This window comes from Micropterus salmoides, unplaced genomic scaffold, assembly GCF_014851395.1.
Source record: "Micropterus salmoides isolate LMB-PRFRI ecotype aquatic unplaced genomic scaffold, ASM1485139v1 Ms_hic_scaffold_22, whole genome shotgun sequence".
Taxonomy (NCBI): Eukaryota; Metazoa; Chordata; class Actinopteri; order Centrarchiformes; family Centrarchidae; genus Micropterus; species Micropterus salmoides.
The window spans coordinates 17,856,492-18,144,849 of NW_024041373.1; the positions used below are offsets into that span (position 1 = coordinate 17,856,492).

The following is a 288,358-nucleotide window of genomic DNA, read 5'->3' on the forward strand; positions in this document are numbered from 1 at the left end:
TTTTGGTCTCTCAAATGTGAGCATTAGCTGGCTTTCTTAGTCTTCTACAGTAAGTTGAAAATGTTTATGTTTGGGACTGTAGGTCAGATAAAACAAGACATTTGAAGATTTCAACTTGGGCATTTTTCACTGTGTTTTGACACTTTCTGCACCAAACAATTAGTCAACAAATCGAGAAACTCATTCAGTAATGAAAAAGACTGATGCAGCCCTATCTGGTTCTGTACAGTATGTTTAAAAAAAAAAAAACTTGAACAGGCCTTGTAATTTATGGCTATAATTTCCACTGGTTGTCAGCATCGTTGCATTTACTCGATAACATTGCAGAGAAGCCTTACAGAACATAGAGCTGAGCGCTCATTACATTGATTCAATATTGCCACTAAAGATGACACATTGTACTAAATTCAGGCAGTAAGTTGCGATGTAGATGTGTCTGCAGATGGTTAAATGCGTGACACTGTTTTGAGCAGATGTTTCTCACCTGGTTTCATAATGTGGTGAAGCTTGTGTCATGTCTCCGTGGCAGGACTCTGTGCATTGTGCCACTAGAACTTTGTGCAGGTGTGAAGAGGGCACACCACTCAAAAGTGGTATCTCTCTTTGGCTTGAAGTCTCTTCTTGTTCAGATGTGGGCCCTTTTGAACCATCCCTTTTTTTTATAATTTTTTTTGGCGTGGTATCTAAAAACAATATGGGCTTTCTGCAGTTATGTAATGCTGTATCACAGTTCTGGGAATTGCCCTTAAAATAGAGTTGCCAGTGATCTTGTATCAGTGTTGCTGTCTGAGTGCTCTCTCCCTCTCTTACCCTCTCAGCCCACCACCTCTCCTTTGCTCTTTTTCTTTACTGCTCCTACTTTAATTCTCCCTCCCTCTGCGTGCCCCCCTTTCTCTTCTCTCCTACTTTCCTGTCCTCCCCACCCCCTCCTCGCTTGGCGGTTCCCACTCTCCCTTCCCCACCCCCCTCCCCTCTTGCTCCCAGTTGTGGATTTGGCGTATATGCATAGAGCTGAGGCAGGGCTGGCTTTAAAGAAAAGGCGTGCCTGAAACGGCAGATTTTTTTTATTTTTTATTTATTTTTTGCTTCTTCTCTCCTACTTGGAGCTTCCGTCGGGGTCCCGTATGTGCGTTTCCTCCCAGCTGCAGAGACCAAGCCCCCCATGCCCTGGGCTGAGGCTCTCCTGGGAGCTCTGGAGCTTTTTAAAACACTTCTAATAGCCTGACTGGGATCACTCTGCCAGTATGTCCAAGGTTTAAGAGTAGCCCATCAAATTGCATAGAAAACCTGTATTTGGCTCCCAATTAGGTCTTTGAGGCATTAATGGATGGGATTATGGATCAGTATGTACAGATAGCCTACTCAGTCATGAGCTACAGGGAAGTAGCTTGGAAGTATGCAAATAATGCCATAGATGAGCTATTGGGCTTGTTGAATTCATGCCTCAATGTCTATGTTGAGCGTACCTCTGCTGTGTTAGTGTGCTTATTGAGTTCCTCTTACAGGGTTTTTTTGAAGGCCGCCATTTAGCAAATTTTTCCCCAGCTAAAAATGTTTGAAATTGCATTAATCTTTGTGTATATGTCTGCTTATTCTGGATTTCAGTATTTTTCTATACTAGCAGGTCTACTTATTGGATAAGGAACTGTATCTGTGCGTGGGCCATGAAAAGGGTTGTTCTTGTGCAGGTGTGTGTGCACACTAGCAGAGTTGAAGATCGTGCTATGCCCAAACCGCTTTTTCTCGCACCAGAGGTAGTCAGATGCGTGTGTCAAATTTTTCTGACCAGTTAAAAAGTGATTTGACTCTGGAAAAATGAGGTCCGCTTGAAAAGAAACAGACACATCCAATTAGAATTATTCAGCTTTTCTATTTTTGACGCCATGGCACAGGAAGTGTAAGAAAAAGGTTGCCCTTTTAGTCAGTGGTTAAAGTGTGAAATCCCACAGCTTATGGCGACAAGCAGACTTCAGTTACAGGTAGGCGTTTGCAGCCGAGCCTCAAAGACATGCGTGCCAACTCAATTATTCTTTTTGCTGCAACATGACACTGATGTGTGCCTTTTTTAAAGATTGCACTTGTGTCACCGTATAATTGGCCCCGACATTTTCCATCACTATCCTGCAACCCCGTTCAGCGATGTAAGGCAACTGGAAAGGCAGCCAGGTGTAGCGCGAGAAAGGTCGTGCAACCAGAACTTAAACTTGTAGTGGAATCTGGTGTGTGTGGTTTGGAAAGTGTTGCTTTTGTCCATCACTGAACTGTCTTTGCCTTCTGCTGCATGTGCTGCAAACCTGCAAGGCGGAACACAAGGGATGTTTTGTTTCTTTTAATTTTTTTTTTCCCCTACCTGTGTCTTTGTGTCGCCTGCGTTCAATCACATAGATATTGAAACCAGTATGGCTGAGCTCGAAAGAGAGATAAGCCGAACACTTGCGATCGTCCCAATATAACTTTTGGGCTCTAAAAATAAATGCAGGTCAGGGAGCGGGAACTCTCCTCGTGCACCCACATGTGGGCCTGGCTCATGCAGGAACGCGGTTACTCCCGTCCTCTCTGCCTGCTCCTTACTGTCAAGGCCATCTGTCACAACACACATCGCCCCTCCCCTGCGTTCCCATCTATCCATAACTACAATGACACACTCGTTGACATTAGCTGAAACTTTTTCACGCTCTGCTGCTCGCCTCTGCATCATTGTAATTGGTAAATAGCAAGTTCTTCCAGAGTAGCTTCTTATTTCAATAATGTATCATTTTAGACCTGTTACATAGCTGTTGAAAGCATAGGTAGGTCTACTCATTCTGTAAGTTAAAGATGTGCTGCTCTACGCCTCTTTAATTGCGCCTTTCACAGGCATGCACAGTGTACATTTCCTTGACCCCTTCCTGAACAGATATCTACCCAAACATCATCGCTATGGGCTTTCCAGCAGAGAGACTTGAAGGCGTGTACAGAAACAATATAGACGATGTAGTACGGTGAGTTGTGTTGCTTCTGCTATGTGATCATAGAAAAGGGAAATGTAAGTTAAAAGCATTTAGAGAATTGTGTTTATTTATTTTTATTACATTTATTTTTCTCTGCCAGATGACCTAATAAATATATTCTCTTATCTGGTTATGTTCTCTCTTGCAAACAGGTTTTTGGATTCGAAACATAAAAACCATTACAAAATCTACAACCTGTAAGTGTTCCGCATATTGTTTGTACCTGAACTGGTGGTTTACTTAACAACTTCCTCTGTGTTCGCTAACTGGGTTTATGTTCTTCCCATTTCAGCTGCGCAGAAAGACACTACGATGCTGCCAAATTTAACTGCAGAGGTAGGCCGTTTTACATCATCTTCTATAGATGCTTTCCCGCTTTAAAAAAAAAAAAAGGCACGGAAAATGTCCACTGTGTCCTTCTTCCCTGTCTTGTCTCTAACCGGTCTGTTCTGTGTGCTCCCCTCCCCTCTGGTTACAACTTTGCGTGGGCCTTCATCCGGTCATGCATCAGTTGCACAGTACCCCTTCGAAGACCACAACCCTCCTCAGCTGGAGTTAATTAAACCATTTTGTGAAGACCTGGACCAGTGGCTCAGCGAGGATGACAATCACGTGGCGGCCATCCATTGTAAGGCTGGGAAGGGCCGCACTGGAGTCATGATCTGCGCCTATCTCCTCCATCGAGGCAAATTCCTGGAGGCCCAGGAAGCGCTCGACTTTTACGGTGAAGTCAGGACAAGGGACAAGAAGGTGAGAGATCAGTCGGAGACCAAATGTCTCAACATGGCAGCTTTTTATCACTTCAGATCAGCTGTTGCAAATGGAGCTGGAGCTAATTATTTTAATTCAGTCTACAGATTAGTTAATTGCCTACAGTTAATTGGTTAATTGTCTTGCCCAAGGAGGCATATTCAAATTGCTTGCCAAAAATCTACAGATATTCATATTTATAATGATGTAAAGATTTTCAAGAGAAAATCAGAAAATACTCACTATTAAGTCGCTGATCCCAGAAAATTTTTGCCGTTTCTGCTAGGGATGAGCATTTTAAGCAGAAATACTATTCGATAGTCACTGGGAACTATTCGACCATTCTTCGAAGATTGCCCCAGAGAGTTGTTAGTACGTAGGTGGCAGCTCATAGTCCGGGCCCCTCTGATGATGAATGGTAGCGAGACGTTGTGGTGGCGTTCACTCTGTAAACAGAAACTTTATTTACTCCCCAACACCAGTAAAAACAAAGAGAAAATATTTTTTAAGACAATAGTTGCATAATCTATTTGATGATAAAAAAAATAAGTAATTGTAAAAATGAGTATTAGAAAATTGGAAAATCATAACCCATTCCTAATTTTTGCTTGAAAAGTGACCTGATTATCAAAATAGTTGTCGATTTTATATGTAGCTTCAGCTTTATTTGCAAACACTTGAACACACACAGGAAAGAGAACATGATTTGTGCATGCAGGATGTCTAAACACTGTTCCTCTTGTTGCAGGGAGTAACGATCCCAAGCCAGCGCCGCTACGTCTACTACTACAGCTACCTACTGAAGAACCACCTAGAGTACAAGCCAGTGGCGCTGCTTTTCCACAAAATGGTGTTCGAGACTCTCCCAATGTTCAGCGGGAGCACCTGCAGTGAGTCATGGCTCATGTTCAACTCTTAACTCCAAACTAGGGCGTAGGCATGCATACTGCTGTTCAGACAGAACGAGGGCCTTTGGGTGTGTTGCGCGTTGCAGGGCTCACCCACGCTGCAGTTTAGCACCATGGAACAGAGCAGGTCAGCTACGGTAGAGTTGAGTCGTCCTGTGCCGGGATTTTAAGTGTGGCTGAACTCACTGCAGTATTTTTTATTTTTTTACTAACAAGGGCGGCTTCTTATTGATTAAGTCCTGTTGTTGCTGCTTACAGCGAGGCCAACTCATTCTCTGCCTGCTTAAAGAAAAAAGAGCCTTGTTGAATCAGACCCCCTCTGTTTGTCGTCATGGAATTTTTAAACGTTCATGAAAATAGAAATCGATTTGCCTTCTTAGAATTTTACTTTCTCGCAAACCTCCAAACTCTTGCAAAGTTGAACGACGAGGTATTTGAGCTATCATTTTTCTTTTTTAGCTTCCTCAGAAAGATTGCCTTTATAGGAGTCCGGCTGTGTTGTGCTTTCAATTGTTCTGCTGTGTAATACTTTCTTTCTGCACACAGTATTCAGAGAAATTACAATATGCACTGTTTAAACAGACGAGAGCACTTAAAGCCCCGCATGAGGCAATTTAAACTGTGCACTCACACACCGGATAGTACAGTAAAAGCAAGTTTTATTTGCTTGCACATAACCAGGAAGTAACTAAAAGTCAGTGATAGAATTTAAATACTCATGCTCAGTGATTTATTTTTACACATAATGGCACAGTGCTTGAGAGTTAAGTCACTGTAGCTAATTTCAGTCATGAGTATTTACATATCACTGCATGTTTGCTCAGAGATCATGACGCTCTTTCACCTCTCAGTAAAAATGCATGGCTATTGTCAATGTCTATATTTTCCTAACATGTTAATGCTGTGTATTTGACTGTATATAGATCTCTATTATGGTCCTAGGAGGGGGGGGGGGGGGACTTTAAATAATCCTGTTTTTCCTCTCAAGCCCATCTGAGTCACACGCTAGGCTTTTTTTATATCTGTATTTGTCCGTTTTCAACTGTTGGTCAGAAAAGGCGCCTCTTCTTTTTTTATTTCTGTGGCTTTTTAACGCCGAACACCTGCCTGTGCACGGCAACCATGACTATATTGATCTTTGTCTTCCCTACTAACTCCCATTTTAAAAAAAAAAAAAAAAAAAAGTAGTTCGACAGAGTTTGACATCTTAATAAAGTGTGTGTGTGTGTGTGTGTGTGTGTGTATATTTTACTCTTAATAAACATGTACAAACAAACCTTTTTCTAGCCTCCAGGTTTTCACTCACCCCAGCAGTAAAAGTAGAGAAGCTAGTTTGATATTTCTGTAACAAATAAGTCAACGTAACGGTTTCAGTTTGTTAAATTTGCCGTAGAATACTCTGATGTTTTGTGGTGGTTGGTGATTGTCAGCAATCTCAAGTTCCCGCTTTCCTCCTTCCCCTTTGTGCATCTCAACACACCAGGTGCCATGTCAAATGTTTAAGATGCACACCTTCATTTTAAAGTCATGCACTGTATGTTTTATATGCTATGTAGATATGGATATCTGTAAATATTTGTGTAGGGCTCCTGTGTTTGTGCCTGCTGTGCTGTCAAGCCACTGACAGACCAGCAAGGTCCCCTTTCTGATAATCTCCTTTCTTTCTCTCCAAGGGGACAGTACCGTTAAAAACAGGAGTGAGCCAACCCCTCAGGGCTTCAAGAAAGGGAATTGGCATTGGGGTAAATGAGCCTTTCATCCATTGTTACTACTTAAGTCATTTCCTTTTTATATGATCCTGCGATCCAGCAGGCAGCAGTAGTCTGAGCTAGACATGTTGCCTAGCAGGGTAGGCCTAGCTTCCAGTAATATGTCATCTCCAACACCACACCCACCCTGACAGGAAGAAGGAAGGGTTAAATTATTCTATAAGCAACCTGTTGCGCAGGTCCAAGACCAAACCGTGACTGTCTATCAAAATTGTGTGCAATGCCTGGTTCTGTGTCTCTGTAGCTTATGTTCCCTTACTCCTCCTTAATTTAATGTTTTTGCACTTATTCAGTAGTGGGTTCTTTTGTCTTGCTATGTTGATTCACTCCTGTCTCACTCGCTCCATGTTTTTTCTGTCTCTTTCCCGGACTTTTTGTAGATCCCCAGTTTGTGGTGTACCAGCTAAAAGTGAAGATCCACACGTCGAATCCCGCTCACACGCGGCGCGAGGACAAGCACATGTTTTTCGAATTCCCCCAGCCGCTGCCAGTTTGTGGAGACATCAAAGTGGAGTTCTTCCATAAACAGAATAAGATGATGAAGAAGGTTAGTTGTGTGTGTGCGCGCTCAGGGGCTTTCATCGTAGCTTTATTTTCTTGGTCCTTGTCACTGAGCTCATTTTGGTTGTTGAATGTCATGATCTGCTTGGTCAAAGAACATCAGTGGCATTTCACTGAAGCATTTAGAAGAGATCAGAAAAGTAGCATTTACCAAAGCCTGATAATGGCTTGTTCCTCTGTGCCATAGACCGCCTATTGTCCAAAAAAACGATTAACAACCCATTAATTAGCTGCGCCGTCGCCACTGGCTGACAAGTTCCTTCAATACCATGAACACTGTAGTTTATTTTGAGTCAAACCCACATTCACCATCCTGCCGCCGTAGACACAACAAATGTCCATGGAGGAAAATGGTCTGTAACAAATGGACTACTAACTCCTGTTTGAGAAATGTTTGCTTTAAAAGTAAAACTATATTTGTGAGTTGAAGATTTGTCTGTAGTAAAAACAAATGGTCTTGGGGCCGAGTGCACAGATAGGGTAAGGAAGTCGGAAAGTATTGAGAGACAGACATGTTGTTGTTTTTAAGCATTAACCAACAAACCTTGTTTGGCCCACTTTCTCATTACATCTACTATCTCATCAACTCTGCCCTCCCAGGACAAAATGTTTCACTTCTGGGTGAACACCTTCTTCATCCCTGGACCAGAGGAGAGCGGGGACAAGATGGAGAACGGGGCGGTGAACAATGCAGAGAGCCAGCAGGGGGTACCGGGCCAGGGCCAACCGCAGAGCGCAGAGTGCAGGGACAGCTGCAGGGACAGCAGCAGGGAAAGCGACAGGGACTACCTCATCCTGACGCTCACTAAGAATGACTTGGACAAGGCCAACAAAGACAAAGCTAACCGCTACTTTTCGCCAAACTTCAAGGTAAAGATTTAATTTGGATATTAGCTGGATAAATTGTTTATATTTAAGTATGTTGTTGAATAATGTCAAATTAGTCTGTTTTTCTTGAATGAGCAGTGATAAGACTTGTTTATGATATTTAAGGTTTTTTTTTGTCTTGTTTGCAATTCCAGGTGAAGTTGTATTTTACAAAAACCGTGGAGGAGCCGAATTCTGAGATAGGCACGACATCCGTCACCCCGGACGTTAGCGACAATGAGCCAGACCATTATCGATACTCTGACACCACTGACTCTGATCCGGAAAATGAACCTTTTGATGAAGAGCAGCACACACAAATCACAAAAGTGTGAACTCTTTTTAAACAGGAAAAAGAAGAAAGTATACACCAGAAAAAAGGAGAAAACTTGAATATAAACTCAAAAGAAGAACCTTTGTCCCTTCCCTCGCCCAGACGGCAATAGAATATCATCATGTCAAATGCCAATTTTAGGGAAAAAAAAGATAAATATCCTGACCAATATATTGTTTTTTTATTTTTCTTTTTTTCTTTGGCACAGCCATATACCATGTTCGAGGTATTGACACTGTTGCTCCATGGGAAAAGGTGCTGTAGCTATAAAAAATGTGTGTACATACAGATGGGTGACAAATGAAAGGAACAACCAACATGAAGTGTCTTAGGATGGAGTCAGGCCGCCACGATCCTCCAGCACAGCTTCAGTACTCCTTGCCAAGTCTGTGGAACTCTATTGGAGGGATGAACACCACATTCCCTCATATATATACATATATACATATACACACACACACACACACCACCTTTTTATATAATCAGGTAATCTCATTGGGATCAAGCTCTCTTTTGTAAGAGATGGAGAGAACAGAAAGGAAAAACAAGCATAGCCAGACATAACAAAAGGACATCACTAAATAGATTTGAAGATGAAAGTTTATATTATATCATTTGATTTTATGGAGGTGGTGGTGGAGAGCATTGTCTTACACATTGGTCCAAAATCTTCCATAGGTGTGAAACTGGGTTGAGGTATGGTGACTAAAGTCTGTAGTATTTTATCATTTTCGTATTCGCCAAACCATTCAGTGAGCCCTGCTGCACAGAAGCATTTGATATGTTTTCTCCACTACTCAGGTTTTTCCTTTTTAATTTGTCCCCCGTCTGTATATACATGCATATATAAACAAACTTTTTTTGTGTCAAAGACAATGGAAAGAGTACCACAATCAGGAGACGGGAGTTGAAGTGTGGGAGAAGTTAGAATGATATACTAGGACTATGCTGCTCCTTCTCCTGTCTAAACCAAGGCCAGTGCTGCAGTCACTTTGTTTCACTCCCTTTCTTCTCCTCCCCCTTTCTCCTCATCTTTTACTCTCCCTCCATCCGATCCTCCTTTCCTTATCCTCCTTTACTGTGAATGCTTCTTGTGCTCTTTGCAGGCTGTCTCACGTGACTTTCGGTCTTTGTGCAGTGCAAACTGCATGCGGGCAGTGGGTTGGGGGTGGGTGGGGTTATGAAGAGGCTGTGATGATGTCTAAAGCATTGCCATTCCTGTTCCCACTGTGTATACGTTAAATTATGCAGAACAAGGTATCCCATGTAATTGTTAATGTTTTTTTTATCCTAAGATAATAAAAATATAATACACAAAACAGCAGGGAGACAAGTGTTTGCAATAATGTCAACACTACATTTAAAGGACTGGTGATTTGCATGTATTGGAATTGGCGTCCATCCCTAATAAATGTATGCAATGTTGTCTTTTCTTAAAGAAACCAGCTTTGAGACGTGTCTTCTGCATGGAGTTCCCCAGTGCTTTGAGTCATGCTCAGAAAATTACTTCAGAGGTTTATGTAAAATTCTCCATCTACTCGCAGTTGAAAATGAAATTCTGTAAAATGCAGTTGTCTTCAAACTGCGGGGCCAACTGAGTTGTTAACTTGACGCCATTGCTGTCAACTAAAGTGGCAGCACCCAGCCTATGCGTCTGAATTTGAGCGAGGTGGAGCATGTGCACAAGCGCTGTGACTGAGAAAAATGCTGTATAACAGGTTGTTGTCGTTGCAGCTGCTGGAGCTGTGCTAACAGTAACTTCCTGCTTTAAAGGTCAGCGCTGCAAATAGCGGGTGGAACCTGAGGTAGGGAAGTGATGGAAGCATTATTATTAAAAGTTCAACTGAGGGCGAGGAGCCCACTTCAAACAAATAAGTGACTCAACCAGGGAGTTGAGCGCTTACTTTAATGGTTTGGTGAGAAAAAGCACATCAATCTGTTGGAGAGGCAACAGTTTGCTTTCATTCAAACTTGACAGTTCATTGTTCACACAACTGAGCTTTCACTCACAGCTTTTTGATAGATCAGATGGATCATTGTTCTTCGGATTTCCTGAAACAGTTTCAAAGCAAACTGACCTATGAGCTCTTATTAAAAACATTAACATTTGTGAACCAAAAGCAGCCTGACCTCATACCAAACCCATCAATGTTGCATGCAGAGTGGCTGCTACTGGTTAAGCAAGGCGTTCTCCACATGAAGTGAGCAGAGGAAGGAAAGGCTACCAACCCAGGAGGGAGGAGCGCAAGGCCTCGGGTAGATGGGCCTACTCTGCTCGCAGGCTTATGCATCTCCCAAAATGAAAGAGTAACAGGATTAACGACCATGTCGCTGTGATGGGAGAGCAGAGTGTGGCAAGACCCTGGCTAAAGCATGGCCCAAAGTCTCCTGATAATAAAATAAAGTATGAATTAAACATATATTTTTAAAAAAAATAGTTCCACCCCAGAGGCAGACAGTCACATAATCCCCTTCTGCTCTATTAAGACTCTATCCTCAGCTCTTTTGGTTGATAGAGACATCAAAGCCAACCAGTGTAGCATCAAATGAGACAGGCAGCAGTCGCAGGGGCCCGGCTGTAATTGGCTGAGCTGAGAAGGGGGGAGAGACTGTGGTAGATTAATAATGAATGTGCTGTGCTGGGTTGAGAGAGACCAGAGAGAGATGCCTCAGCTCTCTACAGGCAGGCGAGACTGAAGAGAGCAGAGAGGGCTGACTTCAGTGGAGTCCACATCTTTGGTTTTGATTGCCCTCCTCATCACACACACAAACACCAACCGATGCAGCCGGAGAAACAGCATCTGAAATATTAATCTAATCAAAATACAGCTTCATTTGTATGTCCTGAGCACTGGCCCCTCTGAAAGACGTTTGTTTGTCTTAGTTTTCTGCATCAACACCTCATGAGATGAGACAAAAATGGATAAACTGGAGATTCTGAGGAATATTTACTTTGTATATTTGAATCTGAATTCCCCTCCATTATGTGGGTCAGTATCTCACAAAAATAAGTACATCCCTCACATTTTTGTAAATATTTGACTATATCTTTTCATGCGACAACACTGAAGAAATGACACTTGACTATTTAGCTTGTATAACAGTGTAAGTTTGCTGTCCCCTCAAAATAACACACCACACAGCCATTAATGTCTAAACCACTGGCAACAAAAGTACACCCCTAAGTGAAAATGTCCAAATTAGGCCCAATTAGCCCTTTTCCCTCCCCGGTGTCATGTGACTCTTTAGTGTTTCAAGGTCTCTGGTGTGAATGGGGAGCAGGTGTGTTAAATTTGGTGTTATCGCTCTCACACTCCCTCATACTGGTCACTGGAAGTTCAACATGGCACCTCATGGCAAAGAACTCTGAGGATCTGAAAAAAAGAACGGTTGCTCTACATAAAGATGGCCTAGGCTATAAGAAGTTTGCCAAGACCCTGAAACTGAGCTGCAGCACGGTGGCCAAGACCAAACAGCGGTTCAACAAGACAGGTTTCACTCAGAACAGGCCTCGCCATGTTCAACCAAAGATATATACTTTATAAACTCAGTGTTTTTACTCTATTATTATGATGTTTGTTTACACAAAGGTCCGAAAGACACACATACACAAACAAGACCCATAGCAAGAGATGTCTTAGACATAAATTAGCCTGGGGGTCAAATTTTTTTGGTCTAAACTTAGTCAGTCTTTATTTTTGTGAAACAGTCTAACTTGCATTAGACTAGTCTATGAGCAAATTTTAGACTAGTCTAACACTATGGACCAGTCTAAAATAGCTTTTTGAAACCGGCCCCGACATCTCTAATTCAATTCATTTCAATGGAATTGTGGCGATAACGTGATTCACTCAGGGGGATGAAGTCAATCTGTGCAAATCTTTCAGTGCTGCTTTGAAATTATTGTTCCGTTAGCGACCGGCTTAATTTTCCCTCTTCAATAACCATTTTTTGAACAAAATTCTGTAAAAATCTCAGGGAGGAGTAATCCTAACAGTAGAGAGAAGATAGCGAGAATCTCTAAGAGCTATTGTGACTGACTAGCGAGTTAGCAGTTAGCTCGCCAGCTACAGTAGATCACCTACGAGCCCTGCGAAAGTCACAACCTCACCAAGTTTCAAGAACCAAATGATTTTAAAAAGATTCGCAGACTTCGCACTGTAACACTTTCTGATGTGCAGTCCTTAACTCAAAGTTATGACTCACACATGAAAAATATGATACTGAATCAGAATTCAGAGATTTTATGTCATCACTGTGACTTAGTATCTCAAAATATTGTCATGAGCAATTATCATGCATAAATTTTTATCTCTTGTTTTTGTTCAGTTGTTGTCTGGTAGATATGGCCTTCCATGCATCAAACTACTCTGAAAAGAGGGGTGGAAAAAGCTAACATAGAGATTTAAGCATAGTATTATGACCAAATTGGGGGGGGGGGTCAGTCTGGCCTACAAAGAGAAGATAAACCCAAGCTGGTAACCCCATTTCCCCTCCATCTGTTGGTAGCAGTTGTAGAGTATGGCTGCACTCACCAGGACCTGGCAACCCATCCCCCAAGCCCTCTTTCTCTGGCTGACTGCACAGCTGTGTTGCGTTTGGATTAGGCCAAGAATAAAACAGGAAGTAGAAATTAAACAAAAGCTTAAACACACAGAGAGAGAGCGAGAAAGAGAGAGAGAGTAACACACACACTCTCACACAGCCAGTGTAAGTTACCAAAGGCTCTGCGGCAGCAGCACGAGTGACAGCCAGTAGAAAAGTACACACACCCACACGTGTAGACCATCACACTCACACAAATATACTACAGTATGAACAAAGTCATAATCTGCCTCCCACAGACTCACATAAGCACAGGCACAGGACCACAGGCATATCATTTCTCTGTGCCTACACTCACGCTCACACATATGGTCTTTTTACATGTTAAGTGCCTTGCTGCCTCTCCTCCCCTCTTCATGGTGGTCTGCTGCGGCGGCTCAAACATGCTCAATCAGTCTTGGAGCATGTCAGCGTAATGAAGCTAATATGGCGGAGTATTTCGGTTGTGAGATGACACGCAAACATTATATTCTTAACACAAATCACTGTGAATGAGATAGACTGCATAAGTTGCTCTGAATACTTATGCAATCACTCTGATCATCCTGCAAGCTGGTTCAATAGTGCCAGAATATGGCACCCAGAGATGTAAAAAACATTTCATTTCTTGCAGTTTTTCTTAAATTAATCCACTACATTAAAGCTAAAATCCCATCCAGCTTTTGTTTGAAGAAGATTAAGATGAATATTTAAACAATTCCTGCTTTTATCAGCATATTATTAAACTTATAGTTTTAATCAAAGTGGGTGCAAAGATGTCGAGTCTCTTTTAGGGGAAACTTCATGAATACCTTATGGTCAAAAGCAGCACAAGACTCATTCTGGATTAAAGGAGCATCCAAACAGCATAAATCTGAGTAAATCCTTGATAAGAATACATTGGATACTGCCCCTCCTCTTTCCTTGTATAACATTTTAGCTCTTAAAACTGTCATTATTTTCTCTGCTGTGAACTTGGTCCCACTTTCAGAAAAGCCTCTGCATGGTTTCTCTTTCTGTGTGAATGCACCAAAATAGCTCGCCGATAGCACACAGGAACTATGTCGAATGAGGAAGTGGAATTGGGAAGAAGAAGGAGATGTTTGGAAACATGTAGCTCTATGTACATACCCACGGCGCAGCACAGAGTTAGTGTAGTTGGCAAGGTGCATTTGATGGAAATCCATTAAAGTGCTTCTCGTAATGAGTTGGACCAACTGTTAATGAATATACGGTAAATGTTTTCAGATGTTATTTTTACTGTCAAGACCTGAGTCACCTCATGAGTCACACAAGATTTGTTTCTGTGTGTGTGTGTGTGTGAGAGTGAGTTTTTGTTGACAGATACCAGTATGCCTATCAGTCTGTGTGTGTTTATGTGTGTCTTCATGAACAAGAGAAGCACATGGAAACACTTACTGTATTGCTGTAGACATTGAACCCCCCTCCCCTTTCCCCCTCCCCACACACACACACACACACACACACACACACACACACACTTACACACGTACTTATTCTCTCTGTGGTCAATAAAGAGCACATATGTCCATTGTACTGAATAATAGTGAGCATGCATAGCCAGAGACAGAACACATGCACAGAAGCGTAACTTGCATTTAGCTTGGCTTTCTGTGATAGTGAAAGGTGCTCCTGCTGCAGGGCTTTCATGTTTATATGTGCATGTGAAAATGTATATTCACACACCAGCGTCTGTGCATAATATCAGACTTTATTTTTCTCTACCTGACTTTTACCCTGATATCTTAGAGCGGGCGTAATCCTTCCCCCGAGCCTCCTTGCTCTCTTCCCTCTCTCCATCTAGTGTCATCAGGAGGGTAATATGAGACACATGGCTGCTGATGACAGTCCCTAATCCTCACGCTGATGACTGATAGTTACACGCACACTCCTCATCCCCATCTCATCCTTATAGACCAAGAACAAGTGAGGGAGATGCAAGTGTGTTGGCTGATACTCTCTGCTCAGTCCCTCCACCCTCTGTCTTTCCCAGCTGAGAGTCATTATCTGAAATGACTGATGTGTGGCTGATGGACAAGACCGATATTAGTGTTTGTGCTGGAGAGTGAAAGTTAGAAATGGCACTGCAAAGTTTCGGAGAAGAGAAATTGCTTCAGGGTTCTACAGTTCATGAGATGCATTTAAAAAAGCATTTACTGTACATCTACAGAACATATAGTTAGACACACTGGACTTCTGGTGGTCTTATAAAGGTTTTTTTTTTTATTTATTATCACAGTGACTTTTGGTCTTCCACTGGTTTAAAGTGAGTCTATTCCATTCACATGTTTTTACGATAATTTTTTAATTTTTTCCAAATTTGTGAGTGGAGAGTGGAAACACCAGAAATTTGAAATATTGTAAAATAATATATTCTATAAATAATATATGAAAGAGACTTAAAATTATGAAGCATGTGACTTAAATTTTTCCACATAGTTGTCCACCTTTTGAGGTTTAATGGCACCTGACGGGAGAATAAACATAGCAAATTTCCTTTTGCTGATTTTCCAGAATTTGGTTAAAATTTGCATGTTTGAATGGAAACCTTATTTATTTGATAAACAGCCACAGCTGTGGCCACAAGTGACAATTACAAGATGATGATTATTTTAATAACATGTATTGGTAGCACAAGTATAGAAAAGTGATCAACTGGATATTGGACAAAATATTCTTAAATCAAAATAAACTCCCCATCCACTTACTAGGTTTCTCATGAGCTTTCAACCACAACTGAAAACTGAGCAAATCCAATTTGCTGATTAAGACTATGAGATGGGGTTGAAAAAGCTGGTAAGCGGACCTTGAGTCGAGGTCAAGAATTAACTTTGATTCTCAAGACTCATACAATCAGCAGACGGACTCAGTAATGTCAGTTACAAGACTATCTGGTTAGCTAATATTAGCCACCATATGCTATTGGTCATACCAGACTAAATAAGACTGCAGCAGCAAAACCCTTGACTGTAATGAATTGAGCAATTGAGTTTTAATTAATAATGAGTTCAACTATACATTTGTAAGAGGAAGAGTTCAGTTTAAGGTCTTCAGTTTACACAGGTTTAGTTTACACACATATGATTAATTTGGTTGTTGTTGAAAATGACTTAGGCTACAGTTTCTCATCCAAAGACACATAAATAAATAGTTTGACATTTTGAGAAATACTTTAATGAAAGCACAATAACTAACATGTTATATCTTGTTTATTAATCCGTACAAAAACAGAATTGTAAAAATGGATTTCAACGCTGCAGTAACAACAAGATTATTATTTTGCATTTGGTTTGCTGTTTTCCTGTGTCCAGTCTTTATGCTAAACTAAGTTAACAAGCAAGAAAGCGATTATGCATATATTTCCCAAAATGTCAAACTATATATTAATTTAAACATGCATTTATTTAAACCTTCCTTCTTGTCTGCAAATGTTTATAGGTGAAGCAATTTTCACCATATTGGAGGATACCTCTGGAGAAGTAGTCTGCAATGGAAATTTCTGGTGTGTACATACTTGTACAAACAAGTGACATACTTTCTGGAGGCCTAGTGGACGTCAGTCACGGGAGTGGGTAAGCGTGGTCTGTCCTCTCATTTAGAGCCTGCCAGTCAGCCAGTCACTCAACCAGCCCTGGAACCAGCCAGCCAGAGCTTTTTAAAGGCCTTGTGATTTGACAGAATCCCGTGGGGGGAGACGGGGGGGATTAGGATTAGCAGCTGTTTCCCCTCAAACACTGGAGAAGATACGCTATAGCTACACCACGCTGATGGCAAATTAATAGATGAATAGAACATGCGTGCATCGACTCAGATAATGTGCTAAAGCTCCCCATTTCATAAATAGCAAGGAAGGTGTCCTTTTCTTGAACCCGGCTGTGTGGGTCTCTTGTCACACACATACTGAGTAGCAGGGAGGGACGCAAAGGCATATTGCGGCCGTGAGAAAGGTTTAAAACATCATCACTTTAATCTGGGAGCACAAAGCCAGCTACAGATTACGCTTCTGCCTCTCAAGCGATTCGCCTGCAGATCCGGTTTAGATGACCCCCACTAACACCCTCAGAGACAGGGGCTTTTAACCCCAAACAAACACAGACAGCAAGCAACCATCAAATGAGAACACACAGTGAGCACACACACACACACACACACACATTATCACATCCATGGCATGCACATCGACTGTACCCACCCACAGCATCCAAAAACACATACATGAAGGCACACACACACACACACACACACACACACACACACACACACACACACACACACACACAGAGGACACCTATAGCACATGCTCACAGCTGCAGACAATGACAGATAAACACACAGGCTTATGTCAGTTCCACTTGCATCCATTTCAGGCTATTAAGCAAGACACGAAAAGCCCAAACTGTTGCGTAGCTAACAGGTTTTGAGGTAGAAATGACACAATTGCTGGTGTGAAGAGACAGCACACAGAGACTGTCACAGAGACCACTTAAAGTGAGGATGACACTGCTGTGATGCTGTCAAGAATTACTGAAAAATAAAGGGCACAAATGCATGTGTGAATTATCCAAAGGTTTTCACCAGATTCACAGAAAAAGTCACAACTCCTCTGCTACTGACCTTGTGGACCAGTATTATCTGTGTTAAAGGTGAAATGTGTAAGAACTGCAAGATGGAATCCATACAACAAACAAATAGGGGGGCATAATATCACCAGAGTAACCGCTAGCTGCTGCTGACTGTAAGTGCTGTTAGCTCAGTAAGCCGTGCAGTTAGTAGTGGTCTTATTAGCTGACTCTGCCCGGACTGTGTGAGCTTGGAGCACCGGGGGAGTGTTGGTGTTTACACCTCTAGCACAGGAGGTTTGGACCGCCGTGAGGACTAGTTAATCAGGCCAGGGGCGAGGGACCCAGCGGGGTAACCCTGACGACTAAGACAAGAGAGGCTTCAAGCATGCAAAAAGTGAGGTCAGGCAGAAGGTTTTACAATAAGTTAACAAGGCATTTACAGTTTTTCTCCATTGCTTAAACACTATAACCAGGCTTTTGAACTAAAATTTCAAAACCATTGAGGCTACCAGACAGTAATCTGCAAACCAATAGGTAAACTGTGTTGTAGTGTGTGTGTTTTTGACGGCTTGTGTGTTATGTCTGAGGGCAAAGTTTGGTTTTTGAGCAAGATTGAATGGTTTTGAGTAGAAAGCTTCATTTTGACCTGAAAATAGGATGTTTTGGGAATTGGGGGAGAAGTTATGGATTTGTGTTTAGAGTTTCGAGAAAAAGAGGCATCATTTCAAGAAATGTGTTTAAGCCATCAAGTAATACTGTAAGGTAGCCGTAGTTTGGTAAAAGAAAGAAACTTGAATTCAGAGGGTGTACGGATGTATAATATTTGCTTTCTTGACATTTTGTGATTTAATTCTGTTTATTTATTAGACTAAAAAAGCTAAGAGAGTAATGTGGTGTACTTGCTGCTGGCACAAATTTCCCAGCTGAAAGTACAGAGGGAGGTCTGAGCTATACTATCGGATTATCACCTATTGAGGTACATAGTGTTAGGCTATACGAGACAGGATCTAGCTGGTAAGCATGCTAACTTCAGCGGATATCTCTGCAACACAATACACAGTCAACATCAGAACTGTTATTTCTTCACATTCTGCTGATCATGTTAGCTAATTTTTTTAATACTTTAAGCTAAAATTCTGGCCAAATATTATACATTGCACCTTTAAAGGAGCTGAGGCACCCAGACAGATTTTCGCTCAGTCTCTTTTAAAGTGGAGCACCAACCACACAATTAGCTCCCTGTGAGTTAATTACTAGTCTTCTCTATATTGCTTATAAAAACCTTGGAAGACTACGTTGAATGCAGAAAGAGCTCAATTCCACCCGTCTGGCATTTCCTGCAAATCCAAATATCAAGCTATTTTACCTAACAAGATTGGTACACTGTATAATTTACAATATTTTCTTCTTTGTTTAAAAGAGCTAGCTCATTTATATTTAACTAGTAGAAATGTGTATTATTTAAAGCAATGTACATAGAACTAGAACTTAACCTTTGCTAAAGAGACACAGATACAGAACAAGCGGAAATGGAAAGAGGGAGAAAGCGAGATACAAGAGAGAAAAGGGACATAAAAGAGGAGCGAATTCGGCAGTGGTTTGCCACAATACACTTGAGACCTGAAGGATGAGTCAGAGAGGAGATGGCCATGTCAAAGAAAATTGTGAAAGCAAAAGACAAAAGAAGGAAGGGGGGATTTTCAAGCACAAGTAGCATTCTGTTTGAACTCAGCCCTTGATTTTTGAACTTGGAGAATAAAATGATAACAATGTCATCGTATCTCAGTCAGCCTTTTCAACTCACCAAAGCTTACAGAAAAGTTATTCTCTGGCGTGACAAAGCAGTGTGTTTTTTTTCTTCACAACTAATTGGTCCCCCCCCCCCCCCCCCTTCAGCCATTTGTGTCCTTACGTAGAGCAGATCTGGCAGATTTTTTTTCACACTTTACAATAGCAGAGCTTAACCACTCAAACCGCATGGAAAATGTCCCCACACCCTTAAATAACGGTTACGTGTATGTGTGTGTGTGTGAGAAAGAGAGAGAGAAAGAGGTAAAGAGAGTGAGAGCACACCCTGATGTTTCCTGTCTCCAAATAAAGACTGATGGCTTGTGTGTTCATGTGCATGTGTGAACGAATACAGTATTTGTATGTGTGTGTGTGTGTGTGTGTGTGTGTGTGTGTGTGTGTGGGCTTAGATACCTAAATTCTCCACTGTGCACAACACCGCCTATGTTAAAGTAAAAATTTAAGATCTAAAAAAAACAAAAAATGCTGACACATTTGAATAAATGTCAGTGTACTCACATACATGGAGGAAACACACCCCCTGTAACATTACCACTCCCAGTTGGGTGGGATCATGTTTATGTGTGAGCTCCAGTACGAGTCAGATAAATCAGGACAAGAGGACACACCTTAAAGCCTCTGTGTATGTATTCGGCAACATAGAGAGCCTGATTTGATCAGATTTAATCACATACAGAGAGAAGGTGCACAGTATCGACACGCATCTCTTACGTGTCCTGATGCAATGACGAGGAGACATACGCACACCATTTGTGTGTCACAATATACCCAACATCACGTTCTTTCTGAATGATTTCAACCATGACAGAGACTTCCATCAGATAGAAAATGACAAAGTGCTGAGGTTTCATGTCTGTTAACTTCCTCTGTGATTTCTAGAGAGAGAGAGAGAGAGACAGAGTGTGCATGTATTTGTGTGTGAGACAGAGAGAGAGACAGTGAGAAAGAGAGGTCGTATCTGTACTTGAACACTCACCACTACCACAAATAAGTGAGTGTGATTCATCACTTCCTTCCTATTAAGCACGAACAGTGCAAGAGCAGAGGGTGTAATCCAAACGCTACAGTTCAGAGCACCAGGCTCTCCAACCGTCTGCATGCATGCACTCTATGTACACACACCTGCACATGATGTAAAGTGCATTCACTATGTAGTAAGTCAGCTTTTCTGATAATTTAGAAAAAGCTTCTGTGCATGGGTTTGTGTGTGTGTGTGTATACAGTAGGTGTGTGTATGCGCGTGTGTTTGTACGTGCAGTATGTGTTGTGCATGAAAGGGCCTCCAAAAAGTTCTGCTCTCGACCTCTGGTGCCATCTGCCAGTGACAGGGCAGAAATGCAAATCAGATACAGGCAGATAATACACCACGCTCCCTCCCTCCATTAGAGCAGCCTACAGAAATAAACTAGGTCAGACAGACCAGCAGCCAGCTGTGTGTGTGTGTAATAAGGCACATGCGCCTCTCTTTGTGTGGGGAGACAGCTATACATGTGTGTGTGGGGGATGGGTTTTGAGTTAGCATCGAGGGTTCATAATATCCTTACTTGTGATGCCGCACGCTAAACAGTCACAAGCAACATATAGACAAACAGCAGCTCATCTGGTCAGCACTCCTTCAACGATTTCAGACAGAGAAGGCACTTCTAGGCTGTGTGATAGGGCAAAGGAGCTGGGTGACATAAAGGTTCTTATCTGAGGCTGAAATTAGCCACAGCCAGAGCGCAACTGATAGGGAGCGTATTAAACTCTTGAAAATGAACCACCCGGGAGGGTGATGCAACGCAGAGGCAACGCTGGCGTAATTCAGACAGATGCGTTCTCCTCTCTCATATTGCTGCGACGCCTCTGAATTATGAATGAGGCCCCATGCACCTCTTCAATGTAAAAGGCTTCTTCTCTTCATGCTCACAATATACTGTTTGTTTCTGTTAATGCCTCACACTCAAACGCAGCTTCCTATCATCACTGTTAGTTGTGCTAAAAATCTTAAATAAAGGTTCAGAGACTATTTGAGAGCCGTTTTTAAATCCCCTTTGTCTGAGGACAATCAAACAGCGCACAAAGCAGATGGCATGTAGGTGCTGATCTAAGACAATTAGATTGCTTGGTGTTGTATTTGAGGAGCTCAGCTGATTTATGCTTTACAGGGATACAGCAACCTTTTGGCAAATAAACTATTTGATCTGCTAGTTTAAAACTTCACTTCTGTGTCCCATTTATTTGGTTGCATGCTGATGCATTGTGTAAGTTTGTATTATTTCAAAACTTCATGCTGCACTAAAACCCGTCACACATAAATCAGTTTTTTTACCTAAAAGAATTTGTATGTCTAAGTTTCTTTTACTCATTCTATGAGATAAACATGGAGCAATATGAGCTGAATAATAAATTACTTTCAGAATCATTTCAAACGTGGGCCTTCTATTAATAGTCACTCAAACATTTCCTTCTCCAGCTAACTTTCTTTGTTTTCTTTCTTTCTGTGTAAATTCGGTCACAAGGGAGGGTCAATGATTCTCATTTCCTGCAGTTTGGTGCTCTTTAACCAAATGACTCTCCACTCCCTGAATTATCTAAAGTTCCTCTGAGATATGCAGCCGTTTGTGTCTCTATGTTGGTATGTATGAATGTGTGTGTACTTACTTACCAGTTCATAATGTACATGTGTGCAGTGTGGCATGCATGCATGTGAGTGTGATGCATGAATTTAGAAGAAAAGGTGACATGAGATGAGTTAATATTTTCCAGGCTGGTGGGTGGGAGGTGAAAGCTTTGTGTGCGTGAGTGCTGTGTTTATGTGTATGCGTTTGATTACACATTTATGTGCACTTTCTGTGTGGGTGAATGAAAAAGGTTTCATATAATTTTGCAGCATTCTCAGAAAAGTGTATTCATTTCACTGAGGTGAATATGCTACATGAGATTTATTGGTTGTTTGTGTTTATCTGATTGTTAGAATAACAAGCTTTTATTCATCATGAGCTAACTGTTTCAAGCTTTTATTCATTACTTTTAGCTAACATTCACTACTCCCTACTCCCTATGTAGTGAGTTGTATGTAGCGCACTATATAGTTATAGAGCTCACTGGCACTATTAAAACAACACATTTGGACACTACCCCGATCGTTATTTCGGCGCAGTTATTTGTGTCATTGCCGTTGGACAATCAGTTTTTTCTATCAGCGCAAGGCATGATGCTATATAGTCTAGTGATGTGCGATACCACTTAATTCCTATCTGATCCAATACCAAGTAATACCCAGGCTGGTATTGCCGATATCGATACCAATACTGTTTACATATTATATTTCTGGTTTAATATGACCTCCGCCCTCCCGTTTCTGTATTTATGAGAGATATAAGGAGTAGGCATCATCAAGACATCAAACTACTGTCATATTCTTTAATTATAATGAAAATATCCTGCTCAGAACTGCCGCATCATAACATCATCCTATTATTGTGACAGACTTAATCTCAGATGTTTAGGGAAGTTTGCAGTGTTGCCAAAGTATTTCACTGTCTTTGCACACACATCACACACAGCGTCATTATTACCTTCACAGCTAAAATACAGCCAGACCTGACTGTTTCTACAGTCAGCCAGAGTCAGTATTCAATCGCGGGAAATGTAAAGGGCTGCAGCGGCTCACTTCACAGAAGCTCCATCACAGAGCCTTAGCGCAAGCATGACTTTGACAGGCAGAAGGGAAAGTAATTCCTATCAACCGAGTAGCCTATAATTAAACCATCCTGGTGACAGTAAGATACTTACGATGAAATACACACTCACTCCAAATGAGTGAGTTTAGATATCGATCCTTATATATGAGTATCGATCCCATAGCAGGAAATGTTGGTATCAGAAATATTGATACTTTAGGATCGATCACATCAGTAATATAGTCCATTATATAGTAAGTAGTGGGTGATTTCGGACACAGCCTTTATATCCTATAATATTCAGGTGTTACAGTTGACTCAATATGTGGATATATATTGGTCAGAATGGTTTAGAGGGGGTTTTCAAAGTCCAAGACTGTGGGCCTCACCTTAGGCAAAGCTTGGAAAAAGGTTAGTTACAATTGAGCCAAGATAGCCTAATATTGCTGTTTTACATAACTAAAAAATAATAATAAAAAAAAGGTCTGTCCTAAGGCATTTATTAGTTTCTTACTGATAAAGTGGAAAGTCAAATTCCCCCAAACTACGGTATCTCTGAACTCTCTCTTTAACCAAATGATGCACATTTAGGCTATTCTATGTGATCTACTTTTTAAAATAAATAATGATGTTACAATGTTACATTTTTTTCACTTACATTCACTGATCCTCCCCTGAAACTGTTAGGTTACTCCTCAGGGAGGCCCGCCTCCCACTTTGAAAACCTCTGGTTTATACAAAGCACAAATGACTGGAGTGGACCCACTGAGGACAGGTAAAGGACAGGACAGGCAGGATTGGAATCAGTTTGGCTTGGCCTACAGGCTCTGCTCTCTCCCTGCTTGCTGCCGCTCTATCCTTAACCGGATCTTTCCAAAACCAATAGTCCCAATAAATCCATCTCTATGGGATATTCAACCAGCATTATTTTTGTCTTTCCTCTGTGGTGGAGAAAAGCGCTCGCCACAGTTCAGAACAAGACATCCAATCTGCCCTCGTCGCTATTGTCTTCCCCACCAGACAGCCAAGTGAATGAATGCTCTCGGCCAAATCCCCCTTCCATGTGCAGACACAGACTCCCTTGCCCACAGATATGCTCGGCTCTAATTAGGCAGACCGCTGGACGTGTTGCGGGGGGAAATGTCTCTACAGACATATCGTCTAGTGCCAACTTTACAGATTTATGTCTTTTCATCTAGTTTGTGTGCATGTGTGTAAGCTGGTGCTAAGGGAGAGAAACACAGGGAAATACTGAAGTTGTTTTTGATTATTTAGTGACAAAAACAATCCTTACTTTTACTGTATTGCACAAAAAAGCACTCGATGAAATGTGTGACTGAGTATGTGAGCGTGTGAATGTGTGTCCGTTCTGCAACATGTTGCATGGCCTTGCACAGCCCTGCTGTTCATGCAGTTACAGAGTGTACAGTATGCTGCAGACCTACAGAACAGGCTGAGCATCCCCCGGAGACCTGCGTCATCAGCACAGAGGTTATTTCCTGTAGTTGAAGAGCAGCATGACTCTCTTGCTGTTCTGTGTGTGAAGAAGCATCAGCCCCCCCACACACACACACACACACACACTCCCAGTCCCAGTTTCTTCTATACTGGATACAAGTCTCAACAGTCACATTTGTTATTTCCTCTTTGACTTTTAATGCATTCAAGATATCCCAAATGAAGATATCCCAGCCTGAATTATCATTGTCTAATACCACAGTTTCAGTACGTGAACATGAGCACTGAATACCAAAACTGTTAATCTCGTCAGTCTGGTTCTTTTGAAGGTGAATGTTTCAAATATTCACTTCAAGACGGAAAAAGTGAAAACTGTCACGGTGGTTATTTTTAAATGTCAAATTCGCCGCAGTATAGCTGCTCTGAATTGAAAGAAACAAGCCAATCCCTTTTGGAAATATAGTTTTTCACTCTCAGTGCATTCATGGGTTATGATTACTACCGGTAGGCCTAAAAGCTTTGGCGCTATAATAGAAGTGCTACAGCTTAAAGAAGAAGCTCAACCTCAAGGAAGTAAATATGAAATATGAAGCACTACAACATGCATGAAATTTTAAATTAACAAAGGCATAGTGTACATAGGGGAAATATTTCAGCTGGTACAAAACGTGGCACTAGCATGCATGCAATACAATTTCTGGAACATGTTGCTTTACTTGTTTAGAGTTAACACCTTTGTGACCTAATTTCCAAAAAAGTGACAGACACAATGCATTGTAACTATAGTTAACTAAATCTATGAAACACACTGTAATGCAATAAAGAATTAATGAACTTCAGCCTACAGAAGCAACCACAAACACTTACGCCTCCTCTCTTTCTTTATGGTGGTTCTTTTACGGCAAAGAGAAGAGCTGTTACCTACTGCTTCCCCCGACTCATCTCCTCCCTCTTCTCCTGTGTCCCTTGGGAGGCTTTGCAACACGGTCCCTTCCAGCAGCTTCTTCCTAACAACAAAAACATTGTCTTATTCTATTTTATTTTTCCTTCCCTCCATCTCAGTGAAGCTATTACTCTGCCTTATTCTGCATATGACCTGGGGGCGATGGGAGGTAGAACACATTGGCTTTGGATGATAATTTCTTTCCACAGAGCTGAAATCTACAAGCTGCACTTCTCCGGTGGTGGTTTTGTAGCTATTTGGTTTTGTTGCAGTGCAGCAGAATGGAGGAGAGTAGTGCTCTCAGTGTGGCCTATTGGTAACAGTTTTAAATAATATTATTACATTAAGCATTAGCCCACACAAAACAAAGAATGAGGCGCCAAAATACATGGATTTTTGCCAAGACGACGTCCAACTCATCCGCTAGTGTATCCTCAAAGCTAGAAGCTGAGGGAGAAGGCCATCGGGTTTACTTCCTACATTTGAATGTCCATATAATGTTACCATCTTCAAGGGATTTTGTCTCTTTTCATACATATTAACCCATCTTGTAAAGAGTTACATCTGTTGATAAAAGAATGAATGATGAAAAGCTGCAGAACCAAATGCAGGGGTCTTTCTTATGTTCCCCAGCTCTATAGCACATAATGGGAACCTGAAAAAGATGTCCTCCAGCTCTGTATTGGCTTAATATGACTTGGGCTATTGTGGGAAGTCGAAGGGGTTTTGTGTTTCTTTGTGTTTTGTGTTTCTCAGTACTGCTGGCTCTCAATATAATAAACCTACACTTGAGGGAGCTTATCAAATAGTTGGAGTCATGGAATCACCAAAGGTCAATGCTGAATGCTTCCTTAGGTGAAAACATGCAGCAATAAAACATTCAGGGTATTTTTGTGGATCATCATCAAACCCAACCCAAACAAGAGTTTGAGTGATGTTTGAGTAAAATATTATTGAAAGAGCCACCCAGACTCACCACAGACAAAATTTTTTCAGAATAAAATAAAATTATAATCATTGGTTTGGTAGTGTTTACATAGCTGTGCTTCGAAAACATTTATTTTGACCTGATAATGGCACTAGTTGAAAAGTTAATGGATCACCAAAGTGATTACAGTTCATCCTGAGGGGCATATGAATGTCTGTCATAGCAATCTGTCTGACAGTTGTGGAAACATCTCACTCAAAACCACAAATGTCATCCTCATGGAATCACCAAATTCATTAGCTTTCATCCTCTGGGGACCAAAAATATCTGTACAAAATGTCACGGCCATCCTTCCAATAGTTGTTGAGATATTTCAATCAGGACCACAGTGGTGGACTGACCTAAAGACTGACATTGCCATCCTTAGAGCCACACTGCTTGCATGGCTAAAAATATGAATTCATGATTTTTCTACAACACCTGTGTGTGTGTGTGTGTGTGTGTGTGTGTGTGTGTGTGTGTGTGTGCATGTGTTCATTTTGCTTTCTTAAGTGGGCCAAATAAGCAAGCAGCAGACTGGTACAAATCCGACACTGGGACTCACTGGGACTACAAAGGACTGAAATTTGATACACTTGCAAAAACAACCAAATCCCACAGGAGTTCTCCTTCAAGTTAAGTTTTTATTCCCTAGCCAAATACTTTTTTCTTCACTTTTGTTCAAAGATAAATTTGCTGTTAACTACACTTGGCAAAGATCAAACAAATATAGTGTTTTTTTATGTGTGGGTTGGGGGTGAGGCATTCATTTGTTAGTGGCACAGACAGAAAGGATTTTCTGCTACAGAAACGACTTGCATAGCACATTAAGAGCTTCATTAATTCACTCCACAAGAACTTTACAAATCAAAGAATGAGTTTTAAATTAGATGAATTCATATAGTATTATGGTGGTGTACTTTCACTCTACACAACTTTCTTGTCTTCAGTTGGCATCAGGGTGGTGGCTGTCCAGCTGTGCAGTGCTTTACTTATCTGCATCAACCATCTGAAAGACCAATACATTCAAGGTATAGTGTATTTAGCTGCCACATATGTTCAATTTTAAAAGTTAGTTAGTTTGAATGTGTGTAACTACACCACAATAAAGTATTTTACTGATGGACCCTGATCAGCAGGAGCAAACTGCACCTAATTCTAGCAGCCATCATACCGAACAAAGAGCAATGACACCTCCTAGTGGCATCATGAGTTTAGTTGGATGAGGGCAGTCATCTGTAAATCACAGAAATGTTACATATTTATTAATTATCACAAATAAAATACAATAATACACAGTTTAATTAAATAGTTTTTGCTTTCAACTGTATGCATTCTGTTTTTGTTTCCATGAAGGGGATTTCCATTGATTGTACATTTGTACATTGTACATTCCATTGAGAGAGCTTGACAGTGTTAACCAGAGCCATAGTTACCATTGAGGTCATGTGTTTTAGAAACTGACAAGTGGTGGCTATAATGATTATGATTTTCTTGCTTTTAAACTGACAACACTTTAGAGACTTTCTTTTTGATCTGTGGTTGGAATATTCTGAAAGGCGTAAGAGGTGCATTGAAGGGACTTGTAATTTCAGTATTTCTAATATCCTGGTTACAGCTCTGCTGATAAACACTGGCAGAGAGTTGGTAAGTTTGGGGGTTTCCTAAACACAACAATATATAATACCATCCTCTCACTCTTTAGGCCTAACGTTACACACAGTAGGAAACTGTACAAACAGTACAAACACCTTTGTTTGTACAATTTCGTGTATAGGCTGTATTGTACGCTGGATATATTGCACAATTCGTTGTTTATTGGTGACAGTAACTTAAAAAGCATGTAAAAAAAAATCCCCTACGCAAAACCCCCGCCTCCACAGTTAGATAACTAAAGTGAAAGAGTCACTAGTCCCTAGGCTTGAATGTAACGTTAAGGTGAGCTACATGATGGCAGCCGATTCAAACCAGCATTCTTTGGGATTTATGATCTTTGTTTCGCTCTACCTCCTCGTGTCAGTGTAAGTAAAGTTACATATAGCATAAATATTAAGTTTCTGAGCTATCTACGTTAAATGCTGTATCGCAGGCGTTGTGTTTATGTCTGTTTACTAACTTAACCTGCCCCTTGACAGTGCTTCCGCGGTGTGGGGTTAAGGATTTAATGTATGTTTACGCTAGATTAGTAATTACAGATGGCTGGTAAAGTTTAGGTAAACAGTTGGGTTATGTACTTACGTATCATATAACGTTAAGACAGACGAGAGGTGGCGGTTTTGGCGCTAAGGGGTGGTTAACGGGGGAAACAGATCGATGTGTAACAGAATTCAAAATTTTACCAAAACTCCAACCGTTCAGGAAAGAGAAGCAAACTAACACAATAAGTAGGTGACGTTAGGCGATTTAAAAGATGTATTTCTGCAAGCTAATGTACTGAGTTGTAAACTTCCTTTCAGTTTCGTTTTCTATCTGCTGTTATCACCAGGATTTTCCCCTCCGCCTCAACCCAAGCGCAAAACAACCACGGAAGTCCGTGTACCGATGGCACGTACGAGCACGAAGGGCGGGAGTGTTGTCTGTGTGGTGCTGGTAAGTGTCACTGATAATATTCATGAGTTGAATGGTTGAACATCTGTTTACAAGTTTAGCTGCCTTTTTAAAGGTGCAATGTGTAAGGTGTGGGCAGAATTTTAGTATGAAACATTTTTTAATAACTAAAATTACACATTTAACATAGTTTCACCTGGGAGATTCAATTCAATTTTATTTATATAGCGCCAAATCACAACAACAGTTATCTCACAGCGCTTTTCATAAAAGAGCAGGTCTAGACCGTACTCTATGATGCTATTTACAGAAACTCAAGAGCAACAAGAGCAAGCACTAGGCGACAGAGGCAAGGAAAATCTGCCTCGACCAGTTGGGGATGAGTCTAGGCCTATAGCAGCATAACTAAGGGATGGTTCAGGACTCACCTGAGCCAGCCCTAACTATAAGCTTTATCAAAGAGGAAAGTCTTAATGTGTCTTAAATGTGGAGATGGTGTCTGCCTCCTGAACCCAAACTGGAACCTGGTTCCACAGGAGAGGAGCTTGATAGCTGAACGCTCTGGCTCCTAGTCTACTTTTGGAGACTCTAGGAACCACAAGTAACCCTGCATTCTGGGAGCGCAGTGCTCTGGTGGGGTAGTAAGGTACTATGAGCTCTTTAAGATAAGATGGTGCCTGACCATTAAGAGCTTTGTAGGTAAGAACGATGATTTTAAATTCTATTCTGGATTTTACTGGAAGCCAATGCAGAGAAGCTAAGACAGGAGAAATATGATCTCTTTTCCTGGTTCCTGTCAGAACACGTGCTGCAGCATTCTGGATCAGCTGAAGAGTCTTAATGGACTTTTTAGAGCAGCCTGATAATAAGGAATTGCAGTAATCCAGCCTAGAAGTAACAAATGCATGGACTAGTTTTTCTGCATCATTTTTAGACAGGATGTTCCTGATTTTTGCAATATTACGTAGGTGAAAAAAGGCAGTCCTTGAAATTTGCGTAATGTGAGACTTAAACGACATGTCCTGATCAAAGATAACTCCAAGATTCCTCACAGTGGTGCTGGAGGCCAGGGCAATGCCATCCAGGGAAACTATATCTTTAGATAATGCGTCACGGAGGTGCTTAGGCCCCAGAACAATAACTTCAGTTTTATCTGAGTTTAACATTAGAAAATTACAGGTCATCCAGGTTTTAACATCCTGAAGGCACATTTGAAGTTTAGCTAACTGATGAGTTTCATCTGGTTTGATCAATAGATATAACTGAGTATCATCTGCATAACAATGAAAGCTTATGGAATATTTCCTGATAATATTGCCTAAAGGAAGCATATATAAAGTGAAGAGGATTGGACCGAGGACAGATCCTTGAGGAACTCCATGACTAACTTTGGCGTGCATGGAGGACTCATCGTTAACATGTACAAACTGAAATCGATCTGATAAATAGGACTTAAACCAGCTTAGACCGGTTCCTTTAATGCCAATGAGATGTTCCAGTCTCTGCAATAGGATCTGATGGTCAATGGTATCAAATGCAGCACTAAGATCTAATAAAACCAGTACAGAGACAAGTCCTTTGTCTGATGCAATAAGGAGGTCATTAGTAATTTTCACCAGTGCTGTCTCTGTGCTATGATGAACTCTAAATCCTGACTGAAAATCCTCAAATAAACTATTGCTCTGTAGAAAGTCACACAGCTGTTTAGAAACTGCTTTCTCCAGAACCTTAGAGAGAAATGGAAGGTTAGATATAGGTCTATAGTTGGCTAAAACATCTGGATCAAGTTTGGGCTTTTTCAGAAGAGGTTTAATTACAGCTACTTTAAAGTACTGTGGTACATAGCCTGTTGATAAAGATAGATTGATCATATCTAGTATAGAAGTGCTTATTAAGGGTAAAACATCTTTAAGCAACCTAGTCGAGATGGGTTCTAAGAGGCAGGTTGATGGTTTAGATGAAGAAATTATCAAAGTTAGTTGGTAAAGATTGAGGGAAGCAAAACAGTCTAAACATATATCTGGTTCTACAGCTGTTTCTAAGGTTCCTGAGTTAAGAGATAAGCTGGTGCCAGTTGAGGGCAGGTCTTGGTGAATTTTGTTTCTAATAGTTAGAATTTTATCATTAAAGAAGCTCATGAAGTCGTAACTACTGAGAGCTATGGGAATACTTGGCTCAATAGAGCTGTGACTCTCTGTCAGCCTGGCTACAGTGCTGAAAAGAAACCTGGGGTTGTTCCTATTTTCCTCTATTAATGACGAGTAGTACGCTGCTCTGGCATTACGGAGGGCCTTCCTATACGTTTAAAGAATATCTTGCCAAATTAAACGAGAATTTTCCACTTTGGTGGAACGCCAATTCCTCTCAAGTTTCCGCGATATTTGCTTTAATTTGCGAGTTTCAGTATTATACCATGGAGCTAACCGTCTTTGTTTTAGTATTTTCTTTTTTAGAGGGGCTACAGAGTCGAGTGTCATTCGCAGCGAGCCTGCAGCACTATCAACAAGATGATCGATTTGGGAGGGACTGAAACTAGCATAGGAGTCCTCAGTGACTAGATAATGTATTTAGAGCTGATGGAATCGCATCCTTAAATTTAGCTACAACACTATCAGACAGACATCTTGTATAGAAATTTTTGCCCAATGGTGTGTAGTTCAGCAATACAAACTCAAAAGTTATCAAACAGTGGTCGGACAAAGAGGGATTCTGTGGGAACACCACTAAATGTTCAATTTCAATACCGTATACCAAAACAAGGTCGAGGGTGTGGTTAAAACAGTGAGTCGGTTCATGAACACTCTGAGAGAAGCCAATGGAATCTAACAGAGAGATAAACGCAGTACTGAAGCTGTCATTCTCAACGTCCACATGAATATTAAAATCCCCTACAATAACAACTTTGTCTGTTTTAAGGACTAAAGTTGACAAAAACTACGTACGGACCAGGTGCTTGGTACACTATAACAAAAAGAATTGGTTGCAGTGATTTCCAACTTGGGTGCGAAAGACCAAGAACAAGGCTTTCAAATGAGTTATAGTTTGGTTTAGGTTTAGAGCTGATTAATAGGCTAGAGTCGAAGATAGCTGCAACTCCACCTCCTCGGCCTGTGCCTCGAGGAATGTGAGTATTAATATGACTGGGAGGGGTGGATTCATTTAGGCTAACATATTCTCCATCACCCAGCCAGGTTTCAGTAAGACAAAATAAATCAATATCATAATCTGATATTAGTTCATTTACTAGTACACCTTTAGAAGAGAGAGATCTAATGTTTAAGAGTCCACATTTAATTTTCCTATTAGTTTGCACTATTGCTCTTGTGGTTTTAATTTTTATGAGGTTTTTATGTACAGCTCCTCTTCTGTTTATCTTTGATTTAAATAATTTCGATGGTCGGGGGACAGACACCGTCACTATAGGATTTTCACTAAGTAACTCCTGAAATGGAGGAGCAGAGAAGTGTGTTAGACTGCGACTCTGCCTCCTGGTCTCAACTCTGGGTTGTCATGGATTTGGTCCACTAATAAACTTGGCCAGATTTCTAGAAATGAGAGCTGCTCCTTCCCAAGTGGGATGGATGCCGTCTCTCCGAATCAGACCAGGTCTTCCCCAGAAGGTCTGCCAATGATCTACAAAACCCACATCGTTTGTTGTGTTTGTTTGAGATGTGTGTGAGCAGCAAGGGCATTGCATTACAAAAGCATGCTAGGTTTTTTAGTCTAAAAAATAAAGAAAATAACACTCCTCAGTCAAGACCAAGACCAGTTCCCCACATTACATGACACACAATAAAATGTAGAACGAGATCATAGGTACTTCTCAAATTGAACTGAAAGATCCACATTCCCATTAAAACACCCACATACAAACACTAAGAGCTGAAATCAACTTAAGCATTGCGGGGAGGGTTGACAGTCGTTAACGGTAACAACGCAATTTTAATTAGCGTTATTGGTTGCATTTGAAGCAGTACGTTTTACATCCAATCAAAGTTTGGATGTTAACAAATAAATCAGACAATGAAAAATGAATTTATTGATATTCCCAAAGTCGTGGTCTTGACTGGTCTTCAAATAAAATTCTTATAAAAAGAGTCTTCAATGTCCGAGACCGAGACAAGACAGAGTACAAATGTGGTCGAGTCCGAGACAAGACCATCAAAAAGTGGCCTTAAGACCAAGACCGGTCTCGAGTACTACAACACTACTAGAATGTTATCATATCCACCAAATCTAAAAAAGCTATCCTTTTAGCAGTGTTTGACTATTAAATGTGCTCCCAGGTTTAAACGTATGTCCCCAGTAAGGTCTGTAAACCAATCAGAGGCAGAGTTGAATGCAAACTACTAACACTAATAAAAAAAAAAGTTATTTGTTGTTAAATAAAAATAAGAAAATACATAAGTATATACAAGAAGTTGCATATAAAACCACCCATTAGCCACAGAGACGGGATCTCATAATTGGTCCTGTGGCCAAAAGGAGCTGTGGGTCCCAAGTGTGTTTGGTTAAATGATGATTGAAAGTAAATTCATTACACTGTGCAAAAAATATACACTATGTACGCATACTATTACCTTAAATATTTGGGTTGCTTAAACATTTTGAGACAGGGCCATTTTGACATGCTAGGGGCCTAGAAAAGGTAAACATGTAGGATGTAAACTCTTATCATTTCAGTTTTTATTGTGCAAAAAATGTACAATTACAAATTACCAAAAAGTACCTGCTCCATTGCATGTGGCTGTCTGTGTGAGTGCATGTGTGTATGCATGTGTATCATAAGTTGGCTCAAAGTGATTACAATTTTTCTTCCACCTCTGGCTCTTGTGTCTCCATACTTTAGGTCTGCACCTGGTGGAGCACTGCAGTACAAGTCAGACTTATGGAAAATGCGAGCCCTGTGGTTCTGGGAAGTACAGCAGTCACCCTAATTACCAGTTATCCTGTGAGCCCTGCACATCCTGCTCACACCCCAACGGTATAGACACAATGGGACATCACTGTTTTTTTTATGTCCAGTAAAAGTGTAAAAATTGCAAAAGACAAGATTTCAGTGCAGTTAACGTTTTAGACACCAGAAATTCTGACATGTCATAGTAGGATTTGAAAAAGCATGGATGTTACTTAAATGAACGATTCTGTCTATTCAGGTGTCCCAGTAAGCTGTGACAGTGAACCAGTATGCACAATGCCGACTCCCATAAACTGAATCAGCTAAATGGAATTCAGCCATCATTCATTTTCTTATTTACAGCTGTGTTACAGCTGTTTTACTACTGTGACACATCAAAATTATGGAATCGATTAGTCATTCTGCAGAAAATGAATTGCAAACAATTTTGATAATCAGTTAATTATAAAGTAAATTTGCAAGCATAAATGCCAAATGTTCCTTGAATCCAGCATTTGAAATGTCACGATTTGCTGTCTTTCTGTTTTTGGAGAAAAAAATTTATTTAAAGACCAGAGCACGACCGAGGGTTTTTGGTGGCGCCAATATTAAAGTAAAAAGAGACGATTTATGAGCCGATATTTTGATTTTGAAAAACATTTGGATAGTAGACCCCTCCTGTATAAACTACACTTAGAACAGGCCGATATTGAAAGCCTTTCTGTATATGGGCTATTATACCTTTTCCTAAGTGGATTATGTTAATAAAATAGATTACAGTCTCAACAACCTAACATGTAAACAATTGCACATCTATATAAATATTTGCTGCTAGAAGGTGCAACTTTTTCAGCCATTTGTAAACAGAGAGAATGAGAGAGAATAAGCGTGTGTATTTTACCTTAAACTGCTGTAATGACGACTTTCAATGTAGTATATTCATATCTAGAATCAGAAGGAGCTTTATTGCCAAGTAGTGTTTCACACATACAAGGAATTTGCTTTGGTGTTAAGGTGCTACATGCAGACAGACATACAGATGACACAAATAGATGTAGTCTAGTTTATCCCATTAGGCCGCGAGAAACCATTTCCCAACCACCATCTGGCTCTAAAACATGCCGTTTACGATAACGTCACAGTGACCTGTTGTTGAATGCAACTAATACTATATGACTGTCTACAACGAGGATTTGCAACATTAAATACAACGTTTCACATTTTGAAAAAGGAGCTAGATATTGTAAGGCAGGAAGCCGAGTAAGATTCTTGTTCAGCTCACTTTTATTCAGATGTCCCCTCTGGTTTAAACATTTCTGACACGCCGACTGTACTACAGACAAACATCTCGCAGATACAGGCTCAAGAATAAAAAAACACGGGGATCTTACGAACGCGGTTTACATCAACAGGTTAACAGTAGTACAACAACATGGTGTTCAGTAGCTTCATCGTATATACATTCAATAGAAAACTGTCTTGATACTACGACAGTGCCACGTAGCGGTTGCATGTAAATGATGAACACAACATCTCCTCTCTCTGTAAAAGATTTCACACTCAATTAGAATAAGTGTCAGCAGTAAAGAGCAGATCATAAGTAAAATCCATCTGAAAGAAAGTAAACTAGTTGTCCTATGGCACTAAACAAAATTATACACTACAATTGTAGTACCATTAGCAAAGGATAATAGGAATAAGGTAACTTCACATAAGGCACATTTACCATGAGGATTACTCTTTACTTAACTTTTAAATAACTTGTCTATTGAGTAACCAGTAATATTTCAACCGTGTTAACAATTTTAACTGAAACAATCAAGTCATCACAATCATCTCAGCATTTCCCAAGATTGGGCAAGTTAGGACATGACATAGTCCTTGTGCCATTTAGGCACATATATTTTAGAATAAGTCAGAAACTATAGTTTTACTGCTCATTACGATATTAGCACTCCCCCACTGATAAACACGGTAGAACAGGTGTTCTGTCGATTTATGCTACCTATCGAATGTGCTACTTAGCGGTTCTGCGCATGCGAATGACCTACGGCATTAGCTTTGTGGCTAATTTAGCAACGGGCCGCGATAGCTGCTGTAAATGATGTTAGAGAATATTTAGAAGTGATGAACTAGGGAGAGATGAGAGGACCGTTCACTAGAACTTTTTCAGAAATAAACCTACTATAATCATGTCTGTCAGCAGCGTAGCTTCCACCACTCAACTACCGTAACATTAAACATAAGTTACTGCTGTGAGCCAGGGAGGAAGCCGGGAGAGGGCAGTGAAAAACAAGATGGTTAGCAAATCATGAATGTTTTCAGGAGAGGAGAAGTGATGGGGCTGTTTTTATTATAATTTAAGTCATATAATTAACTTGACAAATTACCAAGTCACGGGCAACACAGCCACTCCGTCTTGTTTCTACGTGCTTCGTCAGACTCCGGTCAGTTTTCTCTTGTGCTTTCTGTGGTGAGGCCGTGTTGTTACCAGGGGAGCTGCAGAGCGCCCTCTGGTGGGAAAACAATGCAACACTCATGACATGAGTGCAGGATGTGACTGTTTCTTATTTAATAGTCACATACAGTATCTGCTGTTTTAAACGCCAATTCTGATTTAAATGCAGTTAGCTCATATCGGCCGATAATTTCGGCTGGCCAATAAATCACACGGGTTTTATTAAAGACATCAAGCTGGACTCTTAGTATTTTCAGACATTTTCTAAACATCAAACGATTAATCAAAAAATTATGGTCCGATTAGTTGATAATGAAAATAATTGTTAGTTGCAGCCCTAATCAGAATCAATTCTACATTCAGAGATATACAGATTTCAATTTTTTTTACAATCAAGAGCAAGATTTCAGTTCATCTAGGAGAATTCAGTACTCTTTTTTTTCCTAAACAAAATAGAGTTAACCCTGGTAATCTAATACAACCAGAATATTAAAGATTGTGTTTATAAACTGTTGTGTACCCCAAGTGACACAATATGTCACTTTTCTGTTTTGAAGTTAAAGTTTGAGGCAATGTGAAGGTCTGTCAGTCCATCTAATGTCTAATGCTGTGTGGTTTTACTATCCTTTCAGGTAATCTAGAGGTGGACGAACCCTGTACCCCTGCCATTGACACAAAGTGTCGATGTAAAAAGGATCACTATTGCAACAGTGGCACAGAAACCTGTAAACTCTGCCACCCCTGTAAAGAGTAAGTTCACCTCCTTCAAATATCTGTTAACTTGAAGATGTACAGGACGTGTAGCTTCTTTAAAAGTGTTTTCTGTTACAAAAGCATGTATTGATTTGTCCTCATATAGACAGCCAACATAATAAAGGCAAAAGATAAATGTGTTAATTGTTGCTGACATGATTCAGCCTGTCACTCATACTTGCTTTTCTTTTGGCTCAAGGTGTGGTGATGAGGGCATCAAAGTAGCCTGTACATCTAACAATAACACAGTCTGCAATGAAATTAAAGGTATTCTTTAGTTTAGCATTATTGCATTTTAATTAAATCATTAAGGCTTCAATTAATATATTGCCAAGTCATTTATTAACAAAAATTACATCATTTTGTTTGTAATAAAAATGAAATGTCAATTTCTTTACGTTTCAGAGGTAAGTCATGTAGGAGGCATAATAGCTGGCATCCTTGTTGCAGCTGTAATAATTGCAGCAGCAGTGGCTGGTGTGTTGTGGAAAAGGAGAAAATGTGAGTATTTCTAAATTATATAAACTATATATGTAATGGGACCAGCAGGGGGCACTAGTATCTCATGTGTTTCTCTGTAAAATAGCAAAGTGCATATTTGATTGCTGCTTTTGTATCTTAATAATATGTTTGTGTATCTTGTTTTCTGATCATTTATGTCATAAGGGCAGAGAACGCAGTCCCCAAAAACAAATGGCAATGAAGCTGATCTGGTAAATATTCTCTCCATTGTGATCTCTTTTAGCCTATTTATAATTATCTGACCAGCTGTAAGATGTTTAGTCTTTGTAGTGTTTTATCATACATGTTCACATGGATATATTTATTTCTTTTATTTTTATTTAACCTTTATTTTACAAGGAATATTCAATAGAGATTCTGTCCCAGCCAAGACAGCAGCATAAAAAGTTTCACATAAAAGGATAAACAATAGATTTAAAACAGCAATTTATATCAATCAACAATGAATTGGCAGTGTACATTAGCAGGGCATGTGCATTCAGTGGATAGATAGCCCTTTTATTAATCTTCCATGCTTAAAAAATAATCTAGGTTAAGGTGACTCTGTAGCTCACACCAACGTGAGGGTCCAGTTATTTCTTTACACCAACAGAGAAACAGCATTATTTCTATAATAGACTTAATACGCTTGATATGATGTTTAAAGGGCAGATTGTCTTCTAGGAAAAAACCCAGTCACAATCTAATATACACCATCAGCTGTCTTCCTTAACCCAGAGAAGCACATCATTTTGGTATTGTCAACATTTACTACTAAGTCAACATTTATTTACTTAAGTTTCAATTAACGAAAATTCCTCTGAACAACATTGAAAGCAGACTGCACTTCCATTGGACTTGCTGAAGATGAGGCAGAACTATATATATATATGTGTGTGTGTGTGTGTATATAGTTCTGTACAGTTCTGTATAGTACTAGTACTAATATACTAGTACTCCGTCAGCAATCTCTAATGTCAATATAACATGTTTTCAAAAGGATGAGAATCTTGATTAAAAATAATATTAATGACAAACACTGAACACAGACACAGGACTAAACAGAGTTGCTTACATCATGCTGCCATGTATGATAAACGCTTTTTTGTCTCTCCTCTAACGTTGGCATAGCTGCCCCTTTCTGTAGGAGGTACAGGTTAGTTGTCTGAAACCTTGTCCTTGTTAGTTAGTGCTTGTTGTGTTTGTACTATTGTGGTGTGACACATTTGTAAAGCTTGTAATCACTGTGGAGTTGTAAATCTTGTATTAACATTCATTCTACTTCTGCTTCTCAGGAGATGCAAGGCCTTAGAGGTAAGAAAAGCCCCAGAACATGTTTTTTCATTGATTAGAGCTTTAATAGATATGTCTCTATATTTCTGTATGATCTCTATATCAATTGATTATTAGACCGAATTGACATTTCATTTCAAGTCATTATTCAGCCTGATATCAGCAGCAGTTAACTTAACATTTTCACAACATTTTATGCCTATTTATGCCCAGTTGTTACTATCTTTAAGTCAAATTACAACAACCTGTACATCTGATCTGCATTTTTTGCTTTGTTTAATTAATCCCAATATCTTTCGTATTTTACAGTGTTTTCAGATGTGGATCTCAAGCCTCACCTGTTGGACATTGCAGACGTGATTGGATGGAAAGATTTGCGGGGTGTAGCAATGCGTAGCGGGATACCAGAATCCATCATTGAATCTTGTCAACTGAACAACCCTCGTGATTATCAGGAGCAGACATTTCAACTACTGAATATTTATGTGGAGCGTCAGGGCAGGGAGGCCTCAAACATCTTGATCCAAAAATTGCTGACAGGTGGCAAAAAGGCCAAAGCGCAAAAGGTGAAAGATATTTTGTCTAAAGCAGCTAGATCAAACATTCCTGACTGAATGTGTCTATTGTGAGCACTTTTTAAAATAATTGCAGTGCTGTCTACTGTATGAAATATTATTTTAAAAGGTATGAGTTGAGATGTTTACATGATAGGATTTAACTATAAATACTGATACTAAAAGCAGAAGTCTGTCATTTGTGAGCTATTAATAGCTTGCCCAGCAATAAATATCAGTGTATTTATAATAACTGGAAGTGTCATGTGGAGTTTTACTCCTATGTTGTGAGATTGACACTGGTCTTGTTTTTAATTCCCTGATGTTGGTAGATGCTGGATTTTTTTTTTTTTACAGTTCAGCTGTCCTTCCTAATTTTCAAACCAGATGTCTTCATTTAGGTAAATTCGCATTTTAAATTTTTTATTGTTTTATTTGTTTATTGTTCCCTTTTTACTGCCATTTTCCCAGGCTTGTTGCAGTCCCACAAAATATATTTTTGTACACACTAAGTATAACTGGGTTAAATCCAGTGATTTTTAATGTTCTTTCTGAAATAGAGTCCGACTAACTTCTTACTAAGTACTTATGGTATTTTCCCATATTCCTATTTTGTGAACTTACCCAAATATTGATTATATATTAATATTCATTAAAGTTCATGAAGACTACAAGCGTCTTGAAAATTGTGATCATTATCTCACCATCAGCGAGAAATTTACAAGACTGCTGAGATGTTTCTGGTGACTTACACACATTCCTGTTTGTTGAGTCTTTAGTCATTACTGGCAACTGTAAAAAAAAAAAATTTTTAAATCTGTGGTGTGTTCCAAAAAGGGGATTTCCTCCAAAAGTAGCAGTCTGTGTCAATATTTGCAAGATCCTTCTGTAATATCTGTCAACTGATGTGTTGTAAAGGGTCAGTTGACCCAAAGTACCCAATGCAGATACTTAAATTTTGGTTAAATTTGTCCAGGTTTTGTCTCTGAGATTTCTGGCTCTACCCCAATACAACGGAGGAGAATGTAAATTTGTTTGGGTTGCTCTGTGTCAAAACTTAGGACAAAAGTACATTTTTTATTTTTTGCAGCCTTAATGAGTATGCCAGTAAATTTCACTACACATATTGCTTGTGTATGCAACAAATAAAATCTTTGAGTGACCCTTTAACCTCGACTGGCTTTCTTTTTCAGCACCTCTGAGTGCGGAGGTGTTAAACTTTTTGAACAACGTTGCATTTAATCATTCATCATTAATTAATGTAATTTCACTATATCCATATATTAAATAGCCATACAGCAAAATGAAATGTAGTTTCTCTCAGGATCAGTATAGAAGAAATTCAGACCATCTATACACTTCAACAGATTCTTGTTTCCCTCCTGTAAATCCATGAGGAAGGAAGCCCATCGATTTAGCCCAGTTATTTTGGGTGTGTGGATTAGTTCATCTACTTTCATTTCTCATCATCTGACCCAAAATTGCAAAACTGGCACCAATGTGCCCTCATTCACTTCCAACATTAGGTAATGCTGCGAGAGCACCAGTCCACAGAAAGTCATGAGGCATTTATGGTAAAACAAAATTGTATTATAATGTTACTCAGTATAACTACTATACCTCTGTAATAGAAACATGAAACTATTAACTATTTAATGATTTAGAGGCACTTACAGGCCAACTAATTTTCTAACATGGGGGCACCATATATAGCACTTCATCACATTTCTTCAGTGAAAGGGCACCCTAAAGGACACTTCATCGTGTTTTATCCACTGGAAGGGCAGACTAGAGGGCACTTCATCGTGTTTTATCCACTGGAAGGACAGACTAGAGAGCCCCTCATTGTGTTTTATCCACTGGAAGGACAGACTAGAGGGCACTTCATTGTGTTTTATCCACTGGAAGGGCAGACTAGAGAGCACTTCATTGTGTTTTATCCACTGGAAGGACAGACTAGAGAGCCCCTCATTGTGTTTTATCCACTGGAAGGACAGACTAGAGGGCACTTCATTGTGTTTTATCCACTGGAAGGGCAGACTAGAGAGCACTTCATCGTGTTTTATCCACTGGAAGGGCAGACTAGAGGGCACTTCATTGTGTTTTATCCACTGGAAGGGCAGACTAGAGAGCACTTCATCGTGTTTTATCCACTGGAAGGGCAGACTAGAGGGCACTTCATTGTGTTTTATCCACTGGAAGGGCAGACTAGAGGGCACTTCATCGTGTTTTATCCACTGGAAGGGCAGACTAGAGGGCACTTCATCGTGTTTTATCCACTGGAAGGACAGACTAGAGGGCACTTCATTGTGTTTTATCCACTGGAAGGGCAGACTAGAGGGCACTTCATCGTGTTTTATCCACTGGAAGGACAGACTAGAGGGCACTTCATCGTGTGTTATCGACTGGAAGGGCAGAATAGAGAGCCCTTCATTGTGTGTTATCCACTGGAAGGACAGACTAGAGGGCACTTCATTGTGTTTTATCCACTGGAAGGACAGACTAGAGAGCACTTCATCGTGTTTTATCCACTGGAAGGACAGACTAGAGGGCACTTCATTGTGTTTTATCCACTGGAAGGACAGACTAAAGGGCACTTCATTGTGTTTTATCCACTGGAAGGGCAGACTAGAGGGCACTTCATTGTGTTTTATCCACTGGAAGGGCAGACTAGAGGGCACTTCATTGTGTTTTATCCACTGGAAGGGCAGACTAGAGGGCACTTCATTGTGTTTTATCCACTGGAAGGGCAGACTAGAGGGCACTTCATTGTGTTTTATCCACTGGAAGGGCAGACTAGAGAGCACTTCATCGTGTTTTATCCACTGGAAGGGCAGACTAGAGGGCACTTCATCGTGTGTCATCGACTGGAAGGAAAGACTAGAGAGCACTTCATCGTGTTTTATCCACTGGAAGGACAGACTAGAGGGCACTTCATCGTGTTTTATCCACTGGAAGGGCAGACTAGAGGGCACTTCATCGTGTTTTATCCACTGGAAGGACAGACTAGAGGGCACTTCATCGTGTGTCATCGACTGGAAGGAAAGACTAGAGAGCACTTCATCGTGTTTTATCCACTGGAAGGGCAGACTAGAGAGCACTTCATCGTGTTTTATCCACTGGAAGGGCAGACTAGAGGGCACTTCATCGTGTGTCATCGACTGGAAGGAAAGACTAGAGAGCACTTCATCGTGTTTTATCCACTGGAAGGGCAGACTAGAGGGCACTTCATCGTGTTTTATCCACTGGAAGGGCAGACTAGAGGGCACTTCATCGTGTTTTATCCACTGGAAGGGCAGACTAGAGAGCACTTCATCGTGTTTTATCCACTGGAAGGGCAGACTAGAGGGCACTTCATCGTGTGTCATCGACTGGAAGGAAAGACTAGAGAGCACTTCATCGTGTTTTATCCACTGGAAGGACAGACTAGAGGGCACTTCATCGTGTTTTATCCACTGGAAGGGCAGACTAGAGGGCCCTTCATTGTGTTTTATCCACTGGAAGGACAGACTAGAGGGCACTTCATCGTGTTTTATCCACTGGAAGGGCAGACTAGAGGGCACTTCATCGTGTTTTATCCACTGGAAGGGCAGACTAGAGGGCACTTCATTGTGTGTTATCCACTGGAAGGGCACACTAGAGGGCACTTCATCGTGTTTTATCCACTGGAAGGGCAGACTAGAGGGCACTTCATCGTGTTTTATCCACTGGAAGGGCAGACTAGAGAGCACTTCATCGTGTTTTATCCACTGGAAGGGCAGACTAGAGGGCACTTCATTGTGTGTTATCCACTGGAAGGGCAGACTAGAGGGCACTTCATTGTGTTTTATCCACTGGAAGGACAGACTAGAGGGCACTTCAAGTCATTATTCAGCCTGATATCAGCAGCAGTTAACTTAACATTTTCACAACATTTTATGCCTATTTATGCCCAGTTGTTACTATCTTTAAGTCAAATTACAACAACCTGTACATCTGATCTGCATTTTTTGCTTTGTTTAATTAATCCCAATATCTGTCGTATTTTACAGTGTTTTCAGATGTGGATCTCAAGCCTCAACTGTTGGACATTGCAGACGTGATTGGATGGAAGGATTTGCGGGGTGTAGCAATGCGTAGCGGGATACCAGAATCCATCATTGAATCTTGTCAACTGAACAACTTTGAGCACTTTTTAAAATAATTGCAGTGCTGTCTACTGTATGTTTTATCCACTGGAAGGGCAGACTAGAGAGCACTTCATCGTGTTTTATCCACTGGAAGGACAGACTAGAGGGCACTTCATCGTGTTTTATCCACTGGAAGGGCAGACTAGAGAGCACTTCATCGTGTTTTATCCACTGGAAGGGCAGACTAGAGGGCACTTCATCGTGTTTTATCCACTGGAAGGGCAGACTAGAGGGCACTTCATTGTGTTTTATCCACTGGAAGGACAGACTAGAGAGCACTTCATCGTGTTTTATCCACTGGAAGGGCAGACTAGAGGGCACTTCATCGTGTTTTATCCACTGGAAGGACAGACTAGAGGGCACTTCATCGTGTTTTATCCACTGGAAGGGCAGACTAGAGGGCACTTCATCGTGTTTTATCCACTGGAAGGGCAGACTAGAGGGCACTTCATTGTGTGTTATCCACTGGAAGGGCACACTAGAGGGCACATCATTGTGTGTTATCCACTGGAAGGGCAGACTAGAGGGCACTTCATCGTGTTTTATCCACTGGAAGGGCAGACTAGAGGGCACTTCATTGTGTGTTATCCACTGGAAGGGCAGACTAGAGGGCACTTCATCGTGTTTTATCCACTGGAAGGGCAGACTAGAGGGCACTTCATCGTGTTTTATCCACTGGAAGGGCAGACTAGAGGGCACTTCATTGTGTGTTATCCACTGGAAGGGCACACTAGAGGGCACTTCATCGTGTTTTATCCACTGGAAGGGCAGACTAGAGGGCACTTCATCGTGTTTTATCCACTGGAAGGGCAGACTAGAGGGCACTTCATTGTGTGTTATCCACTGGAAGGGCAGACTAGAGGGCACTTCATCGTGTTTTATCCACTGGAAGGGCACACTAGAGGGCACTTCATTGTGTTTTATCCACTGGAAGGACAGACTAGAGGGCACTTCAAGTCATTATTCAGCCTGATATCAGCAGCAGTTAACTTAACATTTTCACAACATTTTATGCCTATTTATGCCCAGTTGTTACTATCTTTAAGTCAAATTACAACAACCTGTACATCTGATCTACATTTTTTGCTTTGTTTAATTAATCCCAATATCTGTCGTATTTTACAGTGTTTTCAGATGTGGATCTCAAGCCTCACCTGTTGGACATTGCAGACGTGATTGGATGGAAGGATTTGCGGGGTGTAGCAATGCGTAGCGGGATACCAGAATCCATCATTGAATCTTGTCAACTGAACAACCCTCGTGATTATCAGGAGCAGACATTTCAACTACTGAATATTTATGTGGAGCGTCAGGGCAGGGAGGCCTCAAACATCTTGATCCAAAAATTGCTGACAGGTGGCAAAAAGGCCAAAGCGCAAAAGGTGAAAGATATTTTGTCTAAAGCAGCTAGATCAAACATTTCTGACTGAATGTGTCTATTGTGAGCACTTTTTAAAATAATTGCAGTGCTGTCTACTGTATGTTTTATCCACTGGAAGGGCAGACTAGAGGGCACTTCATTGTGTGTTATCCACTGGAAGGGCAGACTAGAGGGCACTTCATCGTGTGTTATCCACTGGAAGGACAGACTAGAGGGCACTTCATCGTGTTTTATCCACTGGAAGGGCAGAATAGAGGGCACTTCATTGTGTTTTATCCACTGGAAGGGCAGACTAGAGGGCACTTCATTGTGTGTTATCCACTGGAAGGGCAGACTAGAGGGCACTTCATCGTGTGTTATCCACTGGAAGGACAGACTAGAGGGCACTTCATCGTGTTTTATCCACTGGAAGGGCAGACTAGAGGGCACTTCATCGTGTGTTATCCACTGGAAGGACAGACTAGAGGGCACTTCATCGTGTTTTATCCACTGGAAGGGCAGACTAGAGGGCACTTCATCGTGTTTTATCCACTGGAAGGGCAGACTAGAGGGCACTTCATCGTGTTTTATCCACTGGAAGGGCAGACTAGAGGGCACTTCATTGTGTGTTATTCACTGGAAGGGCAGACTAGAGGGCACTTCATCGTGTTTTATCCACTGGAAGGACAGACTAGAGGGCACTTCATTGTGTGTTATCCACTGGAAGGACAGACTAGAGGGCACTTCATCCTGTTTTATCCACTGGAAGGGCAGACTAGAGAGCACTTCATCGTGTTTTATCCACTGGAAGGACAGACTAGAGGGCACTTCATCGTGTTTTATCCACTGGAAGGACAGACTAGAGGGCACTTCATCGTGTGTTATCGACTGGAAGGGCAGACTAGAGGGCACTTCATTGTGTTTTATCCACTGGAAGGACAGACTAGAGGGCACTTCATCGTGTGTTATCGACTGGAAGGGCAGACTAGAGGGCACTTCATTGTGTGTTATCGACTGGAAGGGCAGACTAGAGGGCACTTCATTGTGTGTTATCGACTGGAAGGGCAGACTAGAGGGCACTTCATCGTGTTTTATCCACTGGAAGGGCAGACTAGAGGGCACTTCATTGTGTTTTATCCACTGGAAGGGCAGACTAGAGGGCACTTCATCGTGTTTTATCCACTGGAAGGGCAGACTAGAGGGCACTTCATTGTGTGTTATCCACTGGAAGGGCAGACTAGAGGGCACTTCATCGTGTTTTATCCACTGGAAGGGCAGACTAGAGGGCACTTCATTGTGTGTTATCCACTGGAAGGGCAGACTAGAGGGCACTTCATCGTGTTTTATCCACTGGAAGGGCACACTAGAGGGCACTTCATTGTGTTTTATCCTCTGGAAGGACAGACTAGAGGGCACTTCAAGTCATTATTCAGCCTGATATCAGCAGCAGTTAACTTAACATTTTCACAACATTTTATGCCTATTTATGCCCAGTTGTTACTATCTTTAAGTCAAATTACAACAACCTGTACATCTGATCTACATTTTTTGCTTTGTTTAATTAATCCCAATATCTGTCGTATTTTACAGTGTTTTCAGATGTGGATCTCAAGCCTCACCTGTTGGACATTGCAGACGTGATTGGATGGAAGGATTTGCGGGGTGTAGCAATGCGTAGCGGGATACCAGAATCCATCATTGAATCTTGTCAACTGAACAACCCTCGTGATTATCAGGAGCAGACATTTCAACTACTGAATATTTATGTGGAGCGTCAGGGCAGGGAGGCCTCAAACATCTTGATCCAAAAATTGCTGACAGGTGGCAAAAAGGCCAAAGCGCAAAAGGTGAAAGATATTTTGTCTAAAGCAGCTAGATCAAACATTTCTGACTGAATGTGTCTATTGTGAGCACTTTTTAAAATAATTGCAGTGCTGTCTACTGTATGTTTTATCCACTGGAAGGGCAGACTAGAGGGCACTTCATTGTGTGTTATCCACTGGAAGGGCAGACTAGAGGGCACTTCATCGTGTGTTATCCACTGGAAGGACAGACTAGAGGGCACTTCATCGTGTTTTATCCACTGGAAGGGCAGAATAGAGGGCACTTCATTGTGTTTTATCCACTGGAAGGGCAGACTAGAGGGCACTTCATTGTGTGTTATCCACTGGAAGGGCAGACTAGAGGGCACTTCATCGTGTGTTATCCACTGGGAGGACAGACTAGAGGGCACTTCATCGTGTTTTATCCACTGGAAGGGCAGACTAGAGGGCACTTCATCGTGTGTTATCCACTGGAAGGACAGACTAGAGAGCACTTCATCGTGTTTTATCCACTGGAAGGACAGACTAGAGGGCACTTCATCGTGTTTTATCCACTGGAAGGACAGACTAGAGGGCACTTCATCGTGTGTTATCCACTGGAAGGGCAGACTAGAGGGCACTTCATTGTGTTTTATCCACTGGAAGGACAGACTAGAGGGCACTTCATCGTGTGTTATCGACTGGAAGGGCAGACTAGAGGGCACTTCATTGTGTGTTATCGACTGGAAGGGCAGACTAGAGGGCACTTCATTGTGTGTTATCGACTGGAAGGGCAGACTAGAGGGCACTTCATCGTGTTTTATCCACTGGAAGGGCAGACTAGAGGGCACTTCATCGTGTTTTATCCACTGGAAGGGCAGACTAGAGGGCACTTCATCGTGTTTTATCCACTGGAAGGGCAGACTAGAGGGCACTTCATTGTGTGTTATCCACTGGAAGGGCACACTAGAGGGCACATCATTGTGTGTTATCCACTGGAAGGGCAGACTAGAGGGCACTTCATCGTGTTTTATCCACTGGAAGGGCAGACTAGAGGGCACTTCATTGTGTGTTATCCACTGGAAGGGCAGACTAGAGGGCACTTCATCGTGTTTTATCCACTGGAAGGGCACACTAGAGGGCACATCATTGTGTGTTATCCACTGGAAGGGCAGACTAGAGGGCACTTCATCGTGTTTTATCCACTGGAAGGGCAGACTAGAGGGCACTTCATTGTGTGTTATCCACTGGAAGGGCAGACTAGAGGGCACTTCATTGTGTTTTATCCTCTGGAAGGACAGACTAGAGGGCACTTCAAGTCATTATTCAGCCTGATATCAGCAGCAGTTAACTTAACATTTTCACAACATTTTATGCCTATTTATGCCCAGTTGTTACTATCTTTAAGTCAAATTACAACAACCTGTACATCTGATCTACATTTTTTGCTTTGTTTAATTAATCCCAATATCTGTCGTATTTTACAGTGTTTTCAGATGTGGATCTCAAGCCTCACCTGTTGGACATTGCAGACGTGATTGGATGGAAGGATTTGCGGGGTGTAGCAATGCGTAGCGGGATACCAGAATCCATCATTGAATCTTGTCAACTGAACAACCCTCGTGATTATCAGGAGCAGACATTTCAACTACTGAATATTTATGTGGAGCGTCAGGGCAGGGAGGCCTCAAACATCTTGATCCAAAAATTGCTGACAGGTGGCAAAAAGGCCAAAGCGCAAAAGGTGAAAGATATTTTGTCTAAAGCAGCTAGATCAAACATTTCTGACTGAATGTGTCTATTGTGAGCACTTTTTAAAATAATTGCAGTGCTGTCTACTGTATGTTTTATCCACTGGAAGGGCAGACTAGAGGGCACTTCATTGTGTTTTATCCACTGGAAGGGCAGACTAGAGGGCACTTCATTGTGTTTTATCCACTGGAAGGGCAGACTAGAGGGCACTTCATCGTGTGTTATCCACTGGGAGGACAGACTAGAGGGCACTTCATCGTGTTTTATCCACTGGAAGGGCAGACTAGAGGGCACTTCATCGTGTGTTATCCACTGGAAGGACAGACTAGAGGGCACTTCATCGTGTTTTATCCACTGGAAGGGCAGACTAGAGGGCACTTCATCGTGTTTTATCCACTGGAAGGGCAGACTAGAGGGCACTTCATCGTGTTTTATCCACTGGAAGGGCAGACTAGAGGGCACTTCATTGTGTGTTATTCACTGGAAGGGCAGACTAGAGGGCACTTCATCGTGTTTTATCCACTGGAAGGGCAGACTAGAGGGCACTTCATCGTGTGTTATCGACTGGAAGGGCAGACTAGAGGGCACTTCATCGTGTGTTATCCACTGGAAGGACAGACTAGAGGGCACTTCATCGTGTTTTATCCACTGGAAGGGCAGAATAGAGGGCACTTCATTGTGTTTTATCCACTGGAAGGGCAGACTAGAGGGCACTTCATTGTGTGTTATCCACTGGAAGGGCAGACTAGAGGGCACTTCATCGTGTGTTATCCACTGGGAGGACAGACTAGAGGGCACTTCATCGTGTTTTATCCACTGGAAGGGCAGACTAGAGGGCACTTCATCGTGTGTTATCCACTGGAAGGACAGACTAGAGGGCACTTCATCGTGTTTTATCCACTGGAAGGGCAGACTAGAGGGCACTTCATCGTGTTTTATCCACTGGAAGGGCAGACTAGAGGGCACTTCATCGTGTTTTATCCACTGGAAGGGCAGACTAGAGGGCACTTCATTGTGTGTTATTCACTGGAAGGGCAGACTAGAGGGCACTTCATCGTGTTTTATCCACTGGAAGGACAGACTAGAGGGCACTTCATCGTGTGTTATCGACTGGAAGGGCAGACTAGAGGGCACTTCATTGTGTTTTATCCACTGGAAGGACAGACTAGAGGGCACTTCATCGTGTGTTATCGACTGGAAGGGCAGACTAGAGGGCACTTCATTGTGTGTTATCGACTGGAAGGGCAGACTAGAGGGCACTTCATTGTGTGTTATCGACTGGAAGGGCAGACTAGAGGGCACTTCATCGTGTTTTATCCACTGGAAGGGCAGACTAGAGGGCACTTCATCGTGTTTTATCCACTGGAAGGGCATGTTTTATCTACCATAGGGCATCCTAGAGAGCACCTTCGCGGCATTTTTGTTTTTTCCAAACACAGAGCACAGGAAGTGATGGCCTGGCACCTGAAATTAAGTACTAAGAGGTGTCTGTGCAAAAACTACATGTACAACTGTCAAAATGGAGATAAATGAAATTCAAACATGGTGGGGAAGTTCAGTTCATATCATACATATTTGTGTTCATTCTATATTTTTCTTTCTTTCATTTTTCATCTTTTGCATTTGATGTATTCAATAACTTAAAATTTAAAAAATCTGTAATTATGCAGTTGCTTTTGGATTGATGATATGGATAATAACATCACAACTATAAAGTATTTAAATTTGAGGAAATTGCTTCTACCTTTGTGAGTAATTATAGAGTGTGAGTGAAAACAGATGTGTGGACTGAAAGAATGAAACAATGCAAACACCTGTTACATAAAGTCTTACCTTTGTGTGTTCATAATGGCCACTGATTGTACACATTCAGATTTACACATTTAAATTTCAGTATATTTATTTTATTGTCTTTGTGAACTATTTACAATGATGTTAAATATTTTGCTAAAATGTTTTGCCATTCAAAAACATTTCTTTGGTTATAAAAGCACTCATGCAAACACTCAAAGTGTGGTGAAATGTGGACAAACGTGTGTATTTAGCTGTATTTTAGTTAAACATGGAGAAGTGAATGCAGTAGTCACTTTTTGTGGACATTTCCGGTGAAAGGATATTGCAACTGAGGGACATCACAAGTGACTGAACTTGAGCCAGCTACTTTTCTTCATGAAGAAGCAAACAATAAACATTTTACAGCCACATTTTTAAGCCTATGTATGGAGTCCAAATATGTCTTATAACACACCCAACTCATTCTCTTATAAGCATTAAGAAAATGGGAACTTTTGCACAAAATTTTGTACAAACTATTTACTGATGTACATTGAATGCAGTTTTTTTATCTGTTGGTTTTGGGGCTCTACATCCAGAGGGGAGGGTTTAATATTTTGAAGATTTTCATAAATCCAAGAACCTGAAGGATAATTACAAAAAAACAAAAACACAACAACACTGTTTTACATTCTGAGGCAAAAGTAAAGTAGTTGGAGAAAAAAAACAATTATATTTCAGTGCTTTATGAGGATTAAGTGGTACTTTGAAACATTCTTTATGGTGAATGAACATTGTGTTACAAAGAGAAAACTTTCAGGCCACTTCTGCAGCATAATCCACATTTCTGCTGTCAATCTATATGCCTAACCCTCTTTTGCAAATAGTCACATTCATGAAAAAAACATCACTAAATACGTGACTTCTGTCTCATTCTTTGATCTTGCCAGCAGGCGCGAGCTCACTCATTGACTCATTCATTAGTCTGAACTACTATTTTTGTTACTGACGCACTTTAAAGTTTCTGTTTAGATTTTTATACCTTTTGAAACAATCACTGTTGAAAACATAGCCTTGATTAAGATAGAACTTTTCAAACTAGACCTATTTTTGAGCATGAAACACAACAGGAGTGTTTCATGCTCAAATGTTTTAGTATAAATTTTAAAATGTCAGCATCAGTTTAATCAAAGTCAGTTTTCTTCATTATTTTTTTATTAACAGTAGAACAAACCTGTCCTTCATTTATTATGACAATCACAACCTTTTGAAAGTCTCTGTGTTTCTTGACTTCCTCTGTCTGTTTTCTCCCAGTAGCGTTCCAAAAAGTCTGTCCCAGTGAGTGAAGTATGGGGCATAGTTTACTTTGAATTTGAGGTGGTGGAGGTCATGGTGCGGAGCTCCTCCGTAGAGGCTTAAAGGCACCAGTCTATGTGGAGACCAGGGAAATTCGTAGCCCGAGTGAGCCTCAACAGACAGATACATGTTTATGACATAGAAGAGCATCTCGGTGAGTGTATGGCAGTTCAGGAGGGCAGGGTTCAGTGTTGTGAAGAAGCTGAGGCTCAGCATCTCCCAGACACCTGTGTGTTCTGTTGCCAGCGAAAAGGAGGCCGTGTAGATGTGGTGCTCCTTGTGGAAGACATACAGCCAGGACACCTTGTGATGCAGCAGATGCCACAAACAGATCTCCATGTCGAACAGGAGGAGGCAGGCCAGTACATCCTTAAGAACAGACTGCATCTCGGGTGCCAAAGGAGGAAAAGACACAGGTCTCAAGTACCAATGCACAACAGAAATGGGGAAAATGAAGCAGACGTGGTTGTGGAAGATTTTGAGCAAGCACCTCGAAGCCACTGCCAATGTCACCTTGTTTTGAGGCTGGATCTTGAAGCGGCGTACCAGGGTGAGTCTTGAACAGAGCAAATCCAGACATAAGTAAGGCAAGCAGCAGCTCAGGTGGATGGTCAGAGAGAATAAAACTGGGAAAAATGGAGATCTAAGGAGGCTTTGTTCTCTCAGCCAGTCCCAAAGAATCTGCAGAAGGAGTTTCTCTGTGCTCTCTGAATTTGTCATCTCTGCAACATGAGAAAACTTGACTGTACTGACACATTTCTACTTTCTGAAGGATGGTGAAATGTTATGTAAGACTCAAGTGAGACTTGAAAAGCATTTCCTGGGGAGTTTTTTATTGAAGACTCTGAAAACAGAAGTTTAACCTCTTTGTTTCCATTAGATGTCTCTTTAATTATGTGAACGAAGTTTGCAATGTCACTTTTATACTGTTTTAAGACAGTGGATTTCTGCTTCCAAAGTTCAAAGTTGTGATGTTATTGCAGTTCTTACAAGAGTTAACTTGTTACAAGGAATTAGTTGTGTTCAATCTGTGCATCCTGCTGCCTCATCTTTAGTAGTAAATTGTTGCCTATTTGGTTTACATTTTGCAGCACATTAGTTGAAGTATCTTAAAACTGGAAATTGGCAAAATCAAACAAAAGCTTTTATGCACACTCTAGACCTCCTTCATTGAATCATGACTGATTTAATAATGTAAGACAATGAAATAAAATGAAACTGATTGAGAGCTCTTCTGTTTAGGATGATTATAAATGTCACATATAACAGGCATTTTGTAATGTATTTTATTTTACATTAATTGTGAGAATATTGAATATCTGAGACAGTTTTTGAAGAGGGATCAGTTGCCTGGCACTTCTTGTAGATTATTGATAGCTCTGTCTACAGTATTTCCTGTTTTGATCCGGTAACCCAACAGCAAAGTTAAAATAACTGCAACACTGGCCTTAAATACCCCCAATGGTACTGTGTCAGTACTACACTGACCCCTGCTGGGTATTTTTAAGCCAGTGATTTTTAGTGTAACTGTTCAACAAAAAAGGAACCTGAAAAATACAAAGAAACTTACTTCTCATACAGAGAAAATAAAGTGTGTCCATTTCTTTCAGTGTGGCTTCGTTTCTGGAGCATTTCTGACAAACTGTGTGGAAGAGGCACATATCCTGTGATTTTGAAAAAAGGACACTTGCAAACATCTGAGCTTCACCCACACTGTAAACACAAATAAATTCAGAATACTCAAAATACTGGTGGAAACTGATTTATACAGTTCAAGTTCCCTTTATTAGTATCAAAACCTTAGGCACATCTTGCATAAAGCTGAATAGACAAAAGCCCCTTTTCCACTGCACGGTACCAGCTCGACTCGCCTTTTTTTGGTTTTCCATTGTGGAAAAGTTGTACCTGTACCTGCTTCCCGGTATTTTTTTTCGTATCACCCCCGTCGAGGTTCCAAACGAGCTGAGGGATACTAAAATGTGACATGAAAACACAGCAGACCACTGATTGGTCAGAGAATCGTCACTATTCATTGCACGCGACAGAGACCAGCAACAGAAAGTTTTATATTTTACAATTTTCATACATTACTTCATCACTAAATCCACTTATGAGAAGTTCTGAGGTAATAAATCAACTGTGTAGATTTCGTATATTGACAGTTTTATGAGGAGTGATGGCGGAACAAAAATGTGCTTGAAATTTTTCGGGGTTGAGGAGCTCATACTCTTGGTATATGTTCGCCGTCAATAACTACCGCTGTCAATACTGTACATCTAAATCACACAACTTACAGATTGTTACACGTGTGTAAGTTAAGTTACATATGTAACCGTCTATGCCAACGGTGGCTAGATTTAGCTCCTGAAGTAACATTAGCAGCATTAGCTTTTTTCCCTTTGGATAACAGTTTGTTCATGTTTTGTAAAGCACTTTGCAAGGGCATAGGTTCGCATCTGTCTTAACATGTTGACGACGCTCAGGTTAGTTGTCAAAAAAAATCTGTATCATTTAGACTGTTCAGTGTAGCTTTTCACATTTAACTTTAAACAGTGTGCAAATACTTTGCTGGCTGTATGAATTGATCTTAGTTGAACTGAAGTTTATGTAGCCTACTACGACAGTGTTTCCCAACCCTTTCCTGGAGAAAGTTACCCCCAGTCCTGCATGCTTTACTCTCCTCCTGCTTCAACACAGCTGATTGAGGCAGCTTCAGGATTCATAACATGTTGGTATAGTTTGAATCAGCTGTTTTGGAGCAGTGAGATGTTTAACATACACGGTTATTTAAACAGTTATCCAAATAAAGATACTCCTCCTCACCACAGCCACTGTTGGCATATCCTAATTTGCGTGATTTAGATGTATAAATATTGATAGTGGTAGATATTTTGATGGAACATGCCAAGACCCATGCATTCAGACTTTTTAAAAATGCCAACTCCTTTTCCAACTGTGTAATCTGTGTGTGTACAGTGAATAAAGTAAAAGTATTATTACAGTAGGCTATTGTCTCCACTCATTTTTAAAAAGTGGATATTTACAAAATTATCGATACAGGTATACATGCGTGTTCATATTTACGGATTGTAGAGTTTGATAGTCCACATAGTCCAGCAGGTTTCTACGGTCTGAGCTCTTCATCATGCATCTGTGGGGGTCAGTGATCATTTATGAACAACCATTATTTTTATTGACAAATGTACAATATATTAATAAGATAAACACAAACACGTTTTCCAAACAAATTATGTTGCGCACCGCATGAATGTAATTACGAAATGATTAATAATTAATATGATACCATAAAGGGCGGATTTGGGATCTCTCCTTGAGCAGTAGTCTTTGTTGGTTTGTTTCAGACTTTTAAAACTTGAACTTTGTTGCAGTATCACACACACATGTGGGGCAAGTAGTGGGTTGCTGTGTTTGAGAGAAAGTGTTGACCACGTAATGAGCAATGAAGTCTCTGTCCAGGCTTCTATTATTTATTTATTAATCCCTGCCGGTAACGTAAGTTATAGGCTACTACAGACTCCCACGAAGCTCAAATTGTAGTCCAGTTTCCACAGTTGTCCGTTTTTCCTATTAAATTCAGCTAATCGCAGTAAAATGCCACAGTATATTACTCTTCAAAGGTAAATTATGAATGAGAAGTGTGTGTGTTTCTTTTAAGATGACTGGAAGAGAGGCTAAGTTACACTCTTAATCAACAACGTTTTCTGTGAATGGATGTGGCTAGCTGTATGGACGGAGTTAATGTCATATTTTGACAGAATAAATAAATAGTGCCTGTAAAAAAAGATACTGTTAGTTGAATGATTGAAGCGATAGGTTGCAAGTAGAATAGGCTCAAATCAATATGCTATATTTAAGGAATGAGCCTGCTAATGTCCCGTTACAATGTTGACTAAATAATTTAATATTAATCAATGACAACCCGCCCCCCCCCTGCGTTTCCTGTCTAATGGCACTCTTTTATTTTGTAGTTTTTCGTGTATTTCCTGTCCTGACCGGCTTGACAGTGGAGGTGGCCTGACAGAGGAGGTCTGCAGTTGGACCCATAAATATAAAGGCCTTTATCGCCTTTATTATGGATATCTATAGTTGGACCCTCTTGTGCTGCAAGTGGCGGCGGGGGAAGCCTGTTGCAACCCGCGGGAGGAGCTCGCGAGGCCGGCCAGCCGCCCGCTCACAGAGCCCTTTCTCCCGCCGTCACACAGACCGCCACAGCAACAACGGCAGAGGAAAACACAGCTGTAAGGTTTTCATACCGCGTATCTGTCTTTACATTCTGAGTAATGTTGAAACGTTTGAACTTAAATCAAGCTCGAGTTGGTAGTGGGAATGGATAAATGGCAAAAGTAATTGACTGCTTAATCAGATAATTAACCAGCAACAATTTTGATAATCGATTTGTTTATTCTTTTTTGCAATAATGTTGAACATTCTCTATTTCAAGATTCTTCATGAGATTTTTTGGTGTTAAGTGATAATAACTTGAATCTTGAGCTAAATACAGTTTCCTTTTACTACTTTACTATGTTTTGTGGAAAAAGCGACTATGCATAATTTTATTCCATCAGCAGCACTTTTAAATAACATAAAAGGGAGCTTTAAATGTGTAGTTTTATGGAATCATAAGCAAATAAAGACAGCTAATAAAGATTTTTTTTAAATAAGAAGTTCCACACTATGTCAAGTAGTGTTATGTCAAGTGCTGTTTTAAGTCAGGTAGATGAGGTAATGGAATAATATCAGGGTTTCTGCAGGTTTCACCTGGTCAAATTTAAGACTTTAAGACCATTATGAATGAAATCTAAAACCTATATCACGACTTAAAAAAAGAAACGCAAAGGAAATGCAGTCACAAAATTACTTGCAGAGTAAATCAATGTATTCAAATTAGAGTTGAGTGATGTCAACAAAATTGGTATCGGACGATGTCAACAATGAAACACCGGGATGGACGATGACATTGATAAGCTACGTAACTAACAAGCTGGCATGTGGTGCAACTGCTGACTTGAAAAATGGATCACTGGAAAAATCCAGAAAAAAAAAGTTCTTGGCGACTTTATAAAACTTAACCTGGATAAATTCAAGAGAGAAGACAGGGAGACAATAAACACCCAAAAAGCTAAACTTGCTAAATAAGTCTATAGTTTTGATGCTCTCCACAATGATTTTATATTCACTGCGCAGCACCAAGCTGTTTTGAGCCTCACCACCTTATAATGGCAGGAAAACACATGACCTCAGAATCATTACAGATAGGATTATTCATGTTTGCCTTTTGTATCTTAATTTACTGCTTTATACATTTGTAGAAATTAACATAAATAAGCAACATGAGAACCACATCCCTTCTTTATTATTACAAGCATTTCATTTGTACATCAAAATCCAAGAGAATAATTTCCTCATTAGCTTAAAAGGACTAATGTTAGTTTGCATCCCTAATTTACTTTAACATTACTAACCTCAGCTCCTACGTGGTCAACATCGTGCTTTCTTTTAATTTAATTATCAAGATGTACAGTAGAGGACAGAGCTTTAACCTGACTACTTAATGCTGATCTTTTCCACCGTCACTTTCTGCTGCTCTCTCTCACATTCGCTCATCATTAGAAGAATGAGGAGAGGGAGGCAGCCATGTGTTGAGTGTTACTGTAGCTTACTGATAATCATTAACGATCGTGTGAAATTTTGAGAGGCGCTCATTCATTAAGCAGCGACAGTAAACTTCAAATACGTTGCTAGAGACTGGTTTTAAGCCCTAACATCTGTTTTTCCATCCAAGAACCGATAAGGTTGCACTTCCCCATAACTGAAGAATAAATCAGTTTTATCTCTGTGGTACAATCCGAAAAAGACGTGTGGCAATAACACAAAAGCTGCCTGTTAGTCTTTGTAGTCATAATACAGCGAATTATATTTGGACCCATTTGGATTAGCCACAGAAAGAACTACACCAACATGGGAGGAAAAAACATTGAGTGCTGAGGGGGCATTTTAATGAGCATTAGAGGTAGCGTTACATGGACGTTGGAAAATAAATACCCATTTAGAATTATTTACGTAATACCTAGAACACAAACTTCAGCGAATTTAAGACTTTAAGGCCTTAAATTTTGAAATTTTAGACTTTAAGACCCCGCAGAAACCCTGCAGGACATCTACCTGACAGCTACTGTTATCAGAGCAGCTCCTTTAATCTCAGAGTGTTTGACTGTCCGAGTGACAGAAAGTGATGGTGAATCTCAGAGGAGCAAATATTCTGGCAGTAAAAGTACGGTGTCGGTGTGTCAGGTAATAAATGCTTCAGCTTCTCCAGACCAACAAAAGTCTGTTCCCAAACAGCGGGAGAAGTGAGGCAGGTTAACAAACATCTCCCCTTCAGACTGGAAGCTGAGCAGGAAGCTAACAGAGCGTCTTTTAGTTCAATTTATAGAAAGTAACAAGCAGCTGTATTTTATTTTGTATTCCAGCCTTCCTGTCCAGCTGAGAGAAAAGAGCTGTTCAGCTCCGTCCTGAACACAGACTAATTATCCATATTTGGGTCACACCTAGCAACTTGTCAATCACAAGGTAGCCCCGCCCTAAAGCCTCCCCTGCTTTCTGGTCTATTTTCCTCTAAATGGGACCATAATTTACTAAATGAACATCATGCTGTGTTGAAGAACACTTGAAACTAGCGACTGAGACCATAAACTCATTGGGAAGGTGTTTACTGAGGTAATAATCAGCTCAGAAGTAGCCACATTTTCTTATGGGCTGCGTCCGAATACTCACCTTTCCTTGACCTCGATGGAAAACGTCATTAGGTCAAGGAAAAATGTGAAGGAGAATCCATAAGGACTTAGGAAAAGAGGACAGCGGGACTAAGAGAATCCGACTGCTCTTTTCTAAGTGACGTAATTATACGACGGATGTTACTGACGTGGCCTGCTGTGATGACACTACAATGTTCTGAAGATGGACTACAAAAAGTGCATCTTTGACACTGTGCCCTACGTGTTGTAATGCAGGCCATCTCAAATTTGACAACACGGTGGAGTATACTGTATGTTGTTCCTCAAATGTAAGTCGCTTTGGATAAAAGCGTCTGCCAAATGAGTAAATGTAAATGTTATCCAGCTTCATCATTGTCTTTAAGGCTAATGTCAGCATCTGTGACTAAAGTAAAATTAATTAATGATATTGCTGAAGGCTGGCAATAGCCTACATAACGTGAGGCTACACACTGAAACATTATTCTCACTTTGATCACATTACAAGACTAGTAACACAGCTCGCATGGGTCTCAGTTACTGTCGACAGTTTAAGACATAGCCTATGCATATTAGCGAGATATGGTATAAGAGAGTAAGGCTTAATAGGCAATGGTAACTAACATGGTGATCAACATCCTTTATCCGCTGTGGTCTGTGATTTCTTTTCTTTTTTTTATTATAGAAGACACTTTAGGCCAATAGCTTATTTCAACCACCCACACATAAAATGGTGTTGAAACAGTATCAGAGCCAAAAAAGCCCAAAGAAAACAAACCAAAGGAAAGAAGGAAATTGTGAGTCTTTTTCAAGTATCATAATGTGCATCTGTATTGCAAGGATTTTGCTAAATGTGGTCAACGGATTTTATCGTTTGAGAATGTGCTCCGCTTTAAATGTTGTAGCCGCAAGGAATTGTGGGACGGCATTCTCTCCTTTCCTTTTGTAAAGGATGGTCCGGTGTACCCTATGCTAAAGGAGATATGAAAGGAAGCATTGAGGCTCCTTTCCTTAGCTTTTAGAGAATTCGACCAGCTCTTATCATGGCTGCAACTGAAATACTTCCGGGTCACTTCACTCAGAATAGGGCTGAACGATTTTGGAAAATAATCTAATTGCGATTTTTTAACCAATATTGCAGTTGAATATGCGATTCATTTTTAAGCTCTATACCTTCTGTATTATTCAAAACGGACAAGCAATAAATCAGGGTATAGTATGAACACCACAATATTAGATAGATTAAACACCACTGTTCTTTCTTGTGGGTCAGGCATGTGTTATGATGAAATTAGGTGATGCATGAATTATTATTATTATGAGCAATGGTGGAGAAGAAATTTCAAATTATAATATGAGAGATAATTTGAGAGTCAAGTATATCATATTATTTAATGCAATGCATTAAATAATATGATATAATAACAAAGTTCAACATAGTGCATTATACAGTAAGTGCTCAATACAAAACCCACAGTTCAACCACCATTTAATGAGTCCTTATCTCAGTTCACATCTCCTTGGAGTCCATCTTTCATCAAAATCCTCAAAAAATCCTCAGTCTGAGGTTCAATTCAAAAGTTGTTTAATAGACAAGCTATAGTAATTCTCCGACAACACTGGAGATCCCACCCTCCTCCCCCGCAGCCTCTGATGCTGGTAAGCAGCGCACTAGTTATAACCAGGCTGTAACTCGGGACAGACTGGGCCTCTTTCAGACTTTGCATTTCACAGATATTTCCTGAGCTGACTGGTGCCTGTGTGTGACCTTACTACATGTGTCTTTCTGTTGTGCATCTTTCCTGTCTGTCAAAGCCACAGACAGCCCGACAATTTCACCCACCACAACCACCAATTTCCCCTGCGGCTGGCGGGTACTACTTTAATTCCCTGTGTGAAACTAAATTTCTGTAGTGTCAGCTTCTGTCAAGCTGAAGGTCATTGTACAACAACAAGTGAAGGTACAGCGTAATTTGCGAAGTTGATGCTTCCTCTGCAGACTGGTTTACTCTCGCGTGTCATGTGACCAGAGCGTAATCGCAGCCGTTGCGATTAGAAAATCTCGTTTTATCACATTGCGATAACATCGCAAATGCAACTAATCGTTCAGCCCTAGTTAAGAACCTTCCTCAGCAAAAAAGACTTTTTGAACGCAGCCATAGACTTCTACAGGTGCTGGTCATATAATTAGAATATCATCAAAAAGTTGATTTATTTCAGTAATTCCATTCAAAAAGTGAAAGTTGTACAACGTATACATTCATTCCACACAGACTGATATATTTCAAGTGTTCATTCCTTTTAATTTTGATGATTATAACTGACAACTAATGAAAACCCCAAAATCAGTATCTAAGAAAATTAGAATATTGTGAAAAGGTTCAATATTGAAGACACCTGGTGCCACACTCTAATCAGCTAATTAACTCAAAACACCTGCAAAGGCCTTTAAATGGTCTCTAAATGGTCTCTCTAGTTCTGTAGGCTACACAATCATGGGGAAGACTGCTGTCTTGACAGGAAAAGATGTGGCAGAAAAAAGTGTACAAGCAATAGGGATAACTGCACCCTGGAGAGGATTATGAAAAAAACATTCAAAAATGTGGGGGAGATTCACAAAGAGTGGACTGCAACTGGAGTCAGTGCTCAATGAACTCCCACGCACAGGCGTATGCAAGACATGGGTTTCAGCTGTCGCATTCCTTGTGTCAAGCCACTCTTGAACAAGACACAGCGTCAGAAGCGTCTCGCAAAGACAAAAAGGACTGGACTGCTGCTGAGTGGTCCAAAGTTATGTTCTCTGATGAAAGTAAATTTTGCATTTCCTTTGAAAATCAAGGTCCCAGAGTCTGGAGGAAGAGAGGAGAGGCACAGAATCCACATTGCTTGAAGTCCAGTGTAATGTTTCCACAGTCAGTGATGGTTTGTGGTGCCATATCATCTGCTGGTGTTGGTCCACTGTGTTTTCTGAGGTCCAAGGTCAATGCAGCCGTCTACCAGGAAGTTTTAGAGCACTTCATGCTTCCTGCTACTGACCAACTTTATGGAGATGCAGATTTCATTTTCCAACAGGACTTGGCACCTGCACACAGTGCCAAAGCTACCAGTACCTGGTTTAAGGACCATTGTATCCCTGTTCTTAATTGTCCAGCAAACTCGCCTGACCATAACCCTATAGAAAATCTATGGGGTATTGTGAAGAGGAAGATGAGATACGCCAGAGCCAACAATGCAGAAGAGCTGAAGGCCACTATCAGAGCAACCTGGGTTCTCATAACACCTGAGCAGTGCCACAGACTGATCGACTCCATGCCACGCCGCATTGCTACGGTAATTCAGGCAAAAGGAGCCCCAACTAAGTATTGAGTGCTGTACATGCTCATACTTTTAATGTTCATACTTTTCAGTTGGCCAACATTTCTAAAAATCCTCTTTTTGTATTGGTCTTAATAGTCTAATTTTCGGAGATACTGAATTTGGGATTTTCATTAGTTGTCAGTTTTAATCATCACAATTAAATGAAATAAACATTTGAAATATCCGTCTGTGTGTAATGAATGAATATAATATCCAAGTTTCACTTTTTGAATGGAATTACTGAAATAAATCAACTTTTGATGAAATTCTAATTATATGACCAGCACCTGTATACGATCCAGTGGAGTTGCCCCAGTGCTGGCAGTTAGAGGGAATGCAGGTTTGAAACTGAGCGGACTAGTGTGCTAGCTAAGCATCATCTAACTTTGCCAACTTCAATGTAACATCTTTCCAGCTTCTCTCGGTAACGGTGGTTGTTCGCAGGAATCTTCGTCACAATGAGTATACTCGCCAAAATAGCAGAGATTGAAAATGAGATGGCCAGGACGCAGAGGAACAAGGCCACAGCTCACCACTTGGGTCTGCTCAAAGCACGTCTTGCCAAACTCAGAAGGGAACTCATCACACCAAAAGGAGGAAGTGGTGGTGCAACAGGAGAAGGTTTTGATGTTGCAAAAACCGGTGATGCTCGTATCGGTTTTGTTGGTTTTCCGTCAGTGGGAAAGTCAACACTGCTAAGTAACCTTGCAGGTGTGTACTCAGAGGTTGCCGCCTACGAGTTCACCACTCTGTACAACTACAACGGTACCTGGAGTCATTCGCTACAAAGGAGCCAAAATTCAGCTGCTGGATCTCCCAGGAATCATTGAGGGCGCCAAGGATGGCAAGGGCAGAGGGAGACAGCTCATCGCAGTGGCTCGAACTTGCAACCTAATCCTAATAGTTAGGATTAGCGGCTATTCCGCCAGTGTATGAGTGAGTGTGAATGTTAGTTTCCGTTTGAGCACTTAGGCTCAGTGTATGAATGTGTGTGACTGGTGAATGCAGATGTAGTGTAAAAGCGCTTTGAGTGGTCGAAAAGACTAGAAATGCGCTATACAAGTACGGAGCATTTACATTTGGTGAAGACACAAAGCTGCCTCCTGGTTTCACAAATCAGACACATTAAATATCAAATTTCCGTGTGGTTTTGAAACTGACCAATCAAAGAACGAGACACAGATTCAGGTTGTCCTCACACAGAGGAGCAGGTGGGGCTACGTACTGAGGCGCTGCTGGAGGCGCTCTCCCCGTTGTTGGCGAGGAGGCCGGAGCCTTACGGCCTGCTATCATATTAGCTATCATATTAGCCGTCAGCATGCAGACCTGGTTTAGGCCCTACACACACTTAGCACTTGGGAGGCTTGGTCTGGAAATCCTCGTACTCCTCCGCCCGGGCTAACAGGTCGCTGAACCCCCAAGTGTGGCAGGTGTTGTTACCCGGCACATAAAGTCCAGCAGCGTGGCAGTGATGTGGGATGAGGTTTCATGGAGTGATGCTTCACCAGGATGGCGTTTCTGACACACAGGTGGAGGAAAAACCCAGGTTAGAAAATCTGCACAAAGGTTTCGAGTCGAACTCAACTTCAGCAAACCTGACTGAGGTGAGCTCTGACTCGATGGACAGCCGGAGAGGCCAACATAGAGGAAGCTATCATAGCTATCATATTAGCCGTCAGCATGCAGACCTGGTTTAGGCCCTACACACACGTAGCACTAGGGATGGGGATCGTTAATTTTTGATATTGATACCCTTATTGAGACTGCGTAATGATCCGATTCTTTAACGATACCACTATCGATACTTTAGTATTACTTGGTGGCGGTTATTTGGTAAAGTGATGGCGAGATGAAGCTTTATGAAGCACTGAAGCTTTCCATCCAATTGGTTCACTCGTGGGCCAAAGCTTCACGGTGCTTCATTTGCTCTGCTGTGCCATCAAGTGGACAATAAATGTAAAACAGGCAGGGTGATTATAACGGGAACACGGCTTTTGTGTGTGAAGCTTTGAACTGAATAAATGAATGAATGATGTTCGTGATGCCAATACATGACTGATTAGCTTTTTAATAAGGTGTCTGTCTTTATGATAGGAGAGGGTCAAAGAAAGTGGAAACAAGGGAGAGGGTTATGATAACTTGGTTTATGACTTTAGATAATAGAGACAACATTTTATTCATCTTTATTTAAAAATAACACTTCCACAGTGCTTCAGGCGGTTTCTTTTTTGGGGATGATTTTACCTGCTTTAGAAAATTATTATTAGGGTAATATGGGGTAAGAGTTTAATTCTTACCTAAGCCACAAAATGTCAACACTTTCTTTCTTCTTCAAGTTATTTGATCAAAGCAATTCTGACATAAGTTGATAAACTTTTTTAGTCATTTAAAATGAGCTATAGATAAAATCTAATTGTGTTCAAGTTCAAAAGTCCACAAAATGTTGAGGAGGGTCAGCTGCATTTTGCTGCTCCTTTCGAAACCTGCAAACCATCTCCTGAATCGCTCACGTACGGCCGGCTCGCGAGGCTTCGAACGTCACCACATACGTCATCAACACAAGCCTAGACACGCGCTTCACAAAAATCATCCTGTATTACTCGACAGACGCTTCGAAGCCTCGATACGGACGGACACATCACTAATTTGGTAAGACCAGACTCAATGGGCATGAGGTAGGCCTGCACGGTATGAGGAAAATATTATATATTGAGATGACGTATAGCTTGCAATAAATCAGCATATATTTAAGTGTGCATATTAACTGCCTGGTTGATTTATTTATAGGATTAGAATTTAACATTTTAATTACAGCTAAATGCTGTTTCTAGAGCAGCAACATTAATGTTTACATCATAATACTGAATGACGTTTAGAAAGAATAAAAACTCAGTCTGTATCATTCCTCCTCCCCTCTGCTGTTATTCACTGCCTGCAGGTAACGTTACCTGGTAGAAGGAGGAGCGGCTGGTTTGTCTCAGCCAGCAGCTGAGTTTACAACAATGTGCCAAATTTTAAGGCTGCAGACAGACAGCTTTCTATTTTAGCTTGTTTTTAACATTTGGGTAATTGCCAAGTTAACATTAACGTCAGCTGTGCTGGTAAACAACATAGCCTACAGGATGATTTACCTTACAGACAGGTGTATTGATAAAGTATTGTCTTTTTACTCGAGAAGATTTTATTGCATGTACTTACAGTAGGCCTAACGAGCGTAGGGGTCGACAACGCGAGTAGTTTGGAACGAACTTAACTTCCCTGTCTCCACCGCAACGGTGCAGCATCTGTGTGTGTGTGTAGGAGCTGACAGAGAGCAGCAGAGGCTGCAGCCTGATGATAAACAGTCCTGGGCCCATTTAATACCCCGATTCATCATTAGAAACATTAGCTTTCTTATCCATCGTGTACATATAACGTTACATTATAGGACACACTAGTCTCGATAGCAGTATTGATAAGCTCGGACCTTATTGATTTTCGGGTTTTGAGAAATTTTGGAACCGGGTTCCTTCTAGAACTGGGTCTCGATCCCCATCCCTACTTAGCACTAGCCAAACTGACGTTAGCATGTTAGCCGTTAGTTAGCTCGCCAGTTAAAAAAGTTCACCATCTAGCCCCGAGTTGTCACCGACTGTTTGTACCAAACTCCATTTAATTTAGAGAACACGCTCACACTCTGGCATTAGACGATGTCAACAATGAATCACTGGGATGGAGGATAACATTGATAGGCTACGTAATAAACAAGCTAGCATGCGGTGCACCTGCTGTGGTGAAAAAGGATCACAGGTGAAAATATCCAGAAAAATTACGAGTTCTGTGTCTTTTCTGCAACTTTATAAAACATAACCTACTGCTTATGGAGAAACCCAGGGGAGCAGACAGGGGGTGACAGAGAGGCGGGGAAAGCCAGTGTGTCTGCAGTGAGAGACCAGAGGTGAAGGTGTGTGTTTGTGTGAGTAAGTGGAGGCAGGTGCAAAGTAGGTACATTTAGAAATAATAAAAATAATGTCCGTAAGGGGTTAAAATGTGCTGTCACAGGGTGTAAAATGTAAACATTTTTCAATAAAGAAAAATGCAATTCCACCTAATTTTGGAACATTGTTATTACCACATCTGTGGTAAGTAAAGTAAGATTTTGAATAAACTACACCCAAAAGACTTGCAAAATAAGTCTACATACAGTAATGAGCATACTTATTGTGGAGCAGTGGATAAGACACATGCCTTTGGTGTGAGAGACCTGCGTTCGATTTCAACTGTGACACAGCCATCAATGTGTCCCTGAGCAAGACACTTAACTCCTAGGTGTTCCAAAGGCGTGCCACCTTTAACATATATAGCAATTGTAAATCGCTTTGGATCGCATGAGTTAAGTGACTAAATGCATTTATTATATAAGTGAAATACACAAACTTAAGAAGCAGAGATAAAAGAACCAACAGTTTATCAAGACCACCACCTATAGCAATGTTTCTTTAACATATTACTGAGACAAAACTGTCAATTTTACATTTAACGTTAACTCATTTGGTAGACAGCACATTTGGTAGATCAACATACAAGCATTACTGAGGCAAGATTAATTTAACTAGCTAACATGACTGCTCTGTTATGGCAGAAAATTGTGTCTTACATTTAATCTTTTATGTATGATCTTTTAATATTATCATTATTATTACTATTCTCTTTAACTTTATAGATATATGTGGTGTGTTTTTATCCTTAACCTTTCCTCTCCTGTACTCCTTATGTTAGTCTGTCCACATTTACTAGGGTTTCGGTCAGAGCTGTGAGATTGTTTTGGTGTTTTCCTCTCTTGTTGTTCCTCTCCTCTCCTGGAATGTTCATTCAAGGCTGAGAGAGGATCTCTGTTCCCCAAAACATAGAAACCTAGACAGTGTAAATGATGATGCATCCCTTTGCTCGGGAGCCAGACGCCCGAAGCCGCCCTAGGCGGCAGGTCTGTGGACCAGCTGTATATGTGTTTCAGTACTTCTCCGTTTATTCTCTTTTGTTAAATAAATTCTTCAAAGACATTGGTTGGTTGTAACTCAATTATTTGCTCAACCCCTCACTAGGAATATAATTTCCACAACAATTTGGCACCCCAGATGGGACGGACGAGGGATTTTGGACTCCGTTGAAGGACAGAAGCCGGCTTATTTTTGGAAAATCCTCCCTGCAGGGAGAAGCTGTGTTCAGCGGAGCCCTGATTTCCGTTCCAGAAAGAAAAGGAAAAGAACTTACACGGTGAGAAATGAGCAGATAGTTTGTTAAAAATTAAGGGAGTGAGATTGAACAGAGTGAAGGAAGTGGTCTTATATCTCGCGCCTGAATGATTTGCAGGACCCCTCTGTCTGCTTGTAAACTGAATGAGTGGGTGGAGAGTGGGACTGGTTTAGGGGCTCGGACAGACGTGTCCGGGTTTTCTCTGTGGTGTCTGAGGGTTTTTGGGGTTTCCAGCTGATAAGTTAGGTTTGCAGCGCGTAGCCTTAGACTTAACCGAACTCAGTGGACCCAAATATTTCTATGGACCCGAGTACAGACTAGCTAGAGAGAGTAGACTATGGCAAGTGTCAGAGTAAAGTGAGGACTGAGTCTGAATCCACTCCCAGATTACCTTCACCAGTTATGAAATTGATGACTAAAATATTAGACATTAATGGAACAATTTGATAAGCTGGTTGAAATGGGTTTCCTGCAAAATGGAAGCTTTAGTCTAAAACTATTGAACCAGCTAAAGACATTTGGAGAGAAAGGATAGCAGAAATGCAATAGAGCATGCAGCCCTGTCCAGAGGAAAGAAAAGTAAACAAACTGCAATTCAGATGGGTAAGACAAGAACTGAGGACAAGGAAAGCTCAGAACTGAAAATTAGAATAGATTCATTAAAGATCTGATTAAACTGATTAGCCCATTGATGACTGATCAACTGACTATATCTTCTTTAACCGAGGTACACAAGTCACGGAATCCATTCTGACTGATCCAGTCCTGGACTCCGCTCCTCCTCCTCCAGAATGCTCCAGTCTGCGAAAAGTCCAATAAAGACACATTGGCTCTCCCTCCAGATTCCCAGAGAAAGAAATGCCAGGAAAAAATAGGACATTGTTGAAGCCATGGCTCATGTGACCAGCCTGACTGAAACCTTCAACAGCTCCACAGACACAGCTGGAGCATTTTGGATAAGGTTGTCAAAGAATATGGGCCACAATGACTGAGATAAACACAGCGATGAGAAAATCAAATCAAGCTGGACTTCTCAAGATCAGCATAAAGATAAGAATAAAATGTTCCTTTCTTAATCACCATCACTATCATCATACGTCACTCTAGCCAGACAAGAAGGAAAGCAGTTTGAAGTATGCTGAGTAAAAATGACAATGCACAGTCCAGAATTACCATTGGACTAAGCTCTGTCCTCTACTGTACATCTTGATAATTAAATTAAAAGCACGATGTTGACCACGTAGGAGCTGAGGTTAGTAATGTTAAAGTAAATTAGGGATGCAAACTAACATTAGTCCTTTTAAGCTAATGAGGAAATTATTCTCTTGGATTTTGATGTACAAATGAAATGCTTGTAATAATAAAGAAGGGATGTGGTTCTCATGTTGCTTATTTATGTTAATTTCTACAAATGTATAAAGCAGTAAATTAAGATACAAAAGGCAAACATGAATAATCCTATCTGTAATGATTCTGAGGTCATGTGTTTTCCTGCCATTATAAGGTGGTGAGGCTCAAAACAGCTTGGTGCTGCGCAGTGAATATAAAATCATTGTGGAGAGTATCAAAACTAACCAAATAAATTTTCCCAGATCTAATGGTTAGAATTCAACCCCAGTAGCCTTATTTAGCAAGTTTAGATTTTGGGTGTAGTTTATTATATTATTTTTGAAGATTTTCAAAATCTTCTCTAGATTTACCTAGTTATTATTCACAGATGTGGTAATGACAATGTTTCAAAATTATGTGGAATTGTATATTTCTTTATTGGAAAACATAATTTTCTTGGGGGAGGACCCTTAGTCCCCCACACAAACATACCACCTTAATTAATTATACTGCCCTGTGAAAGCAAGTTTTAATCCCCGTGGACATTATTTCTATTATCATTTGTAAATGTACCTGCATTGCACCTGCCTCAACTTTTCCCTGCACTCAATCACACACACACACACACACCTTGACCTCTGGTCTCTCACTGCAAACACACCGGCTTTCCCTGCTTCTCTCTGTCTCCCTGTCTGCTCCCCTGAGTTTATCCATCAGCAGTAGGTTATGTTTTATAAATATCACTGAAAAGACACAGAATTTGTTTTGTTTTTTTGGGGTTTTTTCCCCACCAGTGATCCATTTTTCACGTCAGCAGGTGCACCACATGCCAGCTTGTTAGTTACGTAACTTATCAATGTCATCGTCCATCCCGTTGTTTCATTGATGACATCACTCAACCCTAATTTGAACACATTGATTTACTCTGCAAGTAATTTTGTGACTGCATTTCCTTTGTGCGTTTCTTTTTTTAAGTCGTGATATAGGTCTTAAATTTCATTCATAATGGTCTTAAAGTCTTAAATTTGACCAGGTGAAACCTGCAGAAACCCTGATATTGTTCCATTACCTCATCTACCTGACTTAACAATTTGTATAGTGTAGAACTTCTTATTTAAAAAAAAATCTTTATTTACTTATGATTCCATAAAACTACACATTTAAAGCTCCCTTTTATGTTATTTAAGTGAAAGTGCTGCTGATGGAATAAAATCATGCATAGTCACCTTTTCCACAAAACACAGTAAAGTAAGTAGTAAAAGGAAATTTTATTTAGTTCAAGATTCAAGTTATCACTTAACACCAAAAAAAATCTCATGAAGAATCTGGAAATAGAGAATGTTCAACATTATTGCAAAAAAGAATAATCAAATTGATTATCAAAATTGTTGCTGGTTAATTATCTGATCAAGCAGTCAAGATGTGCCTTATTTTGTCTGTTAAATGTAGAAATGACGGAAGATGTTGTGAGAAGATGATACTAATAAAGAGAACAGGAATTGAGTTGTATTTGTATTTTTGAGGACCACTATCTGAAAATGGGCATTTTGTAAATTTTAAGTTTACTAGTAGTAATTTTGTTGAGTTAGTTTTTTTTTTTTTTTTTTTTTGAATGGATTTCCCTCAGAGAATAAGTTGTGCACAGTTACATTTATTGAGTAAAGAATAAGTGGAATTTAATTTTAATAAGCATCAGTGAATCAATGTCATTTAGTATGCAGTAATCAGTACGTTTTAAAAATTTTTAAAAATGTATTATATTTAAGATTTACTCAAATATTATTACCTCTACTTAAATAGTTTGAGGTAATCAGTTTCCACAAATATTTGGAGTAATGTGAAGTTATTCGGGTTTACAGAGCAGTTGAGGAATGTTACCAAGACATTTACTCAAGTAGGCCTACTGTACTTAAGTACAAATTTCAGGTACTTGTAATGTTTAATGACCAGTCTGCATGAGTATGGTCAGTCTTTTAATGAGAGGCAAGCTGGGCACGTATGAAGCCCTAAGCGGCCATCAATTCAGATATATTTTTAACTCTGTTTTCCTGTGATAACAGGATAATTTTCTAGTGATTTCGAGATAACGAATGTTGTTTTCCCGTGATAACGGGATCATTTTTTCGTGATCTTGAGACGACAAACCATAGCTGAATACAGGTGTTGTTGGCAGGTGCATTTCTTTAGGATAATTTCCGATAATTTTTCAGTATCAGTTGGTAGAGCACAGGACTTATAATCAAAGGATTGCGTGTTTGACTCCTGCTCTCAAGGACTTTTTTTTTTTTTAATCTTTTGTGTGTTTATTATCTTCTTCAACAAAGTTGTTATGAAGAGATTCAGGGGAATCCAGTCACATTTATCTACGGCTATTTCAAATTCAAATTAGCTTTACTGGCATGAATGTATAGCAACAATATTGCCAAAGCTATACATAAAGACAATTAATTTCATACATTTCATTAGATAAGGAAATAAAACAGCAAAAGTTGTTTGTATGTGTTAATACAAAATAAAATAAAAAAAATACATAAAATTCTGTAATTCTGTGTGAGTATGTTAGAAAATGAAAATAACACATTAAATTAGAGTAAATAAAATAGTAAGCGTGTGTGTAAAAATAATTTAAAAATTAAGTAATAGTAACGTAAAAAAAAAGTAAACAAATTTAAATATATAAAATTTAAATTTAAATAAACTAAGTAAATGACACAGTAGAGTGTGTGTGTGTGTGTGTGTTAAAATAAATAAACAAAAAATTTAAAGCAGAGTCTCTTCTCTTGTGGTAGCCAGCTATTTCAAAGGTTCCGGAATAGCCCTCAAGAAATGTGTAGCGTTAATTGGATTCCCCTGAAAGAGAAGCGCAGGATTTTCCTGCCTGGGAATGATGGATGTGGACCATCGCTGAGATGCTCACAGTCCAGCATGTGCTTTATTGTGAGCATATGAAACAGTCTTTTCATAAGAACTTTGTTGAAGATCATGAAAAAGATCTGATCTTCCTTTAGGATCAAGCACACAACCCTAAAATTAAGTCCTGTGCTCTACCAACTGAGCTAACCATTGAAACAGAAAACCTCACTGAAATTACCATTTAGAAACATTCCTGCTGACCCCCGTTATGTTTAATGTGGGTTCGGACTCAAGAGCAGACATACTTGCAGAGTGAAGCTCACAAAAGGATTTTAATAATTACACAGGGGGTTTTAGTGGAGTTGTGGTGGAGAGTGAGAGCTGATTGACGGAGTTGGTGAGAGCGTGGCTGAACAAAAAGGTCCTGTTGCTGGTGGCTTGGTGTGGCAGACAAGAATCCCAGGCACTGAAGCAAAAAGGAGAAAACGCGTTACAAGATGTTCGCTAGAAGTCACTAGAAAGTTGGCTGTAAGTTTGTTACCACTGAAGTGAGTACTACAATCTGGTGCTGACTGTCAGGAGCTCAGAGTATTTCAGCAGGAGCTAAATAAGCCGATTGTCAGCAGCTGTGCCGGAGAGGCAGTTGCCTGAGAGAGTCCACACCACACACCAGAGAAACACAGCAGAAGAAAACACAAAAACACTAACAAGTATACTGGTCACATAGAGACTGTGACAACCCCTGTGTTAAACTACTGTTTAGTTATCTCAATCACAAGAAAATTATCCTGTTATCACCAGGACTGGACTAGGACAAAAATTTTTTTTTGCCGAGGCGGCCCACCAAAATTGGTCGGCACCCTTCAACAATACACCATCCTTCCATTTAGGGGATCAGATTAGGGGTATGACGGAACACTGAGAAGTGACATTGCACAAGATTGGTGGCCATGACAAGACAAGAATACATTTTAATAGTCCTACTATTTAGAAAAAATATTAATTTAAAAAGAATTAATGAAATTAAATATTCAATTGGGGGTTTGGGGGTCCTCCCCCATAAGATTTTGAGCATTAAACTCTTAATTGCCTGCATTCTGGAGACAATTTCTGCACCAATTTATAGTGGAAAAGTCTTTATTTTTATAAAAGGAAGCACAAAATTCAGGTGGCAGGTGACAATTCAGAATAGCAAAGGGGCTAGGGTGACCACAATCCCGAAAAATTCGAGACAGTACAAGCAGTTGTCCCGACTCCTGTCCGGTTTGCCCCAAAAATTAGACTTAACATGAGTTTTGATCATAGCCTAAGTAATCATTAAATACTGATCGTTGTGTAGTTCTCAGGCTCCAGCAGGGATTGCAGGTTATCTGTAGCCTACATTGTGTCATTGTGGTTATGACACAAAAGTTATAGTCACGAGGACAGGGAAAGTTCAGGCAGCCGCGGCAGAGAGATCTGACACATGCCTTGCGCAGACAGATGTGACAGACAACGCACTGATGAAATGAATAAAATAAAAATGAGGTAAAAGATCATGATTTACCCACTGTTACATATCCACAGTTGTTGTGTTTTTCCTGACAGGCGACTTCATGAACAAAAATAAATAATTTTAGCATTGTGTTTTGATTTTCACATGTGTTAATGTTTATTGATACTAAATGTGCGGTGGGGGCTGGGAGATGTGATTGGGCCAGCCTGATGTCAGTATAGAAAATTACCCAATGACCGACTGTCTGTGCTTTATAAATAGCTATATAAATAAATAATTTACATTACACCTGCCCCAAAGATATGTTGGCCCAGTATGCGAGATTACCACTCCACCCCTGGTTATCATGGGAAAACAACATTCGTTATCTCGGGAAAATGGAGTAAAAAAAACTTTTGAATCGATGGCCGCTTAGGGCTTCCATACATATGAATTACATCCTGTGCGTTGCAGCTGCTGGGGCATGCACACGCACTCTCAAAGACCACACAGGTTTACTTTACTGGACTCCCTACATTACACGTCTACTCTACGCATGCAAATGTATTCTCCACTTTATACGTCTACTCCACAATTAAATATTGTAGCTTACTTGACAGCTTAAGTTACTACTTTTTATTAAGACTGATTTAATTTCTTTAAAAAAATCCTGGATGACATTGAGCAAAACATTTTGATTGTGCACATCATTCTTGAGATTTACATCCACCGTGAAACCTGCATCCTGCTCCTCCTCACAGCTCAAAGTTCCTATTTTGGTTGCAAAGAAGAAGCTGGGCGGGGTATCTCTTTGTAGGTGGAGCTCACAGTCCGGAAATGTGTCAGAAATCTGTGAGCTGCTGTTCCCCTCGGTGTTCGCGTGAGTTTAGTGAGGCTGCACTCTTCTGAGAGATCCCGCCACATGACTTTATCATCATGAACTCAGCCACAAAAAAGCAGAAAGGTAGGTTTGTCAACTTTCTTTATGTTATCCAAATGTACTCCCCCCCCCCAGTAAGAAAACACGTTGTTGTTGCTCCTAAGCTTTGCGCAGCATCCTACACAGCGCACCGTTTGTGAGCTGAAAATGGCTGTGAGGTGACTCATGTGTCAGGAGTAATGATCGTCTGCTACCATATTTCCGTGATGAGTGGGCCACTATTTTGTTGCGAAGACAACTGAGGAGGTAACCCATGGCAAAGTGTCTGAAACACATTACTTTATAAGCACATCCGCGTAGTGAGTTACTTACTCCAAACACCCTGAGCTCCAAGGGAGTCAACACCGGTGGAAAGACATTTATTTATGGACACTATTTTAAAGTAGGCTATACTTGTACTTTACTCAGTAGTGAAAGAAGTACTCAGCACTTAAAGTAAAAGTAGCAGTGTACATAAAGCTGCATTCAATTTCAGTCAATAATTTCAGAATAATATTGTATTTAATTAATTGATGCATTAATGTTTACTTCCCTTTAAAGTTGCAAGTGTGAAGCAAATTTTTACCTTATACTGCTGGTGGGTTAATGTATAATAATACATCCTAATGTATTTGCTTTTAGATTATATTTGGATTAATATTCTGAATCTGCAGAGTAACCAGTAACTAAAGTAAATCAAGTGGAGTAAAAAGTACAGTTTTCAAATGTAGTTGAATAGAAGTATAAAGTAGCAGACAATGGGATTACTAAAGTACCTGAAAATTGTATTTGCTTTCCACCACTGACTTAGAATTGCATTTCATGCTACTAAAATAATGTACTCTTTACCCCAATACATTTATATAGAGGACCACTAAATTTGATCGCTTTAGTTACTGGTTACATCTTTCATACAAAAATGATGAAATAAGAAGCAAATTTGAAGCATTTGTATCGATTAAACTACCCAACGCTATGTAACTTAAAAGCAATGCCAACGTGAGCATCTGGAAAAACGCTGCTTACATGTTCATATGTAATATTAATCTAATAATATCATCATGCTGAAAATGCTTCCGTAATGCAGTTTTACTTGTAACAAAGTGTTTTTACATTGTGGTCTTGGCACTCAATGTAACTTTTGTTGAACAGTGACTCCTACGGGATAATGGTAAATGCCTAAACATTGTAAAAACAGTAGCACAAGTAAAGAAGAGATTAGCGACCTTACTTAGTAATATCAGTTAACCTATACAGCAAAGTTTTGCTTACAATATCCATTTCAAGTTAGAGATCATACCAGACCAAGGCTGTAACAGCAAACCCCCTGAATGTTTTAAAATTAAGAGTTATAACAAATGTTTGCATTTGTAACAGGAATAATGGGTTATTTCTCAGTCTTTGTTTATGTTGAGTATAGCCTTCCTTTTCTGTAACAAAAGGCGATCTCAAATAATTAATGAGCTACAGCACCAGCGTCTCTGTCTGTCTGGCTTGTTTTTGTTTGGATGGACTGAGGGTGTGTAAGTGTTGGCAAACATCCCATTGAGTAAGTCATGGGAAGTTTCCCTGGCTCTGTGGCCTCACATACTGTACTCCACTGGCCATCTCTGCTGCCATTTTAAAGTCTTGACATGTAACAGCTCATAATGTCATGAATTTGAGAGTGAGACTGTGATGCATGTGTACTTCCTAGTTTTCGTTTCTCTTCAGTGTTTCGAAGGAAGTCCCATTTTGAGCACGTTATATGGCCTTATTTTAAAGATTATAATGATAGTTTAAACAATTCAGTCCTTCCTCACCAGAACAGTGTCCCTTTAAATTATACTGAAAGCTTAAAACATAAGCAAGTCTTATGTAATTTCCTCTTACAGTTTATTGCATTACTTGTAAGTTATCTGATGACGTCCAGGAAAGAAGATGATAATGTCAGAATGTGAAACTTTATTTGGACTTTTTCTAGTTGGGGAGTGTTTATTTTTTATTTTTTATATTCTGTACAAAACGTTAACAGGATGTAAGTGTTAAGAGGCATAATGTTGGGAACTAAATAGGGTTATCAGAGAAGGGCCTAGTCTTCCTTCCTCCCATGTTGCATACACAGTTTGATACTGGACGAGTGCGTCACTCAGTCTACTGCCTCTATATTTAGAGGTACAGTCTGTGCTTCTCCCTGGGGTGGAAGGCTTTACAAAAATAACGGGATTTTTTTTTTTAATATACCATGATTTTGATACGTTTTATTTATTTACACTAGTGCTCGTTTGTCTTACATCCACTTGGCTTATCAATAAAACCACAACTTCTCTCATTGTTTCAGGATCTGAGCTGCGGCTGCCTAGACGTCTGCGAGGCGCTTAGACGTGCATGTTAGAAACAAGCTGATGATGCAGGGGGCCATTGCACGAGTGTGTGTGGTTGTGGCCGCTGCCATATTAAACCACCCCTTGCTCTTTCCTCAAGAGAACACCACGCTTCCCGAACAGGACGAGGAGCTGATGGCTCGCATGCGGGCGCACGAGGAGCGGCTGGAAATGGAGCAGGCCAAGCTGGAGAAAGAGCTCTCGCAGCTGGACTCGAAGCAGGAAGAAACCAGCCCGGAAGAAGGTTATAGTTGGTACATTTGGAGCACCGTGTCTTTCGTCATATTCTTCACTATCGAGATGTACAGGGGGGATCTTGCTGACACAGAAATCCGGCCAGTTGAGGATGAAGACATATTTTCAGAGAGTGGCTCTGTCACCCCCAGGACAATGGTACTAGATAAGGATGTCCTGAGCAACTTCTGCGACAAATGCTCTTACACTTCAGCCCGTGAAAACTGGAGGGTGAGGGAGTTTGTTGAGGGTTTTGCTGACGACTTGCTGGAATCACTCAGGAGCGTATGTGACAGGGAGGTGGACATGGAAGTTGGGGACTTTGTCGGAATTGGAAGCATGTTTGAGTCTTGGAAGGTGTGTAAGCCACTGATGTGCGACCTTATAGTGCCTTTCTCGCCTCCAGATCCGTACTGCTTCCAGTTCCATCTGTGGTGCAGTCCCTCCAGTGACATGCCTCCACACATGCAGGGCTGTGGCAAGATAAAGGTGACCCGGTTCGGGGAGAACAATGAGGGCTGTCTCTGTGGCTCTGCTAACCTGGGAGAGGACATGCTCTGTCTGTTGCACAGCAAGAGTGACACACTCAAAGCGGACCACAGTCTTGATGAACTTCTGTGCTCCAGGAACACACCTTTCTTAGCCAAAGATCAAGTCATGAAGTGGTTTCAGATCTCTGTTACCAAAGCGTGGGGACGCATCTCTCAAAAGTACGACTTTGAGGTTAATTTTCGCAACCTGGATGCCGCCGGGGCTCTGAAGATCCGATTCCGTTCTGGGAAAGTCATTGTAATGAACATCGTACCGGTTGTTCAGCTGAAGGATACAGATGCTTATTTTGTCTCACACTTTCCATCAGACTGTGACAGCCCTCCAGACCCGTACTGGCCCCTCTCTTTTGCTGTCTACGAGAGGAATTTGCTGAAACATTTTGCTAAACGCCTACCACAAAATTCCTGTCATTTACACTGCCTTCAGATTGTTACTTTCCTACACAGAAAGCAAACAGGACTCACGGGGAAAACCGCCCTTACCAACTACCACTTAAAGACTGCTCTGTTGCACTTGTTGCTGAGTAAAAGGCCCTCTGCGTGGAGCATTGAGAGTATAGAGCACAGGCTTCAGGACATGCTCAGCTTCTTGCAGGGAAGCCTACGGGAGATGAGACTTCATCATGTTCTGATTGGGAACAGTAAAGTGCCAAAAGAAGTCCAGGTTCCTGGGATCATCCGCAAAGCAGAGCCCATCAATCTGTTCCGGCCTCTGGTGTTGCAGAGGGAGCTTTATGAAGCAACAGTCAGGCATTTCCATGAGATGTTGAGAAATGCACCTGTGCTCATAAAGGAGTACACACCTCACTTAGCAAACACAGGTTTACACCTAAATGGAAGTGTGTGAGCTTTAGCCGTGTTCGAGGTCTGAATTATATTAAGTCAGTCTTCATTGTTACTTAAAATAATAAACAGATTCTTAAGTACTGAAATGAAAAGGTGCATATACAGCTGTTATTTTAATAATAGACATAATGTGGTTTCTACTATAGCTGGTTTCTTTTCACTTGATGAGGTAACCGCTGTGTTAATATACATTAGCAGCACTTCAACAGTGGGTTCTGTCATTTGTAAAATCAAGTGGCAAAACCGTGTAGCCTACAGGATTTTAGAAATATATTGTTTTCCCTTGAAGTTATTTTTGACTCAGTCTGTAGGACTGTTTCTGAAGTCATATTGGTTGTTTTACAGGCGTAACCTGGAGGATTTTCAGCATATGTGCTACAAAGGATGATCATTTTAGGAATGCATTTCAGCATTCACTAGGAGGGAAAAAAAGACGAAGCACTTTTGTCAGTTGGGGAAACATTTTAACAGAAATACCTCTCATGTAATGCCGATCTAAATGGACATCATTTACCAAATAGTATAACAGCGTATTTGTTTTCATTCATACTGTTGGGAATCTGATGGCAGCTACCACATTTTGCAATGTTTAATGTTATGAACTTTTTGTTTTTTATTGCTTATTGTTACATTTCCACTGTGCTGATGTCAAATCTTTGGTAGAGCTCCATTTTATATGGGACAAAAACAAAGTAGTTTGAAACAGACACAAAATTCAGAGTCATTCATTAGAGCGATCATTTTTATTAGAAAAAGTGCAGCACTTTGAAATGGATCACAGAAAACACCTCGAGTCATATTTACGTCATTTATCCATTATCATGATTTCATATTTCCCCCAAAATAAGTATAGAAAAATCACAACATAGGTTATTAACCACCATTAAAACACATATACCCTCTTTACCTTAACCTGTAAATGGTATTTGCAACAGAATTGTTTCCTGCTACATTAAAGTTAGAAACAGACTAACCAAGACCAAAACCAAACAAGTTTGACAGTTTAAGAGTTTTGATCTCTTATTTTCTACAGGCCGTAGTCATAGTTGGGTTTGCCCGCAACGTAACTCTTGTAGAAGGCCTTGTAGGTGTCCACACTGTGCATAGTGGCTTTGACAGCCGGGTCCTCCAACATGCGCTCTGTCCACTTCTTCAGCTCAGGTGTGCCATCAAGGCAGCTGAAAAGACAAAAAGGGAATCATAACATAAGTCTCTCATAAAATGACAAGAAGGAAAGATGACCTGACTTAAATGTTCTTGACAGAGTCCCTGTTCTTTATTATACAGGTCTTACTTTTGTACTGTACCTAATATTTTATTCTTTTTGCTCCTCTTTGGTTTTCTAAAATGCTTTCATAAATAAAATGTATTTATTTTAAAATTGTCCTGAGTGATTATTACTTACTGTTTCAGTTCAAAGACGTCCAGCCTCTCAAACCACGGCCACATCATGTAGTCGATCATTGTGATGGAATCACCACCGAAGAACTTGGTCTTCTTATTAACCAGATCCTGGAAAAATACACATTACTTTCATCAGTGTTGTATAAAACACTGTAAACTAGCCAGTTATGATTTCACAGACAATTACAGTTGCACTGACACTCACTGCTATGGACAATTTTGATTTGCAATCTACCAAATTACATTGCAGGTCAATGTGAAACCAGAGTAATTAACTACTTCACAACCTACCTCATTTAATTTGGCAAACTTCTCTTTCAGTTCAGCTTCCAGTCCTGAGACATCCTCGCCATTGTTTCTCGCTGATGGGATCTTGTAGAAGTATGGTACTACCTGCAGACAATATTGGCATTAATGTGATCATTTGATGATGGTAACAGTAGACAAGTATATAAAACAACCACACAATTTAGATGCAAGTCTCCATATAAGATACCTTGGAGTAATTCTCCAGCATCATCTTTTGTTGAGCTTTAGCAAAAGGAGAGGAAGGAAGCAGCTTCTTCTCAGGGTAAACTTCATCCAGGTATTCACAGGTGATGGGAGACTCATATATCACCTCACCAGCAGGTGTCTCCAGCGTTGGGACAAGACCAAGGGGATTCCTCTGAAGGTACCAATCAGGCTTGTCTGACAGGTTGATATTGATGGTGTCATACCTGAAAGACAAAAACAGGTTCTGCAAATTTAATCAAAAGAACATATTGTGGGATTTTCAGGTGTTGGTATTAGTGATGCTATGGTTTAAAATAAAGTATTAAAGCATTAAACATGTCTTTACTTGATCCCTTTGGCATTCAGCACTAATCTGGCTCTCTGGGCGAAAGGGCAGAATCTCATGCTGTAAAGTCTGATGCGGCCTTTGGGCACTGGACCGGGTGCAGCACTTCCTGAAAGAAAAAAATAATGCTATTTTCATATGAGTGCAATTAAGAGAGCATATTGATATTTATGTTTGCTGCCATTAATGCATGAAAGTAACCACCACCACTGACAATTTCTTAATGCTTCACATCTTAAATCACAACCATTAAAGTCTACAGATTTAGTCAAATTTATAAGCATCAGAAAGTGGACACTCTTTAACTGGCCAGTTGCGGAGGCATGTGCATTACCTTTATGAGTGACGACTGAAGTGGTAAGCTGGCTCTAATTTATTTGTGTATTTGTAAGTTTTCCAATTAAAATACAAATTAAATCATTTCAGAGGAAATTGTTGTACTTTATACTCTACATTTAACTGACAGCCACACTTAGTTTATTTCTAGATTAATATTCTACATACCAAAAATATGATCAAGTATGATGCATTGTTACAGACTAAACTGCAATAACATATATAAAACAGTTATGACTGCATCAATAATAATAATAACCCAATAATATAATAACATCTTTAATTATGGATTGTGAATACTTTTGCTTAAGTAAAGCATCTCAGTAATTTACGTATTTAACTACTTTTCTTATGTAAAACTGTCTGAACTCTATTCTGTCAGCCTTCTACAGTCACACATGAGAGACCAAGTGGTATTTTGTAATAACTGCAGTCACTTTTAAAGTATGTTTTAAATAACTGACTTATAAACATCAGTAAAGTAGCCTAAGTTACTTCTAGCATATCATCTTTCAAAACTGCACGTCAGATTATTCACTGAGTCACTGTGCTAATAACTCTTAAGAGTGGATTACATTAACGTTAGATGGTACAGATAACACACAAGTTAATAAGGCGTGGATACTGTTTGAGTTATGAACTGGGTTGAAGAGATTGCATTGTGAATAACCACAATGACTTTGCAAATACCGCGCCTATCATCGCTTCTAGCATTTCGCAACGTAACAGCAGAAGTCAGAGCAGAAGAAAAGGAAGTGCAAATATTTTGCAGCATGTTCAGTTCACAGGTTTAAATGCAAAGCACTATATTCAGTGGAAAAGAAAGTCAACATGTATAAACTTCTGATATGCACGTGACATATCTTAGTAAGAGAAACTGTAAATGTTACGCTCATCTTTGTTAAGCCTGCTAACAAAACATAACAGCAGACTTCAAGATGCTTTTTCAGTTCACCAAGTTTTCGCTGTCTGTCTTACCTTTGGCGAAAGACTTTTCAGTCGACATGTTTACTCTTCAGGTGGTGAAAATGTCCTTTGCACTAAACGAAGAGGTGAACAACGCAACGCCCTAATTCAATTGATACGAATATATAAAAAAAGGGAATACTTATACACAATTTGTACTTCCGGTATAGGTGTGTCAGATGATAGCATAAGCCAATAGCATGAAAAGGGAGGAGTCTCATGAGTGTTCTGGTAGCCAGGGAGACGACAGTTTGTTTGAATGCCGTGTTGGTGAAAAAAATTTATTTTCTTAAATTTTAGTTTTATTGTTCGGTTTTATATTAAAATGGATGACAGTGGAAGTTTAGAAATCAGGTATGTCGCCGCTACAAATACACCTATGTATTTTTACTTCCGTTAAATACATCATTAATGTACTGTGTTTATCACAGTTGTCCAAAACGTTAGCTACTATTAAGCTCCAGTTTGTGCATCTCATGTACTCGGGTAATTATAACTTAGTTAGAGTAATTTTCTTTTAGTGAAAGTAATGGTCACCTCTGTGTGTTTGCTAATACGCGAGAGTGGCTGATATATTTGTTTTACTCCATCCAGGTGGATACGAGGTTTTAGAAACAAGAGCGTCGGGTTTGTCGACAATAAAACAGTATGTTACACATGTGGGAGTCATATCTGTTTCCTGAACCTGGAAACAAAAATACGAAGTGTGTTTCAAGGTCCTGGCAGAGACATTGGTGCATTGACAGCCAATGGCAACAATGGGATGTTTGCTTTCTCTGAGCAAAAGCTATCCCCATCTATTTTTGTGTACACTTTTCCTGACTTTCAGCTAAAGAATGAACTAAAAGGTAAGGTGATATTTTCAACGAAGCTCAGACCACTATCTAAATCTTTGCAATGCTTTATGCTATAATATTCCATTATTTTTCTTATTTATCTAATTTTCTTCCAGGAGTGATTGTTTGTCAGTAGACCTTCCTCCCACATTTATCCTCTTTCACTGACCCTTTTTTAGGAACAGCCCAACTGGACTACACATCTCTGACATTAAGTGACGCTGCTCCTTATTTGGGTTGCTGTTCCTCTCTTCCAGACCACACCATAACAGTTTGGTAAGCCAATGAAAGCAGTACACTACCTTATATTGTGTGCTACATATTTTTCAGTCATGTTTATTTAGGTTGAGCAGCTCTGTTACTGTAATCATGACTGTGTGATGCAGGAACTGGGAAAATGCTGAGCCAATTTGTACACAACCACAAGCTGGGCGTGATGTAATTTCATTGGTGTTCAACCCTCTGAATTGGCAACAGCTTTGTGCTTTGGGCACTGCATCCCTCACTGTTTGGAATATAGAGAAGAGTGCCAGCTTTCATGTCCTGAAACCAAGGTAAAGCAGACTTGACTGCACAAGAAAGTAGTTCTAAATTGATTTATGGACATGATATTTTATGTGCATTGCCTGTGAATTAACTAGTAAATTAATCTGTATTATCTGCATTTATTATTCACTTTCAATAAACACACGCAGAACCTAGATAACACAGTGTCAAGCAATATTACTTATGTGTATGTCATATTTGTTGCATTGCAGTGTAATTGAGCTTCCAGCAACGGATGGTTCCTTTGTTGAGAGATTGGTACACACCTCTGTCAGCGACAAACTGCCCTATTTTGGTCCAGAGATGCCTCCATCAGCCATCTCAAGACTCAAGGGAGACAAGGCAGAAAGCGTTGTGGTATTGTCCCACTGTCACTTGTTTACCTATATAGATAAAATAAATACACTTTCACCATTTAATATGTTTGTTTTGATGATACAGCTGTGGATCTATGAATCTGTTTGTTGGGAAAACAATTTTGTTATCAGGCACACAAACAAAGTCAAAATGTAAACAGTTACCCAACTCCATATGTGTTTACACAGGCTAAACTCTACACCAAAGCCAGACTTACTCCTACTGCCATCTGCTGGACAGCCACATCAGAGCTTTATGTGGGCTGTGCGGAAGGCTTTCTGCTCCTCGTTGAACCAGAGAGCCTCTCTGTCTCGGTCCTCTTCAACCCCACAAGTAAACAGTCACACACAAGGGGGACACTGGGGTGTGTGTAGATATTTTAAAAGACCCTGGCAATATTTCTACTGTTCCACATAAGTATTGCCTAATTTTATTTGTGTTTCATTTTTGTCCAGCTGCTGATGCCATCCCTGAACTCAGACAGAGCAACTTTCAAGGTTTAACAGTTAACAAGAATGGTTTGATTGCTGTGGGAAAGGTACAAACCCAATGCAGCTGTTAACATCTGCTTGGCTCACTGAGTATGAGACCTTAAAAATTTAATGAAGAAACATAGAAGTTCACTTCTCAATTTTCTCCACTTTAAAAGCCCTTTAAAATGTGCATGTTTTACAGGGTAGTGTTGTGCACTGTCTGCAAATCAAAGGGATTCAGCTGGACATCACACAAAAATGGCAATTAGAAGGACCTGTCACTACTGTAATGTACTCCCCGGACTATGAAACATTGCTTTTATCTTCTAAAACAGTAAGTACTTAAATATATCATAGTGTGGCCCATTGTACATAAAGACACATGCTAGTCCATTAAATAATAATTTGTCCCTTGAGAGAAAAGATCATAACAGGCTTCTTGTTCTTCAGGGCCAAATCTATATGCTGAATTCAACCTGGTCAGACAAGATTGTGAAGGTCCTGGATGATCTCAGCAGCAACTTTGTGACAGCAGCTTTGTCGCACGCTGACAAGAACATTTGTGTGGTAAAACATTTGTTTTACTCAACAATTACAGTGTCTCATGATGGCATGTGTAATTTAGGTTAATGTCTCTTGAGTGTTTGTGTTTTTGCTGGTTGCAGTCAGTGAGGGATTCTGGAGAACTGCAGCTGTGGTCCACAGATGGCCTTTGCCTCAGTAACCTTTCTCTTCAAGCGGAGGTCAGATTCACAACACATCAACATTCAGAACATATGAGTAGTGCCACATTAATACACTTGTTCTGTAAGCATGCGGAAATTACTTAAGTTGAAATGAATCAGAATAGATGTAAACTTAAAATTTGTGATCTGTGTCTGTTTAGGTGACAAGTCTGGCCTGCTGTCCAATTGCACAGTACGCAGCTGTTGGTACAACTTCAGGAAATGTCCTCTTCATTGACCTAAACAGGGAGCAGCAGCCTCGGCTGGTGCACCAGGTTCATCTCTACCGCACGCCTGTGGATCACCTAGTGCAAGTATCCTCCATCCCTGTGATGCCACAGAGTTTCAGTTTCAAACAGTTCTGACAAGCATCAAATAATACATTTATGTAGTAGAAGCATAAGTTATCACTGTCAAGCTCACACCGGGGTAATGGACTCACAGGGCACGACTCAAGGTGGTTCGCAAAAGATCATTTATTGACAGTAGTACAAAATCGTAGGGCAATAACCGTAGTCAAAAAACAGATACTGAGGTCAAAACACACTAAGGCAAACACTGGGAAATTGCTGGAACGCCGACACAAGGAATCAAGACGAACTGACACAGGCACAAAGGGGACAAGGGTATATACAGGTGAAACTCGAGCAGCATATCGTGCAAAAGTTTATTTATTTCAGTAATTCAACTTAAAAGGTGAAACTAATATATTATATAGACTCATTACATGCAAAGTGAGATATTTTAAGCCTTTATTTGATATAATTTTGATGATTATTGCATACAGCTTATGAAAACCCCAAATTCAAAATCTCAGAAAATTAGAATATTGTGAAAAGGTTCAGTATTGTAGGCTCAAAGTGTCACACTCTAATCAGCTAATTAATCCAAAACACCTGCAAAGGGTTCCTGAGCCTTTAATTGGTCTCTCAGTCTAATTTTTCGAGTTTCACCTGTATACACTGGGGTAGAGGAAACAACGAGGCACAGGTGAAGCACATTAGGGCGGGGACTGGTAATCACACATGGAGGGAAGGCAGACAAAGGCCCGGGTCCTTTCTGAAACTGCTTGCTGCTCCCTCTCCCTACATACTTCCACTCCGTTTGCGCGTTCATGCGGAGAGTCCGCCACATTGAGTGCCATCCGAAACCAATGAGGGCGGAGTGGTAGTGGGTTGTTAAACCCTCAAATGCCGAGTCAGCACCGATGCTTGCTTCTTGAAGGTGTGTAACACCCTTTGCTGCACGATGGGGGACCTTTCTTTCAATTTGCGTTCTGTGTGACTTCGCCGGTTAACATGTGTTAACTACGCTAACATTGTCACATCACCATTCACAGGTTAACAACGTAGCCCATATGATTTATATTGAAATGTTGTATTTGTGAATGTAACATTTTTCATATAGGCTAGATTTAAAGAGGTTCAAATATATAGGCTTTACAATGAATATTAATCTTTTCATAAAAGAATATAATATTTATTTTTCTTAAATATATATATAGTCATGTTCTTAAAGAATTATTTGACACGAACACAAACACAAAATGAATGACAAATGCTTTCAGTCTCATTATCGCAAAAAACACACCTTTCCTCAACATCAATCCTGAATCTTAATACCACTGTTGTTTATTTGATACACGTATTATAGCAGTGAGTGCAGCGGTAACGTCAGATCCTATTTATGCAGGGGAGAGAGGGTAGTTCATCCGAAAGTTGTCGCTGTATTTAAACCCTATGCGGGTTAGGGAGCTCGATTTGGCCTGGAGGGTGACTCGACCAGAGTTCACTCCCTGTCGGAGTGGAAGTGGCGAGGGTCTACTTTCGGAAAGGCCCCTGGAACAAGACACAAGATGAGTCACTGAAGCACAACAGGAACAGACAAAAACTGAACACATAACCTAACTGCGGGAGCTGGGCGTGACAATCACTACCCATAAAACCCAGTGGGGATAACTTCTCTTCCACTTCTGGTCCCGAAAGAAAATAAAAATGTCACATTAAATGTTTACAGTCTTTCTTATTGTGTGAATATACTGTATGTGTGTGTGTGTTTGTGCTTTTACAGTTTTGATCAAGATGGGCAATACCTTTTCACTGGTGCCTCAGATTCACATATCTATGTGCTAGAGGCAAAGCCGTCAAAGAGGTTTTCAGTCATAGGATACACAGGTAAGATACTCTTTTCAACACTTGATTAGAATTGTTACTGCTCTCCTGTACATATTAAAACAAGGCACATATCAATACAAAGTTTATATTAGCTTAGAATTGATATATAGAAAACGATTGTTCTATTACTGTAACACCTGAAAAGAACAAGGTATTTTGTTATTTTGAAACATTGAGCAAGCTCAAGTTCACCTGCATCCTTTTGTCATTTGCTTTTCTTTTCCAGTGGTTCCTGGAACCATTTTGTCGCTTTCCACTCAGTGCATCAGGCAGTTAAAGCAGGTGAAAGTTCTTGCTCTGTGCAGTGAACAGGAGGGCAAAACTCATGATGGTAGCCTGCTCACGGTGCTCTCTCTGCCTGCGAGGGACCTTGCAGGTACAGTACAGACGGACTCACTTCTTATTCTTTTTTCTCATTTTGGAAATTCATCAGAAGTTTTTTTTCAGCACTGGTTGAAAACAAGCCATGATAAAAAATGATCTGGTATACATCCAGAGGAGAGGGCCAGTGGCTCCCATTACCTCTCTGAACGGAGGACAGTGTCTAAGATGCAAAATGAGAGTCTCATGTGCAACACATTATTAATAAGATCATGCAGTGATCCTTACCTAAAGCAATTCAGTGAATTCAGACAGAGGCTAGAGAGATTTTTATCCAAATGTTTAGACATGTTGCCACTAACACTGAGGTAGAGAGAAAAACAAGTGGTTCACAAAAGCACACCCATTGTTTATACAGGCTGGAAAACTATGTTGAACAAGATAGACCATGACACAGGCAAGTCTCTAGAGGAAAGTGCAAACATTAAGTCTAGGGTGTGGCCGTAGAGGGGAGTTGATTAAATGAGAGTTATAAAACAACACTGTGGTCAGGGATGGGAAAAAGATACATCAAAATGTATTTTAAAATAACAAGATACCAAATACCCTAATTTTAAGTTTATCAAAATAAACTACTGTAATTTCCAAAATATTAAAAATACATTTCCAAGATACCATGAAATCACCTCACAAACCTTTTATTAATCGGCCTATTTGATCTGTCCTTTCACCAGCACACTGACTCAGTTGATTTAGTGAACAGTGTTTGAGTGCATGCGATACATTTGAAATATGCAACCAGCCAACTGGCGTGACTCCCTTACGTCTTCTTTTCTTTGTCTGCCCTTTTCTCACACATGTCTCTCCTCGTAGGCTACTGCCTCTCCATGCTCCTGTATCTGCCTCCGATCTCGTTCTGACTAACAAAAGAGCGGACGACTTAGAGGGATGCATAATCAAATATAGTGCCCTCACAGTCTTGTTTAATAGCAGACTTATTTAGGAACAATTTCACGAAACACAAAACCCCCATTCTACACGTAGACTTGATGAGAAATTGTGAGCTACAACCAACACGAGGGGTGGATGGGTTGACAACCTGCTGTTTAACAGCGATGCAGCTACACAACATTGTTGTGTACAAACTGTTCAGAATTGTATTATTTTATGCTAAAAATAAACAGGAGGCTGGAATCCTACACGTTTCTCACCTTGACCTTCTTCTATAGGTCTGGTTATGTTTTCTGATCTCAACATGTCTGGGCAAATTACTGAGTAGGCACCATCAGCGTTTATATGATGTCATCACATCATCTGACTTCTGACGACTATTTTACAGTATTTTTAAACTACAAACTCCAAAACACTGAATTATTTTGCTACAAAATCATTCATTTAGCTGATCAAATACAAATTACAAAATGAGTATTTTGTATTTCAAATACGTGTTTTAAATATATGTAACACTGCCCATCCCTGACTGTAGTGTGTTTTAAAGTGCCATCTGCATTAAAGCTGACAATGATAATGACTTTAGCAATAATCAGTTGAGGATAAAATCTTAAGATTTGGTTAAAACACAGTTTGATAATGTGTTTTATGTTTATAGAGCCTTTTATATACGGTAATTAAGCTGAAACAGCATTTCTACTCTCTGAATAAAAGGGCCAACTACCTAGCAGGTTCTCTGTAGTAGTTGTCACTATGGAAAGGCAGGACTGTTTATGATTACTTACCAATTACTTTTTAATATATTTATAATGTTCCTCTACTGATCTGCAGGTTCAGATTGTGTAGACCGACATGGTTGCCTGTCTTCTCACATCCTCCAAGTGTCCAGATACAAAGTGCCTCATCCACTTAAATCCTGTGTTCTGGGAGTCAGAGAGGTCTTTGCTTACTGCCACAAGAAGAAAACTCTCCAGCGATTTCAGCTTCCCCAGGTTTACTGCCACCTAATGTGTCACAGTCTTATTCTCTGTCTTCATCCACCTGAAACTCATTGATACAATTATAAAAAAGTATCATTGTGAATCTTTGTGTTTTAAATTATGGTATATTTTATAGACAGAGTAGTCTCAGGTATTAACACGTATGAAATCATCATCCTGCTCCTTGATTTTTCTGCCCAGGACACAGACAACGTCTCCAGTCAACAGGTGGTCCAGCTGGAACCAGAGCAGGAAGAGAAGGGTCATCCTCTGGGCCCGGCCTCTCTCCTTCTGTCTACTCACCAGTTATGGCTCGCTTCTGTGGGCCGAGATGGCCTACTACGCATCAGAGAAACAGCTTCCATGGTTGGAGCTTATTTTATTTTCTTCTTGTAAACGTTTGAATCCTGTTTTCATTGTCTGTGGTGTGTAATATGATTCCATTGCTGCATCTAACAGGAGCGGTACATTGAGCTGCAGTGTCATTCATGTCGCCTTGGTGGAGTTCGGAGCGTGTCCTTCTCAGCGGACAGCCAGACACTCCTCACTGCTGGCTTTAAAGATGGATCTCTTGTGTGCACTAATCTCAGGTAAAACAGTAAGCACTCTGTCATGCTTACATAATGTGCCGCTGTGAACAGTAGAGGGAACTGTTGCTCGCCGTAGTGATGTCACTCTTAGGCAGTTTGATAAAGTGTACATTAAAGAGTACTTTTCCTCTCTTGGCCTTGGCCGTGAGGTATACTAGTAAATAAATACAACTGAAGTAGTGGGTCGAGGGGGATCATGGCCATAATCAATCAAGATCCAATAAACTTCACACACACCTCCCCACTGAATAAGATCCCATTCACATTCCACATCTGCCTTTGCTGTTTCCTCCTTCACGCTTTTCTTTTGAAATTTAAAAACCTTTCCTTCTTTTTCCATAGCACTTCACTACTTTTCCATTATCTTAAATCACTGCTGTTTTAACGTTCCAGGAATTGTATTTTTCTGTGAGGCGAGGTTGAAATCACAGCAGAAAATAGACCAAGACAGCATTTACTCCTGTTTGATCAACATTTGCTAAAAAATACAATGACCGGCAGTTTTATGAAATATCTTTGTGAGGTGTCGTTGTAGGAACAAATGAGCTTTGGGCTGAGAGCCACAAAGTAGAGAAGTCGGAAATTATAGAGACAAACTAATCCTCTGTTAGTTTGGTCTTTTCAGTGTATTTGTTGACGATAATAAAAATGTAGAATATCAGTATATTCTACTGTTCTGCTTTACTGTTTGTATACATATCATTATATCATCATTCATAGTTATATTACAATTTACTGCGAAGTTCTGTTGCATCTCACTTTATTTTATTTCTTCTAAATGTTTGACTCATTTGATGGCTGTTTTATATACAAAATAGCTCTTTAATGTAAAAATTACTTCATCATAAGGCAGAAGGAAACAAACAACGTGCTCTTATATACAGTGTGTGTATGTATGTGTGTGTATATATATATATAGCTCTATTTCTCTTATTGTGTATGTCCTATGTGTTACAGAATTAAAGGTGTGGGTGCTGGTAAGGTAAATAAAGCTACCCTGTATAGCCAGTCTATGGATCATTTCTTGAAGAACATATTTAATACAGAGAATCCCATCCTCATTGACTGGCCTGAGTGGGTCCATGGGTCTCCCGCTGGCACTGAAAAACCAGAGGAAAGTCAGGTATTTAATATTCTATTATGTTTTAGCAGTAAATTTGTATAAATGTGTGGGATATTGTTGCTTTTGAAACACCAAACTGGACACCGCAATTGCATAAACTACACTCTGTTTGTTAGGTATACCTAGCTCAAACTAATAGTTTAATGCAATACATTTATAATTTTCAGTTCAATGTTCTAGTTATACTGAAAATACTTAAAATTTAGTGTTCCCTCACTGTTATTAACGTGGTGGGACAAAATATTAGGAATACCGGTCAGGACAATTCAACACAGCTTAGCAGCACCACAAACTACAACCTCAAATGTTTCATAACAAAAAAAACATTGTATAACAGACAGAATAATATTGTCCATTAATGAACATGTGAAATATTCAAGTAAATTTGAAGAATATATGGATAAATGTGAATTGTTTTGTATGAAATAGTTTGTTTCTGAGCTGTTTCAGCAATAAAATATAGAATATGAACATTTTCTGCTCTTGATTAAAGCACTTTGGTATAAATCTGAATATTGCAAAAATTTATATTAAATTATATTATTTACTGCTTATGCAAAGGGATACTTAATTAATATTTTAGCAATGTGTCAAAGCAAGTGCTTTTATTTATCTGTGCCTGTATGTTATTTTTACATGTGTTGTTAACCCTCTGTAGGTCAGTGGTGGAGCAGAGATTGTGGATGTGACAGAGCAGGATGAGAGTTATAACAACCTGCTGTCCGCTCCACCTTCACACCCCACCTGGCTGGAGAGCAGGCAAGAGGCGGTCAGTGACTAACGTGCTAACGTAATATTTGCTGTGGTGGCATAAGACGTGGATAATGTTAACTACATTTGATATGTGTCTTGTGTCTCTGTGACGTTGCAGGTGGAGGATTACAAAAGTGCCCATTGCACCTGCGTGTGATATCTTGCTGTGTTGCTTCCGTGCAACAGCTTGATTTATTGTAACTTATTATATAGAGAGAAAATCAACCAATCAGCAAGTGGGAAAGTGCTATAAAGCAGATAAGCATTTTGTAAAAAAAAAAAAAAGTTCAGTACTTTGTTACCTGACAAAGCTTCTTGATAACAACAAATTGATACAGAAGGTGTGGCAGTCTTTGAATTGTTGGTTTAACACCTCATCAACAATCACACATGGAAAATGAGCAGAGGCACTTTGCAGCTTGCTTTTATGCTACAACATGCTTTGTAATCTGATTCACGTGTTCTGTAAGGTCTTCTGTTTAAATCGAGCTACATCATGTTGAATGATGAAGCATATAATTATTTTGTTGGAGTTGAAATCTCACTTGTTTTTAATCTGTATATTTTAAACAGGTTCTAAAAGAAGAGAATGAACAGTACTCCGAGACAAAGAAAAACCTCAGGAAAACCATCAGAGAGTTACGTGACACTGTGAGTGTTTTATTATATCTTTTTATTTTATTTCAATCCTTACTTAAGAAAGAAGAAAAATAACAACATAATGTGTATGTAAACATGTTTGGTAAGTGCTTTTCAAATCAGTTCCTGTACATATGCGCAGCAGCTCATTACTCAGAGCAACACATACACACACAATAAATTAGGGGAAAAATGTTTATGAAATTGCACTCAAATGCTAAAGAATAAAGACTTTATGTATATTTCTGGTACTAAATGCATGAATAAATAAATACTCATTTATAAAAAAAAAAATTATATATTAAAAAGTTATGAAGCCATGCTAATGTACACACTGAATTGAAAGTGATCCAGTGTCTTAAGAACATTTTTAAACTTAACCCTTTATTTTCTAATTGGTTTCTAACACAAATAAAATACATATTAGCTCAACAAACAAGTTACATTTGTAGTAATGTTTTTAACAGGCAAGCTAATTTAGGTGTACAATTACAAAACAAGTCAAGAGAGGTGTTGAAATGTTGTCAAAAAGTTTGTCTAACAAACAATATGATGACTGAATTGTGTTTCCTGTGTTGTCAGATCCAGGAGATGATGCGCGAAAATGAGAACGTCCCAAATATTGAGCGTCTGGAACAACATGAGTTCAACCTGGATTTTGAGGAGCAGAGGAGACTAGAGGCCATGGTGGAGCAGGAAGTTACTCGGGTAAACCACACACACACACACACACAAACAACCATGAATGCAAATAATCTTTAAATTTTCTTTGAGGTCATGAAAGGTCATTATTGTAGGTGAAAAATGAAATCAAATGGGAGATTTTAGCACAGTGTTACCTCCGTGATGTCCTCAAGAGAGAATGCTGGGACTCTATGAAGGTCAAAGGCAAGGCCATAAAGGTAAGATGGCTTAAGAACAACATTTCTTAATTATCACAGTATGTTATGATCTGTAAGGATTCTGAATCATATCTGTTGTGGCTGTCTACCACAGGCCTTTCACTCTGAACATGAGGTGAAGAACTACCCTCTGAAAGAGCGAACAGAGAAAGACATGGAGGACCTTCGCAGGGTGCAGAATATGAGGAAGTTGGAAAAGGCTGCTTGCACCGTAAGCAAAACTGGTTCACAGGCCTGAAGAGTCTGTGGTTTCAATTCTGATTAACACTGCAAATAGAATCACATGTGATGAGTTAGAACGAGTTAGACGATATGTTGACAGTTTTTAATTTGAAACAGAAAGGCAGCATGCACAAAAAAAGTTCTACATATTTTAAAATCTGTGACAGTGCTGCTCTTCAGTATGTTAGTTTTAACTCTCTGGAAATACATTTTATAGCAAAACCATTCAAGTCAAAACAGGTTTTACTGCTGGAAGATTTTATGCTTTCAGTCACAGTCCTACATCTGACCTTTCGATTTTTGAAGTTTGATGTTCGATGAACTTTTTTAAATGCTTGAATACGTGCCAGTCCACCAGTGTTGAAGCATTTCTAGATTTACAGCTGTTTGGCCAAAAGAGAGTTGTTACTATTCTTCTCTTCACTGCAATATTCTTGGGATGAAGTTTATAGTTGTATGGCCTCAATGTTAATTTCAACACTCTCATTCAAAGCATTTCCCCTTCTTTTCAACTGCAGCAGAGCAGCCTAAAGAAAAGTTCTAACACAACCAGCCCAAAGGAGGTAGAGCAGGCGGAGGAAGGCCACGAGGGACAGTGTGCCGCCGTAACTGGAAGTTTCTCCGCTCAGTTAGGATATTCCAATCCTTACGTCTATGATCAGTTCAGCCTGCAAACCACAGAACAGAGGATCAACCAGATAATTCTGCTACAGGTGGGAACCTGTTGGCCTCAGCAAAAGTGTTATAATATACGTATTATACAGTACTTTTCCAAAACAGGGCCCAAAACACACACTTGATTGTTATTGAAAAATGAATAAAACAAAGAAAATGAAATAAAGAGCACATAAAAATAAGAATTTCTAAGAACTGACTGACGGTCATACATGGTTATTGTCATCATCATAAATAATGTTTTTTCTTTGCAAATGCAGGATGTGATTTTTCGCATCAAGACATCTTTCAATGCTGATTTTGAGGCCACGCACAGGCAGAAGGTGCAAGAGCTGAATCACGTGAGGGACAGGAACAGACACATCAGGGAGATCATGCTGGAGCTGGACATGAACGAGAAGCTGTGGGAGCCCAGCCTTACCAACAGCGAGTGGCCGGAGAGGCTGCTCACTGTGGACGACTCTGAGGTTACTGACTTCTGAAGGGTTGACAAAGTTCACACAAAGTTCAACAAACAAATCCTACACGTTGAACCACTCTGTGGTTTGTTTTTTACGGAAATGTGAAGGAGTATGTGATTATAATCGTATGAGATGCTTTTTCACAGTTCACCAGAGAGATATGCACGTTTGTCCTACTCTAGATTAAAGCAGAAAAGTACCTCACCCCAGAGCAGAAGGAGGAGGAGGAGAGGAAAAAGTTGGAAGAGCAAAGACGTTTGGCTGCCAAGGTATTCTGCCATAATAAATGTGTTTTTGTTTTTCAGCTGTTGTTTGTCGCTGTTTACAAATTCTTCAAATACTTCCATATACAAAAACTCCATATGATGATTATTGACAATAGTAAGAGTACATTTAACAGTCCTCCACCAAAATGAAATATGAATGTCTTATGTCTATGTGATATACAACATATGCAGCAAGTCATTAATAAAAGTAGTTCACTTCTGTCATATTGATGAGGTGTTTGTCTTGCTATTGCAGGGGGATAATGTCAGAGGAAGGGCTCTAGAAGACATGATGGATGGAGTGCTTCAAGTGAAAAAAGAGGACATCTTGAAAATGGTGGGTCCATTTTTAAAGCATTAAGACTGTAATACACTAATCCAAGATATATTATTTTATACATAATAGTAGACATATTTCTTCCTGTGAAATACTACTTATTAGTTAAATCTGTCATTTTAGAGACATTTTTTACACACCTGGAATCACAGATAGTCCTTAAATATTCAGACTGATTTAAACAGCTGTTAGGAAAGCAGTCAAGGTTAAAAATAATGAAATGTAAATTAGACCTGCTGTGACAATTAGTCAATTAATCAGTTTGTTAATTGACAGAAACTATTTGATGAGCAATCTATTGTTTTTCAAGCAAGCATGATTTTCTTCATAACATATGACAATAAACTGAAAATATTTGGGTTTTGGACTGTTGTTGGAATAAAACAGGACATTTGAATACCTGTCCTTGTGCTGTGGGAAAATTTAATATCATGGCAATTTTACATTTTATAGAATAAACAAGGAATCTGTTAATTGAGACTATAATTAGATTAATTGATTATGAAAATAATCATTCATTGCAGCCCTAAATGTAGTTTTTGGATTTGGATTAATTCTCATTATAAGACAACATATTTTTTTTATGTCTGGGAGAGAAAGAGAAAAAAAGAGCAGAAGAAAACCCTTCCCTACCTCCTGCAGTCATTTCTTATCTTATACACAGAACACTACATCTCACTGCAGCCCAAATGAACTACTTACACAGAAAAGCATTCATTCTCCTTTTTTTTTTTTTTTTTTAATTGAATTCTTTTCTGAGCAGTGTTAGTTGAATTAGACAAGTCAGCATGAAGGGCACATAGTTTCTATTGAATTGACTCCACAGGAAATTCCTCCGCCTGAGTTTGTTTTGACCAAACCTGACATGCACTGGAGTGAGGAGGAGAAAAAAGTCTATAAAGAGTATGAAAAGAAAACCAAAGACCTGAGCGAGGAGAAGGAGAAATACAAAAAGGTATTACCGTTTAATACATTCACAGCTCTGTTTTGCTATGATAAGGCATATACTTAACGTCTGATCAGTGATCAATATAAAATACCTGTGAACTCTGTATTGCAGTCACTGGAAACTGAAATGAAAAAACTGCAGGCATCCACCAAGGATGCGACTGAAAGGTTTGATGAAACTTTGACAAAGCTGTTTGAGAAGAAAGTGAAATGTGAAATGGCTATATATCAGGTGAGCCAACACACAGGTACACACACACACATGCAGCACATGTATGTGACACATGGACAGACTCAGAACACGTGAAGTCGATCTTTTTCATTGTGCTTTCCTCCTTCAGATAATTATGAGATATGATATCTTGTGTATGTGACACCTTTTTTTTAAAAATGTATTTGTATTTTACAGGAAGAGCTCAAGATTACTTATCTTGTCTATTCAGTCCTCATAGAAGAGGAGATGAGAAATCGAGACCTGGAGCTCAAGCTCAAACTTGAAAAAACGTTGGCATACAAGGTCAGAAAACTTGCACACAGTAACGCTAAAGGAATTTATGACCACCAGCTTCAGATTCTGTTATTTGTGAGACACCTGAGTGAATAGCAGTGGTGTTCTTCCAAATTCTAATATAAGATTTTCACATCGCTCAGGCGTGTTTTGCAAGCTCTAACCTGTGCGGTACTCTAATCTGTTTAAGCTTATGTTCCCCGTACATGCTGCTCTCATCTTATCGACCTGTGTTTCTCTGACAGGATAAAGTTGGGGAGGAGTTGAAGATACACGAAGAAGAAGTGGAATTGTTTCACGAGACCTATGAAAGCATCGTAGCTGAGGACAAAGTAAGTGAGGGGGTAAAATACTGAGATCAATATGACTGTAAGTGAGTGTCCACATACATAATATCCATCCATGTCTCCCCAGGTTCTTGACAAAGAATTCAGGAAGGAGTTCTTTGATGTATCAAGCCACGTGGTTGATCAGCTATATAAGTTATTCAAGCGTAGACCCAGGTGTGTAATACCCACCATTTAATTACAAACATGAAACCTAATCATTTTGTGCAGCCTCATAGCTTTATATGTAGAAAGTTGCTTGATTTGAAATCCACATTATACATTGATAATTAGAAACAGTTACTGCACACACACTTTTATGCCTCAGGATTCAAAAGATAAGGACCCAGACTGACAACAACCCCAGCCCGTTTAAAGAGCAGCATCTGTGTGGTTCTCTGGCTCCCGACACACTCGGCAAAATGCTGAAGGCCATGGAGGAGCTGGACGCTCCGGAGAATACACCAGAAGGCTTGAACCCAGCGATCTGGGAGAGGTTTTGTGTCGTCCGCAGAACTAAAGTTGAGAGTGAGCAAAAGGTAAAATGAGGACGTGGACAGGTCTAGAGTGGAAATAGTGATGAACATTGCTTCAGTGTATTCCTACTGTAATACGTACAGAGTCATTACACTACAAATATGCAATTAGCAATTAACATTTCATAGGCTGTTTACAGTCTTAAATCTTTCTCCTTTATAATAAACAAGGCCTATCAACTTTATAAACATAGCTTTTCCACCATTTGATTTTTTAAAAACCACTATAGTATTTTCTCATTCCAGCTCAGCTTTAAAACAGATTTGGGAAACTTTACAAAATGATTGTGTTACACTGTCTTGTGTGTCGCTGGCCACTCACTGTTTGGCACGACCTTTGCAGGTAAAATTAAAAGCCTTGACTCTTGCTGAGATGCAGGCGTTCCTGCAGAAGAGGAGAGATGAAGATAAGGCTGTTCAACAGGAAATTAAAAATCTCTCTGATGAACTTGAAAGGTACGACGATGTGATGTTACATGCAACATTTTTATTTGTCACTTTACCTGGGTAAACAGTAAGGATGATCTGACAGAATGGCACTCAAACCACAAGTCTTAAATTTGAGAATGTGTCTCATTCTCTGTAACCTGTAACAATAATGAAGGTAAGAAAGTAAATATAACTTATTATTTTTCTCTATGGAATGATGTAAGAACGATCGTCTTGTGTTTGTTTTTTTGTTGTTGTTGTCCTGCTCCCTCCTAGTCTGCATAAGGAGAAGAACCGTTTCCTGACAGACATCATGGTCCAGGTCCTACTCAAACAAGGCCAGGTGGAGGTGTCTACCGCACACCTGACTGCTGACTACACTGACTCTGTGCTTCACCACAGGAATGTGGTGGAGGACCTCAACAGAGCCATCAGGGTCAGCCTATTTCACCGGACACTCTTATTGAAAAACGTAGTTTCTTGAACACTAACCCTTTCTTCAACACTAACAAAGGATTTTTGGTTTGATAAAAAGGTTCCAGAATGAGTCAAATTCATGTGGTGAGCAGATACATCGGTTATGAAAATGTCTTTGTCTGTCAAATGATTATTATCTGTATGATCAGACACTCGCAGAGCAGAAGATAGCCTCCATGGTGGAGTGCAAAGACTTCCGTAAGGGCATCATCCAGCTGCAGTGGGAGCACAAGATGATGGGGATGCACATAGAGGACCTCAACAGTAGGGCGAGGGACATCCAGATGTTACGACTGTCTGAGGACCAACAGGAAGTGAGCATTATCGGGATAGTAAAACATCCTAATATTGCTTTTTTTGTTGCTTTTATCAGGGACTGTTTATTCTTTTACATACATAACAGTTAGTTAGTAAGTATATGTCAAGTTTTCAAAAGGTTCAGCATCTGCTTGAAATGAAATCTCTAAGGGGTGAAACTTTATCCCTGTTAAGATTTCTGGCCAAACCTCAGTCGGTGATATCAAGGTAGGTATTTTGGTTTTGGCAACATCTGATGTTTTGCGAACAGAAAATTGTTACCATCCCCGAGTACAGATGGATGGTCTTTTGTTACCACAGACACACACCCTATTCATGGAAGCTCTCCGACCTATTTTTTTCTTCTTTTTTGCATCTTTTAAATGTTACCCAATAGATGGGGTATTATACTATGCTATACTATGCTCTTTTTATTCTTTTTTTTTTAACATCTCAGCCATGTTTGTGCAATTATTCTAGGCATTTCTAGAAAAACAGAAAATCTTCTTTGCTTCATTTGGCAGCAAACGTCAATCCCAGGTGTGAACAGGCAGTTTAATTACAGACCATGAAACTTGACTGGTAGATGCTTTGCTTCTGGTTGCAGTCCATTAACCCCTGAATACACATTATAAAGACATTTTGTGAGTTAGTGATATAAAAAAATAACAGGGAGGTGGTGGTTGAGCAATGAAAAAATATGTAAAGATCAAATGAGTCATCCATCATCTTATTTTCAACAAGTTGATGAGCATGGCATAAACAAAACATGTTTCCAAGCCTGAATGCCAGTTTCCTCTGGCAAAAAGTTCCAGGTAACTCCGCCTAGGTGTGGCATGCAGCTTCCTGTCATTGTTTAGGCCCCGAAACCATGAGAGAGAAAAACATTCAAATATAAACAAATCCACTCTGAGCAATCCTCAACATTTTATGATGAAGCATTTTTTGCTACGACTGTTGTGAGAGCTTTCATCAGAAGAGCAAGGGACAGAAACTCCTGTTGAGACACTTAATGTTGCCGCTCGCTCTGTTTTTTTCAGTTCTTACCATAGACTGTATATAAGAGAGGTTCTTACTTCATACATGTCAGTCATTCCTTTTTCTGTCCAGTATCTCAACAAGACAGATCGAGACAGTCGTGTGTCCAAGCAAGTGTCCATTCTGGAGAAAACTATAGCTTTCCAAGAAAAGGTAGCAGAAAAGTAACGACGTGAGCTCATCAATCAGTTCTGCATTGTGTACTTTCTATACCCGACTGTTAAGTTAACATGCATATTATTCTCTGTTTTCAGACCCACGAACAGAGTGTGCAGCATCGCATAAAAAAGATTGAACAGCTTAACAGACAGGCAGCAATAAAAGCTGGGAAGAATTCAGTTGTAGAGCAGCAGCTACCTGAAATGCAGGTGACTGTGGCAGAGAGGAGACACATCTACAAAGCAATAGGTAATAATAAAATAACAAACAAAAACAACACATTGCAAAGGGAGCCCGTTCAGACTGATAATGAGGCCTGTTTGGTTTTTTAGCTTCAGAGGAACATCAGGCGGCTAAAACAGAGGAGCGCTACCAGGAAATTGTTCAGAGAAAGAACTTGGAGGACTTTGCTAGAGCACAGGCGGAGAATCTGGCCTTCCTGTGGGCAGAAGTCGAGCGCCTGAGGATGAAGAACTTTCCATCGCTTGACCAGCTGACACACAACTGAGCAAAGCATTTTCTTCAACAGATAACACCATTTTATTTACACTTCTCTTAGCAAGTAAACATGAAACATTCAACTTCAGCTGTGAATGAAAATGGTATAGCAGCAACAAATAAAACAATTTAAATGCAATTGTTCCTCTGGAGTATGTTCGGCTGCTAGTGAGACAAATAATGTGTGTGTTTTAAAGCATATTCATTAGGCAGTGAAGTCCTCCTCTGTGCGGTCAAAGTGCAGAATGCCATCATCCAGACCAAAGAGGTCAATAAGCCCCGACAGGCTGGCCTTTCCTCCCTCTATGGGGACATCTGATTGGAGCTCATACAGAGCAGCCTGAGCACAACTCCGCCACTTGTCAATCAAGGTTTGGAGCTGTGTTAAATCATTCTAGGATGAGAGAGAGAAGAAAATGGCCGCTTTCAGTCTAGTTAAGCAAAACAAATCCCATTACATTCATGTTAGGAGCAACCCAGATAATTTAAAGGGAGCCTTATACCTTGCTTCTGTACATTTGAACCATCCTGAGTCTGCGCAGCTTCTCTGTCTTGTCTTTCACCTCCTTCCTCAGTTGGTCTCGTCGTTGTGCAAAGTCTGTTGAAGGAGGATCGGGACCGGGTCCAGAAAACTTTTCACTCCCTGATCTCGCTTGATTTCTTTTTACATCAACCTCGGGCACGATCAGTGGAGGGTTATTAACGGTCTCCCGGGACTCTGCTGAAACTTGTCGGCCATCCACCTCCTCATCAACACAAAGGCGTTTGGCCACAGAGAAGGGCGAGGTGAAGGAGCGCCTTGATCTCTTCAGCCTCTCCTTCAGTGAGGAACTCAGCTTCTGAAGATGCTGCGGAGATGACAGTGAATGAATTATAGGTCACACAGTATCTACACAGGAACACAAGAGTAGATGTTAGATTATATGTAATCAATTTTAACACAACATACAATCATTTTAAGGTGATTTAACCCGGCTAGGTAAAAGGGAGCAAACATTACAGTAAGTTAACCTGTCAGTTAACAAAGAGCACTTCCACCTACCTTTTCCTCTCTATATTCACAGGGGCTGGACTCCACTGAATTACAGGGTGAAGAATACACAGATTTTAATTTGTTTGCTTTAGGAGTGATCTCCATCGCCGAAGCTTACTTTGACTCATGTAAACTAACGTTAACGTTGTTAGTGCTGTGATACAATAACGTTAACGTTACCAAGTTAGCCTAACGAGTAACTTATCAGCTACAGTTAGTCACATAGTGTTAGTTTCACCTCAGCAAACACGAACACTTAACCAAACGTAATAGCTAACGCTTTCGCAACAACTACCAAACAGATACGCTGACTAAAATATAACGTTAAAACTGTGGAGAGAGATTTTTCTGTATTTCCTTATTTTTGCGGCTCAAGAAAACCTCCGCAGTCAGCGATTGGACAGAATTTTATGACGTCTTACCGAGGAGGATCTTGGGCGCTGTAGTTGTTGTTGGCTTTTTGCGTTAAGGCACAAACCACAACTTTAAAACTCAATATTTCCATGTTATTCATACCTAAAACCCACACAAGGCCCCACCATCTCTCTCTTCTTGTTTTATACACATATATACTGTGTGATACACATCAGAAATCAGAAACAGCTTTATTGCCAAGTAGTTTTTACACATAGAAGGAATTTGCTTTGGTGACTAGGTGCGTAACAATAGACATAAAGTAATTTGCTTATTACAACACATGAGTAAAATATATTTGTGGTAATAATTTAAAAGTGGGAATTAAAGAAAGACACATTTATCCAACTGGATTATTTCACAAAATAAAGTGCTCAAAGGAAGTAAAAGCAAAACAGGTTGAGTGTTGGAGCTGTGTTACATGGTTGCCCATGTTACAGGGGTTGAGTCATGTTGTGATTCAGCTCTTCTCATCAGTTGATTCATCTCTATTAAAGTATTTATTTAACACTCCTCCAAGGTATATGCTGATGTATTCGGCATTTGTTCAACATTGAGACTTGTGCCGATATATTTTTTAAAATTGTGTTTTTCTATAGCCGGGAGGAGAAAGGTGTGAATTAAAACATGATCCTGCCTAGACTTGAACATCAGTACTTGGCAGTCAGATGTCACACACCCCTGGGAATGGGGATTTTTTAAACATTTTATATGGATGAATCTTGCAGGGTTGAGGGTTGGAGATAATTACTACATTTGAGTCAGGAGACTGTTTTCTGTGCTTATTTTGAAAATCTTTTGGACATGAACTACTGTGCTTGTTCCTCGGAAATATATAAAAAAACATGAAGTAACTGTTGCAGTGGTGTGAGTCTATATCTAGAGGCTGTGTGAGAGACTGAGAGAGGACGCCAGCACTTTCAGCAAATGCATGTGTGAATGCTGGGCACTCATAAATATGGCCTCATGTCATGTTTGTTCAGGTTATGTTTTCCTCTGCAGTACTAGGAAGAGGTCTTAAATTAAGTTTTAAACACAATGGATTCTTGACATGAGCTCTTCCTATGGAGTCCCATTTCTAGTGGAGGAGATGTAATTGTCCTGTGTACCAAGGCAGACCGCAGCGGTGTCACTTGATTGTGTTTGGTTGAAAGTGGTGTTTTGTAATTTGGGTTAGTAGGTTGTTTTGATTTCCGGTTGTTATTTTGCATTATCTGTTATCTCTGTGTTGGAAAAGTCCCTTTTATGTGGTGCTAATGTAAACAAACAGTCTTCCTTATCTTCCAGGCACGGCCACAAATTTACCTTATAATACATAAAATCTGAGCAATGTAAAGAGCTTTCAAAATGGCCCAGTGATTGTTGTGCTAGTTGGATGTTTGTCATTATTGCACATCATTTCTGAACATCCCTCTGAATTAGAGATGTGTTTTCTTTCATGGTCAAAGAGTAATTATAACACACTGTGTGTTGACTACGTAAATCAAAACTCACATTAAAAATAATTGTTTTATATTTTGGAAAGGACTTCTCTCAGTGCCTGTCAAGCTCTCAGTCCACTTTTATCTGTGTTATTTTATTTATACGATGAGTATATCATTAATGTTCTTGGAACAAATTATGAATTTCTAATAATTGTTTTGCCAATCGACAGAATCTAATTGTTTCAGCTCAAGTTTTCTACTTGACTATAAGAATCTGAATCAGCTTCATTGGCCCAGCATGTGTACACAAACAAGGACTCTGACTCTGGTTTTAAGTTGCTCCCCACTTCCATACAGCTCCAAATTACAGGTAGACAGAAATAGACAGCTATAAAAACAAGGACTAACTAAGGACTAACTAAGTTGAAATAAACATAGAACTAAACATAGACAGGGGTGGTGATGGTGCAGTGGAAAAGACACATGTCTGGTGTGGGAGACCTGGGTTCAATTCCCCATGACACATCCACCAATGTGTCCCTGACACTTAACCCCTAGTTGCTCCAGAGGCATGTGACCTCTGACATACTTAGAAATTGTAAGTCGCTTTGGATAAAAGCGTCCACTAAATTAATAAATGTAATGTAGAACTATTATGCACATACAAGTAGGTGAGTGAGAGTTTAAAAAAGAACAAAATCATCTGAAGAGCAGGTTAAAAAAAGAAAGCGTTAACTTCCTCACCAAAATTTCCCTGGATCACTTTCTCTAAGCCACGTATCCAGGTAAATAAACACAATAAAATAAATAAATAAAAGGTCTGCAGCTGCCTCTCCTTTGTCCGACCACACACAAAGAGCTCCCCTGCTGGAATTCATTCTCTGCTGTTCTTTCTAAGGAGAGATTTTTACCAGAGAGGTTTACCAACTTAACTTAGAACAAAGTATCACATCCATGAAAAGGTGAACCTCATGCTTTGTCTTTTTAAACATGCCAGAATCTCAGTTCAAAGGTGAACCAGTCTGTTGAGTTTTATGTATTATTTATCGTTAACAATAAACAAGTGCTGCCTGACTGAAGGGAAATGATGCCTGCAGAAGATTTCAGCAGACCCTTTGATAAAGCTTCCTTCAAAACCCACAGAAACAATATATCTATTCCAGCAGTTCTTGTAATGTAGCACAGTGAGTGATGTTTTCTGGTTTACCTGAGGATAACTGGTGGTTTCTTTATAACACCCTGCTGTCATTTTCACAGTGAATCATTAATGTCTCACATTATCTTTATAAACCTCGAATGAGTATGTTCTTTGCAATGTGATGCACCTCTCTTGAACTTCACTCTAGACCTAATTTGGGCACCTTTGAAAACTGCTGCCCCCTTGTTCCAGAGAAATAATCTGTGAGGCTGTTGGCCTCAACACTGTGTCCAAAAAGGCTGCACAAGCCATTCGGCTCCTTTTTTATTTTTTCACCACCCTGGAATCTGTTGTTATAAACCAGCCCCTTTCCTTTGGATATGGCATTATTCAAGCTTGCACATAGATGTGAGTGGAGCAGCTCCTCCTCCGCTACACTGTCCTTGGGGCCATTAGTTTTCCATCATTGAGCAGATTGGAGTCATGCTTGCTGTGAGTCATGCAGGGTGGGTGGATGTCTACACAGGGTGTGGTGGGTGAAAGGATCCCACTGGCAGCCCGCAAGCGCCAGTGGAGGAATAAAGCATCCTATTTGGCTCAAAATTGCAGAAATGCAAATGAATGGATAGAGAAGTTTTATTATGATCATGCAGTTAAAAACAGCTCTATGGATTTGGTGCTGGTGGTGAAAACTGACACTGCCCTCTTCCTCAGATTATCAGCAGTATCAAATTCCTAATTGAGACAGGAAAACAGACATGGATCCTTTAACAGCTGCACAAACATGCACAACAGCCTTTTGAGCAAAGACCTGCAAGTCGGTTAAAAGTAGCTACTTTGACAAGTATATTGAGAATTGCATGATGCGTTTTGCCTTAAAAAAGTGTTTGCACATGTGGTAAAATGCTGTTTGGTTATGTAATAACACAGTGGCTGAAGCCATATAGACTAAATGTTCTGTTTCGACTTCCAACGTGCGCACCAGATGTGTTCCAGCTGCAAAAGCATGGGTTTGCTGCACACAATAGATTAGCAGACACTGAGAAGGCTGCACTCCTACAGTCCAAAAAAAGAAACAAAAAGAAAAGACCCCACCCCCCCCCAAATCCCCCCCCCACCCCTACAAAAAAAACGTTGCCAGTTTTCAAAAAGTGGTGAGGTAAAGCAGAAGCAGCAGAAGGAAGAGTTCATCACGTATCTTTTTTCACAGTCGACTGTCTGTCTCTGCAGAGGTGAGACTGGCAAGTTAATTGGTTCCCTCAGGCGCTGTTTTTTTTTCAACTTCTTTTTAAAATCCAGCTTTTCGTGCCGTCTACTACACCTGCCTGCCAAAGCGCCAGTGCTGATGGGCGCGGCTGGGACCGGTGCCCAAATCAGTGTTTTGACTTGCCTGGGAAAGTTGAGCGAAAAAGGCACAAAAGAAGCGAGGACTTTGAGAACATCCCACCGCGGCGCGTCAACTTCATATAAACACATTATACTCCTCCCGTGGATCAGTCGGTCCATCTTGAGAGGAGTCTGGATTTGATTGATTGTTGCTGGAATTGGCTGAAGGTATGGATTTTTAACAACATAGCAGGAATAACCAGGAGACTTGTTGTTTGTATGCTGGATGGTGCGGGTGTTTCTTCCCACCTGGCTGTTGCATCTCTGCACTAACAACTGCACTCTGGGAGTTTGGTGATGGTCTGTCAAGATATTTTTTGGGGCTATTATAGTTTGGATTTATTGGCTTTGTAGGATGGAAGCTGCAAAGTCCTCTATATTCCTATTAAAAAAAAATACAAGTACTTCTGAACTAGTCTCTAAAACCCAGTGGCGTTTTTGGGGATCACTTTCCATCTGGTGATATCTATAAAATTAGTCTGTTATAGTGATCTCAGGATAGTTTTACATGTTCTTTTGCTGTGCTATTTACATCCCTCTAAATATAAGACAGGACCTGGCCTTTCATAGTTGCTGTTCAGATCAGTTACTGGCTATAACAGAGAGATTTTACAAGCTATAATAAAAAGAAGAAGTAGATGTAGGCTGTTGAGAGATAGGCTATTTGTTTAATGGACTTTCACTTAATATTGTACTTTAGTCTGAGCTTAAAGTGGAAAAACATTAATGATTTCAGATTTTGATTTCAGTAACCTAGGCGATGAGGAAATTTCACCTTTAAAAATGTTGTATCTGTAAAACTGTTAAATCAAAGTGTGCAGTAAACCAAGCATATGCAGTTAAACGTGTGGCAGGGTGTGGTGAGAAGATGGCTTGTCAGAGCTGTGCAGTGATCCACTGGTCTCTTTTGTCCTTTTGTTAGTTTGGTCTAACAAAGTGAATACAATGTCTATTGAGATCTATAGATGATGCGTTATGGCTTCTGGGGCCTTTCTCACCATTCAGATGAGATTTAATTGTCTGGAAAGTTACCTGTTTTTAAACACAGTATGGTTGATGTCTTATATACCTGATCTATCTTGGTCCTACTGCAGAATTCCTGTTTTTATCAAGATCATTAAAGCAGGAAATTGTGTTGCTGTTAGATTGTGGCTTTTAAAATATGATCATGAGACTGATGTGATGACATTTTTCTCTCTTCTGTGGCATAAAATTTCAAATTGATGCAGTAAACATCTGATACAAGCGGCCTGGTCTTTAACCCAAATCATTCCTGGCATAACTGTTTGACATTTTCCCATCAAATGTTTGCTAATATGCCCCCTAACCGCAGTTGCAACTCAAGGAATAAACAGACCTTTAACGACAGTTGGCACAGTATCTATGCATGAACGTGGTCAACATTTTATCATCACCAGATATGATGGGATGGACGAGTTAACAAGACAGATGGACTTCTCAGGAGGCTTGTCAGAAGAAAAGGGTGAGATTTTTGAATTTTTTTATGAAGTTTTGAAGCTGCCAAAAGACAAAGTAACCATAAAAAACACAAGTTAAAGGGTCAAAACACTAGCCCACTAGGCCAGCTCTGGCCGCGCAAACGCAGTGGAGATGAATTTGATTCTCAAATACTGTGTGTAAACCATCAAAATCTAAACAAAATAAAACAGTTTCCCATTTCCACAGACCTCATTGTGGCATAACATAAAAATATGATCTTTCATTTCAAAGCTTAATGACAGATTGGCTAAGTGTCTGCTTTTAAAGACCCAGAAATACTTGTGCGCTTTTGACTCTCTGTTTTGGGGGGGTTTACTAACACTAACATCTTGGCATGCCTTCACTGGTCTCAGGTTTCTATTTTTGTTCCTCTCTCTCGGGTCTCAGGGTGTAAGTCATCCTTCGGGTTTTCCTCCAGTAGTCATAACTGAGCAGCTCATCTTTTGATGGCGGGGTCAAGAGACGCCTGATTATATGTTTGACGCCAACCTAGACGTCTTGTTGTCCCCTCATTCTTCTCTTGTTTTATGTCACCTCTAAAAGAAAGTTAGTAAACTTAAGTTATGTAACACTTTTCAAATGAGTAGCTACGGAAGAGAGAAAAGAAAGTGAGAAAGTAAGGTTTGACACAATATACAAAGTTCAGGAAGGACTAAAAAAAAGCCTTTTATGCACTGATTCAGCTTCTTCGAGACCTTTTTGGAGGCTGTTCCAAAGTCAAGGAGCAATGGCAGCAAAAGAATGATCACCTTTAGTTTTTAGCCTTGACCCTGAAAAGAACAAATGTCCCTAAAAGGTTGGAGGAGGAGGAAGAAGAGGAGCGAAGAGGTAGTATGAAGAGGAAATGGAATTTGCATTATCTATGACTAAATCCAGTAAAACTCAACAGACTGCAGATGGAGAACAAGATGCCTCCTAGTGGAAGAAGGAGATTATTAGTATTAATTACCGGTTCATTATAGCCATGACATGATTTACACAAACTTTATTTAATGATTTTCCCTAACTTGATATCCAGCAAAGAGTTTAACTGCCTCTAAAGAAACAGGTTTGGGGAGACAGTTTTTGATTTAAGTGAGAAAATACAACATAAAAAAGTTCACAGCACAATTATCAAAGAGTAAAAGCCAAGTTGAGGTGGAAGGTTTATTAGTAACCTTGGAAATAGTAGTTTGACCACAAAAACAAACAAAACACCCAACAGCAAACAACAAGCACAAACGTCCACTTACTGGACAGATTCCAGGGCATTCATGGAGACTGTATATTCTGTACTTTTCACGATAACAACTAAGCCATCTCCATGACAAATGAGTAAACTACATCTGCAAATGAAGGCATTGAGATATGGCTGAGAGCTCAAGATAAAGCAACAACCTGCTAGAGGAGGATCAACACCAACCTGGGAACCCAAACAGTGTTCTTATTAATGGTTTATATTTATATATATTTAAAGCACTATTTAATTATTTGTTATCCATTAACAAAACCATTAGTTATTGCTGACAAGCCCTTTATTAGAAAGTGGTACTGAATTCTTTTACTACTGCACCATAATGGCGGTAAATCCATCCAGTCCCACACTGCCTATCATCAAGTGACATTTATACAACTCTGGAGGTGTAAAAGTCATCACCATGCCAGTCCATCAACACCTGCCAAGTGGGATTAACATATAAAAGTTTGAATAACAAGTAGCTCCCAGGATGATAATTCTCTTTCTTTTTTCCTGCCATCAGTTGTGACCGAATCTGTAACCTCCACGACCAGACTGACTTCTCTACCACCAAGTGAGTGTCTCTTTCATCCAGTCATGCCTTCTTTAATTATTGTCAGTAAACTAAATGCATAATGCAGTAATTATAGCTGAGCAGTTCTAAAGGAAGTACCCGATGAGTAACAGCTTCTCCTTGTTTTGCTGTGTGTCTTCTTGTTGCTAGAGGGAACCAGCGGATCAAATCACAGGAATATGTCCAGCAGTGCTGGAGGGCTGGGCTTGGAGAAGAATGTCTTAACCCAGAACAGCAGTGGAACTTATTTCTCTTCATGTGAGAGCAAATTTCCACTCATGATCCAAAATTAGGAAGTTGTGGCCGTGTGTTCGGACAAGTTATGAGATGCTGCTCTTTATATTTTTAACGCTCATTTTGATTTCTGGGCTTGTGAATCATTATTTTTCACTTGCAGTTTTTAGAAACTTACAGGTAGTGGTGGAGAGAGTATTCACATATTTTACACAAGTAATGTAGTAATACTCCATGACAAGTAAAAGTCCTGCATTGAAAATGGCACTAAAGTAAAAGTGCTATCAACAAAATGTACTTTTAGTATTAAAAGTAAACGTACTCAATGCATAGAGTAGCCCTATCATATACTATTAGATTATTGTGCACAGCATACCTGTATACAATTAGAGCTGACACAGTTAGTTGATCAATTAGCACACTGACGGAAAATGAACTGAGAAACAATTTCCATGATTGGTTAGTTTTCGTGTGAAAATGCCAAACATTATTGGTTCCAGCTTGTCAAATGTGAGAATTTGCTGAATTTTTCTCGTAACTATTATTAATATTATTATTATATAGTTTGTCCAATATTTAGACAGAAACAAATATTGTAAAGGTGTCACTGTGGGCTCTGGGTAACCGTGACAGCGTTTCTCACTAGTTTTCTCACTTTTCTAAGTTTTACAAACCCAACTATCGATCAATTGATTAACTGAGAAAAAGGGTAATGAAAAAATCATTAATTAGTCCTAAGTAAGTCCTATATAAAATACTTAAAAGCTCCACCTCAGCTGTAACATAAATTTTGTCTGCATTGAGGATTTTTACATTTTCCTGATAACACACACTTTTTCTTAAGTAGCATGTTTCAGGACTTTTACATATATGGAAGTATTTTTACAGTGTGGTATTTAACTTAAGTAAAGGATCAGAATATTTCCTCCACCACTGCCCATAGCTTCCTGTTATTTGATAAAAAAGGAAGTGATATGTAACTATAAATTCATCTAAAAGTCAGCTTAACGTGCAAAAATCTTAAATTTGTCTGGCCGTAGCCCAAACATTCATTCAACAACTGGAGAGTAAAGTTTCCAATAATAAATCAACATTTACTTGTGTTTTAATGGATCGTTTTTTGCTGTCATTAAGATTCCAAATCAATGAATGTTTATAAACCCAACTCATCTACAAGAATACCTGTCTCAGAATGTCGTCTATACTTTCCCTTAATATGTACAAAATTACATAGATCTTTCTAGAAAATTCCTAGAAAATTATTACCAAATACCGGGACTTGTAAAATAAAACATCACCACTAATATAAAATACTTTGTATAGTGTTGGTTAGTTTAATCTATAATAATGCATCATACTCTCATCATAAGTTTTGTGTGTAAATTCACTACAGCTGTCAGATAATCGTAATACAACAAAATGTTTCCCTCTGATATGTAGGAAGAGTGTGGAAATGAGCTACTCGTGTAAAATTTGTACTTGAGTAAAAGTATTTCCACTACTGCTTATAGATCATATTTGTGTTTGTGCATTTGCCCTGTGGAGAGGAAATCCAAAATAAATTGTATGCATTATCCCCCAGCCTCTGTAGGTGTGAACACCAGTAGCTACAGCTCCTCCTCAGGGGTTTACCTCGGAGGAGACTCCTCAGGAGTTGATGGCGGGGGGAGCTACATAGACGGAGAAGGGTACGGAAGTGGAGGAGGAGGCAGAGTCGGAGGCAGTTATCTTGTGAGCTCGGTGTCAAAAGTCAGGTCCAGCTCGTCGGGTGGTGCCAGGAGAGCGCAGACTGCTGGCTTGTCAGGAGGCCTGTCGCCAGGTTTCCGGGAGAGGAAGAACATATCCAGCCGTTCGGGAGGATATGATGGTGAGATCCTGTTAATAAAAACAAGCGCTGCACAGTTGGCATCAGGGGTGTCTGAAACAGAAGCTTGTAAAAGTGAAGGAAATGTTAGTGCACGAGGGTGCCGTCAATGTTTCTGCTGCTTATGTGTTTTCTTCCAGGGAGTTCCAGTGCTAATTCCTCCCCTGAATTTACACGCAAAGATTATGGAAACTATTGTAAGTTAGAGTGACATCTGTACGCCATTAAATACTTTCTGATTACACAATAGTCTTCCAGTTTTAACCCATAGGATATGTCTGTTTGTTTCTTTTCAGGCTCCAGCACCACAAGAGGGAGGAGCGAAAGTAGAGGTATTTAGTTTTCCCCCCTCTTCTCTTAATTATTTCAGGCACCATCTGACTCTGAATTGCTTTATTTTTTATTAAATCAGGATTCCTTTGTCCATTGTGTTGTGATTTTTTTCCAGAGAGCGAGATCAGAGCCAGATTACAAAGTGCCTCCCCCACTGCCTGCAGATGTAAGACCACTTGAGACACATTGATCCATTTGCTGCTGGTTGTGCAATTCCTCATAAAGCAACAAAGCATCTTTATTTGAGCGTCTTCAGTCAAAAAACCACTTGGATAACAAAATATCTTTTACTGCAGGGTCACTTTGAAGCAGCATGTTTTTTTAATTACACTGCTGTCGAATGCTTTGGCTCAGGATTCAGTATATCACGCATAGGACACTCCCCCTCTTCCACCTCTCACATGCATGTTGACCTCCATGAAAATTTCAATTAGTAACACATGTGCAGTTCCCCCCAGACAGCAGGTATGTCTATAGTCCACTAGCAAAAAGAAAAGGGTGAGATTTAAACGATGAGGATCACGGGTTTGTTTGCACCATGTTCATGTTCAAGGGGCTGATTTGTGGTGGCAACAATGGCACACATGAGTCACTGTGTGCTGCACCTCCTGTTTAAAGCAAAACAGTGGAGAGTCGTGAGTTTTTCAGACGCTGTTCGCTCCCCCTGCTGATTAAAGTGAATAACTGCTATTATTAAATCCACATTTTTTAACAGTTCTGTGCCACCTTAACCCAACCTCAACTCCCAAATTTTCTCTCACCACTTTCAGAAGTGGTGGAAGAAGTATTTAGTACTTTTACTTTAAGTAGAAATAGCAATCCAAAGGGGTAATAATCTAAAGTGGAATGTAATTATGTACTTTTACTCAAGCATGCATTTAAGTACAATTTTGAGTTACTTGTACTTTATACTTCCAGTTCACTACATTTCAGGGGGAAACATTGTAGGCTACTTTTTAAACCCACTATGTTTACTTGACAGGTGATAGTTACTTTGAACATAAACTATCCAGCAGTATATAAAATTATATAGTAGTTATGATAAATAGTCCCACCTTGGCCAGCGATAATAATGTATTATGAGTACTGCAACAGTAATAATGATCCATTATTCAATTATAACTCTCTGACTGGAGCCATTGTACCCTTTATACTGCCGCTTTTACTTAAAAACTTCAATAATTCTTTTAACACGGGTGAAAATACTCAAGTAAAAGTCCTGCATTCAAACATTTTACTCAAGTAAAAGAACACAAGTGTTATCACTCACATACACGTATGAATTACGGCCACTGTTTAGATTTTATACTTTTATTTACTGATTATTAGCCTATTGCACTGTGCCCCAGAGACAGCTAACAGACAGCTAACAGCTAAAGTAAGAGAGCTATAATAAGCAAAAGCTTGTTTGTGAGATAGCTAAAACTAAAAGGTAGATTTTCCCTAGCTGGTATCTGCAGCCTAATTGTAAAATATCCATTTTGATCAACTGAAATTTTAGTAATAAGGGCCAGAGCATTTCTTTCTTTTTTTTCTGCAAATGCATTTTGACGACCTAAACGTGCTCGAAAACTCTCAAAACTTTGCACGTTAAAGCAATTTAGACACTCCATACTCCGTAGCAAACAAACTCCTCCTAGAGAATCAATCCGAACTTCAGATTTTTGCTGTCTAATTCTTTCAGTTTTTCTACATATCAAAATGAGGCAGTAGCTAAATCCAATAATGGTGGAGGGGAAAATCTCATTAACTACCATCTCAGCTTTTGACTAGTGACTTTAATGTGATTTGGTATAGTTAAGCAACCTTTAAATCCCATCCTTTAAATGTATTAAATTGTTTGATAATGTATTATATTGAATTCAATATAAATTGTGATGGAAATTCTTGTGATTGAGTCAACTATTATTGAGGAAGAAGTTGTCAGGAAACTCAGGATGTGTCACACAGCATTCAATGTTGCTCGGCCATGGCGACGCATCAGCAGCACATGTGAGAACACAGTCTAATGCCAAATCAGATCTGAAGATTGCCTCTTGGTCCACAATATATTTCCCTTTGCCATCCCACAGAGTCTGTATCTCATACAAGGTCATTCTTTATTGGCTCAAATATGTGTAGCCATCTTACTGAAAGCTTGACCTAAATGCATTACCTTAGTCAGCTGGAGGTCACATGTATTGAATTCTAAGCGGAAATAGTCAATCTATAAACATCTAAATTTGAACACGTACCCCAAACACACTATATCTCCAAGCTTCAGCTCCTATATACTGTAATAGCACATTCCTATCAGTGCAGCTGTCTTGTTCACTAACAGAGAGAGAGACATTGGCACTAAGTACTTCCAGGGTGGCAGAGGTCATACTACTTCTAGATCTGCCAACGACCCTGAGCGTGACATGTATGTGACCCATACTTCACCTGTTACCCACAAAAGGAAAATTCCCTCACATAGATATTAATAGTAGGCGAACAGACAGACACTAAGCACAAAAGAGATACATTTAATTCCTATAAATTATACAAATAGTCAAAATTATGTTTACATTCTGAAGTAATCTAATTAAAATGGACAAGAAAGCTGAAAGAACACATTTGATTGGTAGATTTCCCCCCTTAATTCCCTGAACATTAGCCAAATGCAGACTGCATCATCTGTATTATTAGGCATTATGCAGTTTATATGGCAATGGTTTTTTAGGGGGTAAAATAATTAAAAGGAAGTCATTACAAACTTTCAATCTTTTAACCCCCCATTTTTAAACCCTTTTTGCTGCATTTCACTGCATCTTACAGCTCTGAGCCCACAGGGAAGCTTGTATTTGAGTAAAAAGTACAATATATCTATATATATGACAGATATGCTCATTTTGACTAAACACAGCAGGAAGCAGTTCATCAGCAGCATCAGCTACTTACCGCCGCCTTCTGGAGAAACGCTGACATTTCTCTGTCCTTCATAGAATTTCTCAACTTTTTCTGGCCCAAACACACGCAAAGCACATTTATTCAGTATTTATTCTATTTCAAATACCAGCGTACCATGCAACCTTAACACCGGTAACTTCAACTTGATTTTATAATACAACATATTTTGTTGACATTTAGTGGAGTAAGTGTACCATGAACTTAGAAGTACCGCAGTTTTATTGAAGTATTGTAAAATAATTTAGACTATTTAAATATTAGGTAGAATATTGCAGTATTGTATTTGGTGAGCATTGTTTGTGTGACTGTGGTGTTTCAGGGACGGAGCTGGATGACGTGAAGAAGCTGCTGAAGGGACGCTCCAGCAGCGTCAGCCCCACTCGCTCCTCCAACACCTCCATCACCCTGCCTGTCCCTAAAAAGGCTGGCGTGGAAACCAAGACCATCTCTGTGGCCACTCAGTCGGGTATATACCCTGAAGTTGATGATACATGGGGCAACTTTTTGAGCAATGTTGCTGGGCAATCTTGCTACTGGCAAGTCCGACCATGATTTGAACGGATAGTGGCCGGTGCGGGGCGGGTGGCGGAGTGGTGGGGGAAGGGGATTACGGTAGTAATCTTTACTCATTACCATTGACGGCAACGTTGCCCTGCATGATTGCTCTAAAAGTTGCTCTGTGTGTCATCAGCTTTACACACACAAGCACTCATACAGTAAATTGTTTTAAATGGCCTCAGTTTGTGCCTAGCGTGGATTTACCTTACATTCGAGCCACAGAGCTAAGCATCTGGTGTTCTGAAAGACAAATCCTCTGGGAACCCAGAAATTAACAACAAGTACCACACTTATAGTATTTCCAGAATCCTGAAAAACTCTTCTTCATCTGGATCAAAAAATAGTTTGCCTGTTGCACAATTAAAATGAGAATATCTCCTTGCTCATTTTAGACAACACATATATCAAGACGTTATTATGGAAGTATAAAATAATAGAAAATGACATCAGTACACATAAATATGCCTAACAATTAAAGCTGAGTTTTCGTTAATGTTACACTGATTGAGCAAGGAGATTTGTCACATGCTTGTTAACCATCATCATTTGAATTTAGAAAGTTTGAAAATTTTGGTCAAAAATCTTTATCCTTCTTGTGAGAGAATATTTTTGTGATCCAGATAGACAAAAGTTTATTTCTGGCTTTTTGAGGGATCTGTTGTTGCTTAGTTCTGTGACTCAAATGCAATGATAAACTATTAAACTGTTGTTAGCTTTAAATCAGAGAGTCTTTCTAGATTTTTCTTTTTGTGTCTTTTTTTCTCCTGCAGATTCGTCTTCACTTGGCTCTGGTGTGAGATCATGCCGGTTCCACACCATTGACACATCAGGCCGGTATGATACCAGTCTGACAACTGGCCAGTTTGATACTGGTGTGAAATCGGGCCAGCATGATGTCACTCTGAAATCAGGCCAGTATGATACTGGTCTGAACTCAGGACAATATGACATCAGTCTGAAATCAGGGCAGTATGACACCAGTGTGAGATCAGCCCAGTATGTTGCTGGTGTGCGATCAGCCCAGTATGATACTGGTGTTAAATCAGCTCAGTATGACACCACTGTGAGATCAGCCCAGTATGATACTGGTGTTAAATCAGCCCATTATGACACCACTGTGAGATCAGCCCAGTATGATACTGGTGTTAAATCAGCCCAGTATGATACTGGTATAAATCAGCCCATTATGACACCACTGTGAGATCAGCCCAGTATGATACTGGTGTGGGATCAGGCCAGTATGACACACTGGATGCTACGCATCCATCTTTCTCTTGGTCCACCTCCACGCTGCCCTCCTCCTCCACGGTGGTTGCTGGCAACACCAGCAGCTACACGTACCAAATCGGCACCAACAACATGCCGGGAGGATCCTCGCCGCTCGGCCTCACCTCACCCTCGTCCCTGTCAGGTGAGACCATCCCTTAAATATTACCCGTCACCTGCAGGTGAAATGTGGTCGTGTTGTAATGTAGGAAGGAATATTTTGGTGATGGTTTTGTACTGTGTGTGGACATAAATATGAATGAATAAATATACAAATGAGCAAACAAGCACACTTTGGTACTTACTCAATAGTTACTTAAAAGTAGCCATTATTATTGTTCAAATAATGTGTTTCTCTCATCGTCAAAGCTACAACACTAATATGCAAATCGTGACTTCCTGTCAAAGATTAAACAAAGTTTTAGAACAAAGCCATATAAATAACTTATATATATATATGAATATCTTTAGATTTTTTAATTAATATAAGTGAATTATTCACTTTTATTGTTTTTATTCTGTCATGCTTACATTTAATACAACTTGATTGTGTTACATTTACTACTTAGAGTTTGTTTTATTTTATAACTTATTATCATATAAAATGTTTGTCTTTTTGTGCATCATGTGTGTTTTGTTTTCTTGTTTTCTTGTTTTCTTTGTTTTGTTTTGTGAATATTAGGACAAGTGTGTCATGTTTGTGTTTTTGTAAGATTTTATGTAATTTAATCAAATCAAACCTTACATCTCTGTTTATAGTTTACGGCTTTCAGAATAATCTGGCTCCTACCACTACAAGTGTGCTCACCACCAGCGGAGCTAACGTAAACGCTAGCCTAGGAGGTACAGCCGCATGTTTTTTGACAGTTTCCCCCAATATCTTGACACTCTCAAATATTTTGCACTTAGTAATAATAATACAAAATATCATCTTTATTATATGAGCATTTATCTGTGTGTGTGCTTCTATTTACAGGTTATGGCGTTCAGAAGAATGTGTCAAATGGTGGTGTCACAAGCACTGGAGTCTCTACAAGTAAGTCCACAATAGTATAAATTCCCTGCAGATACAGTCACAACATTTCAACTCAAACTTAAATGATTCCTGTCTTTTTTTCTTTTTGTTGTCAGCCACTAGATCCCAAACTGATGACTCATATAAGAAAGACTATAAGTTCCTGATCTCTGACAAGGAGAACGTTCAAGCCAAGAGGGACACAGATATGCTCATTTTGGCTAAAGACAGCGGGAAGCAGTTCACCAGCAGCAACAGCGTTCAGTTTGGAGGAGGTGAGTCAGTTACTTACCGCTGGAGAAACGCTGACATTTTGCTTTCCTTCATAGAATTTCTCTACTTTTTCTGGCCCCAACCCACGTAAAACACATTTATACAGTATTGACTTGATTTTGAGGCTGTTAATGGACGTGAAGTCCCAGTGATCCCACTGACGAATTGTAAACTATAACAATTTCTGCCTTCTGGTTGTTTTACCCCATCTCAACATTGATCCCACATTTCTGTTTCTTAATGAAAAGGCCAAAGTAGCGTGAAGTGAATTTGAATTTACCATTAAAAGTGTTTAGCTTGTAATGGTTAGCTTTCATAGATCACTATAATCAGATCAGGAACTGAAGTACTAGCACTTTTAAAAGTATTGGTTTACCTCTTCCTTGTCTTGGAGACCTTCTACAAGCAGACCAACGTGCCTATTAACAAGGGTTGACAGCATTCACAATTTTTTCTTCTTCTCTCTTAAAAATGAAGATGTTTTCTTAATTGTATGCACACTTATTTTAATTTTGTTTGCATGCACTTTTTGTCTTTGTTGGTATAGATATATTATATTTGTGTGGTGTTGTTAAACACAATAAATATACAAAAGTTGTGTTTTAAAAAACATTTATAATTTTACAGGGTCGCTGTCAGGAGATTCAATAAAGAAAGAGAAGCTCATTTCAAGTTACAGTGAGACGATGCCGCTGAAGACGGAGACAGGAAACTCTTACTGTGAGCGGTCTTAAAAAACATCTCCAAGAAGAAAAAAGTTTGATTGTGAAATTAAATGACTGATGTTTGTTTATTCCTTAATCAGATGGGTCATCTGGAGTTGTCATGAAAGACAAAGCCACCTATGCAGGTATTTTTAATTTCATGTGTGTAGATTGTTACATGACGATGAACATTTGAGTGTTTGAAAGTGAGGATTTCACTCTTACTCTCTGTTTTTCAGAGATCCACAGGGACAGTGGCATCTTCGGAGGTGGCGGGCTATGCTGCTGCTCTGATGCATGTTGCTCCTGGTGGAAATGGCTGCTGGGTCTTCTCCTCCTCTCCCTGCTCCTGCTGGGACTCCTGTTTGGGCTCATTGCACTGGGTAAGGTCAATGCAGTATACACAACACAATGAGATTCAATAGGGAAAAATAAATAAAAATCTCCCTAAAGATAAAACCTTAGGAGCCATGAGAGACTCTCTGGAGCTGCTCTGCAATCAAGTTCCTGGGAGTGACTATTTTTCAACCAATAAAATGTGTGTTTCAGCTTTTACAGGCTAGTGAGCATTATTTCACACTGCTGCTAAGAGCCGTGAGACAGTAAATGTATTCCTTTCCCTGGAAACCTGATCTCTGGGTACTGTCCCGCTGCCATAAAGGCGGCGGTTTGGCATTCACTGTGAGTGGAGCAGCTCCAGAAATTGTTGCTTGATGACATCAGAGACTCAGAGTTTGTTTTCCTGCAGCAGGAAAGTTGTTGGAATGGATTTGTCTAGATAAAAAAACATTTGCAACCTCTGGTTTGAGGTATTCAATATTCAAATGTGTGTATTAGGATAAACCCTTTGAGATGCAGCATCTCGTTTTGGAGGGGATCCTAACATGTATCACAAATCACAACATAAAAACAATGTAAAAACAGTTATCAATATGAAATATTGAAAATCTAGAGAACATTACAACCAAAAGTTGGCCAAAACTGGCCAGTTCTAGATAAGCAGTAGAGTGTGAGTGGATCACCAAATAAAACACAGTTATAAACTTCAAGTACAGTATATACATAATGTGACAGCTTCACAACAGGAGCAGCGCATCAAGGTAAAAAGACAGCTTCAACGTACAAACTAATGATATGGATCTTATATCATAGCCAAATTCTTCCTATCTGCTGGGGCTTTAAACAAAAAACCTTTTTTTAAAAGCCAGTTGTTTTCTTAGCAGGATGGACGGAGAAATAGAGCTGAGCAGAGTGCCAAACTTACAGTATACTGGATACTGGGTACAGAATACTGTTGTAAGCAAGGGCGTCACTTTGTGTTGAAAAGAGGTGGGGACAAAGGGCCTCAGATTAGATTAGCTCGCGAGACATCACGCTACGCAATATTAGGTTCACAAGAACCAGCCCAAAAGATCCTTAAACAGTGTTTTAAAGATATCCTCAATGCAGAGATGTATGAGTGGGGCGTCTGGGGGGACCTCCCCCAGAAAATTTAGATCTTTAAACACTTTATAACGAACGTTTGAACAATCTTATAATCAGTAGCTTGTTTGTTTTTTAGCTTAAGTTACTTTTTTGGACAATGCACATTTGTTTCTTCTTAAATGTTTTCTTAATGTGCAAATAAACCTTTCTAAAGGCATTTTCATTTGTTATTTAACTGCAAGTGTTTTTTTGTTTTTTTTTAGCAAATTATGCTTTAAAAAGTGAAGGGGACAAAATCAGCCATTTCAAAAAGTGGTGGGGACATGTTACTAGCATCCCCAGTGTAAATGACACCTATGGCTGTAAAGCCAGATAAAGTTAGATTTTACAGCGCTTTGATAGACAGCATCACAATAGTCAGGAATCGGGAGTATATATTGAGAGGCAAGTTTCTTATGGACGCTGTGCGTATAGCAGTTTCAAGATCTATGTAAAATATTGATTCCTAAATTGACTTTACGTAAGACACGATCAATGCGTGATTTCAATGATAGTTCAGAATCAAGATATTTAATTTTAATTTTAATTTGATCAGCTTTCTGCAGAGCAGCATGCCGTCCTTACAGGTTATTATTACACAATAACTAGGTATGGGTTTGAGTTTCTGTCTGGTATCATAAATCACAAGATAGGACTTTGTTTTGTTTTGTAGGAGCATGTACACTTCAAAACCTGTTCAGCAGTTACTGACTGATTTTCATATAGTGTAGATTATTGTGGTAAAAGGATAGACACAATAAGTTGAATATGAATTGAACAGAAACAAGGTTGTGAACTTGTGAGTCATAACTGAGTCAAATGTGAACACAAAGACATGATACATATATTTTTTAGATTCAGTGTGGCATACACTTTCCGAACACATTGTTATCATGATGTCTATAGCTAATAAACGTCCAAAAATCTGCTCAGAAATCACAGAAGACGACACTTCTTACAACTCCAAAACATGCCTCAGAATCATCACGTTTTAGTCAAAGTAATACAGTGCTAGTTGTCTGTACATCCATTGCAAACAGGGACTGTCAGATTTGAAACAAATATCGGCTAAAAGTTGTTAAAATTTTAAGCTTGTCTAATTAACCGACTCCACAGTAACATACTTTCTGTTGGGCAGTTGTCAGACTTTGCTCTGTACCAAGGTTTTCATATTTTTACAGTAATGTGTTTCTTGAGTGATCTGACAGAAGAGATCAGATGTGTTACTTTGACTGTTTGGCTTTAGCTAATGAGATTTTGGCAGTATGTGGTGGGAAAAGGTTAGCGACTACTGGACTGCAGAACAGGCATAAAGATACTATTCAGAGAGACTAACTAAGGGTAGTAGTGAACTACAAGCTAACTGGATACCCATTAATTTACACACTAAAGTTAACATTACCTTACACATTAAGTAATGACAATGTGGGTTATTGGCCTTGATCAGTGATGTATCTAATCATTTACTGTGTTATTTTTTATATTTAAATATAGTGTATATGTCTTGATGTCAGACAGCTTTTTTTCTATTTTGTTTTGAACAGCTGAATGTTTGCCTTGTTTTAGCTTTATAAGTAGGATGTCTTGTTATTATTTTATTAATTAAATAATATGGTGTTTTCCTTACACTGTATATAAAATATTTTTAAATACACCTCCTGCCTCATTCAACAAGAACTGGTTATATAGTTATATCCATTATTTCTATTTTCCTTTTGAAAATCTGCTGAGAAATTCAGTTGATTGAAAAGTCAGTCTGAATGGTGCATTCATGTGCATTCATTTAGATCGGAAAAGTGACTTTCCTGAATGCAAAGCTATTATAATTATAAGATTAAGAAAAACAATAAGAAACTTTGTTTATATTCCACAATTGCATATATAAATGCATCATAAAGTCCTTTACATATAAGCATACATACATATAATGATAAACATATAATCATGACATTTACATTGAAAGAAGGAGAAATTCTGTACAATATCAAAAAGCTGAATGAGACTAATTTCTTATCGCTGTCTAAACGTGCGCTTCTTGTATGTGCATCTTACCAAATGTCTCTTCCTCAGCTGAGGACGTGAGAAAGCTGAAGAATCGCGTGGCCACCCTGGAGGCCTCGACCTCTGTCTTAAATGCTGAGACCAGTCGACTGATAGACAACAGAGTCAATACTGACACCGATGGTACCGACTTCACTGAAAACACTTCTCTTCAGACGACGATCCAGCAAATCTTAAGAGCTGAAATGCAATCACAGGCATTCAAAGGTACTGCACACACACCCCCCACCCCCACGCACACACAAACACATACATACACATGTTCATGTTCACTGAACTGTTGTTTCCCATCTCAGGTTTACTAGTATCATCAGTGCAGGGAGAGAGAGGACTTCCTGGACCTAAAGGTAAAATTTCATTTTACTTTTACTTTTTCATAAAATCTAAACATATACCCTTTTTTTTAGGCGTGTTTAACTTATGTTAATTTATGTTTCTTTTATATTTTTTTCAGGGGACCCTGGAGCTAAAGGTCGCGAAGCAAAATCACTTACTGCTAGAAATCTTTTTCAGATGTTTCAGTTGTAACTCTATTGGTCTGTTGTTTGTCAGCTACTGCGTACTCTCATCATAATCAAATGTATGTTTCACTTGTCACAGGAGATTCTGGTTTCACTGGACCTCCAGGTGAGGAAGGATTTTCCTTGAGTCTTTAACAGTATTTTGTGTTTTCTTAGGACTATCATGTATAATGTAATTTTTCTGACTGTGACGTTTGACCTCAGGTGCTCCGGGCCTGATGGGACATGCAGGCCCCGAGGGTCCGAAAGGACAGAAAGGAAACCAAGGTACACAGGGTGCTTCAGTTCAAAATACATGATGCAAGTACACTGATTAGCTCATTTACAATGACTGTGTGTTATATCTGATCAGGTGATCACGGGCTGGATGGGCCGCCAGGTATGAGGGGTCGTGAGGGCCCAGCTGGCCCCAGAGGTGAGCCAGGACCTTCAGGCTTTGGAGCAAAAGGTGAAAGAGGTATGGCTCAAATTCCCAGCAGTAACAGACCTTCATTAAAACAAGAAATACCCCATGCACAGCAACAACAGGTGGCAGGATTCAGCAATGAAAAATCAAAAACATGCCACTGAAATGACTTTACTATGTTTATTGTGAACCTCGAGTTTCACCTATGGCTTTTTCAGGTTCACTCAATGCTTTATTAGTGATACTAATAACACCTAGTTTATTTACATTCCATCACTACAAGATCTTGTTTGTTTGGTTTATGCAGGTCCTCCTGGAGATCCTGGGGTTCCTGGGTCTGTGGGATCTATTGGACCAAAAGGTGAGATCATTGAACAGAACTTCAACAAAACAAAAACATCTAACTGTCTAATGTTTTTATCATCAAAGTACCATTGGTTTCAGTTGTTGACAAAAGGTGCATCTGTAACAGTTTATTACCTCATGGTGGATGAACTACAAACATCACCAGGTGGCAGCATAGAGTCGCCTCCATGTTGTTCAGTGAAAAGCAAAGAAGATCACTACCTTGACATAGACATAAAGTAATTAAGAGTAAAAATGTCTCAAATGGTGAAAAATTAAACATAAACAATTTTCATATTAAATTCTTGCTGCTTCTTTTTTTGGAAAACACCATATCACAGACGTTTGACCACATGTTCGATGTGAAATTGGTTTGTTCTGAAATGTTTTATGATGGTTACTTAAAGTACAAGCACAGCAACAGCCTTAATTCACTGCTTCAGTAGCACCAGTGCTTTGCAAAATTATGTTTTGTTTCCCACCCCTCCTCGTAAAAAAATCATTAACTCTCTAATTGTCACCCTAAACTTCACTAGTGTCCTGTTTATAATCGGAAAAGTAACTCATTTAAGGTTATCAAAAGAAAGGTTAAGAAAGAAACACACACACAAAGTGCTGATTGTGACTTTAGATTATTTAGATACATTTTAGATAATGAAGCATTTCTAACACTTTGTATCAGATGTAAGTATTTATGTATACAGTACGCTCTACGATCTTTCCTGGTGCATTGATGTAAAACAGTGTGTTGGGCTTCATTGTATTAGGAACACATTTCATTCATATATTATTTTTTATATTTTATTAATTTGAAAGTGTATTCATTTGTTTTTCCTTTTGTTCTGCTGTAGGCTATTACAATTATTATATATATATTTTATGTTAAAATATGATCAATTGGGGATTACCAACACTGCATGGATGAATTAATTTCAGTCAGTAATGTAGCCTATAAAAAAGAAAGAAAAAGTGCTATTTTACTGCGTCTTTTGGGAAAATATAACATCACTGTCAATTCCCAGTTTTACACTCTTAACTATGTCAGTTTTTAATTCCAATGTTAGCTTTTTGTTTATGTGTTTGTTTAGCATAATTCAAGGTGCCCAGATGCTTTTATAATCTTCTTGTTAAACAGTGGTTTTCCTTTTTAATAATTCTTATAATGATAATCTTTGTTCTAGGCCCACCTGGACCTCCTGGGCTTTCTGGACCACCAGGTCAGTTTTCCCTGTTATCATTCAGTACAGTGATTCCAGAAACACTTTTTATCTCAAATTTACCAGCACCAACTGAAAACAATGTTAGTGGTGCTTTTACTTAGTCCCTGGGATTTGTTTTGTTATAGGCCAACCAGGTCCTCAGGGTTTCCGTGGCGAACCAGGCCCACCTGGGACTAAAGGTAGATTACGCGGACATTTGTTCGGTTGCTAAAGACACTGAACTGGTTAATTTAGTTTATTTTATATTCTATGATCTTACTCACAGTTACTCTTCTCGCTCTGCAGGTGACAGGGGGCTTGCTGGATTTCAAGGACTTAAAGGTTTGTTTGTAACTGAATCAGGATTTTTTTAGGACTTGTGGGATCAGTGACTGTTTCTAACTGGTCTAAGTAATGTTTATTTTAGGTGAACAGGGTGACAAAGGTCTCAGAGGTCTGCCAGGTCAGTACAGCTTTGTGAATTAAACTATTTTTGACGCTGACAAATTGGCATGATATGTAGCCTACTAGTGATATGTATAGTTTCCTGATCCAGTTGTCCCACTCCTCAGGTGATTCTGGTTTACCAGGTCTACAAGGGCCAGCTGGAGAGAAAGGAACCAAAGGATCCACTGGTGAGTCACAGGACCTTCAGCCTCAGATAATTAATTGATTCTTGGACACTCAGATTATTGTATTGTGCTTCCAAACTACATTAAACAGCTTGACTTTTGGCTTTCTGGCAGAGAGTTGGATGAGAAGATTAATACCACTGTCATATCCGTTCATGTTAGCTTAGCTTAGCACTAAGACTGGAAACAGGGGGAAACAACTAGCCTGGCTCTGTGTAAACATAACAAAATTTCTGATTTTGATGTGGCAGTAACAAGAGTACATAAAATCCCTCAGGTGATCAAGGACCTCCTGGGCCCCCTGGACTCAGAGGCCCTGCTGGGTCTCCTGGTGATAATGGAATTCAAGGTAAACTGAGCCTGATGTCACTCTTATGAAACTTGATCTTCAGCTTTATTAACCTTTACCATTACCATCGGTGGATAATATGACAAGATATATTCATAATATCTCCCCCTCTGTAGGAGCACCTGGGCTTCAAGGACCACCAGGTACGACTCTAATATTAACACATATTATACTTCTATTATTAATTCTGCCCCTTGGTGTAAATTATTTGCTTTTAAAGCTGACAACACTAAAAATGGACTCACGTCTTGCTTTTAGGGATACCAGGGAATCCAGGACAGCCTGGCCCGAAAGGTATGGCTACTGTCAAGGTCACCTCCCTAGACCTGCAGCAGAGAAATATCACCTGCTACTAATCTGTGCATCTGATGTAACATGTGTCTGTCTGTTTTAGGTGAAACAGGTGAACCAGGAAGAATCATCAACGCAGGTAACAGAACATGACACATTTTATATTTTAACACATTATTGATAAGACTATAGTTCGATATCTGACCATCACTTTTATTTTCCAGCTGGCTCCGCTTCTGTTGGTATCCCAGGACCACCTGGGCCTGCTGGTCCTCCTGGCCCAGCAGGACCTCCAGGATTATCAGGTATGACCCTTTAATGACTGGAAAGTAGCCAGAAGACCTTGCATCTCAGCCCTGAATAACTGCACCATGTCAGTAGTTGCAATACTTATCCTGGTAACGTCAAAGTGTTGGTGTTTCTTTACTTCCCTCCTCAGGTCCCATTGGCCCTGCTGGTCTGCCTGGCCAAGCTGGTAGGTCACCATGCTTGTTTTGCTCCCAAAACAAAGCTTTTTAGATTGGTTATGTAGCCCTCGGGAGCTCATAGACACTGTTGTTTGTCTTCACAGGTCCTAAAGGTGACAGGGGAGCTCAGGGAGAACCAGGAACAGGGAGAACGGCTGATAGTGTAAGCTCAGACAGAGGTGAGAGTGAGTGAGTGAGTCATACAGTATTTAGAGGTCTGGCGTGTAACATCACACACTTAAAGTATACACTTATAGCAAGACCATGTAACGTTTGAAAGAAAAAACAAGTTACACAATCTTCTTCATAAGCAATAAAATCAGTATACCCAGCTGCAGATGCCACAGCCTTACTTGGTCTGGTATCACCAGTAGCATAAGGTGGCTAATGCTAACAAATAATAAAACTGACATTACACACTTCTCTATTTGTGTTAACTTCCATGCTAGCGTTTACCACTATCCTGTAAATGCCTCAGATGTTACAACAGGAAAGCCCTCTCTACTGATCAGAATAATCAGAATACTGTCCATTATTTAAAACGTTGTGTTTTTGTTTCAGCTTCCAGGCTGTTTGTTGCCAGTGATGCATCAGGAAAACCCGGCCCGCCCGGCCCACCGGGTCCTCCTGGACGTCCAGGTAAATAAGACGCAACATGTCCTGCTGCAGCGTGAGCAAAGACTTCAATGATTTTGCGGGATTTGTTTGACAGCAAAGGAGAATGACCACAGTCAAACTCACAATGTTCTTTAAATTGCGTAACTGACTGTTGAATGTTATTTAGGAGATTCAAGACAAGGACCTCCAGGACCGCCTGGGCCTCCAGGTCAGCCAGGCAAGTAAATCCACTAAGTCCAAAAATGGACTCTGAGACGAGCGGATCATGCGGTGTGTTTGTTTATTATATGAAGCTCATCCATTATTTATATCAAACTTCATTTATTTCTCTGCTTTGTAGGTTATGGAAGACCAGGACCCAAGGGAGACAAAGGAGATTTTGGAGGCTTTGCATCCAACTCTGGTATGATCCTAAATCTAAATCTGCTGAACCTAAACTTGTGCTCTGTCTTGATGTGGGTTACATGTGTAATTAGCAGAAAACAGAAAACATTTCAACACTGCTCTCCTCACAGGCACGTATTACACCGGACCACCAGGACCACCTGGACCAGCTGGGCCTTCTGGGCCTAAAGGATCAGCAGGTGATCAGATTTTGTGAAGACAAAATGCATCATTTAAAGAATTCTTCCTTTCTCTCAGTTTTAGTTGCATTTTATTACAACATCTCCATCACTATTTTAGGTTCTCCTGGACCAAGGGGATACCAAGGTAAGGTGTCTTTCTTGAATTGTCACCAAACATTTGTTTTTGTGTTTGCTAACTGTGGTGACTGTTATGGAACAACGCAGATAGTTGTGAGCCTCCCAGCATAAATAATTGCGACATTTCATTTGTGTCTCAGGTGAACCAGGCCAGCCAGGCGCCCCAGGAAGACCAGGAAGCTCTGAGAGGGGTCAGCATCCGAACACAAATCAGACTAAATCACGTTAGAAAGACACACTTACTGTGGGTGTATGAGGAGCGAGCTTAATGTTTAAACGTATATATATTTATTCCTAACAGTGACTTACTCCGGAGGACACGGGATCCCTGGTCCACCAGGTCCACCAGGGCCTCCTGGACTTCCAGGACCACAAGGATTTAAAGGTAAACCTACCAACGCGTCAAACTCTATGAATGCTGTCAACGTTTAATTGTCTATGTTTCAGAGTAAATACTGTATCTGCCTGTGTGAAGATAATGCTTTTGTTGTTGTTTATCATTTCTAAGGGGACACTGGGGCTCCAGGTATTCCTGGTTCTTCAAGAGGTAGAAAAAATTAATTATAAGTTATTGTATTGTTAAAACTTCGCTTTACAATGAAACACAAAGTTGTTTTATCTCAAGTAGTTTAGACGTTAGTTTGAGTCCACATGGCTTCTTCAGGGTCTCCACTATCTGTTTTGTATTTTTTTTCTCAGGCTCCATCTCAGTCACCTCAGGCCCTCCTGGTCCCCCAGGTCCTCCTGGTCCTCCAGGCCATCCAGGCTCCTTTGCTTCTTCTAGTGAGATGCACCAGTACATCACTGACTATCTAAGTAAGTTTTTCCTGAAGCTCACAGGCTGTTGGTAGGGGTGGAGGAGAACATAGTAAAGACATGTTTTATTTGTTCCATGAAGGTAGAAGCAGACTGGCTGTTATCGCCGGACCTCCAGGTCCACCTGGGCCTCCAGGAATCCCTGGAACCTTCTCAGGCTCTATGGAGGACATCTCTACTCGCGTCATTGCATACATACAACGTAAGCCTGTGCTTTTCCCCAGAATGTATATTATTATACTTTTAGTGGAATGGGGGCCAACCTTGTACAACCGTGTTGTGCAATTTCAGGTTCGGGCTCAGGCCTCAGCATTGGTGTTCAGGGCCCTCCGGGACCTCCGGGTCCTCCTGGACCTGGCTCTGGATCCCTGACGGTCGGTGGTCTCATCGCCATGCTTCAGAGTAAGTACAATACAGACACATAAATTACCCACACTGCCCTCTGCATATTTACATCATCTCATTTGACTGTGATGACAAAAAAGTTCCAGCACTTATGTCTCTCTACTGTGATCTGTCTAGGAGACGATGTGAGGAGATATTTGTCAGGACAACCAGGGCCACAAGGACCACCGGGACCACCAGGGACATCAGGAGGAATTTCAGGCAGTTACAGTGCAGAGGAGATAGCCACTTATGTCTTCAACTTCATGAATGGTGAGCACAGGTTGCACTAACAGAACCCAATACCCCCTAAAGTGGTGACTGGACTTAATCAATCAAGTTGCTTTTAATGTCATTTTCAGAAAGAGGCATCGCTAGAGGTCCACCCGGACCACCCGGTCCTCCTGGGCCTTCTGTTGCAGTGGGCTCCGGCTTCACTACCGCTACAATTGACTATTCTGCACTGATAAGAAGTAAGTCATTTTATTTGCGTTCCCTGTTAACAGACGCTGGTTGTTTCACCTGGAGAGTTAATATCACAGCGCTCATTCTCCAAGAACAGAGAAAAGTAATTCACTCGCTTCATCTACTTTGTCTCTTCATCTGCTTAGATTCAGAATTCCGCTCCTGGATTAGCTCTGCCATACAAAGTGGCCCTCCCGGTCCTCCGGGTGTCCAAGGGCTCCCTGGCCCTCCAGGCCCTCAGGGGCCACCAGGAGTCTCCACTGCCACTGTGTACGGGGCAGGAGGTCGTGGCTACAGCTTGGAGGAAATTCAGCGTTACCTGCAGAGTGAGTCTGCCAGAAAAGATGAACATAATGTTTTCTTTCTTCACTAATAATAGTCGTTATTACAATAACAATAAGGTTAAATGAGTCCATATTGAACACACAACTATCCATCCGCAACCTACAACCAACGTTATTGCACTGTTTACAGTACAGCACAAATGAAAATAATGATTACATTATATTTATATATATTTAGATTATCTATAGCACCCTCAAGTAAAATGATAGCTTTAATTACACTTAGAGGAGGAAAAAAATAAGTAAATTCTCATTAAAATGTTTCACGTTAAACATTAATTATCGTCGTAAGTGCCTCTCTGAGAGAATATTTACTGAAAACAGGATTAAACATTTATACGTGGATATCAAAACAAGTTAGAATTTCATGTAAACAACAACCAAAGGCAGTGTGTTTGCAGATGCATATCCATTTTGTTTGCTTTAAGTCACCAACAGGAGGGGAAAGAGAGAGATGCACAGTGCAGCATAAACCCCTGAAAACCATTCTCTAAATGCTCCTGTATCAGCCTTATTGTGACCAATACATCACCACACATACCATGTATACAAAACATTACATTCTTCCTTTTCTTCTAAAATAATTATACAAATAATAATTTTACAAAAGAGAAATAATAAACAGAATATAACATTACAATCCTCTTTTATACAGGCTTTCACCTTAAATTTTTAATGGGTTAAAAGGTTGAATATCCAAATTCTGAATTCTTTCAAACTCACTTTTCAGACTAATCTTTCAAAACAAAATGTTTCAAATCATGTCTGTCACGTAACACATTCAAGTCCATCTGCATTTAGTTCACTTCTATATTACTGTGGTGAGGTGAGAAGATAAACAGCTGGAGGTCAGCACAAACAAGGATCTTAAGGAGTTGTGAAGTTACTCTTAAATGTAACGCAACACAACATCCCCGCATTAAAGCCTGCCTATATGTAGCTTAACATTCAGTTAGATTACAAGTGTTAACTCTCTGGTCTTTGACAGTTGTGTATTTGTCCACTCCCTATTTTGTAGTCTACCATCCCCCCTTGTTAACATCAATGGGGTTGCACAACATTTGACTATAATGTTAAATTGAATTTTTTTCAGGCTCTTCTCAGTTCAGAGGTCTTCCCGGCCCTCCTGGCCCTCAAGGTCCACCGGGACCACAGGGTCCACCAGGCAGTTACTCTGGATCAGTTTCCTACAGTGGAAACTTCCCTCGGGAGAGCATCCGCTCTGAAGTTCAAGAGTATCTAACCAGTAAGCTCCTAACATCGCGCACAGACAGATGAAAGTCGTGTGATCAGTATCTGTAGTCATTTAACCTCCGTGAAACCTGAAGGTGATACAAACTACTTTTTTTTAACAGGTGACAGTGTACGTCGTTCCTTCATTGGACAACCAGGGCCTCCAGGACCAAGGGGTCAGAAAGGAGAGCGTGGAGATTCGGGTTACTTCCAGAGCCACACGCAGAGCCGGAGCTACTCCCAGGGCGACTCTCGCTATGGCTCTGAGCACAGAGAGACCGACGTCAACAAGCTCGCAGAGACGCTGGACTACTCCAGCGTGGCCTTGAAAGTGACTGACTACATCAAGAGTGAGTCCATTACAGCCCTCAAACGTAGAGTAAACTTTTTTGGTCATCCCAACACCCCTCCTTTATTTATAGAACAACATGATAAGTTAATATTACTAAACTTTTTCACTCACATTTTTATATCTTACTTCAATTTGGTAGATATGCTCTAACTGCATAATACTTTAGGGGCGTGCTATTATGGATTCAGTAAGTTATCCTGTGCCCTTCTATTAGTCGATATTGGTTTATACACCATCTACCACTGGATAACTTGGAACTTAAAGGAACTATTTCTTCCACCTCTGATGAAAGAAGTGTAAATCTGTCACTACAATGCTTTGATTTAACAACTCTGCTCTAGATCAAGGCCTGCTGCAGCAGTATCTAGTTGAGGGTCCTTTGAGGACAAATGTCAGAGCGATTCAAGGCCCCCCTGGTCCACCCGGACCTTCTGGACCACCTGGTCAGAGCCGCGTCTTCGCCGCCTATGGCAACATCACAGCTGACCTCATGGACTTCTTCAGAAGTGAGGAGACAGAGTTTTGATTTTCCACATACTGTGTCAGGTTAAAGCTTACAGGAATGGAAAACCATCCACACTTGTAAGTGTAGCTGGAAAGTGTTGCTTCATCACGATTTAATCTGTGCTTCTGCTTTCTGCGCAGTCTATGGCACCATACCTGGCCCTCCAGGAAGCCCTGGACCAAAGGGAGACAGAGGGTACCCAGGACCCAGAGGAGACAAAGGTACATTTAAACAGAGCTGATGAAAGAATTACTGCTTATTGCATAACAGTTTTAGTGGAGCAACTGAATGTTTCGCATGTTTACAGGTGATCCTGGACCCCAGGGTTTACCAGGGTTATACACAATGCAAATTCCACACAGAGTGCAGAAGAGGGATACAGGTAACTTGAGTCAAATGTTCCCAAACCACATAAAAAGTGTTACATACATGTAACTCATCAATACACCTGTTTTTCCCCATACACTGCAGGCAATGAAGTGATTGGTCGTTATAAGAAGCATCGCCGTCGAGCCATCGGGGGCTAAAGTGCTAACATACTACTGGATTATGTCAGAATTTCTTTTTACTCCTTTTATTTTTTAGATGTTCAACTGTAGCGATGCAAGTAGTCAAAATGCTCCTTTTTGTTGCCATGTGTAGAAAAGTCAGAGGACAAATTGAGAAAATAAAAGCGGCCAAAACAATGCATCGGTGTCTTTAAAACAGCTTCAGTAGGATCTAGCTGCTGGTCAGTGTTTCTGTAACACAAGACTTTTATTTGGGGGTGTATTAAGTTTACTTTGCTTAGTTAGAAGCTTGCATTCAAACATTTTCCAGGGGCAACTTTGCTTTAAGAGAATATCTATTTTTAAGCAATTGGCAATTGCTGAATTTTTAAAATTGCACTTTGCATCTTTTCCCATTGCTTGTGTTAGTCGAGTGTCTGGTGTAGTTTCTTAAGTGTTTTGTCTTTTGAGGAATATATTGTACTGAGGACTATATGTGTTACATGTTGTGTCAACGCTTCAGTGTTTCATAAAATGCAATAATGGCAGATTATTCACATAAATCAAGCCAACCTCAGACCCCTGGCTGTTATCCGGTCACTAAATACAAATTATTAAATAATTAACATTTTTAAATATATAAAACAAATGCATCATCTGAACCTGAGAGTCGGAGTGAGGGGGGGATTGGGACGAGGGTTACAGTAAATGTTAATGTAGTCAGGACTGAGGATTTAGTTGAAAGGTTTGTTGGAGACATTAATGGTTGAAAAACAGGGACTCAGATAATGACTGATTGGAGTGTATATTTTTGTATAAGAGCGCACTGAAATTGATATATTTTCTTTATACCTTTAAAAGTGTTGGAAAGATTAAATTATAAAATGTTCCCAGGTTATGTTTTACATGATTAGATTTATTGACATTTGATCAATATATTTGAAAGACACACAAATAAATCTATTTTTTTGGACTTGTGAGTCTTGATATTTGTATGATTAAATAAGGTTTTTCCAGACAGTTACAATGTCAAATAAACAGTCAGTGTTTTATTTACAACAAAAAATGTCCATATAGACACTTGAAATACATTTGATCTGACATCAAATATACTAAGAATATTCACTGTGGTAGAATGACACATTAAAATGCTGTAACTTAACAAAATAAAAAAGTATTTGAAATATATGGTATGGTGTAATTCACAATCTGACACAGTCTCCAATGACCCCAATAAAAATCCAGCATTCATGACAAGTCAACGTTAATGTCAGCGTACAAAAATTATAACATGCATCGCAGTGGCAAAGTAATAATCAGGTATCGTTATCTTAAAGAAGGTCTCTTTTTGTGAACCACCATTACTTTGCTCATAAAATACAGCGAAGGACGTCTCACACGTTGAAACTCAAACGCTTACAGATACGGCATTTTACCTTTCGTACAATACTGGACTCAGCAAGAGCAAAAGCTCAACAAAAAGAGCGATTACAGCATCAATATATCAGGAATACATGTTTAGAAAACTAGATGTGGCCATAAAATACTCAAGGGCATTTGTTTTTTTTTAAACTAAAAAAAGGCAAAATTGTGAGTAAAAATGTTGAAATAATTCAGTCAGTTTGGAGTTTGAATAGACTTGGGTGAGACAAAGGTGACTCACTGTCAAGCATACATTGACAATTTATATTACTGCATATTTTTTCTTTAGTTCAAGTGGCAAAACAGTGCAAATCAACAGCTTTACATTCCTTCAGTATTCATGTGTTTGTATATGTCACAACAAAGCATTCCTTTGTGAGAACAACTCTCGAAATTACTCCCAGAAGGTAGTGATTTATTTTCTACATTAAAAAGATTAGAAGAAAGAAAAAAGTATTTCGTCATTCTCAGAGTTAAACTGAACAGGGGGAATGTGTGTTTGGGAGCACAGCACTGACATGAAATAATGTGCTAAAGCAATAGATATATTTTTGTTTATTCATCTCGCAAGACTGTAAAATCTTCATGGTTAAGCACAGTATCTGATTAAACTTCATATGTAGGTGCACACACGTAACATTTCACTCAGCGCGTCATTTACAGCACAGTACATTCCTTTAAATTTGAACTCGACAGCCTTTATGATCCCAAAACGGAGCTGTTTTTGATTCCCGTGATGACATGTAGGACTACACAGACGTAACAAAGTCTTACAACGACAGACTTTTTCTTTTTGAGTCCACAGACTCATCAGTTGATCTCCTATGAACCAGTTCGACCTCACATGCAGGAAAACAAATCTCAGTGTCGGCTGAATCACCACCTTGCGTGAAATGATTAAAACAATCTCTCAACATCTTGTTAAGAGGTGGAAATGCTAACCAGTTGTTTAAGTGCAAGACATTCAGGGGGGTGGTGTATTTACCGCAAGCTGAGAAAACACAGGGGAAGGGCCTAAATGCAGAAAAAAAGAACAAATGAGGCACTAGAGATCATTCGTACTGTAGCAGGCTGTGCTCACTCATAAGCATGATTGGCCTTAGCTAACTTTTCAAATTCCAACATGCTCCAAAAAGTGCATATTATCCACTGGAAGTTTCCCAAGAAGCTGAGAAAAATTGATTAAGTGAGGGATCAGTGTGTAGGCATGTCATGCTCACCAATGGTGGAATCAAAGCAGTGAAGACATTTTTCATGTTTATCAGTAACGGTCGGAGAGATGATGTCGCTCCGCAAGGGCGAGTCAGTGAGCGCAGTTCGGTAGGAGTCTGTTTTGTAGCACAGACAGACATGAGGCTATAAACCAGAGTTGTTCAGGTTTGGGATGGGGTAGAATTTTGATACTCGACTCTGGGTGGTGGGGTTAAGGCATTCAGATTCACCGCTCATCTTGAAGAAGACCTCCTGCTCCTGCAGCTTCCGTGTGAACTCCTCCTCTAAAGCCTGCAGGGGGCAGCAGATGCAAACAAGAACAAGTGAGTGAGTCAAACGCTTTGAAGATTGCTGTTTGCCATTTACACTGTGCAGGAGCTTGTTGCTGAATATAGTGCACCTGTGGAGAGTAAATGGATATTAAATATACCTTTTTCCTGGGTCTCAGCTTCTCTCTCCACTCCTTTATCTCTTGGCTGTGCTCCTCATCCAGCTCCTTCAGCTTTTGGGTTTCATGTTCAATCAGAAGGTGGCATTTCTCATTCTGAAAGAAAAACGTAGGTTAACACGGAGCTGTAATGTGCTGGATTGATAAATCACAGCTCCTGTACTTTAATCTGCATGGTGAAAATAATTCCCTTTTATTTTATTTCTTTGCTCACACAATGATCCTTCTACAGTCACAGTCCACTATTTATGATCAAGGTATTAAAGCTTGTCCTGCTGTTCCAATCAGGAACAAAAGCTCAGTGCTTAAAATGTGGTCTAAAACACATAAACTGTGTGTGTGTTGTGGCCCCACCTGTAGCTGCTGCAGCTCTCTGATGTTTGAGTCGCACTGCAGCTGCAGATCCCTCATCTGGTTCTCGTGTTTCTGGTGTTGATGGAGCCTCTCGTTCTTCTGCCTCTTTTCTTCCTGAGAAGCAAACTGGACCAAAATACAGACAGACAACTGTCAACAGCAATTCAAACCAACACTGCACCAAACGAAAGCTGGAGAGGCTGATTCTACAGAAGGACAAGGGAGCCGGTGCATTTCAACAACATACATAACATACTTTTTCCAGTATCTGCTTTTCACATACTGTATGTGTTTTGTGTGTACTTTCAAAGTGTCACAACAGCGTATTTTTACAAGCTACTTATGCTGCAGAGAATTTTTTCCTCCACCCGTCTTATCTGATCAAAACTAACTGGAAATAACATTTTGGGGATGATGGAGCCAGTGAAGTGTGTGAGATGGTGACTGGAACGTTGATCCAGAATGACTGGTACTGGCAGTACTGTGTTTTTATTGGGCAGATCCTAGGTGTGCCAGTAGCTAAAAAAAGACATTAGTGACAATGTCACAACAGTAGCAGAGTGTCTGTACCTGTTTTATCCTCTCTCTCTCCTGCTCTGGCGTGACGGATGCAGTGGCGGTGATGCGTATGCTCTTCTTGAACATGGCCATGCGGGTCTTGGCGTCGCTGCGTTGAATCTTGGGCAAACGGACCCTCTCTTGAGTCTGCTTGTTCTTCATCTCCTCTATCAACCGCTGATTGTAGCGCTGCATCTGCTCCATCTCCTATAAAATACACACACATGCACGCGGCTTTGAGTTCAGCAGCATTATCTGAATGAGGCCGCACATTTCTCTGAGGAGATTTCTCTCGGAGGACTTACTTTCTCATGCCTCTTCAGCAGCTGGTGCCTCTGCAAGAAGTACTGGTCCTTCAGCTGCTGCTTCAGCTGCTGGTGCTTCTCCTGCAGGTGGCGCTCCTCCAACTCCCACATGGCTGCTTCTCGAGCTAACACACACACACACACACACACACAGTCACGTATGTGGGAGTTAGCAAACATGTTAGGTGGGTAAAGTGATGTAAACAATAGACAGTCAACACCGTCAGAAAGTTGGACACGCTGTTACATGTCTCAAACAGCATGTGTGTATCCTCATTTATCTGCATGTCACACATATCATACACTCATTTTACTCCCTTTCAAAAGTAAAAAAAAAGAAAAAAAAGTTGGTTTAAGGTCTGTCCGTTATGAAAACAAACTCACTTGAAACTTACACAGGATGCTTGACACATGAGAGGGGATCCGTGACATCATGTTGTCGTCTTAAGCATAATTGATAACAAAAATCTGCTGTTGTGGTGCTTTCAGTTGTGTTATCAGGAAATCAGAACCAGAGGTGTCGGCATGTTTCTCACCAGCATGTGAACGCACCACAACAGCTTCAAATCAAAATATCATCAGCTTTACTATTCAAACGATAAAAAGGCTGAACAAAAAACAAGACAGTGTGATATAGCCAACGAATGACTGCATGTTTCAAGTCTCTACAATCTGATTTCATATCTCACTGAAATAAATGGAAACTTATAGCTGCCTCTAACGTAGGAAATGCACATATAGAGGGTGGCAGTGAAAAGCTGTAAGTAAGTTGACTGTAGTAAAAAGTCAGATTTATTAAGTACTTCTTTCTCCATCTCCTACCTCGCATCAGCTGCTGCTTGTGGTTGAGGCAGTCTCTCTCAATAGTGGCGATCTCTAGTTTATGCTGCTGGATGATTTTCTTTAGAGCTCCGTCCAGCTCTTGCTGCTGCTTCTGTAGGAACTCCTGCTCCTGAGGAGCCAGAGAGGAAAGGAGCGGTGAGAAACAGCAGAGGAAGCCACGGGGATTGCACAGAGGGACAGCCAAGAGCAGAGAGAGACGGCACAACAGCACAAAAGCATCTTAGGTATCAAATCTGCCTGAAATAAAAATGATAATCTAGTCAAAGTCATTCACTTCAAGTTCAGTACAACACAGAGCACTCAGATGTCACAGCATCAACTGAAATCAGTAGAGAAGACACTCATGTAGAGAAGTCATGGATGGCAACGATCCACAATGGAGGTGAAGAGAGAAAGAAAGAAAAGTTAACGGCTCAAAGATTCAGATTCATAGTTTTATGTGAGACAACATCGACACCGACGTTCACATCGTCCAGAGCCCGGCCTACATTATGCATGACTCATTACATAACGAGCCAGAGATGTCTGTTCATTTAATTTTCTTTTTAAATAGATGTAATGATCTATTCTTTAGACGTCTAATACCTAGCTGGTGGCAAATAGTAGGATACGTGCTGCTATTACTTAACTATGATTCGGCATAACTGCTTATATAATTACACAGAATTCACTTTACCAGTAAAGAAAACCTGGGTAACACACTTCTTATACTGCTGAATCCAAATTAAGCTGGTTAAAATGTGATACCATAACCAGATGATGCACAACACAAGTGACTTTTACATCCATCCTGTAAGGCAGTCGGTCTGTATACTTGGTCCTTGCCTGACAAGAGACAAACAGATCCAGACAGAAAAGGATCAACAGCTACACCACCTCTAGGAAAGAGCATTGTAACATGTTTACTCACAGACTCAGTCTAGTCTGATGCAAACGTGTGTAATACCATATAAAACACCATATAAAATACACAGACTAGATGTAGGACATTTGTGGATGGGTGGAGGAAAAATACTGAGGAAGGAGAGCAAGAGGGAGAACCACTGCACAAACAGAGTCATGACAACACTCAAAAAAGAAAAGTAACAGCGCCCATGCTTACATGTGTCGCGCTCAAAGTAAAACTGCACCATCACACAAACTATCTGGTAACTTAACTTCGCTAACATCTAAGTATGGGCCAGAGACGGAGAGAAAAGGGGCAAGGGGGCGGGTGGGGGGAAACTTACATCCTGCATCTGAGCGTTGAAGAGTGCGCATGAGGACAACTGAAAAGACTGTATCATAACCTGGGCCACTGCCTGTGGAGGAGAGCACACAGTGGACCTCTCACACACACAAACACCAGCACACACACTAATTCCTTCTACGTTATGTAAGAGATGGCCCTTTCCCACTTATCGGTGCATTATAGCTGCACAGCTCTGGATAAATGTGAGGTAGAAATAAATTAATTAGTTGTTAATACTCGTCATCTCATGCTTGAAAGCGGATGGTAATTTCAGCACTTGGGTTTCATCCAGCTTGCAAAAGAGCAGTTTTGTTTCCTTCCATGCCACTGGCTCATGGAGTGTTAATAATCTAAGAGTTACCTCTCACAGAGAAAAGAAGGTCTTTGTCCCCATGACTCATGTCTAATTCATAAAAGATGCACAGGAAAAACAAAGTTTGGAAATGGGCTTTCAGTGCAGATGTGTGCTGTGGAAACAAAAGCTGTGTCTGCAGCCGCTCCCTCCTTCATTAATTCACTACAGGAGAAACGCTCAGGGGCGCTCTGTGGTGAGCAGCAAGACGAGAGCCGACATTTATGAATCAGCATCGTAACTGTGCATCGCCGCTAACACATGTACTGTGACCTAACTGTACGTTCAATATCTCAGGAGCAAAGACGAAGAATTGCATTGTGGGATGTTTAGTAATCAGTAGCACACATGCTATGGATCATTCATTTTTTGTTCTATTGTGGGCATTTTAAAGAATGAAATCTATCACAGTATATTTAATTGTGTTAGTAAAATAATTGTTAGTTGCTGCCCTAACAACTAACACTATCACTTGCTCAATAAATCAGTTAACCATTTGGTCTATAAAATGCCCATCAAAGTTTCCTTAAAATTTTCTATGCCTTCAAAACCCAAAGATATTTACTATTTCTATCAAAGAGGAGTACTAAAAACAGCAAATCCTCACATTTAAGAAAGTCGGAACCAGAAAATTTAAATTACTTTTGCTTAAAATATGACTTTTCATCAATTCAATTATCAAAATAGCCTAGAAGACTAATCAAATAGTCTAGCAGACTAATCAAATAATCAATGAATTGTTTCACCTCTACATTTTATATCTTGATATTGATTATCTTTATGTATTACACTTTCTAGAAACTCAATAGAGAAACCATTAATGGATAAAATATCCTGACAGAAGAGAGTATTTTTTAGTTAACCTGGTAAATTAAATACATAGTAGATCAAGATGCTTCACACTGATAGCCATAAAGCAGTTCTTAATACCACCACATTATACTAAAGGGACAGCCAAACTGAAACATTTTGCCAAGTTTAAATGGTAAAATCTTTGATGGTTGACAGATTTCTTTAGTCCCACCATTTATATATATTGTCATATTGCTCATCCATACCTAAAATTTTGACTCTCAAATAAAAATGTTTGCAAGTTATGCACTAGGTAGCAAATATGGAGGGATTACAGACACAGCACTTCTTTGTGTGTATATGAACGCCTTACAAGAATGAATGAGGTTATAGGCAGAGAGGGAAGAGGAGACAGAGTAAGTTTACTCTTTCATAGAGTAAAAGACAGCAGGTGACGGTTTACCTCTGCGGTCTTAAGGAGCGATAGGTCCTCCTTTAAGCGTTTCATGAGCTCTTTTCTCATGTGTTTGGGTGACTGTCCAACTTCCTGTTCGACCTACAGTGTGTGTGCAGAAACTGGTTGATGCGGTATATTTTGAAAATCTACCAAAGCTGGCCAACAACAGTAGAAGGCATGCACGGCCCACTTTGAGAGAAGAGATACCGCATCCAGCCACCAACTGATTTAAAGTCAGCATGCGTTAATTCCTGTGACCTGCGATTGACGTCCCTGTGAACTCAGTCAGTCTTGATTAGTAGATTTTCAGAGCATGTCAGAGAAATGTAAGTTTGAAAGGGGCGAGTCAGCGTCAAGTCATGAAAGATTTGACTGGTACATGCCAGAAGATGTTAAGTCTATTAAAAAAAAGCTCCCTCTGTATTACTTTGCATTAAGTTAAGTCCCACAGCCGTCAAGATGATTATGTTGCCTCTGGAAATTAAAAAAAGAGTAACTGAGTTGGAATCATCCAGCGACCACCGAGTGCAGAATCACGCCTGTACCCAAGACATCTTTTGTAACATGTTTTAAGGTGGCTAAACTAAACCAGGTTCAGTAGGTCTGTGTGATGCAATCTGTGTGTGGGTACATCATGTCTTAAAAGAGAGGCATGGGAAATAATAACCTCCACTCCACTGTAAGCATAGGTGGGCCAAAGGGTTGCTGTCTCAGTCTGTTTACATGACTGTGTTCTTACAGGAGATTTAATAGTGTGCTTTGATAACCTGTCTGTGTTTGACCCGAAGTGACTCAACAAAACTTTTAAGCAGGAACCCAAAATACCAGGGAGCAGTCAGCCATACTTGGATGAGATATTTGATGTCAGGTGCAGGAAAAGAGCACTGCTACCATTGAGTAAGCGATGTTGTATCATCAAGGCGCACACCACTTGTTTTACAGACTGCTTTTATTATCAGTAGCCACTAACCCACTGTGTTTCCTGCTCTATTTATTCAACTACTTTGTTATCTACTTGTTTATACAGTAACACTGAGTGTGTAACTGACTGATGGCAACTGAATTAAATGGCAGCCAAGGCACAAGGTTTTAAATAAATTACATTCCTTGAACTCCTTCCGTTATAGATGATTCCATATCAGTTACTCTGATGCAAGTCTTTTATTATTTCCCCAAATGAGCCCAACACCACTTGGACAAATCTTCGAAAGTTGGCCATCCCATGACCAAAGTCACCTCACACACTCATACATGCGACATGGTTAGTTAAATACACAATAACAGTACATTTTGAACAAATAATGCAACATTGCAAGTAACAAAAAGTATGCATTTTATCAGTGACTATCGCAATAGCTCATATTTCTGTAGCTAAACCATAAGAAAGAAACTGACAGCTGAAGCAACCACTTTAAGCCAACCCGCAATATGATAATATTTTTAAGTACAATAAAAATATACTCTATTAGTGGCCCAGAAAGAAAATTGCGAGCAGCACAACCACCACCAAGGATGCCAATCTGCACTACTGTCATAAAAATGATGCAAAAAGAGAAACACAAAAACTGCAAGCACACCCAAAACATCCAACAAAGCATTTAAGGCTGCCAAGCAGACAAAGAGGCAGAAAGACTAACAATGACCTAGCAGCACAACATCATAATAAGGTTTTATGCTTAGCCTGAGACTGAACTTAAAAATAACAAACAGACTCAGTAGCACAGTATTGCTAAAGAAGAAACCAGAAGCCTTTGGGGCTGATGAATAATGGATACAACATGAAGCTAGCAGCATCTAGGAGAAAGATAGCACAGTCTGTCCGTTGCTATCATTTGAAAACACATACAGTACGAGGCACATCGGCGAAGCACACCACTCCCATAGGATTAATATGACACAGCCAAGAATGCCACGGGCTAAGATGTTAAACACACGCACCATTAAACAGCTTGCATCTGACATGACATGCAAATGTTTACGACCCTGCGCTAATAAGGCAAATAAAAGGCACACCCATGCAGCCATACCTCTTTCTTCCGGTTCTTCAGCATGTTTTGGAACTTGGAGAGCTCCTTGTCTTGATCCGCTTTGATGCGTTTGGCTTCATCACGGAGCCGGCTGGTGTGATCCTGTTCCAGTCGCTCAATGGTCTGCTTCTGCTTCTTCTCAAGATTCTCCACTTCTTGGTCATACTGACGCTTCTTAGCCTGCACGGACAGAATCAACAGACACTGGTGTCAGCCTGACAAAATTACTAGATGTGTTGTTATGTGATCCAATATCATAGATTAACACTCAAAAGTTAGTTTCAGGCCTTTACTGCATAAGAGGGAGCGGGGGATTGACTGCAAAAGACATTTATATAGATTTATATGACAGACTCAAATTAAAGTTTCTAATATTGTGAGCATCACTGATTACAGAGAATTTGCACTCCATGGTAGAAATGCTTATTGAGGAAATGATAAGTGAAAGAGACAGAGTTGGTGCCTGGCTACATGCTTCATGTAATTCCCTCCATCAGTTCTAGATCAACTTTGAGATTATGCAGCTCGTCTCCTAGGAGTTAGCCAAATAAAATAAAAAAAAAACACTGCGGTACGAACAAATTGACTCACAGCAGTTTCCTGTTCAAAGCGCCGGTAGATCTGCTCTCTCTGCTGCTGCAGCTTGTTGCTCAGCTGCTGCTGGGCCCTTTGCTCCTCTTTCTGCAGGAGGCGCAGCTCTCTCAACTCCTGCCGCCTGAGGAAACCACAGTAACAGTGCAGTCAGGGTGCCCCCATATTTACTCACCTCAAATTCAACTGTCACTGATGATGAAGGATGATGAAGGATGGTTTCATTGTCTATTTTATATACTCAATGTAAGGTTTATTATAATATTAGTCTACATTAATATGTAAAGGGATATTTCCAGGTCTTCTTATTTCTGTGATGTGAAGTGATCCATGTTATCTCTGTGAATCACTGACATAAAGTCATGAACCCAATAGTCAGACAGCACTTGTGTAAACATTCAGAGCAGCATGTCTCATGTCTTTAAAAGGCTACATGGAAGATGAGAGTAACACAATGCAGCACTCATCACGGGAGATAACCCATCTGGCATTTGTAAAAAGCTGTGAGAGTTGTGAAGTGAGCAAGAACTATTTAAGGCAGGCATGTTAAATAGGCCGTGTCACATATTTAGACCAACAGTATGGTAGCAGACTGGATACAGACATACCTCAGGAACCTCATCTCTTCGCTCTTGGTGTCGTTATCTGTAACTATCTTTGATGTTGTCACGCTGACCTCCACACCATCCACCATGAACTTACGTGTCTTCTTCAGAGTCTTCTTCTGACGTTTTGACTCCTACATATGAAACAGGGGTGTTTTGAGCACTAAAATGATCAAAATAGTGTTGATAATAAAACAACTGACGCTGTAAGTGAGGCAAACATTGTATTACCTGCATAGACACAGAGCCCCCTTCTTTGCTCTTGGAGAGGAAGCTGGAGATGGACAGATTAAGGTCAAGGCTGTTGCTATCAGCAGCAGAGCTGCTTCCAGAGTCAGAGTCCTTCTCCACATCTGGCTTGATCACAGCAGGGCTTCCATGCTCGAGCTTGCTTTCGGAATCCGTTTCACTCTCCGGGACAGAGACAGCATCTTGGAAAGTGCTCTCATCTGCAGGAGCGGCCTTCTCCTCATCTTCCTTCGCAGTGACATCTTTACATGGGACCACTTGTTCTGAATCCTCAGAGGTGTCTTTGGCTTCTTCACTGACTCCATTTGTGGATTCAGCTGGAGCCCAATCCTCCAGTCCAACCTCCTCTCTGGGGTGACTGTCTTGTTCAGGCTGCTCTGGCTGCTCGGGGGCCTCATTCTCAGGCTTGTCATCTGCCCGACTTTCTATGGCTTCCTTCTCAAACAAAACCTCAGCGGAGGACTCCTCCACACTCGAATTTGTGTCTGCGTCTCCATTTATGTTTGTATCAATTACATTTGATTCTATATTCTCTGTGTTAATATTTACATCTGTGCCATTAGCTGTGTCTTCTATTCTGTCCTCTGTTGCTTTATGTTGAAGTATCTCCTCATCTGCTTCTTTGCTTTCTTCTCCTCCCTCAGCCACCTGTCCTGATAGGGATTCGGGTTCTTCTGGTATATCTTCAGGTTGCCCTTGTGATTCTCTGGCTTCTTCTGTCTCTGCTTCTTTTTCTTCCTCTTCTTTCACCTTCTCGGGTTCTCTTTCTTCTTCTATTACTTGGGTAGGTTCGTACTCTTGTGTCTCCTTCAGTTCTTCCTGTGTTTCTTGACCATCTGTGACAAATTCTATCGGTTCTTCTAGCTGTGATACTACAGGCTGAGCAGGAATCTTTTCAGCTTGGCCATCATCTAGTTTAGGCTCTGTATGTTCTTGTGAGATAATGTCCTTGGTAGGCTCTATTAGCCCAGAGGCCAGGTCTTCATTACTGGCATCAGACACCTCATTGAGTTTCTCCTCCTCAGTCTTGTCTACTTCACTTGTTCCAAGTCCTTCGTCAGAGAGCTTATCACTGGTTCGGTCCTCAGCGGGCTCAGCCTCCGTTTTTTCTGTAACAGATTCCAGCATGGAGGGAGTTGGTGGGACTCTGTCATCCTCTGAGCTGGCCACGCTGGCATCAGATGCCGCTCGCTTGTGCCCAGGAACCGCCTGAGCCAACAGTTGAAATGTGAAAATCACAATATGTCATCAATGAGCAATAGAAACGGTCACAGCTGATCAAGGATATCAACAACTGTTAGAGTTCACACATCATTTCAAAAAATCTCTGGTCGAGTACTACTTTGCTTGTTATTTAGATACACAGATAGAATTACATACCACAGGCGTATCGGGCTCTTCCTCCTCCTCCTCCTCCTTGCTATCCTCGATCTCCTCTGTGACCTCAGCTTTGGCCTCGGCTATGATCTCTCTGAGAGGCTTGCTATCAGTTACACTGGTGACAAAAGGATGCTACATAGACGGACAGGGACGCAAGACAACAACGTTAAATACTAACCTTCATCCTTCACAAACTATCAGGCTGAATCAGATATAATAACAAACAGCAAAACAGGGAAGGACACCCTTTAAGATATGACACATTCAGTTTTGTGTATGCATTTTACATATTTTATTGTAGGCTGCATAGATGGTTGCGTATTGCGAGATAACAGTAGGGAGTGAATGCAGTTGGGCAGCTCACCTGTAGAAGCTGCTGTGTGTCCCACCTACTGTCCACATTCTTATCCAGTGCTTTCCGCAGAAAGTCGCTGAATTCTGGTGACCTTTCAACAATAAATTAAAAAGAATCAGCTTGCTGGCCATAGAACAGAGCGTGCATCCTGCTTTGTGGAATAAAATTAATACTATTCTTCCGTATGTGGCCATTCAGTTAAGCATTAACAATTCAGCAAGCTTTCACACATTAAACAGTCAACATGTCCTTATCTCCAATGCGGAAACATTTCATTGCCACTTCTCTAGTTATCACCAGCGGGCCATCTCACCAGCGAGAGGGATGCATGAGCGTGGGCGGCTCGGACTTGGCTATTTTCAGCAGCACTCTCATGGGATTCATCTCGTGGTTGGGTGGCTCGATCTGCGCCAGCTCTATCAGGGTTACCCCGAGGGACCAGATGTCAGCCTTATAGTCGTATGGACGGTCCTTGGATGTTTCGCACATTACCACCTCTGGGGCCATCCTGCAAAAGTAGAAGTCAGTGGGTTTGTAATAAGAATTAAGCAAATATTGGACTACAAGCAAATTATGTACATTCAGGCACGTAGTTTCATATCTGTCTAATCCCTTAAGGTCAACCAAGTCAGAAAAATAGTATGTGTGTGCATTGCGGTCTGGAATTTTAATAGATAAGAAACCTATTCAGTATTTAAAGCTGAGGTCATCAAACACTCAAGTGCATCTAAATTGCTGAATGAGGCCTTTTCCGTTCAGTCACATTCCATGACATCTTTTGCACCAGCACATAGAAAAATCCTCCCCTCTAGTTATGGGACACGCTAAGACAATTATCAGACAATAAAGGGTGAATGCCCTCTTGTATGCAGGTCGCATGACTCACCAATATGGAGTGCCAATGAAAGAATCTCTTCTCTGTAATGTCTTGGTATTTTTAGCAGACACCCCAAAGTCAGCTGAAATAAGAAATAAATTATGATTCCTTTCATCAATGACTCAAACTGAATTGTAGAATGACATTGGAATAACATATATCACATTTCTACAAGAAATAGACAAAAGGTTAAAGGCGGACTTTTGCTCCTGAGTAAAAGTTGAAGAAACCAGATGGTTGATTGTGGTTTTAAACTATTCTTTATGGTTAGAAAAAACTCTGGATGCCAAACAATGGATCACTTAACAAATCAGAGGTAGAACATTCAAAACAATTATAATTTTAAAATCTTAAACAAATATCTTAAAGAGGTGGTATTATGCTCATTTTCAGGTTCAAAATCTTATTTAGGGGTTGTACCAGAACAGGTTTACGTAGTTTCATTTTCAAAAAACACCATATTTGTTTTCATTCTACATATTGCTGCAGCTCCTCTTTTCACCCTGTGTTGAAGGCTTTGTTTTTTTAGTGATCCATCTGGTCTATACATGATTTTTTGTTGGGCGTTGCACATGCGCAGCTCCTAGTTAAGGACTACTAGCCAATCAAAAGCAGAGAAAGGGTGGGTCAGTGAGACGCAAACACAGCTTTATTTCAGCTGTACATGCTGCCGACCAGGGGTGCGTTTCCCCAAATTATTTTTCCTAACTACAGTAGCAGCTTCCATAGACAGTATATTACTGGACGAAGCCACCCCGCTGATTTGAATAGAGAGCAGTAAAGCCTCCTGTTGGCACCAGCATCTACTGCGCATGATCGCGCAGCATAACCGTGGTTTAATGATGTAGAACAACTGCAGAAACACCGTAATTCTGGTAGCTGCATAACTGCGCCAACAAAAAGTCTCATGGCTCAGAGTGTTTGTCTGACTTGGATCGTCACGATTTAATCAGCGCACCTACGAGGCACCAACGCAGCTTTTTTTTTTTTTAGATATAGCATAGTTCGAACTACAGCTCCGGACCTGCGGTTAGAAGCTTAGTTCAGGGTGACTACATCACAGATAGCAGAAAATGCAATGTTAGGAGGTGGATGTAATGTGTTTTAAGCAGGGAATGTTAGATAATCCTGCTGTACAAACATATTTAAGGAAAGATTTTTTAAATGTAGTTGATACTTTTAGAAGATACTTTTAAATGTGTTTGTCGGGTCATGGGTGGGGTTGCATTATTTCAGTACTAAGAAGCCTATCTGTAGACTATTTACCCATCTGTTCACAGTAATTTAATTAGTCACCCAGTACAAAGGTTAAAGGACCTCTGAGGAAGATGGGTTTTCTCTAGTCTTCATTACAAGCATAGATATAAAAAGAGACAGCATACAATCCATGAAAGTACTGTAATGAATAAATCCTTGAGAGTTTTCGTTGCCTTTATAACACAGATAAATAGAGAACTCACGGAAGTCGAACCCGTGTCTGTCTCAAAAGAGAACATACACAAGTTCAGACACTTTTCGCACTGAGCTATTCTCAAGACCTAGATGATATCGGTTGTGTCCAAGGGATTCATAATAGTGTTAAAGTGAGAAGATACTTGCAGATTAAACATATTTTACTAAATATCTTGTAATCGTTAATAGTTCTTAATTTTTTCTTCTAAGTTATAGACTATATGTAGGCTAAATAAAATGATTAGGTTATATATTATTTATATTGTTGATTTCATTAATACTGTTGTTGATATTCTTTTTATTTTCGGTACGACTATGATATGAAAAGCCTAAATAATAAGTTAGCATAATAATGTCACTTAATATCGATCACAACTTACATATTTAGGCAGAATATGACATTTTGTGAGTTTCGTGCTGTGAAAGTCGAACACACCTGGAAACATGTTAGTTCGAACTACGTTGGTTCAAACTAAGTTATTAGTTCTATAACAAATGTATCTTTCATCCATAAAGTTTTAACTGAGCTCTGTCTCTACTTCACAGTAGCAACTTTATGTCCATTGACTGCCTGGAGGGTAGCTAGTGTTTGGAAGGGAGAGGAGGTGTGTGCTGCAGCTCTGTGTTTTTCCACCAGTGTTTTTGAGGGCGTGTCGGAGTAGCCGCTTGGCGAGCGTTATATGAGGCGCATTTAGCTTTCTTCCCTGTGTCATCACAAGGATGAAAAGAAAGCGGCTGGACTACAAACGAGCTGTTTTCAAGCAGTTCAGAGCAGAGTTTTCTGTGGGAGATGGAAACTCCCTCTCGGCTGGACTTTGGGCTTTTTCACTTTACGAACCTATTACACAAAAAAGGTATATAACCCAATAAAGGAGAGAGAAAAAGCCAAAAAGCATAATACCACCTCTATAGATTAATCATGTGCTGATTAGTTTGTGATTCAAATTAAACATTTATTGAACATTTGTTATATTGTTAGTGAGGAAAATTATGCTGTGATAATTACCATTATTGTTTTATTGCCACACCAGTGCCACAGTTACAGCTAACTTACTAATCTGCTTCAAGCTTTCAAATATGATGAACCCCATAAGTGGGCAGAAAAGCCTCAATCTCCCTTTTATAATGCTCCTACAACACTCCCGGCAGTTCTGTCACCTGTGCAACTATTTCAGCTTGCTCTTTTTTTCTCACATCACTCAGAGGGTATACACATTCGAGGGAAAAGGAGCTCTATCATCAAGTCCCTGGTGACTGCTTGATAATTATTGTTTGCCAGGCTCCGTCATGACCCTCTGCCTACAGAACATGAATCATCAGGGAGCCAGCAGCTATGGATGCTACAGCAGCAACATAAATACTTTTTCTTCTGGAATATTATGTAACCAATTAAATGTATCAACAACTCCTGTACATAAGTGGTGTATTAAAAATATAGTTCTCTCCTTGGGGGCTACTGAAAACATGTTTTTGTTTTTTTTTACTTGATGCCACATGAATGACTCATTCCAGTTTTATCATATGTAAACACTGTGCTCTGCACTTGTCACCACTATCCCCAAATAAATAGCTCAGCTGGTTGCCACAGCACTGATGGCAAAGGGATCCACAAATGACTTTACTAATGAGCATTTTAAGCCTATTAGTGTTGGCCCTGCAGGAGTGGCCACCCAGGACACACATCTGAGAGAGAAATCAACAATGAATCAGCTACTGATCTGTGTAGTACTCTAAAAGCTAGTATGTGTACTTAGCTATTCTTTCCTTGCTGAATAGTCCTTCACATTTAGTAAAATACTATAATGGCAAATGGAGCAGCAAACCATTTTTTACCCAGTTTCACATCTCCATCCAAGGAGAGTAGGATGTTCCCGGCTTTCAAGTCTCTGTGGATGACCTTGTTCTCATGGAGGTATGACAAGGCCTCCAAGGTCTGCTTGCACACCACACGGATCTGGGGCTCTGTCAGGGGCCTCTCCAGCTCTGTGGATGAACATGCACACAGATAATTCATAAGTGATCATATGTTCTTATTGTGGTTTTGGTGATGCAATTTTACACAGACAGACTGGGTCATTTGGATTATAATTATCAACTGTGATGGCCTGATTACATTTAATCACATGACAAAACTCCACCCTGACACCAGGCTGCATGTGTGACTGGACAAATCTGGTTGAAGAAATGTGTTCAAGGTGAGTCAGGCTACAGAGCACAAAGCATCAACATCCAAGAGTGAAGTGATTTAATTGGTGTCCTCTTTGCCGTGGTAATTCACACGTAAGGAAAAGTGTTGAGGTGTTTTGTCAAGATTCAACACAGAGAGAAACTGCAGCCGTTAGAAGTGGACGAACCACTACTTGAAATCTGAGCTACAATAATTACACAGTTGGAATGGCCTCTCCAACTGGGGAGAAGGAAAAAAATCCTACAGAGGAGGCTTAGGATGGAATACAAAATAAAAAAAAAGAGTTGGCGATTGAGGATGGAGCAAAGAAAAAGCTCCAGAACCTCAGAGTGTTTTTCTCTTTCCTTCAATGAATGAGGGACTTACCCAACATGATGGCATCCACTGCACCACCCGCACAGAACTCAATCAGAATCTGCAATGGTAAAACAAAACAAGGAGGAACAATAAGTAATGTGTACTTTAATACAAAGAAGGCCTTAATTAACTCCTCATAGAGCAGGAACTCTTGTTATGCAAGGCAGGTGAACAACGTTGACTTTATAGGAAACACATAAGAAACCCTAGTCTATGTTGCTGATTATGCTGTGGAGACATTCCAAGAAGCCAATCAATCAGACAAGGAACAGCCACACTGAGAATCCTCTATAGATACATCTTTTCAGGTTAATGTTAACGTTTTAGTCCCTGTTGGATGGAAACTTCAGCCGAGGTTCTAGCTGAAAGTTGCAGACAGACTGGGAACCTCTCCTTCTACAAACTAAACTCTTATTCTTTAGAGTGTAAATGTTTTGTGCGCTGTGACAACACATGACTCACATCCAGGATATTTCATCACACATTCTGATGAAAAATGATTTCCTCATTTTGGGCAAGCATTACAATATATTTAGGGGATAAAGCCAACACTCAACACATGTATGCAGCACAGACAATTTCATCCCTGGAGTACAAGCAGTTTACTTCCTGGCACAAACAAATATTTATAGATATATCTAAACCATACTATTAATATTATGCAAGATGTGAAAGGAAAACGTACCACCGTAATAAGCCAGAGAGTAAATAACCATTACAACTTGAATTTACAGTCAATTGTCAATCTCAGCATGAACATCTTAAGAATGCAACTTTTCAGCTTTACAGTAAAAGTTTAGACTTGTAGAGGTGCTTAAACCAAACGACCTGCTGACTAATAATTAGGGAATAATGGATCCACCATTTCACAGAGCACATTTTAGTTATCTCTGTGAAGCCGCTGTGCATTAGATGAAGACAGCACCATATCCTTGTACTTCTATTGAGATGTAAAACTGACCAGCTCATGACCTCAGTTGTAATCGCTGGTGTAATGTACCCGACCACCACTTCATCTATATTGCCTTGCCAGTTAGCAGCTCATGGTATCAGATGATAGACAAAAATCAATCAAAGCTACAACCGAGCACCGCCCTCCAGCAGGGACTCAAACAAAGAGGTGAAACCAAGCGGTTGTTCCTGTTCTGCATAACAATGTATTGTGCTGTGGAAATCTGGCTTGAAATCTACATTCTTATCATTCTGACAGGTGTAACACGTGGGCTCAAATTGAAATTTGCAGATCCTCATCTCAGGTTAAATTGAATAACATGCATGTAAATTAAGCCTCCTTGTTGAATCTTCTGAAGGAGAAAACAAAAAGGAACATATTATATATTAACTCAACACCCAACACATCCAAAGCAGAGGCAGTTACACATTCATCATGCTGATTTAAGACAGGGGCCGGAACGACAACCTGTATGCAGCTCTGAATTATTCACAGGCACTTTCTCCAGTCACCAAAAGCCCTCCATTATCATCCAATAGATGTGTCCAGTCCACAAGGGACGGTCACATGACACCACCTGCCAGGACATAATTGCTCTGGGGCCTCTTACTGCACACAGAATGAGATCTACTCACCATGTATTAAACTGCACTGTGGCTCAACTCTCTGCTCACAGTAAAATAGCTTGATGAGGATGCAGGCGCAGAACTCTTTTGTCACTATAAAGAAACCATACTGCTTATATATGCTTTAGATATGTGGGAAGGTAAGAATAAGGTCAAAATGGGGAGTATTTTAGCTGGAAGTCACAGGTCCAATTGTAAACAGGAAGTTGCTTAGCCTACATTGCAGGAACCTACTTCTTCCCTTAACATAATCCATAGCTTCAAATGAGATGATGTACAATCTATAATGTTAATTTTTTTCTAGATTATGAGTTGAGACTTCCGGGAGGTCAGGCCTTGTACCAACTATGTCACATGATCGGTTTTAAACTCTTCAAATGTAGGCGACAGGACAAAAATGCACTGTTATTATCCTTTAATCGAAATATATAAGAATTCTGTGAGAAACAGCATAACGAATAGTGGCTTGTGATGAAACTGTGTGTCTCCATGCGTGACTGGTTCACTGCCTTGGTGTCGGCTTGGCTTCAAATCAACAGCAACAAACAAAAAAGAAAAGAAAAACCGTTCTCAGCCAGGCACTTGCTTACTTACCCAAAGTTTGCCTTCAAAATAGAAGGCATCCAGCAGTTTAACGATGTGGTGGTGGTTGCAGGAGGCCAGGATGTCAATCTCTACCATGTAATCCTCCAGTTCATCCTCTGTCTTTGTGTCAATAACCTTTGCAGCAGCGAGGGTCCCATTCTGCTTGTTCTGGGCCTGAAAGCAACATTGATGACAAAAATAGTTAATCGTTTATATCCCCACAATACGAAACATATAAATTAGGAAAGAAAAAGGTAAGAGAACACAGAGAAGGCTTGTATTAATTGAGTGTGCTGTATAATATAAATTATATTCCTGGCTAGACTACAGAACAATCAGCTTGTCTAACTTTGCTAAGGCCGTGCTGTAGTGCAGCTTACATGGAAGAACATCCATCAACATTAACAATTTAATTTAAGACTAAAGTAATTTTAGCAATAAACACTTCAACACTTCATGGCTTGTGTAGCTCAAAGCAATCTCTATAAATACATTTCATAGAGACTTTATGATAACATGTGAAAAAACATCTGAAGTCAAAATATTTACAATATGCCCCATCATCTTCTGACCTAATCTAAAAAAACTGATCAAACTTGCTCACTTCCTCTTCTTTCTCTTGTGTTCTTTCTTTCCTTTCACTTTGACACACCTACTTTAAGCTCAGATGTGTTACAGTGGCAGCAATTTACAGATTATACCAAGTAAATGTACGATTTAATAGGTTTCTGTTTGGAGAAATGGCTTTTTCACTAAAATCTTCATTCCCAATTAGGCAGCACTGAAGAGACTAGTACAAAAAATGACCACGCATGCACTCCGTCGAACAACTAGCTGGGAAGTTATTTTAAGGCCAGCTTTAGACTTAATGTTTATGGATACAGACACAATCTCAGGGAGTTAAGGAAAAAGAAAAGGGAGGGAGTGTTAGGAACAACTGCTGCAGAGTGTGTCACACCCTATATTTACACAGTTCTGACCTGACACACTCACTGTGTCTTTCCCTTTGTACTGCACGACATCTGTCCAGCACATGTCATCACTAATATGCATGCAGATTCAACCATTAGGTTCATGATGCCACGGGTAGTGATAATTTGCCTGTCAATGAGTTATTTAAGTGGATTCTGTGTCCTTTAAACTCTATATACCAGTCTGTTTTAAGGGATTAAAGGAGAGTTTGTGGGTGTCATAATAACAAATCAAACAAGTCTGAACATTGTTAAAATGATCTTTTAAGACTAGCAAATACTGTCACCTGTCTGGATGTGAACACAGATTAATCATTACAGCTGTATTGTATGGGTACATTACTTGGCAGAAGGACTGCATTTTTGTCTCTCATATTGTAAGACATGTATGCCAATCTAACTGAACTGACTGGCTGTGCGAACAGAATTATGTAAGCTGTTATGTCCAAAAAACATGACACGCCTCTTCAGTGATTAAAAAAAGAAAAAAAAAGGTACAATTCACCCCATGTGGATGCAAGTTCAGGGCTCTTCTCTCTTTCACTCTCTTAAACAGCTAATTCACACTTTGCTGGCAATCTTTGTCACTCCGCCCAAAAGAGGAAGCCATCAACAGCCTGTGAAATAACTGATGAAATGCGTAATCTGTGTTGATGGTAATGTGATCTGATGAAGGCAACTGCTCCCCACCCCTCCATGAGAGGGAACCGAACAGGGAGACAGTATATTGTGGGGTGTATATTTGTCTGCAACTTTAGTCCGGGCAGGCATGAAAGTCCTCTGGCTTTCATCACAGTTAGTTAATCAGCTAATAAGGAAACCGGAAAATTAAGATTTCTGAGCCATTAGCTGCATTATTTGATAACAACAGTTCCAGGAAGGGACAACATAAGTCAGAGAGAAAACAAGAGAAAGCTGTTCAGTGTGGGTTACTGCAAAAGAGTCCTGAACTGACATGGAGCTTCATGTAAAAGTAATTTCTACAAACTACTAGACTAACTACATTTCTCATCTTATAATCAGCTGTGTTTGATATGTTTTATACCCATGAACTGCGTCTTGAAAGTTGTTTAAAAGAGCTGACCTTTCCAAAGGGTGTTCTCAGCCCAGTACAAATTCCCACAAAGATAACCTGGAGAGGTACGTCAGTTAGCAGTGATAACAGGTGGTGGACACAAAACCATGACTACCTTGCTATACAATGCAATCCACCACCGCAAACTACAGCCTTTCAGAAACTGCAGAACGAAACAACCCCTCTCTGGCACTCTGACTCTCTCAACAAAAGCTAAAAGTTCAACGAGCATTTGCATTATCCTGTACTGGTGTTGCAAGTATTGTGTACAGTAAATTTACATACACACCTGCACGCCTGTCACAGTGTATAGCAACAGTAAACTACTTGCCCATGCCTTTGTAAACAAAGTCCCTTTCCACAAATGGCCAATTCTACAAGGTTGTGATTGACACATTTGACTTTTAAGGGCGCCTGCTCTCTGTCTTTTTGCCCCCCCTACCTTCATCACTTTGACTTGAGCCCAAGTGCAACATGGCAAAAATCATTATTATAACCTGACAATGTAACAGGGCCTTTCTTAAACCTCCAAAATGGGAAATGCCACTGACACACTTAACAGGTGAGTTTAAGCTGTCACAGCCTTAGGCCACGTTTCTTTAACGTTACATAGGCAACAGGAATCTATTTAGTAGTAGAGTATGAGATGTATGAGTGATCTGACATAGCATGATAAAAATTTAAATTAATAGGGGTCTAGTGGCCTAGAGAATGTGGCCTTAACGAGAACTGTGCCATCCCTGCTGTCAATTAAACGTTATATGACCTGAATGAAACACAATGGAGTAACGTTAACGCTATCTTAAGAAATAGGTTAGAAAACCCCAAGGCGGATGTAACGTTACCGTTAATACATTACCTTGAACACTTTCCCAAACGCTCCATCTCCCAGCTCCCCAATGATCTCCCAAAATTCCTCTGGGTTAACGTCTCTATGCACATGTTCATACTGCTTCTTCTTCTTATCAGGCCCAAACTTGAATATCTTCCGAAAATTGAAGAAAGACATCTTTTCGGACGTCAACTACAGCGTCGTGGGTTCGGTTGTTTCCGCCAACAAAATATAGAGGTTCCTCCCGACGCGCAGCTCAAATGGCTGGCGAAATAACAGCATGCGGGCGTTAAATGAAGACAGAGAAGCTGCTATTGTAGCCATTCAGATATGATAATGTCAATTATAACTTCCCTCGACGGCAGTTATTCATAATCACATAATAGCTAGCAGTGGTCGACGCTGGTCGGGGAGGTGAGGGATAACGTACTACAGAGAAGAGTTCGCTGTGTTACGTACAGGCTGGCGTTTCCGTTTTAAAATTAAATTAAATAAAACAGTAAATATCGACCATGTCACAACACTCGACACGACATTCTCATTATTTAACGTTAGCGAGTAAAAAAACGAAGAGAGTCAAAGTACCCCATGCTTCGGTTGGCTGACCATAACTGAAGTTAGCGGACTAGCGTCAAGCGAGCTAACCTTACTTGTTTGGGTTTCCGTTATGAACGTTCAAATTAAAACCGTTACCAACGAACCACCGCACAATGCATCTTTTAATCACTGAAAAGATAAAATAAATAATAAATTCCACTGTAACAATGAGGCAAATAGTGTTATATTAGCTGTCTTTTGTACTATTTTGTGTGTGTTAATGGAGAAATCTCGCTAGCTTTCATGTACTTAACTTACATTACATCTGTTTTGCTGAATGAACCTTTTCCCACGAAATCATGTGGTCCAAATGCGATTGTGTTTTGCTAGGCTATGTCGTTTTTGTGTTGCCGGAACAACGCAAGCGAGACTCTTTTACTTCGAAGACTAACGTTAAATGTCAATATTTCCGCTGTCAGGTGGTCTATCACTTGTTAGCTTGACGCAGTTGGTTAGCTGTATCTATTTCCTGAATCTGCTCAGCAGGACGTGCTTAGCGGCTGAGCCCCTCGGCTCTAGCACGCATGCTAACGTTACTTATGTTCCTGTCGTCATGAAGATGAAAAAATAGTAGAAGTTGCTTTACATTTTAGCCCAATTCATGCCCACATTGTGTTAGAAGGAGTCAGATAATGGAGGCTAATTTATCAGTTCAGCTAATTAACAGTAATTAAGCAGTAATAGGCTGGTTAAGCAGATAAGGGATAAGTTAATACCGGTAACGTTACCTTATAATTAAGTATAGTTGGTCTTTTATTTTCATAATTCACACCATAAAGTATTGTAAAATACAATAGGACCACAGATTTCTTTGTCTTGGTGTCTTTAATCTAACGTTAACTGTTACTCAGTAACTACACAGTAGTAAATAACGTGAACGAAGTATTTAGATCCTTTACGTAAAAGTAGCAATACTATGCATTGTCAAATAAAACAACCCACTACAATTCTACAGTTCTGCAATAATGATATATTAATTAATTTAAAGTACAGTAGTGTCATCATCCAAATGTACTCAGGATATCAAAAGCAAAAGTACTCATTATGTAGAATGGACCCTTTCAATATGTTCTATGATATTCTGTTGGATTATTTAACAGTTTTACTGCATTAAATTGCACTATGTATTTTAGTGTTGTAGGTGGTCGAGTTGACTCTTATTTATTTATAATAGAATGTGAACTATCTGAAACTGAAGTAGTAACTATACAGCTGTATGGTGTCACTGGACTTTTCTAACTGTCACGATCAATAAATCTAGTAGAGAAAAAATACCTCTTGAATTCCCCTTGTAATGTAGAGTAGAAATAGGCTATAAGGTGGCATGGATTGCTCAAATAAAATACACATACCTCAGAACTGTACTTAAGTGCAGTACGTGATTAAATACTGTAATTGTACCTTACCCACCTCTGCAGAGTGCAAATTATAATAAAAAACATTAGTTGCACCACTTCTTCACATATCATTGTTTGTGTTGTGTAGCGCCCCCGTGTGGGCAGATTAATTTAATGTTGTAAGATGTTATTCTCTTCTTCACTCATGTCCCCTCCACCAGGAGGGAGCAAAGTCATATGTCGAGTTTAAGTGCTGTAGGAAATCCTATTGAAACTTTGAAAGGAACGGCATCGTGTATTGTGTAAATTAAATGTTATATGACTGTCAGCTAAGCAGACATGTGTGGCTGTTCATGCGTGTTAAGCTTTTTTTCTAGTAAATAATACAGCTCTTTGCACAAAGAAGAGTATTTAGAGTTTATTGACACAAAAACTTTAAAAACATAAAACATCAATGTTTGTCAATTCTTATGCCTTTCTTCAACTTCTGTGCATCTATTTGCATACGTTTTAAGTAAAAGCTACTAAAACCATGTAGCATTAATAGAGTTTGGTACAATGTTACACGTGAGACACAAGAAACAGGTCCCACTTCTTCAAAGGGACCCGTGCAGCGTGTCCAGCCAGCTGAAACGGCACCGCCCCGTACATATTGATTTGTACTGCCCTCCTGTCCGTACTTTCCTGAGGCAGTCCAGCCCCTCTTAAGGGAGGAGAAGATTGATTAAACGCCAGTTTTACTGCGTTGTCATGTTTCACAAGGAGTTCAGAAGCGCCGAGACCGCCCGACACCGCCCGACACCATCATTTCGTGCATGCACCCAGAGCCTGCAGAGTGCTGAAAGACTTTTTAATCCTTCTATCAAGTTTGCATTTCTAACCAGAATTCCTCACAAGGCAGTTCCCGTATGGTCTCTGATCCTCCATATCGTTTTCATGGGTGAACATCTTCTTTTGTAGCATTTGGAGTGTTTCTTGGTGCAAATCCTACTTGGTTTGTGAAGATGCAGCTCCCCACTGTCCTTGACGTTAATGTTGTGGACGTGCAGAAGAGGAGGAATCCCTCCAAACACTATGTAAGTTGTCTCCTCATCCGTTGTTTCTGTTATCATGTAGTTCAAGTAGCTATTAACTTCACAAATGTAGGCTCCATGCTAGCAGCTCTGTGGTTGGCAGCACTATAAGTTAAGTTCACCACTTTGTTCTGGACTGAAAAAGATCTAAAATATAATTGGATTCATTTGAATTTTTGCACAGACATTCATGGTGTCCAGAGGATGAATCCCAGTGGCTTTGGAACTGAATATCCCTCCTCTGCCAACATGAGATTTACATTTGTGGCTTTGAGTAAAATGTGGATAGATGGATGACATTTGACATAGTATCTGACTTTATGTCATTTAGCGCCATCAAACGGTCAGTATTTAAAGTTGTGTGAATTTGTAATTTTGTCTTATTTTTGACCCAATTCTTGCAAAACTAATGACATTTCATTAGCCTCAATTGTATTTATGCTAAGCAGCAAACATTAGCATGCTAACACTGTAAACTAAGATGGTGAACTTGATAAACATCACACCTGCTGAACACCGGCATGTTAGCATGGTCATTGTGAGCATGTTAGCATTCAGCACAAAGAACATCCTGACCACAGAGCTGCTAGCATAGTTGAAAACTTTAAAGAAACTGAACTGAAAATCATGTCATCCCTTTTTTGCAGTCAAAAAAATATTGTCAACGTGTTTTTAAACTGTATTGTCAATAGTATTTTATGATTAAATGGAAGAAAAGTGTATTATGGGAAATGTCTGGAGTGCTTCTTTTTGCAGATGGATGGGTGTGGGTCATTGTCTGTGTTTGGCGGACAGAAGCTGGCAGGCTGAATTCAACAAACTGGAGCTGTAGCTCACAAGCCAGTGGTGGTATTGAGTAATGACCACACCAGCATTCAAACGGACCTAAGTGATATTTGCGGGTACTTTCACATGTGACGTTAGTTTAATGTGCTGCAGCTGACCAGCTAATTTGCTAATATGACAGTAGTGTTGCACTTTCCCCCTGTGACTGTTCACTTGTTCAACAAGCTAAGGTGCAGGACAAGACATGTTCATGTTTGAAGGTTGGATGAAAAGGAGACTTTAGCAGGAAAAGCTAATCTAGGTTGTTGTTCAAAGTTTGTGGCTCTTATTGTGCTCTTAGCAGGTTGCTGTCTCGCTGTTAGTGTGACTATGATGGAACAGTTTTGTTTCTGCTTTATCCATAGTTTAGAGGTGCAACGCCTAATCAATTAATTGTGAACTATTAGATTAAAACTGTTTTTTAAGAAAAGGTATCTCACTCCAGCCTCTGAAATGTAGGCTAAATGTTTTCTGATTTCAGTTATCCTCTATCGCGGTAAACTGACTATTCGCATTGTGTCATCTTGGACTTTGGGGAATCTGATCGACATTTTTCTGACATTTTTTAAACTAAACAACTAATCGATGAATCCGTCCATCGTCAACCGCTTATCCTGCGTACAGGGTCGCGGGGCTAATCGATGAATCAACGGCTTAATTGACAATGAAAATAGTCATTTTTAAAGCCCTACTTTGGGTTAACATTAAGTAATATAATTGGCTGGATGGAAACAAGTTCTCCATCTATGGAGACAGGGACCTAACACTGACACTGGGTGACCTCACAAAACCAAGAAATTTAAAACATTATTCTCCCTTTTGTTTTTCTAAGATAACACAGAATGTCATTTACAGAGCAGATATTATTGCTAACAAACAAGCAATTTAATTTTAGTTTGTAGTGAGAAAGTATTGCAGATCAACACCAGCCCTAGTCACATCACTATCACAACATCAAGCTGACAGCAGTTATGCAAGTATGTAATACACAAAGCATACTCTCTGCACGCCACACAAAAAATTTAAAAATAAATGATTTGGACTGCATTGGACAGACGCCTGCTGAGAAGCTGCAGCAAAATATTTTAAACCTTTTCTCATGATAGAATGAAGAAGGTCATGTCTGCTCTCGCAAACTACGAGCAAACAATAAGCTCCTGGAAATTACTGTTTTTCTCCAAAGCAATTTTGTTGAGGATCAACATATCAGATTGGGCTCCTGTATTGTCTCCCACATGACATACATGTCATTTGGTCGGAATCCGTGTAACAGAAGCAGTTCTTTTACATAGCAAGGGTCAAATTGATCTAGTTTTCTGGAGGGAATGTGCCATCCTGCCGTCTTCACACCCATATGAGAAACAGGTGCTAGTTTTGCTTTGGCCAGACACATGCCCATGTAAACATCATCAATGGGAATCATAGGAATCGACTGGGACATCCTGTGTATGACCAAAGCTGTGTAGAAAGACATGATGAAGCCCCCACCGCCACAGTAAGGGGGATATAAGTTTGACTTGTATACCTCCAATGGAACATAATACTTGCTCTTTGATGATCTAATTGGACCCACACGTCTGATGAGATGGCCAGTAAAGAGGTGCCTCCTTCCGTCATTATTCTTGAGGCCTTGGAGATACTCAACCGCATTGTTGGTGTTGACAAAGACGTCATCATCGCCATTTAGCAGGAAGTGAATGTTCTGACAGTTTCTTTCCATCCAGTCTAAGAAGAGTATCTGCTTCAAGGTGAGGTTTAAGAATGATTCGTTAAAGTCCCATTGTAGAATGTCATTGTGCTCCTCTTGCTCCAGAGCGAGGAGTTTATTCAGCTTCGTTTTCCCCAAACCAGTACCCGACGTTCCTGAGATGAAGATCCTCTTGATCCACACACCATTGTGTAACCGCTCTTGAGCCCAGGTTTTACGCAGCACCTCTCGGCGGTCGTAATTTAAAGGGGGGCTTTTAATGACCAGCAGAAGAAAGATGTCTGCAGATTCATCAGCTCGTCCACATTTGTCAGGGATGTCCAGTAGCATTGGGAAATGGCGACAGTGATTATAGTAGAGAAAGTCTTTAATCCTATCAGGAAGAAAGCTGAAGCCCGGGATTTTGTCAGCAGAAAGATTTTTATCACATCTTGGCAGGGATGTGTTTATGGTGGATGCCTTTCTTTGACTGCCATCGTACTCCCCATTTTCTTGGAGTTGAATGGCTTTGTGGTCATCAAAGTCTTTACAGAGATAAAGAACAATTAGAAGTGCAAGCACTAATGTTCCTGCTTTGAGTTTTCTCCTCCTTAAAAATCTGCAGTGAAAAATAAAAGTTTTCTCATGAACACATCATTATCAACAGTCTGACACTGGCAGGTAAATTAACACAGTCTACATTAAGATGGGTACAGTTAATTTTACACCATAAAGAACTTCATGATTAAATGTTATTTCTAATGCAGAACAATACACAAAATCACATATGGAAACAAAATTCTGTTATTGAGCTGATTTTATGAGGAGCTGAGTGCATTTTAAAGAGGTCATATTTTGCTCATTTTCAGGTTCAAAATCTTATTGAGGGGTTGTACCAGAACAGGTTTACATGGTTTAATTTTCAAAAAACATCAAATTTTTTGAAAAATACTGCACATTGCTGCAGCTCCTCTTTTCACCCTGTGTGTTGAACGCTTCGTTTTAGTTATCGAGGGATACATCTTATCTCTACAAGATCTTTGTTGGGAGTTGAACTTGCGCAATTCCTAGTTAAGGACTACTAGCCAATCAGAAGCAGAGTAGGACTGGCAATGTCCTCAAAAACACCAGTGAAAAAACTGGTGTTTTTGAGGGCATGTCGGACTAGCTGCTTGGCGAGCATTATGACACACATTTTGCTGTGTTGTAATCTGAATGATTAACAGGACTTTTTTTATTGTCTATCACGGCTATTGTTAAAGTTATTAGTTACCCAAAAAGTATTTGTTTGAGATTGAAATGATTAAAAAACTGCTTCGTTAAGAGAAGAGAGACTGTTGTCATGGACATTTTTTAACAAGTTATATTAGCACAGCCACAGCCTAGCTCTGCTCTGTGACCTGCTGAGCCTCCCTGTTTAAGGAAAGTTGCCTTGTGTAACCGGTGTGTGACACAGACCAGCAGATATGTTGTGGGAAGTCTCTCTCTGTGTGTGTGTGTGTGTGTGTGTGTGAGAGAGATAAGTACCAGCAGGAATAGTTAAGTTATTCTATTCAGCCGTAAAGTGGCTACTGAAAGTATTGTCTTAGCTGTCACAGAGGAGAAATAGAAAGTCCCTGTTCATGTAAGGTACATGTCGCCAACAGTGTGCAGAGCCAATGCAAATCAAAATGTGGTCAGTCAACTTATGTGTTGTGGTGGTTAGTTTACGGAGAAGTAGGCATATTTCAGCAACCTGCCTGTGGCGTCTGACCTCCATTTATTTTATTCACCAAGTATTTGGTAAGCTAATTATGGACACTGATGTGTGTAACAGTTAATCTGGCAAAAAGGCTGTTCTCTGTGCCTCAACAAAACAGAAACTGACTAGGCTAATTTACCTTTTCCGTCTACAAATTTCAGACCTCCTACTAGGAAAAAGTACAATAAAATTCTACTCAAAGTCGGAGTCCCTAAACTCTGGGGCAAATCAATCTACCCCAGCTTGATGAAGAAGCAGGCGTCTGACGTCACACAACGGCAGCACCATTAAAGCGCATATTGTAAATGGTAACTCATCAACTAAAAGGCAACGTAAAGTATGTTTGCCTGTATTTAATCAGTATAATGCATACTAATGAAACCTGTTCTGCACATAAATTGATGGCAAAATATGTTGCCAGTGGTTATGCTAAACAATCTCTGAAAGTTATCTTCTCTGCACAAAAAGCACAGGCTCAGCTGAGATGATGCATAGGGAATCAGATGTTTGGTGATATGTCATCTCAGACATTTGGAAAATTTAACACCGGTAATCTCAGACATTTAGTCATCAGGGAGAAATGAAGCACACCATTTGTTCAAACAGGTTGTTCTTAAAATAGTTCATCCCTTTTCTCCGTATCACATAATGATGGTGCTGCTTTGAAGTTTACCTGACACACCTAAAGAAAGAACTTCCTCTTTATCTAAAAACACAACATTACCTGTATGCCACCTTTCTTTAAAGACCCTTTCAACTTTTTAAAGAAAACATAATGAAGTAGGGGTAGTGGATAAGACACATGCCTTCGGTGTGAGAGACCTGGGTTTAACTCCCCACTGTGACACCCTGAGCAAGACACTTAATTCTAAGTTGCTCCAGAGGAGTGCGACCTCTGACATAAATAGCAATTGTAATCTGCTTTGGATAAAAGCGTCAGCTAAATTAATAAATGTAATTGTAAATGTAAGTATCAGACTGGGTGTAATATCCTTCTAATTAAATATCCTGCTCAGCTCATTAACACAAGTCTGTGACAGCAAAGACTACACATTTTACAATAATAATGAAAGAAACCACAGAAAGTAGCCTGCAACTAAGGCAACCTTCATTCAATATTATAATATTACCTGGACATATTTGCAGATCAGTGTGAGTATCCCTTTGGTAGTCAGTTGTCAGTGTGATTGCTGGAGTAGTTGAGGTAAAAATGATGCACATGCTTCCTTGTTGGTCACATTATTTACAGAGTATAGCCAGTCAGGCAACCCCTATGCAAAGGCAGAGTCTGCCTCCAACAAATTACAAATTCAAAAAGTTTGTCAATAGATATTTGACGTCAGAGGTGGTTCGTCCTGCTTGGCTAAGATTAAAGCATGTGGAACTTGCTGGATGAGAAATGCAGAGACAATACTTTGGGAACTGTTGCTACCAAGATATGCCTGGTGTAAAGAGAGGATCAACCGTTTGTCAGGGTCTATTGCCAGTCATATAATTGATTAATTGTTTTTCAGCATGAGTTCTAGCGTGTCACATAGGGATGTCTGCTAATTCAGGCTTGTCATTTCAGAGAGAGGTGAAAAAAGTTGTCAAGTAGACGGTGAGTTGCTTTTCATGTTCCCTGGCTGAACATAATTGGCTGTTTTCAATCTCTGCTTCCCTTTTTTTGTCTCAAAGACTGGAGTATTCCGGTCATGACTCTTACACGTAGGGATGAAACGGTATGAAAATTTCAATATCACGATTATAAAAATTATAACGGTTATCAGTATTATCACGGTATTGTAAAAATGTGCCAAAAAATATTAAAATGTACTGACACACACACACACAATTTCAACAAGTTTTATATAGAAAACTACAAATACAATTGCCATTTTGTTTGCATAAAAAATAACAGCAAATACCTTTTTGTAAACATGAAAATCATCTAAGTGTGCATCATCAAGATCTTATTTTATATTACATCGGTAATACAATGACCCTGTAGACAATTACATGAAAACAAATGTCTTTAGAAAACAGTGATAGTAACTGCAATGAGCCCAAAAACTGACATAAATACAGAGGAGTCTGTAGCGTTTCTAGAAATGCTGGTTGGTTGACTAAACTGCATAACGTGTTATCATGTGCAGTGGACGAATAGGCTCAACAGCTACAGAACAACGTGTAGCGTTTTTACAAGAGCGGCTAACACAGAGAGCTTCACTTTACACGCTGCTGGCAAGTCGGAGAGACAAACCAAAGCTAAAAGTTAACTCACCCTGCGTTCACTATAAGGTTATTTTCTTAAATGAAGTTTCGACCGGACGGACTTCAGAGTGACTGAAAAATCTCCGCAGCGCCGTGCTTCTGGGAGACCCCGGACAATGTTTGCCGTGAGATTATAACCGCACCCGGTTACCATGGTAATTAAAATGTGTACGGTAATATTAACCGCTGATTAGGAAATGTTAGCATGCTAACATGCTAAACTAAGATGGTGAACGCAATAAACATTATAAATGTTAAACATCAGCATGTTAGCATTGTCATGTTGGCATTTAGCACAAAGCACTGCGGTGCCTAAGGACAGCCTTACAGAGCTGCTAGCGTGGCTGTAGACGTGTCGTTTATTTATTTATTTTTGACTGCATGGCCTGGTCTTGGTGTTATCTTACTGACTTGAGTAATCAAATCAGATGAGCCACAAGACATGTCTCAGCGGGGCTGCAAAAATCAATTAGCCCATCAGGTACATTTGGATTAATGAATGAGAGTTGGGATCAATTTCATCATCCATCTCCTGCTGAGGGAGGCTCCCCAAGGCCACTAAACGCAGGGCACAGACTTTCCCCTGGGATGGAAGCCGGAGGTGAGGGTTGACTGGGAAGTCCCCATGAGGGAAGGGAAGGGGGAAAAAATCTCATTATCTATGAGCTAAGCAACTGAAAATGCTTATCCGGTTTGAGAGAGGAAAGAAGCAACCCTTTGTCTTTTGTCCCCACTGTTCAATTGTGACTTCCTTCCAGGGACTCATGGCACTGGAGCAAGAGAGTGCATGGCAACTTATCCTTGTTTACATACATTGCTGGAAGATAATTTCAGGAGAGATGAGATCTGATGAGAAGGCTTCAGTTTGTACAACTTACTGCATGGACAACCTTGTTGGATACAGCTTTTAATATTTAGTTAAAATGAGAATTTAATGCAGATCAACCCAGACATAAATATGCATTCATATGTGGTGTTTACTTGTTTTGAATCCACTGTAAAGAATGTAATACTATTTGTATCAGTAATCACAATCAATTCCTGACTTTACTTTTAAGTGTTTCATAAAAAGTATACATTCATAAACTCATAACAATGTGCTAATCTCAGAAATTATATTGTTATGTTCAAACATAAACATGGCTCATGGTTCTTTTGGGACATATCTTGACCTCACACAGCCTCACTTTGAGCCATGCTGTTGCCTGAGTGTTTGGTCATGCTGTCTGTATCTAATTAGCGAGCTGCTGGAGAACTCGTTCCGCCTCCCTGCACACTCTTTCTGTAATGAACTGTGTGCCGAATGAAGGCTGCATTTCAAACTAGAAACTGATGTCCTTGCATATTGCCACCATATGTGTAAATGCTGCTTTTGTAAACACTCTGGTCCTTGTGCTTAGATGGAAATGCATTAGGTACAGCCATCTGTTTCTGAACCTCAGGGTGTGCACAATTGTTTGTTGTTGCCCTTTTTATTGTTGAGGCAAATTTATTTTGGACTTACTTCCTACAACACTGTTTTGTTCTGTAAATGTCTGCCAGGGAAACTATATTCCCATTTCAGTTTCTGTGAGTAAACACTTCTTCCCTGTCATTATTCCTGGTGATGGACAGGAGCACTGGAAGTTGTTGACATAATGGGAGCATTTGTTCACTCAGACCGTGGACTCAGGTGGCCATTACAAAAGTGAAATGCAAAGATGTTGCGCTGCTGCGTTCTGAACCATTTGTAGGGGTTTCACCACACAAGCTGGAAGACCCGCTAGGGCGGCATTGCAATAGTTGAGGCGAGCGGTAACCATGGCCTGTACCTGAAGCTGGGTGGCATATTGAGTGAGGTAGGGCCTGATTGTGGCCTGATGTTGTATAGAGCAAAGCAGCACGACCAAGAGACCGCAGCAACATGGTCTGTAAAGGACAGCTGATCATCAATCATGACACCCAAGTTTCTCACCACCCTGGTTGGAGTGATGGTTGAGGAGCCAACTTGTAGTTTGATGATATGGTGGATAGATTGCTTGGCTGGAATGACCAAGAGTTCAGTCTTAGAGAGGTTTAGTTGAAGGTGGCAAGCCTTGAGAAGAGTAGCGGCCCTAGCACTGAGCCTTGGGGTACCCCTGTGAAGAGGCAGTGGGAGGATAATTGTCAGTACCACAAAACATTGTAGGAACGCCCCGAGAGGTAGGATTCGAGCCACAGGAGTGCTTTACCCGAGATGCCCATTGCTGAGAGTGCGGATAGGGGGATCTTGTGATTGACTGTGTCAAAGGCAGCTGATAGGTCCAGCAGGATAAGAACCGAGGATTGCGCTGCAGCTTTAGCTGACCTTAGGGCTTCTGTTACAGACGAAATGGCCGTTTAAGTAGAGTGGCCACTCTTAAAACCAGACTGATATGGATCTAGGAGGTCGTTCTGTGAGAAGAATTCTGAGACCTGTTTGAAGACTGCCCATTTGATAGTTTTGAATAAAAATGGTAGAAGAGAAACTGGCCGATAGTTCTCAACTTGAGTTTGGTTGAGTGAGGGCTTTTTAAGCAAGGGTGTAACCTGAGCCCTTTTGAAAGAGGTCAGGAAGGTTCCTGAAGCCAGAGAAGTATTTATCACATGAGTGATTGCAGGGACCACAGTAAGAGATATGGCTTAGAGGAGATTCGTAGGAATCAGGTCCAGTGGGCATGTAGTGGGACGGCTATGGGTCAGGAGTTCTGATACTTCACTCTGCCCGTTTACTCCTGTCACGGAGAACGAAGTGCCATTGTCCTGGGAGGGCAGAAGAACAGATGTAGTAGGAATGCTACATGTTAGCCTTGGTGTTGAGCCTTTTGCGCCATTTCTCGAGGGAGATGGAGGGAGATGTGTATAAGGACTGCTACATGATAGGTTTTCCTGTGCTGTGCTCACACAGTGGGAGCTGACCAGGGCGGGAATAGAATTGTTGATTTTGAGAGATTTAGAGAATTGGCTAGTTATAGCTGCCACTTTGCCTGTGAAGAAGGCAGCAAAGGTATCAGCAGACAAGTTTGTGGGTGGAGGATTTAGTAGCGTTTTAAAAGTGAAAAAATAATTTCCTTGAGTCAATGGAACTGCTTATTCTGTCATTATAGAACGCAGTTTTGGTTGCATTGATGCTTGTTGAGAACACAAATATAATTAATTATAAATGGTTTCAATGACATAATATTTGAACTGTTTTTGACCCCTGATGGCTTTCCAATGTGTGATGGAAACAAATGAACTTAATTTGTTTATTTGACCTTCAACGACCGCTTGAAGTTAAGTTAGGAGGAATGCACTTTGTGTCATTAGGGCAAGTCAAGCTAAAGTGGTGCCCTGGTATCTTTGACAAAGTGACTTTGTTCCTAATGGACCTGTTCTGTTTGCCCTTCTCTCACTAGGTATACCTCATCAACGTCACTTACTCAGACTCTACTTCCCATGTCGTCTACAGGAGATACAGCAAATTCTTTGACCTACAGGTATGTTATCTTGGTAAATTATCTAAATACATCTACAGTCACTTAGTCCATGAGCAGCATCAGTTCTAAATATTTTAATTGTGTATGAGAGTGAATGTCTTCTCTTCATATCAAACTCTGTGAGGTCAATTTGACCCTTTGTTCAGCTGCTGGAAGGCGCTATGCACAGTAAAAGGTCTCATTTAAGACTACTGGAGCCTGCTTGGGGAAAAAGGGAAATGGGGGAAATCCAGTCTGCAGATGTGGGAAGAAAAAACAACCTCAGTCAAAATGCAGAATAAAGCATGGGGCAAAGTTATGCCTAAGGATTTTTTTTTCAGGGATCCGGTAGCCTCAAGTGAAATCTCTGTATTTTAACAGTAACAGTTCAACACGTTTACATTTTAACCACACAGGGCTGAATTGTCTCTACTATAGTTTGTTCAAAGCATCTAGTAGCTGAAGCAATGGTGTGAGGGGTTTAAACCTAAATCAGTGCATACCTTATCCTTACCTTATGGCTTTTTCTGTTAAAAGATGCTCTTGCTCTTCTCTGATAACCCTTTCTGCCAGACTATACTTTATAGCGCCGTGGCTCTGGTAGGCTGGCTCTGTTGAAGGCAGCAAAGGAAACCCTTTGTTCTCTGGTCTCTTGCTAATAGCCAGGGAAAATTGTGCCCTGGTCTGTTTGATGGAAACAGAGCTTCTCTCCTGTCTCTGTAAACATTAGTCTTGTCCATAGATCCCTGCTGCCTGGGTGTGTTTGTCTGGCCACGGTAATCTGTGAGGAACAACAGGCTGCAGCTGTCCATACAAAATGGGTGGGGATGGTTTGTTTAATTTGTCCTTTCATGAACATAGTCATATAAGTGAAAGATGAAGTGTCTTGCATGAAGCACATTCGCAGTTGCAGCTAATCTGTGATAGTTGGAGTGAACTGCTAGTAAACATAGCACGTCAACAGTTGCATAAACAAATTCCACCAAAAAATCTGCTGAATAACCCCAAACTATACTTTTTGTGTGGTAATTTGAGAGATTTGCAGTACGCTCTTCAGGAGGAGGATGTAGTTTAGGTAATGCAAGGACCAATCCCGGAATGCAGTGGATGAAACAAGGAGGAAGCTGTGGTCAGGAAAGGGTTGGGGGGGGTGGGGGTAATGAGCAGTTTTGGAGCCTTTGATTTAAAGACTGAAATGAAGATGCCTTCCCTCTCCTTTTGATTTCAATAATGTTGCGTGATCACCAATAGTCTCACTTGATAGAATATTTTGTCCTTTCTCCAGGCAGAAACTGAGCTGTTGTTTGTGTGTCTGCCAACTGACACCTACAATCTATCCCCAACTCTGCACAGTCCTCTGTCTTCATAGCACAATTGTATGTTTTATGTTGACTAGAAGCTGAGAGAGAGGAAAAAATGCATTGGCACCCTTAGCCTGACAAATGTGACCATGATCTCATCTGATAACCATTAATTCAGAATTCAGAAAAGCCAACTAAGGTCACAGAACAAGAAGCGCCTTTTAAGCAGTGGCCGATTGTTCATACTATGTCCAACGTCAGTACTGTACTGGTCATTATAAACCCCCCATCAACAACAGGCAACTTTGCTGTTTGTGTTTTTAAAGGTGAAGTAACCATTTTCATTGCCAAATGGATGTCAAAGTGCACTCCATACTAATGTTTCAAACCTTTCCAGTGCACTAAAATAACTCATTGCTGCTCCTCTGGGAAGCAATCATCATAAATTATCAGGATCCCATCTCTGATTCCTTCTCTCTTCATCTTTTCTGCTGACCTACAGGGAAGTATGCTCTTTGTAATGCATGTGCAGAATTAAGCACATTGATTTACTTGTTTTTTTTAAAGACGTTTGTTTTTATGCTGAAATACTGCTGAGCCTCAATTCCACCAAATGCTGTGTGAAAGGGAAATGTTTTTGACCCGCATATGTTTGATGTGAGCAGAAATGGTCAGTGTGTCAAACAGAGTTTACCGTCTCTCTCTCCACACCCGTCAACCACAGCGGACGGAGCACATGGGTCACAGCATTCCACAGGAGGATTGTGGAGTGTGAAAGCTGGCCTGTTTTTTTTCTGGACAGACACATCTCCATGAATCCCTTAGTCGTCATTATTTTTGGATTGGGGAATTGGACCAGGGTCAGCTCTACCCTTTCTGTATTATAATTTGTCTGGCCTACATTCCCAACATTAGATGAGACTTTAACAGTTATATTATAAAAAAAAAAAAAAAAAGGTTGTCAAACTGGTGCTGATGCAAATGGGGGAAGACTATCTACTGGCTGGATATGTTGTGCTAGTAGCGGCTAATGTAGCCTCAGGCTGTTAGGTTCAAGCGGAGATGAGGAGCAGGCTACAGAGGTCTGGTAAGCTCACTTCTTTCTAACACCACACCGCCAGATGTTTTTCATTTTTGAACTTGTAATCTTCAGACCCAACGCGTGCTCACTCAAGTGAAGTCACTTAAGGAAATTTATCAGACTTCAGGTTTCCCTTCGGAGCAAAAAAGATTTCATGCAAACTTTTTTTTACATTTGTCTCAGACCTGTAAACAGACTTTGTGTAAGATCGGTGGAATTCCCTTTCCTAATGAATAAACTGATTTATAGTCATGTGAGCCCCTCGGTTTCGGAGATGAACATCCCAAAGATTTGAACACTTTGCAGCATGTTGCAGCAAAATCTGTCAGAAGATGCAGGTTTTGTAACAACATGCACAATAAATCTTAGATTTTATTAGTTTTACTCTTAGTTTATGACCAAAAAGTCTGTTGCTTCATAATCTCTCTGCAGTAAACAACTGTCAAGTAGATGTCAAAACACAACCCAGAGATGAGATTACATTGCTTACCCCACTCAAAACATTCCTCCAGCCCTTTCTGAGATTCCTCCCAGAACAGTTTCTTTGTCTGCTTGCTGCACAGTGTAGTCTCTCTTTGTCTGCTCCTCCCTCTCCACTGCAATTAAGTTTAAATGCTTCAAATGATTGTCTTTACAGTGTACAGAAGCTGTTTGGGTTTCTCCTGTCACCATAATTCATGCCCATGATGTCATGATGCCAAAATAGAGACATGTTTGATGATTGAGTGTTTATTGCACTTTATTTCTGAGGCATTTATTCACAACATTGATTATAGAGTGTGTAAAAAGACACTGGGAAATGTGATTACATCATAGCACCTGTTGCTACTTGGACATGTTAATTTCCCCAGTGGGAACACTTGGCTGACTCTGCAGCTTAATACACTGCAGAATCCTGTGCAGATTGGGAAAGAAATATAGAGTAAATACAGCCTCTGGGGTCCCTGAAGCCTCTCAATTAAATGTATGTGAAATGTGAGAAATGGTTTTTGTTCAAAGTTGTCCGGCTTTTGCCATAGAAACAGCTTTCACACCTGTCCCGTAGAGCTGTGAGTGTATCCAGGCAGGTCCCCGGGGAGGGGGATATCATAATCATCGCTTCTGGATGAGGAGCTTCTCTGTCAGCCGAGCTGGTTTCTTGTGGTGTTGAGTGAACACTCCCATCTTAGAGGGAGTATATGGCTACATCCAGCTAGGAGGCTGAAAACATGATGAGTGTGCAGCTTAGTGTCTCAGACAAATAATACAGTTGCCAATGTACCATTGAGAAAACTGGGATTCTTGGAAATTGCAGCCCTTGCTGTGAAATTTTATTATTGCCATAGTAGTCTAAAGAAAAACAGTCTGGTGTGTGTGTGTATATATTTGATGCCTTTTCAGTTTTAGGAGTGTAAAACTCCAATCTTCAGAAATCTTACCAGCAGTGCAGGTGTGGTTAACCAGGGCGGTTCTTTATACTCAGCCCTTTTACTTTGCCCTTAAACCACAATAATGATGGCTGTCCTCTTCAAAAGAAACCATTTCTTGTTGGCGGCCAGTATTTCGGAGGAGAGGGGAAATGCCATGCCCTGAGAGAAATTTAGCAAAGGCAGCAGACGAGTGCAGAAAACAAAGAACCACAAGAGGAGAAACCAAACCACCTCTCACTGGAGAAATCCTACAAACAGCTCCTGCAGGCCCAGACAGAGAGACCCTCCAAGGTTGATTCTGTTTGTCCACCTGGCTGTTCTTGGCTTGGTTTAAACCAAGACCAAACTCCTGGTCTTCTCCTCCCAGTTGAGTGTGCTTTAGCTTGACGCTCACAGTCCTTGCTGTTTAACAAAGCACATCTGGAACAAGGCAAGGCAGAACGAACAAAGGCGGAGCTACATCTGGATTCTGAGCTTGCTATTGCTGTAAGACTCTGTCATGTACGTTCATGGTATTGTCGAGATTTATTCAAACAGCCAACTGGAGAGTCTTTACACATGTGTTCATGTGATGCTCGTACATCATATACGGCACTGTGTGTGTGTGTGTGTGTGTGTGTGTGTGTATATATCTCACACGCTGAAATACTTACAAATTACTACACTTAAAAGAAAATAGTTGTATGCTGTTGTCATAAAAGACTCGATAGAGCATGCTTTGTATCCGTTTCCTGTCTGTTTCACCCTGTATCGCTCAATAGATTGATCCTATAAATGGTCACATGTATCAATTGTTAACATCAAAGTGTTAATTATCTCATCCGATGGCTTTTTCAGCTCATTAAGTCGAACTTGCTTTTAATTTATTTATTTATTTTCATGCCAAGTGTGAGTGATGTAACCTTGTCTGCTGCGCCAGAGATCAAAGTGAAACTCTCTGTAGTTGCACGACACAGTAGCTCTTCAGACAATATGTAATTGCACCCCGTGTTGAGCTAATGTACCCTAAGAAGGAAGTTGACTGTTCCAGGTCAGTTTGCAACCCCATTTTGTTTTGTTTCTCATCTCAGATTCCTCAACTTTAAACTTTGACTGATGAACTTGTGGTAACTAAAGGCCAGTTCATGTGGTTTAGCCATCCAACAGTTAGGAGATAATTATTTCTTACCATTCACTGTATATTGGCATGTATCTTTTTCGTGGAAATCGAAAGGGCGTGTTTTTGAGTTTTGCTGCACAACTCATGTTTGTGTCACTCTTTACTTTCTGCCTCACTTTCGCAGATGCGAATTCTTGACAAATTCCCAATTGAAGGAGGACAGAAGGACCCAAAAAAGAGGATTATTCCTTTTTTGCCAGGTGATAAACACAATTCACTATAGCATGCACAACACCCTGATATCACGGTCACGTCCATCTTAGATTTATCCAGAAGACTGCAGCAGTCAAGTCAGTAGAAGCTAAAGAAAAGGCCTTCAGACATTTTAATGCACAACCAATACGAACATACTTCATACTACGGCCTGCCACATTGCATTGTTTTATTAACTGCCATACTCCACCCAGGCCAAATCAGTTTGTGGTCTGCCATGGCAGTAGGAAGCTAACAGAGAGGGATTTGTCTAATCTGATAAACTGATTGTGAGCCAGTGCAGAGGAGAACAGTGAAGAGATCCTTTGTTAGACAAGCTGCATTGTTGAAATCCGGTCAGTGCTGTTTTGATCTCTGTAAGTCCAACATGGTGTGAACTGTTTTCTCTTACACACACACAGCAGACAGCATGCACAACTTTACTCTTTAATGGGCTTAATGCATTTAGACACTGATATTAGGAGTCAGTCTCCCAAGAGTAATAATGTGAGGATTAATAGAGGGGAAAAGTAACTTTCTGCAGCTGGTCTCATTAATTTATGGATTAGAAGACCCATTGGATTTCTTCTGTTTTTGGATCAAGCCTGTATAATTAAAAATGTAATGTAAGATACTTTAGTAAATGAAGGGAACACACTTCCTACACACTGACAACACATCTACTTTTTATTGTATTATGTTCTTTTTACTTTGCACTACATTCTCCTGTGTTTGAATTTCCCCTGTGGGGGAATCAATTAAGGAACATCTTATCTTATGAATCAGTTGCATCCTCTGCTGTGTAAACATTACCTGTCTCAAGAAGCTTTTTTTAAATTTTTTTTTACAATTTATATTTTTTATTATTTTCCACCCAAATATACATCCAGCATTTCAATACAACAAATTAATATACACACATAAGTAAAGGATTTAAAGTTATAAAAAAGGTAAACACGAGACCTACACACAAAGAAAAACAGATAAATAAAGGTAAATAAAAGGGCCACAAGAGAACAAATAAACTCAAAAGAAGGGGTTTTGAGGCGAGACTGAGACATGTAAAATGCAGGGCCATGTGTAAAAGAAGGAGTGAACACATATATATGGTTTCATCATTACATTAATGACAGTGAATAAGGGAGTAAAAAAATTAAGCATTTCAGAAGAAAAGAAAGGAGTGGGTCCTATTACCTCCCTTTATTGAATAATTCCTATTTTAGCATAATAATCATGACCTCTATTTAACAACTTAAATTTTACTGTCTGGATACACTTGGCATGTGTGGGGTCCCCATTTTAGTAAGTACGTTTTAATATCTGAAGTTGTAATTGTTGAATGTTGGGGCGGGGGGGGTTCAGTTTTTTTTAAATGTTTTTGGAGGTGTATGTACAACTGACTGCTCTGTTTTTTTTTCTCAGGTAAAGTCTTGTTTCGCCGAAGTCACATAAGAGATGTAGCCGTCAGGAGGCTGAAGCACCTGGATAATTACTGCAAAGTAAGACAAAGGTTTGGTTTGTCTGCTCGTCTCCTTGGACAGTAACTTTTGCAACTCATTGTTGATTTATGTGCTGGTTTGAAAGAGCACTTTATCTGTGTGTGTCAATGCTCTACTCCCTGAACATTTGCCACAGAATTTCTAAGGAAGGCCTCAACATGTATCTCCCCCACCAGCCTCAACAGGAAAGCAACTGCTCTATCTGTACTGGTCATTTCCTGTCACCAATGTAAATAGGCAGCCTATAAAGGAAATGAGACAAATGGGGGCACACAGGGGTAAAACAGAATCTGAAGAATAAGAATGAATCAGCAGACTTAAAGTGTAGCAGTGAGCGCAGATGGCTACCTGACACTGTTATATTCTGTAGGTCAGAGAAGGGAACGTGGGGCAGGTTCGCTAACAAGTGTGGCAGAAGTTTTCATTTAGAGGGACTAAGCAAGATTTGACGTGCAGGCAAAAAGCTTAAAGACAACAAAACTAGATGTCTTTTTAATATTGTTTCTATAAGAAGGTCTTTTCTGATTTAAGTACAGTGAAGCGTCTCCTTTTGAATGTCTAAGCAGCTGTGATAGGCTGTTGTTATATCATCTTTGTGTGTTTTCCTTTGTTTTTAACTCTCACTCTGGGTTCAGAGCCTTCTTCCTTCCCCTCCACACCCTCCACATCTCCGCCTGGTCTTCTCATCTGACTGACTGTACAATGACTAAATGTTATAAACTGGTTACTCATTGTCATTGAAACCAAACTACAGCACGTTAAAAAATACATGTGGCCTTTCAAAGCCTTTCAAAGCCTGTGTGTTTTTGTTGCAGCCAGTAGCTTTCTAACTCCCTTCTCTCCCACAGGCTCTGATGAAGCTTCCCTCCCACATTTCCCAAAGTGAGGAGGTCCTTAAGTTCTTTGAGACAAAGTTAGAGGACCTCAACCCTCCCACAGAGTGAGTAACTACCACTGCATACTTTAGAAATCAGGAGCAATCATTGAGCATTAGCATCATCTTCGTTATAAGAGCTGTAAGATACCAAACATTGCCCTCTGGCGGGTTGTAAACACAGGCTACGGCAGCGGACTGTGTGTGTTTGTGTGGCTCAGCAGCTGGGACGGATGCCTTTCACCCACGCAGACCCATCTTGATCCAGAGGCTTTGCAGTGTCTGAGATGATTGATGGATGCTGGTTGAGAGGCACTGTGTTTTATTAATAATGATTTCTGGGAGGTGACACCTGATCCCAAAGTGAATTCATAAGGATTAGTGGCGTCATGAGGGTGCGGCTGAGTTCACGTCTCAGAGCAGATAAGGCTGTCAGGCTAGTAATTTGTCATACTCTGTTCAAAGTCAGAGAGGGAGTAATTACAGACCGGCTGCTGGCTATGTTTTGTTTAAATTCTATTCTTTCCTTTCATGATTTATGTTCAGTTGAAGTTTGTCTCTGGTAATATTCCTTTCTAAGATGTGAATATAAACTCGTCTAATGTTGTTGGTACACTTTGGTACGCACCAACACGCTCAAGGAGAAAAATGTGGTAGAGTAAACAGTCTCTCCACTACCTAAAGGCCCACCGCCTCTAACCCCTACCACCCATACCCATGTTAATCCCACATCAAAGTGAGAGCCTCCTCCACTCTCTGGGACAGTCTCAGTGCAGTTTAAACTGAGATATTGATGTCTAAAAGCCATGCAACCAAGTGCTCAGTTCACTACTGGGGGATCTGGACCATTTCAAAATGACTTTTAGGATATCATTCTTTTGATGCCATAACTGTCCCAATCACTAAACACAATGTATGGGCTGTTAATAGCAGTTCCACTTTTATCCAATTAATTCACCATATTCTGTATTACAGTAATTGGTCATACTGGGGACATTTTCTCCATCATAATTCAGAACCATTTTAGGGGTATTTCAGACATTACTGTGTCACTCTTTCAGCAGTGTTGTTTGTTATGCCCTCATCTGCTACTGCCATCTAATGGTCAACAGATGTTACTGCACATTTTTTAAAGGGGGGGGGGGGGACAACAACTAACAAAACAGATGTGATGATGCTCAGTCACAAGAGGGAGCCAAGAGGGCTTGAAAAATGAAATATATTTCTCTTGACTTTTGATGGATGAAAGATGGCATCACATAACTATCATTAAAATAATAGTGTAGACAGATATACAAACACATGAAGATAGTGAATGGCAAAAAACGTGTGTGATGCCTTGATTGGCCTTTTTACATTTTTAATTTTTTATTGATAAATGGTGTGAACTTTACAAGAAATACAACTATAAATAACAATTAATAAAAAAAACAACCCAAAGTTTTATCTCTCTCTCTCTCTCTCTCTCTCTCTCTCTCTCTCTCTCTCTCTCTCTCTCTCTCTCTCTCTCTCTCTCTCTCTCTCTCTCTCTCTCTCTCTCTCTCTCTCTCTCTCTCTCTCTCTCTCATTGTTGCAGTAAGTTTTGTGGCTTAAGATTCTGACTTAAGATGATGCTTATTCCCAGTCACTCGTATGCATTTGCACAGTAGTGGACAGTTCATTCAGATAACCATTTTAAAGTAGTTTCAAAGGCCTTAGGGCTAAAAGCTATTGAATTTCTCACAAGAAAAAGAGACCATTGGAGATACTTTAAGGGAAATTAAGAAAAATGGATATTATAATACATTTGGATAATTGAAACATGACCTATATAGCCTTACAAATCATTTTACATCTTTGGCACCTCAAGTGACTGTTTATGATAGAGAATATTAAATTATGGTTGATGATAATGGATGCTGCTGGCCAGGTATAAAATTTAAAATACAAACTTTTAGTCATCAGTCATCCTTTCAACACTGCCGTGTTAGTTTGACATTTATGCAGATTTGTAACTAGGCATTTGTGTTGTTTGTAACAAGGTACTGGTATTTTGCTTAGCTGTCGTCAATTAGCTTTAAGGTGTTTTGCTGAAATAATACGTCGGTGTCAGCGTATGTTTTTGCTCATTCACTAATAAATACCTTTTACTGCCCTGTCTGCAATGTGACTTTGCCTTGTACTACATTTGTGGTATCTTTAGAGTGGTTATAAGTTACACTTTATTAATCCCCACAGGGAAGTTTTTCCTCATTTCCACATTTGATCCATCCTGCCTATTCAAGAACAGCGTGCAGCCGCAGTGCCTGGAGACCATCTCCAGTTTTGAGACCAGCAACTCGGTCAAGGGCAATGGCACAATTATGAATAATTCCAGTAAACATATCTATGTATCTCATTTTAAAATAACATTTTACTTTCCATACAGGCAAATGTCAGGTTAAACCACATCAGCTCAATTTACATTTTGTTTACATGATGATGAGCCTCTTCCCATGGATTTCAGCTCTTAGTTGCATTTGCTCTTAAACTTCTTGAACTCTTCATCTAAACTTGGGAGTCTGAGCATATGGGACACAGCAGGGTGTAAACTGACTCAGCATACAAAAAAATGAAAAGATTAAGACCTCGTCCCACAGAGGAAAATGTACCTCTCCTGAAGAAGTGAAAATATCAGTACTTCCTGGACTGTAGCCCTAGGGAAAGTCTTTTCAATTCAAGGCCACTGGGTTTGATCGTATGATCGTTCAAAGTCAGTTTCATTCACATAAATGTTACCAAAGTGTAATAAAAATAATTTCACACCAAGTCCCGCTGCAAGAAACAAGCAAACAAATCTAGCAGTATCAGTAGTGATTGATGTAAGAGGACCAGAAACAATTAGAATCTATTAAAGAGATGGTAATATGGTTTTTGGAGTTATATATCTTTTTTGTGCATGTACTAAGTTTGCAAAGCCCAAAGTCCACCCCAAAGGGAGTTCCCATCTCCCACAGAAAACACTGCTCTGAACTGCCTGAAAACCGTTTGTAGTCCCGCCTTTACTTCCCTTTCTTGTGATGTCACAATGAAAATACGTGTCATAATGCTCACTGAGCGACTAGTCCGGCACGCCCTCAAAAACACTGAGCTGCAGCACACCGCTCAATTCCAAACACTAGCTAACCTCCAAGCAGTAAATGGACATGAAGTTATTACTGTGATGTAGAGACAGAGCTCGGTTAAAACTTTATGGACAAAAGATACTTTTGTTACAGATTAATAACCCTCCAAATTGCCAACCTGGTTGGCAACATGTAGCCTACAGCTGAATAGAGGCTGTTTACTGTCTTTTCGCTGACCCGCCATTCTCTGCTTCTCATTGGCTATTGCCGGCTTTTTGCTGACCTGCCCTTCACTGCTTCTGACTGGCTAGTAATCCTTACCTAGGAACTGCGCATGTGCAACTCCCAACAAAGATCATTTAGAGACAAGATGTATCACTCCATAGCTAAAACGAAGCCTTCAACACAGGGTGAAAAGAGGAGAAAAAAATATGGTGTTTTTTTTGAAAATTAAAAAACCATGTAAACCTGTTCTGGTACAACCCCTAAATAGGATTATGAACCTGAAAATGAGCATAATACAGCTGTCAATAACCGGTCCTGTGAGTAGCCCTGACAGTGGTAGAAATAAAGGGTGTGATTTAAAATAAAGTTAGATGCTGTTGCAGTTAGATGACTCTGGGTTAAAAGGACATAAATGCTCTGAGTTAGTTCGTCAACAATACTTTTATATGCATTTTTTAAATCACATTACTAGATTCCCATTTACAGCTACACACCTTGTAGACTGGTCGAGAACCACCTTGATAAACGGGAATCGAGCTTATGACTTTATTCTGAGCTGAATTTAGAAAATTTAAATTTTAAACAAGATGGTGCCCACGACCGTGTAGGCTCTGCAGCTTAAGATGAATAAAAATTGAACTAGCATGCAGAAAAAAGGAATAAGCTCCATGCTGTCTGACTTTGAGATCAAAACTTCATCCCACTTCATTCAAGGAGTTAAAGGAATCCTTTTTTTTTCTATGGAGGAAGGAGCAGGACATTAATCATGTAAGATGGATGATTCCTCAGAATGAGATCATTTTATTTTAGTTAAAACTTCATAGTTACAATAAACCTGGCATTATGAGATGTGAAACAGACATGTGTTATGTAGTTCTTAGACAGACACAGTAGTTGTTACGGTAAAGACTGGAGATCTGAGCAGAACTGCCTGAAGTCTCCCTTCTGTAGCTTACATTCAAAACACATCATGCTGCTGGTAGAAAACCTGTGGTCAAAACACATTCCTCCAGATGTGCACACATGATGGTGCAACTACTGTGGACCACATGACTTAGGAAGACATTTCACTGATGGCACAAATGCTAAACCCCCTAACCTTACACTTAAAACCAGTCTTAACCCTAAAATGTCCCCCAAATTGTGAATGTGTCAACACAACATGATTAATACAACAGAACAATTATGCATATTAATTTATATGAGAGACAATAAAGTTGTTTTAATGTCTTTTGTTAACAGAAACAAATCTTAATTTTACACCAGTGTTGCACCACAATGGAAGTTGATAGTTGTTGATTTGTGGTCAAAGTAACATTCTTTTACCCTGACATCACTATGTAATCATCACCAAGTTTTGCTGGAGCTTTTGGCCCGCATGCATGAGTTTACTGTGGGTGTGTGCAGGGATTTGAATGAGCAGTGTCATTTCCTCTCCTAAGGTTTACACACAAAAACATTTCCTGCACCTTTTTCTGTGTGCAAACCCAGCCCTCTTCTCTATCATAATGATTTCCTGTTCAATGACGTGGACCCACTGAACCCTGAGCTGGAGGTCACTCCAGCAGAGGTTAATCTTGGGTCAGGCGGGAGTGTCTGTGTAATGTATGCATGCAGCAGGGCAGACACTTCAGTCCTCTGGCTAGGCTGAGAAATGTGAGCAAAGGACTAATGTCTCACACATTCCATTTCTAATAGGCCCACCTACAAAGAGTGAGCTGCAAGCAGATTGTTATTCTCAACTCGGGTTTAGGATGGACTCTCACGGGCTTAGATTTTAATGATGTGTTCAGCCCATGCAGTTTGTGTATATGCATCTCCTGGCATGGGCGTATGCATAATGAAACTAAAACGGTATGAATTATAAAGACTATGTCCCAACTTCTGTGACTCTTTATTGTTGCCTAAAGATTAAAATGTACCTCTACAAAAACAGGTTCAAAGTCTTAAGCGTTTAATAGTGGTTGGACATATTTTCGCTCCCCTTACCTTCTCCTCATCTATTAGAATTTACTGGTGATAGGGGGGAAGTGCACAGAGAGAGAGTTGTGTGCTCAGTCTCCTCCTGGGAAGAATATTATTCCAGCTCTGTGCTAAGGTTCATGAGCTAGCAGGGCAGGTCAAGCATCTAATTCATCCCCATCATTTCTCCCCAACCCTCTATAGTGTTTCCCTCTGTTTCATCTCCACCCTGACAGATTTTGACAAAATAAACACAGAATGATTCATAAGATACTTCAGAAATGATTAACATGTATTACAATTAATTTGTCTCACGTTGTCTTGATGTGAACATTATCCGATGCCATTACCATAAACATATTCTAATTTATCCCGGAGTTTATGCTACATTACTTAAAAGACTCTGAACTATTCACACCGTATAAAATGTATGAATGTTTTGATGTTAAAACCCGTTTCTGCACTTATTTTGATTCCTCTCCATAAGTTGTGAGTTTAAAGTTGTCTCCAGTGATACTTTGTGCACCATCTGCTCAGACTATACTTAGTTTTTAATAAACTACACCCCTCTATTCATGTTGGCTCGGCATAAATGTTTGTCATCAAATCATTGTGTTTTCTTCCCATCAGATCATACAGGAAAGTTATGAAATGAATCCAGTCTGTCCGTTGCTTGAAGATCCAGTTTAACAGTGTATTCATGGTTGAATTTGTTGTTTTATTTCAAAATGAAGTGAGTATATATCATACATTTTTTTTTTAATGAAGCTGAACTGAGCTGTAAGCTGTTACATGTGTGATTGGTAAATGTCTCTAGGTCGTGTTTGTTCATGCATCTGGAAACAGAGAAGCCTTGTGCCAAAAATGACTTTATCTTAAGTAACAGAGGAATACAGTTATTGGTAAGAAATGTTTTGATTAAGCAAGAAGTGTTGCTTAGCTTGAACTAGGATAATCCTTTCATGATGCTTGCCAGACACAGACTTACCCTGATTTATAGCGTCAGTGTCATTTTACATTTTTGTTATTGTCCTCCTAAAAGCAAAACCTAAATATGAAATGGCTTCTTTGTACAACAATACAAGATTATATTGTACAGTATAAAGAAATTGCAAAATAGTTCAACTGATACTTTTCTTAACTGGAATCAATGAGTTGATGAGCAGGCTTTAACCTTGCAAATGTTAGAAAAGGTTGTCTAAACGTGTACTCCAATCCATAACTGGCCATGGCTCCAGTCATGCTGCTGGCCTCTCCAGAGAGCCAGGTGTCTGTTCCCATCTGTGTCAAACCTCAGCTTCTCCTCAGTGTGCTCTCTCTGTAGCTCAGTAAACTAAACGAGGACATGCAGTCAGCCAGCACCTCCTAAAATCTACAAGTTACAAAACAGACATGTACACACAGAAATGTTGGTCTCATTTGAAGTGGTTATGCATTCCCATTGTACAAACAAATCCATATTGAACCTGGATTAAATAATTATGTGAAGTATCATGATTTATGTACCTGCATTACAGTACATAAAGCGTGAGCATATGAATTGAACTGACAGCACTTTAATGAATTAATTTAAATGTATTCATCCTATGTTTTCTATTTCTCTCATACTAAAATAATTGCTTCATATTTTCTCTGGCTGAACAAATCCAACAACAGTGACTGGTATACAATTATGTAAATGATCTGTTCCAGTCTAAGTAATAATAAACCAAAGCAAAAAAAAAGTCAAAAACAGACATGTACAGTAAAAACAGTCAATGGCAAATTGCTTGTTCTGTGACCCTGATGAGTGTGAAAGCACAGAGCGGGTTCATTGACACTAGTCCTCATCCTTTCAGTGTCCAGGCTTTGGAACAGAAAGACACATTCACATCTAAACATGAATGGGACTTATCAAGGGGATATGATACTGTTGTCAAGCAAATAAATGCTGTTCTGTTAAAACAGGCAGCTGCATCGCCCTCATATACCCCATGTCTACCATTTTAAACAAACATACACGCATTGGAATATACTGGCTAAAACATGTGATGACTTGTGTTGTCACTGTCCTTGACACACTTGCTGCGGTCCTCCACACACCCTTATGTTGTATCCCACCCTGTCTCCCTCCCTCTAGTAGTGGGTCAAGTTCTGCATGCATTCTCAACCAGGGTTTGGCTGGTACTTGTGTGCCAACTGTATTTGGATGGTCCCAGACAGAGATTCAGCTGTAACCAGTTACTGGAGTCGTGCTAATGCTCTGACCTCTCTTGCCACACACTCACACTGACCATGTTTCTCTGGTGTTGCTTCGTTTGCAGAGACTGTGGAGGCTCCGGCAAACGTAAATCAGGTAAGGATCTGAGATCTTTTTGCAGTCTCAGTAGAATCTGTGATGCAAGTATTCTATGCTCCATCCTTTTGAATTGTTTTTTTATTGCTTTCTTGAATGATATTGATTTTAAGGTCTCTTTTTATGTACAAGTTGTAACATTTTTCATTTGTTTTTTAAAATATTTACGCAAAACTACATGAACATTAAAGGGCATATGCACCGATTTTAAGCATTAAAGTCTGTTTAGGGGTCTTGAGGAGTCCTACTGCGTATGTGAAAAAAGTTGTTTAAGTCTTCTGTGGCTCCAGAGGGAGCTGCAGGAAGTGCAATTGCCTCAAGTGATGTCAAAGACGCTATTTTGAGAATTGACTAATGGTTAACTTTATTTTTCAAGCAAAATATTGCTTGAATATTGTATTCTCTGGTTTCAGCTTCTGAAATGAGAGGAAATGGCAATAAATTGAACAAGTTTTGGTTTTGGACTATTGATTGGGCACAACAAACTTGAAAATATCACCACGAGCTCAGAGACACTGCATTTTTTTTTTTTAACAGTTTAAAAGAAACTGAACAATTAATTGAGAAAATAATCAGGAGATTAATTGTTTTTTTTGTTTGTTTTTTTTTATACTGTCCGATATGTTATAGGAGTGCAATGCTAAATCAGTGGAGCACGTGTTCTTCAAACACACATCCTGACCCCGTCACTTCTGTATTATGATGAAAACGGCTAAGAAAATAGTGTTAGTTCGGAGAGACCACCTGTTTGTGCCTCTCTACTCTGTATTTGTTCTGCCAGGGTTGGCTGTTGGATTTACGTGTGTGTGTAACGAAGGCAGAAAGACTGAGTGACTCAGCTGAGCATGGGGGATACAAGCGTAGGAGGCAGCAGGAAAAGTATGAGAGGGGTTTAGTGAACAGCTGTGCAAGTGTTGTGTATTTGTGTGTTTGCGCGTGCACTTGCATGCCTTTTCAGAATACCCACATGCATTACTAAATTACATGTTAGTCCTGCAATCAGATGCAGAAGTTGCTGTGGCCATCCTTCCTGCAATCTGCCACAGTTATGTATGTCATAGCTGGGCAATGAAAGTCTCTGTAAATGACCTATAAGTTAATTTTCTGCGGGCGATCCACTCTGAGGAAAAGCTTTGCTGGAGTTGCCACCAAACGAAATAAGAACCCAACCTAATTTCATTATGTGTTCCATGGTATTGAGGCTTTACGTAACGGGGAATTCCAGTTACATAGCGAAATGGAAAAATTGTCTTATTTCAACTGTGTGTGTGTGTATGTGTGTGTCGAGTAGCCTACATTCAGTCTGTGCAAGATATTAGATTGGTTTCCATTTATATTCATATCTGCTGCCTGGAAAGTTCATCATATAGCGCCTGTCGTTTGCATGCACAGTTTCAGCTGTTTTATTCTGAAGGGTTTGGTTTTGATATTAAATATGTTATCACCTATGCAGATTTTAAGATATGTATTTATGCTTAGAATAAATCATTGCATAGGATCAAGTCTACCAATGAAAACAATAATAACACATTTTATGTCTGATGCTTATGATAATTTACTGTTCACAGTCAACATGGAGCACAGACAAGCCCTCCATACTTCATCTCTAAGCCATCACCAGAGTCCCCATGCAGGACATTAGTGGTAAATGCAGCTGAAAGATTGATCTTTCTCTTGTAAAGCCGGACAGCAGATAAAGCGCAGTGAGTCTGTGGTGAATTTGTGCTGTAGCTGCAGCTTATGGTTTCCATAATTACATGGTGCAGGTCTCCCATAAGAGTGTACTGAGTCCCTGCCCTAAACAGGAGAATGTAGCCCTTCACCACAAAACTGCTGGCAGTTAGAGGTTCAGCTAGGAACTCTGTTTACCTGGCAAGCATGAGAAATCTAAGGAACATCTTAGGCTTACACACTCACAGATGATCGCTCGCTGTTGGTGTCATTATCAGACCAGTGGAGATAAAAAAAACAAAACAACAACAACAAAAAAAAAAGTGATTGGAAAGGGAATTGTGTTATATACTTCGGGATTTCATCTCTCTTGTGTTTTCAGAAAGATTCTGGCCCTTATTTTATTCATTGTCATCCAACAGTGACTTCCACTTCAACAGCCCCACAGTATGAGGTTAAAGCAGTCTACACTTTTGACTCAGCATCATAGCCAGGCCGCTATCTACATTAGGTTCAAAGGAAGACATATAATGGAATTGTCAGGGCTGACTGCTGATAGCGGGGTCGACAGCATAAATCACTGTCAGATGACTGGGACTGATGAAAACACATGCTGTCATAACCAAACCTTGGAGGAAACATCTTTTGACAAGCTACTACGGTGATGAATTACATAATACTACTTCATCTATACACGGAAAAAGAAACACGAGCGGAACTGAGTATTCAAATGAACTCTGATTTCAAGATGAACTTGCTGCTTGCTTCTTATGATGTTGAGGTTCAGGGGATTCAGAGCATTACCGAAGCATTAGTTAAAATCTGTATTAAAAAAGAAAGTGAGATGGGCTTACAACAGAAATTGAGTGGGAGAGGAAAAGAAATGGAGCGCTCACGGGTGTATTGCATGTGAAAAGCAGCTGGAGAGGAGAGAAGGTTTACGTGGCAAGTGGAAACCATTTCAGTGTTGCGCACGGACTGAGGGAGTGTGTTTATGTGTGCAGACTTGCTGTCTTTATTTGAGCTGTGGGTCTCTGGGGGCGTGTATAGGCTGTGTAAGTGTGCATGAGGTTGCGTCTATGTGGGTGTTTACATGCCATGTGTGGGTATGCATGTGTGCGCGCATGCTTGTTGTGGGGGGAAAGGGTTAATTTGTTCACGAGTTAGATGGTGGGTGGGTCAAGAGGTCTGCGTGTTTGTTTGTGTTTGCAGATGGATAAGATTTTCAACTGGCCTAGGAAATAATTAAGGCAAATGAACACTTCCAAATTACTTTAACAACTATTCACTTTGTCTCAATGAACAGCGCCCCCTCACAGTAGCAGAATGATTCATTTTGTGGGTTAAACAAGGTTTAAATCAAATGTTGCTTTTGGAAAGGTTAACATCACTTAACTCTGGAAGGATCGAAGCTCCACCCCGTCCAGCATGGAGCAGGTCCAATACAGGCCGCTCTGTTTCTGATAAGTGACCATTTATCACAGTGGACTCCCACCCTGGAGAAAGCACTTTGCATTTTGCTCTATATGCAAGCCAGAAAATGTTCTGTAATGAATTTATTTGTAATTTTGGATATGGTGTCAAATGGTTTGCTTCCTTCGCGTACTAGTGGTGAAGAATCAAAGGCGTCAGGGTTTCTCCTGGAAAACCTGATGGAGGGGAGGTTTGGTGGAAATCCTGCTTACTTAATTAGCAGTTTGCTTCCTATTACAGGCTTTTTGGAAAACCTGTGTACCAGCAACATCCAGTGCAGTGGTAACTACTGAAGTTAAAGGTACCCTGTAGATGTTTTTTTTTTTTTACCCGTAGTACTGCTATGGAGCGATGTTTTTACAAGTGTGTCCCAGCACGCAGGGTACATGATATACACAGTTTGTGGCAGTAACCTTTCAAGTAATGTAGCAACAAAAGTTAAGAAAAAAGAATACGGCTCACAAGCAAACATGGATGTATACAGTGTAGGTTTAAATATTTCTAAACCTATTTGAAAATGTTTTATCTTTCTGATACTTTTTATTTTAACTACTATGATTACACTTTTTTCTGGACCTAAGATACTGAGAATCAACAGATCAAGTGATGATAATGAATATAGTCAACAGTTTTTAACAGCCTTGTGAAGGGTGTCTGTAAGATGATTTTGGGGGAAGTTTCTGTACTATTTGTTTGTGGTCTGCCCCTTCTCCCTCAGGGCCACATACTGATTCAGTGACATGAGTACATCTGCACTACATTGAACAGCAGTCCGGTGTCCTTTTCTAATCCAACTGCACATCTGCTGCTGATGAGCCAAACAAAGGCATCGCACTTTGCCAAATTTTTACTCCCCTCAACCCAAATCTGCTCTCATAAAGTTACCTCAGGGTTCAAAATATGGCACTAAGACCTAAAGTCCACTGCCAACTATGCTATCAACCAAAATGCTTGATCCTGAAAAATCTCTCACAAAGAAAAATTCCTTGGTATAAATGGGTAGACTAGACTCCCCGGTTTCCTCCTCTTGGTGATGAGTTATTGCAACGTTCCTAAATGTCATCATCTTTGGACGGAGCTGATGATGGGTGAGTGGGGGTGGAGGCAGGGGTTGGATGGTGTGGGGACGTCATGGTGTGCAAGGGTGGGAGCAGGAAGCACATGTGTAAATCTGAGTGAGGAGAGATATAAACACAGAGTGGCTAAAAAGGCTATCTGATTGAAGCCAAGAAAAAAATACTTTTCCTCTCAAAGCTCATAAATTCGTATGTATAATACACATGTAAACACATGCAAGCTTCCCAACTGTCTCAGAGATACCCCCTCAGCCCTATCAGATGAAGTCAAGTACCCCTTCATCCACACCACATCATGTCCAAAATGTCTATTAACGTTATTATATATTATTATTTAAAGTGATTAATGATATAAAGTGAATATTTTTACAGTGTTTGTAGCATATAGTTGATCTGTCAGTGTAAAAGTTGTTTTTTCATTTGTACAACTACCACTTGGAGTGGCATTTATCCAGTACTTTTACAATTTCAACCATTAATGTATTGCTTTCTAGCTATTTCAACTCTTTGTCCGTAACATTAAGCTAACGATTTCAACCATTTAGCCATTAACTGTTTCAATTTCTGTGCTCAATTGCTAATAGTTTTCATACACTTTATTTCCCTGTATGTGGATACTGTATATTGTATGTTCTTTTAATGAAATCTGTTTTTCAAAATAGTAAAGCTGCTCACAATCTTTCCACGTAGAAGGTGCAGAAGTACCTCTGTCTGGAAATCACTGCTCCAACAGTTTTACTGTATACAAATCAAGTTTATTTATATAGCTCAATTTATACTCTCTTTGCAAAGGGTTCATTTGAAATTAGACCTATCCTGTCCAAGGGTGTTTCCCCTCATTTTTCTCACACATGTTCTCCTTGTTCTGGCTCTGTCTTCCTGCTGTTGCAAAACATTTCATTTCCTGAATGAGGCTGAAATATTAGCTTTTGTTTTTCAGGTCTATTGACTTTACTGACAAAGTCTTTACTCACTCACCTCAGGTCTCAGATTTACTTTTCACTCACAGTAGTCATTAATTGTGTGTTTTAGAAACCTCCGTTTACTTCATTTGACATAGATAATGGTTTTATGAGATCACGTGTTTTATGTCCATCTGTCTGGAAATTAAAATATTGATGAGTGTGTTTTGTTTTGTTTTTTGAGACAATGTCAAGGATAGCGTATTCATTGGAAATTGGGTTCCCGACAGGTCATTATATTATTTCAAGGCCGGATTCAGTATTAAATCAGCACAGGCACAGAATATATCTGTAGGTTTGCTGTTTGTTGTGGTTTGAGTAGAGGGAAAATGACTCATGAAAAAGTAAAGAGCTGAATGAAATTTCATTCAGTAAAGGTACTGCATACTAATCTGTGAATCCAGACAAGCCAAGACTGTAGTGTGTGAACTTGATTTACACAAGTTTTATCACTGGTAAAAATTGTGTAATAGTTACAGCAGACCCTGTTTGAGTTAGTGAACTTATGTCCTTGCTGAGCCTACATTAGTAGTGATCAGCGTTAATTGATCTGAGTTAAAAACAAACCACTCTACCACACACATCCCAGAATAGTGTCTAAAGTAATATCACTGTTTGCTGTGACTAAAGTAATTGCTGTCATATTATACTTTAAAGAACACGGCGGCAATACCCAGAATTTAAATATGTTCTTTCCAGTGTTTCTGCACCCAACTTTGTGGTTTGACAAAACATCTTGCACAAATAATGTGAAGCTCCATAAACCACAGCCCAACCACAGTAATCCAGTGTCAGACTCTTTGGCAGTTTTAAGCATTTGAGATGCTAATGGTGCTGAGTTCATCTTCATAAGTTATGAGCGCCTTTCAAATTTAGTTTCCAAATTGAATGCAAAATATTATCTCAATGGAGAAATGTTAATCTTTAGTCTGAAGGGCTGTCGCTAGGTCAGCTCTTTGGAGAAATGGCTTCTTAATCCAAGCTGTCTCAATCATTCCTTATCTAAGCCTCTCAAAACTTCGATCTATTGGACTGAATTGCTCTTATTTTCCATCCTCAAGAAAAGTTCCTCTTTGCAGAAACAAATCTTCTTTGAATCTTCTTTGAATGAGTTTGCTTTGCTTTTCTTCTTCTTCTCGTGACATTATTTTCTTAGAAGTATTTGTTAATTGTGTGAGTCAAGTAACTACAGTCACTGATGGCAGTTGGTAAACGCAGCATATGAAGCAATGTGACCATAAATAGCGATTGTGATCTTTTACTGGTATTCAAACACACTATAAAAGTACATTGTGTATCTGTGGTAGCAGCATTATTAGTGTAAACGGATATAATCTTAAGTGTGCAGACGATAGCTCCCCTTTTGGTAGGGGCTTTGAACTCAGTGGTCAGCAGAGTTTCTTGTTAATGTGTGAACTGAATGTCAGCTGGGATTGTGTCTGAATTCCAGCTGCCGCTTGTTAGATCTGCTCTAGTTCAGTTAGTTATGCTTGTTTTAAGGATTCTTCACGATTAAAGCTTCAGCCTTGCTCAGTTAATGTAGCCTTACTAATGGGGGGAGGGAAATGTTGTGGATGTTAGTAATATATATCGGGCACTATATGCTATGCTCTTTATATATGTTCACAAATTAAATCATGTGTTTCCGTCTTAATAAGGCATTCCGGTAGTTAGTTAGAGTTAAGAAACTCTGGATAAGTAATGGATTTGACCAAGTTATGAAAGTTGGCATAAACTGTGAAAGAACTAAATCACTGCTGGTGTTTATATGGTTAACTCAGTGAAGTACAGAAAGGAGGATTTCCATTGGCTGGGTGGCACGCTGTAGTCAAAGCTCTAGTGTTTCATGGCGACAGAGGGCCATCCCTCTGAGCACAGCTCCAGCCCCTTCATCTGGTTCTATTTAAGGCCTCTAGTGCCGACTCTTATGATTGGTGTACACAACCCCCTACTCTTTCTCCAGCTCCAACCCCAACTGAGGAGAAGGAGGCTTTTTAGCAGATGGTTTATTTTCCAAGGGAAACCATTTCTTTCTCCCACTCTACTGTGTTGTCCTCAGCTGGCTTTAGCTCACATTTCTATCACTACTATAGCTCCTTCTGCTTTCTCATTGCTGCTCCTCTTTCTACTGTGTTAATGTGCCTACCTGCAGCTACTGACCCGGTCCCAGCTTGGTTGGACTATAGGGATGAGGCCCCTTCAGTAACACAGAATGGATTTTCTGCACATGACTGCTTGATCCTTCACTTTTTGGAGGGAGATTCTGTTCCTAGACTTTCAGTATCTCCATTGCCCTTGTTGTTGGGCTGGAGGGGGATGCAGCTCTATGGCTAGACTCTCAGGAAGATGCACTGAGCCCTGTGAATATTGTGATTGGCTGAGCTCTACAGACAAAGTGGCCTATGGCACAACGAGTGCCCAGCAGTCGTTCTCGTGGACCTATGGCTGGCAGCTGGCTGACAGCATGTTTTTTCCCATCAACTCCAGGTCTGGATGCTTCGGATCCCATGCTCCTGGAACAGTACGTGGTGGTGGCCAGTTATGAGAAACAAGAGCCTGCAGAAATCAGCCTTCAAGCGGGCGAGGTGGTCGACGTCATTGAAAAGAGCGAGAGTGGTGAGTTACCGAAAACAAATCCACAACAAACACATGCTGAACAGTGTACATTGTTGTGTGTATGTCAGACACAAACAGACTGTCATGATTCAGCCCATGGTTCCTCAAACATGCTGCCCTTTTCCCTCACTCAACCCTTTGTCCACAGCTCGCTAGCTGTTAGTTAGCCCCATCTGGAGGCTCACTTTGGCCTGCAGTCATCCCTGTTTTTTCCCACTGTTGGTTTAGGCTGGGGACCAGAATGTTGCCTCTAGCAAGAGGAATGCCTTCCAGACTCGTATTAATTATCCCACCTCACTTTAATGGAAAGCCAGAAAGACATGCCGGATTTACAAATGCCAGCTGCAGAGAGACCTTAGTCAGCCGTTTAACCTCTGGAAAGAGTTAGCAAACAAGATCCAAGATCACGTTTTAGGGTATGTGTGATTCAGTTTGACAAGAGTATTTGATGTCTAATGAGTCAGTAGCCGTATTTTTCTTTTTCTAGGAATGTGCTAAAATTTGTCTAGGAACTTGCATGTATTGTGGGTGGAGAAACACACAAAAAGACCCTCAGCAAATGCACATGAATTATCTTAAATGCAGTACAATACAGTAATACAGTAAAATGAAAACTGGTTAGATAGTTTTTTAGATTTTATGACACATGACAAGGAAACCAGAAAAGCTACCGTGAGTATCAGATCGCGAGTCTTGGTTAAATATACTAAAACTGTTAACTATCACTGACACCCAAGTCTAAACACCTGTCTGAATCACTTTTGTTTTGAAGGGAATTTGCCATATGAAGCAAAAGAGAGGTACTGTAAAGGCCCACTAACAGGGTCTGAAGTTGAGCTTTAATGGTGTGCTGAGACAGTAAAACAGTAATGGGACTCATGTGTTCTTCAGTGGGAGGATGGGGAAAGAGAGGTGGAGGAGGAAGCGGTGACCAGTAAGGCAGCTGGACTTGGGTTTCATGATGGGTGTGAGTGAAACGCCATGCCACACTAGCCTTAAGGAAGAGGGTCCCTAGAGTTGGACCGCTTTGAAGTGTCACGTGTTCTGCCTTCGGGTTCATGTATTTGTTTTCACTCCCTGCTCCAGAAGGATTTCAACCCAATGGGGGGCCACAGTGAGGCGGATATTCCAACACCTTGAAGTCCTTTTATCGGGGGGCCTTATATGAGAGCTTTCCTCCATGAACTTGAACCGCATGGTCCTGTGCTTTTAAGTAGAGGCCCCCTCACTTTTGCATTTCAGTTGACCACTGTGCAAAGTTATAGTGGTTGGTCTGTGCATTGATGATCCATGCAGAATGGGAAACTCATGCACTTCAATGGTCCCATTGCAGATTTATGATTTCCAGGCTTCCAAGTTGTCATTATAGCTTAGTTTCCATGTTACTATTGCTTTGTTTCATCCTCTTCTCTGATGCAGGCTAAGTTTTGTTGCCACTCTCAGTTCGGCTCATTCATTAATTTCTGGTGTGGTTAGATTAGTCATGAGTTTCTAGAATGAAAAACAGTAGACTTCAGGCTTCTTAAATAACATCTTAAGGCTATTTGACAGTTTTATTATACACTGACGGACACTTTCACAGAGATCTGAAGTAAATACAGCCCCCCCATCCATCTTGCTATGGAGACCGTTTCCAGCAGCACAGCTAGCATTTAACTGAAATCTCAACACCTCCTGCAATGGAAGTCGGCTAAATCTGCTCCATTTGGCTGGGTGACATCACTCCATATGCCTTTTGCCAATACTAACAAGACCAGGTGTGTGCTAAGAAGATTTCAGAGCTCATTTCATTTAGCATCCATTCCCTTGCCGTGTAAGTACAAACCCTTTAATGGTTTCTGACAGATTGATCTGTGTATTACAGAGTTATGTATGCCGAGTTAGAGGTACTAAAAGGTGTCTGTTGCATTTGTAATGATAAAAGGGTTGTATGGATTTTTTATTGAGCCTCCAGCCATAGTCTCACATTTTCTTTAAAGCCATGTACATTTAAACCAGCATGGATGTCCCTGAAGAGTCTTTGGATGCCTGAGGACTGAGTGGAAAACATCTGTATGCTGTCATATTACCATCTAATTTAGTATCAGCATTTTGTGTCTGAGTGAGATTTTTTTGTAACAGTGTAACAGAGAAAGATCTTGAAATGGAAAACTATAACTCTGTGTTATTCTTGCCATTCACCCTAGTCCTTCAAACATAAGTCCTGCTGTTAAAGCTACTGTACCATAGACTGTGGCTGTGACTGCTGCCAGTGCAGTTATCGACTTTTCCTTACCTTAGATTAGATAACATTTGCCTTAGACAGGGCAGTGAATCTAGGTCAGACCTATAAGCAAGCTCTGCTTTCTCCACTTTTCCAGCCTGCTGTCCCGAGCCAAGGCAGTATTTTCCATTGCACTTGCTTGACGATACAGTTTGTGCCGTGGCCTTTGTTTCAGTTGGTACAGTAGTTAATATTGATTTGTGGTTTGTTGGTTTTGAAGTAGGTGTAGTATGCGGTAAATCAACAAGGTAGACCACTGACTGCTTGGTCTTTCTGTAATAATGTTCTTAAAAGACAGGAGTTACATTTTCCCATAAAAATAAACACAAGGTATAATCTAAAGGCACAATATGAACATGTTATAGAAGTTACAAGTTAGCATTCCCCAAAAATGTTTAAAATTTGGTTTTATAAGTATTAATTCTGTCTTCACTCCTTCTGCAGCAATTTTAATTGTCTATTTTATGAGTTTGCTGATGGGCTGGCTCAGGAGGAAATAGTAATGCAGGGAGAAACTCAGGGGGGAGAAAATGGAAAAAGACATTTCCTGCCAAAGTTAGTGGTTCAGAGAGGTTGGTTCATTATAATGGCTTAATGGATCCTCCAGGATGCCTCCTCAGTTTACACTATATTGGAGAGATGTTAACCAAAGCTAAGCTAGCAGCCTTGTTGGTCAGTTCAGATGGTCTGTATTCAGTGGTTTAAACTTTGCCCTTTAAGGGAATAGTATGTACTGTAGGAAGGGAAAAAATTATTTGCACATGTGGAAATACTGTACTTATTGTAGCGGGTTTGCCTATACCTCAAGGGCAGCTTAAGGCACAGTGTGCCCAGTGCTGTGTAGAAAATCGCTCTCTGTGGACCAGTCAGGGTTTAACTTTTCTCCATTCCAGCTGCATCAGCTGTTATGAATTACAATTTGCCAAATGAACTCCAGGAATGCCTGTCTGTTTTGGAGAGGCTAGCTCACATCCGTCCGTCCCTCCAGCTCCCCAAAGACCCCTTGGCACCACCCATGTACAGTATTTTATCTCTGCTGCTCCACCCAGTTTACTTAAGCAGGGTGGAGTGAGTGAAATTTCAGGAAGAGCTTTAAGGGTCATTTACTAAGACGGTCATCTTAGCCCTTTTTGTTCTCATGCAGACTAATGATTTTAAGATTAACACATCTGAGCCACAGAGAAACTGGACGGTAACAGGGGTATGCTGCAGGTGGTGTTCAACTGCCTGTAGACTGCTGGTGTCAAATCCTGGCAGTTTAAGCATGTGTGGCCCTCGGCATAATGGATGTGCAGGATGTCTTCTTTACCTTAACATGAAAAAAAAATGTACCAATGGAGTAACGTCTATGCTCTGTCTGACAGTAGCAGGCTGCTTGATGTTCAGAGAGACAGATTCTTCCAGGAACTGAATTTGCTACTAGAGCACAGACTTTCAGAATCAGTTTTATTGCCAGGTATGTGTACACATACGAGGAATTTGACTCAGGATTGTACATTGCTCACGATGTGCTTACTTATACAATAATAAAATAATAATATAATAAAAAATAAAATCAGACACAAACTACAGAATAGACAACACTAATATACACACTATGAACAAAACAATATAGACATATCGACAAATAGTGCAGTAATCAGTGTGCTGTAACTTTCTAGACTTGGACAATCTGAGTTAGTTGTAATTCTTGGCAATGTGGGTCTTTCGGTTGGTCCAGCCACTTTGGTCCAGACTGAAATATCTCAACAACCATTGGATGGATCGCCATTTCACATTTGGTACAAACATTCATGGTGCCCAGAGGATATATCCTGATGACTTTGGTGATCCCAGTCTTTACATCTAGTGCCAAGGAAGCTTTTATTGGAACTTCTGAACAGGTATTGAACAGGTTGCCATGTAATTTTGGACAGACATTCATGTTAACAATCAAATTAAATCAATTTTGCTGATCCCTTTACTGTCCATCTAGCACACCATTAGCTCATATTGTAGAGGTAATAAACTGTGTATTTCCTTGAAGCCCTCAGTCGACTGTATTTGTTGTTTCACCTGGGACGCAATCCTAGGTCTTCATAATCACCCTGCGCAGATAACAACTTATTAAAATGACTGTTGACTTTCCCGAAAATGGCACGAAAAAGCACAAAAAGCATCATGCATACCTGCCACATGAGGATTAAAGGAAAGGTATTTGTTGAGTTTCTAGTGCTGCGAGGATCTGCAGCACTAGCCTTCAGTTTCCCAATTTGCTATGTGCAGTTTCAGCAAGAACATGTTTCCTTGTATAAAAGAGGAAAAACCCTATAATTCATGTCAGAGAACCACCAAAGACATGATGCAGAAAACTTGCCAAGTGTTAAATGTCTTTTTTTTAAAAGCTGAAGTTGCAGCAGCAGATGGAAGACACATTATCCACTCAAAGTAATCCCCATCCTCCACATTCTTTCAACTGACCATAGGAAGTACTAACGACCGTCTCAAGAAATGAACCTTTTCCTTTATTTTTAGATATGGAAACTCAAATGGGAGGTTTGTAACTGGCATTTCAACATGGGCTTCATCTTGTCGCAGAGCGATACAGGCAGATGAGATGAAGAACAGGAGCAATAACAGTTTTTAAGAGCACAAATGGTGGTAACAATAGTCTACAGAAACCACTCTGTGGAGCCAAAGAGGTGCCCCTCTCTCTTACTCAAGAATTGACCATTGAGTTAAACCAGCATTTTAAAGGGGTGGGCTTTCAGATACTCAAGGACTGCTGTGTCTCCAAATCAGTGGAGCCTAGAAAGCACCCAAGCTCTAGGCTCCAGCTTCGTTCAGACCATGAGGGGATCCTTTCAGAGAGAGAGAAGGTTGTGCCTTAGGTCAACATTAGCTCCCCCAGTGTTTTATGGTTTTATGAACTGGAAGTGTGTGTATTGGGCTGGATACCTTCCCCCTTGTGCTTTGATACCAAATCCACTGTTAATGAATACAGAAGCTGGAAATGAATGGGGTTTTCTCCTGCTCTGCTCAACAGTGGTGTCAGATATCTGCAGGACTGCTGAGCCACTGCATTCCTCATCATTTCAGGTCATGGAGGAAAAAAAAGCCTCCTTGTGCTGCTGGATCTGTGGTTCTTATATTCATGCTAGATGTGTAGAAGTATTTTGTTGAGTATTGAGTATTACAGAGTTAGTCCAAAGCACAAAACAATGTTTATTTTGAATTTCAGTACAGGTTAAAGTCTATTTGTTAAGGACAAGGAGCATGAAGGAGTACAGCAAATGTCACACTGTGTTGCATATGTCATTCCTTAGGTATCAGACTTGATTTATTGAATTCTTAGATTGCAGTTTTGTTTTATAGGTTATCCAGTCACCTCAGGAAAAATCCCACATGGCATAAATCTAGTTTCTTGTTGCAGCTGAGAATCTGTTGTTGATTACAGTAAAAATGTAGCACCGGTCTTAAAGCTGATAGAGTTTCCAGATGGCAGATACTGTACGAGAGACAAATAGAGCTCAGACTGCAAATTGCTGAAAAACGTTTAACTTACATAACCGATATGGATTTTGTTCATTATACAATTAAACAAAACAATGTATTTATTTAAATCAACAAAGGCAGAGAGTTAGACAAGAAGGTTGATACCACTTTCATGTAGGTCGGTTCAATGCGAAGCTACAGCCAGCAACGGTTAGCTTAGCTTAGCAGAAAGACTGGAAACGAGGAAAACACTATCCTGGCTCTGTCTCACTAATTTACATTTTGTCTTTAATTAGTGTATTCCGTACCAAAACAAGTGTAAAAATTACAATTATATATTTTATGAGGGGTTATGTTGCAGACTAATTCTTGGCTGGGACCAGTTGACAGGCAACCAGCAGAGACTCCAAGAAGTTACGAGATTTAACATAAGCTTTAGAAGTGCTGGGAGGCGGATTTGGGTATTGTTTGTTCTAGGCTAAGCTGAAAGATATTAGAATTATATCGACTTCTCGCGTAACTCTCTGCCAGAATGTGAGTAAGTGTATTTCCCAACATGTCTTGCTTTAAATCTGCGTCTGTATGTTTCATGCTGTCTAAATTAGGCTGACATCATCATTTTCATTTTTTATTACAGAAATAATTGGAATCAAGCAGGCATTTAACTTGATACGACCAGAGTTTTGCACCTCACAGCAGGCTACCCGAGGCATAAACTTAGTTACAACTTGACCTCAGCTGCGCTTGAAACATCTTGTTTTTCCCAATGTCATTGTAGTGTAATACAAAAGTGTTGTCAAGACATTCTGTTGGGTTTCTTCCTTTCTGAGACTGACATTTGAGGTTGATGTCTGTGGTCATGATTCTATGGTGTGATGGTGTTATATGACATCTCCACCAGAGGGTTATGGGTTTAGCTATTGTCTTATGCAACCACTGACCCCTAAACGGTGGGGGTTCCAAAACTAAACTCTGCTCAAACGTTTTAAAAGCTTTTAGATTTACTCAGGATGTTGACTAAGTAGCTATAATCATAATACTGAATAATGTTTAGCAAAGTGTATTGCCAGTCAGCATTTGGCTGTCTTTTTTTCTTTTGTGGTTAAAACTCTGCAGCAGCTTTCCAAGATTTTGAACTTTTCCGTGGCTGGTGAGGCAGGAAGACACTGAGAAATGCATGTTGTAATGTAGACTCAAGATAGACGTAGATAGACGATGTAGACTCAAAAACAACGAGAAGCGATTAAAAAAGCAGATATCAATACAGGTGTAGGTTTATAATGTACTGTATGTCTCTACTCTCTCCGCTGTGGGATCCAAGACAGGTCAAAATAAGACAAATGCATGGATACATGTCTACACATAGACACACGCGTATGCACACACATATTTCCAGACATAAGGTATGCTTCCTTCACCTTTGTTTCTCCGACATCTGTGCAGATAATCCCTGCCGTCTGGAAACGAGGAAGAGAACACGTTCTTCTCTTAATCTTATTTCCATTATCTGCCATTTCGGCTTAAAGCAGCCGAATCCACAACTCCATTTGAAATCTGAAGCCCTAAACGTGACCTATAGATTGAATGACTTCATGTCTTCCACATGGTTTCTGAAAGTTTGATTTTTGTCATTTTGTGTTGCCTGTAAATACGCATCGACTATGGAGCTGCTTTTGTGCAAGATTTAATTGCAGTCACTCTGAATAAATACATGCGATGAAAGACATGAAGCAGTGTTTTCCTCTACATTTCATATAATTGCAACCTGTCTGATATAAACCTGCAGTGGCATGGAAATCAGCACGTATGTAATGCGTGTGCATTTTTTTTAAGTACTTTTATTGCTTCTTTTGAGGTTCAGTGAACTCAGCCTAAGCACCTGCCATATGGGAGAATGGTTGGAAAAATACAGGCATGGCAGCGTTAGCCATCAATAACAGCATATATTTACTCAGGCCTTTTAAAGTGACTGTGTGTCTTTGCTGTGTATGTATATTCAGACTTAATAGCCGAGTGTTCAATTAAAGTACATTCCCACACCTTATTCTTATATTTGCTTACATTTCTGTAAGTATCAGTTTGCTGAAGTGAGAATGACATTTCCCCCCAGTGTGTCAGTCTAAAAATATGCAAATTTAAGGATTTTTCTTTATTGAGGTGATGCAGGTCTTTTTACTTCTGCCAAGCTGACCTTCCTTTATAATGTTCAATTTACTTTAATGTAACATTAATAGAGCTGTTGTTGACCTTTGGTGGTCACTAAACACAACACATCAGATTTTATTTAAACGTTTTCAGGGAATCCATAAAGTATTGCAAACTTTTTGATATAATCAACTCATTTAAAATTAGGATGACAGTATAATTAATGTTAAACAATAATTGAATGTTCTCACAATATTTTAACTCAACTGTGGACAAAAAAAGGATGTATTTTGAGACCTTCTCAAAATGGATGGTTCTGAATGGAGGCAACATTTTGTTTTGTTTTTTGTAGCTTGCTGCTCTGTTTGATTTATTGGCATGAGGTTTTGTTCAAGCTCAGCACAGCTTTGGTGTAAAGACTGAGCACATTACACGGCTTGTTACGTACCTGAGCCCTGGCCAGCATGTTGTTATGGAGCCAAACACTAACAACATCTTGCTATCTGGACCCTCCCTAACACTGTGCAAACGAGCCCCGCTGTACAGCCGATTATGTACTTTGTCGTGTGGCTTAGCAAGTTCATCAATTAAATAAATCATCCTTCACATGAAAAACAGTATCTGCATGTGCAAGTTACAAAAAGGCCTAGAAAGATTTTCCTTCCCTGAGAGTCCTGCATCTAATCTGTCAGCTGGATATCTCTAGTGCTCCTTGATTCTAGTTGAATTTGGTGGACAGAAAAAGAAGGGCCATGATGGGACTTAGTAGGACCATTTGTTTATTCTGAAATGCACCTGCGTCCTGGGTGCACTGAATTTCTGTGAGATTGTTTTGTCATGTGGAAAAATAAGGATGACTCCATTCTCTTTCAGAAATGCGTTTCAATCTTTTTGCTGTTATTTCCATATTAGCATCCTATAAGTTTACCCAATCCTTTAACATATACAGTAATTACATCCTCTGTCTGTTCTTGTCTCTCATACTATATTCTGCTTTTTTCTATTTTTACGTGCAACTAAACTACCTATTAATACACAATTTCTTTAGAAAAATGTACACTGGATGTTTGGACCAGCTGTGAAGGTGTGATGGAACACTTCCGTCCGCTTTATGGGTTGTCCGGATAGCTGTCAGCCATATTGTATTCCTGTTACCAAAACAAATAGCATATGTGTGGCATATCATACAGTTTTGGTGTCAGCTTTGTCACTTAAGTCTCCTGTTGAGAGCTGGTGAGAGGTCTCACAAATATGGTGGGACTTTTTGTGAAATTTTTCACAAAAAGTTAAAATGTCAGTATTTGTGTTCATAATGTACTTAACATTTTCCACAAGCCCTAATCTAACACAACAGACCTCTCCACTCAATTACTTTATTGGGATCAAATCATTTTAAAGTGAAACATTATTTTGCAGGTGCACATTTCCGGCTTGGCATTTGTCATAAAGCAAGTCATATCTGCTAGTAGTACATCAGAAATCCTGATGAAATGTAGGTTCAATAAGAGCTACATCCCGGCGGTGATCCCTCTGATGTTCTTCGCCTTGACCGTAGTAATGGATTATGTTGGCAACACATTTAAGTTCCTCTTGTTCATTCATTTCAGCTCATCCCTGCGTTTTGACAAAAACAAACATACATGTCATATGACGTGGGATATAAGCCAGACTAGAAGATTTATGGTCAGCAGATGTCATCTGTGTTCATTTTCATCTGTCATTGCAGAGATTATGTGTACTCTTTGGGGCAGTAATCTTATAACGGTCCCAAATTCATCTGCTAAATTTCAACATAACTGTTAAACCTCAGAAGACATTTTAATTCCTTACACTTACGAAGTTTACGCTATATCGACTGTATCTTGCTATGTAGTGCATTCCATTGTGTGACATGTTTGTTAAACATCGGACATAGTTTGGGTGATTTTCAGGCTCTGTATGTTTTTCCATAGGTTGGTGGTTTGTCAGCACCGCGGAAGAGCAGGGTTGGGTCCCTGCTACCTATCTCAACTCACACAGTGGCACGCGTGATGACTTGGAGCTGGGCGCCTCCAAAGCTGGGGAAGGTAAGTCACTACAAACTCTCCTGCCTCTGCCCACCCACTCACACACTCAATCACAACCTCACACACAAATACCATCTCTGCCCTTAATCCCCCGTCTTTGATCTGTGACAAAATGGAGCAAACTCGCCCCTACATCCACCAGTGCCGGCCTACGCTAACGGGTGGCGCCAGGCTGGAGTGAACACCTCTCTCTGTCTGCCTGCCATTATAAGCACGCTTGAACAGAGTGTAGATTCAGGCCTGGGTAAACAGCAAGGAGGACTGCCAGGAGACAACAGACCACAACCACTGAAGTGATGTACAGTAACGCTCTGTACAGTAGAGATGCAGAGCAATATTAAGTGATATGACCTCCACGGAGTGAGCTCATGAAAGAGGCATGTGTTTCCATCAGCAGTAAGGAATAAAACAGGAGAATATCTCATGATTCATGCTCTTTAAATTATGGTTATCGTTTGTTAAAGCAAGCTCTGACATAAATTATGCTATTTCATGCAATGTCTGCTTGTCATTGTGGATTGCTCATACGTCACAGTGCAGTAGACGAGTGTTGATGTTAAATTTTGCGAGCTCACTGGAGTCAGAGAGAGATCCAAAACCCTGATAAGAAACACACATATGTAGAGTTTAGTTTGCCAAAATATAATGCGGACACATGTGAAGCTGAAGACAGCGTCCTATCATGCAGTCATCATGATGGCCCCGTCAGATGCGGTTATCAAGCCGTCTAAAAGCTCTCAAGCCATTCAATATTAGTGGAGAAAACATTTTAATGTCAGACCAATAGAGCTCAATTAGTGTCACATACACTACATGGGTTTGACAGTAAGTGCAGCAACTGCAGCTTGTTTAAGATTTTGCAGCATTGTGGTAGACAACCCAACAAACTGGAGGCAAGGAAATCATTAAGTTGCGTGTCACACTTCCAAACAAACATTAAGATTTTCCATCACACTGGCCAAAATACATTTTGTTGTACAGTTGTTGTTGACCCAGGATCCCATTGGTGTTGTATATCTTATGACTCAAGGATAGAGGGAAAGAAAGAATACATGAGGCTAAACAGTGTTACCGCTTCAGAAAATGTTAAATACGCTAAAATGCCCCTTTTATCAGGGAGATTTCAACATGTATGCAAAGCACAAATGTATGACCACACACACAAACCTAAATGTAAACGTCTACACCCAACACTTCTGTCTGCTCTGTCAGAGGTAGCTGGAGTTTACTGCCAGGGGTTTTTCTGCGAAGGACAATCTGTCAGTGTAATTATGTGTCTAGTCAGTCACGGGAATGGCTTGAAACTCATAAAGCATCTCTTTGTCAGTCGTGTGGTCTTCCGCAGTCTGTGCCACCGCATTGTCACAGAAAAACTGGATTTGGGATTCATGGTAGTTCTTTCGAAAAGCCAAAAAAGTGACACGTTGAAAGCTAAGACAGCTTGAGATGTGACATTACCCACTGATGAAAGGGTGTACACATCCCCCTCTTCCTTGTTTCAGTCACGTTTTGTATAAAAATATATGTATAAAATAAAATCCCCCTGCTTCCAGTCTTCATGCTAAGCTAAGCTAATGGCTGGCAGTGGCTTCATACTATGTATAGATACCCTGACTCTCAGCCAAAAAGTTTTAGAAAGTATATTTCCCAAAATGTCAAACTGTTCCTTTTATATTTTCCAGGTTTTGTAATAGTAGCACATGCTATGTTTTTTTATAATGATCTTAATCAGCTGCCTGGAAATATTCATTTTAACCTGTTTCACAAATTCTGTCTGATATTTCCATCATTAGAAATTAAAAATGTACTTAATTTAAAGGAGCTTCTCCTTCTATCATTTTGGCATGTGACACAAGATCTTCCAGTTGGCAAAAATTGTTTCCATCTCCACTGTTGTACCCACAAAAGGCATAGGGGAAAAAATATACCCTCTGAGGCACACAACTCCAACCAGCGGCACCATCAGCTGCTCTATTAACAGGATGGCATTCCTGCTGCAGCAATGTGTGTCCCAGGTGCTGTAACACAACAGGATGGGAAAACCATGCTAACAACATCCTTAATCACAAGCCACAGAGAAGATGTCCTGGTTTAACACTTCCTCTGTAACATTCATCCACCCACACTAACACGTCCACCATGTTTTGCTTTGTGGTCTTGTTTTTATGTCCTCCATGTAGCTAATAACGGAGCTCTCTTAGTTGGATCCATGTCATGTGTGTGCTGTGTGTTTGTGTAACACTTGTGCTTTGTTTGTTTGCTGTCGTCTGGTCACCACGTTTGTCTGTCAGTCACTAAGCGGCATAAGGCTCATCTGAAGAGGCTGGACCGGAGATGGACGTTGGGGGGTGTCATCAGCAGGCAGCAGAGCCGAGGTAGAGCCGAGACAGATGCTGCCTCACCTCCCTCCCTCCATATGTTATTGTTCTCCTCACACCGTCTTTATTGTCTCTTCTCACACACAACTCGACCCTCTCCACATGCGCATATTTGTTCAGGCTTTCATCCTGTCTTGTCTTCCAGCAAATGCATTTATCACGAGCCCCACTCCAGCACAACTAACCACTAACTGATGTTAATATGAAATGAGCTTGGAAAGCAAAGGTGAAATCAGCAACTTTTATATACACCAATTATTGATGCTAAGCTCAAATTATGTTACAAAAGTGCTCCATGTAAGCATTCTCGTTATAATTAAACAGTGTGCCAAAACCAATCTTCCCAGAAACACAGAAAAAATACTACCCAATCATCTGAAAGTAGTTGCGTAATAGACTGTGGAATGCCTCATGCTGCATTTTAGAGCCATATTTTGCTTTTTTTTATGAGCAAATGAAGCGTGTATGTAGTTTTCTAATGAGTGTGAGTTCTACCAAAGAGTGGCAGAAACAAACATTTATCCTGCTGTGGTGCAGATGGCAACCAATATTGACAGGTAAACAAAGAGCCTTTTTGAATCTCTCACTTATTCAGCAAGAAAGTCACATTTTCAATCGCAAACTTGCACGTTTTTTCTTAACAAGGCCAAGGGTTTTTCTTTTTTTCACAGGAGATGCATTTGGATTGCCGACAGAGGAGTGAGGATAGGCTATTGAGTTCAGCCCAAACTTTGCATTTGGCAGAGGATGCTGCTCTCTGGATTGGAGAGAGAGTAGTTTCCACCCTAGGACTGAGATCCTGCTTTGTGTTTAAAAGAAAAAAAAGACTGATATTTTGCTGACTCCACAAGAATAATTTATAACACTGATGCAGGCGATGCATGTTGTGGTTAACATAACATCTGATTCAGAGTTTCCCTTTATTGCACGATTTACCAGCCCTGACAAAGAGGCCGGAAGAACCAGGCAAAAGGAAAATGGAGTGTACAGAAATAGCCTTTGCCCGTGGAGCCTACTGTAGTTTTTTGCAAGTAAAGGGAATTGCTATCCCACAACCATTCCGCTCCTACACAACCTTAGAAATGGGTGGAGAAAAGGAAAATGGAAAAATTTGTCACCAGAATGTTGATTCCTGTGTACCAACTGGAAGGACAGCATACACACCTCTTCTCCCTGTGCTGTCTGTGTTTAGACAGGAATTGCTATAATGACAGGAAATTATGTCTTTGCTTTGCCACTTGGCCTTATGGGAATGCATAAATCAGCATGGAGCCTCTGCTCTCTATTATGTGCTGAGTTAGGAGATGCATGCTGTTGCAAGACCAAGGTCCCTATTAGGCCTTTGTGAATAAAAATAAATAAATTTTAATTTAGATCACATTTTGAGGAATACGCGCTAGTACTAGTTATTTGTTATGGACTTTATTGGTCAGTTGATAGTAGAGAGCTGACAGGAAATGAGTCGAGAGAAAGAAGGGGAACAATGCAAACTGGGAATGTTGCGGTTCATGGTCGGCACCTTATATGGGGGGACAGACATGAGCCGATTATGGATTTCGTTTAAGTGTCTACAGATCCAGTCACTGCCAGATGTTCTAATAAAGATCTTTTTAAATACGTTTGATATTTATAACTGACCATCACATGTGTCCCCCAAGTGAGAGATACCGGTAAATAAACAGCTTTGCCAGAAGTTAGCTTCGTTGTACAAAGTTCACTCACTTCCAGTTCCCTCTGTAGGCTTTACAGCCAGCGTTGCACACGCCTCTAATCCAGGATCTCACCCAAAATCTACACTTCTTAGTTACTTTTTTGGTCTGCACACTGCTTGTTGCCGTCAACGTTTGTTTTGGTACAAGAACACACAACAGTTAGGGTTCTCATGTGATTTGCCAGGTCATCTACTGCCAGAACTCCAGTGGTTACTGACCAGTTGTTCAGTGTTTTGTCTTGTGTATTTACTTGCTCGTAAGGTTTATGCTTCTTCCAGTCCTCCAACTAGTTTTCAGTTTGTCCCAAACTTTGAAAGGTAACATTTTTTTCAAGTCTGTCTGAAACCGACACTTACATTGAAAGCGTTTTTGTTCATTATTTTCCCTCCTATCCACACTGGCTGCAAAGAGATCCCTTCTTAAAGAGCTTTCACTGGAAGTGTTGGGGGACAAATCCACCGTATTAGTTTAATGCAAAAAAATCCATAGAGCACCAAGCAGCCTGAGGCAGTCAAATTAGGGTATCCAAAGTTAGTCTTTTTTTGTTACAAATTTCCTCACTGTGTTTCCACAGTGTTTCTTTGCTGAGTTGTGGTGCAGGGACAGCAACAAAAAGACAATACAATACTGTCACAGTGGGTTGCCCACGATAATGATGCTAACACTAGGTGATTTTTGCGATGTGATATATTGCAAAACTTAATCTAATATATAGCACATCACACCATCTGTGTAACTTCAGGGAAATACTGCCATGATGGCAAAATACTTTTTTTCTAAATACAAGAATTAATTATGTCCTGTAGTCATTCGCTGCATCATAAAGTTCTCTCAGTTTCATAAAAATTATAGACAAAACTCACATGCCAAAGAACATTTTAACACACACAGCACATCTACATGCACATCTGGCAGCTGAACCAACTGCCAGGAAGCATAACAGTTTCAGTCTGCATTGAAGAAAAGATACACCTCTGCTCTAGTATCATATCTCAAAATTGGTAACAATGTATCACAACAGAATAATTTTATCTTTCATTATATATTGCTGTAACCATATATTGCTGCATAATGTAATGCAAATTATTTGTTAACCCTCATCTCTTATTACTGCAGTATGACTTTATAAAAATATGATGGAACAGATTTATAGAATATACACTTTACTTTTCCAATGACAGTTTTGTTTTCAGATGTCTCACAGCCCTCAAAATCTTAGCTTTGTTGTCATTCTCTGCTCTGGCTTTGGCAGAAGAGAAGTATGTAACAGTGCAGCCCTACACCAGCCAAGGCAAGGATGAGATTGCTTTCGAGAAAGGAGTCATTGTGGAAGTCATTCAGAAGAACCTGGAAGGCTGGTGGTTTGTCAGGTAAACCTCTGCTCACTTGCTTCACACTTTGTTTATCAACTTCTGTTATTACAAACTTCCGTCCTGCATACTTTACAGGTACCAGGATAAAGAGGGCTGGGCTCCCGCCTCTTACTTGAAGAAGATGAAGGATGACTTCTCTCCCCGTAAGAAGACCGTGACGGGCCCAGTGGAGATCATTGGAAACATCATGGAGATCAGTAACCTGCTTAACAAGAAAGCCTTGAGTGAGAAAGATGTGCAGACTGAAGGTGTCCCAGAGAGCCCCCAGGTGGCCAGGAAGGAGATCAGCCTGCCAATCCTTTGTGCAGACTCCAGCCCTGTTAGTACCGCACAGGATGGAAAAAGTAAAGCAGAGCCTGCCTCACCAGCTGTAGCCCGCATCGCCCCTCATCGTGTGGAAATTGGTTAGTGATCTCACTGTGAATGTTTGAATTTCTTTCACTCTCAAAACAGTAGATCACTAATTACTCAGTTTCACTTAAATTCTTTGAGGGTTATAAATATCTGTTCTTAAATTTAACCAAACAATCATGTATGTGTTTTTTCTGTGATTGTTTCACAGGTTCCCCAGTTCTCAGGCAAAAACCTCCTCCTCGAAGAGATGCAACCCTGGTAAGAGTGTTAGACATTTCAGCCATACATCATCTATGACCTCTCGTCATGCAGTCATTTAATTGTTGTTTACTGGTTAAAGTTAATTTTGTGGTTTGTAGGTGCTAATAAATATATATATCCCTTGTGAGCAATCTTAAATGGCAGTGTGCAGTCTTTACTTTTGTTCTTGGCTGAAGAATGAACGGAGAAATGGAAAGGATACTGTACCAGAGTCCTAAAATGTGCACTGCATTTCTAATACATTAGTGTGAAAATATTCCATTACAAGTCAAAGTTCTGCATTCAGAATCTTACTTAATTAGAAGTACTTAAAATATAATTAAAGTATCAAAAGTAAAAGTACTTGTTTTACTTAAAAATATCTCATTTGACTGATTTATTTATACTTTACATTTGTAGATTGTTACTAATGCATCGGCGTGTATGCAGCATTTTACAGCTGTAGTTGGTCGAGTTGCAGCTAGTTGTTATTACTATAAGTTAGGTATTTTAGTCCAGTGGTTCCCACCCTGTGGGTCAGGCCCCCTTCTTAGTGATCTGAGTTTTGAGATGATTAATGAGGTACAAAAGAAGAAAAACAAAGTTCTTCTAGAAAATGTTGTATTCATATTTTTGGAATCTGCTCTACTATTTGCTTTTTTGTGAAACAATAAATCATTTTACCCCGTAGAGCCTTGAACAGTTATTTGAATGAAACCATGTGGGAAGCTTAAAAGTGAAGTGTAAATATTAACTACTCATAACTGCTCACTGGTCTAAATCTTTGACAATACTGTGTTTTATAAGATTATCATATGATTATGAATGAAAAATCTGAAAAGTAAAAAATGATAATTACAGTCCTTGAGTATCCATGAGTTACCTTTAGGCACTTACAGTTCATCTAACAGTGCCAATTTAATTTGTGCTTAGGGTTTTCAGTTGCCGTCGCCACCAGAGCCCCCTACAGTTGAAGCAGAGTATTACACCATTGCAGATTTCCAGTCCTGTATATCGGACGGTATCACTTTCAATGGAGGACAGAAAGCAGAGGTAAGCACTCTTTTCTAAGTAAAGTTCAGTAACAAGACAATCTTAAGCTTGTGTATGAACCACATATCATTTGCTGTATAACTTAATTATCATAGCTCAGTAGCAAACAAAAACCTTGTCCAAGAGAAAATCTAAAATTAAAATGTATAAAAATGCCTAACTCTTTTATGAACATGTATTTTAGGTAATTGAGAAGAACTCCGGTGGGTGGTGGTATGTCCAGATAGGAGAGAAGGAGGGCTGGGCTCCCTGCTCCTACATTGACAAACGTAAAAAGCCCAACCTGAATCGCAGAACAAGCACTCTGCGTCGCCCAAAAGTTCCACCCCCAGCTCCGCCTGTCAAAAAACAAGACTCAGCAGAGACTGCACCTCCCAGCAGCCCTGGGTCTGACGCTCCAGAGTCCCCTGTGTCTTCTGGGAGGCCGGTGTATGAAGAGCCAGAATATGATGTCCCTGCCATTGGCGATCTGGACATGGAGTCTGAGTTTGAGTTTCTGAGGGGAGAAGGGTCCTTGGTGGATGGAAAGAATGATGACACTTCCTCCGAGAAGGGATCCCACCTGTCCTCAAAGCCTTCTCCGGCCTCGTCGCTCCACAGTGCCTCCTTTAAGATGGGTGAATCGTTTGAAGATGGCCATGAGGCAGAGGGGGAGGCAGAGGGGGAGGAAGAGTGTATCTATGAGAATGACGGCTTCCGGCCCTTCAGGGAGACACCAGAGAGGCAGTGCAGCAGGGACTCAAATTCCTCCAAGACAAGTGTCTTGTCAGAAACAGGCAGGACTGCAAACCCAACATCAGGTGGATGGAGACCTGCAGGTAACAAGTTCAAGATCGACTTGAATGGGAGCCCATTTTCTACCAAAGCTGAGGAGGCATCCAGTCCTAAATCTGCTTCCACTGAGTCCACCCCAGATCTGTCCAGAACCAAAAAAGACCAAGACGAAAGCAAGGCATCCTCTTCCACCAAGTCTTCCTCTAAACTAAAGCCAGTGGTGAGGCCTAAACCACATCTTGCCAAGGCGTCCAGTGCAGAGAAGATGGACATTAGCACCTTGAGAAGACAGCTGCGGCCAACAGGGCAGCTGAAGAACGGCACCAAATCTAAAGGTGAGGACGCTGAGACAGCTTCAGTCATCTCCTCAGAAGACTCCTTCTCCTCTCAGAGCACATCCGATCTCTCCTCCATCTATTCTAAAGGCAGCCGGGGAGACTCTGACCTGGAAGGATGCAGCTTGTATCGCACCACAGATCCCTATGAGAAAGTCCAAGAGTCTGAGCTCAGCTTTCCCGCCGGAGTTGAGGTGGAAGTGGTGGAGAAGCAGGAGAGTGGCTGGTGGTATGTCCGCTGGGGAGACGCTGAGGGTTGGGCTCCAACTTACTACCTGGAGCCCATCAGGCAACAAGATGACATGGCGGGATCCGAATCTGATGGCACCCCAACTAAACCTGGAAGCCTCAGCAAGTCCAACAGCCTGGAGAAGAATGAACAACGGGTGCAGGCGTTGAATAATATCAACCAAAACTTAAAGAAGGTCACCCCACCTATCCCCTCCAAGCCTCCAGGTGGCCTTTCCAAACCTACCGGCTTATTCGGCTCACGAAAGCAGAATAGCACCAAACAGCAGCAGGTTGTCAGACCTCAGTCTGTCTTCATATCAGCCCCAATCAGGGATGGTCCCAGCTCTCTCAGGAGAAATGAGTCCCTCAACTCCACAGACCACCCTCGTGCCAGCCCCACAGTGCGACGCAATGCCTCCTTCGGCACTGTTCCACACAGCCTGACGCCAAACAACATAGCGCTACCCAACAGGAACAGATCTGGTACCGGTAGCTCTGAATCCCTTGGCTTCAGCTCTCAGAAGAATGCCCTCCCTGTGTCCACAGTAAAACCCAAGCCCCACATTATCCACAACAACCTCAGAGAGGTTTATGTCTCCATAGCAGATTACCATGGAGACGAGGAGACCATGGGATTTCCCGAGGGGACGAGTCTGGAGGTCCTGGAAAGAAACCCCAATGGATGGTGGTACTGCAAGATTCTAGACAATGGCAGACCAAGGAAAGGCTGGGTTCCCTCAAATTACCTCGAGAGAAAGCACTAGTGCTCATGTGTGGAGCTGGCAGAACTCTGAACATGCGTGTAAAGACTACTCAAACAGATGCATTTACTTTGTGAAAAGGGCTAACCCTATGACGTTAAAGAAGGATTGAAATCTTACCCGGTACCTTTGCCAAAACAAGCAGCCAGATCAAATTATGACTGAAATGAAACGAGACATCTGGTAAAGTAAGTCTACATGATACAGTGCGTGAAAAGTTTCATTAAGAACAATATTAGGACTTAATGACACTGCCAAAGAGAACACCAGAGTGCAGAAGAAAGATTTAATGATTCTTCAGAGGTTACCTTTTAACTTGAACTAAGATGTCAGTTTGTGTCCACTCCTTGAACCCTTCTCTGTAAGTTTATAATGTAATTTTTTAATAAAACTTTTTAAGCATTTAAAGCTTACTGCATGTTTGAATTGATTCATTATACTGATGATGCGTTGAGCTGTAGCAGTTAAACCTTTTTCTCCTCCTTTCTGTAAAGAAAATGTCAGTTGTTGCCAAAGCTGCTTTGTGCTGGTCTCATCTTGGTGCTGTCAAATTGCATGTTTTTTTTTATATCTCTGTATACTGTACGTCACCTTTTTATGTGAAATATTTTATCCATTTGATTATGTAATATTGTCCTAACAAAACAATTTGTGAGCATCTCTGATTATCAGTATTTTCTTACCCTTAAATGTAAAAACAATCCCTGATGATCTCCCTTGAAAGTTATAACCTTTGCTTTACTTTCAGATTGTAATTGTCCAAAATTAAAACTTCCCTAATGTCAGTGAAAATTATATTTATTCATTACTTAAAAATCATATTATTACTTATTTTATTATTATTGTAAGAAATTTACTGATGAAAAAATGTCACAACCGCTTAAACATTTCTGATTAACTGCTCTATTAATCATGATAACATTTTGAATTTCTGCTGGGCAGTAAATTTGACATAACTCTTCAGCTGCAGTAGTACTGGGATGCTCACATTTGTTTTATGTTAACTGTGTGACCAGTGATGATAACTGAAGTGCCAAAAGAATTAATTAAATAAATGCACTTTTGAACAATCATTAGTCCTTTTTTATAATCATTACTCATAGTTACTGTTTACCCACACATCAGGTTTGGTCCTGTAATGGTTCCCAAACCTTTTCTGTCATGTACTCCCACAGTCCATTCATCAGCACTTATCATGTTCCAAATGTGTTCTTATGAATGGATTAAACACCAGATGTTATTTAACAATATCAGTTATATAAAAGGAGACATTGTAACAATATTTTTTCATGGAGTTGAATTTTAGTTACCAGTGTGGTGTTTGAATATAGTGGCAGAAGCTGTATGGTTCTGTTTATCCCTTACTTTAAGCTTTAACTATTTCAACTGCTTATCCATTGCTTTTAACTATTAACTATGTATTCATTACTTTTAACTATTTCAACTATTTATCCATTTAGCATGTGTTAGTGGCATGGACCATATTTCATTCACCGTATAAAAGTGGACGTAGCTACTGTGGCTTCACCTATTGGTTTGTGGACTACTGTTTTGAATCTCCTGTAGTTCGGTATTTTGGACGCCACCATTTTAGTTTTTTGGAACCAGAAGTGATTTGGTCTACTGACGGGATACGCATAGAGTGCCTAAGTCCATCGCTTCTGCCCCATGGGACCTTATTTTGGAAAAAATGTGTGTGGTAGTCAACAGCCAGAGACAACTTTTTTTTTTTTAATCGCATTTGAATTGTGCCCTGAATTACACACGTTTGTCAATTTAAAATGTATGTTACGTTGGCAACATGTTAACACAGTAATGCTAGCTAACGTTCATTGCATGGTTGCTACTAGCTAGGGAATTTAGCTACAGTGGGGAGAACAAGTATTTCATAAGTATTTGATACATCAGAAAAGCAGAACTTAATATTTGGTACAGAAACCTTTGTTTGCAATTACAGAGATCATATGTTCTGTAGTTCTTGACCAGGTTTGCACACACTGCAGCAGGGATTTTGGCCCACTCCTCCATACAGACCTTCTCCAGATCCTTCAGGTTTCGGGGCTGTCGCTGGGCAATACGGACTTTCAGCTCCCTCCAAAGATTTTCTATTGGGTTCAGGTCTGGAGACTGGCTAGGCCACTCAAGGACCTTGAGATGCTTCTTACGGAGCCGCTCCTTAGTTGCCCTGGCTGTGTGTTTCGGGCCGTTGTCATGCTGGAAGACCAGCCACGACCCATCTTCAATGCTCTTACTGAGGGAAGGAGGTTGTTGGCCAAGATCTCGCGATATTTGGCCCCATCCATCCTCACGTCAATCCGGTGCAGTCGTCCTGTCCCCTTTGCAGAAAAGCATCCCCAAAGAATGATGTTTCCACCTCCATGCTTCACGTTTGGGATGGTGTTCTTGGGGTTGTACTCATCCTTCTTCTTCCTCCAAACACGGCGAGTGGAGTTTAGACCATAAAGCTCTATTTTTGTCTCATCAGACCACATGACCTTCTCCCAATCCTCCTCTGGATCATCCAGATGGTCATTGGCAAACTTCAGACGGGCCTGGACATGCGCTGGCTTGAGCAGGGAGACCTTGCGTGCGCTGCAGGATTTTAATCCATGACGGCGTAGTGTGTTACCAATGTTAGTATACTTCTAGTGTTAGGGATAAATCCGCCCCCCCAAAAAATACATAAATAACGTTTTGAAATATTTATTCATACAGGCACCACTAATATATTTAAGTAAAATCAAATACCCCCCCCCAATACTTATTTTAAAATAAATTAATGGACTGCCCCTGTTTATATTGTGTGCTGCTAACTTTATCCATTGCCAGTTTCATAATTTATTTGTTAATTTGTTAACCGTTAATGTCCGTAAAGCTTTTAATTTAGTGGGTGAAATCCACAAACATGCTTTAATGCACATGTTAACTTGATTCAGATGTGCTAATGATATATAATCTCATTTTTTACATGTCTTACCTTTAAAACGTGCATCCAATATATATATACAGTATATGATAGCAAATAGCATTTTCTATTTTCTGCATTTTGCAACTCCGCTGCGCTGCTAGCATTTGATGCTAACTTTCCGGAACTATTCAGGCGCTCCATTATCCGCCATAGCTGTGAAAAACTGGTCCACTGGAGTGAACGAGGATGACGCGACTCTTATCTATCAAACTGAGGTTAGCAGTGCACTTTTCCCAGGTGAATGTTTTGTAAAAAACAAAAAACAAACGTTCAACAAGCTCAAGGGCAGGAGCTAAGACTAGCAGTGAAGCTAATCTGGATTGTTGTTGAAAGTTGTATAGCTGGTTGCGAATTGGCTAAATGTGACCATCTGCTCTGCCTATGATACAATGCTGATGTCACTGCTTTATGCAAGATTTGATTGACTGTATCAAAATTAGGTCTCCATCTACATATATGCATACCAGAACAGGATTCCTTTGAATTAATGCAAAATTGGGGCACCCTCATGACAAATATAAAAACTTTATCCCTTTTGGTTTCTCAAAGAAGAACACAGGACAAGTGATTAAACAGAAATGTGTGCTGTAGCAGACAAAAATAAGGAATTTCAGAAAGACTTTAATGCTCAACATGTGGCATTTTGTGTGACAATCTTCATTACTGTTTATGAAAGTCATGTGAGAAGGAAGTAATTATCTGTAATTAATTGCAAATAATGTGGCGTATAATGAAAACTCATCAGACCATAATGACTGTTAATGTTAAGCCTCTCACTTGTTTTGCAATAAAAGCGTTCTGCCTTGTAATAATTAAAAGATCTCAATACTGCCTCAGTAATAATTAAAAGATCTCAATAGTGTTTGACCAGCTGGATGCAAATAAATTAGATCACACTTGGTTGCATGGCATCCTATTCTTTTCCCTTTCTTCTTATTACCCACAGTGCTGGGCCAGATAGTGGTGCAAATCACTTTGATTGGCTGCCACCTGCAGCTTTCAGGCGAGTTTCAGGAGAACCTGCACACTGACTTTGGTTAAAATGGCTTTCATTCTGTGGAGCTGTAATCTATAATATTGTTGCCTTCAGCAAATCAAAACACAGATGCAGTTTCCCAGTGTCAGACAATGCATAGTGCTGATATTGAATTTGGTGCCTAAAATATAACAAGCCCACAGGAATTTAATGTGAAATATGTCCAACCCACTGGTTGTTTCCCCTATTGGGATCTGTACACTCATACTAGACTCACTGGCTTGTTATGGGTTTCCGTTGATCATCTTTATAACAGGAATAATAAGAGGAAGAAAAAGGAAATGCAAAATGTGCAGGTGACATAAAGACAACCCAAGAGGTTTATAACTTGTGAAGGTGGTTTGTCAGTCATCGTGTCAAAACTCAGAATGCAATGTACATTGAGTGATGAAGTAAATTCTTGACTTTAAATAGTAGTTTTACAGCTGAGCAAACTGAAGACCATAAGATAGTACAATTCTTTGCTGTGAAAACATGGCTATGAAGTAACCTCTTGTCAGTCAACTGCATTGATAAGTTTAAAAAAAATGCAGAAATGGCTTGGATATTGAATGGGCAGTTGTAGGGTATGTCCTATTTCATGCACTTTTTTTCTGTGCTGTGCAGAAGGTGCTGGAGCTTTTTTCTTGCCTCTGGAGGGCAGCAGAGCTCAGCATCTCATTGCAGGTTGAGCAGAGCATCAAAGTAACTTTCACCTCTGTCTTCATCAACGCAGTAATTAGATGGTGCAGGGGTGAGCTCCCTCAGTTGATATTTTGGACTTTAAACAAAGTTGTACTTTTCAATATAATTGCACTTCTCCTCACAGTCTGTCCCTCGACACTGCAAATCGGACTGAGGAAAAGATTTTACATCACACTGAACATCAAAAGCTTAAAGCCTTAACTGCAACAGAGGAACAAACTGACTGTCTGATGTCTAGTTAAAATTCAAAATCAATAGTGTCCTGCTTTTTGGGAATACAAATTTGATACCTTAATAGACAGTGTGTATTTGACCAAACAGCTGTCTAGAAGAGATACCACAACACAGCTCAGACAAGTCTGCCAAGCCCTTAAGCCTTCAGGAGGCCGGCAGCCAGGTTCACTGAGAGGTCTGAGTGGAAAGTCTGTGTGTACACAGACACCAGTGAGATATACTGTATTCATGTCACTGTCACAGACCAAGACTGTGTATTTCCCTCTCACCTCTGAAAACACTTGGCCATGAACGGCAGCCACTGCTGCCTGTTTCATGTCCAAACGTCATGGGCTGTATTTGTGCCTGTTTGAGTGCAGCATAAAACAGTGCTGCATTAGAGCCAGGCTCGCAGGGTAGTAAATAACAGATGATGTTCACTCTGGCCAGGTCTACATACCACGACTCTAAACAGTTTCTCTGTGAGTTATAGCTGTTTACTAAAAGCCCTTGCCTTTGTTATTCATATAGTATATGGCGGGGTGTTAGTCAAGTATACTACTGTGGTGAGTGATTGTGATGGCTGCATTTTTGTTCTTGAACTATTGCATAATTAGAATTTTACCCACTTTTCTAAGATATTATATCAACCATTTGTATAATGTATGTTTTGGGAAAAGGTAATTGCACTAAAGCCCTTTCATTCCCCATCTTTTGTGCTAGATTGACTTCCTACTTCCTTCCTGCTGTGCATAAAACATAACAAGGACTGTAGCTGTGAAATGAAAATGATCAACTTTTTATTGCAATCTGTGTCAAATGCACAAATGAAAGTAGGGGATACACTTTCTTCTGTATCTTCTGGGCTCAAAATGTACTTTCTTTCATGTAATAGGAAATAATAACAGACACAAAGCCAGTGATTCAGACTTGAACTTTATTTAACAAACTGAACATAATTAAACCACCTTAAGAATGTTTTTCAATGACTAAAAGAAATCCCAAGCCCAAGAAACCAAAGTTGCGAGCTAATTTTTTTGTCCAAAATGCACAACCCCCACCTTCACTTACTTGCTGGTTTAGTTTTGTATGGATTGCAAATATTTGGTCAAAGTTGAAAAATAGCCAGAATTATGACCATGTACTCACGCCTGATTCACTAGCCTATAACACATATTTAAATATGCACAAGTAACCAATGCTAATGTTACACTTTCTATTGCCTTTTAATACTATGATAGTATATGGCATATAAACAAAGTTTGACATCTTGGGAAACATGCTTATTTGCTTTCTGGCAGAGAGTTGATGAAAAGATTGATACCACTCTCAAATTTATTCAGTAAGCTAATAAGTAATATGCTGAAAACATAATGTCAGAATACTCCACTGAAAGTCCTGCATTCGAAAATGTACATGAAGTATCATCTTGTATAAGCTAATAATGTGTTGTGTGTAAAATCTTAATCTGCAAAGTAACTACTAACTACAGCTGTCAGATAAATTAGTTTTCGAGTAGAAGTTGGCCAATAAAAATTTGGAAATACTCAAGTAAAGTGCAAGTACCTCAAAATTGGACTTAAGTAAAGTACTTCCAACAGTGGAGAGTGTTAACAATTTTCTCATCTGACTCCCCGCCAGAAAGTGAATAAGCGTAATTCCCAAATAAGTGAAAATCAGCTGACAGATGCACAGACACTTTCAGGGAAATAAAGTTTTCTATAATCTTTAACTATGCAGCAATAAAATAAACAATATTCTTACTGTTTGGACACTATAGCCATACATATAAACAAACTGATATTTCTTTTATAGTAGCACTGACAGAATAAATAAACCTCCATAATGTACAGTTAATATTACACTCATCAATACCATTGTTCTATCAAAAAACATTTCACAATGTTTTATTTCTGCTAGGTCATATTTGGTCAGGAGGAAAAACAAAAACCAGGTAGAAATGTAAAGGCTGAGCAACAAAATTCCAGTATTATAAACTGCAGTGACAGAGAGGACAAGGCAATATTTAAACATTTTAGCAGTGAATAAATTCACACACTGAGATTAAGCACACTGAAATATTTGCTTTGTATTGGTAGGTTGTGTGGTTATACCTGCTCACGTCAGAGACACAACCAGGCTTGATTGTACGATGAATGGGAACCCCCAGTGTTGCTCCTGGTTTTCACAGCAAGGAGCCCAACAGACCAAAGTTTGTCCAGTCTTCTCTCTTTTTTATTTTATTTTTAAAGGCACACAAGAAAACTTAACTGTGACTCAAACGTTACACGACCAACTGCTAATTTTCCCTCTACAGCGGCAAGATGACAAGCTTCAACACCATAAAAGAAAAAACAAATCGGCAATTACTGCTTCACAAATTACTGAGTACTGTTTAAGCGAAGCCAAAGTAACACCTGAAAATAGCTTGTATTTCTTAACAATTCAAAGCAGTACATAATGAATGAGATTAGTCAAGTGAAAATGTCCTTGGAGTTTGCTTTTACCGACGGAGAGCAGCACTCAGAAACTGATATGCAAATGAAATTCTCACAAATTGTCCCACAATAACAAGCTACATCCTTGTCACTGACTGCACATGTGAAGTGTTTTTTTTTTCCACTTGAAGACACAGTGTACTTAAATACGTCATCACTGAAAGCAAATATTCATGTTCTTATTTAATGTACATATGAAAGAGAAGTGTGTAACCTGAAGTAAGAGAAGCCATCTGTAACTTACTGTTTCATGGCTTTCTGGCAATGATGAAGTGGTTGATTTGTCATCCTTATTTGCACTTTCACCACTTTAAAAATACTTCCCTGCCCACCAATGTTTATTTGAACGACTTTTGTCCAATTACAGTATCCTGCCGGCTTACTGAGCAGCCAGAGATGGGGGGGACCGCTGCCAAGAAGCAGGACATGCAAAACCATGCAAGTCCCGCATTTTACATGCTTTCATACAAACTCCTCATGTATCCGGTGTGCCTGAGTACACCGCAAAGGTGCCCCTTCTTCCCCTGTCTTCATCCCAAACATAGTACATTCTCTCTCCCTCTTCACTGATTTACATCCTCATTCACCGGAAGCGTGACCTTCTGTGGTGACAACGTTCAGTTTTTCTACCCTTCACACAATTTCACCCTGCCTGAAGTTCACGAGCACAACAGGGAGTGAGATATCAGACGAAACACTTAATTTATAACGCAAGAGTTCGCAGAGTTCCTTTAAGGATTTCTTTATTCTTTAGCTTTAGACATTTTATTGTGTTTTATTGCAAGAGGAACATGTTCCATGCATTTGCAAATGGCTTGTTTTAGAAGTGCTGCAAAGTTCTCACCACAAAAACTTTGTTTGTCTTTTTACTCATTCCTCACTAGCTTCTGGAAGCATTCATGAAATCTTAAATAAAACTATCTTGCCTTGATTTTTTTCTTCTCTCTCAGATTAAGTTCTTGCTCTAAAACAACACCTTTTTTCCCCACCCAGTGCTCTCTGACACTCCTTGATGTCTTCTGCAGCTCTGGACAGTTTTACCTCTTCTAAAACTAGCTAGCAGCAATGCTATCACCAGCAGAATGAAGGGTTACTTTGCAGGAAGTAGGACAGGAGCCTCTTCAGATTACTATTTTCACTTCAACAGACGCATAAATCACAGAGTCACTGGACAATAGTGGGTCAAAATGTGATGTTTGGTGCAAGTCCCAACTGCAATAGCACACATTTTGTTTCCATTTACCACACTGTATTTTTGGATGGTCTCTGATGAGATATCCCAGGCAGGAACTACTGTGAGTTTTCCAAGGATGTGCATTTGAAATAAAATGTTTAAAGGGATGGAGGGAGTCCTGCTGTAGAGTACCTGAGCCAGACTGCACACACGAACAAGTGGGGCTTTCACTTGTGCTGTGTCTGTCTTTATAACGTCTTACATGGCTTTGACAACATCTTGAGCTGAACCTGACGATGAGACACATAGTCTAAACACGAGCCTACGTGCTCCGGTAGGTCTTGATGATATCTTTGATTGTCCTCCTGCAGATGGGGCAGCACGCGTTAGCCATCTTCTTGAGTTTGAGGCCACAGGCGTAGCAGAGACACATGTGTCCACAGGCGTAGAGGACGGTGTCCACCACATTCTCGTAGCAAATGGTGCATTCGTCACTCCATGAGCCCGAGCAGGACGGGAAAGTAGGGGACTCCGGGTGGCTGGAGAACGGGGAGCTCGGGGTTGTACCTGAGGTGAGAAAAAGACATTAGAGATGTGTGCGTGAGTGTAGGAAGAGAAAACAAAACAAAAAAAACAAAAAGCCAAACAAATGGAGGAAGCCTTCCAAGTAGTGTATTGTACTGTGCTGTGCTACGCTCACGTGACACACTCTGCTCACTGCAAAATACATCTATTTAATCAAGCTGTCAATACCCTGACCACTGTTTCTGTTTCTCTGAAAATTAAGCTTCGGGACAACTGTATGTGGGAATAATTGAGTTCCAGTCATCGCTCTTTCTGCCGCCATTATGTGCCAGGTGTTTTTCCTGTCACACCGTCTGCTGCTCGGGACTGCAATGATCACATGTCAGGGATCACCGCTTCACATCACCAAGGTAAATATTTGCTTCAGGTGCCAACATGCGTATTGTGAGCTGATGTCTTGTTGCTGTTCTCTCAGTGTTTGTGTGCTGCTGGCTGTTTTTATTGCTCTCTTGCATGTCTGTATTTTAATCAAATTCAAACAACAAATAAAACTTGTAAACATATAGGAAAAAGGACATCAAGATCTAGACAGGAAACGCACGGCATACATAAATGCTTGAATTAGAGACCACAACCTGGTTTTTCTAGATGTTCATGTAAGAGGGAGGTGAATCTCCGCTGCAAAACTCTAAGTGTCTTTCTATCGGTCTGTGAGATATATTTATTTCTCCTCAATTCTGCAAGGGAATTATGAGAATGGTCTATAAATAAAGAGAGAGAGAGAAGATAAAGGAGTAAAGTGGAGTAAAGTGGAACACTTGGACAAACCTGTGGAGGAAGAAAAGACTGAGTGGTAGTCGGAATTGAGGCTTGAATTGAGGTTGATGTTCAAGGGTGTGTTGAGGTTGGGCTCGGAGTTGCCGCTGCAAAGCATTGTGGGGGTGTTACAGGACGGGGAGCTGGGGACCGACGGGCCCCGAAGGTCTGTGTGCGGAGATGAGCCTGAAGGTACAGAGAGGAGACATCTGGGTCACATCAAAGATTTAGCAACATGCAGATAATCTATGAAAGTAAGAGACTTCGGTGTTCAAAAGAGCTAAATGCAAATGCTTTCAAAACTGGGAATCAACTACTTCCACTCTGAGAAGTTAGTCTGAGCTGATAATTAGCAAATGGAGGAGAGTGGATGTCTTGTTGCATCTCACTCACTGTCTCAGTCTGTCACTCCCTCTCTGTTACACACACACACACACACACACAATCTGTTCTATCTCCAAGCAGATGACTTGTGAGCCCACAGTGTCTGTGTGAGTCAAGAGCCTATGAGTTGGTGTAGCCCTACACCAACTGCCCACTCCCCCACCCTTCATGAGCACATAAGCCCTATGGGTAGGGTACAAAAAGCTTCTGTTGTGTGTCCCATACAATCAGTCCCCATCCGCACCCCATAACCACCGGCTCTGGCATCAGTTCTCATATTGGCAGCTCAGAATACCCACCCCGATTCAACAGACAAATTCTGATCTAGTCTGCCTGGCAGGCACTCGGCATTGTTGTTTACACATTGTCCTTGAACTGACCATGGGAGAAATATTGCTACACTGTCGGCCCATCCATTACTTGGCACCACCGTCCTTCCATGTGTCGAATAATCTAATATTAGTAGTTTACATTCTATCCCACAACTTGCTTATCCAAATTTTCCTACATTGACAGCGTGGAGTGGAGAAACAGCAAAAAAACAAAAACAAAACACAGATGACAAGAAATTGCAGTGAAAAATGAAATACTGTTTGCTTTCAAAAAGAGACATTTATGTGGTCTGTTGTTAGAACAAAAATGTATACAGTTTGTTGCATAACTCTAGCTACGTGCTCTGATCCATTGCTCTGAACTCTTGCCTTTTATTTGGGCCACTCCAACCACTGCAGTCTCAGTTTCAGCCTACGTAAACAAACCATAGTAGCTTTTTAGTCATGCAACGAGTCAAAGTCTGCATGAACACAAGACTTCTGGTAGTCGACACAAAAAGCTTTCCATAATTTGTTGGCATTTAAGGTTAGCACTGGGATCAATGTGTCATTTCAATGGGTCATCTAATATTTATCCTTTAAATTATATATATTTTTTAGAGCAGATAGAGAGTCATGTTTGCATACAGTAGCATTTATACACCCTTCCATTACCTACTTACCATGACCTATGTGGCAGCCCAGCTGTTAGCAAATGTCTAGGTCAACTCTAATAAGGCAGAATGGATAACCTCCATGTCTATTCATGTACCCTTTCATCAGGGGGACCTTTCATCTTTTCTCTCTATGAATTTACTGCTGGCTGTGCAGGAATGAGTATGTGACTGTTTTAGCTATGCAAGCTGTACAGGAGATTTATTTGTATTGAGCACATGTATAGTAGCTTCCAATACTTGCTTATTAAATATAGAGACCTCTGCCACACCCCATCTGGCTATATCTTTTTTCGTGTCTGAAAGAAGTCAGGTTATTTGGCCACTTGGGGGCAGCAGAAACGAAAACAACATCACATTTATAAGCTGATATGGCAAACTTGTTAGCAAACAGTGGCTTATTTACACATCCACCAGTCATGTATCTACATTAGCATCCATTTGGAGTCGTGTTTGTGTCCACTTGGTGAATGCAAGTCCATTATTCATTCTCTTTTGGCTCTGTTTTGCTCTCCACCAACTCCTGTGGGAAATATCTGTCTCTTTAGCAGCTAGCTCAAATGCTTAGCAAATTTAAGATTACAGCTGAGTACATGCAGAAACAAACATCACAGCAGGAAACCTGTAATGAAGAAATAAATGACCACTACTGTACTACTACGGTAGTAATCATTACTCATTACCATTGATGACAACGTTGCCCTGCACGATTGCTCTAAAAGTTGCTCTGTGTATCATCAGCTCTTAGTGTTTGTATGTGGGTGATTTAATGGGAAAATGGATCTTTCAGATCACTTTGAGAAGTACCTATGATCTCGTTCCACCTTTTATTGCGTGCCATGCAATGCTGGGAACTGGTCTTGGTCTTGAATCGGTCTTGCCCTCCCTCGGTCTTGGTCTTGACTGCTCTCAGCCCCTAAAAGTCTTGGTCTTGTCTCGGTCTCAATAAACTCTGGTCTTGGTCTTGACTTGGCTTCGGTTTGGGCGGTCTTTACTACAACACTACACTACTGTACGCAAATGATTCTCCCATGAAATTATAAAATCTTGGTTTCTGAAATAACACGGACAAAATGACCATGTGACAGCAACAGACTCCCATCTGTTCCACTTCACAGGCTTGACAACACCCAGCCATGATAAACTGTCACTTGCCTCAGCGGCTAGATGTTTCCATGGCAACTCGTGGCATGCGGCTACTGCGAGTGGGTGAGCAGAGACGTCACAAATGTACTCCCCACAGCTGGAGTGGGTAATGACTCGAACGTTCATACCCCAAAGAATCAGCAGAGGGGGTGGTGGGGTGGTGGTGAGAGTGCTCACGAGGAAAGGAGGAAGTACAGCGACGATTGCAGGACCAGTGTTGAGGGAAAGAGCTGTGGGTGGAAAACCCAGCATCTCAAACCTCCATGCAATTACATTTTAATAATGCATATGGAGAGCATCATAAGGAGCTGTCACGGCCTCCCTCCTGATACATAATGCTGGCTGCTGGGAGCCCACGCAAGACAGAAATAACCTCCTCAGCCCTGGTCTGACTACATGAAAGAGAGGAGAGGGGAAACTGTAATCCAGAAATGAATTAGAAGAATCAATAAATTTAATGAACCCATGCATTTTGACCAAATTTTTCAGGAAACCTCTTTATACATTTCCTGTGAAAATAAGGCTAACTTGCTGGGAAGGAATCGTTATCAACTTAGCCAGAAGACAACACTGTGGTGGAAGAAGTCTTTATCTGCGGCGACTATAAAAAGCACTCTGAGCGAGTCACACTAAATATTTATATTTTAGGATATAAACTGAAGCTTATTTACATCTTCACTAAAGATGTGTCCTGTATGTCAAGTTTTTTTTTTAATTTTCCAAATTAGGTGAAACTTGCTACAACGTACTTACTTCATGCACAAAGAACTTCCATAACAATTAAACAATAATCTAAAGATCTTCACTGCAAGACAGAGCTTAGAAGTAAACAAACCAGAAAACTATGTTTCTCCAGTGGTCATCAAAAGTATATCTTCAGCCTGTGACCATCACTGCAGCATCTGCACGGCACATAACACACGTGGTCATTTTAAATCATGCCAGAACTTACAACCACTGCTTATCATGAATCCACAATTTTCAATAGCTCCTGAACCTGTTAGCCATTATACGTTCTTATTCTGCTAATTTTCTCAGGCAGTCCTAAACTGTGCATGCAGTCCCACATCTAGGGAGCCAGAATCTCAACACCAGGCGTGATTAAACTTCAGGGTACCTTCAGGTAACACTGCAGTATCGTTGTGTGAAATCTGCTGGAATCAAACGGAGCTGACAGAAATTCTGTTAAACTGACGATACAAACTTAACGCAAACTGTGGGGGTAGAATGTAAATTCCCAAGAGATATACGAGTTGATAAAAAGTCAGAGCAGCCCAGACAGCAAAGGAGGGGGAAACTATTTCATGACTCGGCTGAGTGGGAATTCAACCTCCAGAGTTCATTCAAGGATCACAGACTGCATTAACTTCTGAATGGAAAGTTACAAATGTCACCCTGTAAATATTTGTCTGAATTCCATGAACCGAGATTTAATTAAATAATCAAACTAATGCTAAAATCAATGCTAATAAGGAACCGTTTAACCGTTCTGTTCAAAAAGGACAGTGACTCAGCGGTCAGATGTCCCGATCCCGGTCCCAGCTAAATCTTAGTCTGGCTCTTTGGTTTGGAGGTGTGGGTTTTCTTCTGCAGTCCAACAATACGTAGAACATCAGAAGGGCTGAATCTGAATAGGAATAAGAAGGCACTGGAAATTAATTAAATATAACGTTATATTATGTAGGGTTACAGGTAGTTGTTTTCTGAGAGAATAATAACAAGTTTCCTTTTTCCTGAATATTAATATTTTAAAAATATAGTTTGCTTTGAATTCCCAAACTGATTTACAGGTAAGCAGTTTTTAGGCAATTAACATACAACCTAGGAATAGGTACAAAGATCAAGTGAACAAACCTAAAATCCTGAGTTGTGTGATGGTGCCGTGCAGACCGTAGAACATCCAGAGTGGCCTGGAGTTATCGACACACAGCTGCATCCCTGCACTGATGCCGTTATGGCTCATCATGACCTCGCCTTCAGCGTTCACCACAAAGCCCAAGATGTCGCCACTGTGGAGTGGCACCACCACCCGACACACTGCCCAGAATTCTTTGCGGTCAACCAGGGACTCTGGGTTGGATGGGAGGTCACTGGGCCTCAGTGTGTCTGGGTCACATGATGTCACACCGTAAGAAAGAGACCCAGGCCGTGTGACACCTGCCTTCACCTTCACAAACACAGTCTCTGAGCAGCGCATCGGCCGGCTGGTGAACACCAGCGTCCTCTCGTCACCACGGTGATCCAGCCGCGCCACCGTGTGCTTATCCAGCTCAGTAACATGGACGCCGTGCACAGAGTGGAAGTGGAGATCACTGTCCAAATGGCTGGGCAGCAGTGAGCACTGCTGTGAGTTTTGAGAGTTTTGGGGCACGTGGCAGGACGTGGAGCTTAAGGGTTGTAGCCGTTCCTCTTCCTCATCGTCTTCCTCCAGATGCGTCTCTTGCTGCTGCAGGCTCAGGTCACACAGGCTGATGGAAAGGCGAGGGTCGTCGCCGTTATGGTTAATGGAGGCCCGGTGGGTTGCAGCAAAAGAACGAGGACGCAGGCAGTCCAGGGGGAGCATCTCACTGTCTGTGGGGGGTGAACACCACAAAGGAATGTTATATAATCACTTGCTTGTGGTGTTATGAAGTGAACATTTCACTCAATCAATACATTGTCTTTTTTCTTGCTTTTATTTGGATAACATCATAACTTTATTTAGACTGTGGCACATTTGAGGAAAAAGTGTCCAGAGAACCAAATGTAATTGATGTACCCACTTATTCCCATGCACACCACTGGTTTGTCTGTACGCTGTCCATTCATCATATACCGTCACTATAAACACATGGTGGCTTCCGGCTTCTCTGCTTTATATCGTATTCATTCTAATGCACTCTTTGTACTTTGTACTTAGGCTTGTAGTTCAACAATATGAACAAATACATCAATGTTTACATGTTTAGAAACATATCAGGACTTTGAGTGGGGGCATACTTTAGCTGCAGGCTAGTGGCTACATCACAGCAAAAGAGACATAACACCTTTATGTAACACTGAAGAGATGAGAGATGCACACGAAACTAAGTGAAAGACAGTGAAGCTCAGCTGTGTTTGAGCCTCCCACTCTGTCGTTAGCTCGGAGCCCTGTGAAAATGTGCCACTCATGTTATACCTTATTTTCACTTTTAAATCTTCTTGGAGTGCTACCACAATCGCGAGCTTCAGATGTGAAAACGCAGACATTATGATAAGCTATTAAATCCAAAGATTGGATTTTTAAAAAGGCTAATAAAGCCAGTACACCTGCAGTCTTTGTCAGGGACTGTGTGTATGTATAGTACACAGTAGCTTTCAAATAGCTGTAATGAGCCACCATGACTCCTAGGTGTTCACATAAACTGTCTCAGCAGCAGTTACTTAATGTGCTTATTCTACCTCACTGTATTTTCCGATCATTAAAAGGATAAGGCATTCTAAAAATGGTATCACATGTCTGTGCATGCTATGTAGCCCTCTCAAAAATAGCCCTTCCTATGCAAATCCTGCTCACTGTAAAATAGAAGCCACATGGGAACATCTTTGCAAAAAAGAAAACAGAAAGAGAGCGTGTGTCTTTCCATGCACACAGCCGGTACAAACGGATCTGCATCGTGGCACACTTAGGGACACACTGCCAAATTTAACACGGGCTAAAATTAGCCTGATTGGACATTTGAGGAGAGCGGGGAGGGGACAGGCCAAGGGATGAGTGACATGATGGCTGAGTTGTGTCGCTCCTCGCCTCGATCTGCTTTGGGGTTCCCCTGTGGGAAGTGGATTGAGTGGGAGAGTGCAACAGAGGAGGAGAGGATGAAAAATGGGGTGGGGTGGACACTTGAGAGAAAGGGCATACCTCACCAGCTCCTCTTTATCACACAAAGACAGCACATCTCCGGCCAGCAGCAGATAAACTGCTTGAACTTAATTACTTCCTCAGTCAAGAGTGTCCACAACCAAGCATGAGGCTCGTATTATTAGCAGCCTTATCATCTTCAAGGCAAAGTTAGCCGACTTTGGGATGTAAGAGATAATTTCTATTCTTGCTATTACAGCTTCCTGTGGTTCACAGTTTCTGTTTTTGAGAGTGGCACAGCAGTCAAAAAAGCTGTGAGGAGAATAGTAACATTACAAGGAAGTTTCTACCAAAGATGTACAACAAATAAAAGACAGAACAATGGAAGATAAAAACATGAGACAAATAAATATGTATGACCTCTTCCTGCGTTTAGTCTCAAAGGAGTCTGGGAAAGAATTTCACACATAAAAAAACACCTGGAAATATGAAACACATCCAGTCAGACACCAACATTCACAGCATGGCTGCATGCACCGGACAAATATCTGCCCTCATAAACACACACATAGCAGGGACATGGCTGGAATAGTCCTGTTCGACCTTTCCACACATCATTTATAACAGTGATACTAATCAGGGTACCTGTCCTGTAAAGACAACCACAACACTCCCAGACAGCCCTGACTCTGTACATGGAAAACAAAGAAAGTGGTGTGGACCCTGCCCACAACATTGTTCCAGCCAATCAGCAACAGGTGACAAGTTCAAATATCAGCAATCCTTTTGTAGAATCCCTTATTCTCCGCTTACTCTTTAAGGCTTTAAAATAGCTGAAAGTAATGGCTAAATAACTGAAACAACTGAAAGTAAAGCTAAATGATTGAAAAAGCTAAAAGCAATAGATAAATGGCTGAAATAGCCAAATTTAATAGATGAATTAAATAGTATGTCTGACAAAAAAAGTTGGGAACCACTGAGTTGAGATGTTCCAACAGCACAGACAAAACAGCAAACAAACTTTTTGTAGCTGGGTTGTAAAAACTCTTGTTTTTACAGTTGATAATTCTTCCTTTCAGACTGCTCTCTCATTAAAATGTCACTAACACACTGACAGGTGCAGTCTTGTCTTTTGTCCTCTGAGCATGGTGCCTATAGACAATTCACTACAGCTTAGTGTAATGTTTTTGAGAACATTTGGCGATGCTCCAGTGGTTTTTAGAATAGCATGTCTTGATCATAATCGTCACTATACTCTGCTTTGAATTTTTGAAGTTCAAGTCCTTGACGATTTTGAATAGCAAGGCAAAGTCTGAATCACTTCTTCTGGCACAAAAACAATACAAACGTGATTAAGTGAATGGCTGAAATTGTCCTAGTATAATTAAGTGGTCTTTGAACAGCTCCAGCTACTCAATCTCAGGAGAAAGGCTCTTTTTAAGGAACACATACCAGACTGATACTGTTCTGCAGTTTCAGTGGCTGACCTCTTGGCTTTTTATTAAGCATTATAGCTGTGAGAGAAAAAATCATTAATCAGATTCGCACAACTCTTGCTGAACATTACGGAGGAATTTATTGGATTCGTGGAAGTAAGAACACACCCACACATCAAAACATACCCCTGGGGAAAAATCCTCTACCTGTTTTAGGTTTACACATTCAAACAAGTTGCAACCTTCAGAGACAGACACTCTTAACACGCAATCTGGAAAAACCTTTTTCTGGGAAGTGAATGTGATATTGGCAAAGGAGGATGTCCTGGATATAACTGAAAAACCGGCATCCTGTTTCTCTGTGAAAGCATGCCACAATGACTACTAATTTAATGTATTGCGGTTAAAAAGTTGTTTAAGAAGCGACACTGCCAAAACAAAGAGCCTGTCCCCACCTCATTTTGAAATGGTTTTAAGAGTGCAAGTAAGTTTTTGACCTAAATAACTCAATTCAATTGAGGATTTTTATGTATCCTAGGCATGCAATGGCATCGTACTGAATAGACGAGGGAGGGTTCAGTTTATTCCTTGGACCAGTGGAACAGGATTAGGAGGCTTTTGGGGGGGTTAGTGAAGCTGCAACCTCTGTACAAGGTCAGCTGCACCAATTGTGTGCATGTGTGTGTTTGGGGATTTGCCATAAGTATGCATGCCTAGAGGGCCAGTGCAGGGCTCTGTCAAGAATGAGTGAGTGAAGTCATCTGTCATGAGAAAGGAGATTGGGGAAGGGCTTTTGCTTATCAAAAAAAAAGAAAAAAAAGCGAGGACTAGAGGAGGGAAATCTCTGTTGATGAACTTCTAAGGAATGGTATCCTGGTCAAGATAATGGCACAAGTATATGATTGTGAAACAGGAGGGGCTAAAAAGGCTGGAGAGTGCTACGATATCGATACATGGGAGAAGCTCAGCACTTTGAGTATCTGAGATGCCATGTGTAATAGAAGCCACATATGTGGCGCTTTTGAGAGATCAAGTCGAGTCTCTGGTTTAGTGCCAGATGTTTCTGAGTTTTGGACCGTGACTGTGGAAAGAAAATGGGACACGCTGAGGTGACAAATGGCAAAAACGATGCTCAGCACTTCAGGGATGTCACAAGGGCTCAGCGTTTCCACGACCACTTCTGAACTTCTGAATGTCTCTATATGCACAGAATATAAAGTACACATTCACGTATTCACTGGGACTAGACTCTGGTCATCTGAAAGTAATTAGCCTCTTCTCCAAAGGCTTCCCCCTGTACAGCCCAGCTGCCAGGATCGAAACCTGACAGGCTCCTTCTATTTTGATTTCTCCACAAATCTGTTCAATTCCATCTGGGCCGATTAAATCCCAGCTGAGGCACAATAGCCTGTCCAGCGGCATTTATTTTGGTTCAACAAATCAAATAAATTCCAAGCACTGAGATCACTTGAAACAGAGCTCTCATAAATGCATAGACCTTAATCCCGATGTGTACATGCTGGCAGATGTTAGGTCATAGGAGAGTTCTCCAACATTTTAGTCTATACCAGACATCTAATTTCATTGTAACCAACAGAATGACTTTAGTTCAGTTATACAGAAGGGTCCAAAGGAGAAATAAAAAGGAAAAATTAAGATGGTCTCACAATGGACACAAATAGAACTCCAAATGCTGCTCTGTGTCTGTTGGATGCATAAATGAGCAACCGTTTGCTAACAAGTTCAACTTAAACCCTGACAATATGTTAGTGTTGTCCTCCCAGCTTGTTTCTGCTGCCACCAAGTGGCCAAAACAATCTGTTATTGCAGGTCAAAGAAAGTAAACCATAAAAGATTAAATTGTCTGAAAATGGTGAGAAGTATGTGGCCATAATGTAATTCCCAGACATATACAGAATTGGTTCACTTTGTGTCTTGATGACATTGAATCAAGCTTTGAATCTGTCATGTCTCCAAGTTCAACTGTGGCTGTATAACAAAGCCCCTCATCATTCACCCAATCACAAATCACCATCAACTACCCAAAGCACACTGTATGTGTGCTTAGTATGTTACATGCTACACAGAATACCACAGCAAAGGAAATTCTCCCTACAATACTTCACTGAGTCTGTGAATATCTATTTTTTCAAGTCATTTCTTGGCGTCTTGCTCTGCTCTTGACTCACACCAGCCTCAGAGGCACCGTTACCATGGTTTCCTTCATCCAACGTTTTTCTCTTGTTGATTACAGCAAACGTACTGACGATTTTTAAGAAGGCTTATTATCTTGGGCAAGGTGAACCGCTGTCATCCGTAATTGTGAATGTTTCAACTTGTGATGAAAATTTTCTTCTTCTCCTTTTTCATGGCCTTACTACATATCCAGCCTCAGCAACTCTCAACATGAAGTCCTGCCTCCACAATGTGTTTATGTTTATATCTTTAAAATGTTGCTTTTTATCATAGTAAGCTAGTCTATATATTTTTATTTTAATGGACATTCACAGAAAGTGCCTTTGCACTGGAATTTAGATTATTTAGGTTATCTGCATCCCAATCTGACATCATATACAAACACTACACTACACTGTTTTAGCAGTTAGTATACACAAATGTTCTCATGTGCTATAATGTCTGGATATAGTGCCGAGTGTGCAGCTGCAGATGCCAATCAGTATGAAACTACTAACAGCAATTCCATATTTGCAAACATCACATTTAGCAATTAAAACATTGCAATGAAAATACTGCATTGTGGAAGGAGAGTTTCCCTTGTCCCAATCATGTGATTGTAGCATGGATGCTGGCATTTTAAGTATACTTCATTTTCAAATTTTTCCTGAATTAATGTGAAAGTACAAAGTAGTGTAGAAAATTGTTAACTATTATCATGTAAAGTGAGCATGTTAATGCCGCCCTCGGGAAAAGACTTGTGATTGGCTGAATGCAAAGGAGCACTGTTGCAGCTTCAGCTTTGAACATGGTGGGAAAGCTACAGTAAGAGGGACAATGTGGACAAGGTTACCAAACCTTTGGACTACAATCATCTCTAGCCTTACAAGTTTTACCCAAAAAAGGTATCACCATGGGCTTAGCTGGTCCTCTTGACCGGAACATAAGTTGCAGGCTTCAGTCATCTCCAAAAGAGGAGAACTTGGGACAGGGTCCATAGTCTTACAAAACCTTAATGTGACTATAATCAGATTTAAATGTCCAGTTCCTTGAAAAAGGATCACTTTTCATATGATTTATTAGTATGATGAGCAGCATACAGAGAGGGAATGTCTACAGAAAGAGAGAGCAAGAGGGAAAAAAAGTGACAGGCATGATTCATGATTTTAGTCTAATTCTGCCAAAAGAATTCAGCTCAAGGAAATTACAAAATGTTTATAATATAGAGACATTTAGCATCTCTCTTTGCCTTTCCCCCTCACTGTCTGCTATTTGCCTTTGGCTGGAAACGGACTTTTGACGGATGACTTTGCATATTGTTATTACCATCCGGAATTTCCAGTTTATTGTTTTTGGAGGATTTGGCTGTAAGCAGCAGACCAGAAATCGAACGTATTAGTACAACATCCATTTGCAGTACTTCAGGGTAATCAGACCCTTTAGGCCTTTCACATGCCTTCATCAATCAACTTTAACAAAAGAGTTTAGTTTTGTGCCCTTATGAAGCCCTGTGGAAACAGGTGAGGGCCGCGCCTACACAGTGTAATAAACGCAATGTGGTTAAAGATACAGTATAAAACTGAATTTAAAGTTTTACTTGTATTGGATGTTTTATAGCCTACATTTTGTTGTTCTTCCTGTCATACAGAGCTATTTTTACCTGCATTGTTACCGGGCCGACCCTACGCCATTTATCTGGCCACTCGCACCTACCTGACCTCTCTATATTTAAAACCATTTTATCCACAAATCAAAACTCTGTGAAACTCCACATAATCGATGTTGACAAGTGAAACAATAAGTGAGATCTGTAGCAAGAGAGCGTGAGCGTTAGGCGCACTGAGTGAACACAGACAGAAATAGACACAAAGAAAGGAAAGTACAGCACAATCAGGTTCAGACAACCCAACATGTTTGTGCAACACAGAGCTTTTCAGCATTCCCACACAATCTCTTTATCTGTTGACAAAACAGGTGTGAGTCATAGGTACAGTGATCTTTAACTGCCAACAGACCATTCCAGTATTTCGTATTTAATTTGAATGACACTAGGTTCACATACCAAGAGTTTATAATGGTTTCAGACAAAATTGATGAAATGTTGCAAATGTGCACCAATGAATTTGTCTGCAGTCATGCTAGCAGCAATGTGAGGCTGTTCTTATGTACACAGGTGCTGTGAACAGTGCAGGCTTAAGGAAATGATGATGAATTATGATGATATTTTATAGATTAAACTATACATCGATGAATTGAGAAAAGTAAGAGATTAATCTATAGTTGCAGCCCTAATGCTGATGTTTAGCAAGTGTAATGTTTCTCATGTTCACCATCTTAGTTTAGCGTTTTAACATGCTAACATTTGCTAATTAGCACTCAACACAAAGGACAGCTGAGGCTGATGGGAATGACATTGGTTTTGCAAGTATTTGGTCATAAACCAAAGTGTTGGAAACATTTAAATTTTGACCTGATGGTGAGCAAAGGACATCCAGTAGTTGCCAAGACGTTTGACACAAAACCACATGGTGGCGCTATAGAAAAAGTCAGGGCACAACCAAAGTCATAATCTGTGGACCATGAATGTCACTACAATATGTGATTCCAATACATCGCTCTAAGGAGGCTGGTGGCACTAGATGAATAGTCAGGTGCTGAGTAAAGTCATAAAGATTCATCCTCTGGAGACCATGAATGTCCGTACACAATTTCATGGAAATATCCATACTACATTTGTTGAGATTAACCGTATTCATAAACACCAAGTCCTGCAGCTTCTTTCACAACTTATCTGTCTATCCTCTGAGGTAGAAACGTTAGCGATGTCTCTTAGAATGTCAGTAAGCAGGAAAAGGTTTTCCCCACTGATGCTCTACAGGCCTAATGCATCACGATGCCATGTATGGAGATGATTGATGTCAACACCCTGCTCTTAATCACCTGAGAGGTATTCAGCCTCTTGACAGTCTGGTAGCCATTTTGGATTCTTCTCTAATGACTAGAGAGACAGGTTGCAGATGATGTTAGCTGACGTCGGTCTCACGGATCACCACCATTCTGTCAGTGATTAAGTGACTCATCTACTTCTAGTAAACAAACCCCCAGTAGAGCATCTTGCATCCATCAAAAGATGCCTTTGACTCGCTCCGCTTATCTAACTTGGAAGGAATCCATCATACCTGTGCAAAATGGTGGATGCTGTGTGGTCTCTCGGGATTCGTCCCATAAACAAACACATCCTGTGAAGGCTGCAGCCAAACATGTGTAAAGGGAGAGTCGTTACTTTTTTGACTGCATAAAAGGTACAGCATTCCCATATGTGTTCAGCTTCAGGGAAATGAAACTGAAAACACTTGCAAGTTATTTGTGACCTGATTTCTGGAGTCTCTACAACAAACTTGATAAAACTCAAATCCGGAAAAGTTATCTACTTAAAAAAAAGAAAACTAACCTTTCAAACTTTACTTAAAAAAATAAAATAAAATCTACATGAAAATAGTGCTTTGTTTCATAAAGTTGTATCTACAGCCAAGTTTCTTATGACACTGTTTACTATATTTTTCCAAGCAGAGACATTCGTGAAAATACAGCTGACAAATTGTGCTTTGAAAACATGTTATGTTGCTTGAGACACATTATATACTTGAGGAAACCTTTTGAGAGTCCCTCTAAGGGCTAATGTGTCTCAGTGTAGCGCAGCAGATCCTCAACAGCACAGACTATTCTGCGCAAAACACAAGCAAGGCACTTTAGTCTATATTGATAGCTGCGTGAGTAGGACAAGTGTGGTGATGTAACAGATCTTTCTTAAATTGCATGGACAGCATTGTTGGTCTGGACAACCCTTGAGGCTCAGTTTGATTTCAGCACATTAATTTAGCTTCCTCTCTTACGTAACACCATCTCAGCTTTCAAGCCGTCTCACTGATGTCAGGATCACCTTTGACTCCTTGCATGGGTAGCTAGATGCTGAACTGTACTCCCTTGATAACTTAAAGCTCAGAGAGGAAACAACACATCTCTTGAAAATATCCTTAAACATCAGAATAAGACCTGATAGCAGGAAAACATCAACAGCATCGTGAGACAGCACATGTGAAAAGGCTGTGATGGATAGCGGTTTTGATGAATTCCTACAGCATGTAAGGTTGTAAAAGATCAAACGGACACAACGGTATAAGAATTCTCCGGAAAATGTGTTTGATGCTGATTATCCACAGGCTAAAAACATTTTTCACTGCTCAAATTGATCATTTTCATAGTAGGTCATTGCTACTGAATGACAGAAATCTAAAATGGTTTAGACAATGATGCAATTTTATCATGGGTTCATGAAATATTCACCTTAGAAGGGATCACAGGAACCATTAATTAAAGCAAAATAATCAAAAAACCAAAAGATTTCATCAGAATAGCAATGACACATTGTGCTGGTAACACTATCTTCAGTAGATGTTTATACTCAGGTGCAGAAAATGGTGATAGTTACGGTAATGTGTGCTGACATGTGAGCAGGGACACTTTCAAAATTAATCCATGAAATATTAAAGACAAGGAAGCTATTCACAGAAAGGATGTGATCAGATATAGTTATGCTCACTACATGGGTCTCAAAATAAGAGAGCGGGAAGGCTGATTGGTCTGAGCTGACAGCAGCTGGGGAATGAGGTCACAACACAAGAATGGTTCAGCTTAGAGAAACAATGGTTAAATGTTTTGGGGAAAGTGATCCGTTATCATTATATATTTATTTTCTCAACTAGCTAGTTAGTGCCAATTAATTTTCATAAAGTTGGAATGACAAAAAGACAGATATTAAAAAAAAGAAGGTAAAAATGAAAGCAGCAGATGACGTGATATCCACTAGTACATAGCATTAGTCAAACTCAAGAAATATTGAATCCTACAATTCCCATAATGCAGCTTATTACTGTCTTTCATTAGACCCTTCCTTCCTGGTATATGCCCATATTTTTCAAATCCCACAACTCCAGTTTGTAATGCAGCATTTAATGCAGATAACCCTGATGACATCATCAGGTTTTTTTTCCTCAAGACTTCAAAGGGGAACACATTTTTACACATCAAAGTCTATATAGAGGTCTTTGGGAGTGCTACTGCATAAGTGAAAGGATATGTGAAGTTGTATAAAGCCTTTTTTGGCTGTGTGAAATCTAAGAAATTGCCTTAAATGATGTCACTTGAGTCAGCAGGTTGGGGCTAAAGACTACAAGTAAAAATCTGGTGGTATGGAGTTATAAAGAAGTGAGGTTACCAGACCGCTGTGGCTCCTTATCTCTGCTTGTTGTTAGCACCTAGAGGCTTCATTAGCTGCCACCAGCATAATGCACCCAAATCCCTGACCAAACTGTTGGTGGTCGAATTTGCAATGTGGGTAATGCAGGCATCAGTTTTGACAAGGAAGAAGAATGAGTTGCGTAAAAAAGCTGATATCTCTGGTTCTGTTACATCAATTTAGATTTTTTTTTTGTTCCAAACTGGCAATTGTGAGTCTGACAACGTTACAGGAGTGCAATGCTAAATCTGTGGACTACCATTTTAAAAAGGTCCCTTCAGAGTCACAGACGACACTATACTACTGTTTCACAGACTGAGTGGGGCTCTTAGTGACAAGTAAACTGATCTTAATATATAAGCTTGGTGGAGTGCCCCTTTAATAAACATAAAGCTCTTAAAACACATTATCCCGCTGAGTCAGCAATGTATATTACTTAAGTCAAAAGGTTTCTCACAACTGATTTTCTCTTATATTCTTACTGTCTAGAACATTTATCACAAAAGCCAAATCAAGGTCACCTAACCGGCCATTCTTTCCACCCACATGGCTTATTCATGGCTCCACGCTCCATTTGTCTCCTGTAAAGAAAAAAAAAAAAAAAAAAAGCCCAACAAAAAATAAAACTGCAGCAGATCTGTAATTCCCACCTGGATAGATGGATGGATGGATGTGTGATAACAAGCCCACAACAGGTGAAATTTGGCTCAATTTATCAGCTGGTGCAGCATTCATTTTTAGACCCTAGTGTAAGCATCATTAAGAATCAAAATGCACCCTTCTGTTAAAGGAAAATACGCACATGTGCCAGGTTACAACACCAGACTTTGATGTGTCCGCCCATATTTCAGACACTAAGTGTTTGCTGAACTGCAGCCAACTTCCAAGACAATACTGGGCCTCTGAGATATACCATGCTCTCGAGTAGTGACGCTCTTGGGCTATAGAGGAAAGCTGATAGCCAAGTGATCCTTCAGCTGACAGAGGGCCGAATCTTTTAGGTTTAAGCCATCAATGTGGGGATAAACGTGATCGATGTGGGAAAACCAGAGAAGAAACAGTGGGATTTAGGGCGGCTGGCCTCATTCACAGGCAAAAACTACATGAACTTTGACTATACACTGTGGGAAATATATTTTTTAGAATTAAAATTATCTTATTATACCATAATGTTTGGTGAACATGCCTCTCATTTAAACATATGAATCTGTGGTAGCGGTGATTGCAGGGTGATCACATGTCACATGAAGTTGAATTCACACTTGGATCCAAAGAGTGAGACATTCCACCGGTTTGATTGTCTTGGAAAAAACACCCCAGACATGTCATTACCTGACATCATCCCTCCTCTTGTCTGTCCTCTTGGGATGACCAACACACTCCTCTTGTTCTTCAACAAGAGCTGTGTGCTGGTCAGCACCACAAGGCCAGTGAACCCCAGATAGTCGCACTCTGGCATTGGATACCAAACAGCCCATCACAAGATAGCATGCTCCTCGCTGTCAAACACACCGCAAGAAATGAGGTTAAATGGCACTATCTACACAATATGGGAGCCTCTTCTATTTTTATTAACGGTGCTGACAGGCTCTATTCTTTGGAGAGAGGCAGTGCAATGCTTGGAAATGGTTATAAATAAGTACTGAGGCGTCCACAAGGATTCCTATTTATCTATTTTGTATAGTTTTGTATTGCTTTCAAAAACTGGAGACAGATGTTTTCAAAGCACGATGTGTTTCATAAATGCATCTCAATCTGCAATCCAAACACACTTCAGATGATTCAGCGCAGTGCTGTTGATGATTGAGGAGGACTTGTTTGCTCTTAATTTCTTTTATGTAATGACCCTTTAACCAGCACGGAGAACTTGTTAGAATGGATTTCAGACATTTTGAAATTCCCCCTTTAGGGAAATTTCTTTGATACTAACGACCGTGTTAACAATACAATCTACCTAATCTCCCACCATCTTTTTCCACTGGGCTATTTGGCGAGTGTGGGAAAAGTAGAGCAGCTGTGTGTAACATCACCTTTTAACCACTCGCAGTGAAAAAACATCAAATGAAGAATAGCTTCCAGTGGTAACGCATTATAGTAAGACAAAGGGTCTACAGCCCCCCGTGACCCTGTACGCAGGATAAGCGGTTGACGATGGATGGATTATTGAGGTGAAAATGTGCCACAATCACATTTAAAAGAGGTTACTTCCCCAAACAAAGACACAAAAGAGGAGGGAAGACTAAATCATGACTCCGCAGGGATGATATTAAAGAAGTTTGTTAAAATCTCGTCTCGTCTCGTCGCACCCCTAAAAAGCACACATGGTTATGCTGCAAACTTTTGTTCAGTATGAATGAAAGATTGTGGCGTATTGGTGGATATTCTTTTTGCATTTATTGTAGGATCTCTGTATAAAAATGGTTTATGACTCACCTAGCAGCTGGACGCCCCTGGTGAGGCCGTAGACGTCTATGAGAGCCCACAGAGGTTCAGAGACATGTACCCCGCTAAAGAAGAGCATTGGGCTGGAGTCATTGATTCGGTAAAACACCCGGCCCTTCTTGTCCACCCAGAAGGAGATGATGTGTCCCTCATTGGAGAGCTCCTCTGGCAAGGCTTTGGCCCAGAAGCCGCTCTGGGAGACCAGGTCCGGGCAGGCGTACTTTGGCAAAGTGTCTGGGTTGATCCTCGATGGGTCTTTAGATGTAAAACCAAGACGCAGAGCACCACTCCAGCAGCACTGCTTTTTAGTGATCTGGAGAGTACATATTATTAATTCATTGAAGACAGTCAACTCAGTATTAATCTTTACATTTGCTTTTCTATCTCTTTGTTGTGTGAACAATAAGCTCAAAGGACAGAGAACAGCCATGGTGGAGGCACTGTGAGGCTGCACAGCGGTGCTTTGAACCAAATGCTAATGTAAGCATGCTAACATGCTCATAATGACAATATGCTGATGTTTAGGAAGATGCAATTTGTGTTTAGCAAGTGTAATTCATGAGTACCATGTTCACCATCTTATTTTAGTGTGTTAGCATGTTAACATTGACTAATCAGCACTAAACATAAAGAGCAGTTGAAGCCAATGGGAATGCCATTAGTTTTACAGGTCATAAACCAAAGTACTGGACAAACTGTGCTAGGTGAAACATTAAGGCATAGCCAAAGTTAGTACAAATAATCCATGTTTGTACGAGATTTCATGGCAATTCATCCAATTGTTGCTGAGATATTTCAATCTGGACCAACACCCAGTCAACACTGCCATCCATAGCGCCAAGCCGCTAGCGTGGCTAAAGATCTGTTTTAAGCAAACTAAGAATAGTTACCTTGGTATGTTTATCACCTGCAAATGATTTTTGTCTCATTTTGAACCTCTATTTACTTTGCATTTACCGTGCCAGATAACAGTATTCCTCACATGGCAATGCTTGCCCTGCTCTCTCACTTTCGAGACATAGATGGCCTGATAGGTGAAGTGGAAACTTGTTCTAAGCTGCTGCTGCTTTGGCCCACACAAGAGCAGAGAGAGAAAAGAGAGAAAATCAAAACAGCAGAGCAAAGAAGGGGGATGATGAGACAGAGAGAGACAGGAAGGGAGAAGAAAAATAAAAACATACTGAAGAAAGAAGAAAATGAGAGAGAAACTTTACTGTCCATCACAGTCACAATTAATGTCTCCATTCTCACCACTCTACAGCACAATCTAATATTACAAAATATAGTATGTACAATGTTGATACAATATCCTGGTAGTAGTATAAAAAAAATAGCGCACTGTATGGTTTTGTAAAGTGATGTTTCTACAGAAAATGATGGAAGCCATCAATAAGACTAATGTTGGGTCTGTAAATCTGGGGCTCATTTCACACACACAGGTCGCAAGTGGTGGAAGCGTCATGTTTCACAAATGATTGTTTCTTATTGCAAATACATTTTCAACTCTAAAGGGCTCTTACATGCTAATGAATCAAGTATGTTGTTTTGATAAGTGAAATATGTCAAAACGAGGAAGAGGAAATGATCTCATGTTCCAAATTGCAGCTTGCCGCAAATGTTTAGATCAATGCCCCACAAACTAAAAATCATTTATATCCCCTTGACGCCGGAATTTATTTACAATTATTTATGAAAATTTATGATTTTTGTTTTCATTTGCTTTCAAGCTGATGCTAAATTAAAGTTTAAAATTGTTAATTTGTCTGTAGAATATACAGAAGCTATAAATTCAGGAATTCAGTTAGGTATGATGCAAATTAGCAACAACAGGCATAAACGATAAACTAGTGCTTGCAAAAGGTTCCTAGGTACGTATCGAATGTGCACAAGCAAGCATTGGGGGAATACATGCGCTATCTCGGCTGCAGTCTGAATGGAAGCGGTGTGATGCGTATTTGCGACGATCGGCGTTATGCCATTAACACTAGATCAAAACCAGCCATTGGTACTAGGTAAAGTTAACCTAGTATGGCATCAGTGCTATACTGACCCAGACATTGGGTCATTTTTAGTGTGTAGCATGCTGCAATTTTTCAGTTGACAGGACAACTATTGTCTTTTCCCCACTTTTTACAGATTGCGTTCTAAAAAACAGGGTCAGAATGAGCATATACTATAAAATACAACTGGGACACAGCTAGTGTATTTTTTACCTTCAGGCGAACTTGCTCATACACAGCGATAGGTCTGTTGGTGAAGGTGATGGCGTTACAGAAGCTGGCCTGTCTCTTGACAGTCCTCTGGGACATGTCCATGACGATCTGCGAGCCCTTGGTGCTGGGGTGGAAGAGTAGAGGGAAGGAGGACAAATTTCCACATGGTTGTATGGGCAGGCAGCGCTTGGGCTTGTGGTGGCATCGGTGGGATGTGGCAGGGAACGGCCCGTTTAGAGAATCTATGTGGAGAAAGAAAAGTAGTTAGTTTGGTGTACAGGTGGGGGGCGAAAAATGCATAAATTCTCCTTGTAGTACAATTTACAGTAAAACACACAAATTTTAAATTAGATTAGAATATTAGATTAGATAGTCTGTACCACCGCAGGCTTCACTTTAGGTTGGACTCTAGGTTGTGACTTGCTGTCACATGTAATTTCCTCTCACATATCTTACCTGCTCCTGTAACATCCAATTAAGTAGAACATGCATTAAAATAATCAAATCCTTGGGCTCTGTTTCCAGCTTCTCAAAGTAGCACAGTGCAAACGCACACCTGCAGTACTGTAGACATGAAGGAACAAATGCAAGGTAAATTACATGCAAAAATGTCCTTGGATGGAAAAAAAAACAAGGACAAAATTGCTCTCTTGGTTATGTAATTAAAAGAGAACAACGGCTGGGAGAAGTTCATACAAAATGCTCTAGTTTCAGTAAATGGCCATTTCACTTTTTGCTACTCTACATCTTGCCAGATTTTAAACTGGTTTTAACAGTGTGTTTCTCACAGTGGTGGAACTCATTTATACAATTGTCAGTATAGAGGAGGAAATGGAGCAGGAGAAGGATGATAAAGAAAACAAAAGCTAACATGTAAGGTGTGATAACATATAGCATCTGGAACAGCTAAATTAGTGCAGCAGAAAGCAAGCTTTGAGTTGTTGATATGTATTCAGCTGGCTAATAGATCATATTCAAAGCTACTCTCATATTACTGAGGCATGGCTGTTACATATTATTTCCAGTTGTGGCTAATGAGTGCACATCAATCACAATATTTATGCCTGAGAGTCAAGTACACACTACCTGTTTTATTACGATGAAAAAAAGAAAATAAACACAATACGTACATACAAAATCACTACGACTAAGTGAGATTTAGTGACATTAATTGTGCTTAACCAGTCAGGGGAAGTGGCAGAATAAGTGCAGACCCAAAGGAGAACATCTGACTCACAATATGCAGTTTTAAAAAATGTTCCCATGTGAACATGTGTGACTCATGACTGCTCCTACTCATAACAGAATATCATCATCTTTCATATCACATCTCTCTTTTTGGGTTTCAGACGGATTAAGAATTTGCTCAAAGTTATCGCGCCTGATTTCATACTCACTCCCTTTTCATGAGAACCAACTCTCCCCATTTGGGTTTCCACATTTCTCTCCAAGGTCACTGTGGATTTTCATTAAATGTAAGGCAGGATTATTTAGAAATGAATAACATGTACAAATACCATCTAATCAAGTGATCTGACACACCTTTCTGTACAATACCTTACCTTACAATACCTTATTCCTCTCCACAATGACATTTAAATAGGTCTTTAAAGTATTATAAAATCCATCCAATGAGCCAAGAATCAAAGCCAAGTAAATAATTTAGGCCTAATTAACACCTCTTCGTCCTTGAGAACTGCTTGTATTTTCACACCTAAATTTGGAAGACTGTGTAGGAGAGGCTTGAGTTTGTCCACGAGAAAAGTAGATTATACGAGCCATTGCTGAAGACAGCTTGGAGGGTCGAGAGGTTTATAATGTACCCTGGAGACAAATCAGTTAATACTGTCAGGATTGGCAGTGGCTAGTCATGAGACAGCCTCCACCATGACATCAATGTTTTTGTGAATTCTGGGCAGAGAAGGAAGTCTGAGCAGTGGATAAGTCGCGATATCCCTCCATGGATGTAAAAATGTAAAATTTGCTGAGGTTAAACTGGAAAGAGTCTTTCTCTTCAAATCACAATCAAAGAGGCTCTGCCAAGTGTTCTGGCCTCAATACAGTCTATTTGTTAAGCTCTTCGCATGCTCTTGTCCCTGCAGAACAATGTTGAATTGTGCTCTGTGCACAACAGTGGTCTTAAATGAAGTCATAACAAATCCTTCAACCATATTGCATCCGTGATGTCATGTCAGACGTGATGTCTTCAGGAAAACAAAACAGGGCTGTATTGTACTCCATCAATAGCCAGGCCTGAGACTGCCCGAGTATTTCCTGTAAGGTCTGAAAACAGAAGCAGCACCTCACAGGCCTCCGCAGATAGTGCTCAGCAAGCACTCACCAAGAATCCAGTATCTTCTTTCATTCTCACTATATTAATATGATTTCAGGGAGCAGCTTTATTTTCACATCCCAGGCATCTTGGAGTGTGTTTACAGCATTCAGCACACAGAGGACTATATAAACTATGAATAAAGTCAAATATGTAAATAAATGGATAAATAAAAATACCACATTTGATTTACTGTAAATGGTGGCTGGTTAGAGCCAGAAGTGCAGATGATACAGTGGCTGTTGAAGCGTGTTTAAAAAGTCATGCGACCTGACAGAGACATCAGGGTAAACAGTGACCAGAGCCCTGCCATGATAAAAGAGAGGTGCCATGACAAATGTCAGAAGAGCAACTAAAGGAAGGATAATGTTACTTAATGCACCACCGCACACAATGTGGTGGCCTTTGCTGCCATTAATTGGAAAGGACAAACAGCGCAGAGACAAAGAGTGGCCCTGGCCAGTGTCACCTGGCTTCTTACGCTCCCCTGTGTTTTATCCTCAGGCTCGGTCTCCCTAAGAAGTCTCAACAGACGCCTTAATGTGGTGTGACGTTAGTGCCAAGGCTTGGTGGCCCCATCTCACAAGACAAGTAATCACAGGCAGCATCCTAAAGAGCCCAAGGGCACATATATGTTTTTAGCTGTTTGCAAATATGTCATAGCTTGTGTGGTTTTAAAAAGAGGGAAACAAAAGTGATTCTCTTAAAGTTTTAAAGTCAGTCCTGGTACTTTTACAGCACTGTATATTTGTCATTTGGTGACATGTCATTAATCATGAAAATACCCTAGAACAGAGAAGATTTGTATGCAAGCTCCTGTAAGGCCTGATAGTCTCGCCAGTAAGCTGTTGCTTCACTGTCAATATTGTACTTTGCAAATGACAGAATACTAATATAGGGGAGACAAAGTTTGAGGCCTATAGGGAAAAGTCACAGGGCCACCAAAATAAATCGTTTTTGTTCTCTTAGGGGAATGAATGTACACACAAAGATGATTACTTTATCTGTTGAAAAATGTGTTTTATTTTAAAACATTAGGTGTTAGGTGATATTTTATTAAGAAATTTTTGTTTCACCTTAAAGACTTAAAGCAGAGACTACTTCCTCTATCATAACCCTAGGCACTGACCAAACAGGTATATACAGTGTATATACACTATTGTAATATAATTTAAAGTTTAGTTTATTGATTAATTTATCAATTATTTCTCAATTAATGGATTTATCGTTTTGTCTATAAAATAACTTAAATTGCATTACAGTAACCCAAAGCCCAATGTGATGTCTTTAAATGTCCAACCAACAGTCTAAAACCCAAAGATTTACAATTTAATATAAAAGAAGACTATTAAAAGCATAAACCATTGTAAAAATACCAGTAAAAATATTTGCCAATGTAAAGTCCCTGAAGGCTACTGTCATCAAATGAGCCCCAAATCCCAAACAACTTGAAATACAATTACTATCAAGTCTATAAAATGTCAGAAAATAGTGCTAACTGCCCATCATGATTTCCATATATACAACAGGAAGGCAGCAAATCCTGGAACCAGAGAACATTTTGCGTTTTTGCTTTAAAAAAAATTACTTAAGTGATCACTATCAACATAGTTGCTAAGTGATTTCCTGGCAATGCCTTAATTAATTTGGTTATTGTTGCAGCTTTACAATCAATATAATCAAAACTCTTCTCCTAGACATATGTTTGATACATCTATTTTTGTTGTGGAAACTTTGAAGTGGCAGAAAATTAGCAATTAATACACAAAGTTTGGATTAAAACCGCAATAATGACTCAACACACACACACACACACACACACACACACTTTACATGCATGCTTTGTTTTTAAACTTATTCCTATTTTATAGTGCACATTTAAATTGCAATACAGTACATTTGTTTAATTATAAATGGTATTTGCAAATAACCAATGAATAATTCAGGAAATAAAACACTTAATTGTATCTTGTATTAAATATGTAGGCTAAAAAGCTTCTGCAAGAAATGTTAATGTTAACTTAAATGTGAAAATGGAAAATGAAAACGTCCAATGCACCTGTTAACTGCCATCATTGGAGACAATGAGCAGGAAAACATAAAGTTGTGACACAATCTGCCAGCATGCTTGACAAACAACAACAAGAAGTCAGGTGTAAAAAGTTATGTAGGCTACCAACTTGGTACAGTTTTAATTATAACTTCATGTACGCAGGCTTCAGTGACAAATACGGGATATTTGTAGAATATGATTTCCTGTTCACATTTCCTGTTATTTAAAGCAAGTCGTGACTTAAGCTACAGAAGGTGCTAAAAACTTGGCTACTTTCACTTCTCATTTATTTTAGGCTATCGGGACGCCTACAATGTTCATGCAGACAGGCTTGAGGCTGCGCAAGCGCGCTTACACCTCGATTATATCGCCTTCTATTATAATAACCACTAGATCCATTAACAGTAAATAATCAGTCTCCTGATGCCAGATGCCCTTACCGTAGAGGGTATTTCTAGTGATCTGACCTCCCATGGCTGGATGCAAGGTGCGTTCACCTCTTCTGTAACTACCGGCTGGATCCACGATTATTCACCTTCAGCTGCGCGTCCCCAGCGGCGACATTATACGCACATGACGCCGTTCACAAAAAGTCCCGACGGTGATTCAGCGGCAGGTTGTGTCTGTCCTAAGCCTCATCCACATTAAGCAGGAAGGCGGCAGCCAACAGATCCAGCACTCGGCGGCTCCCTCCAGTGCGTGCTCACGCTGAAATTAACATAAAAGGTGGTTGTGGAGGTGGAGCTTCCCAGGATTTGAACGCTGTAGCTAAAAGAGAGGACCTCAGGAGTCTCTACAAGCGATAAATCACCATTATGGTCCTAAAGACCCTCAGAAGACACTTATCTCCCTGTAATAGCCTATATATTTTACCTCTGTAGGGACTACCTTTTATTTAGCCTAATTTCTGATTAGTAGACTCTCAGATTTATCACCAGTCATGTTGTGTCCTCACTTTCTCCCAGTCCCTGCAGTCTTTTTCTGAAGATACACAGTCTTTATAAAACAGGTTGTGGTGGTTCCCCCCCCCCCCACCTGTTGAGGGAACTTAATCTGTCTGCCTGCCCCTACCAGCACTTCCACTTTCAAAACAAAGGCTGGTGTTTGGCTACATTTATATCAAGAAGCTCAGATATTCCTTAAATCACCTGAATCAGTAAAGGGAGAGAAATATTCTGACAACAGCGACTAACATTTACAGTTAATTTGGCAGAAACCCACAGAAAGCCCCTTTAAGGACCCATCTAGAGAAAATGAATGAAACTGGCCCACTATACAGAGATGTAACACTGCTGAGTGTTTTTTCCAAACACGTTCTTCTTTCTTGTTCATCCAAAGCCAGTATCTTTACTCAACATAGCAGTGTTTCAAGACTTATTTTGCAGCATGTAGGAAAATGAATGCTGATACATTATGACTTTTTTGTCTTGGCGGTGGAGTTGCCACAATGACTAGGCGGAGACACCACTGGCTTCAGGCTTACCGTGATATTTGAGCCAGATCAGCAAGGCTGGGTAGTAAATGAGCTCCAGTTTTCATTTCATGAATAATTCTCCTCAAAGACAGAGTTTTATGTCCTTCCCATTTTCATTTAAAGTACAGGAACAGCTTATAAAGGCTTCTGGCTTCAGAGGTTCAAAGTTGGCATCATGGCCCTGGTCTCTAGCGGGCACTTCTCAGGATCTGCCTTGTCGCCTTAGCGTTTACATAACTTGTGTCGGCAGCTAGGCCTGTGAGACACTGTATTGGCTCGGTAGCATGAGCTATATTCTCATGCTGTTTATATAAACTGATTGCGGTTAACTCAACTGTCTGTAAGCAATTTGCAATGAGGGTAAAGCCGTACCACTGGGGGGTTTTCATGCAGCATTTTACATGGTCATTTTCTATGGTCAAAGTGATTTTATTTGTCACAGGATATTGAGATGAACTAAAAATATCAAAGCAAAAAAAATGTGAACAGAACATTTAGGAATTTATGGCATGGACCCTTTGGCTATCACATTCCTGCTTAATGGAGTTTGACAAGCCACCTGATCACTGGGCTGTCAAACTCTGATTGACTGTAATACAAGTAGAAGTGTTGTTCACTGTGAAATGATAAAACATGATACATGTGTCCTACAGTAATATCAAAGGAGCATGCCACTAATCATGCTCTGACGAAACTTGCCATATACAGTATGTAGCAATTGTGCAATATCAATTTCAAAACACAAAAAGCAAAATATTGTTGCCTAAATTTGGTTTAAATGCACCCTCATATTGGTGCACACCAGAAGAAAAACTGTCAACACACTTTAGACTACCCAGTACATTATTTTTTTTTTAATATATCATTTTCTATTTGTTTTGCATCTCTTAGTGTTTATTTTGTATGGTTTTGTGATTGTTCTGTGGTCATTTTGCATCTCTTTGTAGTTGCTTTGAATCTCTTTGAGGTCATTTTGAGGTAGTTTTGCGGCTATTTGTGTTTGTTTCGCTTCTCTTTGTGGCCATTTTGTGCAATATCCAAATCGCAGGAGCTGCAGTTTTTGGATAAAGGTGAACATTATGATATTGGTGAAATTCTTCAGGCAGGGAATCACATCATCATCATTTTTTATGTGAAAACAAAATGCAAAAATTATGATTCCCACTAAAATTGTGACTTAAATAACAATATATAATTATTGCAATATTATGTTGTTGTTATGTTTTGCATATCCTTCAGCCCTATTTTTTAGTAGTCATTTTGCCTCTTTGTGATAGTTTTGTGTCTTTTTGTCATTTTGTGATAATTTTGTGTCTCTGTGTAGTCATTTTGTGTCTTTGTAGTTGCTTTGCATCTCTTTATTGTTGTTTTGTGCACTGCAAAAACTTAGCTCTCAAAAACAAGGGAAAAAAGCACTAAAATGGGGAAATATTACTTAAAGTAAGCAAAATTTGAAACAAGTGAAATTTAACATAAAAGCCGCCTGGTAAGAAGAAATATCTTATTAGACAAAAAACAAGTAATTAAGATAAGTAATCTTACTAAGATTTTAGTTTTTGCAGTGTGTGTCTTTGTGGTCATTTGTGTCTTTTTGTTGTAGTTTTGCGGCTATTGGTGTTTGTTTTGCATCTTTTTGTAGATGCTTTATGTGTTTTTGTGGTCATTTTGTGTTTCGGTAGTGTGTGGTTATTGTGTATTTTTGTGGTCAATTGATTGACTTTTAGTTGGTCAATTCAGAAAGAGGCACTGTGGGCTACTGGGCACAGGTTCAGGGGCCCAAGGGGTCAGGAGGCCCCTGGACCCGTTCGGTAATCCATCCACACACGTAAGTCACAGAATACATCTCAAGTTTCAAAATGAGCTACTATGACTACTATATTCTCAGCATTTTTCAAATTCTTATTATTACTTATTTCTTGGAATATTAGCTTTGAACCTGTCACTCAGTACTGACTATACAGTGTATGCCCTGACAGAACAGACTGACACCTCCTCCCACAGTAGATTATTTGTAGATGGGTGCCTGGCAGGCAGCAGCTGCCTAGTGGGGTTTGCTGGCGTTGGGCCTCTGCGGACATCTTGAGAGCCTTGTTTGAGGCAGCCATGTGCACGCGTGCTCCCTTCGGGGATGATCCATGTTGAACAAAAACACCATTCAACTCAGAGTTTGGACTCCCGCCCTGGAGCCATATGCAAAACATTACAAAGCAACACAATATCATCATATGATCCTCAACAGGGGGGCGTAAGCAGAAAAGGAACCCCACCCGGCAGTCAAATATAAGAGGTGAAATCAAGTTGTCACATAGCATTCAGAAGTGACAGTGACATAAGAACGATAACAGGGAAAAGTTTATTAACTCACAACATTCATGTAAAATGACCAGAATCCAGTTTATTTATTGGCAAAGTGTGCTCGCAGAAAGAATTTTGATTACAGTTGTTAGGGGCTCTCAGTGTGTCTACATGCGGTGCCAAAATGTGCAGACAAACAAACATTCAGACATTCAGCTGTTATATAAAGGAAATAGGTATACAAAAAGCTCCTTGTCCACTGTTCATTTTCCCAGTATACTTCAACTTCTTTTACTTTCCCATTTTTATCGACTTTTGTATAGAGGTATCAACTGCTTAGCTTTGGGTTAAGGGTTGTAGATCTAACAAGAAGAACATAACAACATTATGAGCTTGGTTTAGGTTTTATTTAGCCTGGCGTTCAGTGGTGTGCAGTGATCCAGAGACTGTGGAACTGAAGGATCATCACTGATAGTAGGATGTGTTTAAAGACCTGAGGGACTATGAATTGACTCATGAGAATCACCAGCAACTTCTCACTGCATCTCTTTAATCATTCAATAACTATAACTAAATGATATTTCTAAGTCTTGCCATGGCTTCCTCTAAGGGTAATTATTGTTAAAACATGAAGATGGATAAACGTGGCCAACAGCACAACTCTGAATCCTGGGTCAGGACAAATGTTCTCCATGAACGGTAACTAAGAGGCAGGACAAAGACTTCACTACCTACGTCTACCCTGTGGTTTTAGAGTGAATATATTTGATTGTTAACAGTTTTAGTGAAATTGTCTGATAATGGATGAGTATGCAGAAGTTAGAGAATATTTCTTCTTGGCACACTTTATATGACCGCCAAGAGGAAATAATTAGTTATCATGTTGAAATACATGTTGAATTTATTGTTCGTCCTGTTTATTGGAGAACCTGCTCTTATATGTGGTGCTCTGCTTGTGCCCAGATGTGAATAAATAATTTCCACCTTAATCTTGAATGACTTTAAGACTTCACTGTACACTTGCACCACATGGGTATGGTTTTATTGTAACCATTCTTTTGTCTCAGTAAGATGACTCTAAACAGTACGTACATTTACATTTGAAATGCTTGCAGTACATCTGAGACACTCAAATATGTTCAAGACACAAACATGAATGCTAAAGATTGACTTGGACTTGACTGCTAGGAACCCTAACTTACATAAGACTCGACACCTTAAAGCCCTTTCAACACTGGGTCTCAAATTGTGTATATGTAGTTTGTAATGTAATGTAATGCAATGTAGTTTGCCCTCTCTCTAGGTCTCTGTGGTAGAAAGGTCCTAATGTGTGCACTTTCTGTCTACTCTGTACATATGACAATTGTACAATCTATTGCATGTCTTTCTATCCTGTTAATTAGTGAGCTTTAGGCAGTGACAACTGGCCAGTAGAGGTGGCTAGGGTGCCGCCCTCTCAGTGTTTTGATTTTTCTTTTTAAAATAAACATTTTTGAAATAAACAGTTATTACTTGTTTTATGTATATGTGTGTTTAAAATGCACAATAACGTGTAATATATAAAATATAAATGCTGTTGGCATCTGTGACACCACGACGGTGGAACGAGCTACCACACACCATCAGAGCAGGGGCGTCCCTCTCTAACTTCAAGAAGCTCTTGAAAACTCATCTCTTCCAAGAACACTTGCTCTTATAACACCTCTAACATGCACTTCCTTACCTTGTATTGATTGCACTTTTTTTTTAACTCTAACTTCTTGGGTATTCCCTAGGTATTTACCCCATTGATGCGATGTGCCATTAGCGCTTACTAGTATTTATTGCTGTTTTTATTAATATGTGTTGTCAGTTGTAGATCGCGTGCTGTATTTTATGCTCTGTTAATGATTGTATGTTGTTCCTCAAATGTAAGTTGCTTTGGATAAAAGCGTCTGCCAAATGATTAAATGTAAATAAATAATTATGTTTGGGGGGGAAATTAGCTTTCTGCTCATCCACTGAATCTTCTGGGGCGATACAAATATCGCCCTGCCAGTACAGCAGCGCAGCCAATAGTTGACAAGACAAGCCAGCGTCCTCAAATCTGATGCCTGAAGGGCGATAAATTTATTGCCCTAAGCAGAGTCAGTCGGTGGTAGAGTAGGGACACCTGACGTTGTAGACAATGATGAATGCGGAACTCAAGACACAGGCTTTCAGCCGCCCACAAATTCAATAATATCTCTTCTTCAAAATCCATTTGAGAGGAGAACTTTGGTGGAGAAACCACATGTCAAAAAGCTTGGCCCAGATCAACCTGACATCAAAATCAGTCAACAGGCTAGCAAGAAAGGTAAAACGTACATGCGAGGCTTCTTCTGCAATTGGTACAATAGAAAAGCTTGGCTAGCTAGATGCAATCATGTAAATACCGTATTTTGCTTCCCATCAGTGGTGTTTTCTCCCAGAAGCCAAGGGAAGCCAGGCTTCCCCTGTTTTTATCAGACTCTATTTATCATTTCAATAAAAACACAATGTTTTTAGTTTCGATAAATCTTATAAGCTGTTGCGGTCATCTCTTCCCCATTTCTCACTATCTTACAATAAGCGAAACAGCGCTCCTCTAAATGTTATGCATTGGATGTGTGGTGAAACACTATATTGCCTTCAGTCTGACTACGCGAGGAGGCCAGGCAGAGTTGCCATCCCTTTTTTAAAATTAAATGATTAACCAATCAGATGAGGCCACTTGTCATGCCACTGCCTAACTGTGATTAGTCAGAATGATGTGATCAACGTCATTCAGATGAAATAATGGGAGCTGTTAGCAACTTTAGCTGGTGCAATTATGGCGGGTGGAGATTTTGAGTTTTTAGTTATAATAAATAGTTTTACTAAACTACCACTACAGCAGCAACGTAAGATTAAATCTGACGGAAGACCAAAGCCAAAACTGGAGCTGGGCGCGGAGAGAAAAAGGGGTTTTGGACATTCACTGAGGAAACTTATACAGTGTGGCTAGTTAGTAGCCCCAAACTTCGACTGACTGTTGTTGTGGAGGACGAAAAGCCAGTGGGAAATTCTATAACTTGGTTATTGACCACTTTGCCATCATGAAAGACAGGAGAATGCCCTTCCTTTTCAAATAGGGTGAGTGAAATGTCACCTCCTTCTCTCTCTGAACTTAACTGAACTGCAGCTATTTGTGCGATTTTTAATTTGGTTAAATTGTTTGTTTTGCTTTGCTTGCCTGGATTTAGCTGTGAATGAATAGTCAGTTGAAGTAACTTTACACTGTTAAAACTGTTACTTGGATCTAACTCAATAAAATTAAGACAACATTTTCCAACTATTTTTTTCAAGTTTAGTGAACTAACTGATATTTTGAGTAAAGACAACTTAATAATGTGAATTTCAATGTATGCAAAAATATTAAGTAGCATTTTCAGAAAAAGCCAATAAATTGAGTACTATCAATGTAGAAAATATCATCATTTTATACACATTAAACTTAATTAAAATAGGTAACTTAAATGAAAAAAATAAGTAGATAATGTTCTGATTTATTAATTTTGATCAATTTACCCTCTTTGTTTTGAAAGTGTAAATAGCTTCAAATAAATAGTTGCTACTATGTCAATTTCCAACATTTATTAAATCATTGCCATATCCAAAACAGTAGCAATGAGCTGGACAGTATAAACATTGGTATTCAGGCATTTAAGAAAACATGCCCTCAGCAAATAAAGTGCAGGTTAGTGGAACACCTTCACAGTACAGTTCTGTGTACATAATGTTACAAAATTTAAAAATTTAAAATTAAAATTTAAAATTAAGTAACAATTTACAAACCAAATTCAAAATGAGCTGGATAGTGTTAACAATCAATAACATCTATTCATGCATTAAAAAAAGCATGACCTCAACTTATAAAGTGCAGGTTAGAAGAACACCTTCACAGTATATTTTACTGTGTGTACATACATAATATTAAAACATTTTAATATCTAGTTAACTGGCACTTGCTATTTTTTTAACAATTCACATGCCATATCCAAATAGTGGGAATGAGCTGGACAGTATAAACAATCAAGAACTTCTGTATTCATGTATTAAACAAAATATGACCTCAGCTTGTAAATAGTAGGTTAGTAAAACACCTTAAAACGATAGTTCACTTCAAAATGAAAATTCTGTCATCATTTACTCACCCTCAAGTTGTTTTAAACCTGTATGAATTTCTTTCTTCTGCTGAACACAAGGAAGATATTTTGAAGAATGTTCTTCCATAGTCTTTTTATTTTTTTCTAATATGGAAGTCAATGGGTCCAGTTAACTGTTCGGTTACTAACATTCTTCAGACATCTTCCTTGTGTCCTGTAGAGGAAAGAAATTCATACAGGTTTAAAACAACTTGAGGGTGAGTAAATGATGACAGAATTTTCATTTTGAAGTGAACTATCCTTTTAACAGTACAGTGTGAACATAATATTGAAACATTATAACACTAACATTACAGGTCACAAGCATGACCATCTGACCTCAACTTGGCATAATACCTTCACAGCGTGTGTGAATATTTTGAAACATCTTTAGTCAAACATCTCACTGATCTCACCTACTGACCAGTTTTTAAAGTGCAGCTTCACAGCAGGTCTATTTTGTGTGTATAAAATATAATTACTTTTTCACACCAGGAAGTATGACCTGTGTACAGTATAAAACATGACAAGGATAAACCATTACAACAACCTGAATGTCCAATTATGTCCAATATAACATTGGACATAACACCCATTATGTCCAATGTATAATGATGTTGAACAGACAAAGAAAACAGCTGTTCACAAGTGCAGTGACAGTCATGTCTGAGTGCCTAGGCAAGGAGTTTGTTTTTCAGGGTCATGAACTTGGGGCTTGGTTTTGGGCGCAGTGTCTCAAGTCCCACGAAAAGTCTTTGAAACACCTCAAATGTTTTGGAAAGCTTGGATGGATACTCAAGATTAAGTGCATATGTCAACCCAAGCAGGAAGCAGCATGCTTTGGCCAGGTTTCCAAGATTGGTAAGGACTGGTATTCCCTCAATGATGATTCCTACTGCATCTGGCTCACGGCAGACATAGATGCTCATGTTCTTAATTTTCAGGTCCTCATGAACAATGGTCTCTGCGGCCCCCTTTTGAGATACAAGATAAAGTATTTAAGACAAACAATCTCATTTATTAAGAAAAATAAATAAATGCATAAATAATCCACTACCTGCCAAATGCTGGTTCATTCAGTTCACATTAAAGGGAAACGCTTGCCAAAATTTAACCTAGGCTATTTTTGTTAATCTACCAGAGTCATTCTTTCTTGTAAAAGCATAATTAGAATGGAAATGCCACTCTCAAGATAGACTTTTTTCATATGAAGTCGAAATGCCTTTTGAATGGGAGTGCTAGGGGCACTACAATGATGGCATAAAAATCACTATTTTTAAAACACTAAGAAGGCTCAACACAACATGAAACTGTACTTGAAGTGTCACCAGGGGCTCTACACATGGACTCGAGCATTGACAACATTGTGTACCGTATTTTCCGCACTATAAGACGCACCTTCAATGAATGACCTATTTTAGAACATTTTTCATATATAGGGCGCACCGGATTATAAGGCGCATAAGATACTGCAGTCAAACGTTTGACTGGGTTTGCGTTATGCATCCACTAGATGTGCCAAAGGGAATGTAGCGAATGCGCGGCGCCGGAGGTGAGGCGTTTTAGTAAGCGTGAGCGCGCTGGGGCGGGCACGTAACTTGCATTCGCAGCCTGACTCATGAGTATTCATGTGCGGCGGCTCGCTGACAGCAACAGCAGGCTGTTTGAATGAGACGACCCGGTTACTGTGAACAGGGAGCGCTTTATGAACATTCTGTGACGCGCGAGCAGCGCGGGGGACAGTGTGTCTGTGTGTCTGTTAGTAAGAGTGAGCGGTCGTGAGCGGGCACGTGACTTACACACATAACATGATTTATACGAGGTTGAACTGGCCGTGTGACAGAGCGGGCATAAGATGGACACGAGCGCGAGTTCACGGGCGAATTTAATAACGCAGAGCGTTATTAACCAATTGATTCATATGTAAGGCGCTCCGGATTAGAAAATTAAAGGCTTTTAAGTGCGCCTTATAGAAAGGTTTTGTACGACTCACTTTATCAGTGGCGGCTGCTGTTTCGTGTGCCTAGGTGACATAGGGCCAGTCATTTGTTTGTGTCTACTAGAGTGCCAACCTGTGAGGAACTCTTAAGACAACTGATGTTTAGTTTTATGTGTCGCCTGGACAAGTCAGTGATTCATATTATTTAAGCGCTAGTTAATCCTCTGAAAAGCTGTTATAGACACACTTCTAGGTTAAGACAACATTGGTGCAATACCCTGTAGATCATACATACATACATACATGTTTGTGTTTCTGGTAGCTGGAATTTTGTCAATCTCCAAATGCAATGCAACATGAGGAGAGTAAAGATGGAAAGCTCCTAAAGTTTGTTTCCATATAAATTGCCATGAGCTAAGTTATCATGCTTTTTATTGGAATTACAAGTTCATGACATTTCCTCATATGTAGTTCATTACATTCGGAGATCGAATACTTTTGACTGTCAAAATTCTAGCCACCGTAAACACTAACTGATAATGTGAGTCGCACAAAACATTTCTTTTTAGTAAACTGTGTGTACACAAACAATGTTGTCAATGCTCAAGTTCATGTGTAGAGCCGCTTTAGTGTTTTAAAACTAGCGATTTTGATGCAATCATTGTAGTGCCCCTAGCACACCCATTCAAAAGGCATTTTGACCTGAAAACGAAAATACGGTCAATCTTAAAAGTGGCATTTCCATTCTAATTATGCTTTTACAAGAAAGTATGACTCTGGTAGATTAGCAAAAATAGCCTAGGTTGCAATTTGGCAAGAGTTATCCTTTAACAGTCCGCACAATTTAAACATGTTCACCAGACTGACCCAAACCTGCTTTGAGACAATACTTACACAGTAATCGAGATAAGCTCCTGTCCACTCTCTCCCATATACTCAAAGAGGCATCTCAGAGTGACATCTCTCTTCTTCACTGTAGTGGCACTTGGGTCCTAGTTAATAGAACAATAATGAATAAATTATTTTTGTTGGTAAATTCACTCCAACCCTGTAATTACTGTAGGTCTGTATTATTTTTTCTTTTTTATTCATTATAATATATTAATAGTAATAACACGAGACAATTTAGAAAAAAACTGGCTAATTAACAAAAAAACAACAAAACAAAAGAAAAACCACCCAGATAAGCAAGATGCTGAAAAAACTGAAAAACAAAACCACTCAATTGATTAATATCGTACCTTAACTTTGTAACCAATTTTTCCCTACCTGTATCAGATCCATCAACAACTTTTTGATGCGTTGACCAGTTGCTCCTCCCTTGGCACTAAAGAGTTCTAGGAGCTTTGGGGTGTATTTGTCCAGCTGTGACATAAACGTCGCTTCCAGGGAAACTGCAGTACATCTTCGGAACTCCTCGTTTACCTGTAAGACAGCAAATGTTTGACTTATTTAAGGGGGTTTAAAGATAATCTACTATCTCATGTCCAAGTCACAATTTCTAAAAAGTTCTCAGAAGTGAGTAGTGTCAGCAAAAACTGAATGATAAGTCACTTACCTGGAATGGTTCGAAGAGGGCAGGCCATCTTTCCTTGAATTCTGCCACACCAGGAGACTTGGTAATAACTTCCTGTCTTCTCCAGCTGTATGTTCTGGCCATCATATCATTTGTGCTCCTGACAGAGTCCTTTGTCTGATGGGCAGCAATTAGGTCAAGTCTCAGATTCTCAAGGGTGTCATCTGTTTCACCATGTGGGTGTGAGGGCAAGTAATTCACCTCTGCCCTCTTTGGTTTCTTGACATTTTTAGCGGCTTTTCGCTCATCACTTGACTTGTTTCTCAGTGAGTTTATCAGGAGTTCAGTGCTTCCAAGTGCTTTCCGTTTTGTCCGGTAGTTTCCACACTTATACTTTAGGCTTACCTGCCACCCATAAATTCCATTAAAAGATCCGGGCTCCTTTAAGCAGGGATGCTTTGCAACTAGTGCCTCTGCCACTGCACATCTCTGGGCATCATTGGGGTAAGCTGTGTAGAAAAACATGGCCTCTGCCAGGCGCTCCAGGATGTCTGATTTGATACTTGGTGATGTCATAGGGGTGCCATCTCTTAAATAAATCTCGTTTCCTTGTCTTAAGGCCAGTTCAGTGTTGTGTGAGAAGGTTGGAATTGGAAACACAGCAGGCCATGGGCTCTGCCTTTCAGAGGGGGATGGACTCGGAATGACAGTATCCACTGAGTTCCCACTGAGACTCGTACACTCACAGAGAGAGCTGACATCAGAGGCATCTGGGGTGCTTTCCTGGGGAACAACGGTCAGCGTCAACTCCAGCGGTGTATACACAACTTTAAGTGTGCACTTATCTTTCAGCTCATTGGTAGATGTTAGGGTGAAGAAGTCATCAAATTCCTCATCTTTGTATTGAAGACTTATATCTGTGGGGATGGAAAAATGTTCTTTGACAGCTGCAACCAACTCATTCACAGTTGAGGGCATGCCACTGCTGAGAGTGAGTTTCTTGATTTCATGATCGATGAGGACCCGGAATCTCACAGTTTGCTCCATTTCTAAGAAGAGTTATGTTGGAGACAGATGTGGCGCTTCAATATCACCATTTGCTTTCCTGCAACAATATAGGCAGACAGAGGATATACATCAGTAAGGCATCGTTGCTCAACGAGAGTTATGTGGTCTGTCTTCTCCAGATAATATCCGCGATAATGTTCATCAAACCAGGATATCTGTGTTCTCACAATAAAATACACTCTTTCCTCGATAAGTGCAATTTGAAGAATCACTGCAAAATCAGGAAGACCTGCAGTAGAACCAAAGGCCACAATCATGCCTTTTGAGTACCTCGATCCCTGATAGGTGACTGTGTCAGCCAGCTGAACATGAGACTGAGAAGGAGATATATGCCTGATTGACTCCTGAACATTTACATGTAGGACATCCACTGGAACTGATGTTACTCTTACAACACTAAGAGCAGGCAAAACTGTTGTGGAATGCAGGTTGTGGCTTATCATAAGCTGGTGCTTTGTAGCCAGGGACAGGAGAATGTTCTTGAAGTTGCCAGTATGCCTTACAATCCGTTTAAACTGGCTGTGTTTTGCTTCGAACCGCATCGTCCAGAAAGCTATAACTGGTCCAAAAGCTTTTATCAAAGCAGGATAGTGCTCTAAAAAGTGGTGCTTCGGGATTAATTCTTCATTAGGGAACACTTCCTGGAATCTGTGTCGGTGTTCAGAAATTTTTGAGTCAAGATATGCAATGCTTTCCTCATTATGGACTGGACCCACAACAAGCTCAACAATGTCTTTTAAAGACATCAACAGAAGCCAGGCTGGATCACTCAAAGGTATTTTGTGTCCAATAATGAATGGCAACAGTCGTATGAGGGACCAATTTTCATGCGCGTTTCCTCCAATCTTGTTTCTTGAGGAGAAGGTAGCAGGCACTGGCTGAGGAGAGTTAGTTTTGTCAGACCACTTATATGGAAACTGTGAAATAGCACTGTTAAGTTCACTAAATGTGAAATATTTCTTAGAAATAAAAACACTGAAGCACAGACCCAGTTCTAAGGGAACAATCCCTTCAAAAACGTCATGTAATATGTCAGGTGGATAGCCAGTGACACAGTGGAAATAGCTCAGATTTTCAGTCAATGGACAAGCCTTTTTAACACCGAAACAATGTGTCAAGGCAGGGTTTTCTTTGACAGTCAATACATGAGTTGCATGTGCTTCTTGGGTGCGAGCCGGAAAGGCACCAGACCTCACCTCCTTTATCTGATATTCTGATCGCTGTCCAAGACAAAATCTGCAAATGAATGGACCAGAAAAGTTTTCCACTAATCCACAAATTGAATGTGCCCCAAGATTGTCTGCTGCAACGCAAAACACACTTCCTTTCACATTTTGTCCTACTGAGGAAATGTAGATGCCGTCACGCTCCAAGATAGCAATGTCTTTTAACAAAGGGGCAAGCACTTCCTCATAACCAAATCTTTTGATGTCCACTGCTTTACATAAAAGGGCCAAGTACACAGAGCTCAGAGTTGACCAAGATGAGTGTGGAATGTTGCCAAACACCCAGTATACAGCTGTAATCTTGTGCTTCTTTCTTGAAGTTCCCAGTGGATTGCAAATTTCGAAGTCATCAATGTACAGTACAAGTGTAATTCTTAGTTCTTCAGAATAAAAAGAATTATCTTTATAGATTGTACCGTCTTGATATGATTCATATTTAGTAGATGGCTTGTCCTTTTCTTTACTCAGAACTTTTTCTCGAAGATCTTCTTTACCCAAAATATTAATCAAAGACTTAAGAATTGGAATATACTGGAAACTTCTCTTCTCATTTGGTTCAAGGACATACTCAACAGGCTCAACAACTTCAAATTTTTCTGTATAATACTTCCGTCTCTTGAACGATGAGGATAGAGGACCAGCACTACTAAGTGCTGAGCTTAGGGGATTGGAATTGCACAATTCTTCCACCAAAGATGTAACAACAGTGTCATCAATGGTTTGGTTATTTTTCTTAAAATGTGAAACAATGATACTTTTAACTGAAGATATGCATGCAGAATTAGCTATGAAGTGAAGATCATCAACCAATTCATCAATGCACCGAACTGAAACATTATGAACACTCTCTAATTTCAACAAGAGGGATGCTATATACTCTACAACTACACTGCTTCCATCTTCCTCTTCATAGTGTGCATTAGTGCTACTGCCTTCATGATTAGCATCATTGTGGACCTCATCCTCTTCAGAGGCTTCAAAATCAAGTGCTTCCTCGGGTAACCCACAAATAATCCCTGGTTTGAAATCTTGTGATGTATGTGGAGTATGCTTTCTGTGTTTGTGTGTTGCAAACGTCCCATACACATTTGTTTGGTGATCACATTCTATGAAGACACACTTAACAGTCTCGTTATTCTTGAGATGGTGACCTATATGCTCAAAAAAATCCTTTTCGTTGTTAAATCCAGGGTTTTGACACAAAGGGCAGGTAAATGAAAGACTTACTTGTGGTGAGATGAAGGATTTAGCTTCTGGGTGGTATCTTGAGAGGTGAGAGCGGAAGGAACTCCAGGATTTAAAAGAACATGGGCAATCTATATGAATACAAGGCAAGGCATGGCTGTGTCCAAAAGTCCCATGATGCAGTCTATAATGCTTTAAAATGTCACTCTTTCCTGGTACCACAGTGTTGCACAATTTACAGGGCCATCCCATCTGTCAATAAAAATAAATAAAGTTAGTTACATCTAGCCTTTTGAATACAAGCCTGATAAAATCCATAAAAAAATACACTTAAAATACAAATGAAGATTATTCTGCTGGACAAGACAAGAATGGGTAACTTTAGTTCATCACAGAATTTATTTTAGAAAATAATCTGAAACATCATGTCAACCTCATGTCTAACCATCACAATTGACTTGTAACCTCTCTTGCCAAAATATTAGTGGAACAACTGGAATGACTGCAAAGTGTGTTGGTGTGAGATGTGTGAATGTGCCACAGTCAAATACAAAGTTTTCCTGTTAAGACAAACACGTGTAAAGCACGCTGGATGAGGAGAAATGGGCCTGCACCTTGAGCACCACCGTTGAGGTGTGTTAACCGCGGGCGGTGTGGGTGTATTTCAGGCTATGTGCTAATCCACATTAGCTAACAGTGCCCACACTCATAGTTGCAAATGTTTGCTCCCTCATCAATGTGGTTTTGGTTAGATTGTGTGGATTGTGTACTCGCCAAAGTAACTGCTGCACTGGCACATTAACATTCATCTCCAACCGACGATAATCAGTAATCACTTAACTTAGCTAACGTTAGCTGTGGCTACGTGTGTCTGTCGTAGCTTCGACAGCGTTGGCAGCGGACTCAATGTTTTTGAAGAAGTTACAAACACCTCTGAAACATTAAACTATCACACAAAGTCAACATTACTTATACAACGCGCACACACACGTAACGTTAGATTAATACAGTAATTTATGTGGCTCAAGTTAACAAACTGTTTGAGGTAACGTTAACGTTAGAGCGCATTCGAAATTGGCGCTCTTCGACAGAGCGATTGTGCAGCACAAAGACGTTAATTAGGGTAAAATCTCACTTTTAACAACACAAAGAGTTACTTACATGAGGTACGTGAAGTATTATCCGGCTCCGTAGAAAACCCCGTTCGAATAAACTTCTGGAACAGACGAGATGAAGGATTTGCCCGGGCTTGTTCTTCTGTTGCTGCAGGTAGTGGGCGGGTCGTGTCTTTTTACGTCTGATACGTCCATAAGGATACGTCTGATATAAACTTTTAAAATGAGTTTTGTAAAATCAATTTATGGTGAAGTCCAATTAAATTAATTTTATTATAGAAAATATTAAGTTACGAAAATATTCACACTTTTTTACTTTTTGAAAACTCAAAAAACAAAGAAAGAAAAATAAGTTAATTTATTGGAATAAATATAGTTTTTAAAATTAAGTTATAAGGACAATAGCACTGAACGAATTTTTACAGTGTACTGTTTTTACTGCGGTTATGTAACGTCATGCATAGATAATGAGCACCACAAACAGCACCTGCCACAGGGCACTGGGCCAGGTTAGGCTACCCGAACAATTGTCTATACTCTGTTGGTCGGGTACTCGATTGGTAGTCTTCAGTGATGTTGTGTTATGAACATTTGGCCAAGCATTAAGAAGTATCTAGGCCTATCTGATACATGCACCACTATGTAAATGTCTTCAATTGTCTTCTGATTGAGCTTGTGAATGCTTCTTTTATTCTTAACCTGCACCATTAGCAGCGGGCTATGTATGCTATTTGGGGTGAGAGAGAGAGAGAGAGAGAGAGCGTACGCCTCAGTAAATGCAACTTTCAGTGTGTGTATTGATAACATATAGTGTGCATCTTTAAAGTTTGATTACATTTTTGTAAAATTATACCCTGCACTGTAATAGCACAATGCATTACATAATTACCTTGCTTCCCCAAAAATTTACCCCACCCCACGCCACTGCTTCCCATGCTTGCGTTTTAAAACAACGGGGACGGATACAACGTGGACTGTTACAGAAGTAAATAACGCGAAACATTTATCTGATTAAGAAGATTAAGAAGCATGAGTAAGGGCACATATGGATAATACAGCTGCTAGGCAGCTTTAACATCGCCACACAACTGGACGAAAGCCATAGGATTGGGGTAGGGAAACACAATGAAGAAATGGATAAGAACAGACATGTTTATCAAAGATAATTGACTGTGTTAAATTCTGTGGGGCTTTTGAGCTGACCTTGTGTTGGAGGAGCACCTTAAGACAGCTACCATTTTCAAAGCACAAAGATTACATTCTGGAGGAAGTAAAAAATGCAGAATATTTTGCTATTAAGGCAGATGAGACAACTGAGATTTCCACCCACTCCCAGTTGGTGCTTGTGCTATGGTACATCAACAAGGAGAACAACAGCGGTTGGCTACCGAGGTAAGCTGTATAGTTTATAGGCAGCTCTGAAATGTTAAGATTATTTCCAGTGGTGGACAGTAACTTAAGTAGGCCTGCTGTACTGAAGGTATTTGTACTTTACTTGACTATTTTCTTTCCTGCCTTTCTATGTTTATGTTCACTGTTTATGTCTTTTGTGTAAGGAATTTTTTAATAATGGCATTAAATAACTATTTCACAGAGCACCGGTATCCGATTGTATTTGGACAGTTACTAAAAATTACTGGCCAGCCGCCACTGGCTTTAGGGGTCATGGAAGAATGATTTTTTTCATTGTTGGACAGAACCAGGCAAGCTGTTTGCCCCGTTTCCAGTCTTTGTGCTAAGCTAAGCTAACTGGTGACTGGCTGTAGTCTAATATTTAAAGCCCCCTCCAGTGTATTTTGACATTTCTATGATATTTCATATTTTTTCACATTTCCTTAGAATGTTGATTACCCACATAGTTTACTAAATATTTTTTGACAAATAGCTTAATTTTGTGCTCAAAGTTGCAAAAATTGCTTAGTTGTTAAAACGGGGTTGTGACATATGACTATAGTAATTCCATAAGTCATACGTCATTCTCCAAGCTTGCGCAGGCGCACTGTCAGTTTTTGGTTGTCCACCCCCATTCTCTGTTTGAGAAAGAACGTTCACCAAAAACGGCAGTTAAACTGTCTGGAGGGGGACTTTAACTTTCAAATATCAGAGAGGTATTATCTCCTCTAACACTGCACCAGAAAGTGGTAAAATGTCAAACTATTCTTTCAATACTGGAATTGGACCTGTCTTAAATGATTTGTGACTTGAACTAGAAGAGAAGACTGCACCATTTGTTAATAGAAAACTGTAATATAAAAATCTAATTCTGTATTCTTTTTATTAATTTTTCCTTATTTGCCTTACCGTTAAAGAAAGACATCAGTATATTCACCCACATGTTAATCAAAACCTCAGGACCTTTGAATAATTGTCAATCACAAATCTCCATTTCAGCCTTCTCCCAGACTGCGAAAGTAAAAGTCATCCTGTTACAGCCACAAAACTGTGTAAAATGTCCATTACATTTCTCAAACTAGCTCACCATAATCAGGTGTTTGTAGCCAGACAATTATATTGTGGGTCCAGTCATTATCCCCTTCATTTCCCTCAATGAATATGCTTTGCTTTAAAAGGCATGAACAATCCACGTCACCAGAGCACTGTCAGTGAGGAAAATAATGAGGTGTTCAGGGAAATTTAATGGACATTTTATCTTTTTTCTTTCTCTGTTTAAAAAGATGGTCCCATTCATATCAGCAGTTTGGGAGATGACTCACATAGTAACAGTCAAAATCAGTCCCTGGGGTTCTGACTGGTATATGGTGGGGATGGAAAATGACTGTATCATGACCTGTAGTTGACTTTGAACACGCAGTTTTTAAATATGTAAAGTAAATTGTAAAGTACTGTATGTGCCTGGTTGTGAGTAACTTACAGGGACAGTGAAGTTGAGAAAAAAAGGGGTTGAACTTTGAAGGCTCATAGCCAAACTATGTAAGAGACATAAACATTTAGATATTCATTGTCACAGACCTTACATATTTAGCACTCTATGTCTACAGTATGTTATTTTTGTTTCTTCTTCACCTTTCTTGTTGAAATGTAGTATAATGTGCTAGTTTAATAAATTAATCTTTAATTTAAATATGTGATTAAAGATAATTTTAACTTCATCAAATGACATTAATTCCACGAGAATCAGAGGCTGCAGTTACTGCTACTTTGCTAAGCTAGGCTAGTTAATTTGTAGCATAATATATTTTTATTACTGTACTTTTTTCTCCATTAGATTTAGTTGCAGCCTTATTTATGTGGTTTACGAAATTCAACTACTAAGATGTTGGAACATCAGAACCTGTAATGGGCAAGTTACTTTCAAAATGTTATACATTATAAATATTAGAGATATATACTGGTTACTTTCATTTGAGAGTAATTATTTATATTACAATATTATTGTCTCTGAATTGTAATGCTTTACACTAATATTGCGTTACTTTTGAGTTACTTTCAGCGCTTTTCACGAACTCAAAGTCGCTTTACAGAGCAGATAAAGAAACATGACAAAAAAAACCAAAAAACCCCAGCTAGGGATAGAGATGGGTCTTAAGGCGGGACTGGAAAATGGTGAGGGACTCAGAGGTGCGGATCTCATGGGGGAGGGAGTTCCAGAGCCTGGGAGCTGCCCTGGAAAAGGCTCTTTCCCCAAAACTGCTGAGCTTGGACATGGACTTGGGGACGTAGAGGTGACCGGCTGAGTTGGATCTGAGGGACCGCGAAGGTTGGTAGGGGGAGAGGAGGATAGTGAGGTATGAAGGGGCCAGGTGGTGAATGGCTTTGTAGGTAAAGACCAGGATTTTGTATGTGATCTAGTGAGAAATGGGAAGCCAGTGTAGTTGTTTTAGGACTGGAGTGATGTGGTGCCAGGATTTGGAGCAGGTGATGAGTCGTGCGGCTGAGTTCTGGACCAGTTTTTCAGTGTTTTTATGTATATTGAGTTGATACCTAGGAGTAGTGAGTTGCAATAGTCCAGCCGTGAAGAGATGAAGGCGTGAATGAGTCTTTCAGCAGCAGGGTGTGAGTGAGGGTCTGATTTTGGCAATATTTTGAAGGTGAAAGAAGGAGGTTTTAATGACACGATGGATGTGGGGCTCAAGGGAGAGGGTTGAATCAAAGATCACACCGAGGTTGAAGGCCTGGGGAAACAATGGTGCCGTCGATGATGAGAGTGGGGTTATTGGCTTTGCTGAGAGTGGATTTGGAGCCTATGAGGAGGAATTCTGTTTTGTTTCATTGCTGTTTAGTTTGAGGAAGTTGTGTTGCATCCAGGTTTTAATCGCCAGCAGACAGGAGTTGATGTGGGAGAGGGGCGGATTGTGTGGGGATTTGGTGCTGAGGTAGATCTGGGTGTCATCAGCATAACAGTGGAAGTTCAGGTTGAAGTGGTGGAGTATCTGACCAAGGAGGAGGATGTAGATGATGAAGAGAAGGGGGCCAAGTACGGAGCCTTGGGGAACGCCTTGGGTGACTGTGACTGTAGCAGAGGTGTGGTTATGAAGAGAGATGAAGTGGGATCTGTTGGAAAGTTAGGAACGGAGCCAGGTGAGTGCAGTACCTTCGATACCAAGGTCTTGGAGTCTGGTGAGCAGGATGTTATGGCTCACAGTATCGAAGGCTGCACTCAGGTCAAGAAGAATAAGGATGTTGAGGGAACCGGTGTCAGCAGAAGTGAGGAGGTCGTTGAAGACTTTGAGGAGAGCAGTTTCTGTGCTGTGGAGGGGGCGAAAACCAGATTGGAAGGGTTCAAATTGGTTATTGGCATGGAGATGAGTTTGTAATTGTGAGGCGACTATACGTTCGAGGGTTTTAGACAGAAAGGGGAGGTTGGATATTGGGCGGTAGTTATTAAGGGAAGAGGGATCCAGACCAGGTTTTTTAAGGACTGGGGTGACAGCGGCATTTTTAAAAGCAGAGGGGACGGTTCCAAGGGACAGTAAGGATTTAACAGATTTAAATGCATTGTGGTTCTGAGATTGTGACGGGTATAAATGACGAAAATTTTATTAGTAATGCGTTATATTACTGCGTTACAGCAAAAAGCAATACGTTGCTGTAACTGTGTTACTTTTGTAACGTGTTACTCCCAACAATGATCAGAACAGATCTTTGAAGCAGAAACAGGGAAAAGTGGGCATGTTAGCTTTAAAAGGACAGTAAGTGATTGTATACCAGTACACTTGTTAAATTCAGTCAATATTTCGTCACAGCCCTGGCATTTTGAATGGAAAACAAAGAAAGTGGTGTGGACACACACTAAAATGTTTTTAAAAACAATCTGATTATATTTCCCTTTTCTATTTATATCTTATACCACCGTCACAAGCACCTTATTTAAAATAGATTGTTTATGCAATTGGGTTTATAGAAAAATACAAATAATTCTGTGTGAGGCACACCTGTTCCCATAACTGCTGACAGTGAGTCTGCAGAATTATTGATCATTTATTGGAACAGCCATCATATGATGCCCTTATCAATAACCAGATATGATAGTTATGGAGCATTTGTTGGAGCTTGTGGAAACAGCATCTGAAAGCAGGCTTTCCATCACTTTCATGACTATGGAGAGTTCAGATGATTGCAATTGATCTTCCTCCAGAGAGGATAAAACCCAGGCCAGAGGGGAAAAATGCCTCATAATTACAGAACCACGATGACTGATGCCATGGTTTAAATGCCAGTGTGATTGTCATCACCTATCCATTTTGCAATTCAGTACAGTTTCCCATACATATTTGAAAGAATTGAAGAACAATATGGTGTCATTTTTTTGTCGAAGATGTATGCTGACCTAGAAACCCATGCATATTAAAACTGCAAACTACTGGAATATAGAGATATTGAAAGGGCTCAGCAGAGTGAACTAATTAGTCCTTTGTTTTATAAGAATCTTTTTTTGCAAGCTATTGAGCATCCATATCATACACTGCAGTAGCTATGGTTGAAGTCAAGCACCATCCATTCTACGGATGTTACCATCTGCTCAGTTTGTGGTTCATTTGATGCAACACAGCAAATCAAATGAATTCAGAGTAGAATTTTTTCCCTTGTAAAACAGCACCTGCAACTACTCAGCTGTGGAGGAACTGAATAGGTGCTAATAAAGCGAGGCCACATAAAGTCTCACCACCCGTTATTTCAGTTACTCATTATTGTGGTTTGGTCATGTAATGATGGCGAGGTCCCATGTGACCAAGGGAAGACACACTTTTGCACAAAACTTACATTTTAAAGTGTATGTTTTCTGCTTAGAAATGAAACCCCACAACATCCAAGCCGTGCTGCTGTACGATGAAGAAATGCTGTAGTGAAGTACATCTGTTTACAGTCTTTCCACTATTGTTAACGTTGTATTGTAAACTGTTTAAAACTTCACTAATATAGAGCCTGTAAAGCATTGCTGAGCAGAGCGTGACTGCAAACATGTTGGAATGTTAACTGAAGCAAAGTGTAAACCAACCGTGAATAAAGCAAGTTTATAATGAAATATGACATTTATAATCAATAAATATTTAAGGTGGTCCCTCCAGCTTTGGCCTAATGCATAAATGAAGCTCTTTACATTAATATCATACATCATAATGATGTAATGACAATAGAGGACATAACACAAACACTGATTGTCTGTATTTGCTCTCATACTGCTGCACAGAAAAAAAGCATTTGGACAGCTTACAACATGTCAGTGTGGAATTTTCTGTTGAATAATGAAAGTAAAGTAGAACTTTAGTTTGACCTTGTTAATTATGACATGATGGCATTTCAGAGGAAGACAAGGAATCACCAAGTTCAACACAGTTCATTCTCTGGCGAGCACAAAAATGTAAAAAATATACAAAAATGTAAAAAATATAATAAAAATATAGCCGCAAACGGCAATGATCGGGATCCAATCCAATTCATGAAAAACGCAACATTTGACATTTTCAGAGGAGATGAACAGATGCAGACGACTTAAGAGATTAAAGTGATGAAAGAATTTGGACTTTGAGATAATTGGGAAAACGCAAACTTGATTTTTACACCATTATTGTATGTACCTAACTACTGGGTGACATGTTCAGCCCACCTGCAACATTTTGATTTAAAGTTTAAACTGCACAAACTCTTTTAAGCAGAGGAAAATAAGAAGAAAGCGTCACGGGATCCAACTAAAATAGAGAACTTGGACTCATTATGATCTGAACACCCCATTGTGAACACCCCAATCTGACTTGGTCACCTGGGGATTTGAACTGGAACTTCAGATCTGCAAAGTAAGTGACTTACTGACTGAGCTATTGGTGAGATGCTGTTTCCACACACCTTCTCACAAGTTGAGGTAGTAACGTCACATGTGCCAGACCTGGATAGTTTTCTCAGTTTAATGTTAAAACACTTACAACAGTCAAGATGTTTTTGAGAAAATTCTGAAAAAAATCACACACCATTCTGCTGGTTTTGGGTGTGTTGTCAATTATTTTGATGGCATTTAATCCAAAACTGAGCAAAAAAGAATAAAGATACTGAATATCACTGCAGCCTCACCGTTTCACCAATTTGAAAACCCTTTGAGACACATCTGGAAAATGTCTGTGTTGATTTTGGTAGCGTTTGAAGAAAGACTGTGGAGATAAAGATGTAAATTGATTTAGCATATTCTGAAAAATATAGAGTGACTGACTTCTGAATTGACCAAAGTTTGGAGTGAGGCAAACGTCAGACAAAAATCATTGGATGTGCTGAAAAAAATTATTTTTTTTGGAATGAGAAATGTCTAGAAATTTACATTTGTTGTAATAATCCACACCCAATTTGAGCAATCAAAATTATTTTGATAACTTTTGATCAGCAACGGCTGTACGTGATCCTTCCAAAGTTTCAGGTCGATTGGTGAAACCGTCTGCGACAGGATCGTTTTGAGAAACGTGATAAAAAAATCACAGAATTTGACATTTTTAGAGCAGAAGACCATTGAAGCAAAGATGCAGTTGAATCCAGATATTAAAATGATGAAAGAAGTTTGACTCTAAACAAAGCCGTTTTTGAGATAATTGCAAAAATGCAAAGTTGATTTTTATAGCGCCACCATGAGGTCTATGAGGGCCATCTTTTTGCCTGAGTAGTGGGTGTAATTTGCAGCCAATGTGCCAATTTTGGTCACTTATAGCAGAGAAAAAGAAGAAAGAAAGAAGAACAATAATCAGAACAAAAACAATTGGGCTCCAGCAGCTTTGCTAGATTAGATTTATCCTCTGGGGGCCATAAATACTTTATACAACAGTTTTCACATGCTGAGTAGTACTCAGGAGTAAACTAAATTTTGGTAGGGCTGGCATTAAATATGCACTCACTCACACACTCACACACTCACACACACACACACACACACGCACACACACACACACGCTTGTCGGAATAGCTTTAATTTACCATTTCTCATAATTACTAACATTACAGAATCTTAATAAATAATAAAGCTTCCATACTTTGTTCTTTAGGTCAGCATGCAAAAGAGAAACAGTACACATTAAAAAATACTCCTCAAACAGTTGGTTGATCTCATTTTACTGATAATATTTGACTGAAAAACGTATTTTGTCAATTCAGTGTGAAAGCATAATGGTGGTGACAAGAATCATGCACTGCATGTTTTGCACAAAATACATTCTGTGCCATAAAATTAATTTTTTGTCACTTTTCCATGCCACAGATTTGTACCATGAACTCAAATTAATTTACAATAAGTATAATTACCTGTTTGTATAATAACCATATGCATTTGTAGAACTGTGGACAATGTGTGGTTTTAAGATGTTTGGTGAGAATTTATATATATAAAATGCACCATTGTGACGTCTGCCTGGGATTTTGCATTACCGAGGTGATATCTCTCAATCGCTCTTTTTTTTGTAGTGGCCAAAATTACATGATAATACTCTGATGTGCTTCACGCTAGAAAACAACCCTGAAGACCTGAAGGATTGAAGTCAGGGTTGGTGACTGGAAGTGCCAAGAGAGTTTCTAGTTGAGACCTGAAAGGCCTGTTTAATCTGGCCCTGGACTGGATGGTGTTTATTGAATTTTGTTGTGTTCGTATGACACATGCCCCAAAGGTAAGTGGTGACAATGTTGGAAAATCAGACAAAGAATAAGGTTAATCAGGGTCAGTGTTTACCAGGTTTTAATGACAAATACCCAGCTTTATGTAAAAAGGAACTGATCGTTGTAAACTCATTTTACCCTGTGATTTAAACTCATTTTACTCTGTGATAAATCTGTGATTTTACAGTATGTTCCCATCAAAATACAGATCCTTTATATTATGTTTTATAAACTCCTAACCTATAGCACTCCTACCTAATATTTACAATAGGCATTTAAATATTTTAACAGCTAATAACAGTAGTTCAGCAATAACAAAATATCAGCTTTTTTTTTGATGATTCCTATTATAGCTAATCGTTTCCTATAGTGTTTAGTGTGACAGCTGTGGAGAGACAAGTGTCAGTATGGATCTGTTGTGGGAGGATGGTTTGAATATGATTGTATGAGCCTCTCTTCAACAAAATACTGAACTTCAAATGCACTTTTGAACCCAAACAGCGGCACTTAAGATGTGTGGCGTACTGTACCCGCACTGTGCCGGTGTTATGGTGAGGCACTTTTTGTTTGAACTTCAAAACAGTAGATCAGTCCATGAATAATTAAATGAAGGAGGAAAACTATTTGTTTGTTTCTGTTGTAGACTGAGATCTGCATTGACTTGTCCTTCTCTAAGAAAACAGGTCTAAAGGTTGTAGAGCAAAATACTGCTGTAACGGTTAAAAAATAACACCCATATTGAAAATGATTCGCCAACATTAAATTCTTCAATTCTACAAAGCACAAAGTTGTACTAAAAGAAGGTATTCACTTTAGAACAAAAAGCAATAAATGCATTGCAACTGCATGCATTTTAAATGCTCTGTAAAGGATTTTTCACACAGGAATGGACACAAAGCTACATATTGTGGTGATAGTATCTATTTTTAGTCATAATGTACACTAAATAATCACTAAACTTTCCTTTATACAGAAATAAACAAGAAAGGCTCATTGTAGATACATGTCTTATCACCGTCTCAGGATTACCTTGAAATATAGCCATCTTCACCAAAAAAGAAAGAGAAAGTTGAGATACTGTAGAATATGAAATCATCTGAGGACAATGTGTTGTTTTCCCCCCATTCTAGAGAAAAATGAAACATCATCCTTGTGCCAGAAAGCATTCATAAAAGATGCGTCTGCTCTGATCATGCCTGTATTTTTGATAGGAAAGTTGATAATTTAAACTGAACCTTAGAGAAGACACCAGTGTCCACAAACAACATCTGGGCTTTATGGGTGAGATCCAGTTGACAATATTGTAGCAGTAGAGAAAGATAACATATTTTAGCAAAACAATTCTTAACATTTTTTAAATTTCTGAGAAACCTAGCAGAGCTTGAAGGTTTGCCAGACTGCACTGTAATGCAGAGGGATTCACTGATGGCTTCAGTAATTTCTCTTGAGGTAATATACTGATTTAACCCCATCTGTTGAGAATCACAGATGTTTGGCAACAAGATGTAACTTGGGAAGCCCTTTTCAATTATTGACCTTTCCTTTCCAGCTTTATATATTGGTTTGTAAAAATGACAAAAGCAGTATTATTTTTAGAGAACTAGGCTGCTCTTTGCTACTGAGTGCTGATTCAGGATGACCAGTAGAACAGTGCCCCATATGCTGCCATGTGTTTCTAGTTTTTTACACTGCAAAAACTGATCTCTCTAAAACAAGAAAAAAAGCATTAAAATGGGGGAAATATTACTCAAAATGAGCAAAATTATCTGCCAACAGAACAAGAATATTTCACTTGCTACAACACCTGTAAGAGAAGGGGGAAAGGGGGATGGAAGGTGGGGACAACAGGGAAAAGCAGTGGGAAACACCAATTGCAGAAAGCAATTGAACAGAGAGGGGGGCTTGGGGAGGAGAAAAACAACAACAAACAAACACAAACAGAAACAAACAATAAAAATAATAATAATAGTAAAAGACAACCAGCCGAACAGCAGCAATAAACAGCTGACATAGTAAGACAACTAAGAGAAAAATGAAAACAAGAAACAGTCACACACACTAAATAAGCAACACAGCACAGCCACGAGAGCTGGAATAATAATTAATTTAAATAAGTAACTGAAAGAAAAGCATCAAGAATAATTCTGGACAACCTAAATTTGTTTATGTCTGTGTGCGTGTGGGTGAATGTGTGTGCGCATAAGCCTGTTAAAGAATGTAGTTGTTAGTGAGAGTGGGACGCCACGACTGTGCCACACCTACCCCAGCAACAGGCAGGCAAGAACCCCAGTAGCCAATAGGGGTGGGAGAAAGAAAAAGAATAAATCAATCAAAAAAACCCCAAAGACTCCCAGATGCACCGTGATGCAAACGCAGAAGACCCCGACCCAAATGCCAGTTGACAACGTAATGCCGACGGAACGCAAAAAGCGTAACCCGCGGAAGAGCAGCGCCCGGACCGACCGCGGCGCGCACACAGCATAGACCAGTGCCCCCCCCCCCCCCACCCAGCACCCCCCCCCAGCACCCCACCGCCGCGCAGCGAACAACCAAAATGCCCAAATGCCACGCAATCATCAACACCAATGCACAAGTGACGAGCCCAACGTGCACACTGCGCGAGCACGCCGACACCCAATGCCCAGCAGCCCCCCGCGAATCCCGCGTGCGAGGTCGGGCAAACAAAACAACACGACAGCAAAAGCCAGCGGAGAGAAACACCAGCAGCAAGTCCCAGCCCGGCAGCAAACGCGCCGCACAGGTCACCGTGCACCCGCCAATAAAAGTCCGCCGTTCCCCCAACCGCCGGAAAAAACTAAGGCCGCCGGCGCCAGCCGACATCCCCCATGCCCAGCACGCCCGCCTGCCGCTGTGCAACACCAGCCAAACCAGCAACGAGGCAAAATCAACTAGCTCAGCTGCATGCCACCAACAACCCACCCACCCATCAAGGGCCGAGAACTCCAGGCACAAACCCAGAACAAACCGGAGCACAGCCCTGCCCCGCACCCACACTGCACATCCAGAAAACTGACTATATACCTCAGTATCCAGAGGGGTCCAACAACTGGCCGACAGAGAAATGGGGAAGCACGGATCCGAGGCTAACGAAGCAAAACAGGGACGCAAACAGGTCCCTCAAAGCCTACGAGAAAATGCCTCCCCCGGACTCCAATGCCCAAACTAAACGTCCAGAGACCCTGCCCAGGGAAAAAGCATAATGCATCAAGATGCATCGACAATCGCCCCACAATCCCACTGCAGCCCACCAAACCACAATCGGATCAACCCGCGCAGAGACCCCCACCCCCAGAAGCCAGGACACCCTGCGACCCCCCCAAAGCGCAAAGGACCCCAGAACGCATGTGGGGAAGCTGTACCCCGCCCCAAGGAAGAACAGCAGAAAGCCACTTGCTACTTAAGGCCAAAAAACTTGAAACAAGTGAAATTCTCTAACATAAAAGCCGCTTGGTAAGAAGATATATCTTGTCAGACAAAAAAGAAGTATATTTTGCCTTCAATTAAGATAATTAATCTTACTAAGATTTTAGTTTTAGCACTGTACACTTTTATGTGGGTTGGCTTAAGGCTTCACGTATAGCAGCAATGTGATCAATATACAAGAACACAAACGCAAACTCCTGCATACCATTTTTTGCACAATGGCAGAATGACATTTCCATGAGATATCTGTTAGAGGTCAGGGCCAGGGAACAGAAAAGTAAATGTGGACTGTACAATGGTTTTTGAAGTAGATGTTTAAAACACTGTTTGACACACTCATACATGTACTGTGTACATGTACACTATCCATCAACAATGAAACTGTACTCTTGATGGTAGCCCTACGTGTGTCATAACTAAATAGGTTGACAACCTGTAAACATGCTGTACAGATCTAAGCTTTTTTAAAGAGCAGGCATTAGCGTTATTTTACTGACGGCTTAAATACTTGGACCACTCGGGTGACATAAGCAGAGGACACAAACTGTGAAACTGTAATCTTTCCGCTCCTACATAAATCACAGACACAAGACAGAACTGTGAGGCAGAGCCATGAAGGAGAGGCCAATGGAGCGAGGAGCACAACCACATCATATCTCAGACAGGTTTACAAGGAATCTAGTATACAAACTTTAAATTTTTCTCAACACACTTTCTGGAACTTACTGGCATATACACCTGGACAATGAAGTGGAAACCAACTTTATGAGCTCAGAACATTTATTGTTATTAAGTATATGCGCTGAAAATGTATCTGCAGTTCTGGTCCAGAAAATATGTCAGCATCCCTGGAAAGACACTCCCAGTCCTCATTGTGTCTGCAAAATCATTCTCCCTTATGCTGCAGAAGAAGGACTTCCACATTGCCTTTGAATGATTTTAAATGATTTTTATCACTTCTGACAAAGAGGACTTTCACATTTGTTATCTAAATCTTGAGACTAAAGTGTCGAAAACATTATCTGAAATCTTTGAATGTTAAGGGTATGAAATTAACTTATTTCACTGCCTGCCACTGTGGCAGCCAAGTATCTGCCTCTAAGAAATGTTATCTGCCACTTTTGAAATGTATGCGCTAAATGAAGGAATAACCTTCAGCTGATTTAGGCATTATTTAATGTAAATAATGTTGTCATTCAACATTCACTATATTTATAGAAAAAAACATTACATGTATGTGTGCATGCACAAAGGACTCATGTCTTACAGTACATGACAATCAATCCACCTTAATAATGACTAACAACTAGGTACCAAGTTCAGCGGTCAGTACAAAACCCACAGTTCAGCAGTTCTTATCTCAGTTCAGTTCTCCGCAAGAGTTCATATCTCAACAAAACCTCCTTTTATTTGTTGAATACTCATTTTGAGTTTCAATACAAAGGTTGGCCAATGAAAGTGAGCCCTCTTGTGTCTGATATACAAGCTTAGTGATTCTGACAACAGAGTTACCTCCCATAGCCTGGCTGGTGCTGCTGGCAAGCTAACAGTCTGTCAATCAGGACGGACTGTGCCTCTTCCACTGTTGAGTTTGGTTTGAAACGTTGCCATAGATATTCCCTGACCTGACTAGTATGTGTGTGTTGTGTGTGATGCTGATCGCCACAATTTGCTAACATTGCTACACATGTCTTTCTGTTATCCTGTTCCCTCTCTGCCAAAGTGCGATTTTACCCGCCACTGCCAACAATATACTGGCATGCTTAGCATTAGCAAATTTTGAGAGGATGCATATAATTTTGTCTTCATCAGCAGGAGTTTGCTTAACTGCACCTACGGTTTCTTGACCTTGGAAACAGCAGCTGACAAAACAATCTCAAAACACAACAGTGGTGGAAAGTAACTCATACATTTCCTCAAGTACTGTACTCCAGAACAATTGTGTAATACTTCCAGAGTACTGAATCCCAAAACCATATTTGGAGGTACAATACAATTCCAATTGTATTTCTACGGATGCGTCTCAGTCCAGATGCTCTGTCTGCTCAAATGGGATTTCATAGTGTCTTTTGTGTAACTCGTAACGCAGCACACAACTACGATATCAAATCTGTAGTGATGTAAGTGCATCAGAGCGGCTGGGCAGAATCCATGTTGACCGCTATCACGTCACTTTGCAGAACTCCTCCGTTATTTTGGTGGGACAGAAGAGTTATGCACCGTGTCTTGACAGCATGATTGTTAGAAGGGCTAGATGATGGAGCTCCATTTCTCACGCTTCCTTGTTGGAAAGCCACATCATCAGCATACATGGTTACTGACGCCTACGTCATTACCACAGCAACCCATGCAGATAGGTTGGTGATGTCTGGACACACAAATCGGATCTGATAACTTGCAAATAACACTGCGGACACTCTGCCTTAAAGATCTGATTTGAGAAACAAATCTGATTTGCCTGCAGTCTGAACAAAGCCCATGAATTGTTAGCAGATCCACCCTTAAACCTGCTCTGATGGTTTGTTCAAGGTCCAGTATTTTACAACAAAAGCAAAGATAAGAGAAAAGCCGAAAAAATCATTACAGATTTGTATTACAGAACTTAGTTTTTTCTTATTTCCTGCTGCATTACTAAACTCACAATCCCTCAGATTTGACTTGTGAGCTTTTGGAGGGGGCCCGACCTCTAGGTTTTGAACTACTGGACTAAACTAAACAACCTAACTTTAGTTCAAAGTTGCTCCATCTAGACCAGCTACAACAGTTAAATGCTGCTTACACATTAATGCATCAGTATTAACAATCTAATAAAGTCATATAAAGTCAAATAAATCAGTCACAGGAGCCATTTTTCAGCAGAATGGGTATTATTCTCCTGATACTTTGAGTACATTTTGCTGATTATACTTCTGCACTTTCAAAAGGTAAGATTTGAATACTTTTACTGGTAAACAGTGGTGAAAAAAGTACTGAGATCTTTTAAGTAAAAGTAGCCATAACAATGACAATATACTTCATTACAAGTAAAACTCCTGCATTTAAAATCTTTCTTGAGTAAAAGTAGAGAAATATTATCAGCAAAATGTACTAAGTACCAAGTGTTACATTTATCATATCTATAATTAGAATTTTATTACTGATTCATTACACTGTAATCAGCATCTGAGTTGTCATGGTGGAGCTAATTTTAGCGTGTGTATGAACTTTTGTGTATAGTTTCATCTTTAACAACCATAGACTGTATAACAGCACATATTTCATAAACTGATCAAATGTTTGATGTATAAAATCTTCATCTGTAACTAATAACTATAGCTGTCAGATAAATGTAGTGGAATATGACAATTTCCTCTGAAATGTAGTAGAAGTATAAAGTATCATAAAATAGAAAAGTTCAGTAGTGTAAATCTACTTAGTTACATTCCACCACTGCTATTAATGGAGTATTTTACATTGTTGTATTAGTATGTTTACATAAGCAAAGGATCGATTTCCACCACTTAAACTCTAAGTCCACTTTTGACTGTATCAGTGCTGCAGATTACAGATTACACTTTATGCAAATGTGAAATCATGTACTGTATCAACTAAGAAACCAAATCCAGCTTCTTATTAAAAATGGCATTATGAATCCTAATTTCCCCAGATAGCACATCTCAAATAGCAACAAATATGAAAAGATGTAAATACCAATCCACAATTTCAATATCAGGCCATAATATAAGGTTTATTATATACAAGTGATTTGATAATACATGTGAAAAACTTAATAAGTGTTAATATTTAATTCTTTGACTTATGACTGTAACCAATAGTGAGAAACACTAGAGAGAGTCTAATCCGGAGGGAATGTTCAAGCTAATGTGCTGATCCATTGCACTTTTTTTTTTTAGGAGATTCAAAGTTTGGGAGATCGCGGTTGGTAGTTATCGTCTTAAAGACGTGGCCAGCCATTGATTAGCTGGTTACAAGCTACATACACGAGTGCTTCGTTTCATCATTACCCTTTTCCCCACATTCAGGAAGAACCAGTGGTTTTATTTGCAAAGTCAGTCCCTAAAAAGATAAACGATGCTTCACTCCAGAGTATTGATTCCTCCGTGTCACAAACAGATGCTCTGTCATTGGCTGTGACTCACAATCATATTAACTTGACAACAAGGCGAAGGCCATGTTATAAGTGAATGACAGCTTGGCTCTTCTAGATACAAATGAGTTCACTTTTTTTTTTACCTTCCTCTTCCTCCCTTCTCAGACGTACACACACTCAGTTACATATTCGTGACAGCTGTGTGCAAATCATGTGAGTGTTGGTTAATAACATAAGATGAATTAAGTGAACATTCATACTGTATGATGTGATGATTTAAATTCTATAAGTCCTCTGTTTGTGTAAACGTGATTTTCCATTGTTGTGTCTGTCATGGGTTATAATTCGACACTGTATGACAATGTGCAGACTGTCTGGTCCAGATTTCCACTCTTGTTCCGCCTGTTGTTTCTGTGCTCTCCAAACAGATGCTCCATCAAATCTCTTTATACTTGGCTGAGCAATGGGAGTTACCCACAGTCACACCAAGGCCCCCATTCAAAAACACAGAATGTATAAGCTGTCATTCACCATGATAGCTTTCATGAGTGTGTGCAGCATGTGTGTCCTCGCTTGCTCGTGAACATATGTCTCTTTTCGCATGTCTTGGTGCAGCTCTTTACTTGGAAATCCAATGTAAATTCATCCTGTGCATGTTTATTCACATCTGGTCTTTATCCAAAAAAGACAGCGCTGCAAAAGATTAACCTCATGTAAGGTCTCCTGCGACCTCAGTTCCACAGACAAAATTTCCTGTTATCTAGTTATGTTCATACTGCAGTTCTTCAGCCAGTTATTAGGATTTTGCTATCAGGGTAGGCTTTGCAAATCAATACCCATCTCTGTACGAGACAGGTCAAAAGCTGGATGAAATATGAACGCTGGTGTGGGTTGTTTGGCTTTCACTAATAAGGTTCTTCTATATTGCAGAGCATTTGAGTGTCATCTGGTAACTCATAACAAGATGCTCTGTGCTCAGAAGATTCATCCGAAATATGAAAATAATCAGCTGCCGAGGAAGATCACAACCCCTGCTCAAGCTCACCCTCACCCTTTCATCCCACCTGAGACAGACATTAACCTATGATTCAAAGTCTGATACTATGCCAAAGTCGAGGCAACTGCCATGGAGTCAGTCAGTACAACACGAGCCCTGTCTTATTTACATTTTGGTAAATTGGCACCATAAAAACTATGCAGAATTAGTTATTAGCTCTTCCTGTTTGTAATGCATCCACAAATGTACAAACAACTATCACTGGATTACTTTCATATTGAAAGAAACTGATGATTCATAGGTATGTTCTGGTTCATCGCTGATTTATAGACCTTTATTTGTGATTGACATCAGAGATGATGATATCTTTCTGGGAAGGAATTCAGAAGACAATGAGCATTATTTTATGGTAATTTGACACCGCCATCAATGACATAAAAGTCACTAAAGTAACACCCTCCACATTATGAATCTATGTGATCGTTTAAAGACTTGGTCTGCAAATGCAAACTGAGTAGTCTTTTGTGGAGTACAACAGTGTTTCTCTTCACTGTGTCCGTGGTTATGACACAGTCTGTCTTCTGAACATCTGTCTTTACTCACACTGTACAGCTGACATCATCTCCACATATGCAAACACACACACACACACACATACGATCCCCCCCCAGCACAGACCATGTAGACACTTTAAGAGCATGCGGATAAAGCAGGGGTAAATAAATCAAAATCAACAACAGGCATCTGTTTGAAACAACTGACAGGATCCAGGAAGCAGCCCCAAAGCAGGCACAGCGAAGGTCAGTAGAAAAAAGGAAACCCAATATAGTCTTTCAGGCTGCAAGCATTTAGCCATGTTTTTTTTAATCTTGTTCCACATAAATCACACTAATAAGAGTTAGGCTTAATCACCAAGGATACAGATAAGAAAATGGCTGCGATATTGCACTCTGTTCTCAAGGAAACTGGTCAGAATTGGCCCAGTGGCCTTGGAAGCTCGCAGTAAACTGCTGACCGAGACCATCAGAAACATGCAGCACATGAAAACCTTGAGAGACAAAATCTTTGTTTGCTTTGTTCATATTTTTTTTAGCTTAACCTGTAAAGTTGTCTTCGAGGTTAAACGGGTAAGAATAGCAAGAACAGGTGGAAGTGATTCGTTTTTGCTTCCACTGGGAAACAAACAAATATTGATGCATTTCATGGAAATGTCACATTGAACGTATTCATAGTACCTTTGACATCTACAAAGATGTAGCCTCATTAGAGATTGTTAGAGATTTTGTAACAACAGACATCTTACACTGTATTTTCATCTTGTCTAGGTCAAAGAAACATGAATTACAGTGATACAAAACCAATCAAAACATTGGAATTGAAAGAGTTTATTTGCAGCTTCATATGTTTTACAGCAACACATATGAACACTAAAACAGTTGTATTACCTGTTGCAAGATTCCACATTACCACTAGCCTTATGCCATCAGTGTCATTTATATATAAGTGTATGACGTGTTGAGCAATCAAGTGACACCTGAACATGCATATTAAAAAGTACCTTACAAACAATCTGTTACATTTAAGAAGGACAGTGTTTAAAATCTGGGAGCAATGCTCTGCATGCAACTGAAAAAGGTTGCAGCTGTGATATGGCTGACATTAAACAGTCACTTTATGGATAAGATATTGCTGAGACTGTGGGTATAGAATAATTCATGACTGGTATGTGTGTGAGTGTTGGCAGGCACAGAGGACTCATATCTGTGACAGAAACTGTGACACATAATGATGTGAGCTTAGTAAACACATCACAATACGCATGATTACAGTTTCTTACGCTGGAATTGAATCTTTGCTTTGAATCTTATGCATAATATGTATTCACAATCTGAAAATTATGTCCTTTTTTTAGGTGGATTAACTCAAATGTTGCTCTGTCAATTAATGAGATTTTGCTCCCACTGGAAGGCACTTAAACAATGGACTCTGTGTTTCCATCCCTGCCAATATTCTGACAGTTCTCCTTTATCAACACACAACTATCTAATACCAATTAGTTTCTGTCTTTTCAAATACATGCAAATTAAAGTTGCAGCAAATTAACTGGCTTTCCAGCTTATCCCGGGCACTGAAGTGTAGACCCACTGTGCTACATCTTTTATTTTGTCATTATTTCATCCTCTAGTCAACGTCTGTTCATTTCTCAAGGGTAATATGTTGGGACGGGGATTAACCTGACCCAACTGGTAATATCTGATTCAGCTGACACTGATGTAGCTGTTTATCTGTTATGTGTGACCAAGAAAAATTACATATTTGTCTCTCTGTGGATGGGTGAGAGAGAGAGAGAGAGAGAGAGAGAGAGAGAGAGAGAGAATCTTACTATAGATGTAAAAATGTGGTGAAATACATGACCAGGGCACTTTATCATAATCAGCTTGTATTTAATGTAACTTCCTTCCAATGATCTAGCCCCCTCTAGTGTGTAAAGAAATGATCACGTAGGAGACTCCTGCCTTAGATGTTCTCTTTAGATACATCCCTTATACATCATACATGCAACAGATGGTTTCAGTGTATTATTCAAATATTGCATTATTTGTAACATATTTTTTCAAGACTATAAAGAACTGCCCTTAAAAGGAATGCAATCATATATTAATATCATGTTGCATCTTGGCAGTATGTTTTGCTCATATCCTTCTCCTCAGTCAATTTCTGCCCTCCGCAGCTAAAGACTCTGCTGGTCTTGCCCTGCTGTTGCACTCATTTTCCTTTCCTGATCAACCAATCCCCCTAGCATCATAGAAATAGAGTCTTTTAAACCACTAGGGGGCACTGTGAAACAACCCAGCCATTAGAAAATTAGCAGGGGAATCATAATGGGTAGTTATTTCTCTAGCAGTAGCTGTTTGTTGCTGTGTTACTGAAAATTAAATTCAAAACAAACAGGCCTGTTTGGTACATTTTCCCCTCATTCTCCCCTGCTATTCCTCCGATTCGCCCTCATACCACTTTTTTCCGCTCTCTCTTTTTTTCTTTCTCTCTCTTTTTTTTCTAAACCAACCGGTGGTTATGTAGTCTGGAATATGCTAATCTGATATGCACCGGCAACTCCCTGGGTGAAGATCACTTATTAAAAGCATAGTTGGGAGGGTTTATGCAAATTGAGTCAAATCAAAGCAAGCTTTCCCTTGGTTGGTTACCCCTTTGCATACATTGTGGATTTGAGACCAATATTTTATTCCTGATATTCCTTTTCGTGGAGCCTGTACCACTTTCGTATCACCTCTCCTCATGTATTTAATGTTGAATTCATGTTGCTCTACTTTTTTTTGCTAGTGTGTTGCTGCAGACAAACTGTTTGCTTCTCTGAAAAAGGAGAAATTTCATTTCCCGTTGAGTGGATTGACAGATTTGTTAGAAGGAAAAGATGGATAATATCCGCTGTGGCCAAAGGCTGCCATGAAGAAGTCTGACACAGACACTGATTAAGCCTCTCGAGATCTGAAGGGATTGTGGGTCTTAGTTGAGAGAGAAAAAGAGAAACAAAAAGAGAGGAGTGAGCAGGCGAAAGAACAAAACTGCAAATTGGATTGGATGAGATGCAAGTGCCCTGTGGGTATGCTGGCTTTTGTGTAACATGTTGTTCAGGTTGGACCAACAATCAGTCGTGCTTCCTTAACTCCAGACTATTAGGTGCAGGATAGAAGGGATAAGCAGATCTCATATCAACAAGGGGAAACAGCATTGAGGATAATGTGCTGCATTGTTTGTTGGCAGAATTAACTTCTGATCCCAGGTCATTATAGGAAAAAGTCATACTTTCTGAATGAGATTTTTTTTTTGCATACAGCCACATATTGCATGCATATGGATTTATGTTTATACCACAGTCATGCAAACACATCTGACTTCTAAACTCACCCCTGCCCTTTAGCGCACCTCATGCCGTGCGCTAATTTAGAGTGCAAAGGTGAGTCCTCTATGTTCCATATTTATATTTTGACAGTAAATTAAGTAAAAAGAGCAGAGGTCAGTGCCTCCCCTCCAGACAAATATGCACACTCTGCAGTCTTGCGTTGGGTACTAAATATCACTAGGTTTTATTAGTGGTTTAGATTGCAGTTAAACGGAATTTTCTATTTAAAGAGACATATAAAAGGTTATTAAGAACATCAGTAATGACTGTTAACCAGTTAAAGTTAGTTAACCAGGGAAAACATTTTACCATCTTTGTCCTGCCATCATGACAAAGACAAGTCATGAGTGCACACATGGCTCAGTAACAACTGTATAAAACCATTGACTCCCTTGCAAGTCTTATTTAACTGTATTTTAAACAGACATGTGATACTGTTAATGAGGAATCTTGAACTATGTCATGCCAGGTCATATTAGAGGTGAAACATGTTCCCTGGAGTATTACTGATATACAGAGTATACATCAAAAATAAATGGAACATATATGTTTGTGCAACATTTGAACATTTTTTAAAACATAATATGTGCATTTCAGATGTAAATAACTCCTAAATCTGCTTGGTAGCTGCTGTAAGAACACAAACACAATACAGGCAGCTTTATTGCATGTGTGTGATGTCTTCACAAGGAGCTTTTGTCTAGACGTATTCGTTTAGACAGTTGCATTCCTCTGTGTCTTTGTGGGTCAATTCAGTAAGGTTTCGACTATAAGGGGATCACTTGAGCACATTTCAGCGTTTAACCCGAGCATAAACCCCATCAGCGCAGTAGAGGCAGCTGTGGATGATTCCTTAATCCAACCAGACACTGGGAGAGGGATTCATAAAGGCAGAAAGGCTTCCAACGGCATCCTCCCTACTGCACACCAGCAGGGATAAAAATTCCCTAATGTGATTGCAGAAGGTTTTGCCGATTGCAAAGTCTAATTGCAATATTAATCAATCAGAGAGAATAAAAAGCTAATTTTTATGCATACCATGGGTAGCTGGCGTGCTAACTTCCTTTAGTCTTTATTCACTGGATCATACCACTTCACTTTGATATTTGCATATTCACTCAAAAACAATGAGGTTCTTTTGCCCGTAGTATAGCAGCTACATCATACAAGTATAGCATATTAAATGTTTGCTGGACTCCTGTTGATATAGTTACATAGAATCACCCCTGCATTAATGGTGAACGCAGCTCAATAATGTCTCAGTCTGGATGAAAGCAGCCCCCATAAAAACCATCAGAGGGCAATCGATACGCTTTCATCCCCAGGATGGAAATTGCACTCATATGGCTCAGACTCTATGAAGGTCCCCTATCCAAAGCCAAATCATTAACATCAAACTTACAGGAAAGAAATCAAAATGTCAGCCTGCCCTGCAATCTCTGGGCAGATGAGTATTGCATCTATTTCTTACACAATTACATTCTTCTCATATCTACTCCTGGTGTAGCCTACTGTAGGCCCAGCATGATTTGGCTGTAATGAATATGGAGAGTTGAAACAGTTGTGCGCATTGGATAACTTTTTCCAAAGAATTATTGAACATTCACTCCCACAAATAAGCAACTGCACTTACACAAATATTATGAATAATGGCCCTGAATTCCATAAAGACTTCATTACCTTGGGTACGTTAATTAATATTCAACCTTCACTTCATGCAAATCACACATTTTTCACTGGGTGTCTTTGCAGATAGTTTTGGTTTTATTTACTTATTTAAGAATTCCATCTCGGAGATTATTGGCGCCATCCCAATTGAGGTGAATGTGATTTCTTTTGTTAGGTTGTTGTATGATGTACAAGTTGTAAAGTCCTTTGAGACAAAATTGTGATGTGTGAAAAATAACATTAACCCACCCACCAAGCCATCAGGATCTTAGTTAGAGAACCCACATACTACACACTACACTAACTCTGCTACTTCCTCCAGGACATATTTATATTATTTCCATTATTTTTAACTCCTCTTCTCGCAACCTGTTATACCCTCTCTTTTGTGTGTGTGTGTGTTTGGGGAGGGGGTACTGTATCATTTGTTTTTGTTTTATGTATTGTACATTTTGTGTTTATTATCTTTATTCTGCAAACTTTTTTTTAATGATCTTTATTGCACATTGGTTTTGTTGTCTTTTTTGCAGTAAGGACTCAATGAGCCTTAAAGGTTCCTTGTATACTATTTCTGAGGATCTATTGACAGAAATGCAATATAAGATCCATAACTATGTTATGTGGTGTATAAAGACCTTACATAATGAACCGTTATGTTTTTATTACCTTAGAACGTTTTTCTTCTTCTTCTTGTAGAATTCTGGCAATGTAGACGCTCATCACTATGTTGAATACGTACGTTCGAAGAAGAACAAGTAATAATATACAGCAGGGATCAGCAAATAAGTTTTGCATCGGAGCAATTTGTTTATCTATTAGATGATGGGTGAGAACATAGTCATAATATTTAAACTGCATGCTTTGGTGTTCAGGTAGCTCAGTCAGTAAAGCGTATTAGTCTCACCTAGAAGATTCCATGTTTGATCCAATGTATGGCAATTTTTCCCCCTCTTCAACAAAGTGATTATGAATCACTGAAATATGTTTTACATGCTCACAATAAAGCATGTACTGCAGTGTGTTCCAGTGTTTGATCCGCATCCATCAACCTACAGACGCTTATTTTCATTTCCCCAGTATCTCCAGGCAGAGGACATTTAGGGGAATCATGTTTTCTGACGTCTCTTTCAAAGATGTGTCAAGGAGGCTACTGACTCTTTTTAATGTTGTTAAGATTTTTTCAAAGTAAAAGCTCTCAATTAAACTCGAAATAAAGCACTGCTGCAAAAAACTTTGTTGTGCTTTTTTTTATTGTAGGCAAAACCACTAAAGAGGAAGTGATTATGTGACTGCTGCTACCATGACTGAGATCTATTTCAACACAGCTATAAAAGTATTTATTTATTTTTATTTTTTGCCACTATTAAAGCACCATAATCTGGCCGCAGGCCAGATATTTTTGCTGGCGGGGGTTCATAATCACAGAGAGAATTAATGTGTCCCTTGTCAATGTTTGTATAAACTTCATCTATTGTTTCTAATGGACTGTGGTGCAGAAACAGTGACAATGTTACACACTCTTGGCTTACATTTTCCACATTATCTGTAAGTGGCAATAACATATGGTTTTACCAAATAATTAAGTAAATGTAATTTCTTAATATATCTATCTAAAGAAACCTCATTTCTTAACTGACTACTCTCTGCTGTCTCTGACAACACCTTTAGTCCTGTGTCAGCCACCATAGCTTTCCTACGTGCTTTGAAGGTGGTGGTGGTGGTGGGGGGTTATACCAGCCAGTTGGTTGCAATTTGCAACCTCACCTCTAGATGACACTAAATCTTACACACATACCCTTTAAGAATCCCTTAAATTTGGTTATATAAATAACTGTAACATGATATGTAGTGAGTAGCTTCACATTTTACAGTTGAAAAATAAATTGGAATTTCTAAATTACATCTTTGGCATTTCTGCACTACAACTACATATCTCCTTATCTGAGCTATGTGCTGATATCTGCAAAAAGATAATATCGACCAATACAGTAAATTAATGAGCCTAGCTCTAGAAATCAAGTATTTTTTAAGTGTTTTTGTAATTTCTATGTTGTGACGCCCTGTGGGCTCATGAGTGGGTGTGGCCTATCTCTCTCGTGCTCTCTCTCCTCTTGTAGAGGAAGAGCTTATTGCAGTAACTAACCTGGGCTAATTGCCCTGTAGAGTATTTGTAACTGGGCTGCTGTCGAGGCCAGGTCAAACCTCTCTGCGGGCCTAGCTCCTTGGTTTCCCCTTTAGTTTTGTTTTGGACTATTGCTTTGTGGTATTGTTATGTTCCTCCGGAAGGTAAGTCCAGGGAGAGGAGGAGCAACAATATTTGAAATAAAAACCGTGGCAAAAGAGGATGGGGGGGGGGGCACTACCTGAGAGGGAGAAGGAAGACACAACCCAACCCAAACACACGACCCTGGGGTTGTAACAGGTATTTATCTTGTTTTTGCATTCTATAACACCTTCACACATATACTGTACATTCATGCAACCATCATCCTGCACAGACACTACTGAAACCACAGACTACATACTGTACCTCATACTTTAATGTTAGTTTGAAATACCTCTTAATTTGGTTAATTTTGGTTTAAATATATTTTGTTAAACTCCTACCATGGTGTGTCTCCCTTTTGTTGTGGCCTTTTGAGCCAGGTCATAACAATGTTAACAAGTCCTCCAAATTATTCAACGAAATTGGTCCACGTCCTCCAGAACAATAGGTTTTCTGATCTTACACCTCATCGGTTAAGGTTTGGTTAGAAAGATGGTTTGATGCCATTGTTGCCAAAAACCTTTGGTTATGGTTAGGGAATGACTGCGGGAATGGTTTCTCTCCATGTTTTACATACACAAAAAGTGACTTGCAAAAGTACCCAGAGGAGAGCTGTTTTCTGTCATGGGCTGCTGCATAATGTGTAACATAGAAGATTTTTCTCACATCTGAGTCTGAGATATTTTGTATAAATCTTGAATAGTAGTATCACAATATACTTGTCAGGTCATTGTCTGCTGATTCAAAGCACAGGCCAACCAAAGAAGATGGTAATTTATTGGAAATGCTGTGTATGTTCAAAAGGTGTATTAAAAGCACAGTAGCTTTCTCTTTGGCATTCATCCTTTTGATCATCTGGCATTCTTGTTAAGTTTAATGTATGCCAAGGCCTCCTGTGATGCCTCCCACAAATACAAAATTATTTACAAATAAATTCTCCCTCTTCCGCTTCATCTCTCATGTCTTTCTTTATTTTCTCTACAACATCAAAATAGCTTGAACCCTTCTGAAGCTCATTTCACTCGGTCCTCATGGCAGGAATGCTTCTTGTGTGTTTGAAAGACAATTACTTGCATTCATCACCACTTGTCGTCTTGACAGTGTGCGCGTTCTAGCACCCACTGAAACACGGTATTGTTACAAGAGCAATTAGCAACCTGAAAACACTGGCTCGCAGTAGTGCAAAATTTCAATAATGTAAGGGAGATGACATGTAATTGCTGTAATTACAGTATAATGCTAAACTACTGTAATCAAAGTATAACTGTTTTGTTCCCCATTATGGAACATGATTGGCATAACCTATTATTGTCAGTCCAAGCTTGCTCTAATCTGAGCTGTGCTGAAGGTTTTAGTGAAATTTGTTCTTATTTAAGGCATTTTTCCCCCCTTATCCGAACAGATAAAGTCATCTTTCCTATCTCAGATTGCTTCACTCTGAATATTTAACTTTGTTTTGTTTGAATGTTTGGACGTCATTCATATTGATCCAAACACATTTCACTGAAATCTCTTATTATCCCTTCTCAAATATGCCTCTGTCACATTTTCAATCTGCTGTCAACACTTTGTTGGCTTGCTGTAACATTGCATCAAGTTGTCTCTCAATTTGAAATAGATTAATTCTCAGAAATTCAATTTCCTTTGTTTCTAAATTTAGTTGGCGCCTCTAAGGGACTGTATGAAAATGGTTAGGGGTGAGGGGGGTTCAGAAAAGGGGGCAGGTGTGTTTTTTCTTTTTGGTAAAGGGTGGGTGGTTTATAGGGGGCAGGTGTGTTTTTTCTTTTTGGTAAAGGGTGGGTGGTTTATAAACAGGATGCACCATTTTGTTGTGCTTGCCAGAATTTTGACAATTTAGACATTCCACATCTATTGTGCTAACTAATTTGCTGTCTGTAAAAGGTATTATCCATTACCATACAGCAACAAGGGACAACAAAGAGGCTGTAATCAATATTCTTACAATAACAATATTTCGAATGACAATGTGAAAACAATATGACTGACAGGTGTTTCTCTTATTTTGTCCACTCCATTTATATCAGTGAGGGTAGGCTAAATAAGTTAACAGAACATTCATAACATTATGAACTTCATGAAGGGAGGATTTATTGTGGGACAGTTCTATCTCCCACAGGCTCCGCCCTCTACTGGACTCTATGGGTACTACCTTCTCCAATCACACGCACGCTAGGACGTCGCTACCAATACGTGCGTGGCGTATAAATGGCAGTGTCCCTACTGCCTCATCCTTTTTTCTTCAGCAAACGGCGAACTGCTTACTGAATTCACCACTGCCATTTCTAGAAAATTATCTTTGCACCTGGGCAAGGTGACCCATGTACTGCCCGGACGAGTTCAGGCCCCCCCTGCCAGCCGACCTGCGGCTGGGGAAGGGAGTGACTGGCCAAGTGACCGTTATGGAGGGAGAGAGGCCTACTGATGCTGCCACAATCCCCCGTCTGGTGTTCAAGACACCATTGTTTTACATGTGCTTCTTGTGTAAAACTATGGTAAGGCTTTTGAGAATGTGGAAACCGTTTTTTGAGCACCATAACCAGATGCCCAAACCACCTCAACTGGCTCCTTTCAACGCAAAAGAGCAGCGGCTCTACTCTGAGCTCCTCGCGGATGGCCGAGCTTCTCACCCTATCTCTAAGGGAGACACCAGTCACCCGCCTGAGGAAACCCATTTCGGCCGCTTATACCCGCGATCTCGTTCTTTCGGTCATGACCCAGCCTTCATGACCATAGGTGAGGATAGGAACGAAAATTGACCGGTAGATCTAGAGCTTTGCCTTACAGCTCAGCTCTCTTTTCGTCACAACGGTGTGGTAAAGCGAGTGCAATACTGCCCTGCTGCTCCGATTCTCCGGCCAATCTCATGCTCCAGTCTCCCCTCACTCGTGAACAAGACCCCGAGGTACTTGAACTCCTTCACTTGGGGTAAGGACTCATTCCCTACCTGCTCCACCAGTTTCCTGCTGAGGACCATGGCCACAGATTTAGGTTTAGATTTAGGTGCTAATCCTCATCCCAACCGCTTCGCACTCTGCTGCGAACCGATCTGAGAGCTGAAGGTCACGGACCGATGATGCCATCAGGACCACATCATCCGCAAAAAGCAGTGACGAGATCCCAAGCCCACCGAACCGCAGCCCCTCCTCACCACGAGTACGCCTCGATATCCTGTCCATGAATATCACAAACAGGATTGGTGACAAAGCCCTGGCGAAGGCCAACCCTGGAAAGAGTCCGACTTACTGCCAAGTACTCGGACACAGCTCTCGCTTTGGATGTACAGGGATTGGATAGCCCTGAGAAGGGCCCCCCTAACCCCATACTCCTGCAGCACCTCCCACCGTATCTGCCGGGGTACCTGGTCATACGCCTTCTCCAGATCTACAAAGCACATGTAGACTAGATGGGCATACTCCCAAGCCCACTCCAGGATCCTTGTGAGTGTAAAGAGCTGGTCAGTTGTTCCACGACCGGGACGAAAACTGCATTGTTCCTCTTCGATCTGAGGTTCGACTATCGGCCGAACCCTCTGTTCCAGCACCTTGGAGTAGACTTATAAGTGTGATACCTCTGTAATTGGCACACACTCTCTGGTCCC

The 288,358-nt window shown here is 40.1% G+C and overlaps 13 protein-coding genes, 1 long non-coding RNA gene and 1 pseudogene across 25 annotated transcripts in view; 8 read left to right on the top strand and 7 right to left on the bottom strand.

Annotated features, from left to right (window-relative positions):
- The window catches only part of ptena (phosphatase and tensin homolog A), an 11,572-nt gene extending 2,072 nt beyond the window's left edge, over nt 1-9,500 (top strand). The window contains exons 2-10 of the mRNA XM_038737344.1: nt 2,897-2,981; nt 3,143-3,187; nt 3,283-3,326; nt 3,502-3,740; nt 4,489-4,630; nt 6,322-6,390; nt 6,798-6,964; nt 7,579-7,848; nt 8,001-9,500. Coding sequence (XP_038593272.1) covers nt 2,897-2,981; nt 3,143-3,187; nt 3,283-3,326; nt 3,502-3,740; nt 4,489-4,630; nt 6,322-6,390; nt 6,798-6,964; nt 7,579-7,848; nt 8,001-8,180 — 1,241 coding nt within the window. The 3' untranslated portion in view covers nt 8,181-9,500. The remainder of the gene's footprint in view (nt 1-2,896; nt 2,982-3,142; nt 3,188-3,282; nt 3,327-3,501; nt 3,741-4,488; nt 4,631-6,321; nt 6,391-6,797; nt 6,965-7,578; nt 7,849-8,000) is intronic.
- An 18,553-nt stretch (nt 9,501-28,053) lies between these two features.
- LOC119917367 (tumor necrosis factor receptor superfamily member 6-like) lies at nt 28,054-48,209 on the top strand. Of its 2 annotated transcripts, XR_005447262.1 has the most exons (12): nt 28,054-28,209; nt 28,674-28,777; nt 33,585-33,719; nt 36,723-36,840; nt 37,043-37,110; nt 37,249-37,344; nt 37,510-37,556; nt 38,640-38,658; nt 38,947-39,203; nt 44,486-44,742; nt 46,311-46,567; nt 48,010-48,209. XR_005447262.1 is itself a non-coding variant. In XM_038737677.1 (10 exons), exons 1-10 carry the CDS (start codon nt 28,136-28,138, stop codon nt 43,271-43,273), a joined length of 969 nt encoding a protein of 322 aa, XP_038593605.1. In that variant the 5' UTR covers nt 28,054-28,135; the 3' UTR covers nt 43,274-43,368. The 2 variants fall into 2 exon arrangements, 1 of the variants encoding a protein (XP_038593605.1); XM_038737677.1 differs by lacking the exons at nt 44,486-44,742; nt 46,311-46,567; nt 48,010-48,209 and adding an exon at nt 43,223-43,368.
- Nucleotides 48,210-50,162: 1,953 nt separating this feature from the next.
- Nucleotides 50,163-52,305, bottom strand: LOC119916808 (cholesterol 25-hydroxylase-like protein). Its single transcript, XM_038736767.1, has one exon. It carries the CDS (start codon nt 52,121-52,123, stop codon nt 51,305-51,307), a length of 819 nt encoding a protein of 272 aa, XP_038592695.1. The 5' UTR covers nt 52,124-52,305; the 3' UTR covers nt 50,163-51,304.
- Nucleotides 52,306-61,890: 9,585 nt separating this feature from the next.
- On the top strand, nt 61,891-62,469 carry LOC119917709 (annotated as a pseudogene).
- Nucleotides 62,470-64,090: 1,621 nt separating this feature from the next.
- On the top strand, nt 64,091-68,152 carry LOC119916802. The gene is made up of 2 exons (XR_005447163.1): nt 64,091-64,182; nt 66,615-68,152. It is a non-coding gene; the product is annotated as an uncharacterized LOC119916802 (long non-coding RNA).
- Nucleotides 68,153-73,110: 4,958 nt separating this feature from the next.
- Nucleotides 73,111-78,521, top strand: LOC119917302 (inositol 1,4,5-trisphosphate receptor interacting protein). Its single transcript, XM_038737563.1, has 2 exons — nt 73,111-73,385; nt 75,661-78,521. The coding sequence occupies exon 2, from the start codon at nt 75,725-75,727 to the stop codon at nt 77,333-77,335; it is 1,611 nt and encodes a 536-aa protein (XP_038593491.1). The 5' UTR covers nt 73,111-73,385; nt 75,661-75,724; the 3' UTR covers nt 77,336-78,521.
- On the bottom strand, nt 78,063-81,046 carry LOC119917303 (glutathione S-transferase omega-1-like). Its single transcript, XM_038737564.1, has 6 exons — nt 80,894-81,046; nt 79,580-79,688; nt 79,235-79,457; nt 79,030-79,131; nt 78,740-78,846; nt 78,063-78,512 (listed from the first exon to the last, which is right to left on the bottom strand). Exons 1-6 carry the CDS (start codon nt 80,919-80,921, stop codon nt 78,362-78,364), a joined length of 720 nt encoding a protein of 239 aa, XP_038593492.1. The 5' UTR covers nt 80,922-81,046; the 3' UTR covers nt 78,063-78,361.
- A 74-nt stretch (nt 81,047-81,120) lies between these two features.
- cfap43 (cilia and flagella associated protein 43) lies at nt 81,121-99,567 on the top strand. 4 transcript variants are annotated; one of them, XM_038737618.1, is made up of 38 exons: nt 81,121-81,235; nt 81,476-81,729; nt 81,897-81,993; nt 82,104-82,271; nt 82,476-82,620; nt 82,809-82,953; nt 83,076-83,158; nt 83,296-83,427; nt 83,544-83,660; nt 83,759-83,836; nt 83,980-84,128; nt 85,889-85,992; nt 86,219-86,368; nt 88,096-88,256; nt 88,446-88,610; nt 88,704-88,834; nt 89,792-89,957; nt 90,616-90,726; nt 91,284-91,361; nt 91,932-92,057; nt 92,147-92,251; nt 92,346-92,462; nt 92,992-93,186; nt 93,409-93,615; nt 93,792-93,878; nt 94,132-94,212; nt 95,039-95,167; nt 95,273-95,392; nt 95,570-95,677; nt 95,914-96,000; nt 96,083-96,171; nt 96,323-96,533; nt 96,874-96,986; nt 97,236-97,395; nt 97,586-97,750; nt 98,844-98,924; nt 99,026-99,179; nt 99,263-99,567. In XM_038737618.1, the coding sequence occupies exons 1-38, from the start codon at nt 81,207-81,209 to the stop codon at nt 99,436-99,438; spliced, it is 4,974 nt and encodes a 1,657-aa protein (XP_038593546.1). In that variant the 5' UTR covers nt 81,121-81,206; the 3' UTR covers nt 99,439-99,567. The 4 variants fall into 4 exon arrangements, with proteins under 4 accessions (XP_038593546.1, XP_038593547.1, XP_038593548.1 ...); XM_038737619.1 differs by having other exon boundaries at nt 92,995-93,186; XM_038737620.1 differs by lacking the exon at nt 99,263-99,567 and having other exon boundaries at nt 98,844-98,943; nt 99,026-99,161.
- sfr1 (SWI5-dependent homologous recombination repair protein 1) lies at nt 99,452-100,843 on the bottom strand. The gene is made up of 3 exons (XM_038737623.1): nt 100,471-100,843; nt 99,932-100,276; nt 99,452-99,822 (listed from the first exon to the last, which is right to left on the bottom strand). The coding sequence occupies exons 1-3, from the start codon at nt 100,564-100,566 to the stop codon at nt 99,634-99,636; spliced, it is 630 nt and encodes a 209-aa protein (XP_038593551.1). The 5' UTR covers nt 100,567-100,843; the 3' UTR covers nt 99,452-99,633.
- A 3,749-nt stretch (nt 100,844-104,592) lies between these two features.
- Nucleotides 104,593-131,905, top strand: col17a1b (collagen, type XVII, alpha 1b). Of its 2 annotated transcripts, none has more exons than XM_038737951.1 (56): nt 104,593-104,991; nt 106,242-106,306; nt 108,063-108,113; nt 108,264-108,371; nt 109,930-110,214; nt 110,352-110,408; nt 110,508-110,543; nt 110,660-110,710; nt 113,795-113,941; nt 114,804-115,175; nt 115,256-115,444; nt 116,059-116,142; nt 116,276-116,335; nt 116,431-116,589; nt 117,215-117,307; nt 117,393-117,437; nt 117,531-117,674; nt 120,826-121,023; nt 121,113-121,163; nt 121,271-121,288; nt 121,417-121,443; nt 121,542-121,604; nt 121,690-121,794; nt 122,051-122,104; nt 123,270-123,305; nt 123,434-123,487; nt 123,594-123,629; nt 123,715-123,750; nt 123,860-123,922; nt 124,197-124,268; nt 124,385-124,411; nt 124,527-124,562; nt 124,663-124,698; nt 124,784-124,864; nt 124,999-125,034; nt 125,131-125,205; nt 125,588-125,665; nt 125,811-125,861; nt 125,985-126,047; nt 126,160-126,228; nt 126,329-126,355; nt 126,489-126,539; nt 126,650-126,733; nt 126,857-126,895; nt 127,048-127,164; nt 127,247-127,366; nt 127,456-127,566; nt 127,687-127,821; nt 127,911-128,021; nt 128,160-128,339; nt 129,451-129,603; nt 129,713-129,940; nt 130,284-130,448; nt 130,588-130,668; nt 130,755-130,829; nt 130,919-131,905. In XM_038737951.1, the coding sequence occupies exons 2-56, from the start codon at nt 106,252-106,254 to the stop codon at nt 130,972-130,974; spliced, it is 5,034 nt and encodes a 1,677-aa protein (XP_038593879.1). In that variant the 5' UTR covers nt 104,593-104,991; nt 106,242-106,251; the 3' UTR covers nt 130,975-131,905. The 2 variants fall into 2 exon arrangements, with proteins under 2 accessions (XP_038593879.1, XP_038593878.1); XM_038737950.1 differs by having other exon boundaries at nt 114,804-115,146; nt 115,227-115,444.
- A 59-nt stretch (nt 131,906-131,964) lies between these two features.
- Nucleotides 131,965-155,012, bottom strand: slka (STE20-like kinase a). 5 transcript variants are annotated; one of them, XM_038737952.1, is made up of 20 exons: nt 154,059-154,208; nt 151,163-151,327; nt 149,000-149,048; nt 148,279-148,428; nt 145,003-145,075; nt 144,430-144,624; nt 144,126-144,207; nt 143,762-143,893; nt 142,364-143,590; nt 142,136-142,266; nt 141,528-141,651; nt 140,937-141,116; nt 138,916-139,008; nt 137,307-137,378; nt 136,057-136,186; nt 135,235-135,359; nt 134,942-135,136; nt 134,372-134,497; nt 134,000-134,113; nt 131,965-133,860 (listed from the first exon to the last, which is right to left on the bottom strand). In XM_038737952.1, exons 1-20 carry the CDS (start codon nt 154,206-154,208, stop codon nt 133,714-133,716), a joined length of 3,660 nt encoding a protein of 1,219 aa, XP_038593880.1. In that variant the 3' UTR covers nt 131,965-133,713. The 5 variants fall into 5 exon arrangements, with proteins under 5 accessions (XP_038593880.1, XP_038593882.1, XP_038593883.1 ...); XM_038737954.1 differs by lacking the exon at nt 138,916-139,008 and having other exon boundaries at nt 154,059-155,003; XM_038737953.1 differs by lacking the exon at nt 137,307-137,378 and having other exon boundaries at nt 133,714-133,860.
- Nucleotides 155,013-156,370: 1,358 nt separating this feature from the next.
- LOC119917039 (N-acetyllactosaminide beta-1,3-N-acetylglucosaminyltransferase 3-like) lies at nt 156,371-162,552 on the bottom strand. The gene is made up of 2 exons (XM_038737107.1): nt 162,422-162,552; nt 156,371-160,095 (listed from the first exon to the last, which is right to left on the bottom strand). Exons 1-2 carry the CDS (start codon nt 162,510-162,512, stop codon nt 159,062-159,064), a joined length of 1,125 nt encoding a protein of 374 aa, XP_038593035.1. The 5' UTR covers nt 162,513-162,552; the 3' UTR covers nt 156,371-159,061.
- On the top strand, nt 156,674-210,149 carry LOC119917038 (SH3 and PX domain-containing protein 2A-like). Of its 2 annotated transcripts, XM_038737105.1 has the most exons (14): nt 156,674-157,041; nt 166,940-167,020; nt 172,074-172,149; nt 173,564-173,640; nt 174,489-174,580; nt 182,088-182,119; nt 189,789-189,917; nt 199,752-199,865; nt 202,157-202,240; nt 205,208-205,325; nt 205,404-205,732; nt 205,891-205,940; nt 206,856-206,975; nt 207,160-210,149. In XM_038737105.1, the coding sequence occupies exons 1-14, from the start codon at nt 156,970-156,972 to the stop codon at nt 209,077-209,079; spliced, it is 3,294 nt and encodes a 1,097-aa protein (XP_038593033.1). In that variant the 5' UTR covers nt 156,674-156,969; the 3' UTR covers nt 209,080-210,149. The 2 variants fall into 2 exon arrangements, with proteins under 2 accessions (XP_038593033.1, XP_038593034.1); XM_038737106.1 differs by lacking the exon at nt 202,157-202,240.
- A 4,745-nt stretch (nt 210,150-214,894) lies between these two features.
- On the bottom strand, nt 214,895-244,214 carry neurl1ab (neuralized E3 ubiquitin protein ligase 1Ab). Of its 2 annotated transcripts, XM_038737570.1 has the most exons (6): nt 243,710-244,211; nt 238,885-239,126; nt 236,663-236,984; nt 223,360-224,076; nt 219,003-219,176; nt 214,895-218,216 (listed from the first exon to the last, which is right to left on the bottom strand). In XM_038737570.1, exons 1-6 carry the CDS (start codon nt 243,741-243,743, stop codon nt 217,972-217,974), a joined length of 1,734 nt encoding a protein of 577 aa, XP_038593498.1. In that variant the 5' UTR covers nt 243,744-244,211; the 3' UTR covers nt 214,895-217,971. The 2 variants fall into 2 exon arrangements, with proteins under 2 accessions (XP_038593498.1, XP_038593499.1); XM_038737571.1 differs by lacking the exons at nt 214,895-218,216; nt 219,003-219,176 and adding an exon at nt 221,226-223,132 and having other exon boundaries at nt 243,710-244,214.
- Nucleotides 244,215-254,051: 9,837 nt separating this feature from the next.
- On the bottom strand, nt 254,052-259,692 carry LOC119917710. Its single transcript, XM_038738120.1, has 5 exons — nt 259,318-259,692; nt 258,199-258,408; nt 254,720-255,782; nt 254,431-254,586; nt 254,052-254,153 (listed from the first exon to the last, which is right to left on the bottom strand). The coding sequence occupies exons 3-5, from the start codon at nt 255,722-255,724 to the stop codon at nt 254,052-254,054; spliced, it is 1,263 nt and encodes a 420-aa protein (XP_038594048.1). The 5' UTR covers nt 255,725-255,782; nt 258,199-258,408; nt 259,318-259,692.
- Between the last annotated feature and the right edge of the window lie 28,666 nt (nt 259,693-288,358).

Bases quoted from the DNA above. Each gene is read 5' to 3' on its own strand.
- LOC119917367 (XM_038737677.1), top strand. From the start codon at position 28,136: ATGATGGCAGCCGATTCAAACCAGCATTCTTTGGGATTTATGATCTTT. The intron at 28,778-33,584 runs GTAAGTGTCACT...TCCATACTTTAG, and splicing joins GTGTTGTCTGTGTGGTGCTG to GTCTGCACCTGGTGGAGCAC. The intron at 37,111-37,248 runs GTATTCTTTAGT...TTTACGTTTCAG, and splicing joins AGTCTGCAATGAAATTAAAG to AGGTAAGTCATGTAGGAGGC.
- LOC119916808 (XM_038736767.1), bottom strand. From the start codon at position 52,123: ATGACAAATTCAGAGAGCACAGAGAAACTCCTTCTGCAGATTCTTTGG.
- LOC119917302 (XM_038737563.1), top strand. From the start codon at position 75,725: ATGATGCAGGGGGCCATTGCACGAGTGTGTGTGGTTGTGGCCGCTGCC.
- LOC119917303 (XM_038737564.1), bottom strand. From the start codon at position 80,921: ATGTCGACTGAAAAGTCTTTCGCCAAAG. The intron at 79,458-79,579 runs GTAAAGACATGT...TTTGTCTTTCAG, and splicing joins CTGAATGCCAAAGGGATCAA to GTATGACACCATCAATATCA. The intron at 79,132-79,234 runs GTATCTTATATG...TATTGTCTGCAG, and splicing joins TGCTGGAGAATTACTCCAAG to GTAGTACCATACTTCTACAA.
- cfap43 (XM_038737618.1), top strand. From the start codon at position 81,207: ATGGATGACAGTGGAAGTTTAGAAATCAG. The intron at 90,727-91,283 runs GTCAGTGACTAA...TATTTTAAACAG, and splicing joins TGGAGAGCAGGCAAGAGGCG to GTTCTAAAAGAAGAGAATGA. The intron at 98,925-99,025 runs GTAGCAGAAAAG...CTCTGTTTTCAG, and splicing joins CTATAGCTTTCCAAGAAAAG to ACCCACGAACAGAGTGTGCA.
- sfr1 (XM_038737623.1), bottom strand. From the start codon at position 100,566: ATGGAGATCACTCCTAAAGCAAACAAATTAAAATCTGTGTATTCTTCA. The intron at 100,277-100,470 runs GTAGGTGGAAGT...TCATCTCCGCAG, and splicing joins GTGAATATAGAGAGGAAAAG to CATCTTCAGAAGCTGAGTTC. The intron at 99,823-99,931 runs GTATAAGGCTCC...CTCTCATCCTAG, and splicing joins TTCAAATGTACAGAAGCAAG to AATGATTTAACACAGCTCCA.
- col17a1b (XM_038737951.1), top strand. From the start codon at position 106,252: ATGGACGAGTTAACAAGACAGATGGACTTCTCAGGAGGCTTGTCAGAA. The intron at 113,942-114,803 runs GTATATACCCTG...TTTCTCCTGCAG, and splicing joins CTCTGTGGCCACTCAGTCGG to ATTCGTCTTCACTTGGCTCT. The intron at 121,024-121,112 runs GTACTGCACACA...TTCCCATCTCAG, and splicing joins GCAATCACAGGCATTCAAAG to GTTTACTAGTATCATCAGTG.
- slka (XM_038737952.1), bottom strand. From the start codon at position 154,208: ATGTCTTTCTTCAATTTTCGGAAGATATTCAAGTTTGGGCCTGATAAG. The intron at 144,625-145,002 runs GTGAGTCATGCG...CTACTTTTGCAG, and splicing joins TTCATTGGCACTCCATATTG to GATGGCCCCAGAGGTGGTAA. The intron at 136,187-137,306 runs GTAAGTTTCCCC...CTGGCTCCTCAG, and splicing joins TCAACGCTCAGATGCAGGAT to GAGCAGGAGTTCCTACAGAA.
- LOC119917038 (XM_038737105.1), top strand. From the start codon at position 156,970: ATGCAGCTCCCCACTGTCCTTGACGTTAATGTTGTGGACGTGCAGAAG. The intron at 157,042-166,939 runs GTAAGTTGTCTC...TTCTCTCACTAG, and splicing joins GGAATCCCTCCAAACACTAT to GTATACCTCATCAACGTCAC. The intron at 202,241-205,207 runs GTAGAGCCGAGA...TGGCTTTGGCAG, and splicing joins CAGCAGGCAGCAGAGCCGAG to AAGAGAAGTATGTAACAGTG.
- LOC119917039 (XM_038737107.1), bottom strand. From the start codon at position 162,512: ATGTGCATCATTTTTACCTCAACTACTCCAGCAATCACACTGACAACT. The intron at 160,096-162,421 runs GTAATATTATAA...ATCTCTGTAAAG, and splicing joins TGATCTGCAAATATGTCCAG to ACTTTGATGACCACAAAGCC.
- neurl1ab (XM_038737570.1), bottom strand. From the start codon at position 243,743: ATGGGAGGTCAGATCACTAGAAATACCCTCTACG. The intron at 224,077-236,662 runs GTGAGTCATAAA...CACCCCCCACAG, and splicing joins CAGGGGCGTCCAGCTGCTAG to ACAGTGAGATGCTCCCCCTG. The intron at 219,177-223,359 runs GTTTGTTCACTT...CTGTACCTTCAG, and splicing joins CACACAACTCAGGATTTTAG to GCTCATCTCCGCACACAGAC.
- LOC119917710 (XM_038738120.1), bottom strand. From the start codon at position 255,724: ATGGAGCAAACTGTGAGATTCCGGGTCCTCATCGATCATGAAATCAAG. The intron at 254,587-254,719 runs GTAAGTGACTTA...GCTGTCTTACAG, and splicing joins CCCTCTTCGAACCATTCCAG to GTAAACGAGGAGTTCCGAAG. The intron at 254,154-254,430 runs GTAGGGAAAAAT...TCTATTAACTAG, and splicing joins TGTTGATGGATCTGATACAG to GACCCAAGTGCCACTACAGT.